This window comes from Ornithorhynchus anatinus, chromosome 2 (genome assembly GCF_004115215.2).
Source record: "Ornithorhynchus anatinus isolate Pmale09 chromosome 2, mOrnAna1.pri.v4, whole genome shotgun sequence".
NCBI classification, from domain to species: Eukaryota; Metazoa; Chordata; class Mammalia; order Monotremata; family Ornithorhynchidae; genus Ornithorhynchus; species Ornithorhynchus anatinus.
This window is the reverse complement of record NC_041729.1, coordinates 170,456,673-170,744,003: the sequence shown is the minus strand read 5'-3', so window position 1 is coordinate 170,744,003 and position 287,331 is coordinate 170,456,673. Positions and strand designations below refer to the sequence as shown.

At 49.7% G+C, this 287,331-nt stretch overlaps 5 protein-coding genes and 1 gene segment (V, D, J or C); 1 reads left to right on the top strand and 5 right to left on the bottom strand.

Moving 5' to 3' along the window:
* Positions 1–57,013: 57,013 nt before the first annotated feature.
* On the bottom strand, positions 57,014–170,496 carry LOC103168043 (killer cell lectin-like receptor subfamily B member 1F). Its single transcript, XM_039911272.1, has 7 exons — positions 170,333–170,496; positions 162,531–162,599; positions 155,901–155,957; positions 76,049–76,180; positions 58,902–59,116; positions 58,281–58,390; positions 57,014–57,270 (listed from the first exon to the last, which is right to left on the bottom strand). The coding sequence occupies exons 1-7, from the start codon at positions 170,412–170,414 to the stop codon at positions 57,099–57,101; spliced, it is 837 nt and encodes a 278-aa protein (XP_039767206.1). The 5' UTR covers positions 170,415–170,496; the 3' UTR covers positions 57,014–57,098.
* Positions 170,497–214,884: 44,388 nt separating this feature from the next.
* Positions 214,885–231,171, bottom strand: LOC114809129 (putative DBH-like monooxygenase protein 2). The gene is made up of 13 exons (XM_029058178.2): positions 230,907–231,171; positions 227,958–228,104; positions 227,439–227,609; positions 225,457–225,540; positions 224,839–225,006; positions 224,445–224,547; positions 220,603–220,769; positions 220,324–220,415; positions 219,212–219,308; positions 217,778–217,837; positions 217,067–217,197; positions 216,079–216,193; positions 214,885–215,406 (listed from the first exon to the last, which is right to left on the bottom strand). Exons 1-13 carry the CDS (start codon positions 231,123–231,125, stop codon positions 215,146–215,148), a joined length of 1,815 nt encoding a protein of 604 aa, XP_028914011.1. The 5' UTR covers positions 231,126–231,171; the 3' UTR covers positions 214,885–215,145.
* A 16,387-nt stretch (positions 231,172–247,558) lies between these two features.
* LOC103169835 lies at positions 247,559–251,371 on the top strand. The segment is given in 3 exon segments: positions 247,559–247,668; positions 248,094–248,394; positions 250,496–251,371. Coding segments are annotated over 2 exon segments (387 nt in total).
* A 5,890-nt stretch (positions 251,372–257,261) lies between these two features.
* Positions 257,262–261,049, bottom strand: LOC100092426 (trypsin-like). Of its 2 annotated transcripts, none has more exons than XM_029058848.1 (5): positions 261,010–261,049; positions 259,559–259,727; positions 258,555–258,811; positions 258,147–258,283; positions 257,262–257,543 (listed from the first exon to the last, which is right to left on the bottom strand). In XM_029058848.1, exons 1-5 carry the CDS (start codon positions 261,047–261,049, stop codon positions 257,394–257,396), a joined length of 753 nt encoding a protein of 250 aa, XP_028914681.1. In that variant the 3' UTR covers positions 257,262–257,393. The 2 variants fall into 2 exon arrangements, with proteins under 2 accessions (XP_028914681.1, XP_039767205.1); XM_039911271.1 differs by having other exon boundaries at positions 259,559–259,709.
* Positions 261,050–265,307: 4,258 nt separating this feature from the next.
* On the bottom strand, positions 265,308–269,076 carry LOC100092420 (trypsin-like). The gene is made up of 5 exons (XM_007656151.1): positions 269,037–269,076; positions 267,435–267,603; positions 266,767–267,023; positions 266,052–266,188; positions 265,308–265,457 (listed from the first exon to the last, which is right to left on the bottom strand). The coding sequence occupies exons 1-5, from the start codon at positions 269,074–269,076 to the stop codon at positions 265,308–265,310; spliced, it is 753 nt and encodes a 250-aa protein (XP_007654341.1).
* A 13,668-nt stretch (positions 269,077–282,744) lies between these two features.
* LOC114809070 (trypsin-like) lies at positions 282,745–286,729 on the bottom strand. The gene is made up of 5 exons (XM_029057876.1): positions 286,690–286,729; positions 285,551–285,719; positions 284,875–285,131; positions 284,437–284,573; positions 282,745–282,894 (listed from the first exon to the last, which is right to left on the bottom strand). Exons 1-5 carry the CDS (start codon positions 286,727–286,729, stop codon positions 282,745–282,747), a joined length of 753 nt encoding a protein of 250 aa, XP_028913709.1.
* Between the last annotated feature and the right edge of the window lie 602 nt (positions 286,730–287,331).

The following is a 287,331-nucleotide window of genomic DNA, read 5'->3' as shown; positions in this document are numbered from 1 at the left end:
AGGAGGTGATTTTTAAGTAGGGTTTTGAAGAGGGAAAGAGAATCAGTTTGGCGGAGGTGAGGAGGGAGGGCGTTTCGGGACCGCGGGAGGACGTGACCCAGGGGTCGACGGCGGGATAGGCGAGACCGAGGGACGGTGAGGAGGTGGGCAGCGGAGGAGCGGAGCGTGCGGGGTGGGCGGTAGAAAGAGAGAAGGGAGGAGAGGTAGGAAGGGGCAAGGTGATGGAGAGCCTCGAAGCCTAGAGTGAGGAGTTTTTGTTTGGAGCGGAGGTCGATAGGCAACCACTGGAGTTGTTTAAGAAGGGGAGTGACATGCCCAGATCGTTTCTGCAGGAAGATGAGCCGGGCAGCGGAGTGAAGAATAGACCGGAGCGGGGCGAGAGAGGAGGAAGGGAGGACAGAGAGAAGGCCGACACAGTAGTCTAGCCGGGATATAACGAGAGCCCGTAATAGTAAGGTAGCCATCTGGGTGGAGAGGAAAGGGCGGATCTTGGCGATATTGTAGAGGTGAAACCGGCAGGTCTTGGTAACGGATAGGATGTGTGGGGTGAACGAGAGGGACAAGTCAAGGATGACACCAAGATTGCGGGCCTGAGAGACGGCAAGGATGGTCGTGCCATCCACGGTGATAGAGAAGTCTTAAACAACTCCAGTGGTTGCCTATCGACCTCCGCTCCAAACAAAAACTCCTCACTCTAGGCTTCGAGGCTCTCCATCACCTTGCCCCTTCCTACCTCTCCTCCCTTCTCTCTTTCTACCGCCCACCCCGCACGCTCCGCTCCTCTGCCACCCACCTCCTCGCCGTCCCTCGGTCTCGCCTATCCCGCCGTCGACCCCTGGGTCACGTCCTCCCGTGATCCCGGAACGCCCTCCCTCCTCACCTCCGCCAAACTGATTCTCTTTCCCTCTTCAAAACCTTACTTAAAAATCACCTCCTCCAAGAGGCGTTCCCAGACTGAGCTCCTCTTCCCCCTCTACTCCCTCTGCCATCCCCCCTTTACCTCTCCGCAGCTAAAGCCTCATTTTCCCCTTTTCCCTCTGCTCCTCCACCTCTCCCTTCCCATCCCCACAGCACCGTACTCGTCCGCTCAACTGTATATATTTTCGTTACCCTATTTATTTTGTTAATGAATTGTACATCGCCTTGATTCTATTTAGTTGCCATTGTTTTTACGAGATGTTCTTCCCCTTGACGCTGTTTAGTGCCATTGTTCTTGTCTGTCCGTCTCCCCCGATTAGACTGTAAGCCCGTCAAACGGCAGGGACTGTCTCTATCTGTTGCCGACTTGTTCATCCCAAGCGCTTAGTACAGTGCTCTGCACATAGTAAGCGCTCAATAAATACTATTGAATGAATGAAGTCTGGGAGAGGACCGGGTTTGGGAGGGAAGATGAGGAGCTCAGTCTCGCTCATGTTGAGTTTTAGGTGGCGGGCCGACATCCAGGTGGAGACGTCCTGGAGGCAGGAGGAGATGCGAGCCTGAAGGGAGGGGGAGAGGACGGGGCGGAGATGTAGATCTGCATGTCATCTGCGTAGAGATGGTAGTCAAAGCCGTGAGAGCGAATGAGTTCACCGAGGGAGTGAGTGTAAATGGAGAACAGAAGAGGGCCAAGAACTGACCCTTGAGGAACTCCAACAGTTAAAGGATGGGAGGGGGAGGAGGCTCCAGCGAAGGAGACCGAGAATGAACGGCCAGAGAGGTAAGAGGAGAACCAGGAGAGGACAGAGTCCGTGAAGCCAAGGTGAGATAAGGTATGGAGGAGGAGGGGATGGTCGACAGTGTCAAAGGCAGCAGAGAGGTCAAGGAGGATCAGAATGGAGTAGGAGCCATTGGATTTGGCAAGAAGGAGGTCACGGGTGACCTTAGAGAGAGCAGTATCGGTAGAGTGGAGGGGACGGAAGCCAGATTGGAGGGGGTCTAGGAGAGAATGGGAGTTAAGGAATTCTAGGCATCGATTGTAGATGACTCGTTCTAGGATTTTGGAAAGGAAGGGTAGTAGGGAGATAGGACGATAACTGGAGGGGGAAGTGGGGTCAAGAGCGGGTTTTTTTAGGATGGGGGAGACTTGGGCATGTTTGAAGGCATAGGATGTGTGGGGTGAACAAGAGAGACGAGTCAAAGATGACACCGAGATTGCGGGCCTGAGCACACACACACACACACACACACACACACACACCTCCACCACCACCCCTATCGTCCCGCTAGCCCTGGTGTCCAGGTCCTTTCCGGTCCTCAGGCTCAAGCTCTTCCTGGTCCAGTCTGTGTCGTCGGTTGGTTTGGCGACTGCCTTCTTGCAGACCCAGGGGTTTGTGTCACAACACGGTGATGTTGACACTTTACCATGGATGATCACAGTACACTGATAGTCACTAGTCTGGGGTTTAGCATTACTGAACAGGGCCACACTATGGGGACAGAAGTCCAGGGGTCATTATGTCATGGCCCCATCCTGACCCTGCTGGGCAATTCATCTGGACTAGAGCAGAGATCCAATCCAGGGCCAGAGACCAGAGGTGCAGGCTGGATGCAGAGTCCAAAGATCCAGACTGGAACAGAGAAGAGAGATACAGGCTAGGGCCAGAGACCAGAGATCCAGACCAGGGCAGAGACTAAAGATCTAGTCCAGGGCCAAAGGCCAGAGAAGTAGGCCAAGGGCAGAGACCAGAGATGCAGCCTGGCAGCAGTGATCAGAGATCCAGGCTGGGGAAGATGTTATATTGTTTCGCTTCCACCCCTCTCCTTCAGACTGGAGTGAAATACCAGACTCATTATGGTCATTCGCCCTCCTGGCAGGGCCTTACTGAGGTGGTGGGAGCTGGGATGCCTGGTCTGGCTGAGGGCTGCGGATGCTGTGCTGGAGGCCCTACTGGGAACATGGAACTCAGTGGGGAGGGGCTGGGGATGTCTGCAGGCCCCTCCCCTAGCCTGAGGGGAAGAAGACATCCCCTGACCCCTGACCCTTCCCAGCCTGGAGATTCAGGCAGGAGAACCCAGACCTAAATCAGGTCACTGGGGATGGGAGTTGGATCACTCCTCATTTTTCTGAGGAGCACTCTTCTTCTTCCCCACTCTTCTTCTCCCACTCTTCTTCTCCCCCAACCTGGGCCCACCAGAGGCCTCATTCAGGGACTCAGCCACACTGGACCAGGCCAGAGCCTTGGGGACCACAGGGTCAGCTCCACTCGGGGCTCCCACCACTGGGCAGAGGGCAAGGGAACCTACATGGTCTTATCCAGAAGCTTATCATTAATGTACCACCTTTGCTCAGGGGTTCTGATGAGACTGATGAAATAATAATATGCCGATGACCTGGTTCTGTTCTGGAGAAACTCCTGCTAGGAGGGTGGGTAGGTAGGGGACGTCAGTGGGAGGGACTCCCCTGACTCTTCTGACACCAGACATGATCCAATACTGGGGAATTGGGCAAGGAATGCTACATCTCTCTGACAAATCCCACTTGGGGGTAAGGAGCTGGGATACTGGAGTGGGAGGTGGGTGGGGGTGGGGATGTGGTCATGAAGTGGAGGCAGTGGTGGGAGTTGGAGAAGGAGCTGGAGACCTGTGTGGGTCTTGGAGTCATGGTGTTGGGGGGCTTCACTCCCAGACCCTTCCTATAGGTACAGGGGTTGCTGCAATACTAGGGTGCAGGGTCAGAGGGGGATAACAGCTCCTGTTGCCCTGGACACTGGGTGTTGTGCCAAAGATGGGTCAAAGAGAGTCCTGCAGGCAAGGAGCATCCCAGTCCCTCTCCCACTTCTGGGGTGGGGAGGGGATGGGGATGGGGACCCAGAGACCCTCTATCATGGCCTCATCAGCTCTTGTTGGCTTTTGACAGTTGCCAGAATGGCCCTGCAAAGGAACATTCCCATTGGCTGCAGTCCCAGATCTGATATTTCCTTGGGTCACAGTCTGAGCTTTCTTCACATATGGGTTGTTCGCTGCTGCAGCCATGTGAGGTCTCACTGATGAGGTAACAGCTTCCCTCAAAGGCCTCCCAGCCTCCCAGGTCGAGGATGTGGCTGGGGAAGAGATCGGTGGGTGGGAGTGAGGCCCAAAGAGGCCACCAGGCCCCACCACCACAACCTCTGCCCTGTTCTCGGATGTGGGACCCGCAGCCCAGTCTCCAAACCCTCAAACAAGCTGAAGGTTCTAGGACCCCAGGCCCAGCCCTTGTCCCCTCATCTTACCTGAAAGTCCAGGTCCCTGGTGGGGACAAAGAATCACTCTCCACAGCCTCATGTGGTGAGCCTCGACTGCTCCCAGTGACTGATGGTTGGAGCTTGAACTGGGGGCCCTCAGCTCTGGGTGAGGAGGGTTGGGGTGGGGAACAGACAAAGAGAGAACTCTGACCCTTTGGGGGTCACTGTGTCCTGGGGTATCAAGGATCTCGAGAGACGGTAGGGATGGGAATAGGAGCAGAGGAGGAAGTGGATCCTGCCAACTCCGGGGCCCCTGTGTCCCGGGGAATCGGGGTTCATTCATTCATTCATTCAGTCATATTTATGGAGCGCTTCCTGTGTGCAGAGCGTGGCTCAGTGGAAAAGAGCCTGGGCTTGGAAGTCAGAGGACATGGGTTTGAATCCCAGCTCTTCCACTTGTCAACTGTGTGACTGTGGGCAAGTCACTTCACTTCTCTTTGCCTCAGTTACCTCATCTGTAAAATGGGGATTAACTGTGTTGCGGACCGCCGCAAGATGGCGATGGTGAGGCCAGCCTCAAGCCTACGTCATGGAATCTGCGTCATTGCTATAAAATACCCGCGCCATTACCTGTGCCATGTGGACTGTAAAATGGCCATGCCACGTGAAACCCCTCCACCATGTGCTACTTCAAACCTCGCGCACCATTCTCGCGCGGACCGGTCGGGTGTCACGGGATCACGAAAGTGCTTACTGATTGGTTACTGTTACTATGTGTGCCTAGCCCCGATTGGGTGCCCTGTGTCAACAGGGGGTTTCGCCTTACCAATAAAGCTGGCAGGGCGGCCCGAGATCGGGGCACTGCGGTCACTCGTACCCCACTGGGGTGAACGGGCCCCTCGCCACTTTCCTACTGTCCTGTTCTTTGACCCGTTCTCTCGGAGTCTTTCGTCTCTTCATCGACTAAACGAACCCTTTCTAATTTGTCTAATTTTTGTCGATAACAACTGTGAGCCTCACATGGGACAACCTGATTACCCTGTATCTACCCAGTGCTTAGAACAGTGCTCTGCACATAGTAAGCGCTTAACAAATACCAACATTATTACTAAGGGCTTGAAAAGTACAACTTGGCAACAGATACAGTCCCTACCCAACAATGGGCTCACAGTCTAGAAGGGGGAAGAAGACAACAAAACACAACAAGTAGGCATCAATAGCACCAAAATAGATAAATAGAATTATAGATATGTACACATCATTAATAAAATAAACAGAATAATGAATATGTATGGTTTGGGTTGTGATCTGCTGTAGGGCCAGACTTTGTTATTCCAGGGTCCCTGTGTCCTGCAGAATCAGGGTTCATGGGAGAGGGTGGGATGGGGGTGGGTCAGAGGCTAGTGTGGACTGTGTCCACTGAGGAGGAGCTGTGTCCTGGGAAATGGGGGTTCCCCACTTCATCCTTGTTCTCAGCAGATTGGTACATATTTATTCACAGTAGTGATAAAGGTATGATATTTATTGAGCACCCATTATGTACAATGCACTAGTCTAAGCACTCAGGAAAACACATCAGAAGCAAAACACATGTTCCCTGCCCTCAAGGAGTTTATTAATCAATAATATTGATGGGGAGCCCGGTCTTTACAGAGAACTGCACCAAGAGTTTAGGTGAGTATAATAAAGTTAGTAGATATGATCCCTGCCCTCAAGAAGTTTACAGTCCACCATGTGCAAGCAATGTACTGAACATTTGGGAAAGTACAATAGAGTTAATAGTGATGATCCCTGCCCTCAAGGAGCTTGCAGTATTGGGTGCAGAACACTGTCCTGTACTGTACTGAGTGGTTTGGCCAGGGGACAATAGAGTTAGAGAACATAATCACTACCCTCAGGAGTAATATTAATGGTGCTATTTGCTAAGCATTACTCTGTACCAAGCACTGAGGTGGATAGAGGATAATTATTTGGGTGAGTTTACACTTTATCAGGGGAGAGAGATGCTAAAAAAATTACAGGAAAAGGGAAGAGATAAGAGAAGAAACATCTGTAGGTACATAAGGGTGATGGATTTAGCGGTGGAATCGGTGTGGTGAGTCTCTAATTGCTTCCGGTTTAACAATGTTCAGAGCTGACACACTGATAGGGGAGACAAACCAAGAAATCAGATGATAGGATTGACTGGCCATTGAATAGAGAAATGCACACAGAGGCTTGGCTTGGGGTAAACTAATATGAAGTACAACAGGAGATCATTAGGTTGATGTCAGGATTAAGAAGAGAAGAAATGTCCTTCCTCCCATCCCCATGACAGAACCCCAGGAAGGTTCGATTCTCCTCCCCGCTCCTCCAGAACGCGTCCCCAGAAGACCTGTTTGTGTTTGCAGGGGATAGGAAAAAGTATACATCAGCCTGGAGAGATTTTGCCTCTTTACAGTGTGTCCCGTCCAAACACTGCTGCCCCTTGGGAAACTGAAAGAGCCCAGAGGTACAGTGGAGAGGATGGTCCAGACCATGATAAGGGGAGTGGCCGGGGTCATGATGGGGAAGAATTCATTCATTCATTCATGCAATAGTATTTATTGAGTGCTTACTAGATGCAGAGCACTGAATTGAGAGTTTGGAATGTACAATTTGGCAGTTGTACAGGAAGAATGCCTGAAACCATGTTGGGAGGAGAGGCAGGAGTCATGAAAGGAGAACCTCCAGTGGTTGTCCATCCACCTCTGCATTAAACAGAAATTCCTCACCATTTGCTTCAAAGCATTCAATCACCTTGCCTCCTCCTACCTCACCTCACTACTCTCCTACTACAAGACAGCCTGCACATTTCGCTCCTCTAATGTTCACCTTGTCACTGTGCCTCCTCTTGTTTATCTCACTGCTGACCTCTTGTCCACATGCTGCCTCTGACAAAGAAAGCCCTCCCTCTTTGTATCCAACAGACAATTACTCTCCCCTCCTTTAAAGCCTTTTTGAAGGCACACCTCCTCCAAGAGGTCCTCCCTGACTAAGCCCTCCTTTCCTTGTCTCCCTCTCACTTCTTCTTTGCTTTGACTTGCTCCCTTTATTCATTCCACTTCCCTGCCCAAAGTATTCAATGTATATATCTGTAATTTCATTTATTTATATTACTGTCTTTCCCCTCTAAACTGTAAGCTCATTGTGGGCAGGGAATGTGTTGGTGATACTTTTATATTGTATTCTCCAAAGCACTTAGTACAGTGCTCTGCACACAGTAAGCACTCAATAAATAACTTTTGATTGACTGACTGACAGGAATGCCTGAAGCCATGATGGGGAGACAGGATGATGTGAGACAGGAGAGATGGAGACACAGTGGGAAAGTTAGCACTAGAGGAGTGAAGTGTGTGGGCTGGGTTATAAGAGAGAAGCAGGGTGAGGTAGGAGGGGGCAAGGTGGTGGAGTGCTTTAAGCCAATGGCGAGGAGTTTTTGTTCGATGCGGAGGTGGCTGGGCAACCACTGGAGTATTTTGAGGAGCGGGCTGATATGTCCCTGAACGTTTTTCATAGAAAAATGGTGCGGGCAGCAGAGTGAAGTACAGACTGGAGTGGAGTGGACAAAAGGCTGGGAGGTCAGCAAGGAAGATGACGCTGTAATCCTGGTGAGATAGGATGAGAGATTGTTTTAACTTGGTAGTAATTTGGATGGAGAGGAAAGGGTGTATTTTAGGGCACCAGGGAGCCATCAGGGGCCTGACCAGTCCCAGAAGAATGTGTGTGTGAAGGAGGTTCTGGTCCTGGGCTGCTGAAATTTGTCTGACAGTGGAGCTGGCCCATGGGACAAATGTGTGTTGCGGAGGTGGGGGGGTGGGGGTGGTCCTCGGCTGCTGGAGCTTACTTGACAGTGGAACCAGGCTCTGAGACGTGTATATGTGTGAGTGTTGTGTGTGTGTGTGGTGTGTGAGAGAGAGAGAGAGAGAGAGAGAGAGCAAGAGAAAGAGAGAGAGAGAGAAAAGAGCGGTGCTTCTGGGTCCCGGAGCTAGTCTAACAGTGGAACCAGACCCCGAAACCGGCACGGGATGTGGTTCGTTGCATTTGGAATGGAGATCCCCGGCACAGCCATGGATTAGTCTGTAATGGTGATGGTACAGGCCCTTAGGGTGCTCTGCAGGTGAGAGGGCACAGAAGGGGGGGGGTGTGGGGCCATATTACTGGTGGGAGCACTCAGAGCCCCCGTTCGGGACTGCCAGCTGGGCACTCATTCCCAATTCACAATAGAGAAGCAGCATGGCTTAGTGGATAGAGTATATATATACATGGCTTGTGTATATATCTATGATTCTATTTATCTATTTTGATGGTATTGACCCCTGTCTACTTGTTTCATTTTGTTTTGATTTGTTGTCTGTCTCCCCCTTCTAGACTGTGAGCCCGTTGTTGAGCAGGGATTGTCTCTATCTGGTGCCAAATTGTACTTTTCAAGCACTTGGTACAGTGCTTAGTACAGTACAGTACAGAGCTTAGTCTGGGTTATCTACCCCAGCAGTTAGTATAGTGCCTGGTAGATAATAATCGCTGAATCAATATTCATTCATTCATTCATTCATTCATTTAATCAGTCATATTTATGCCTTTAGACTGTGATTCCGGTGTTGGACAGGGATTGTCTCTTATCTGTTGTCGAATTGTACAGTCCAAGTGCTTAGTACAGTGCTCTGCACACAGTAAGCACTCAATAAATATGATTGAATGAATGAATGAACGAATTTATTGAGCAATTACTTTGTGCAAAGCACCATATTAATTCTTGGAGGAGTGCAGTATAGCAGTAAAGAGACCCATTCCCTGTCCACAGCGAAGCTTACAGTCTAGAGGGGGAGACAGACGTTAATACAAATTAATTACAGATACATATACAAGTGTGATGGTGCTGGGAGGAGGGAGGAATTAAGGGAGCAGGGCAGGGTGATGTAGAGAGAGTGGGAGAAGACGAAAGGAGACCTTCCCCATCAGAAAGGCTTCTTGGAAGAGATATGCCTTAGAAAGAAAGCCTTTGAAGAGGGGGAGAGACATTGTCTGTCAGATGTGAGGAGAGAGTGCTTTCCAGAAAAGAGGCACACTGGGCAAGAGGTCAGTGGCAAGATAGAGGAGATCCAGATACACTGAGAAAGTAAGCATTAGAGGAGTAAAGTGTGCAGGCTGGGTTGAGGTAAGAGAGTAGTGAGGTGAGGTAGGAGGGGGTATGGTGAATGAGTGCTTTATAGCCAATGACGAGGAGTTTTTGTTGGATGTGGAGGTGAACTGACAACTACTGGAGTTTCCTGAGGAGTGGGGAAACAAGGTCTGAACGTTTTCGTAGGAAAGTGATCCGGACAGCAGAGTGAAGTATGGACTGGAGTGGGGAGAGACATGAGGCAGAGAGGTCATCAAGGAGACTGATATAGTAATCAAGGTGGGATAGGATAAGGGCTTGGATTAATGTGGTGTCATAAAAATAACAAGAAGCAAAAGAGGTTAGACTCTCTTGTCGAGCCTCTCTGGCCCCCAACCACCCTCGAACCCTCCCTCCAGATCTAAAAAAACAAAACAAAATAAAGATGGTATTTGTTCAGTGCTTACTATGTGCCAGGAACTACTAAGCACTGGGGTGGAGACTAGCAAATCGGGTTGGAGACAGTCCCTGTTCCACATGGGGCTACTGGACTCGGAAAACGCTGTGCTCGCCCTAGACATGAGTCTGAGTAAAACCGGCCCAGAAAGTCAGAGCAGTGTCCAGCAGCAGGTGTCTGGGCAGAGACCGGGATGGTTTTAGATCCTTGATTGTGGCAGCCCAGCCCGTGTCCAAACCGTGGGTGGAAGATGAGGAGTCAGTGAGGTGAGTCCCTTCCCCAGGAGCCGGGGCTGCTAGCCTGGGGGCTGGTCACCCCCTCCCTGCCCCAGTCTTCTGTTCTCCCTCCCCCACCTCAGGGCCACAACACAAGGGCCCTGTGAGCCTGTCCTGCTGGCTGTTGGGGTTGGGCTCCCTTAGGGCAGTTCTGCAGTGAGGAGGCAGCTCACCCCCAAGCTGAGCAGCCTCCCAGGGAGCTGGGTTCACGGGGTGTCAATCACCAAGGGGTGACAGTGGCCGGAGCCTGACTAAACCCTGCAGAGCTGTGGGTCAGCGAGGTGGAGTTACACGGTAGGGAGGCAAAGCTACAGGGCAGAGAGCTGAAGCAATAGAGCAGGGAGGTGGAGCTATAGGTGGGAGGTGGAGTTGACCCAGGGGTGAGACTCCAGAACCCAGAGCCCAGGTGGGGCTCACAGGACTGTGCTCAGTGTGGGCAGAAAGTTGTCCGGGGACATCAGCGGGGTCTGATATCTCTGACCCCTTCATTTGGGTCAGAGGGAGGTGTTTATTTCCTGATCTGGACTGAGCCTCTGATGTACAAATGCAGTTGTTCACAAGAAGCAGGTGCTTGAAAGCTAACTGTGAGGGGAGACTGCTGAGCTGGAGTCTCCCTGATTCTGGGGAACCAACACAGACACACATAGACACAGCTGCACACAGGCTCAAACACAGACAGATGCACATGAACACAGACGCACACAAGCACAAGGACACAGACTCGGACACACACACAGACACAGGCACAGACACAGAAACACACAGAAACAGACACATGCAGACACATGGGTACACAGATGAACACAGGCACAACAAATACAGACACAGGTACAAACAAATTCACACATACACAGACACAGAAACACACTGACACAGATGCAGACAGAGAACCAGGGAGACCCAGACCCAGACCCAGACAACCTCATCCAGTCTGAGAACCAGCCGTAGGGGCAGGAACACCAGCCGCTGCCAGAACACTTACAACTTGAGTGAGTGCGAGAGCCAAGAGCGAGAGGGTGGTGGCAGCAGTCCGGGCAGCCTCCAGGCAGCAGTGAGGAGCCCCAAGAGCATCTTTCTGGCCGATGCTGTGGACTGCTGGGACACTCAGGCCCTGTAGTGAGGACCAGGTGTCTGTCCTCAAAAGGGACTGGCCAGTCCCTGTCCTGGGGAGCTCAGGCCCACTGTGCCCAAGTATGGTGGGTGTGGACCAGGGGGAAGGACAGTGGAGGTCACCGGCTGTTTGTTGTCCCAGGGCAGGGGAGGAGACTTCAGTCTGTCTCCAGGAAGCAGCCATCTGCCCTGTCCCCCATCCCTTTCCCGCCCATTCCCCTACTCCTTCCCCAGGCCTTGCCCTTTAACTCATTTCTGCCAGAGTTGTGTACCCCTGCAAGAAAAAGACCCGGGACAATCCTAACCAAAAACTACCCTAACATCTCTCACCACACACACACACACACACACTCTCACACACCCATCACCTGTCCCGCCTTTGACTCCTGGCCCACGTCCTATCTCTGGCCTGGGATGCCCTCCCTCCTCAAATCCACCAAACTAGCTCACTCCCCCGCTTTAAAGCCCTACTAAAAGCTCACCTCCTCCAGGAGGCCTTTCCAGACTGAGCCCCCCCTTTTCCTCTGCTCCTCCTTCCCTCCCCAATGTCCCTACTCCCTCTCTCTCTCTGCTCTACCCACTTCCCCACCCCACAGAACTTGTATATAGATGTACATATTTATTATTCTATTTATTTTATTAATGATGTGTATATATCTATAAATCTATTTATTTATATCGATGCTATTGATGGCCCGTCTACTTGTTCCGTTTGTTATCTGTCTCCCCCCTTCTAGATGTGAGCCCCATTGTTGGGTAGGAATTGTCTCTATTTGTTGACAAATTGTACTTTCCAAGTGCTTCATACAGTGCTCTGCACACAGTAAGCGCTCAATAAATAATTGAATGAATGAATGAATATCGACCCGCTGGCCCTGTTGTCTGGCTCTTTCCCGGCTCTTCAAGCTCAAGCTCTCCTGGCTTGAGTCTGTGACGTCGGGCAACTCTGACCGCCAGCTCCCTTCTCGCAGATCCAGTTATATGTACCAATACACAGTGCTGTTGACACGTTACCATGGCCAATCGCAGGCAGTGATTGATAGTCACTAGTATTGGGGTTCTTGATACTGATCAGCGGCACCCTGTGGAGGACAGAAGTCCAGGCACCATTATGCATAACTCTGCTCGAATCCAGGCCAGAGGCAGGTACCAGAGATGTAGACCGGGGCAGAGACCAGAGACCTTGGCCAGAGCCAGAGCCCAGAGATGCAGGCCAAGGGCAGACAACAGAAACGCAGACCAGGGGCAGAGACCTGAAATGCGGACCAGGGGCAGAGATCAGAGATCCAGGCTGAGGAAGGTGGTACAGAGGTTTGCCCCACCCCACAATTTCAGCCTGGAGGGAAATGCCAGCCTGAATAATAACAATGGCATCTGTTAAGCGCTTACTATGTGCCAGGCACTGTACTTAGTGCTGAGGAAGATGCAATCAAATCAGGTTGGATGCAGTCTCTGCCCTAGGTGGGGATCACAGTCTCAATCCCATTTTACAGATGAGGTAACTGAGGCACAGAGAAGTGAAGTGGCTTGCCCAAGGTCAAACAGTAGACAAGAGGAGGAACCGGGCTCAGAACCCATGACCCTCTGACTCTCAGGCTTGTGCTCTATCACTATGCCATGCTGTTTCTCAAGACCAACGACCCATATGGTCATTCCCCTGCCTGACGGGGTCCATACTGAGCCAGTGGGAGCTGGGATGCCTGGTCTAGCCGAGGACCGGAGGAGCTTTACTGGATGCGCCACTGGGAATGTGGAGTTTGGTGGGGAGGGGTTACGGCTGTCTGAAAGCCTCTCCCCTACACTGACTGAAAGGAGACTTCCCCTGCCCCCTGACCCTGGCCCCCCCCCGCCCCCCCGCAGCCTGGAGATTTAGACAGGTGAACATGAACCTGGATCAGAACTCTGGGGATGGGAGTTGGAGCACTCCTTATTTCCCTAACCCCCTGTTCCCTACCCTGTCCCCGCAACGCAGGCCCACCAGAGGCCACGTCCAGAGACTCAGCCCATCGTCCACCACCCTGGGCTGGGCTGGAGCCATGGGGGACCTGAGGTCACCTCTGCTCAGGGGTCCCGCCACTGGATAAGGGGAAGGGAACCTACCTGCTCTCTATCAGAGGCTCGCCATTGATCCATCGCCACTGGTCTTGGATTTTGTTGAGACCGATGTAGTAATAACATCCCGATGGTCTTGATCTGTTCTGGAGAAATTCCTGCCAGAGGGTTGGGCAGGGATGGGGGCAAGTTAATGGAGGAGACTCCCCCCACCTCTCTGTCCATAGACATGACCCTGCACTGGCAAGTGGGGGAAAGGAATGTTGCATCTCCCTGAGAAATTCCATGGAGAAGAAGGAGTTGAGACACTGGAGGGGGAGGTAGGGGTGGGGGTGAAGTAGTGGTGGGAGGGTTGAGAGTCGGAGAAGGAGCTGGAGACCTTTGTGGATCTTGGAGTTACTGGGGGGAAGAGGGAGGCTGCGCTCCTGGACCCTTCCTGCAGGCACAGGGGCTGCCAAGTAACTGAGGAATCATGGGGTCCATGTTAGGGGTCCAGGGCCCCTCTAGCTTGCAAGGACAGAGGGGGTTACCAGCTCCCTTTGCCCTGGACATGGAGCACAGGGATGGAGAGGGAGGGATGAAGGTCTGCAGGCAGGGAGAGTCCCAGTGCATCTGTCGCTCTGGGGGTGTGTGTGGGGGATACCCAGAGCCCCTCTATCTCGGCCTCACCAGTTCCTGTCCGCTGTCGATGGTCACAAGGTGAGCCCCGTCACGGGAACATTCCCGTTGGCTGCAGTTCCAGGTCCACTGTTTCTCCCGGTGACAGTCTGAACATTCTTTGCATTTGGGTTGTTTGCCATCACAGTCTTGTGAGGCCTTGGCAATAAGGTAGCAGCTTCCCCAAAGGGCCTCCCAGCCTCCTTCCCTGCAGGTCAAGGACGTAACTGGGGAAGAGACCAGTGGGTGGGAGTGAGGCCCAAAGAGGCCCCACACCCCTGATGTGGGACTTCAGGCCCAGCCCCTGATCCGCCATCCCAGCTGAAGGCCCCATGCCCTGGCAGAGCCCCCTGGGGTCACAGAATCTCCCTTCATAGCCCCAAATGGTGAGACTCGACTGCCTTCAGGGACTGATGGGCAGAGCTCAGACTCGGGGCCCTCAGTTCTGCGGTGGGGGGCAAAGGGGAAGAACAGGGGAGAAGGGAACTCTGACCATTCCAAAGGTCATTGTGTCCTGGGTAACTGGAGGTCTTGAGGGAGAGTAGTGATGGGGATCGGAGCAGGGGAGGGGTTGGACTCTGTCCACTCCATTGGCCCCTGTGTCCCGGAGAATCAGAGTTCAATGGGGAGGGTTAGGGTGCTGGGGGTGGGGATGGATTTGGGATGTGGATATGAGATGTTCATCCCCTTGATTCTATTTATTGCTATTGTTCTTGTCTGTCCGTCTCCCCCGATTAGACTGTAAGCTCATCAAAGGATAGGGACTGTCTCTATCTGTTACCGATTTGTACATTCCAAGCGCTTAGTACAGTGCTCTGCACATAGTAAGCGCTCAGTAAATACTACTGAATGGATGAATGAATGAATGTGGTCGGGGTGGGGCCAGGCTGGGTTCACACCAGGGACCCTGTGTTTCGGAGAATCAGAGCTCATGGGAGAGGGTGGGGATGAGGGCTGGGCTGGGTCAGAGATGAGGGTGGATCCTGTCCACTCAGAGTGAGCTGTGTCCTGGGGAATCGGTGTTCCCCAATTCACACCTGTTCTTGGCACATCTGTACAGATTTATTAACAATAGTAGTAATAATAGCAGTAGGGAAGGTATGTATTGAGCACCCATTATGCGCAGTGCACTGTTCTAAGAAAGCAGGATAATACATCAGAAGCCCAACACATGTTCCTGCCCTCAGGAAGTTATCAATCTATAGTATTGATGGAGAGCCCAGGCTGTATAAAGAGCTGCACCAAGATTTAAGGAGAGCACAATATAGTTGATAATAATTATAATAGAGTTAGTAGATATGATCCCTGCCCTCAAAATCACACAATCCATGGTGTGCATAGCACTGCATTTGAACATTTTGGGGAATACAATAGTGTTAGTAGATATGAACCCTGTCCTCAAGGAGCTAACAGTCTATTGGTTGCAGAACAAAATACTGTACTGTACTGAGTGGTTGAGAGAGGGCAGTAGAGTTAGAGGACATAACCACCACCCTCGGGAGTAATACTAAGTGTGGTATTTGCTAAGTGCACTGAGGTAGATACGGGATAATTAATGGGGATAAATTTACAATCTAGCAGGGAGACATTGAAAAAATTACCAGAAATGGGAAGAGATAGAGTATAAGTATTTCTAAGTAAATAAGTGTTATGGGTTTGGGTGGGTGGAGTGGGAAGTGAGTCCCCGGTTGCTTCCAATTTGTCAGAGTTTACACACTGATGGGGGAGACAAATGCAGAAATCACATGAGAGGATTGACTGGACATCGAATAGACAAATGTACACACAGGCTGAGTTTCTGGGTAAAGTGATATGAAGTGCAAGAGGAGAATGTTAGGTTGATGCCAGGATTGAAAGGAGAAGTGATGTCCTTTCCTCCACCCGGCAAGACAGGACCTCAGGAGGGTTCCATTCCCCTCCCCCGCACCAGAATTGGATCCCAGGAGGTGTGTGAGGGCCTGTTTGTGTATGTGGGGGAGCAGAACAGAATCCATGAATGATGAGAGATTTTTGTCTCTACACAGTGTGTCCAGTCCAGTCCAGCCCCCACTGCCCCTTGAGAAACTGAAAGAGCCCAGGATTACTGAGGGGAGGAGGACTAAGAGCCATGATGGGAAGGAGTGTCCAGAGCCATGATAGGGAGGTGTGCCCGGAGCCATGATGGGGAGAAGCACCCGGATCTGAGGGCAGCAGTGTTCAGTGAGTGTGGGAACCAGCAGGGAGCCATAGGGCCAAGCTATTTCCAGGAGCTGCTTAGAGAGGGAGAAGAGGAGCCCATGCAGTCCCGGCTCTAGAGGAAAGGCCGTGTGTCTGCCCTAGGGAGCCCACAGAAGAGGAATGCAGGGGGCTGGGGTGGTGCTCAGAAACTGTTAGCCCGTGGGGGTCTCCCTATACCATGGGGGGCCTGCCTGCAACACTGAGCGGGACACAGGGCAGGCATATTGGAGACATGGTCATGGTGTGATTGCGGGAGGGGAGCAAATGGCGCTGACTGGGGCTCCTAGCCCTGACCTCTCAGCTGCCCCCTACCCTGCTGGCTGCCCTCCGATGAGTGTCCGAGGGGCCCGTCCACTTCTTCCCTCACTACAAATTTCACTGTCTGTCCCGATTAGACTGTGAGCCGGTCACTGGGCAGAGACTGTCTCTATCTGTTGACGAATTGTACATTCCAAGCGCTGAGTACAGTGCTCTGCACATAGTAAGTTCTCAAAAAATGCTATTGGATGAATGTCCCAGAGACCTCACTGCAACCCAGCTGTAACCATGCCCGCGGGGGTCCCGGTGCCAGTGAAGAGACACTGCTAAGGGTGGGGTTCTTTCCCCAGATGAGGCCCTTTGGCTTCACTGCCTGACAGCCCAGGGGAGCGAGGGTGTCACAGTCATGAGTGTTGGCATCTGAAGCATTGCTCCAGGTGAGGCCTCAGCCCATCTGATCCTGGGGGAGTGGAATAGGGGTCTGGGATAGGGGCTGGGGATCCTGCGAGACCCTACCTCAGAATTTAAAACTGCCATGAAGCCCAGTACGAAATACTAGATTGACCGGGGAGAAGGATGGGAAGCGGCTGCAGACGGCCAGTCTCCTCCCACCAGAGGACAAGGCACAACACGCAGCAAAAATGACCCAGTTAGGAAGGTAGTCCAGGGTCCACAGAGGTGGTGACATCGATCAGCTCTTGGGGGGCAGTTGGGTAAAAGCCAATCAGCCACAAGCCCCTGGAGGGGGTGGGGGCAGGTAGGGGGAAGGTGCAAGAAAAGTCCTGGAGGCACAAGGCCACACTGCCCTGGCTGGAGTGAATGGTCACTTGATCATTGGCTGGACAAAGACAGAGAGAGAGAGAAAGAGAAATAGGGAGGATCCTCCAGAGTACACCTGGGGAGTGGACTGAATTCAGACACCTGGATAGGGAGTATGGGGATTTCTGAATTCAGTATAATACTAGGGATTTCACAGAGGGTGGGGAGATTAGGTTCAGCTCGATCTAATAAATATTTTGGCCTCTCCTTTATAAAAGCAGGTTCATTGCCACTGTGGGCCCTGCTATGGAGGTGGGAGAGGAGCTGACTCTGGGGGGGAGGGGCGGGTGGCAGGGGGCGGAGCAAAGTATGGTGGGAGGGACAGGAACAGAGAGTCTCCTTGGACTGGCCGGATCTGGCCTGCTAAAGAAGAAGGGTAGAAAGAGAAATGGTCCGTGGTCAGCGTTGGCAGGGGAATAGCTGTGTTGGAATATTTTAGGCCCTGATTTGAGTCATTGTTCATTGTATCTGAGGACAGAGAGAGGCAGGGGAATAGCTAATTTGCAATATTCTTTGCCATGATTTGAGTCGTCATTCACTGTATCTTAAGACACAGAGGGGCATGGAGAGTAGCTGGGTTGGAATATTCTTGGCCCTGATTTGAATCATTGTTCACTGTATCTGCGGACACAGAGGGGCAGGGGAAAGGGTGTCCAGGCAGTAGAGTCTCCTCCAACCCCACTCCACACCCTGGAACCCTGGTCAACTCTCCCCTCTTGAGGAATGAAGTGGTGGTGTGCAGATGAGGGAGAGAGAAGAGAGAGACTCAAGACTTCCTCTTCTTTCCTTTCCTTTCCTTTCCTTTCCTTTCCTTTCCTTTCCTTTCCTTTCCTTTCCTTTCCTTTCCTTTCCTTTCCTTTCCTTTCCTTTCCTTTCCTTTCCTTTCCTTTCCTTTCCTTTCCTTTCCTTTCCTTCCTATTTACTGAGCCCATACTGTGTGCAGAGCACTGATCTAAGCGCTTGGGAAATTATAATACAACAATAAAAAAGCATATTACCTGCCCATGACGAGCTTACCATCTAGAGTGGTAAGCTCTACAGGCATCAATACAAATAACTAAAATTACAGATATGTACGTAAATTCTGTGGGGGTGGGAGTGGGGAAGAGCAAAGGGAGGAAGTCAGGGCAGCATGGAAGGGAGTGGGAGATGAGGAAAAGTGGGGCTTAGTCTGGGAAGGCCTCTTAGAGGAGATCCCTGCCTACAGTGAACTTACAGTCTGGAGGGGGAGATAGACATTAATACAAATAAATTACAGATATGTACATGAGTGCTGTGGGGATGGGATGCAGAGAAAAATAAAGGAAGCAAGTCAGGGCGATGTAGAAGGGAGTGGCAGAAGAGGAAACAGGGGCTTAGTTGGGGTAGGCCTCTTGGAGGAGATGTACTTTCAATAAGGCTTCGAAATTGAAAGGGGGAGAGGATGTAATTGTCTGTCAGATTTGAGGAAGGAGGGTGTTCCAGGCCAGAGGGAGGACATGGGCAAGGGGTCCGTGTCAAAATAGAGGAGCTCGAGGTACGGTAAGAAGGTTAACATTACAGGAGTGAAGTGTGTGGGCTGGGTTGTAGTAGGAGACAAAAACTCCTCACCATGGGCGTTTAAGCAATCCTTCACCTTGCCCCCTCCTACCTCACCTCGCTTCTCTCCTTCTATAACCCAGCCCACATACTTTGCTCCTCTAGTGCTAACCTTCTCACTATGCCCCGATCTCACCTGTCTTGCCACCGACCCCTGGCCCACGTCCTACCTCTGGCCTGGAATGCCCTCCCTCCTCAAATCTGACAATTACTCTCCTCTCACTTCAAAACAATTTTGAAGGCACATCTCCAAGAGGCTTTCCCAGACTAAGGCCCCAGTTTTCCTCATCTTCCACTCCCTTCTCCTTTGCCCTGACTTACTCCCTTTATTCTTCCTCCCGATCCCAGCCGCACAGCACCATCTGTATATATAATAATAATGATGTTGGTATTTGTTAAGTGCTTACTATGTGGCAAGCACTGTTCTAAGCAATGGAGTAGATACAAGGTAATCGGGTTGTCCCAGGTGGGGCTCACAGTCTTAATCCCCATTTTATGAATGAGATAACTGAGGCACAGAGAAGTTAAGTGACTTGCCTAAAGTCACACAGCTGATAAGGGGCAGAGCCCACAACCTCTGACTCCCAACCCCGGGATCTTTCCACTGAGCCATGCTGCTTGTCAGCATGATTGTATAAAGATAAGTGAGTGTATTAATGTAATAGCAGTTTGGATAGAGAGGGAAAGGAGGATTTTAGTGATGCTGGTGACAGGTGGGACTGACAAGATTTATTGATGGATGGAATATGAGAGTTGAATGAGAGACAGGAATCAAGAAATAATGCCAAGGTTACAGGCTTGAGAGGCAGGAAGGATGGTGGTGCCATCCACAGTGATAGGAAAGTCAGAGTGGGGACAGGGTTTGGGTGGGAAGATAGCAGCTCACGCCTGGACAGTTGTCCACAACCATGGACAGACTCCCCTCTCCTGAGTGTAGTCCAATCAATCAATCAATGGTAGTCAGTCTGATAACCTTGTATCTACCCCAGTCCTTAGCATGTAACAAGTACTTAATAAACACTGCCATAATCAATCGATGGCATTTAGGACTAACAGTGTGAAGAGAAAAAACTGTTCTAAGCACAAGGGACACTAATTAGTGTTTACTGAGTGCTTATTCTGGGTAGAGGAATGGACTAAGCACTTGAGAGGGGACAATACAATTAGTAGGCATACACCTGTCTTAAAAGATCTTCGAGTCTATTAAAGGAGAAAGTCACTAGGGTAAATCACAGGTAGCAGGGTGTCCCCAATGTGGGCACAGTTCCCCAATGTGGGCACAGTTGCAGCAGGAGGGTGAGAGTGCTCCTGTTCATGGGTTGAGGCAGAAGGGCTGAAGAGGAAATTAGGGAGAGGAGATGGGAGAATATGACCTGGGGAAGGTCTGTCTTTTCCCTAGAAATGGAAGTCAGAGAAAAGAAGCAGCATGGCCTAGTAGATAGAGCACAGGTCTGGGAGTCAGAAGGAAGTGGGTTCTAATCCTTGCTCTGCCACATGTCTGCTGTGTGACCTTGGACAAGTCACTTCATTCATTCATTCATTCAATAGTATTAATTGAGCGCTTACTATGTGCAGAGCACTGTACTAAGTGCTTGGAGTGTACAAATCGGTAACAGATAGAGACAGTCCGTGCCCTTTGACAGGCTTACAGTCTAATCGGGGGAGACAGACAGACAAGAACAATGGCAATAAATAGAATCAAGGGGAGCAAACATCTCATTAAAAGAATAGCTAATAAATAGTATCAAGGTGATGTACATCTCATTAACAAAATAAATAGGGTAATGAAGATAAAAACAGTTGAGAGGGAGTAGAGGAGCCCATGCAGTCCCGGCTCTAGAGGAAAGGCCAGTCTGCCCTAGGGACCCCACAGAAGAGGGATACAGGAGGCTGGGGTGGTGCTCAGAGACTTTTGGGGGGTCTCCCTATACCATGGGGGGTCCTGCCTACAACACTGAGAGGGACACTGGGCAGGCATATTGGAGACACGGTCATGGTGTGATTGTGGAATGGGAGCAGATTGCGCTGACTGGGGCTCCTGGCCCCTGCCTCTCAGCTGCTCCCTACGCTGCTGGCTGTCATCTGAGGGGCCCATCCACTTCTTCCCTCACCACAAAGTTCACTGTCTGTTCCAGAGGCCTCACTGCAACCCAGCTGTAATCATGGCCTCAGAGGTCCCAGTGCCAGTGAAGAGACACTGCTATGGACGGGGTTCCTCCCCCAGACGTGGCCCTTTGGCCTCACTGCCTGACAGCCCGGAGGAGCTAGGGTGTCACGGTCATGAGTGTTGGCAACTGAAGCATTGCTCCAGGTGAAGCCTCAGCCCATCCGATCTTGGGGGAGTGAAATAGGGGAAAGGGATACGGGCTGGGGATCCTGCGAGACCCTACCTCAGATTTTAAAACTGCCAGGAAGCCCAGTATGAGATACAAGATTGAGTGGGGAGAAGCATGGGAAGTGGCTTCAGATGGCTAGTTTCATCCCACCAGAGCGCATGATGTGACACGCAGCAAAAATGACCTAGTTAGGCAGGTAGTCCAGGGTCCACGGGGGGTGGGCGGCGACACATCGATTAGCTCTGGGGGGAGGGGAAACAGGGTAAAAGCCAATCAGCTAGATGCCCATGGAGGGGCGGGGGGAACTGCGTGGGAGGATGCACAAGGAAAGAAGAAGTCTTGGAGGCGCAAAGCCATGCTTCCCTGGCTGGAGTGAATGGTCACTTGATCACTGTCTGGACAAAGACAGAGAGAAAAAGAGAGAGAAACAGGGAGGACCCTCCAGAGTACACCTGAGGAGTGGATTGAATTCAGACACCTGGATAGGGAGTGTGGGGATTTCTGACTTCAGTATAATACTGGGAATTTGACAGAGGGTGGGGAGATTAGGTTCAGTTTGATGTAATAAATGCTTTGGCCTCTCCTTTATAAAAGCAGGTTCAGACCTACTGTGGGCCCTGCTACAGAAGCGCGAGAGGGAGCTGGACACTGGTGGAGCAAAGGAAGGTGGGAGGGACAGGAACAGAAAGTCTCAGTGGACTGGCCGGATTTGGCCTGCTATAGAAGGGCAGAAAGAGAAATGGTTGCCTGGTCAGGTTGGCAAGGGAATAGCTGTGTTAGAATATTCTAGGCCCTGATTTGAGGTCGTTGTTCATTGTATCTGAGGACAAAGAGGGACTAGCTAGTTTGGAATATTTCTTTGCCGTGATTTGAATCATCATTCACTGCATCTTAAGACACAGAGGGGCAGGAGAGTAGCTGGTTGGAATATTCTTGGCCCTGATTTGAATCACTGCTCCTTGTAACTGAGAACACAGAGGGGCAGGGGAAAGCGTGTCCAGGTAGTAGAATCCCCTCAAACTCTACTCCACCCGCTGTAACCCTGGTCAACTCTCCCCTCCTGAGAAATGAAGGGGTGGTGTGCAGGTGGGGGAGAGAAAAGAAGAAAGAAACTCAAGAAAGGAATTCTTCATTCATTCATCCATTCATTCATTCATCCCATCCTATTTACTGAGCCCTTACGGAATGCAGAGCACTGAACTAAATGCTTGGAAAATTATAATACAACATTAAACAGACACATTACCTGCCCATGATGAGCTTACTCTCTAGAGTGGGGGAGACAGACATCAATACAAATAAATAAAATTACAGATATGTACATAAGTGCTGTGGATATGGGAGTGGGGAAAGAGCAAAGTGAGGATGTCAGGGAGGCATGGAAGGGAGTGGGAGATGAGGAAAACTGGGGCTTAGTCTGGGAAGGCCTCTTGGAAGAGATCCCTGCTTACAGTGAACTTATAGTCTAGATGGGGATAGACATTAATATGAATTACAGAATTTATATGTATTTATTTTACAGAATTAAATTAAATTAAATGTGGGTCTGGGATGCAGGGAAAAATAAAGGAAGCAAGTCAGAGCAACGTAGAAGGGAGTGGCAGAAGAGGAAACGGGGGTTCAGTTGGAGTAGGCCTCTTGGAGGAGATGTAGTTTCAATCAGGCTTGAAGTTGCGAAGGGGGGAGGGCTGTAATTGTCTGTCAGATTAGAGGAAGGAGGACGTTCCAGGTCAGTGGGAGGACATGGGCGAGGGGTCCATGTCAAAATAGAGGTGATGGAGGTACAGTGAGAAGGTTAACATTACAAGAGTGAAGTGTGCGGGCTGGATTGTAGTAGGAGACAAAAACTTCTCACCATTGACATTAAAGCAGTCCATCACCTTGCCCCCTCCTACCTCGCCTCGCTTCTCTCCTTAATAATAATAATGATAATGTTGGTATTTATTAAGCACTTACTATGTGCACAGCACTGTTCTAAGCACTGGGGTAGACACAGGGGAATCAGGTTGTCCCACATGGGGCTCACAGTCTTCATCCCCATTTACAGATGAGGGAACTGAGGCACAGAGAAGTGAAGTGACTTGCCCACAGTCACACAGCTGACAAGTGGCAGAGCCGGGATTCGAACCCATGACCTCTGAATCCAAAGCCCGTGCTCTTTCCACTGAGCCACGCTGCTTCTCCTTCTACAATGCAGCCCACATACTTTGCTCCTCTAGAGTTAGCCTTCTCACTATGCCCCGATCTCACCTGTCTTTCCGCCGCCCCTTGGCCCACATCTTGCCTCTGGCCTGGAATGCCCACCCTCCTCAAACCTGATAGTTACTCTCCCCCCACTTTAAAGCCATTTTGAAGTCACATCTCCTCCCCAGTTTTCCTCATCTCCTGCTCCCTTCTGATTTGCCCTGACTTACTCCTTTTGTTCTTTCTCCCAATCCCAGCCCCAAAGCACATGTGTATATATAGTAATGATAATGTTGGTATTTGTTAAGCACTTACTATGTGCCAAGCACTGTTCCAAATGCTGGGGTAGATATAGGTAATATGGATGTCCCACGTAGGGCTCACATTCTTCATCCCCATTTTACAGATGAGGTAACTGCGGCCCAGAGAAGTGAAGTGACTTGCCCAAGTTCACACAGTTGAGAAGGAGTGGAGCCGGAATTAGAACCCATGACCTCTGACTCCCAAGCCCAGGCTCTTTCCACTGAGCTATGCTGCTTCTCATATATCTGTAGTTTTATTTATTTGTATTTATATCTATCTCCCCACCTCTAAACTGTAAGCTCATTGGGGTCAGGGAATGTCACTGTTCATTATCGTACTGTCCTTTCCCTAGCACGTAGTACAGTGCGCTGCACACATTAAGCACTTAATAAATATGATTGAGTGAATGAATGAATGAATGAATGAATGAATGAATGAATGAGAGGGCAAGGTGATTGAGTTCTTTAAAGTCAATGGTGAGGAGTTTTCGTTTGATGTAACGGTGCATGGGCAACCCCTGGAGCTTCTCGAGGAGTGGGGAAACGTGTCCTGAACGTTTCAGGAGAAAAATGATCTGAGCAATAGAGGTCAAGGTGGGGATAGAGTGGGGAGAGACCAGAGCAGGGGAGGTCAGCAAGGAGGCTGCTGATAGTAATCAAGTGTGGACTAGAGTGGGGAGAGACCAGAGCAGGGGAGGTCAGCAAGGAGGCTGCTGGATAAAATAATAGGTAATCATGATAATTATAATAATAATAGTAATAATGATAGTTGTTAAGCGCTTACTATGTGCCAAGCACTGTCCTAAGAGCTGGGGTAGATACAAGGTAATCAGGTTGTCCCAGGTGGGGCTCACAGTCTTAATCCCCATTTTACGGAAGAGATAACTGAGGCCCAAAGTCACACAGCTGATAAGTGGCAGAGTCGGGATTAGAATCCACATCATCTGACTCCCAAGCCCAGGATCTTTCCACTGAGCCATGCTGCTTGTCAGCCTGATTGTATAAGGATAAGTGAGTGTATTAATGTAATAGCAGTTTGGATGGAGAGGGAAGGGATTTTAGTGATGTTGTGAAGGTGGAACTGACCAGATTTATTGATGGATGGAATATGAGAGTTGAATGAGAGAGAGGAATCAAGAATAATGCCAAGATTACACGCTTGAGAGGCAGGAAAGATGGTGGTGCCATCCACAGTTATAGGAAAGGCCCATCAATGGCGCGGGGACAGGGTTTGGCTGGGAAGATAACAGTTCATACCTGGACCGTTGTCCACAGCCGTGGACAGACTCCCCTCTCCTGAGCGTGGTCCAATCAATCCATGGTAGTCAGTCTGATAACCTTGTATCTACCCCAGTCCTTAGCATGTAACAAGTACTTAAATAAACGTTGCCGTACTCAATCAATCGATGGCATGTAGTACTAACAGTGTGCAGAGAAGACAACTGTTCTAAGCACAAGAGACAGTATTTAGTGTTTACTGAGTGCATATTATGGGTAGAGGAATGGACTGAGCACTTGAGAGGGGACAATACAATTAGTAGGCATACACCTACCCTAAAGGATCTTTGAATTTATGTTAGGAGAAAGTCACTAAAGTAAATCACCGGTGGGAGGAAGAAGGAAAGTGGATGTGCAAGGGAGTGAGTACTTAGGTAACAAGGTGTGCACGACGTGGGCACAGATGCTGCAGGGTGCTACGAGTGCACCTGTTCGTGGGTGAAGCAGAGGGGTTGAAGAGGAAATTGGGGAGAAGGGGGGGGAAATATGTAACCTGGGGAAGGCCTGTCTTTTGCTAGAAATGGAAGTCACAGTAAAGAAGCAGCATGGCCTAGTAGATAGAGCTCAGGCCTGGGAGTCAGAAGGACCTAGGTTCTAATCCATGCTATGCCACTTGTCTGCTGTGTGACCTTGGGCAAGTTACTTCACTTCTCTGTGCCTCAGTTCCTGCATCTGTAAAATGGGGATGAATACTCTGAGCCCTTTGTGGGACAGGGATGGTGTCAGCCCCACAAAACTTATATCAGCCCCACAGCACTATGTACATATCTGTAATTTATTCATATTAATGTCTGTCTCTCCCTCTAGTCTGCAAGCTTGTTGAGGATAGGGAATATGTCTCTTTATTGTTATACTGTATTCTCCCAAGCACTTAGTACAGTGCTTTGCATAGAGAAAGCACTCTATGAATTCATCCATTCATTCATTCAATAGTATTTATTGAGCACTTACTATGTGCAGAGCACTGTACTAAGCGCATGGAAAGTACAATGCAGCAGTAAAGAAAGACAATCCCTGCCTTCACTGGGTTTAATAACCCGATAATCTTGTCACCACCCTAGCAGGTAGTATAGGGCCTGGTACATAGTAAGTGCTCAACAAATACTACTATCATCATCATCAGACCACTAGGCCAAGAAATTTGACAACTGGGAATTCTGACTCCTGCCCCTCCAAGCACTTCTTCTAACGCACCTTGATTACGCATCAACCTCCTTGCTGACCCCCCTGCCGCCCCAATCATTTTTCTAAAGATCTATTCAGCCCACATCTCTCCATTCCTCAAACACCTCCAATGGTGTTGCCCATCCTTCTCCAAATCTCCACATCTTTTTGCCATCAGTAACAACCAACAGAAACTCCTTACCATCATCCTTGAGGCATTTAATCTGCTCTCCCCTTCTACCTTACTTCACTGATTTTCTGCAACCATCCAACCCACCCACTTCTCTCCTTTAACACCAACTTACTCACTGTAACTCTTTCTCATCTGTTTTGCTGTGGACCACTTGCCCACATCCTCCCTCTGGCTTGAAACATCCTCCTGCTTCATATTTGACAGTCCACCACTCTTTCTACCTTAAAAGCCCTACATTAAATTCACACCTTCTAGGCAAGTCTTTCCCTACGTCCTCATTTCCCCATTTGCCCTCCCTTCTGCACCACTTCCTCTATCTGTCTTCCATTCTTTGTTGCCTAGATACTTAGTTTTGTCATTCTTAAGCACTTTGATTTTTACCTCCCCCACACAGAACACTTTCCTACATATCCCCCTGCAATTTATTTTAATATCTTTCCCCCTCTAGACTATAAGCTCCTTAGGAGCAGGGATCATATCCACCTACTCTGTTGGGCTGCACTTTCTCAAGCACTTAATACAGTGCTTTCTACAGAGTAAACACTCAATAAACACTGATAATTTATGTTTGACCAGTGAACTGGACCTCAGTTTTGTGAGTGCTTCCTTTCCACCCTGTCAGAGCCTGAGAGATACCTATGGCATCTGTGGGGTCCCACCCCCTCCCCTCCACCATTCTGGAAAGCAGCAAGGCCTAGTGGAAAGAGCCCAGGTTTGGGAGTCAGAGGACCTGGGTTCTAATCCCAGTTCTACCACTTGTCTGCTGTGTGACCTTGTGTAAATCCTTTCACTTCTCTCTTCCTTAAATTACCTCATCTGTAAAATGGGGATTAAGATTGTGAGCCCTATGGGGGACTTCTTTGTCATCCCATCACCTCAAACCTAATATGTCTAAAACAGATCTTATTTTACCACCCAAACATTGCTCTTCTGACTTTCCCATCACTGTAGATGGCACCACCATCCTTGCTGTATCATAAGCACATAACCTGGGTATTATCCTTGACTCCTCTGTCTCATTCAACCCACACATTCAATCCATCACTAAATCCTGTTGTTCCACCTTCACAACGACTCCCAAAAATGTCCTTTCCTCTCCATTCATTTATTCATACCCCTGGGGTATTGCATCAGCCTCCCTGCTGACCTCCCTGCTTCCTGTCTCTCCCCTCTCCAGGCCATATTTCACTCTGCTGCCCCAATCAGTTTTCTACAAAAAAAGTTCAGGTCATGTTTCCCCATTCCTCAAGAACTTACATTCATTTATTCAATCTCATTTATTGAGTGCTTATTGTGTGCAGAGCACTGTACTAAGTACTTGGAATGTACAATTTGGCAACAGATAGAGACAATCCCGGCCCAACCAAGGGCTCACAGTCTAAAAGGCGGAGACAGACAACAAAACAAAATGAGTAGTCAAGCATCAATACCATCAAGATAAATAGACTCATAGCTATATACACATCATTAATAAAATAGAGTAATATATAATATATACAAATACACACAAATGCTACGGGAAAGAGAAGGGGGTAGAGCAGAGGGAGGGAGGAGGGGGAATGGGGCAGGGTGGAGGGGCAGAGGGAAAGGCAAGGCTCAGTCTAAGAAGGGCTCCTGGAGGAGGTGAGTTCTCAGTAGGGCTCTGAAGAGGGGAAGAGAATGAGTTTGGCGGATGTGAGCAGGGAGGGCATTCCAGGTCAGTGGTAGGACGTGGGCCAAGGGTGAATGGTGGGACAGACAAGAATGAGGAACCATCAGTGGTTGCCCATCCACCCCTGCATCAAACAGAATTTCCTCACCATTGGCTTTAAAGCACTCAATCACCTTGCCCCCTGCTACCTCACCTAGCTAATCTCCTTCTACATCCCAGCTCTCACACTCCACTCCTCTCATGCTAACCTTCTCACTGGGCCACGTTCTCACCTGTTCAGCTATCAATGCTTGGCCCACATCCTATGTCTGGCCTGGAACACCCTCCCTCCTCAAATCCACTAAACAATCAACTTCGCCCCTTCAAAGCCCTATTGAAAGCTCACCTCCTCCAAAAGGCCTTCCCACAGTAAGCCCTTCTTTTCCTCAGCTCCCCTACTTTCCCCGTCACCCCGACTCATTCCCTTTGCTCTACCTGCCTCCCTGCCCCACAGCACTTGCTTACATATATAATAATAATAATAATAATGTTGGTATTTGTTAAGCGCTTACTATGTGCAGAGCACTGTTCTAAGTGCTGGGGTAGACACAGGGGAATCAGGTTGTCCCACGTGGGGCTCACAGTCTTAATCCCCATTTTACAGATGAGGGAACTGAGGCACAGAGAAGTTAAGTGACTTGCCCACAGTCACACAGCTGACAAGTGGCAGAGCTGGGATTTGAACTCATGAGCCCTGACTCCAAAGCCCGTGCTCTTTCCAATGCGCCACGTCTATAATTCAATGTATTCATATAAGTGCCTCTTGACTTGTTTTGGTGTATATATACCTATAATTCCATTTGTTTATATTGATGCCTGTTTACTTGTTTTGATGTCTGTCTCCCCCCCCTCTAGACTGTAAACCAGTTTGGGCAGGGATTGTCTCATGTTATGGCTGTATTTTACTTTCCAAGGGCTAAGTACAGTGCTCTGCACATAGTAAACACTCAATAAATATGAGTGAATGAATGAATGAATGAATGACTACAACAACCCAGCCATACACTATGTTCCTCTAATAAGAATAAGAAGAATAATTCTAGTGTTCTACAAGCAAATAAGGTTGGACACAGCCCCTGTCACACTTAGGGCTGACATTCTTAATGCTAACCTTCTCACTGTTCCTTGATCTTGTCCATCTCACCGCTGATTTCTCGCTCATCTCCTGCTTCTGGCTGAGAACGCCCTCTCTCCTCAAATCCAACAATCACTCTCTCCCCCTTCATGGTCTTATTGAAGGCACATCTCCTCCAAGAGGCCTTCCCTGACTAAGCTCTCCTTTCCTCTTCTCCCACTCCCTTCTGCGTTGCCCTGACTTGCTTGCTTTATTAGGGAAGCAGCATGGCGTAGTGGATACAGCACTGGCCTGAGAGTCAGAATAATTATAATAATAATAATGACAATGATGATGATGGTATTTGTTAAGCACTTACTAAGTATCAAGCACTGTTCTAAGCACTGGGGGAGATACAAGATTGTCCCACGTGGGGTTCACCGTCTTAATCCCCATTTTACAGATGAGGTAAATGAGGCACAGAGAAGTTAAGTGACTTGCCCAAAGTCACACAGCTGACAAATGGCAGGGCTGGAATTAGAACCCACGACCTCTGACTCCCAAGCCCGAGTTCTTTCCACTGAGCCACATCATGGGTTCTAATCCCAGCTCTGCCATTTGTCTACTGTGTGACTTGGGCAAGACACTTTACTTTTCTGTGCCTCAGTTACCTCATATGTGACAAATGGGGATTAAGAGTGTGAGTCCAATGTGGAACAGAAACTGTGTCCAACCTGATTAACTTGTAACTATCCCAGTGTTTAGCACTGGGCTTGGCACACATTAAGTGCTTAACAAGTACCGTTTGTTCATCCCCTCTCCCAGCCAACAGCACTTATGTCTGTACCTGTAATTTATTTATATATACTGATGTCTGTCTCCCCCTATAGACTGTAAACTTGTTGCGGGAAGGGAATGTGTTGGTTTATTATTATACTGTACACTACCCTGTGCTTAGTACAGTGCTCTGTTCACAGTAAGCATTCAATAAATACAACTAACTGACTGACTGACTGTGACTGTGTCCAACCCAATTATCCAACCCAGATCTTAGTATAGTGGTCGCCACATATTAAAAGCTTAATGATAATAATAATTATAATATTTATTAAGTTCTTACTATGTGCAAAGCACTGTCCTAAGCCCTGGGGTAGATACAGGGTCATCAGGTTGTCCCACGTGAAGCTCGCAATCTTAATGCCCATTTTACAGATGAGGTAAATGAGGCACAGAGAAGTTAAGTGATTTACCCAAAGTCACACGGCTGATAAATGGCAGAGCTGGGATTAGAACCCATAACCTCTGACTTCAAAGTCCATGCTCTTTCCACTAAGCCACGCTGCTTCCTTACAAATACTTACTGCTCAATACAATACTACTTAACAAATATTCACATTATTATTGTTATTAATAATGTTATTATTATCCCAGATCAGCCTGAGTCAATTACCCAAACCCTCATCTGGAGCACTGCATGGACTGAGCCTCCTGCTTGCTCTACTGAATGGGGCTCTGAGGGAAACGCTCTGAGATGGCCACGGAGGGTGTGAGGGTCTTGACACCAGCAAGGGGCTGGGAGGGGCCTGACACTGCAGAAAGGAGCAGGAAGGAGAGAGAGGTGGCAGAAACGGGACTCAGAGCAACCTCTAGCTCTAGGAGATACTTCCCCTTGAAAGAGGGAGCCCCACCAGCGGAGGGACTCAGGCTCCTGATGCCCAGCCCCTGGTATCACATTTCCAAATTGTTCAGAAATTTCTAGGCTTCTAGTTGAAACCTGATTCTGAATGAGAATCCCACGGTTACCTCCTGGGGTGGAGTCTGGGGTCTGGGTGGTCCAGGAGGGCTGGGTGGTTTGGGGGGTCCTGAAGGTCAGGGTGGTCAGATTGGTGGAGTTGGGGTTGGTGGCAGCTGTCTGGGTCTGGGAGTTCGGGAGAGCTGCAGAGAGGAACAGGAGAGAAGGAGACATCATTAGAATGGGACATCTAGACAATTTTCCCTTTCCTCTACCCAAGGGGACAATCAAGTGGGACAAGTGTTCACCTTTTGATAGAGTGGAGCTCCTGGCTGGGATCTGCACTGCCCTGGCCGGGAGTCAGCCAGGGCCCCTCCTGCTTCCATTTCAGGGACACTAAAACTCCTCACCATTGACTTTAAAGCAGTCCATCACCTTGCCCCCTCCTACTTCACCTCACTTCTCTCATTCTACAACCCAGTCCACCCACTTTCTCCTCTGGTGCAAAGTTTTCAATCTCAATTGTCAATCTCAATCTCACCTGTCCCTCCGCAGACCCCTAGACCACATTTACCTACAGAGAAGCAGCGTGGCTCAGTGGAAAGAGCACGGGTTTTGAAGTCAGGGCTCATGAGTTCGAATCCCAGCTCTGCCACTTGTCGGCTGTGTGACTGTGGGCAAGTCACTTAACTTCTCTGTGCCTCAGTTCCCTCATCTGTAAAATGGGGATTAAGACTGTGAGCCCCACGTGGGACAACCTGATTCCCCTGTGTCTACCCCAGCGCTTAGAACAGTGCTTGGCACATAGTAAGCGCTTAACAAATACCAACATTATTAAACCCTCATTTCCCCTTTTCCCTCTGCTCCTCCACCTCTCCCTTCCCATCCCCACAGCACTGTACTCGCCCGCTCAACTGTATATATTTTCGTTACCCTATTTTGTTAATGAATCGTACATCGCCTCGATTCTATTTAGTTGCCATTGTTTTTACGAGATGTTCTTCCCCTTGACTCTATTTATTGCCATTGTTCTTGTCTGTCCGTCTCCCCGATTAGACTGTAAGCCCGTCAAACGGCAGGGACTGTCTCTATCTGTTGCCGACTTGTTCATTCCAAGCGCTTAGTACAGTGCTCTGCACATAGTAAGTGCTCAATAAATACTATTGAATGAATGAAAGTAGCAAGGTGAGTCTGGGGGGTAAGTTGATTTGAGTACTGTAAAGCCAAAAGTAAGGACTTTCTGTTGGATGTGGAGAGGGAAGGGCAACCATTGGAGGTCCCTGAAGAGACTGTTGGAGGTTCTTGAGGAGTGGAGAGAGGCTGGAAGGGAGGAGCGGCGATAGTCTGGAGGGGAGGAGAGGAGAGAGGTCTGGGGAGAGTCCCATAGTGAGTGTGACATAGAGAGGGGCATAGACTCAGGGATAAACACCTCCCCAGAACCCCAGGACCCCAGGAAGCCCACAGGACCTTGGGTAATTCTCCAAGGCAAGAATCGTGGCCATGTGTGTGAGGGTTCAGCCACGGGGTCTGAGGTCACAACCCCAGGCTGTGGAGCATGGGGCAGATTCTGGGATCTGGCAGCTGGGGAGAGGAGCTCTTCTGAGCCCTCAGTGTCCTGAGTCGGGGTCTGGCATCCTCAGGTGGGCCGGGCAAAGTCCATACTCACACAGAACGAAAACCAGGGTCAATATCGATATTAGCAGCTTAATGGTCAATGTCACTGCGATGTGAAACACCAGGAGGTGGCTTATGGTGCTGGGAGATCTGAGGGGGAGGAGACACCCCATTATCAGAGTGAGATGCATCCACCAAGCCCGGCTCCTCTGCAGGGGCTAATGGCGAGCATGGGGACCAGATCTGGTGGGGGGCTTACCCTTTTCTCCCTCCTCCCCTCTAGCTTCTACCCCACACATCCAATCCGTCACCAAAACCTGCCAGTCTCACCTTTATAATATCGCCAGATCCGCCTTTTCCTCTCCACCTAAACAGCTATCTTACTGGTACAGGCTCTCATAATATCCCACCTGGATTATTGTGTCAGCCTACTCTCTGATCTCCCTTCTTCCTCTCTCTCCCCGCTCCAGTCTATTCTTCACTCTGCTGCCCGGCTCATCTTCCTGCAGAAACGCTCTGGGCATGTCACTCCCCTTCTTAAAATCCTCCAGTGGTTGCCTATCACCCTCGGCATGAAACAAAAACTTCTCACTCTAGGCTTCGAGGCTCTCCATCACCTTGCCCCTTCCTACCTCTCCTCCCTTCTCTCTTTCCATTGGCCACCCCGCACGCTCTGCTCCTCTGCCGCCCACCTCCTCACCGTCCCCCATTCTCGCCTATCCCGCCGTCGACTCCTGGGCCACGTCCTCCTGCTGGAACGGACCCCTGGAACGCCCTCCCTCCTCACCTCCGCCAAACTAATTCTCTTCCCCCCTTCAAAACCCTACTTAAAGCTCACCTCCCCCAAGAGGCCTTCCCAGACTGAGCTCCCCCCTTTTTTCCCTCTGCTCCCTCTACCCACCCCTTCACCTCTCCGCAGCTAAACCCTCTTCTCCCCGCTTTCCCTCTGCTCCTCCCCCTCTCCCGTCCCATCCCCTCAGCACTGTACTCGTCTGCTCAACTGTATATATCTTCATTACCCTATTTATTTTGTTAATGAGATGTACATCACCCTGATTCTATTTATTTGCTATTGTTTTAATGCGATGTTCTTCCCCTTAATTCTATTAATTGCCAAGGTCCTTGTCTGTCTGTCTCCCCTGATTAGACCGTAAGCCCGTCAAAGGGCAGGGTCTGTCTCTACCTGTTACCGATTTGTACATTCCAAGCACTTAGCACAGTGCTCTGCACATAGTAAGCGCTCAATAAATACTATTGAATGAACTTAACAAATATCATAATAATAATACGACTAGGCCCTCATCCCCTAACCCTGAGACTGGAGGCTCAGCCCTTCTCCTTTCCGGGGCCAGTGACCTCTGCAACTTAGCATTCACTTGTTCATCTACTCCAGTGATCCATCCCCATCCCCAGTTCCTGGGCCACTTCCCACTCTGACCTCTCTCAGGTTCCTTTGCTCCTAGGCCCAGGTCTGATTCTTCATCCCCCCTGCCCTCACACCCCTCCTCATTATCACAGTTACTATGCGTGGCTCAGTGGAAAGAGCACAGGCTTCAGAGTCAGAGGTCATGGGTTCAAATCCTGGCTCTGACACTTGTCAGCTCTGTGACTGTGGACAAGTCACTTCTCTGTGCCTCAGTTACCTCATCTGTAAAATGGGGATTAAGACTATGAGCCTCACGTGGAACAACCTGATTACTCTGTATCTATGCCAGCACTTAGAACAGTGCTCTGCACATAGTAAGTGCTCAATAAATACCAACATTATCATTATTATTATTATTATCAAGTGAATCAGATAAGACACCTTCCCTGTCCCACACAGGGCTCACAGTCTAAGTAGGAAGGAGAACATTTATTGAATCACCATTTTACAGTTAAGGAAATTGAACCACAAGGACATTGAGTGAATTGCCCACGTTCATATAGCAGGAAAATGACAGAGCCGGGATTAGAAACCGGGTCCTCTGACTCCCAGGTCCGTGCTCTTTCCACTAGGCATCACTGCTTCTCATCCCCTCAGGTCAGCCAGTTTCCCTAGCCCCCCAGCTTTTCAGCCTCCTAGTCTCCCAGCCTTCCAGACCCCAGTTCCATAGGCCCAGTCCTACAAATTCACAGCCTCCTGACCACAGTCCCCCAGCCCCAAGCCCCAGCACCTTAGCACCCCCAGCCCAACCCCTCTCTGACCACTACTCCTCTCACCTTGCTGGGGTCCTCCAGCTGTCCATGATGGTGTCCAGTCCTGGCTAGCTGCCAGAATGGGGTGGATTCAGCAATGAGCCTGGTAGTCATCCATTTTTCTCTCCAGTGGCTGGAGCTCTATGACTTCACTCTCCTGTGCATAGGTCAACTGTGGTCTACAGATTCCACCCCTCCTGTTCTGAGGTCAGTCTCTCATCATACCTTTCTTACACAGAAGTGACCGCATGTGTTTGGGGACGTGTTGCTAGTGGAGCTTCAGCTTTCGGGGTTTTCCCAAAGACCAGGTTTTAATGTGGACACTGTCATGCAATGGAGAGGAATCTAACTGAGGGCTCTGATGTTTTGGTGTCCCAGATAAAAGTAACAATCAATTAATCATTCAGTGGTTTGGAGTACCCACCGTGCGCAGAGCAGTGTACTAAGTGCTTAGGAGAGGCCAATAGAGTTAGTAATTAGGATTCCTCCTCTCAGGGGCTTACAATCTAAGGGGGAGACTGACACTGAAATCAATTTGAAGTCAGGAAAGCCCTCTCTAGATCCCCAAAGTCACTTCAATCCCACCTCCTGCACTAACCCTTCCCTCATTCAATCCCCAAAGCCCCAGCTATACCAGCCCATCAATTGATCAATCAATCGTATTTATTACTATCATGGTAGATATTATTGTCATACATGTTAAGGACTTACTATGTATCAGCACTGTACTAAGCACTGGTGTGGATAAAAGCTAATCAGGTTGGACACAGTCCCTGTTCCATAAGGGGCTCACTGTCTAATTAATGAGCACTTACTATGTGCAGAGCACTGTACTAAACACTGAATAATAATGATAGTATCTACCCCAGGGCTTAGAAATCGAAACCCTTCAGTGACTCAGCCACATTAAATTAGGCCAAGAGACAGGCCCTGGCATCGTTGGCCAGCTCATGGTTTTACGAGAGCATGTCCATAAATCTCAAAAAGTAAACCAATCAAAAATGTTGGTTCCCTGAAGGGAAAATGATAAAGAGTCCAGGATTCTGCCTAGATGGACAGCAGTTTCCCTTAGAACCTGAGGTGGGGATTGCTCCATCTGTTTTGCGATACAGACGCTCTAGCCAAATTTCTCTGCTCTACATAGTGGTTCCTAAATTGCCATGATCCATTCTGTCAGCCTTTTCCTGGAGCCCCGAGTCACACCCTCTCTCTCTCTCTCTCTCTCTCTCTCTCCTTCCCAGGTCCCTGTAGAACAAACCTTCTCTGGGAGCCTGTTTCATGTATGGCTTTCCTTTCCTCTACTCCCTCTCCCTTCTGCATCTCTCTGACTTGCTCCCTTCATTAATCACTCCACCTCCCCACCTCCAAAGCACTTATGTCCATATCCATCATTAATTGATTTCTATTAATGTCTGTCTCCCCCGCTCTAGACTGTAGGCTCGTTGTGGACAGGGAATGTGTCTGTTATATCGTACTCTCCCAAGTGCTTAGCCCAGTGCTCTGCACATTGTAAGCTCTCAATAAATATGATTGAATTGAATGAATGGTGGGGTTTAATCAATAGTTATCAAGCACCTGCTGGGCGCAGAGCACTTTATTAAGTGCTCTGAACTCACTCCCAGCCTTCAAGGAATTGTCGGTCGAATGGGTTTACTCTACAGCCCAGCTTGTTCTACTGTCTTTCCACTGGCCTCAGCTCCTCCCCCGCAGCTTTTCCTTAGATAATCGCATCTGCCAGCTCTTTGTTACTGGGTTGAAGAAGCAGAGATGGGAAGTGGCTGAGAAGTGCATGGCATTCTTCAGTGAGCTGGGTATCCAACTTGGCAAGGTCTGGGAAAGGAGAAGAAGCAGAACATAATGTGGAACGAATGTTCTACGTCTTAGAAATGATTCAAACATGGATTTTTTCCAGAGAGCGAGAAGCTGTGCCTTACTAAAGGGTGCCAGTGAATTGGATTTTGCTAGGGTACGGATCAGCTTTTCTGATCAGGCTGTTAGTTAAGCTGGATGGTTCCTACGGTCTGAAGCTATCGGTTTCGGCCGTCCAACGGGATCTTCTCATATCTGCTGCCTAGGCCCATACTATGTGATCTTTTCATTTCAGATTCATTTGGCTGCCTTTTTCCAGATGGTTTGCCTCATTTTTCAATTTCTTGCTTATCTTGTGTTTTAGCTGCATGGTGTAGTAGAAAGACTAAGGGCCTGGGAATCAGGGGACATGGGATCTAATCCTGGCTCCACCTCCATACCTGCTGTGTGATCTTGGGCAAGTCACTTCACTACTCTTGTTTTGTTATGTTATGTTCTGCTTTGTTGTCTGTCTATCCTGTCTAGACTGTGAGCCCGTCACTGGGCAGGGATTGTCTCTAACTGTTGCTGAATTGTACAATCCAAGCTCCTTAGTACATTGCTCTGCACATAGGAAGCGCTCAATAAATACTATTGAATGAATGAACTGTGCTTGGCATACAGTAAGCGCTTAACAAATACCACTACTATCATTATTACTTGGTTTTGGACCAGAATCAGGTCAACACCTTGTGCATTCTGGTACTGAGAGAGAGTCTGCCGGCCTACAAGTGGGAAACAGGGAGGTGTTTCTGGCTGGGAGTCAGGGGTTGGGGACACAGGTAGTTTTGGGGATTAGGGACAGGCGAGGGAGAGTCCGCATTTAGATTTGCTTCAAAAGTCCATCTGACCTCTCACCACTGCCATTTCTGATTCCTCGGCAGATGGAGATTCCATATGCTACCACTCCCAGAGAGGTGGAGGGCAAAGACGGCAGGGACAACAGCTCGCTCCAGTTCAGGCCCTTTTGATCCCACTCTTCCCAGGTGATCTCAATCCAGGGCCACCAGGTACTTAGAGGGGCAAGGTTTTAACACAATAATAATAATAATAATGTTGGTATTTGTTAAACGCTTACTATGTGCCAAGCACTGTTCTAAGCGCTGGGTAGATACAGGGTAATCAGGTTGGCCCATGTGGGGCTCACAGTCTTAATCCCCATTTTACAGATGAGGGAACTGAGGCACAGAGAAGTTCAGTGACTTGCCCAAAGTCACACAGTTGACAAGTGGCAGAGCCGGGATTCAAACCCATGACCTCTGACTCCCAAGCCCGTGCTCTTTCTACTGAGACACACTGCATAACCAGTTGAATTTGCCCAACGTCAGCTGATGGTGTCAGCTGCCCTTGGATGTCCTGAAGATGATCCAACAAGCACAAATTATCTTCAGAGAAGCAGTGTGGCTCAGTGGAAAGAGCCCGGGCTTGGGAGTCAGAGGTCATGGGTTCTAATCCCAGCTCCGCCACCTGTCAGCTGTGTGACTTTGGGCAAGTCACTTCACTTCTCTGGGCCTCAGTTACCTCATCTGTAAAATGGGGATGAAGATTGTGAGCTCCATGAGGGACAACCTGATCAACTTGTATCCCCCCAGCGCTTAGAACAGTGCTTTGCACATAGTCAGCACTTAACAAATACCAACATTATTATTATTATTAAGCTCTTAATAAATATCAACATCATTATTATTAGTCCCCATGCTGTCAATCGGTTTCCACGGCTTCTCACTGACAGGTGAGCAGGAAGTTGGCATTCCTTGGTCACCACTGTTCCCCATTCATCACTCTTGATCCCTCCTCCAGTCGCCCCATTGATCACCACCTCATGGCATGCTCTGCCATCTTGAAGCCATGTGAACCAGAGATGGGCGCACAAGGGGGACACTCACAGAATAGAAATATGTTGGGGAAACTTGGTGTGCTCAGGTCAATCCCAAGATGCGATAGGGCTGGGGTTGAAAGTGTCCTGTGGTGGCAAGAATTCCAGGAGACTCCACAGCCTGCATTCTAGGGCAGGGTTTGGGGGATCCACCATGGCCCCCGGATATCAGGGTGGGAGGTGAGAGGGGGCAGTGATTCTGGGCTGCTGAAGTCAGGCCCCAAAACTAGTTGGGATGAGGGGTGGAGTGTTTGTGTGTTTGTGTTTGGCAGGGGCAGCGGTTGTGTGCATCTAAAGCCAACCCGGCAGTGGAACCAGCTGTGTGACTTTGGGCAACTCACTTATGTTCTCTGGGCCTCAGTTACCTCATCTGTAAAATGGGGATTAAAACTGTGAGCCCCATGTGGGACAACCTGATCACCTTGTGTCCCCCCAGCGCTTAGAACAGTGATTTGCACTTAGTAAGCACTAAACAAATGCCATCATCATCATCATCATCACTGTGGTGGTGATGAGTATGTGTGTGAAGGAAGCAGTGGTCTTAGGCCACTGGAGCCGGTCATGCCTGACAGTAGAACCAAGCCATGAAACTGGTACGTGGTGAAGGGCGATGCATGTGGGCACCGAGGCCCAGCATACCTCAGACACCAATGAGGAGGCCATAGGGGAGTCAGCTCAAATCCTTGGAATGCACTGCAGGAGATAGGGGACAGGGTTGGGGAGGAAGACACATTAGTTCCATGGTGGGAGCACTCAGAGTCCTCCATCAATGACCACCACACCGGGCACTCATCCTGTATTTGGGACAGAGAAGCATCATGACCTAATGGTTACAGCAAAGTCTGGAGCAGGTCAGAAGGACCTGGTTTTAATTCCAACTTCACCATTTGTCTGCTGTTTAACCTTGGGCAGGTCACTTTACTTCTCTGGACCTTAGTTACCTCATTTGTCAAATGGGGATTGATATTGTGAGCCCTATGGGGGAGATGGACTGCTCCAGCACTTTGTACAGTGCCTGGCAGATAGTGATTGCCTAACAAATGTTCATTCATTCATTGATTCATTCAATCATATTAACTGAGCGCTTACTGGGTGCAAAACACTGTACTTACCTCTTGGGAAAGTACACTATAACAGGAAAGGACATATTCCTAACCCACAACGAGCTTATCGTTTAGCGGCGGTGGCAGGCATTAATATGAATAAATAAATTACAGATAGGTACATAAGAGCTGTGGAGCTGCAAGAGTGGGGGATGAGTAAAGGGAGGACGTCAGGGTGACGCAGAAGGGAGTGGGAGGAGAGGAAAGGAGTGCTTAGTAAGGGAAGGCCTCTTCAAGGAGATGTTCCCTCAGTAAGCCACTGAAGCTGGGAAGAGTCATGTCCCTTGGATATGAAGAGGGAGGGCATAGAGGCCAGACGTCGGACGTGGGCGAGAAGTCAGCAGTGAGATAGAAGGGCCCGAGGTATAATGAGAAGGTTAGCACTAGAGGAGCCAAATGTGTGGGCTGGGTTGTAGTAGGAGAGTAGCGAGATGAGGTAGGAGGGAGTGAGGTGTTGGAGAGAATGAAAGCCAATGGTGAGGAGCTTTTGTTTGATGCAGAGGAGAATGGGCCAAGAACGGAGGAGGGGGGAAACATATTCTGAACATTTTTAGAGGAAAATGATCCAGGCAGTACAGTAAAGTACAGACTAGAATGGGGAAAGACAGGAGGTAAGGAGGTCAGCAAGGTGGTTGATACAGTAATCAAGGCAGCATAATAATGATAATAATAATAATGGTATTTATTAAGTGCTTACTTTGTGCCAGACAAGTTCAGTGACTTGCCCAAGGTCACACAGCAGACAGGTTGTGGAGTCTGGATTACAACCCAAGACCTTCTGACTCCCAGGCCTGTGCTCTATCCATGCCATGCTTGTGCAGTGGTTCGAGATGATGAGATCAAGTCTGTGTCCAAGTTGGTGAGTGGGCAAGGTGGGGTGGAGGAGGAGGTGAGCAGAGTTGAGGACTGATAGAAGCAGGCAGCAGAAGGGCAATCAGGAACATCTTTGTGGACACTGAAGTCCCTGAGGATCAATTTGGGTACAGAGGAAGAGAGAAAGAATGTGAGAAAGGGATCAAAATGGTTAAAGAGGGGCAGTAGATGACAGCTACTAGAATCTGGAGTGAGTGGTTGAGGCAGATGATGTCGGCTTCAAAGGAAGGGAAAGAAAGGGTAGTGGGGGGAGGGGTGGTACAAAAGTGGTACTGGGGTGTGAGAAGGAAGCCAACCCTCCTCCTTTTCCAGTGAGTCTGGGGAGGTGGGAGAAGATGAAACCCCCTCTGGAAAGAGCGGCAGGGGAGACAGTGCCATCAGGGGAGAGCAAAATTTCAGCCATGGCAAGGCGGGGGAATGACAAACAGGAACAGGTCAAGGATGAAGGGGAGCTTCCCTAAACTGAAGTAGGGGTTCCACAAGCCACACTTGGCAGCAGCTGTGGAGGGGGTAGTGGGGGGGGGGGGGCGGGAAGTGCAAGGGGCAGGGGAAGGGTTCATTCATTCATTCAATAGTATTTATTGAGCGCTTACTATGTGCAGAGCACTGTACTAAGCGCTTGGGATGAACAAGTCGGCAACAGATACAGTCCCTGCCGTTTGACGGGTTTACGGTCTAATCGGGGGAGACGGACAGACAAGAACAATGGCAATAAATAGAGTCAAGGGGAAGAACATCTCGTAAAAACAATGGCAACTAAATAGAATCAAGGCGATGTACAATTCATTAACAGAATAAATAGGGTAATGGAAACATATACAGTTGAGCGGACGAGTACAGTGCTATGGGGATGGGAAGGGAGAGGTGGAGGCGCAGAGGGAAAGGGGGAAAAGAGGGTTTAGCTGCGGAGAGGTAAAGGGGGGATGGCAGAGGGAGTAGAGGGAGAAGAGGAGCTCAGTCTGGGAAGGCCTCTTGGAGGAGGTGAGTTTTAAGTAGGGTTTTGAAGAGGGAAAGAGAATCAGTTTGGCGGAGGTGAGGAGGGAGGGCGTTCCGGGACCGCGGGAGGACGTGACCCAGGGGTCGACGGCGGGATAGGCAAGACCGAGGGACCGTGAGGAGGTGGGCGGCAGAGGAGCGGAGCGTGCGGGGTGGGTGGTAGAAAGAGAGAAGGGAGGAGAGGTAGGAAGGGGCAAGGTGATGGAGAGCCTTGAAGCCTAGAGTGAGGAGTTTTTGTTTGGAGCGGAGGTCGATAGGCAACCACTGGAGTTGTTTAAGATGGGGAGTGACATGCCCAGATCATTTCTGCAGGAAGATGAGCCGGGCAGCGGAGTGAAGAATAGACTGGAGCGGGGCGAGAGAGGAGGAAGGGAGGTCAGAGAGAAGGTTGACACAGTAGTCTAGCCGGGATATAACGAGAGCCTGTAACGGTAAGGTAGCCGTTTGGGTGGAGAGGAAAGGGTGGATCTTGGCGATATTGTAGAGGTGAAACCGGCAGGTCTTGGTAACGGATAGGATGTGTGGGGTGAACGAGAGAGACGAGTCAAGGATGACACCGAGATCGCGGGCCCGAGAGACGGGAAGGACGGTCGTGCCATCGACGGTGATAGAGAAGTCTGGGAGAGGACCGGGTTTGGGAGGGAAGATGAGGAGCTCAGTCTTGCTCATGTTGAGTTTTAGGTGGCGGGCCGACATCCAGGTGGAGACGTCCTGCAGGCAGGAGGAGATGCGAGCCTGAAGGGAGGGGGAGAGGACGGGGCGGAGATGTAGATCTGCGTGTCATCTGCGTAGAGATGGTAGTCAAAGCCGTGAGAGCGAATGAGTTCACCGAGGGAGTGAGTGTAAATGGAGAACAGAAGAGGGCCAAGAACTGACCCTTGAGGAACTCCAACAGTTAAAGGATGGGAGGGGGAGGAGGCGCCAGCGAAGGAGACCGAGAATGACCGGCCAGAGAGGTAAGAGGAGAACCAGGAGAGGACAGAGTCCGTGAAGCCAAGGTGAGATAAGGTATGGAGGAGGAGGGGATGGTCGACAGTGTCAAAGGCAGCAGAGAGGTCAAGGAGGATTAGAATGGAGTAGGAGCCATTGGATTTGGCAAGAAGGAGGTCATGGGTGACCTTAGAGAGAGCAGTCTCGGTAGAGCAGAGGGGACGGAAGCCAGATTGGAGGGGGTCTAGGAGAGAATGGGAGTTAAGGAATTCTAAGCATCGATTGTAGACGACTCGTTCTAGGATTTTGGAAAGGAAGGGTAGTAGGGAGATAGGGCGATAACTGGAGGGGGAAGTGGGGTCAAGAGCGGGTTTTTTTAGGATGGGGGAGACGTGGGCATGTTTGAAGGCAGAGGGGAAGGGTTGGATGGCAGCGAGTTGATGGGGGCCGGCAAAGCGTGGGGGGATGAGGAATGGCGATGGAACAGAAGGAAAGGGATGGAGCGGGGAGGAACGGCGGGGGTGGTGCAAGGGGCAGGGAAGGGGTTGGATGGGAATGAGGTGAAAGGGCCCGTGCAGGGGGAGGGGGATGAAAGATGGGGGGGGGCTGTGTAGGGGAGGGGGACGAGGGGTGGCTCAGGGACAGAGGGATTATAGGGATGGGGAAGGGAGGAGGGGTAGGGGTGGCACAAGGAGAGGGCAGGAGTTGGGTGTGGAGGTGTTGGGGGAGGAGAGGACTGGGATGGGCAGTCAGGAGTGAGGGGATTGAAGGGTCATGGTGAGGTTGGTGAGGAAAATGACAGCAATTAAAACTTAATACTCAGCAATAACAGCAATAATAACATAATATGGTGTTACCCAGAGGAGATGGTTGAATTGTCCTTGGGGGTGAAAAGGCCAGTGACTAGGGGAGCCCTGGGTTTATAGATGAAATGTACTGAAGCACTGTACAGTAAGCACTGAATTGTACTGTAGAGTTGGCAGACATGATCCCAGCCCAGAAGAAACTTACAGTCTAGAGGAGACAGGAGTAAAATAAATTAGAGAGTGGAAATGGGAGAGAATTAGGATATGGACATTAGTGGGGTTCGGGGTGGGGTGAATATAAAGTATTTCAGGAGTACACCAGCCATTCCAAAACTGATATATTGATTTATAGCGAGCCTCAGAACTGCATACTGTCAGTCTATTGTACATTTGATTACTCCAGTTGTAAATACTTTCATGCCTGCTTCCTCATTTAGTGTTTCACTTCCTTGAAGTCTGGATCCTGTAACTTCTTCGGGTAACTTCCCAAGAGTACTTCATTTCCCACAGTGTACTGTGGCCAGTGGGCAGTCAAATACCTCAGCTTATTAACAACTAAAGGTGACCCCCGGGGGTCCTGAAACTTCATGTTTTCCTTTCTAGGACCTGCAGATCTGTAAGAGTTCCTCTGCAGAGAAGCCCTAAGGATACAAGAAGGAGCAGCATGGCCTAGTAGATGGAGAGAGCACATGCCTGAGAGTATGAAAGACTTCTCTGCCATCTCACATTTCCTCATACCTTCAAGATATCTCTTCTTGGATGTCCTCCCTTCATCTCCAACTGAATATGCCTAAAACAAAATTTATCTTCTCACCCAAACCCCATCCTCCTCCTGAGTTTCCCATCACTTTAAATGATGAGGTGCCAGACGTGCTAGGTGCCAGTCAGGATGTAGCTACTCTGTCAACACCCAGTAATCAAGATGGGGGGGGGGGAATGAGGAAGGTTAGAGAGTTATGAGTCTGCACCTTTATCTGAAGTCTTCCTCCCTCTGATCAATGCTCAGTGTACACTCCTCAATGCCAACATGAGGTCATTGTAGAGTGGGAAATTGGGAGGGAATGGGTGAGAACAGGAGGAAAGGAATATTCATTCATTCATTCAATAGTATTTAATGAGTGCTTACTATGTGCAGAGCACTGTACTATGCGCTTGGAATGTACAAATCGGCAACAGAGACAGCCCTGCCCATTGATGGGCTTACAGTCTAATCGGGGGGGACAGACAAAAACAATAGCAATAAATAGAATCAAGGGGATGTACATCTCATTAAAAAATAGCAATAAATAGAATCAAGGGGATATACATTTCATTAACAAAATGAATAGGGTAATAAAAATATATACAAATGAGCGGACAAGCACAGTGCTGAGGGGAGGGGAAGGGAGAAGGGGAGGAGCAGAGGGAAAGGGGGGGAAAGGGGGCTTAGCTGAGGGGAGGTCAAGGGGGGAGTAGAGAGGCAGCAGAGGGAACAGAGGGAAAAGGGGAGGCTCAGTCTGGGAAGGCCTCTTGGAGGAGGTGAGCTCTCAGTAGGGCTTTGAAGAGGGGAAGAGAATTAGTTGGGCGGAGGTGAGGAGGGAGGGCATTCCAGGACAGCGAGAGGACATGGCCCAGGGGTCGGCGGCGGGATAGGTGAGAATGGGGGATGGTGAGGAGGTGGGCAGCAGAGGAGCGGAGCGCGTGGGGTGGGCAGTAGAAAGAGAGAAGGGAGGAGAGGTAGGAAGGGGCAAGGTGATGGAGAGCTTTGAAGCCTAGAGTGAGAAGTTTTTGTTTCATGCGGAGGTTGATTGGCAACCACTGGAGGTTTTTAAGAAGGGGAGTGACATGCCCAGAGCGTTTCTGCAGGAAGATGAGCCGGGCAGTGGAATGAAGAAGAGACTGGAGTGAGGAGAGAGAAGAGGAAGGGAGATCAGAGAGAAGGCTGACACAATAATCCAGCCGGGATATTATGAGAGCCTGTAACAGTAAAATAGCCATTTGGGTGGAGAGGAAAGGGTGGATCTTGGCTATATTATAAAGGTGAGAACGGCAGGTTTTGGTGACGGACTGGATGTGTGGGGTGAACGAGAGAGCCGAGTCAAAGATGACACCGAGGTTGCGGGCTTTAGAGACGGGAAGGATGGTCGTACGATCCACAGTGATAGGGAAGTTAAGGAAAAGGACAGGGCTTGGAAGGGAAGATAAGGAGCTCAGTTTTGGACATGCTGAGTTTTTAGGTGGCAGGCAGACATCCAGGTAGAGATTTCCTGGAGGCAGGAGGAGATACGAGCCTGAAGGGAGGGGAAGAGGATGGGGCAGAGATGTAGTAGACAGGACAAGAGAGTGGGAGAGAACGTACAAGGGAGAAGATTCATTCATTCATTCAATTGCATTTATTGAGCACTCACTGTGTTCAGAGCACTGTACTAAGCGCTTGAAATGTACAAGTTGGCAACAGATAGAAACAATCCCTGCCCAACAACCTGCTCACAGTCTACGAGGGGGAGACAGCAAAACAAAATAAGTAGACAGACATCAATACTATCAAAATGGATAAATAGAATCATAGATGGGAGAGAGCAGGAGAGAGTTGCAGAGTAAGAAAATGTAAGGGAGCAAGAAAATACGAGAGAGTTGGGAAAGAGGGGGAGATGATGAGAGCGTGGGAGATCATGGAAAAGAGAGGGGAAAGCACAGGAGAATGAGTGAGGAGAGAGTGGGAAATCGCAGAAGAGGGTTGGACAGAGCATGGGAGAGAGAAAGGGAGCACAAAAGAGCTAAGGAGAGTGGAAGAGCATCGATGGAGAGTGGGGCACACTGTCAGTGAGTCAGTCCATCAGGCAGAGACTAGGCAAGAGAACTGTAGTCTGAGAGAAAGGAGACCGGAGGCTGGCCGGACAAGCAGAGCCACAAAAGCAATGTAGTCTAGTGGATCGATCAAGGGCCTGGGATACAGAAGTGTGGTGAGAATGACTCCATCTTCTATTATTTGACCCGGGGAGCACCGAGGCCAAAGGACGACACCATCTTGTATTATCTGATCCTGGAAGTAATGAAGGCAAAGGATAATTTAACGAAGAAACTATTATCTTGCTGAGGAATTTTGAGGACCTGAATTGTTTAAGAGGAACTGAATTGTCTTAAGGAGGGGCCAGATTGCCCTGGTGGGCAGGAAAAGGTCTCTGGGATGGGGCTATGCCCATGGGGGAATAAACCTGGGGGGAGGGGTCACCTGATAGTGTGGGAAAACGACTCATGACAAGAGGGACAGGGGTTCTACTCCTGACTCCACCTCTTGTCTGATCTGGGACCTTGGGCAATTCACTTCACTTATATAAAATGGGTTAGTAATAATGACAGTATTCATTAAGCACTTACTATATGCCAGGCACTGTGCTAAGCACTGGGTGTGAGCCCCAAGTGAGACAGCAACTGTGTCCAACCTAATTAACTTGTATCTACTTCAGTGCTTAGAACGGTGCTTGGCACCTAGTAAGCCCTTAACAAGTACTATTTTTATTTTTATTAGGTATAAGACTGTGATCCCGGTGGGGTACACAGACTCTTGATTACCCTACATCGGGTAAACCAGAGGGAACCCCTCCCCCCCAGATTTATTCCCCAGCTGCTCTTACCTTTGTGCGTGTGATTCCTTGCTCTGGATGCCCCGATCCACGAGCTTCTGGCTTTCTGTAAGCCCCCTCACCCTTCCCAGCGATCGCCTTTTACCTGCCTTTAGGCGTGGCAGCTGTGGGCCTAAGGTCGCGGTCACTGATTGGTCCAGGACCGTTACTGGGTAGAACAGGGAGAGAAGGCCACGCCTCCCTCCATGCTCCGCTCCCACAGGCCAGCAATCACCTGTCTCAGGTAGAGCCCATTCATTCACTGAATCGTATTTATTGAGCGTTTATTGTGTGCAGCGTACTGTACTAAGCGCTTGGAAAGTATAATTCAGCAATAAAGAGAGACAGTTCCTGCCCACAACGGGTTTACATGAATGCCTTTGCGAATCTCTTCCTTGTTGTCGTTCCACAAACAGTCCCTAAGGCGGCAGCTTGATGTGGGCTCACCCCGCCCCCCCACTCCCCACCCCCACCTCGTTCTGTGAGGCGGTCAGACTGCCGTTTTTAACCCCGCCGCACTTTATGTCCGTATCTGTAATTTATTTGTTTATATTAATGTCTGCCTCCCCTTCTAAATAAAAAATAAAATTGTGGTATTTGTTAAGCGCTTACTATGTGCAAAGCACTGTTCTAAGCGCTGGGGGATACAAGGTGATCAGGTTGTCCATGGGGGGCTCACAGTTTTAATCCTCATTTGATAGATGAGGTAAATGAGGCACACAGAAGTTAAGTGACTTGCCCAAGGTCAAACAGCTGAGTAGCGGCAGAGCCAGGATTAGAACCCGTGGCCTCTGACTCCCAAGTCTGCGCTCCTTCCACTGAGCCACGCTGCTTCTAGACTGTAAACTGGTTGTGGGCAGGGAAGGTGTCCCTTTATTGTTGTATTGTACTCTCCCAAGTGCTTATAATAGTGCTCTGCACCCAATAAGTCCTCAGTAAATAAGACTGAATTAATGTATGAATGAGTGAATGTGAGTTAGCCCGGGGCAGGCGGAGAGGCTACAGTCTGTCTCCAAGAAGCATCCTTCTGCTCTGTCCCTGTCCCTGTCCCTGTCCCCATTCCTACCCCTCCCCTCCCTCTGCCCCTGTCTATAACCCTAGGAGGGAAAAGATCCTTGATAATCCTAACCCTCAAACTACCCTACCAACACACACACACACACACAAACACACACACACCCCCCACCCCCCAACCCCCCCACCACCACCCCTATCGTCCCGCTAGCCCTGGTGTCCAGGTCCTTTCCGGTCCTCAGGCTCAAGCTCTTCCTGGTCCAGTCTGTGTCGTCGGTTGGTTTGGCGACTGCCTTCTTGCAGACCCAGGGGTTTGTGTCACAACACGGTGATGTTGACACTTTACCATGCATGATCACAGTACACTGATAGTCACTAGTCTGGGGTTTAGCAATACTGAACAGGGCCACACTGTGGGGACAGAAGTCCAGGGGTCATTATGTCATGGCCCCATCCTGACCCTGCTGGGCAATTCATTTGGACTAGAGCAGAGATCCAATCCAGGGCCAGAGACCAGAGCTGCAGGCTGGATGCAGAGTCCAAAGATCCAGACTGGAACAGAGAAGAGAGATACAGGCTAGGGCCAGAGACCAGAGATCCAGACCAGGGCAGAGACTAAAGATCTAGTCCAGGGCCAAAGGCCAGAGAAGTAGGCCAAGGGCAGAGACCAGAGATGCAGCCTGGCAGCAGTGATCAGAGATCCAGGTTGGGGAAGATGTTATATTGTTTCGCTTCCACTCCTCTCCTTCAGACTGGAGTGAAATACCAGACCCATTATGGTCATTCGCCCTCCTGGCAGGGCCTTACTGAGATGATGGGAGCTGGGATGCCTGGTCTGGCTGAGGGCTGGGGGAGCTGTGCTGGAGGCCCTACTGGGAACATGGAACTCAGTGGGGAGGAGCTGGGGATGTCTGCAGGCCCCTCCCCTAGCCTGAGGGGAAGAAGACATCCCCTGACCCCTGACCCTTCCCAGCCTGGAGATTCAGGCAGGAGAACCCAGACCTAAATCAGGTCACTGGGGTTGGGAGTTGGTTCGCTCCTCATTTTTCTGTCCCCATCCCACTCTTCTTCTCCCCCAACCTGGGCCCACCAGAGGCCTCATTCAGAGACTCAGCCACACTGGACCAGGCCAGAGCCTTGGGGACCACAGGGTCAGCTCCACTCGGGGCTCCCACCACTGGGCAGAGGGCAAGGGAACCTACATGGTCTTATCCAGCAGCTTATCATTAATATACCACCTTTGCTCAGGGGTTCTGATGAGACTGATGAAATAGTAATATGCCGATGACCTGGTTCTGTTCTGGAGAAACTCCTGCTAGGAGGGTGGGTAGGTAGGGGACGTCAGTGGGAGGGACTCCCCTGACCCTTCTGACACCAGACACGATCCAATACTGGGGAATTGGGCAAGGGAATGCTACATCTCTCTGACAAATCCCACTTGGGGGTAAGGAGCTGGGATACTGGAGTGGGAGGTGGGTGGGGGTGGGGGTGGGGTCATGGAGTGGAGGCAGTGGTGGGAGTTGGAGAAGGAGCTGGAGACCTGTGTGGGTCATGGAGTCATGGTGTTGGGGGGCTTCACTCCCAGACCCTTCCTGTAGGTACAGGGGCTGCTGCAATACTAGGGTGCAGGGACAGAGGGGGATAACAGCTCCTGTTGCCCTGGACACCGGGTGTTGTGCCAGAGATGGGGTCAAAGAGAGTCCTGCAGGCAGGGAGCATCCCAGTCCCTCTCCCACTTCTGGGGTGGGGAGGGGGTGGGGATGGGGACCCATCATGGCCTCATCAGCTCTTGTTGGCTTTTGACAGTTGCCAGAATGGCCCTGCAAAGGAACATTCCTATTGGCTGCAGTCCCAGATCTGATATTTCCTTGGGTCACAGTCTGAGCTTTCTTCACATATGGGTTGTTTGCTGCTGCAGCCATGTGAGGTCTCATTGATGAGGTAACAGCTTCCCTCAAAGGCCTCCCAGCCTCCTGCACTACAGGTCGAGGATGTGGCTGGGGAAGAGACCGGTGGGTGGGAGTGAGGCCCAAAGAGGCCACCAGGCCCCACCACCCCAACCTCTGCCCTGTTCTCAGATGTGGGACCCGCAGCCCAGTCTCCAAACCCTCAAACAAGCTGAAGGTTCCAGGACCCCAGGCCCAGCCCTTGTCCCCTCATCCTACCTGAAAGTCCAGGTCCCTGGTGGAGACAAAGAATCACTCTCCACAGCCTCATGTGGTGAGCCTCGACTGCCCCCAGTGACTGATGGTTGGAGCTTGAACTGGGGGCCCTCAGCTCTGGGTGAGGAGGGTTGGGGTGGGGAACAGACAAAGAGAGAACTCTGACCCTTTGGGGGTCACTGTGTCCTGGGGTATCAAGGATCTCGAGAGACGGTAGGGATGGGAATAGGAGCAGAGGAGGAAGTGGATTCTGCCCACTCCGGGGCCCCTGTGTCCCGGGGAATCGGGGTTCATTCATTCATTCATTCAATCCTATTTATGGAGCGCTTCCTGTGTGCAGAGCGTGGCTCAGTGGAAAAGAGCCTGGGCTTGGAAGTCAGAGGACATGGGTTTGAATCCCAGCTCTTCCACTTGTCAACTGTGTGACTGTGGGCAAGTCACTTCACTTCTCTTTGCCTCAGTTACCTCATCTGTAAAATGGGGATTAACTGTGAGCCTCACATGGGACAACCTGATTACCCTGTATCTACCCAGTGCTTAGAACAGTGCTCTGCACATAGTAAGTGCTTAACAAATACCAACATTATTACTAAGGGCTTGAAAAGTACAGATACAGTCCCTACCCAACAATGGGCTCACAGTCTAGAAGGGGGAAAAAGACAACAAAACACAACAAGTAGGCATCAATAGCACCAAAATAGATAAATAGAATTATAGATATGTACACATCATTAATAAAATAAACAGAATAATGAATATGTACAGTTTGGGTTGTGATCTGCTGTAGGGCCAGACTTTGTTATTCCAGGGTCCCTGTGTCCTGCAGAATCAGGGTTCATGGGAGAGGGTGGGATGGGGGTGGGTCAGAGGCTAGCGTGGACTGTGTCCACTGAGGAGGAGCTGTGTCCTGGGAAATGGGGGTTCCCCAATTCATCCTTGTTCTCAGCAGATTGGTACATATTTATTCACAGTAGTGATAATGGTATGATATTTATTGAGCACCCATTATGTACAATGCACTATTCTAAGCACTCAGGAAAATACATCAGAAGCAAAACACATGTTCCCTGCCCTCAAGGAGTTTATTAATCAATAATATTGCTGGGGAGCCCGGTCTTTACAGAGAACTGCACCAAGAGTTTAGGTGAGTATAATAAAGTTAGTAGATATGATATTCCCTGCCCTCAAGAAGTTTACAGTCCACCATGTGCAAGCAATGTACTGAACATTTGGGAGAGTACAATAGAGTTAATAATGATGATCCCTGCCCTCAAGGAGCTTACAGTATTGGGTGCAGAACACTGTCCTGTACTGTACTGACTGGTTTGGCCAGGGTACAATAGAGTTAGAGAACATAATCACTACCCTCAGGAGTAATATTAATGGTGCTATTTGCTAAGCATTACTCTGTACCAAGCACTGAGGTGGATAGAGGATAATTAATTGGATGAGTTTACACTTTATCAGGGGAGAGAGATGCTAAGAAAATTACAGGACAAGGGAAGAGATAAGAGAAGAAACATCTGTAGGTACATAAGGGTTATGGATTTAGCGGTGGAATTAGCGGTGGATTTAGCGGTGGAACGGTGTGGTGAGTCTCTAATTGCTTCCGGTTTAACAATGTTCAGAGCTGACACACTGATAGGGGAGACAAACCAAGAAATCAGATGATAGGATTGACTGGCCATTGAATAGAGAAATGCACACAGAGGCTTGGCTTGGGGTAAACTAATATGAAGTACAACAGGAGATCATTAGGTTGATGTCAGGATTAAGAAGAGAAGAAATGTCCTTCCTCCCATCCCCATGACAGAACCCCAGGAAGGTTCCATTCCCCTCTCTGCTCCTCCAGAACGGGTCCCCAGAAGACCTGTTTGTGTCTGCAGGGGATAGGAAAAAGTATACATCAGCCTGGAGAGATTTTGCCTCTTTACAGTGTGTCCCGTCCAAACACTGCTGCCCCTTGGGAAACTGAAAGAGCCCAGAGGTACAGTGGAGAGGATGGTCCAGACCATGATAGAGAGGAGTGCCCGGGGTCATGATGGGGAAGAATTCATTCATTCATTCATGCAATAGTATTTATTGAGCGCTTACTAGATGCAGAGCACTGTACTGAGAGCTTGGAATGTACAATTTGGCAATTGTACAGGAAGAATGCCCGAAACCATGTTGGGAGGAGAGGCAGGAGTCATGAAAGGAGAACCTCCAGTGGTTGCCCATCCACCTCTGCATTAAACGGAAATTCCTCACCATTTGCTTCAAAGCACTCAATCACCTTGCCTCCTCCTACCTCACCTCACTACTCTCCTACTACAAGCCAGCCCGCACATTTCGCTCTTCTAATGTTCACCTTGTCACTGTGCCTCTCTCTTGTTTATCTCACTGCTGACCTCTTGTCCACATGCTGCCTCTGACAAGGAAAGCCCTCCCTCTTTATATCCAACAGACAATTACTCTCCCCTCCTTTAAAGCCTTTTTGAAGGCACAAGTCCTCCAAGAGGTCCTCCCTGACTAAGCCCTCCTTTCCTTGTCTCCCTCTCACTTCTTCTTTGCTTTGACTTGCTCCCTTTATTCATTCCACTTCCCAGCCCCAAAGTATTCATGTATATATCTGTAATTTCATTTATTTATATTACTGTCTTTCCCCTCTAATGTAATGTAATGTAAGCTCAATGTGGGCAGGGAATGTGTTTGTGATGTTTTTATATTGTACTCTCCAAAGCACTTAGTACAGTGCTCTGCACACAGTAAGCACTCAATAAATAACTTTTGATTGACTGACTGTCAGGAATGCCTGAAGCCATGATGGGGAGACAGGATGATGCGAGACAGGAGAGATGGAGGCACAGTGGGAAAGTTAGCACTAGAGGGGTGAAGTGTGTGGGCTGGGTTATAGGAGAGAAGCAAGGTGAGGTAGGAGGGGGCAAGGTGGTGGAGTGCTTTAAAGCCAATGGCGAGGAGTTTTTGTTTGATGCGGAGGTGGCTGGGCAACCACTGGAGTATTTTGAGGAGTGGGCTGATATGTCCTGAACGTTTTTATAGAAAAATGGTGTGGGCAGCAGAGTGAAGTACAGACTGGAGTGAAGTGGACAAAAGGCTGGGAGGTCAGCAAGGAAGCTGACGCTGTAATCCTGGTGAGATAGGATGAGTGATTGTATTAACTTGGTAGCAATTTGGATGGAGAGGAAAGGGTGTATTTTAGGCACCAGGGAGCCATCAGGGCCTGACCAGTCCCAGAAGAATGTGTGTGTGAAGGAGGAAGAATGTGTGTGTGAAGGAGGTTCTCGTTCTGGGCTGCTGAAATCTGTCTGACAGTGGAGCTGGCCCATGGGACAAATGTGTGTTGCGGAGGTGGGGGGGTGGGGGTGGTCCTCGGCTGCTGGAGCTAACTTGACAGTGGAACCAGGCTCTGAGACGTGTATATGTGTGAGTGTGTTAGAGTGTGTGTCTGTGTGTGTGTGTGTGTGTGAGAGAGAGAGAGCAAGAGAGAGAGAGAGAGAGACAAAGAGCGGTGCTTCTGGGCCCCCGGAGCTGGTCTAACAGTGGAACCAGACCCCGAAACCAGCAGGGATGTGGATCGTTGCATTTGGGAATGGAGATCCCGGCACACCATGGATTAGTCTGTAATGGTGATGGCACAGGCCCTTAGGGTGCTCTGCAGGTGAGAGGGGACAGGAGGGGGAGGTGCGGGGCCATATTACTGGTGGGAGCACTCAGAGCCCCCGTTTGGGACTGCCAGCTGGGCACTCATTCCTCATTCCCAATTCACAATAGAGAAGCAGCATGGCTTAGTGGATAGAGTATATATGTGTATATATATATATATATATATATATATATATATATATATATATACATGGCTTGTGAATATATCTGTGATTCTATCTATTTTGATGGTATTGACGCCTGTCTACTTGTTTCATTTTGTTTTGATTTGTTGTCTGTCTCCCCCTTCTAGACTGTGAGCCCGTTGTTGAGCAGGGATTGTCTCTATCTGGTGCCAAATTGTACTTTTCAAGCACTTGGTACAGTGCTTAGTACAGTACAGTACAGAGCTTAGTCTGGGTTATCTACCCCAGCAGTTAGTATAGTGCCTGGCAGATAACAATCGCTGAACCAATATTAATTAATTAATTAATTAATTAATTCATTAATTTATTCAATCAATCATATTTATCCCTTTAGACTGTGATCCCGCTGTTGGACAGGCATTGTCTCTTATCTGTTGCCGAATTGTACAGTCCAAGTGCTTAGTACAGTGCTCTGCACACAGTAAGCACTCAATAAATATGATTGAATGAATGAATGAATGAATTTATTGAGCAATTACTGTGTGCAAAGCACCGTATTAATTCTTGGAGGAGTGCAGTATAGCAGTAAACAGACCCATTCCCTGTCCACAGCGAAGCTTACAGTCTAGAGGGGGAGACAGACGTTAATACAAATTAATTACAGATACATATACAAGTGTTATGGTGCTGGGAGGAGGGAGGAATTAAGGGAGCAGGGCAGGGTGATGTAGAGAGAGTGGGAGAAGATGAAAGGTGACCTTCCCCATCAGAAAGCCTTCTTGGAAGAGATATGCCTTAGAAAATAATCCTTTGAAGATGGGGAGACACATTGTCTGTCAGACAAAATAATCCTTTGAAGATGGGGAGAGACATTGTCTGTCAGATGTGAGGAGAGAGTGCTTTCCAGATAAGAGGCACACTGGGCTAGAGGTCAGTGCAAGATAGAGGAGATCCAGATATAGTAAGAAAGTAAGCATTAGAGGAGTAAAGTGTTCAGGCTGGGTTGTAGTAAGAGAGTAGCGAGGTGAGGTAGGAGGGGGTAAGGTGAATGAGTGCTTTATAGCCAATGACGAGGAGTTTTTGTTGGATGTGGAGGTGAACTGACAACTACTGGAGTTTCCTGAGGAGTGGGGAAACGAGGTCTGAACGTTTTCATAGGAAAGTGATCCGGATAGCAGAGTGAAGTATGGACTGGAGTGGGGAGAGACATGAGGCAGAGAGGTCGTCAAGGAGACTGATATAGTAATCAAGGTGGGATAGGATAAGGGCTTGGATTAATGTGGTGTCATAAAAATAACAAAAAGCAAAAGAGGTTAGACTCTCTTGTCGAGCCTCTCTGGCCCCCAACCACCCTCGAACCCTCCCTCCAGATCTAAAAAACAAAACAAAATAAAGATGGTATTTGTTCAGTGCTTACTATGTGCCAGGCACTACTAAGCACTGGGGTGGAGACTAGCAAATCGGGTTGGAGACAGTCCCTGTTCCACATGGGGCTACTGGACTCGGGAAAAGGCTGTGGTCACCCTAGACATGAGTCTGAGTAAAACCGGCCCAGAAAGTCAGGGCAGTGTCCAGCAGCAGGTGTCAGGGCAGAGACCGGGATGGTTTTAGATCCTTGATTGTGGCAGCCCAGCCCGTGTCCAAACCGTGGGTGAAAGATGAGGAGTCAGTGAGGTGAGTCCCTTCTCCGGGAGCTGGCGCTGCTGGCCTGGGGGCTGGTCACCCCCTCTCTGCCCCAGTCTTCTGTTCTCCCTCCCCCACCTCAGGGCCACAACCCAAGGGCCCTGTGAGCCTGTCCTGATGGCTGTTGGGGCTGGGCTCCCTGAGGACAGTTCTGCGGTGAGGAGGCGGCTCACCCCCAAGCTGAGCAGTCTCCCAGGGAGCTGGGTTCACGGGGTGTCAATCACCAAGGGGTGACAGTGGCCGGAGCCTGACCAAACCCTGCAGAGCTGTGGGTCAGCGAGGTGGAGTTACACGGTAGGGAGGCAAAGCTACAGGGCAGGGAGGTGAAGCAATAGAGCAGGGAGGTGGAGCTACAGGTGGGAGGTGGAGTTGACCCAGGGGGTGAGACTCTAGAACCCAGAGCCCAGGTGGGGCTCACAGAACTGTGCTGAGTGTGGGCAGAAAGTTGTCCGGGGACATCAACAGGGTCTCAGGGGGTGGGGACCCCTTCATTTGGGTCAGTGGGAGGTGTTTATTTCCTGATCTGGACTGAGCCTCTGATGTACAAATGCAGTTGTTCACAAGAAGCAGGCGCTTGAAAGCTAACTGTAAGGGGAGACTGCTGAGCTGGAGTCTCCCTGATTCTGGGGAACGAACACAGACACACATAGACGCGGCTGCACACAGGCTCAAACACAGACAGATGCACATGAACACAGACACACCCAAGCACAAGGACACAGACTGGGACACGCACAGACACAGGCACAGACACAGACACAGAAACACATGGAAACAGACACATGCAGACACACGGGTACACAGACAAACACAGGCACAACAAATACAGACACAGGTACAAACAAATTCACACATACACAGACACAGAAACACACTGACACAGATGCAGACAGAGAACCAGGGAGACCCAGACCCAGACCCAGACAACCTCATCCAGTCTGAGAACCAGCTGTAGGGGCAGGAACACTTACAGCTTGAGTGAGTGCGAGAGCCAAGAGCGAAAGGGTGGTGGCAGCAGTCCGGGCAGCCTCCAGGCAGCAATGAGAAGTCCCAAGAGCATCTTTCTGGCCAATGCTGCGGACTGCTGGGATACTCAGGCCCTGTAGTGAGGACCAGTTGTCTGTCCTCAAAAGGGACTGGCCAGTCCCTGTCCTGGGGAGCTCAGGCCCACTGTGCCCAAGTATGGTGGGTGTGGACCAGGGGGAAGGACAGTAGAGGTCGCCGGCTGTTTGTTGTCCCAGGGCAGGGGAGGAGACTTCAGTCCGTCTCCAGGAAGCAGCCGTCTGCCCTGTCCGCATCCCTTTCCCTGCCCATTCCCCTACTCCTTCCCCAGGCCTTGCCCTTTAACTCATTTCTGCCAGAGTTGTGTACCCCTGCAAGAAAAAGACCCGGGACAATCCTAACCCAAAAACTACCCTAACACATCACACACACACACACACACACACACACACACACACCCCATCACCTGTCCCGCCTTTGACTCCTGGCCCACGTCCTACCTCTGGCCTGGGATGCCCTCCCTCCTCAAATCCACCAAACTAGCTCACTCCCCGCTTTAAAGCCCTACTAAAAGCTCACCTCCTCCAGGAGGCCTTCCCAGACTGAGCCCCCCCTTTTCCTCTGCTCCTCCTTCCCTCCCCAATGTCCCTACTCCCTCTCTCTCTCTCTGCTCTACCCACTTCCCCGCCCCACAGAACTTGTATATAGATGTACATATTTATTATTCTATTTATTTTACTGATGTGTATATATCTATAAATGTATTTATTTATATCGATGCTATTGATGCCTGTCTACTTGTTCTGTTTTGTTATCTGTCTCCCCCCTTCTAGACTGTGAGCCCATTGTTGGGTAGGAATTGTCTCTATTTGTTGACAAACTGTACTTTCCAAGTGCTTCGTACAGTGCTCTGCACACAGTAAGCGCTCAATAAATAATTGAATGAATGAATGAATATCGACCCGCTGGCCCCGTTGTCTGGCTCTTTCCCGGCTCTTCAAGCTCAAGCTCTCCTGGCTTGAGTCTGTGACTTCGGGCAACTCTGACCGCCAGCTCCCTTCTCGCAGATCCAGTTATATATACCAGTACACGATGCTGTTGACACGTTACCATGGCCAATCGTAGCACAGTGATAGTCACTAGTATTGGTGTTATTGATATTGACCAGCGGCACCCTGTGGAGACAGAAGTCCAGGCAACATTATGTCAAACTCTGCTCCAATCCAGGCCAGAGGCAGGTACCAGAGATGTAGACCAGGGGCAGAGATCAGGGACCTTGGCCAGAGCCAGAGCCCAGAGATGCAGGCCAAGGGCAGACAACAGAAATGCAGACCAGGGGCAGAGACCTGAAATGTGGATCGGGGCAGAGATCAGAGAGCCAGGCTGAGGAAGGTGGTACATGATTTCGCCCCGACCCCACAATTTCAGCCTGGAGGGAAATGCCAGCCTGAATAATAACAATGGCATCTGTTAAGCGCTTACTATGTGCCAGGCACTGTACTTAGTGCTGAGGAAGATGCTTTCAAATCAGGTTGGATGCAGTCTCTGGCCTAGGTGGGGAGCACAGTCTCAATCCCCATTTTACAGATGAGGTAACTGAGGCACAGAGAAGTGAAGTGGCTTGCCCAAGGTCACACAGTAGACAAGAGGAGGAACCGGGCTCAGAACCCATGGCCCTCTGACTCTCAGGCTTGTGCTCTATCACTATGCCATGCTGTTTCTCAAGACCAATGAACAATATGGTCATTCCCCTGCCTGACGGGGTCCATACTGAGCCAGTGGGAGCTGGGATGCCTGGTCTAGCCGAGGACCAGAGGAGCTTTACTGGGTGTGCCACTGGGAATGTGGAGTTTGGTGGGGAAGGGTTACGGCTGTCTGAAAGCCTCTCCCCTACACTGAGGAAAAGGAGACTTCCCCTGCCCCCTGACCCCTGGACCCCTCCCAGCCTGGAGATTTAGGCAGGTGAACATGAACCTGGATCAGAACTCTGGGGATGGGAGTTGGAGCACTCCTTATTTCCCTAACCCCCTGTTCCCTACCCTGACCCCGCAACGCAGGCCCACCAGAGGCCACGTCCAGTGACTCAGCCCATCGTCCACCACCCTGGGCTGGGCTGGAGCCATGGGGGCCCTGAGGTCAGCTCTGCTCAGGGGTCCCGCCACTGGATAAGGAGAAGGGAACCTACCTGCTCTCTATCAGAGGCTCGCCATTGATCCATCGCCACTGGTCTTGGATTTTGTTGAGACCGATGTAGTAATAACATCCCGATGGTCTTGATCTGCTCTGGAGAAATTCCTGCCAGAGGGTTGGGCAGGGATGGGGGCAAGTTAATGGAGGAGACTCCCCCCACCTCTCTGTCCATAGACATGACCCAGCACTGGCAAGTGGGGGAAAGGAATGTTGCATCTCCCTGAGAAATTCCATGGAGAAGAAGGAGTTGAGACACTGGAGGGGGAGGTAGGGGTGGGGGTGAAGTAGTTGGGGGAGGGTTGAGAGTCGGAGAAGGAGCTGGAGACCTTTGTGGATCTTGGAGTTACTGGGGGGAAGAGGGAGGCTGCGCTCCTGGACCCTTCCTGCAGGCACAGGGGCTGCCAAGTAACTGAGGAATCATGGGGTCCATGTTAGGGGTCCAGGGCCCCTCTAGCTTGCAAGGACAGAGGGGGTTACCAGCTCCCTTCGCCCTGGACATGGAGCACAGGGATGGAGAGGGAGGGATGAAGGCCTGCAGGCAGGGAGAGTCCCAGTGCGTCTGTCGCTCCGGGGGTGTGTGTGGGGGATGCCCAGAGCCTCTCTATCTCGGCCTCACCAGCTCCTGTCCGCTGTCGATGGTCACAAGGTGAGCCCCGTCACGGGAACATTCCCGTCGGCTGCAGTTCCAGGTCCACTGTTTCTCCCGGTGACAGTCTGAACATTCTTTGCATTTGGGTTGTTTGCCACCACAGTCTTGTGAGGCCTTGGCAATGAGGTAGCAGCTTCCCCCAAAGGGCTCCCAGCCTCCTTCCCTGCTGGTCAAGGACGTAGCTGGGGAAGAGACCAGTGGGTGGGAGTGAGGCCCAAAGAGGCCCCCACAACCTCTGATGTGGGACTTCTGGCCCAGCCCCTGATCCGCCGTCCCAGCTGAAGGCCCCATGCCCTGGCAGAGCCCCCTGGGGTCACAGAATCTCCCTTCATAGCCCCAAATGGTGAGACTCGACTGCCTTCAGGGACTGATGGGCAGAGCTCAGACTCGGGGCCCTCAGTTATGTGGTGGGGGGCAAGGGGAGGAACAGGGGAGAAGGGAACTCTGACCATTCCAAAGGTCATTGTGCCCTGGGTAATTGGGGGTCTTGAGGGAGAGTAGTGATGGAGATCGGAGCAGGGGAGGGGTTGGACTCTGTCCACTCCATGGGCCCCTGTGTGCCGGGGAATCAGAGTATAATGGGGAGGGTTAGGGTGCTGGGGGTGGGGATGGATTTGGGATGTGGATATGAGATGTTCATCCCCTTGATTCTATTTATTGCTCTTGTTCTTGTCTGTCCGTCTCTCCCGATTAGACTGTAAGCCTGTCAAAGGGCAGGGACTGTCTATCTGTTACCGATTTGTACATTCCAAGCGCTTAGTACAGTGCTCTGCACATAGTAAGCACTCAATAAAAACTACTGAATGGATGAATGAATGAATGTGGTCGGGGTGGGGCCAGACTGGGTTCACACCAGGGACCCTGTGTTCCGGGGAATCAGAGTTCATGGGAGACAGTGGGAATGAGGGTTGGGCTGAGTCAGAGATGAGGGTGGATCCTGTCCACTCAGAGTGAGCTGTGTCCTGGGGAATCCGTGTTCCCCAATTCACACCTGTTCTTGGCACATTTGTACAGATTTATTAACAATAGTAGTAATAATAGCAGTAGGGAAGGTATTTACTGAGCACCCATTATGCGCAGTGCACTGTTCTAAGAAATCAGGAAAATACATCAGAAGCCCAACACATGTTCCTGCCCTCAGGAAGTTATCAATCTATAATATTGATGGAGAGCCCAGGCTGTATAAAGAGCTGCACCAAGATTCAAGGAGAGTACAATATAGTTGATAATAATTATAATAGAGTTAGTAGATATGATCCCTGCCCTCAAAATCACACAATCCATGATGTGCATAGCACTGCATTTGAACATTTTGGGGAATACAATAGTGTTAGTAGATATGAACCCCGTCCTCAAGGAACTAACAGTCTATTGGGTGCAGAACAAAATACTGTACTGTACTGAGTGGTTGGGAGAGGTCAGTAGAGTTAGAGGACATAATCACCACCCTCGGGAGTAATACTAAGTGTGGTATTTGCTAAGTGCACTGAGGTAGATACGGGATAATTAATGGGGATAAATTTACAATCTAGCAGGGGAGACATTGAAAAAATTACCAGAAATGGGAAGAGATAGAGTATAAGTATTTCTAAGTAAATAAGTGTTATGGGTTTGGGTGGGTGGAGTGGGTGGTGAGTCCCCGGTTGCTTCCAATTTGTCAGAGTTTACACACTGATGGGGGAGACAAATGCAGAATTCACATGAGAGGATTGACTGGACATCGGATAGACAAATGTACACACAGGCTGTTTCTGGGTAAAGTGATATGAAGTGCAAGAGGAGAATGTTAGGTTGATGCCAGGATTGAAAGGAGAAGTGATGTCCTTTCTTCCACCCGGCAAGACAGGACCTCAGAAGGGTTCCATTCCCCTCCCCCCGACAAGAATTGGATCCCAGGAGGTGTGTGAGGGCCTGTTTGTGTATGTGGGGGAGCAGAACAGAATCCATGAATGTTCAGAGATTTTTGTCTCTACACAGCGTGTCCAATCCAGGCCAGCCCCCACTGCCCCTTGAGAAACTGAAAGAGCCCAGGATTACTGAGGGGAGGAGGACTAAGAGCCATGATGGGAAGGAGTGTCCAGAGCCATGATAGGGAGGTGTGCCCAGAGCCATGATAGGGAGAAGCACCCGGATCTGAGGGCAGCAGGGTTCAGTGGGTGTGGGAACCAGCAGGGAGCCATAGGGCCAAGCCATTCCCAGGAGCTGCTTAGAGAGGGAGAAGAGAAGCCCATGCAGTCCCGGCTCTAGAGGAAAGGCCTTGTGTCTGCCCTAGGGAGCCCACAGAAGAGGACTGCAGGGGGCTGGGGTGGTGCTCAGAAACTGTTAGCCCGTGGGGGTCTCCCTATACCATGGGGGGCCTGCCTGCAACACTGAGCGGGACACAGGGCAGGTATATTGGAGACATGGTCATGGTGTGAATGAGGGAGGGGAGCAGACTGCGCTGACTGGGACTCCCAGCCCTGACCTCTCAGCTGCCCCCTACCCTGCTGGCTGCCCTCCGATGAGTGTCCGAGGGGCCCGTCCACTTCTTCCCTCACTACAAATTTCACTGTCTGTCCTGATTAGACTGTGAGCCGGTCACTGGGCAGAGACTGTCTCTATCTGTTGACGAATTGTACATTCCAAGGGTTGAGTACAGTGCTCTGCACATAGTAAGTTCTCAAAAAATGCTATTGGATGAATGTCCCAGAGACCTCACTGCAACCCAGCTGTAACCATGCCCGCGGGGGTCCCGGTGCCAGTGAAGAGACACTGCTAAGAGTGGGGTCCTTTCCCCAGATGAGGCCCTTTGGCTGCACTGCCTGACAGCCCCGGGGAGCGAGGGTGTCACAGTCATGAGTGTTGGCATCTGAAGCATTGCTCCAGGTAAGGCCTCAGCCCATCTGATCCTGGGGGAGTGGAATAGGGGTCTGGGATAGGGGCTGGGGATCCTGCAAGACCCTACCTCAGAATTTAAAACTGCCATGAAGCCCAGTACGAAATACTAGATTGACCGGGGAGAAGGATGGGAAGCGGCTGCAGACGGCCAGTCTCCTCCCACCAGAGGACATAATAATAATAATAATGTTGGTATTTGTTAAGCGCTTACTATGTGCCGAGCACTGTTCTAAGCACTGGGGTAGACATAGGGGAAAGGCACAACACGCAGCAAAAATGACCCAGTTAGCAAGGTAGTCCAGGGTCCACAGAAGTGGTGACATCGATCAGCTCTTGGGGGGCAGTTGGGTAAAAGCCAGTCAGCCACAAGCCCCTGGAGGGGGTGGGGGCAGGTAGGGGGAAGGTGCAAGAAAAGTCCGGGAGGCACAAGGCCACACTGCCCTGGCTGGAGTGAATGGTCACTTGATCATTGGCTGGACAAAGACAGAGAGAGAGAGAAAGAGAAAGAGGGAGGATCCTCCAGAGTACACCTGGGGAGTGGACTGAATTCAGACACCTGGATAGGGAGTATGGGGATTTCTGAATTCAGTATAATACTAGGGATTTCACAGAGGGTGGGGAGATTAGGTTCAGCTCGATCTAATAAATATTTTGGCCTCTCCTTTATAAAAGCAGGTTCATTGCCACTGTGGGCCCTGCTGTGGAGGTGGAAGAGGAGCTGACACTGGGGGGGGGGGGCGGGGGCAGGGAGAGGAGCGAAGGATGGTGGGAGGGACAGGTACAGAGAGTCTCCTTGGACTGGCCGGATCTGACCTGCTAAAGAAGAAGGGTAGAAAGAGAAATGGTCCGTGGTCAGCGTTCGCAGGGGAATAGCTGTGTTGGAATATTTTAGACCCTGATTTGAGTCATTGTTCATTGTATCTGAGGACAGAGAGAGGCAGGGGAATAGCTAATTTGCAATATTCTTTGCCATGATTTGAGTCGTCATTCACTGTATCTTAAAACATAGAGGGGCAGGAGAGTAGCTGGGTTGGAATATTCTTGGCCCTGATTTGAATCATTGTATCTGCGGACACAGAGGGGCAGGGGAAAGGGTGTCCAGGCAGTAGAGTCCCCTCCAACCCCACTCCACACCCTGGGACCCTGGTCAATTCTCCCCTCCTGAGGAATGAAGTGGTGGTGTGCAGATGAGGGAGAGAGAAGAGAGAAACTCAAGACTTCCTTCCTTTCCTTTCCTTTCCTTTCCTTTCCTTCTTTCCTTTCCTTTCCTTTCCTTTCCTTTCCTTTCCTTTCCTTTCCTTTCCTTTCCTTTCCTTTCCTTTCCTTTCCTTTCCTTTCCTTTCCTTTCCTTTCCTTTCCTTTCCTTTCCTTTCCTTTCCTTTCCTTTCCTTTCCTTTCCTTCCTATTTACTGAGCCCATACTGTGTGCAGAGCACTGAGCTAAGCGCTTGGGAAATTATAATACAACAATAAACAAACATATTACCTGCCCATGACGAACTTACCATCTAGAGTGGTAAGCTCTACAGGCATCAATACAAATAAATAAAATTACAGATATGTACGTAGGTTCTGTGGGGATGGGAGTGGGGAATAGCAAAGGGAGGAAGTCAGGGCAGCACGGAAGGGAGTGGGAGATGAGGAAAAGTGGGGCTTAGTCTGGGAAGGCCTCTTAGAGGAGATCCCTGCCTACAGTGAACTTACAGTCTGGAGGGGGAGATAAACATTAATACAAATAAATTACAGATATGCACATGACTGTTGTAGGGCTGGGATGCAGAGAAAAATAAAGGAAGCAAGTCAGGGCGATGTAGAAGGGAGTGGCAGAAGAGGAAACAGGGGCTTAGTTGGGGTAGGCCTCTTGGAGGAGATGTACTTTCAATAAGTCTTCGAAATTGCGAGGGGGAGAGGATGTAATTGTCTGTCAGATTTGAGGAAGGAGGGCGTTCCAGGCCAGAGGGAGGACATGGGCAAGGGGTCCGTGTCAAAATAGAGGAGCTCAAGGTACGGTGAGAAGGTTAACATTACAGGAGTGAAGTGTGTGGGCTGGGTTGTAGTAGGAGACAAAAACTCCTCATCATGGGCGTTAAAGCAATCCTTCACCTTGCCCCCTCCTACCTCACCTCGCTTCTCTCCTTCTATAACCCAGCCCACATACTTTGCTCCTCTAGTGCTAACCTTCTCACTATGCCCCGATCTCACCTGTCTTGCCACCGACCCCTGGCCCACGTCCTACCTCTGGCCTGGAATGCCCTCCCTCCTCAAATCTGACAATTACTCTCCTCTCACTTCAAAACAATTTTGAAGGCACATCTCCTCCAAGAGGCTTTCCCAGACTAAGGCCCCAGTTTTCCTCATCTTCCACTCCCTTCTCCTTTGCCCTGACTTACTCCCTTTATTCTTCCTCCTGATCCCAGCTGCACAGCACATCTATATATACAATAATAATGATGTTGGTATTTGTTAAGTGCTTACTATGTGCCAAGCACTGTTGTGAGCACTGAGGTAGATACAAGGTAATCAGGTTGTCCCAGGTGGGGCTCACAGTCTTAATGCCCATTTGATGAATGAGATAACTGAGGCACAGAGAAGTTAAGTGACTTGCCTAAAGTCACACAGCTGATAAGAGGCAGAGCCGGGATTAGAACCCACATCCTCTGGTCCCAACCACGGGATCTTTCCACTGAGCCATGCTGCTTGTCAGCCTGACTGTGTAAGGCTAAGTGAGTGTATTAATGTAATAGCAGTTTGGATGGAGAGGGAAGGGATTTTAGTGATGTTGTGAAGGTGGAACTGACAAGATTTATTGATGGATGGAATATGAGAGTTGAATGAGAGAGAGGAATCAAGAATAATGCCAAGGTTACAGGCTTGAGAGGCAGGAAGGATGGTGGTGCCATCCACAGCGATAGGAAAGTCAGAGTGGGGACAGGGTTTGGGTGGGAAGATAGCAGCTCACGCCTGGACTGTCGTCTACAATCATGGACAGACTCCCCTCTCCTGAATGTGGTCCAATCAATCAATCAATGGTAGTCAATCTGATAACCTTGTATCTACCCCAGTCCTTAGCATGTAACAAGTACTTAATAAACACTGCCATAATCAATCGATAGCATTTAGGACTAAGAGTGTGCAGAGAAAAGAACTGTTCTAAGCACAAAGTACACTAATTAGTGTTTACTGAGTGCTTATTCTGGGTAGAGGAATGGACTAAGCACTTGAGAGGGGACAATACAATTAGTAGGCATATAACTGTCTTAAAAGATCTTCAAGTCTATTTAAGGAGAAAGTCACTACAGTAAATCACAGGTAACAGGGTGTGCCCAATGTGGGCACAGTTGCAGCAGGAGGGTGAGAGTGCACCTGTACATAGGTGAGGCAGAGGGGCTGAAGAGGAAATTGGGGAGAGGAGGTGGGAGAATATAACCTGGGGAAGGTCTGTCTCCCTAGAAATGGAAGGCACAGAAAAGAAGCAGCATGGCCTAGTAGATAGAGCATAGGTCTGGGAGTCAGAAGGAACTGGGTTCTAATCCTTGCTCTGCCACATTTCTGCTGTGTGACCTTGGGCAAGTCACTTCATTCATTCATTCATTCAATAGTATTAATTGAGCGCTTACTATGTGCAGAGCACTGTACTAAGCGCTTGGATTGTACAAATCAGTAACAGATAGAGACAGTCCCTGCCCTTTGACGGGCTTACAGTCTAAGCAGGGGAGACAGACAGACAAGAACAATGGCAATAAATAGAATCAAGGGGAAAAACAACTCATTAAAACAATAGCTAATAAATAGAATCAAGGTGATGTATATCTCATTAACACAATAAATAGGGTAATGAAGATATATACAGTTGAGAGAGAGAAGAGGAGCCCATGCAGTCCCAGCTCTAGAGGAAAGGCCAGTCTGCCCTAGGGAGCCCACAGAAGAGGATACAGGAGGCTGGGGTGGTGCTCAGAGACTGTTAGCCCGTGGGGGTCTCCCTATACCATGGGGGCCCTGCCTGCAACACTGAGAGGGACACTGGGCAGGCATATTGGAGACACGGTCATGGTGTGATTGCGGAATGGGAGCAGATTGCACTGACTGGGGCTCCTGGCCCCTGCCTCTCAGCTGCTCCCTACGCTGCTGGCTGTCATCTGGGTGAGTGTCCGAGGGGCCCGTGCACTTCTTCCCTCACCACAAAGTTCACTGTCTGTTCCAGAGGCCTCACTGCAACAACCCAGCTGTAACCATGGCCGCAGAGGTCCCGGTGCCAGTGACGAGACACTGCTATGGGCGGGGTTCCTCCCCCAGACATGGCCCTTTGGCCTCAATGCCTGACAGCCCAGGGGAGCGAGGGTGTCACGGTCATGAGTGTTGGCAACTGAAGCATTGCTCCAGGTGAGGCCTCAGCCCATCCGATCCTGGGAGAGTGGAATAGGGGAAAGGGATACGGGCTGGGGATCCTGCGAGACCCTACCTCAGATTTTAAAACTGCCAGGAAGCCCAGTATGAGATACAAGATTGACCGGGGAGAAGCATGGGTAGTGGCTTCAGATGGCTAGCTTCATCGCACCAGAGTGCATGACGTGACACACAGCAAAAATGACCCAGTTAGTCAGGAAGTCCAGGGTCCACAGAGGGGGGACACATAGATTAGGGCTGGGGGGAGGGGAAGCAGGGTAAAAGCCAATCAGCTAGATGCCCCTGGAGGGGCGGGGGGAACTGGGTGGGAGGATGCGCAAGGAAAAAAGAAGTCTTGGAGGCACAAGGCCATGCTTCCCTGGCTGGAGTGAATGGTCACTTGATCATTAGCTGGACAAAGACAGAGAGAAAAAGAGAGAGAGAGAAAGAGGGAGGACCCTCCAGAGTATACCTGAGGAGTGGATTGAATTCAGACACCTGGATAGGGAGTGTGGGGATTTCTGACTTCAGTATAATACTGGGAATTTGACAGAGGGTGGGAAGATTAGGTTCAGTTCGATCTAATCAATGCTTTGGCCTCTCCTTTATAAAAGCAGGTTCAGATCTACTGTGGGCCCTGCTACAGAAGCGCGAGAGGAGCTGACACCGGTGGAGCAAAGGAAGGTGGGAGGGACAGGAACAGAAAGCCTCAGTGGACTGGCCGGATTTGGCCTGCTATAGAAGGGCAGAAAGAGAAATGGTGCCTGGTCAGGGTTGGCAAGGGAATAGCTGTGTTGGAATATTCTAGGCCCTGATTTGAGTCGTTGTTCATTGTATCTGAGGTCAAAGAGGGGACTAGCTAGTTTGGAATATTCTTTGCCATGATTTGAATCGTCATTCACTGTATCTTAAGACACAGAGGGGCAGGAGAATAGTTGGGTTGGAATATTCTTGGCCCTGATTTGAAACACTGTTCCTTGTATCTGAGAACACAGAGGGGCAGGGGAAAGGGTGTCCAGGCAGTAGAATCCCCTCAAACTCCACTCCACCCTCTGTGACCCTGGTCAACTCCCCCCTCCTCAGAAATGAAGGGGTGGTGTGCAGGTGGGGGAGAGAAAAGAAGAAAGAAACTCAAGAAAGAAATTCTTCATTCATTCATTCATTCATTCATTCATCCCATCCTATTTACTGAGCCCTTACTGAATGCAGAGCACTGAACTAAATGCTTGGAAAATTATAATACAACATTAAACAGACACATTACCTGCCCACGATGAGCTTACCCTCTAGAGTTGGGGAGACAGACATCAATACAAATAAATAAAATTACAGATATGTACATAAGTGCTGTGGAGATGGGAGTGGGGAAAGAGCAAAGGGAGGAAGTCAGGGAGGCATGGAAGGGAGTGGGAGATGAGGAAAAGTGGGGCTTAGTCTGGAAAGGCCTCTTGGAGGAGATCACTGCCTACAGTGAACTTACAGTCTAGAAGAGGATAGACCTTAATATAAATTATAGAATTTATATGTATTTATTTTACAGAATTAAATTACGTTAAATGTGGGTCTGGGATGCAGGGAAAAATAAAGGAAGCAAGTCAGAGCAACGTAGAAGGGAGTGGCAGAAGAGGAAACGGGGGCTCAGTAGGGGTAGGCCTCTTGGAGGAGATGTAGTTTCAATCAGGCATGAAGTTGCGAAGGGGGGAGGGCTGTAATTGTCTGTCAGATTAGAGGATGGAGGGCATTCCACGTCAGTGGGAGGACATGGGCGAGGGGTCCGTGTCAAAATAGAGGAGATTCAGGTACAGTGAGAAGGTTAACATAACAAGAGTGAAGTGTGCGGCCTGGGTTGTAGTAGGAGACAACAACTCCTCACCACTGGCATTAAAGCAGTCCATCACCTTGCCCCCTCCTACCTTACCTCGCTTCTCTCCTTCTACAATGCAGCCCACATACTTTCTCCTCTAGAGCTATTCTTCTCACTTTACCCCATCTCACCTGTCTTTCCGCCGCCCTTGGCCCACATCCTGCCTCTGGCCTGGAATGCCCTCCCTCCTCAAACCTGACAGTTATTCTCCCCCCCACTTCAAAGCCATTTTGAAGTCACATCTCCTCCCCAGTTTTCCTCATCTCCTGCTCCCTTCTGATTTGCCCTGACTTACTCCCTTTGTTCTTCCTCCCAATCCCAGCCCCAAAGCACAGGTGTATATATAGTAATGATAATGTTGGTATTTGTTAAGCGCTTACTATGTGCCAAGCACTGTTCCAAGTGCTGGGGTAGATATAAGGTAATGTGGTTGTCCCACGTAGGGCTCACATTCTTCATCCCCATTTTACAGATGAGGTAACTGAAGTCCAGAGAAGTGAAGTGACTTGCCCAAGTTCACACAGTTGAGAAGGACCAGAGCTGGAATTAGAACCCATGACCTCTGACTCGCAAGCCCAGGCTCTTTCCACTGAGCCATACTGCTTCTCATAAATCTGTAGTTTTATTTATTTGTATTTATGTCTGTCTCCCCACCTCTAGACTGGAAGCTCACTGGGGAGAGGGAATGTCACTGGTTCTTGTCTGTCCGTCTCCCCCGATTAGACTGTAAGCCCGTCAAACGGCAGGGACTGTCTCTATCTGTTGCCGACTTGTTCATCCCAAGCGCTTAGTACAGTGCTCTGCACATAGTAAGCGCTCAATAAATACTATTGAATGAATAATAATAATAATGTTGGCATTTATTAAGCGCTTACCATGTGCAGAGCACTGTTCTAAGCGCTGGGGTAGATACAGGGTAATCAGGTTGTCCCAAGTGAGGCTCACAATTAATCCCCATTTTACAGATGAGGTAACTGAAGCACAGAGAAGTTAAGTGACTTGCCCACAGTCACACAGCTGACAAGTGGCAGAGCTGGGAGTCGAACCCATGACCTCTGCCTCCGAAGCCCAGGCTCTTTCCACTGAGCCATGCTGCTTCCCGTTTATTATCATACTGTCCTTTCCCAAGCATGTAGTACAGTGCTCTGCACACATTAAGTACTTAATAAATATGATTGAGTGAATGAATGAATGCATGCATGAATGAATGAATGAATGAATGAGAGGGCAAGGTGACTGAGTTCTTTAAAGTCAATAGTGAGGAGTTTTTGTTTGATGTAGAGGTGCATGGGCAACCCCTGGAGTTTCTCGAGGAGTGGGGAAACATCTCCTGAACGTTTCAGGAGAAAAATGATCCGAGCCATAGAGTCAAGTGTGGACTAGAGTAGGGAGAGACCAGAGCAGGGGACGTCAGCAAGGAGGCTGCTGATAGTAATCCAGGCTGCATAAGATAATAAATAATAATGATAATGATAATAATGATAGTTGTTAAGCGCTTACTATGTGCCAAGCACTGTCCTGAGCACTGGGGTAGATACAAGGTAATCAGGTTGTCCCAGGTGGGGCTCACAGTCTTAATCCCCATTTTATGGAAGAGATAACTGAGGCACATAGACATTAAGTGACTTGCCCGAAGTCACACAGCTGATAAGGGGCAGAGTCGGGATTAGAACCCACATCATCTGACTCCCAAGCCCAGGATCTTTCCACTGAGCCATGCTGCTGGTCAGCCTGATTGTATAAGTGAGTGTATTAATGTAATAGCAGTTTGGATGGAGAGGGAAGGGATTTTAGTGATGTTGTGAAGGTGGAACTGACCAGATTTATTGATGGATGGAATATGAGAGTTGAATGAGAGAGAGGAATCAAGAATAATGCCAAGATCACAGGCTTGAGAGGCAGGAAAGATGGTGGTGCCATCCACAGTTATAGGAAAGTCCCATCAATGGCATGGGGACAGGGTTTGGGTGAGAAGATAACAGTTTATACCTGGACCGTTGTCCACAGCCATGGACAGACTCCCCTCTCCTGAGCGTGGTCCAATCAATCCATGGTAGTCAGTCTGATAACCTTGTAACTACCCCAGTCCTTAGCATGTAACAAGTACTTAATAAACATTGCCGTACTCAATCAATCGATGGCATGGAGTACTAACAGTGTGCAGAGAAGAGAACTGTTCTAAGCACAAGGGACAGTATTTAGTGTTTACTGAGTGCATATTATGGGTAGAGGAATGGACTGAGCACTTGAGAGGGGACAATACAATTAGTAGGCATACACTAAAGATCCTAAAGGATCTTTGAGTCTACGAAAGGAGAAAGTCACTACAGTAAATCACTGGTGGGAGGAAGAAGGAAAGTGGATGTGCAAGGGAGTGAGTACTTGGATAACAGGGTGCGCACGACGTGGGCACAGATGCTGCAGGATGCTACGAGTGCACCTGTTCTTGGGTGAAGCAGAGGGGTTGAAGAGGAAACTGGGGAGAGGGGGCAGGAAAATATGTAACCTGGGGAAGGCCTGTCTTTTGCTAGAAATGGAAGTCACCGTAAAGAAGCAGCATGGCCTAGTAGATAGAGCACAGGCCTGGGAGTCAGAAGGACCTGGGTTCTAATCCATGCTATGCCACTTGTCTGCTGTGTGACCTTGGGCAAGTTACTTCACTTCTCTGTGCCTCAGTTCCTGCATCTGTTAAATGGGGATGGATACTGTGAGCCCCTTGTGGGACAGGGATGGTATCAGCCCTACAGAACATATATCAGCCCAACAGCACTATGTACAAATCTGTAATTTATTCATATTAATGTCTGTCTCTCCCTCTAGCCTGTAAACTTGTTGAGGATGGGGAATACGTCTGTTTATTGTTATATTGTATTCTCCCAAGCACTTAGTACAGTGCTTTGCATAGTGAAAGCACTCTATGAATTCATCCATTCATCATTCAATAGTATTTATTGAGCACTTACTATGTGCAGAGCACTGTACTAAATGCTTGGAAAGTACAATTCAGCAGTAAAAAAAGACAATCCCTGCCTTCACTGGGTTTAATAACTCGATAATCTAGTCACCACCCCAGCAGGTAGTATAGGGCCTGGTACATAGTAAGTGCTCAACAAATACTACTATCATAATGATCATGTTGGTATTTTTTACGCGCTTACTATGTGCAGAGCACCTTTCTAAGCGCTGGGGTAGACACAGGGGCATCAGGTTGTCCCACGTGGGGCTCACAGTCTTAATCCCCATTTTACAGATGAGGGAACTGAGGCCCAGAGAAGTTAAGTGACTTGCCCACAGTCACACAGCTGACAAGTGGCAGAGCCAGGGTTCGAACCCATGACCTCTGACTCCCAAGCCCGGGCACTTTTCCACTGAGCCACGCTGCTTCCCGATCATCATCAGACCACTGGGCCAAGAAATTTGACATCTGGGGATTCTGGCTCCTGCTCCTCCAAGCACTTCTTCTAACCTGCCTTGATTGTGCATCAACCTCCTTGCTGACCCCCCTGCTGCCCCAATCATTTTTCTAAAGATCTATTCAGCCCACATCTCTCCATTCCTCAAACACCTCCAATGGTTGCCCATCCTTCTTCAAATCTCCACATCTTTTTGCCATCAGTAACAACCAACAGAAACTCCTTACCATCATCCTTGAGCCATTTCATCTGCTCTCCCCTTCTACCTTACCTCACTGATTTCCTGTAACCATCCAACCCACCCATTTCTCTCCTCTAACACCAACTTACTCACTGTAACTCTTTCTCATCTGTTTTGATGTTGACCACTTGCCCACACCCTCCTTCTGGCTTGAAACATCCTCCTGCTTCATATTTGACAGTCCACCACTCTCTCTACCTTAAAAGCCCTACATTAAATTCACAGCTTCTAGGCAAGTCCTTCCCTACATCCTCATTTCCCCATTTGCCCTCCCTTCTGCACCACTTCCTCTATCTGTCTTCCATTCTTTGTTGCCTAGATACTTAGTTTTGTCATTCTTAAGCACTTTGATTTTTACCTCCCCCACACAGAACACTTACCTACATATCCACCTGTAATTCATTTTTATGTCTTTCCCCCCTCTAGACTATAAGCTCCTTAGGAGCAGGGATCATATCCACCTACTCTGTTGGGCTGTACTTTCTCAAACACTTAATACAGTGCTTTCTACAGAGTAAACACTCAATAAACACTGATAATTTATGTTTGACCAGTGAACTGGACCTCAGTTTTGTGAGTGCTTCCTATCCACCCTGTCAGAGCCTGAGAGATGCCTATGGCATCTGTGGGTCCCCACCCCTCCACCCACCATTCTGGAAAGCAGCAAGGCCTAGTGGAAAGAGCCCAGGTTTGGGAGTCAGAGGACGTGGGTTCTAATCCCAGTTCTACCACTTGTCTGCTGTGTGACCTTGTGTAAATCACTTCACTTCTCTCTTCCTTAAGTTACCTCATCTGTAAAATGGGGATTAAGATTGTGAGCCCTATGGGGGACTTCTTTGTCATCCCATCACCTCAAACCTAATATGTCTAAGACAGAACTTCTTATTTTACCACCCAAACATTGCTCTTCTCCTGACTTTCCCATCAGTTTAGATGGCACCACCATCCTTGTTGTATCATAAGCACATAACCAGGGTATTATCCTTGACTCCTCTGTCTCATTCAACCCACACATTCAATCCATCACTAAATCCTGTTGTTCCACCTTCACAACGACTCCCAAAAATGTCCTTTCCTCTCCATTCATGTATTCATACCCCTGGGGTATTGCATCAGCCTCTCTGCTGACCTCCCTGCTTCCTGTCTCTCCCCTCTCCAGGTCATACTTCACTCTGCTGCCCCAATCATTTTTCTACAAAAAAGTTGAGGTCATGTTTCCCCACTCCTAAATAACTTTCATTCATTTATTCAATATAATTTGAGTGCTTACTGTGTGCAGAGCACTGTACTAAGCACTTGGAATGTACAATTTGGCAACAGATAGAGACAATCCCGGCCCAACGAAGGACTCACAGTCTAAAAGGGGGAGACAGACAACAAAACAAAATGAGTAGTCAGGCGTCAATACCATCAAGATAAATAGAATCATAGCTATATACACATCATTAATAAAACAGAGTAATAAATAATATATACAAATACACACAAGTGCTATGGGAAAGAGAAGGGAGTAGAGCAGAGGGAGGGAGGAGGGGGGATGGGGCAGGGAGGAGGGGCAGAGGGAAAGGGAAGGCTCAGTCAGGGAAGGCCTCCTTGAGGAGGTGAGTTCTCAGTAGGGCTTTGAAGAGGGGAAGAGAGTGAGTTTGGCGGATTTGAGCAGGGAGGGCATTCCAGGTCAGTGGTAGGACGTGGGCCAGGGGTCAATGGTGGGACAGACAAGAACGAGGCACCATCAGTGTTTGCCCATCCACCCCTGCATCAGACAGAATTTCCTCACCATTGGCTTTAAAGCACTCAATCACCTTGCCCCCTCCTATGTCACCTAGCTATTCTCCTTCTACATCCCAGCCCTCACACTCCACGCCTCTCATGCTAACCTTCTCACTGGGCCACGTTCTCACCTGTTCAGCTGTCAATGCTTGGCCCACATCCTACGTCTGGCCTGGAACACCCTCCCTCCTCAAATCCACTAAACAATCAACTTCGCCCCTTCAAAGCCCTATTGAAAGTTCACCTCCTCCAAGAGGCCTTCCCACATTAAGCACCTCTTTTCCTCAGCTCCCCTACTTTCCCCATCGCCCCGACTCATTCCCTTTGCTCTACCCGCCTCCCTGCCCCACAGCACTTGCTTATATATGTACAAATCTATAATTCAATGTATTTATATAAGTGCTTCTTGACTTGTTTGGGTGTATATATACCTATAATTCCATTTGTTTATATTGATGCCTGTTTACTTGTTTTAATGTCTGCCTCCCCCGCTCTAGACTGTAAACCGGTTTGGGCAGGGATTGTCTCATGTTATGGCTGAATTTTACTTTCCAAGGGCTAAGTACAGTGCTCTGCACATAGTAAACACTCAATAAATATGAATGAATGAATGAATGATTACAACAACCCAGCCATACACTATGCTCCTCTAATAAGAATAAGAAGAATAATTCTAGTGTTCTAAAAGCAAATCAGGTTGGACACAGCCCCTGTCAGACTTATTCATTCATTCATTCAATAGTATTTATTGAGCGCTTACTATGTGCAGAGCACTGTACTAAGCACTTGGGATGAACAAGTCGGCAACAGACTTAGGGCTCACGGTCTTAATGCTAACCTTCTCACTGTTCCTTGATCTTGTCCATCTCACCGCTGATTTCTCACTCATCTCCTGCTTCTGGCTGAGAACGCCCTCTCTCCTCAAATCCAACAGACAATCACTCTCTCCCCCTTCATGGTTTTATTGAAGGCACATCTCCTCCCAGAGGCCTTCCCTGACTAAGCTCTCCTTTCCTCTTCTCCCACTTCCTTCTGAGTTGCCCTGACTTGCTCGCTTTATTAGGGAAGCAGCATGGCGTAGTGGATACAGCACTGGCCTGAGAGTCAGAATAATTATAATAATAATAATGACCATGATGATGATGGTATTTGTTAAGCACTTACTAAGTACCAAGCACTGTTCTAATCACTGGGGGAGATACAAGATTGTCCCACGTGGGGCTCACAGTCTTAATCCCCATTTTACAGATGAGGTAAGTGAGGCACAGAGAAGTTAAGTGACTTGCCCAAAGTCACACAGCTGACAAATGGCAGGGCTGGAATTACAACCCACAACCTCTGACTCCCAAAACCGTGTTCTTTCCACTGAACCACATCATGGGTTCTAATCCCAGCTCTGCCATTTGTCTACTGTGTGACTTGGACAAAACACTTTACTTTTCTGTGCCTCAGTTACCTCATATGTGACAAATGGGGATTAAGAGTGTGAGTCCAATGTGGAACAGAAACTGTGTCCAACCTGATTAACTTGTAACTATCCCAGTGTTTAGCACTGTGCTTGGCACATATTAAGTGCTTAACAAGTACCATTTGTTCATCCCCTCTCCCAGCCAATAGCACTTATGTCCGTACCTGTAATTTGTTTATATATATTGACGTCTGTCTCCCCCTATAGCCTGTAAGCTCGTTGCGGGAAGGGAATGTATTAGTTTAATTGTATTGTACACGACCCAGTGCTTAGTACAGTGCTCTGTTCACAGTAAGCATTCAATAAATACAACTGACTGACTGACTGTGACTGTGTCCAACCCACTTATCCAACCCAGAGCTTAGTATAGTGGCCGCCACATATAAAAAGCTTAATGATGATAATAATTATAATATTTGTTAAGTTCTTACTATGTGCAAAGCACTGGGGTAGATAAAGGGTCATCAGGTTGTCCCACGTGAGGCTCATAATCTTAATGCCCGTTTTACAGATGAGGTAACTGAGGCACAGAGAAGTTAAGTGATTTGCCCAAAGTCACACAGCTGATAAGTGGCAGAGCTGGGATTAGAACCCTTGACCTCTGACTTCAAAGTCCGTGCTCTTTCCACTAAGTCACGTTGCTTCCTTACAAGTACGTACTGCTTAATACAATACTAAACAAATACTCATATTATTATTGTTATTAATAATGTTATTATTATCCCAGATCAGCCTGAGTCAATCACCCAACCCTCATCTGGAGCACTGGCATGGACTGAGCCTCCTGCTTGCTCTACTGAATGGGGCTCTGAGGGAAACACTCTGAGGTGGCCACGGAGGGTGTGAGGGTCTGACACCAGCAAGGGGCTGGGAGGGGCCTGACACTGCAGAAAAGAGTAGGAAGGAGAGAGACGTGGCAAAAACGGGACTCAGAGCAACCTCTAGCTCTAGGAGATACTTGCCCTTTAAAGAGGGACCCCCCACCAACAGAGAGACTCAGGCTCCTGATGCCCAGCCCCTGGTATCACATTTCCAGATTGTTCAGAAATTTCTAGGTTTCTAGCTGAAACCAGATTCTGAATGAGAATCCCATGGTTACCTTCTGGGGTGCAGTCTGAGGTCTGGATGGTCCAGGAGGGCTGGGTGATTTGGGGGGTCCTGAAGGTCAGGGTGGTCAGATTGGTGAAGTTGGAGTTGATGGCAGCTGTCTGGGTCTGGGAGTTCGGGAGAGCTGCAGAGAGGAACAGGAGAAAAGGAAACATCATCAGAATGGGATATGCAGAGAATTTTCCCTTTCCTCTGCCCAAGGGGACACTCAAGCGGGACACGTCTTTACCTCTTGATAGAGCAGAGCACCTGGCTGGGATCTGTTCTGCCCCCGGCCTGGGGTTAGCCAGGGCCCCTCCTGCTTCCATTTCAGGGACACTAAAACTCCTCACCATTGGCTTTAAAGCAGTCTGTCACCTTGCCCCCTCCTACTTCACCTCACTTCTCTCATTCTTCAACCCAGCCCACACACTTTGCTCCTCTGGTGCAACTTTCTCAATCTCAATCTCACCTGTTCCTCTGCAGACCCTGAGACCACATCCTACCTCCGGCCTGGAACACCCTCCCTCCTCAAATCTGCCAGACAATTACTCTCCCCTTCTTCAAAGACTTATTCAAGTCACATCTCTTCCAAGAGGCCTTCCCAAACTAAGCTCCACTTTTATTCATCTCCCACTTCCTTCTGTGTCACTGTGACTTACTTCCTTTGCTCTTCTCCCCGTCCCAGACCCACAGTACTTATGTTTATATCTGTAATTTTATCAATTTATACTGTCTGTTTATTTCTATTGATGTCTTTCTCCCAACCCTTGACTGTGAGCTCGTAGTGGGCAGGGATTGTCACTCATTATTGTTGTATTGTACTTTCCCAAGCACTTAGTACAGTGCTCTGCACACTGTAAGAGCTTAATAAATATGATTCAATGAATGAATGAACTGAGGCCTTTCTGGAGACTCCAGCAGACCCAGGAAAGGAGCGATGGGATATGGGATTATGAACGAAGCTCCCATCCCCACCCACCTGGCCTCCAGCCTTGCCTTCTTCAGGCTCTGCCACACATAGAGCTGTCCTGATCATTTCCCTAAAACTCTGTCCATTATTATTAATAAAAATAATAATGATACTTGTGGTATTTGTTAACTGCTTACTATGTGCCAGGCACTGTACTAAGCTCTGGGGTGGATACAAGCAAATCGAGTTGGACAGAGCCCTGGCCCCACTTGGAGCTCACAGTCTTTATTACCATTTTACAGATGATGTAACTGAGGCACAGAGAGGTGAAATGACTTGCCCCAGGTCACACAGCAGACAAGGGGCAGAGGCAGGATTAGAACCCATGTCTCTGACTCCCAGGCCTGTGCTCTATCCACTACACCATGCTGCTTAGGACACATCACTCCCCAACTCAGAAGCCTCCAATTGGCTACCCATTACTGTCCCCATTAAAAAAGAACTGCCCTCCCATCATTGTCATTGTCTTCCCCTATGTCCCCCTCTTCCTACCCCCTCTCTCTGTGCCCTCTATTTTCCTGCTCCATTGCAGCTCAAGGATTCCCTCCTCCCACGCTCCCCTCCTCCCCCACTCCCTTCCAGCTGTACCTCACTCTCTATTCCCCAGTCTCAAATCCAGACCCTCTCCCTGATCCCTGGGATCTGGACTCGTTCCCCGCAGTAAATGCAGTAGACCACAGCTCTCCCGGTAGCTCTAAAATGTTTCTTGAATCTCACCTCTTCAACCAGACTTCCCCAACTGACTGACAACTGCACGTAGCATAGCAACCCAACAGTTACAGCACTTGTGTCTATATCTAAATTCAACTGCTAAATATTCAATTATTTATGCTATTTAAATTTTTACATCTGCCCATCCCATTAGAGTGGAAGTTTCTTGGGGACAGGGAACTTGCCTTAGGCTTCTGCGATTCTTTCTCTATGCTTAGTTCAGTACATCATTCAGGATATTATGATGAAAGTTCTGGGCACCCACTAATCAGCTCTGGGCACCCAATGCGTAAAATGTAGTCTATGCACTCTAGGTGCCCAGTACAAGAGTCTGCACCATGAAGACTCTCAATACTGTACTCTCTCTATAGTAGACGTTTTGTTCAATACACTATTCACAGTAGGTACCTAATACTGTGCTCTGTACATAGTGCATGCTCAGTACAGTGTTCTGTACACAGTAAGTGTCCAGTTCAGCCTTCTGCACACACTGGATGCCCACTACCATGCTCTGTGGACAATCGTGCCCAGTGCAGTGGTCTGCCCCCAGTCGGTGTCCAGAGGGTGTCTGGTATAGTGCGCTGTATACAGTGGGTGTCCAGTTTAGTGCTCTGAATACAGAACGTGCTTGCCGTTCAGTCTGAGCTGCCTCAGAGTTTTGGGGACGGTCTACCCTGGGCTTCAAAGCGTCTCTTGATGGTGACCCGCAGGCTGGCAGGAGAGAGCTCCGAGAAATACTGAGATCCCTGGGACCCTGCGGCCCCCTGGGATCCCTGACCCCCGCCCCCAGAGGCCATGACCTGGAGAACCAGCAGCCTGTTGAAAAGCTGCTCTGTTGCTCAACTACCTGCCCCAGCCAAAGCGTCAGATGATTCCTTGGACCCCAATGGGGCAGGATCTGTGGGATCACTTTCCCCAGACTGAGATGGCAGCTGGCCCCACTCACAGGCAAAGGGGAGGGATTCACCTGACTGCAAAGATGCAAGGGCTCAATCCCTGGCCAGATCAGACCATCCCTGGGGACCACAACCAGGGTTTCCCCTCAATGGCAAACCCGGGAGTAGCTCCAGAGAGCCCAGTGACCCCTCAGATGTACATGGCTCAATAAATACAACTGAATGAATGAATGAATGAATGGCCCTCAGACTGGGCACTGCCTTGGCTGGAGGCTCTGCTGTCTTGGGTCTGATGCTGACCAAACAATCTGGAGACACGGAGGGGTGAGGGAGGGAGCAGCTGAACACAAGGCAGACACAGCACAGGAGCTCTGTGAGGAGTGGTCAGTCTGGGACACACAGGGCAGTCTGGAGGTCAGTCACCCCTCACGACTCTGGGGTTTGGGAATCCTGGTCACAGCTGAGGCTGCATTCTGAATGCCCAGGAGCCCACAGCTCCCCCCACCGACACAACCCTTGGGCCAAGCCTACCTGTGGTGGGCAGAGAGGAGCCCCCTCTGTCCCCCTACACACACAAACAAGGGGAGGGTCCCCGATGCTCAGAAAACAGCCCTAGGGGTCATGGCTCCTTCTCTTTTGCTGGACCAGATGTTGTTGCCACAGTGACCATCTCCCCATAGACAGCTGCCCACAGGGTGTCCAGAATGGAGCTAATGATTAGGTGCGAGTCCCACCCCAAGTCTGTGATCTGGCCAATGGGTTGTCACTGCGATGTCCACTGCTAGAAGGACCCATGCACTCAGGCTTCCCCTCTGCCCAGGAGTCAATCTTGGAACCACAGATGTCCTAGGGACAACCCTGTTCAGATCTGTCCCAAACACACACACACACACACACACACACACACAAGCCTTTTGCACCACAATTTGTGGCCCTGGCCGGGGCAGAGACCACCAGGAGTGAGGCCCAATGAGGCTACCGGCCCCCACCCCCGAAACCTCTGCCCTGTTTTCAGAGCTCGGACCTCCGACCAAGCCTCCCAACTCCACATACAAGCTGAGGGTTCCAGGACTCCAAGCCCAGCTCCCATCCCCCTGTCCAAGCTGAAGCCCCGGGTCCCTGGTTAAGCCCCTTGGAGGCAAAGAAACCACCTCCACTACCCCACATGGTGAAACTAGACTGCCCCCATTGACTGATGGGCAGAGCTCAGATTCGGGCACTCTGGTCTTAGGGAGGGGGTTTTTCGGTGGAGGAATAGGAGAGGAGGGGTCACTGTGTACTGGGAAATTAGGGGTCTCGAGGAAGGGTACGGATGGGGATGGGAGCAGGGGAAGGGGTGGACTTTGTCCACTCCATGGGTCCCTGTGTCCTGGGGAATTGGGGTTCACTAGGGAGGGTTGGGGCAATGTCGAGGGTGGGGATGGGGTGGGGGACAGGTTGGAGGTGGGAGCAGACTCACTTCAATCCAGGGACCCTGCATCCTGGGAATCAGGGTTCATGGGGGAAGGTGGGTTTGCGGGCAGGGGTGAGTCAGAGGCTAAGGTGGAACCTGTCCAGGCAGGGGGAGCTGTGTCATGGCGAATTGGGCTTCCCTCAAGAACTTTACAGTCTACTGTACTGAACATTTGGGAGAGTACAATAGAGTTAGCAGATATGATCCCTGCCCTCAAGGAGCTTACAGGCTATTGGGTGCAGGACAATGTACAGTATTGTACTGAGTGGTTTGGAGAGAACAATAGAGTTAGGGGACAGAATTTCTATCCTCAGAAGTAATACTAATGGTGGTGTTTGCTAAGCGCTTAATTAATGTCAGTATTTGTTAAAATGCTTACTATGTGCAGAACACTGTTCTAAGCACTGGGGAAGATACAGGGTCATCAGGTTGTCCCACCTGAGGCTCATAGACTTCATCCTCATTTTACAGATGAGGGAACTGAGGCACAGAGTAGTTAAGTGACTTGCCCACGGTCACCCAGCTGACCGTCTCCCCCTATTAGACTGTAAGCCCGTCAAACCGCAGGGACTGTCTCTATCTGTTGCCGACTTGCTCATTCCAAGCGCTTAGTACAGTGCTCTGCACATAGTAAGCGCTCAATAAATACTATTGAATGAATGAATGAAGTGGCAGAGCCTGGATTCGAACCCATGACCTTTGACTCCCAGGCCCGGGCTCTTTCCTTAATCTGCTTAATCTGTACCAAGCACAGAGGTAGATACTAGATAATAAATTGGATGTTGACAATCTACCTGGGGAGAGAGACACTAAAAAATTACAGGAAAGGGGAAGAGATAGTGTCGTGGCGCAGTGGAAAGAGCATGGGCTTTGGAGTCAGGGCTCATGAGTTCGAATCCCAGCTCTGCCACTTGTCAGCTGTGTGACTGTGGGCAAGTCACTTCACTTCTCTGTGCCTCAGTTCCCTCATCTGTAAAATGGGGATTAAGACTGTGAGCCCCACGTGGGACAACCTGACTCCCCTGTGTTTACCCCAGCGCTTAGAACAGTGCTCTGCACATAGTAAGCGCTTAACAAATACCAATATTATTATTATTATTAAACATTTGTAAATAAATAAGGGTTATGGGTAGCAGGGGGTGGAATGGGAGGTGTGTCCCCAGTGGAGAAAGGGTCATGTGTTTTCCTCCGGAAGCCCAGGGTTGGGGACTTCAGGGGGATGAGATGAGGATCAGAGACTATTAGCCCGTGGGGGTCTCCTTGGACCATGGGGGTCTTGCCTGCAACAATGAGTGGAACACAGGGCAGGCACACTGAGGACAGGGTCACGATGTGAGTGGGAGCGGGGCACAGATTGCAGGGACTGGGACTTCTGGCCCTGGCCTCTTGGCTGCCCCCTGCTCGCCCCGGTGTCCAAGGGGACCATCCACTCCTTCCCTCATCCCCAGGCTCACTGGCTGTACCAGAGACTTAACTGCAACCCTGCGGTAACCATGGTTGAGGGGGACCCGCTGCTGGTGAACGGACACTGTCATGGGCGGGGGGCCTTTCCCCAGACATGGCCCTTTGGTCTCAGTGCCCGACAACCCCGGGGAGTGAGAGTGTCACAGCCGTTCATGATGGCAACGGCAGCAGTGCTCGAGGCGACGGCTCAACCCATCCATCCCTAGGGGAGTGGGATAGGAGTCTGGAGTACCAGTTGGGGATCCTGCGGTACTCCACCTCAGATAGTAAACACTCCAGGAAGACCAGTATGAGATGCTATATCGACTGGAGAGAGGGATGGGAAGGAGCTTCAGAGGGACGAAGTCCACCCACCAGAGGGCACAGCGTGACACCCAGCAAGAATCTCCCAGTTAGCAAGCAAGTCTAGTGCCTACAGAGGGGGAGACATTGATCATCTCTGGGGGTGAGAGACAATCAAGTGGAAGCCCCTGTGTAGGAGGCGGGGAGGGGAGAGGGGCAAGGAATGAGGAAGTGCTGGAGGGACAAAACCATGCTGCTCTGGTTGGAGTGAATGGTCACTCAGGCATTAGATGGAGAAAGAGAGAAAGAGGGAGGACCCGTTGGAGTGCACACTGGCACCTGGGGAGCAATCTGAAATCAGATACGTGGGTAGGGAGTGTGTGGATTTCTGACTTCAGTATTAATACTGGGGATTTGCGGGAGGGTGGAGAGATTAGGTTCAGTTTCATCTAATAAATGCTTTGGTCTCTCCTTTATAAAAGCAGGCTCAGTGTCACTGTGGGCTCTGCCATGGAGGTGGGAGAAGAGCAGACACTAGGGGGTAAAGGACGGTGGGAGAGGCAGGAACAGAAAGTCTCAGTGGAGTGGCCAGTTCTGGCCTGCTACAGGAGAAGGGCAGAAAGAGAAATGGTGCCTGCTCAGGGTTGGCTGAGTGGTAGGGAAATAGCTGTATTGGAATATTCTAGGCCTTGATTTGAGTTGTTGTTCATTGTATCTGAGAACACATAGAGGCAGAGGAATAGGTAGGTTGGAATATTCTTTGCTGTGATTTGAATTGTAAATTCACTGTATCTTAAGACACAGAGGGGCAGGAGAATAGCTGGATTGGAATATTCTTGGCCCTGATTTGAATTGCTATTGATCATATCTGAGGAAGCAGAGGGTCAGGGCAATATATGGGTGTCCCAAGGTGACATCCTGGGGTACCGACCATCTCAAGGTCAAATGCTATCTCGTGACCTCCTGAGCCAGCAGCCGGAACTCGGAAGTGAGGGTGGGACACCGCCCCCAAAACCAAAACTGCCAGATTGACAGCCCAAGATGGAAATACAGAAGGTGTCCCTCGCCTCCGTGCCAATCAAATTAGGAATGGAGGAGGGGGGAGGGCAGAGATTGGATAAACTGAGGCCGGAAACTGGAATGGCCTAAGGGCACAGGTGATAAATACCCGCCGCCTCTAACCTTCTGTGCAGAGGAATGGGACTTGCAGCAGCCGGCTGCAGGTCGCCTCTGTCCAGAGCGTGAGAAGGCCGCTCTGCCTGCACCGAGCGAGGAGCCGTGGGATGGGTGAGTGTCCCGTCCTGCTGGGTGCTCGTGGGGTTGGAAACCAAATGCTTCACCATGGGTATGTAACATTTAAATGGATTTGATGTCTAAGTGGGTGCCTCCCCAGTGGGATGTGAATATGGTGGGAGCTAGCCACCTCACTGAGTGCGAGTAGCACATAAGTGGATTTGATGTCTAAGTGGGTGCCTCCCCAGTGGGACATGAATATGGTGGGAGCTAGCTGCCTCACCTTGTGCAAGTAGCACATACGTGAATTTAACGCATAAGTGGGTTTTAACGTACAAGTGGGGCTATCGTATAAGTGGGTTTTAACATGCAAGAGGGTTTAACGCCTAAGTGGGTTCCTCCTGAGTGGGTGTACTCATGGTGGGAACTAGCTGCCTCCCCACGTTGTGAGTAAACCATAAGCGAGCTCTGCCTGGGCGGGCCCTGGTGTCTGCCCACACGCGAGTAACATACCAGTGTATTCCTCCCGTTAGGGAAGCTCTAACACCATATTCCTCACAAAGGGGAAGCTTTAACACCATATTTCCCCCAAAAGGGAAGGCCGATTGTCACGTCTAAGTAATTCATTAATTCAATTCGCCACGCAGAATAAATTTTATACAAAGCTCAGGTTTTCCATCTCCAGCCTCTCTCTCTCTCTCTCTCTCTTTCTCGCCATGCTGATCCCGAAAGAACCTGTCCCTGGCAACGGGTGACAATGGGTTGTAATATTTTTGGCCCTGATTTCAATCATTGTTCATTGTATCTGAGGACATAGCAGAGCAGGGGAGAGAGTGTCCAGGCAGTAGAGTCCCCTTACACCCCACCTCACTTATTGGGACCCTAGTCAACTCACCCTTCCTGAGGAATCAAGGGGTGGTGTGCAAATGGGAGAGAGAGAAGAAGAAAGAAACTCAAGAAAGAAATTCTTCATTCATTCAGTCAGTCAGTCAGTCAGTCAGTCAGTCGGTCAGTTATTCAGTTATTCCTTTTCTTTGAGAGCTTACTGTATGCAGTACACTATATTAAGTGCTTGCAAAAGTATAAAACAACAATAAACAGACACATTACCTGCCCATGATTAGCTTACTGTCTGGAGTCGGGGAGACAGACATCAATACAGTTAAAGAAAATTACAGGTATGTACATAAGTGCTGTCGGGCTGGGCCGGGGTTTGAGGCAGGGAGACAAATAAAGGAAGCAAGTCAGGGTGATGTAGAAAGGAGTGAGAGAAGAGGAAATAGGGGCTTAGTTGGGGAAGGCCTCTTGGAGGAGATGTGCTTTCAGTAAGACTTTGAAGCGAGGGAGTGTAATTGTCTTTCAGATATAAGGAAGGAGGGCATTTCAGGCTAGAGGGAAGATATGGGCGAGGGGTTGGTGGTAGGTACAGTGAAAAGGTTAGCATTACAGGAGTGAGGTGTGCAGGCTAGGTTGTAGTAGGAGTCAAAAAATCCTCACCATTGGCCTGAAAGCAGTTCATCACGCTATGACCCCTCCTACCTCACCTTGCTTCTCTCCTTCTACAACCCAGCCCGCATACTTTGCTCCTCTAGTCCTAACCTTCTCACTATGCCCCGATCTCACCTGTCTCACTGTGGGCCCCTGGCCCACATCCTGCCTTTGGCCTGGAACGCCTTCCCTCTTCAAATCTGACAATTACTCCCCACTCCCCACTCACTACTTCAAAGCCATTTTGAACATCTATCTCCTCCAGTATGCCTTCCCAGACTAAGCCCCAGTTTTCCTCATCTCCCGCTCATTTCTGCTTTTCCCTGACTTGCTGCCTTTATCCTTCCCACCTGCATCCAGCCCCAATGCACTTATGTACATATCTGTAGTTTTATTATTTGTATTGATGTCTGTCTCCCAATATCTAGACTGTGAGCTAATTGGGGGCAGGGAATATCACTGTTTATTATTGTATTATACTTTCCAAAGGCTTAGTACAGTGTTCTGCACACATTAAGTGCTTGATTAACATTATTGAATCAAGGAATGAGAGGGCAAAGTGATTGAGTGCTCTAAAGCCAAAGGTGAGTTTTTTGTTTGATGCAGAAGTGGATCCACTGGAATTTCTTGAGGAGTGGGGAAAAATGTCCTGAAGGTTTTTGTAGAAATATGATTTGAGCAACAGAGTGGTGTGGACTAGCATGGGGAGAGACAGGAGGCTGGGAGGCTGCTGATCCAGTAGTCCAGGTGGGATTATCCAGGTGGGATAAAATGTGACTGTATTAAAGTAGTAGCAGTTTGTATGGAGAAGGGAGGATTTTAGCAATGTTGTGAAAGTGTAACCAACAGGATTTAGTGATGGATTGAATATGAAGGTTGAATGAGAGGAGTCGAGGATAATGCCAAGGTAACAGGCTTGAGAGACAGAAAGGATGGAAGGGCCATCCACAGTGAAGGAAAGTCAGAGCAGGGACAGGGTTTGTGTGGGAAGAAAACAGCCCACCCTTGGACTATTGTCCACAGCCATGGACAGGTGCCCCTCTCCTAAGCGTGGTCCAATCAATCAAACAATGAAGGCGGGCTAATTACCTTCTATCTACCCCAGTGCTTAGCATGTAATATGTACTTCTTAAACATTACCATACTCAATCAATCAAAGACATTTAGTGCTTATGGTGTGCAGAGAAGAGAACTGTTCTAAACACGTGGAGGAGTAAGTAGTATTTATTGAGTGCCTATAGTGGGTAGAAGAATGTAGTGAACATTGAGAGGGGACAATGCAATTAGTAGGCATACACCTGCCTTAAAGGACCTTTGAGTCTGTGTAAGGGAAAAGTAAATCACAGGTGGGATGAAGAAGGAAAGTGTATGTGCAGGGGAGTGAGTACTTAGGTAACAGGGTGTGCACGATGTGGGCACAAATGCTGCAGGAGGCTGAGAGTGCACCTGTTTGTGGGTGAGGCAGAGGGATTGAAGAGGAAATTGGGGAGAGGGAGTGGGAGAATATAACCTAGGGAAGGCCTGTCTTTCCCTAGAACTAGAAGTCACAGTAAAGAAGCAGCATGGTCTAGTAGATAGAGCACAGGCCTGGGAGTCAGAAGGACCTGGGTTCTAATCCATGCTCTGTCACTTGTCTGCTGTGTGACCTTGGGCAAGTCACTTCACCTCTCTGTGCCTCAGTTCCTGCATCTGGGGATGGGGATAGAGACTGTGAGCCACTTGTGGGACAGGGTTGGTGTCAGCCCCAAATAACTTATTTCAGCCCCACAGCACTTATATACATATCTGTAATTTATTCATATTAGTGTCTGTCTCTCCCTCTAGTCTGTAAACTTGTTGAGGGCAGGGAATATGTTTCTTTGTTGTTATATTTTATTCTCCCAAGCACTTAGTACAGTGCTTTGCACACAGAAAGTACTCTATAAATTCATTCATTCATTCATTTGTATTCATTGAGCACTTTGTGCAGAGCACCGTACTAAGCACTCGGAAATTACAATTCAGGAATAAAGAGAGATAATCCCTGCCCTCACCAGGCTTAATAACCTGATTATCTTGTATCCATCCCAGCACTTAATATAGGGCCTGGTACATAATAAGTGCTCAACAAATGCTACTATCATCATCATCATACCTCTAGGGCAAGAAATTTGACGTCTGGGATTCTGGCTCCTGCTCCTCCAAGCACTTCTTCTAACCCGCCTTGAATATGCATCAGCCTCTTCCCTGACCTCCTTGCTTCACTCTGCTGCCCCATTCATTTTTCTAAAGATCTATTCAGCCCACATCTCTCCACTCCTCAAATGTCTCCAATAGCTGCCCATCCTTCTCCAAATCTCCACATCTTTTTTGGAATCAGTAACAACAAACAGAAACTCCTTAACATCACCTTTGAGGCATTTAATCTACTCTCCTCTTCTACCTTATCTCACTCATTTCCTGCTACAATCCAACCCACCCACTTCTCTCCTCTAATGCCAACATACTCACTGTAACTCTTTCTCATCTGTTTTGCTGTTGACCCCTTGCCCATGTCCTCCCTCTGGCTTGAAACATCCTCCTGCTTCATATTTGACAGTCCACCATGCTCACTACTTTAAAAGCCCAATTAAAATCACACCTTCTAGGCAAGACCTTCCCTAAGTCCTCATTTTCCCACTTGCCCTCCCTTCTCTCTTCCATTCTTTGCTGCCTAGACACTTGGTTTTTTAATTCTAAAGTACTTTGATTTTTACCTCTCCCACACACAGCACTTATCTCCATATCCACCTGTAATTTATTTTAATGTCTTTATGCCCTCGAGACTATAAGCTCCTTATAATCAGGGATCATATCCACTTACTCTGTTGTACTGTACTTTCTCATGCACTTAATACAGTGCTTTGTACATAGTAAACACACAATAAATGCTGACAATTGATGTTTGATCAGTGAACTGGATCAGGATTGTGAGTGTCTCCTCTCCACCCTGTCAGAGCCTGAGAGATGCCTGTGGCATCTGTGGGCCCCCCGACCATTGTGGAAAGCATCATGGCCTACTGCAAAGAGCCCAGGCGTGGGAGTAAATCCAAGGTCTACCACATGTCTGCTGTGTGATTTTGGCTAAGTCACTTCATTTCTCTATCTCATCTGTAAAAGGGGGTCAGAAAGTCAGTGAACCCTATATGGGACGTTGTCATCCTGTCACCTCAAAGTTAATAAACCTAAAACTGAACTTATTTTACCATCCAAACATTGCTCTCCCCTAACTTTCCCATTACTGTAGATGGCACCCCCATCCTTGCTGTCTAACAAGCACATAACCATGATGTTATTCTTGACTCCTCATTCTCATTTAACCCACATATTTGATACATCACTAAATCTTGTCATTCCACCTTCACATCATCGCCAAAATCTGCCCTTTTCTCTCCATCCAAACTGCTACCATATTAATCCAATCACTTATCCTATCCTGCCTTCTACCTTACCTAGCTAGTCTCTTTCTACATGCCATCCTGCACACTCTGCTCCTCTGGTGCTAACCTTCTCCCTGTGGCTTCATTCATTCATTCAGTAATATTTATTGAGCACTTATTATGTGCAGAGCACTTTACTAAGTGCTTGGAATGGACAATTCAGCAACATATAGAGACAATCCCTGCCCAATGATGAGCTCACGTGTACGTTGCTCTGGTTCTCTGCATTAAGTATAAACTCCTCACTATTGGCTTCAAAGCTCTCCATCACCTTGTCCCCTCCTACCTCACCTCCCTTCTCTCCTTCTACATCCACACACACACACACTCTGCTCCTCTCATGCTAACCTTCTCACTGTGCCTCGTTCTCTCCTGTCCCACCTGCGGCCTCTAGTCCACATCCTACCTCTGGCCTGGAATGCCCTCCTTCCTCAAATCTGCCAATCACACTTCCCTCCTTCAGAGCCCTACTGAAGGCTCACCTCCTCCAAGAGGCCTTTCTAGATTAAGTCCCACTTTTCCTCTTCTCCCCTCCTTGTTTACTTGTTTTGATGTGTATATATCTATAATTCTATTTATTTAAATTGCTAAGCCTGTCAAAGGGCAGGGACTGTCTCTATCTGTTGCCGAGTTGTACATTGCAAGTGCTTAGTACAGTGCTCTGCACATAGTAAGCGCTCAGTAAATATTATTGAATGCCTGTTTACTTGTTTTGATATCTGTCTCCCCCCTTATAGACTGTAAAAAACCCGGTGTGGGCAGGGATTGTCTCTCATTCCTGCTGAATTGTATTTTCCAAGGGCCCAGTAGAGTGCTCTGCACACAGTAAGCACTCAATAAATATGATTGAATGAATGAATAAATGAATACTACAACCCAGCCCCCCACACTATGTTTCTCTAATTATAAGAATAATAATTCTAGTATTCTACCAGCAAATAGGGTTGGACATAGCCCCGTCACACTTAGGGCTCATACTCTTAATGCTAACCTTCTCACAGTTCCTTAATCTCGTCCATCTCACCACCAACCTCTCTCCCATCTCATGCTTCTGGCGGAGAACGCCCTCTCCTCAAATCTGACAGACTCTCTCCACCATCATAGCCTTATTGAAAGCTCATCTCCTCCAAGAGGCCTTCCCTGACTAAGCTCTCCTTTCCTCTACTCCCACTCCCTTCCGAGCTGCCCTGACTTGCTCGCTCTATTAAGGAAGCAGCATAGCATATTGGATAAAGCACTGGCCTGAGAGTCATGATAATAAGAATAATAAGAATAATAATGATGGTATTTGTTATGCACTTACTATGTGCCAAGCACTGGGGAGGATACGGATTATCAGGTTGTCCCACATGGGGTTCAGAGTCTTAATTCCCATTTTAAAGATGAGGTAACTGAGGGACAGAGAAATTAAGTGATTTGCCCAAAGTTACACAGCTAACAAGTGCCGGAGCCAGGATTAGAACCCACAACCTCTTACTCCCAAGCCCGGGTTCTTTCCACTGATCCACATCATGGGCTCTAATCCCACCTCTGCCATTTGTCTACTATGTGACTTGGGCAAGGCATTTCACTTCTCTGTGCCTCAGTTACCTCATCTGTGAAAAATGGAAAGTAAGAGTGTGAGTCCAATGTGGGACAGGGACTGCATCCAATCTGATCAACTTGTATCTATCCCAGGGTTTAGAGCTGTGCTTGGCACACATTAAGTGCTTAACAAGTACCATTTATTCATCTCCGCTCCCAGCCCATAGCACTTATGTCCATATCTGTAATTTATTTACTTATATTGATGTCCATCTCTCCCTATAGACAGTAAGCTCATTGCGAGAAGGGGATGTGTTTGTTTATTATTGTATTGGACACTACCCAGTGCTTAGTACATGTTCTGTACACAGTAAGCATTCAATAAATACAACTGACTGACTGAATGTGACTGTGTCCAATCCAATTATCCAACCCAGAGCTTAATACAGTAGCTAGCACATATTAAATGCTTAAGAAATGCTATTGTCATGATTATTTTTATTATTATTACTATTATTATTATCCACCATCAGCCTGAGTCAGTCACCCAAACCCTCATCTGGAGCCTTGGCATGGTCTGAGCCTCCTGCTTGCTCTACTGAATATGGTTCCCGAGAGAAAGTCCCTGAGGTGGCCAAGGAAGGTGTGGTAGTGTTGACATCTGCAGGGGCTGGCAGGGGCCTGGCACTGCAGAAGGGAGAAGGAAGAAGAAAAGCATGGCAGGAACAGGATTCAGAGCAGCATCCGGCCCTAGGAGATACTTCCCCTCCACAGAGGGACCTCAGGCTCCTGATGCCCAGCCCCTGGTATCACATTTCCAAATTGTTAGAAATTTCTATGTTTCTAGCTAAAACCAGATTCTGAATGAGAAGCCCAAGGTTACTTCCTAGGGTGGAGTGTGGGGTCTGGGTGGTCCAGGGGGCTAGGTGGCTTGGGGTTCCTGAAGGTCAAGGTGGTCAGATTAGCAGAGTTGGGGTTGGTAGCAGCTGCCTGGTTCTGGAAGTTCAGGAGAACTGCAGAAAGGAACAGGAGAGAAGGACCCATCATCGGAATGGGATTTGCAGAGAATTTTCCCTTTCCTCTGACCAAGCAGGCACTCAAGGCGGGGAAGACTTCATTTCTTGATAAGGTGGGAGTCCTGTGACATGTAAGGTGAAAAGGCGAAAAACTGCGAAAAAATGAAAAAAAAATGCGAAAAAACTTGAGAAAAAGCAAAAAATAACAGAAGAAAATGAAAAAAGAAAGTTTTCCCAAAAAAATGAAAAAATGAAAACAATTTTTTTTTCAAAAAAACGAAAAAAACGCTAAAAAACAAAAAATGAATTCAAAAACAAACTGGTAAATTGTTGAAAAAAAGAAAAAAAACCCAAAATATCTAAAACGTAGCTGGGATCTGCTCTGTTTGAGCTCAGAATTAGCCCAGGGCCCCTTCTGCTCCCACTTCATGGACATTGAGGACTTCTACCTGTCTCCCCCTCTAGATTGTTAGCTTGCTGTGGGCAGGGAATACATTGGCTTTATTGTTCTATTGTAGTCTCCCAAGAGCTTAGTTCATTGCTCTACACAAAGTAAATGTGCACAGAACCACAAAGAAGTAGCATGCCATAGTGGATAGAGCACATATCTGGGAGTCAGAAGGACATGGGTTCTAATACTGGCTCTGCCGGTTGTCCACTGTGTGATCTTGGGCAAGTCACTTCACTTCTTTGGGCTTCAGTTACCTTGTGTACAATGAGGAGGGATATTGTAAGCCCCATGAGGGACAAGGACTGTGTCCAACCCAATTTGTATCTGTCCCATTGTTTAGTATAGTGCATGCCACAATGTAAGCACTTAACAAATACAATTATTATTAATAATAATCATTATTATCAATAAATAAGGTTGACTGACTGAAAGACCTTGATTTAAATGAATAAATTACAGATATGTACGAAGGTGCTGTGGTGCTGGGAGCTGGGCTGTATAGAAGGAGTAAATGAGGGCTACACAGAAGAGAGTGCAGGAAGAGGAAAAGAGGTCTTAGTCAGGGAAAGCCACTTGGAGGAGATGTGCCTTCAATAAGGCATTGAAGGGAAGGAAAGTAATTCTCTGTCAGATATGAATTAATGTTGGTATTTGTTAAGCGCTTACTATGAAGAGTATATGAAGAGTATATGAAGAGTATATGAAGAGTATATGATGAGTATATGAAGAGGGAGAGCACTGCAGGCCAGAGGCAGGATGTGCGCAAAAGTTCACCAGCCAGATGGACAAAACCGAGATCCAGTGAGAACGTTAGAATTGGATGAGCAAAGTAATAATAATAATGTTGGTATTTGTTAAGCGCTTACTATGTGCAGAGCACTGTTCTAAGCGCTGGGGTAGACATAGGGAAATCAGGTTGTCCCACATGGGGCTCACAGTCTTAATCCCCATTTTACAGATGAGGTAACTGAGGCCCAGAGAAGTTAAGTGACTTGCCCACAGTCACACAGCTGACAAGTGGCAGAGCCGGGATTCGAACTCATGACCTCTGACTCCAAAGCCCGTGCTCTTTCCACTGAGCCATGCTGCTTCTCTATGGACAGCCTGGGTTGTATTAATAATGTTGGTATTTGTTAAGTGCTTACTATGTGCCGAGCACTGTTCTAAGCGCTGGGGTAGACACAAGGGAATCAGGTTGTCCCACGTGGGGCTCACAGTCTTAATCCCCATTTTACAGATGAGGTAACTGAGGCACCGAGAAGTTAAGTGACTTGCCCAAAGTCACACAGCTGACAAGTGGCAGAGCTGGGATTCGAACCCATGACCTCTGACTCCAAAGCCCGTGCTCTTTCCACTGAGCCACGCTGCTTCTCTAAAGTAGCAAGGTGAGTTAGGAGTGAGCAAGTTGATTGAGCACTTTAAAGTCAAAATTAAGTAATTTCTGTTGGATGCAGAGATAGATGGGCAACCATTGGAGATTCTTGAAGAGATTGCTGGAGGCTTTTGAGGAGTGGGAGAGGTTGGAGGGGAGGAGTGGAGAGAGGCTTGGCGAGTGTCCCATAGGGCAGAAGCTCGGGGATAGACATTTCCCCAGGAACCCAGGACCACAGGAAGCCCACAGGACCTTGGGAAATTCTCCAAGGCAGGAATCATGGCCACGTGTGTGAGGGCCCAGCCCCGGGGTCAGAGGTCACAGCTCCAGGCCATGAAGCATGGGGCATATCCTGAGCTCTAGCAACTGGGGAGAGGAGCTGCCCCGAGCCCTCAGTGTCCCAAGTCAGGGTCTGCTATCCCAAGGTAGTCCAGGCAGAGTCCATACTCACAGAGAACGAAAACCAGAGTCAATGTTGATATCAGCAGCTTAATGGTCAGTGTCACTGCGATGTGAACCACCAGGAGCAGGCTCTTGGTTCTGGGAGATCTGAGGGGGAGGAGACACCCCATTATTACAGCTCACAGCTAGCAGAGACCCTGGGGATTGGATCTGGCTGGGGGCTTACCCCTTTTCCGCTCCTCCCCTCCAGCCTCTCCCTAACTCTTCTTCTGGCTCCTCCCCCAATTCTTTCCCTGTTCCTCCCTTCCAGCCTTCCCCGACTCCCCTCTCTGCTCTGCCCCTCCAGCCTCTTCCCTTTGTTCCTGCCCCAGACCCCTCAACTCCCTGTAGGTCCAGGACTGGCTTCCCTCCCTCCGACCCCTCTGACCTGCAGAAGGGCTGCACAGTGCCCCCCTGCCCCACTGCCTTGCCCAGCACACGCTGGGGCCCCTTGCAGGCTGAGACACCTCCTTGCTCATGGTTTCTCTCAACAGCTGCCCCTCCCTCCACCCCCGCAGCTCCCTCCTCAGTTGATGATCTGGCCTCCAGATTGGGTGCTCATAAACCAAACCTGCTGTTTCAAGTTCTTCTCCTCCAGTTCCCCCTTGATTCCCTCTAATCTGATTTCCATTCCCTTCACTTTACAGAAATGGCTGACTCAAAGGTCACCAATGATCTCCTTCTTGTCAAATCCAAAGGCTTCTACTCCATCCTAATCCTCCTAGACCTCTAAGCTGCCTTCTACACTGTCGACCACCTGCTTCTCGGAAACAATAGCTGACCTTGGCTTCACTGACACTGCCCTCTCTTGGTTCTCCACCTATTTCTCTGGTCCTCCATTCTCAGTCTCTTTCACAGACTCCTCTGCTTCCCACTCCCTTACTGTGGAGGTTCCTCAAGGTTCAGTCTGGGTCCCCTTCTATTCTCCATCTACACCCATTCCCTGGGAGAACTCATTCGCTCACATGGCTTCAACTACCACTTCTATGCGAATGACAACCAAATCTTCCTCTCCAGCCCTGATCTCTCTCTGTAGTCCCTCATTTCTTCCTGCCTTTGAGTCATCGCTACTTGGATGTCCTCCCGTCACCTCAAACTAAATATGTCTAAAATAGAACTTCTTATTTTACAACCTAAACACTGCCCTCCCCCTGGCTTTCCCATCACTGTAGATGGCATCACAAGCCTGTAACCTTGGCCTTTTCTTTGACTCCTCTCTCTCCTTCAACTCACATATTCAATCTATCACTAAATCCTGTTGGTTCCACCTTCACAACATCGCTAAAATCCACGCTTTCCTCTCCATCCATACTGCTATCATGTTAATCCAATCACTTATCTACCCCACCTTGATTACTGTATCAGCCTCCTTCCTGACCTCCCTGCCTGCGATTCTCTCTCCACCCCATTGCATCCTTCACTCTGCTGCCTGAATCATTTTTCTACAAAAAGCATTCAGGCTATATTTCCCAACTCCTCAAGAAACTCCAGTGGTTCACCTCTGCATCAAACAGAAACTGCTCATCACTGGCTTCAAGTACTCTATCACCTTGCCTCCTCCTACCTCACCTCTCCTCCTATAACCCACACTTCACTCCTCTAACGCTAACTTCTCACTGTGTCCATCTCATCTATCTCACCGCCGACCTCTCGCCTGTGTTTTTCCTCTAGCCTGGAATGCTATCCCTGCTCAAACCTGACAATCACTCTCTCCCATTTTAAAGCCTCTTTCAAGGCATATCTCCAAGAGGCTTTCTCTGACTAAGCCCTCCTTTCCTATTCTTCCATTCCCTTCTGCATTACCTTGATTAACTCCCTTTATTCATCTCCCAACCCCCCTCTTCGGCACTGGTGTACATGACTGTAATTTATTTATTTATATTAATGTTTCCTTTTCCCTCTAGACTGTAAGCTCATTGTGGGCAGAGAATGTGTCTTTTTTCTATTGTAATCTCTCAAGCGCTTTGTGCAGTGCTCTGTCCTCAGTAAGCGCTCAATAAATATGATTGAATGAATGAATGAATGAATAACCCCCAAAAGGGACATTCATCCCCTGATCCCCAAACAGTACACTCATTCCCCGTTCAGGACAGAGAAGCACTGTGACCTAGAGGATAGAGCATATACCAGGAAGGACCTAGATTTGGACCATGGCTCCACCACTTGTCCACTGTGCGACCTTGGGCATCACTTCACTTCTCTGTGCCTCAGTTATCTCATTTGTAAAATGGTGATTAAGACTGTGAGCCCCAAATGGGACAGGGGCAATATCCAACCCGATAACCTTATATTTACCCCAGTGCTTAGAACAGTTCTTGGCATACAGTAAGTACTTAACAAATGCCACAGTTATTATTATGATTATTGCCCTGGTTTGAACCTCATCAACACCTTGTCCCTTCTGGACCTGAGAGGGAGTCTGCGGGCCCACCACGTGGGAAACAATGAGCTGTTTCTCAAAGGGGGTCAGGGATTGGGAGCACAGGTAAGGTTGGAGATTAGGGACAGGCGAGGCAGAGTCTGCATTCAGAGAGGATTTTCTTCAAAAGTCCATCTGAACTCTCACTATTGCCATTTCCGACTCCTCGACAGGTGGAGATTCCATATGCTATCACTCCCAGAGAGGTGCAGGGCAAAGATGGCTGGGACAACAGCTTGTACCAGGTCAGACCCCTTTCGCTCACGTGGCTTCAACTACCACTTCTATGCAAATGACAACCAAATCTTCCTCTCCAGCCCTGATCTCTCTCTGTAGTCCCGCATTTCCTCCTGCCTTTGAGACATCGCTACTTGGATGTCCTCCCGTCACCTCAAACTAAATATGTCTAAAATAGAACTTCTTATTTTACAACCTAAACACTGCCCTCCCCCTGGCTTTCCCATCACTGTAGATGGCATCACATTCCCAGGAGGTCTCAGTCCAGGGCCACCAGGTAGTTATAGGGGTGGGGTTTTAAGACATATACACAGCTCCATCAGCCCAATGCTAGCTGACACTTTCAACTGCCCATGAACGTCCTGAAGATGATCCCAACAGCACAAATTATCATTTGAACCAGTGCTGTCAATTGGTTTCCATGGCTTCTAATTGGCAGGTGAGCAGGACGTTGGCATTCTTTGATCACCACTTGGTCTCTCCTCTGGTGATTCCATTGATCTCCACCTCATGGCCTGATCTGCCATCTTGGAAGCACGTGAACCAGTGATGGGCTGGCAGGGGGGACACTCCCACAATACCAATGTGTTGGGGAAACATGTGTGCTGGCGTCAATCCCAAAATGTGATGGGCTGGGGTTAGAAGTGTTCTATGCCCATAGAAGACCCTACAGCCTGCATTCTGGGGCAGGGTTTGGGAGCTGCACCATGGCACCTGGATATTGGGATATGTGGTGGGAGGGGGCGGGGATTCTGGGCTGCTGAAGTCGGGCCCTAGAACTAGTGGGGGTGAGGGGTGGAGCGTGTGTGTGTGTTTGTGTGTGTCAAGGGGCAGTGGTTGTGTGAATCTAAAGCCAATCCAACAGTGGAACCAGGGCATAGGACTAATAATAATAATAATAATAATAATGTTGGTATTTGTTAAGCGCTTACTATGTGCCAAGCACTGTTCTAAGCGCTGGGGTAGAAACAGGATAATCAGGTTGTCCCACGTAGGGCTCACAGTCTTCATCCCCATTTTACAGATGAGGGAACTGAAGCACAGAGAAGTTGTGACTTGCCTAAGGTCACACAGCTGACAAGTGGCAGAGCCGGGATTAGAACCCCTGACCTCTGACTCCCAAGCCCGTGCTCTTTCCACTGAGCCACGCTGCTTCTCTAATAATAATAATAATAATAATAATAATGTTGGTATTTGTTAAGCGCTTACTATGTGCAGAGCACTGTTCTAAGCACTGGGGTAGATACAGGGTAATCAGGTTGTCCCACGTGAGGCTCACAGTTAATCCCCATTTTACAGATGAGGTAACTGAGGCACAGAGAAGTGAAATGACTTGCCCACAGTCACACTGCTGACAAGTGGCAGAGCCGGGAGTCGAACTCATGACCTCTGACTCCGAAGCCCAGACTCTTGTGCCCGGCGCCAAGCAACCAAATACCAAAGAGCACCATCGGAATGATTATTATTCGTTCCTTTCAGCAGGCATGGGCTCCATGAGGTGGAGGGAAGTCACGCTAAGAAGAAAGAAGGCGGGTTAGGCTGAGGGGAGGGGGCCTGAGGTTAAAAAGAAAAAACATCCGAGGGGGAAGGAGTGGGGGGCTGGCGGGGGGAAGCAGAAATTGGAGGGAAAAGTTGGTTGGTGCCCCCCGGCCCTCTCCATCAATCATCACCGTCCGGGGCCGGTTAACCTTGTGGGTGTGTCTTTGAAGGAAGCAGTGATCTGTGCTACTGGAATCTGTCTGACAGTTGAGCTGGGCCCCAGGTCCACAGTGTGTGTGGGTGGGGTGGTGAAGGCAGAAGTGGTCCTATGCCACTGGAGCTCTTCTGGTCTGACAATAGAACCAGGCTCTAGGACTGGTAGGGGGTGAGGGGTGATGTATGTGGGCACCGAGGCCGCGGCACACCTTGGACAACATGGAGTAGGCCATAGCAGGGTCCCTTCAGGCCTTCGGGCAGCTCTGCAGATAGGGGACAGGGTGGGGGCGGGGGACACATTAGTTCCATGATGGGAGCGCTTGCAGCCCTCCATTGATGACTGCCAGACCAGGCACTCATCCCCCATTTGGGACAGAGAAGCAGTGGGGCCTAAAGGATAGAGCACCATCTGGGAGCCAGAAGGACCTGGGTTTTAATCCCAACTCCACCACGTGTATGTTGTTTAACCTTGGGCAGGTCACTTCATTTCTCTGGCCCTTAGTTACCTCATCTGTAAAATGGGAATTAATATTGTGAGCCCTACGGAGGCATGGATTAAGTTGTTTAGTCTATCTCTACCCCAGCACTTAGTATAGTGCCTGGCAAATAGTAATCACTTAACAAATGTTCCTTCATTCATTCAATCATTCATTCATATTCACTGACTTCTTACTGCGTGCAAAGCTCTGTACTTAATGCTTGGGAAAGTACTCTATAGCATTAAACAGACGCATTCCTTTCCCACAACGAACTTAAGAATAATAATAATGTTGGTATTTGTTAAGCACTTACTATGTGCCGAGCACTGTTCTAAGCACTGGGGTAGATACAGGGTAATCAGGTTGTCCCACATGAGGCTCACAGTTAATCCCCATTTTACAGATGAGGTAACTGAGGCACAGAGAAGTTAAGTGACTTGCCCACAGTCACACAGCTGACAGGTGGCAGAGCTGGGGTTTGAACTCATGACCTCTGACTCCCAAGCCCGTGCTCTTTCCAATGAGCCACGCTGCTTCTCTACAGTTAAGACGGGGAGACAGACATTAATATGAATAAATAGGTACATAAATGCTGTGGAGCTGCGAGGGGGGATGAATAGAGAGAGCAAGTCAGGGTGACGCAGAAGAGAGTGGGGGAAGGGAAAGGAGGGCTTAGTAAGGGAAGGACTCTTGGAGGAGATGTGCCTTCAGTAAGCCACTGAAGTAGGGAAGACTCATTGTTCCTCCAGTATGAGGAGGGAGGACATTCCAGGCCAGAGGTAGGATGTGGGCGAGTGGTCGGCAGTGAGATAGACGAGATTGAGGTACAATGAGAAGGTTAGCTTTAGAGGAATGAGGTGTGTGGGCTAGGTTTTAGTAGGAAGAGAGTAGAGACGTGAGGTAGGAGGGGGTAAGGTGAATGAGTGTTTTAAAGCCAATGGTGAGGAGTTTTTGTTTGATGCAGAAGTGTATGGGCAAAGACCGGAGTTTCTTGAGGAGTGGAGAAAGATGGTCAGAACATTTTTATAGGAAAATGATTCAAGCATCAAAGTGAAGTATGGACTGTAGTGGGGAAAGACAGGAGGTAAGGAGGACAGCAAGGAGACTGGTACACTAATCAAGGCAGGGTAATAATGATAATAGTAATGTTATATATTAAGCGCTTACTATGTGCCAGGCATTGTACTAAACCTGGTATCATGAATAAAAACAAAAAAGCAAAAGAGGTGAGACTGTGCATTTGAGCCTCTCAGGACCCCAACCACCCTAGGCCCTTCCCTCCAGATCTAGTCCAATCAGGGGAAGCTGAAGCAATTGGAGATCCAGGAGTTTTCACCTGGTGCTGTGCCCCACAAGAACTCTCCATCCATTTATTCTACATGGTGGTCTTGGTTTCCTGCAAACAATTTCACTGGGGCTGCTGGACCTGGGAGGGACTGTGGTCAACGTAGACATGAGTCCATTTAAAACGGTCGCCTGGACAGTGCCCAGCAGCCAGTGTCAGGGCAGAGACCGGGATGCAGCTAGCTCCTTGACCGGAGCAGCCTGGCCCGTGGCCAAAGTGTGGGTGGGAGTTGAGGAGTCAGTGAGATTCCTTCCCCTGGGGCTGGTGCTGCTGGCCTGGGGGCTGGTCATCCCCATCCCTGCCCGGTTCTTCTCCCATCCTTGCCCCAAACCGGTGGTGGTGGGCGTGGAGGGGCGCAGAGGCTGAGGTTCACATGTCCCAGTCCTGGTGGCTGTCAGGGCTGCGTTCCCTTAGAGCACCTTTCATTCATTCATTCATTCATTCAATAGTATTTATTGAGTGCTTACTATGTGCAGAGCACTGTACTAAGCGCTTGGAATGAACAAGTCGGCAACAGATAGAGACGGTCCCTGCCGTTTGACGGGCTTACAGTCTAATCGGGAGAGACGGACAGACCAGAACAATGGCAATAAATAGAGTCGAGGGGAAGAACATCGTAAAAACAATGGCAACTAAACAGAATCGAGGCGATGTACATTTCATTAACAAAATAAATAGGGTAATGGAAATATATACAGTTGAGCGGACGAGTACAGTGCTGAGGGGATGGGAAGGGAGAGGGGGAGGAGCAGAGGGAAAGGGGGAAAAGAGGGTTTAGCTGCGGAGAGGTGAAGGGGGGGTGGTAGAGGGAGTAGAGGGAGAAGAGGAGCTCAGTCTGGGGTGAGGAGATGGCTCGGCAGCTTCCCGGGGAGCTGTGTGCACAGGATGTCATTCAACCTAACGGTGACACTGGTCGGAGCCTGGAGAATCCCTGCAGAGCTCTGAGGCAGGGAGGAGGAGCAATAGGGCAGGGAGGGGGAACTATGAGAAAGGGAAGAGGAACTATGGGGCAGGTAGGCACACAGGGAAGGGAGGCAGAGCTGGCCCAGTGGATCAGAGCCCAGAGCCCAGGTTAGGTGCCAGCTCCTCATCTGAGGCCCAAAGGACGGTCCTCGGTGGTGGCAAGGAGTCTGCCTAGAGAGATCAGCAGAGTCTCAGTGGGTGGGGACCCCTTCATTTAGGTAGGAAGAGGCATTTATTTGCTGATCTTGTCTGAATCATTGATGTATGAATGCAGCTGTTCATAAACAGTGGGAGTGGAAACGCTGACTTTGAAGGCCGCTGAGCCAGAGTCTCCCATGTTCGGGGGAGTGAACACAGACATACACAGACACAGACACACAAAGTCACACTCACACACAGACACAGACACATGCAGACATAGCCACACACAAGCACAAAAACACATGGACACAGAAACAGACATACACAGGCAAAGACACAAGTACACATGTACACAGACACAGTAGCACAAACAAACTCACATGACAGACACCCATGACACAGGGACAAACAGGCACACAGACACAGATACATACAGTCACAGTCCACACACAGACACACCAAGTCCCAGACAGCCCCATCCAGTCTGAGTAAAAGTTACAAGGGTGGTACCAGCCAGTTGCTCCTGGAATGCTTCCAGCTCAGGTTGGGAAGAGAGTCAAGAGTGAGGGGGTGCTGGCAGCAGCCCGGGCAGCCTTGGGGCACTAGTGAGGAGCCCCAGGAGTGTCCTTCTGGGGAACGCCGTAGACCACTGTGGGCACCAGGACCCTATAGTGAGGTCCAGGGGTCTGTCTTCCAAAGTGACTGGTCAGTCAGTGTCCTAGGGAACTCAGGCCCTCTGTTCCCAAGGAGAAACAGTGGTGGAAGGAATGGTGGTGGTCGCAAGCTGTGAGCTGGCCCAGGGTGGGGAGAAAAGCTTCAGTTTGACTTCAGGAAGCAGCCGTCTGTTCTGTCCCCACCCCTGTCCCCGCTTCTGCCACTGGCCCTGCCCTTTAACTTATTTCCAACAGAGTTGTGTACTCTTGGGGGAAATACACCCTTGACAACCTAACCCACAAACTACCCTACCATCACACACACACACACACACACACACACCCCACACCCCCTCATCACCCTGCTGGCCCTGGTGTCCTGCTCCTTAGACTCAAGCTCTCCCTGTCCAATCTATGCCATCAGGCAGCTCGTACCACCACCTCCTTTCTCACAGATACAAGAGGTTGGGCCACAACACGGTGCCATCACCACATTACCATGGCCGATCGTAGCACTGTGACAGTCACTAATCTTGGGGTTATCAATATTTTGCAGCAGCATTCTATGGAGACAGAGGTTTGGCCTCCATTATGACAAGACCCATCCCAACCCTGCTGGGCAATTGGTTTGGAGTGGAGCAGAGATGCAGGTTGGGCACTCTGCTCTTGGGGAGGGGGTTTGGGGGTGGAGGAAGAGGAGAGGAGGGAACTCTGACTGCCCCAGGGGTCACTGTGTCCTGGGAAATCAGGGGTCTCAAGAGATGGGAGGGATGGGGATGGGGGCAGGGGAGGGGGTGGAATCTGTCCACTCCATAGGCCCCTGTGTCCTAGGGAATCCGGTTTCATTGGGGAGGGTTGGGGCATTGTAGAAGGTGGGGATGGAGTTGGGGACAGGTTGGAGGTGGGAGCAGAATCGGTTCACTCTAGGGACCCTATGTCCTGGGGAATCAGCATTGGTGGGGGAAGGTGGATTTGGTGGTAGGGGTAGGTCAGAAACTCAGGTGACCCCTGTCCACTCAGGGGAAGCTGTGTCCTGGGGAACTGGGGTTCCCCAATTCACATCCTCCTCCGCACATGAGTACATATTTATTCATAACAGTAGTAACGAAAGCAGTAGGGATGGCATTTATTGAGCCCCCATTATGTGCAATGCACTGTTCTAAGCACTCAGGGAAATATACCAGAAGCAAAACACATGTTCCCAGCCCTCAAGAAGTTTATCAATCAACAGTATTGATTGAAAGCCCAGTCTGCAAAGAACTGCACTAAGAGCTTAGGAGAGTATAATAAAGTTAATGGATATGATCCCTGGCCTCAAGAACCTTAGAATCTACTGTGTGCATAGCACTGTACTGAACATTTGGGAGAGCACAATAGAGTTAGTAGACAAGGTACCTGCCTTCAAGGTGCTGACAGTCTATTGGATGCAGAAAAATGTACTATATTGTACTGAACAGTTTGGAGAGTTAGGGGACAGAATCCCTGTGGTGAGCCCGCAACAAGTTGCTTCACAAGGACTGTTTGTGATCTCTCGGACAATGACAAAGAAGAAATTAGCTAAAGTACTGGGGTGCTCTACTTCAGGGCAGGTCGTTGCCAGCCTGTGTGGTCAGACCACGATGGGAGATGTGCTCTTATCTCCTTGCTCTGCCCAGTAACAAGCCTGGACCAATCAATGTCTGCCATGCAGAGCCACTGCTGTGATGCCCAAGAGAGATAAAAGGTGGTCACTTTGAATCAGTAAGAAAGCAGAGAGGAAGCAGCATTTGAGGGGGGAAGTGTTTGAAGAGGAAGTAGCTCAGGGGAGAAGCTGAGTTTGAGAAAAGGATGCTGCAATCCTCCTCCCCACGTCACTTCCCCAGGAACCTCTCTCAACCTTCTGCTGTGGGATTGGAAGAACGGGCTCCCTTGACCAACAGACTGGTACTGGACCCTTGGTGGAGTGGGTGCAAGTGACAGTGTGTATGTGTCACTCCCCTGTCCATTGGTAAAAAACTAAGTAAAACTTTCCACAGTTACCTTGGTGGTTTGGTCTGAGTCTTTATGTGTTACGGAGGCTAACTTGGCCCAAGAGCTGAAAGGTGACCCCCAACTCCCAACCCAGCACATGGTGGGGCCTCCTATAGGCTGAGATATGCCCCTGCTCATGGCTTCTCTCAGCTGCCATCCCTCCCCCAACACCCACTCTTCCCCTGACCCCCAGCAGCTCCAGCCCCAGTCGATGATCGGCCTCCAGACAGGGCATTCATGAACCTAACCTGCTGTCTCAAGATCCTGTCCTCCAATTCCCTCTTTGACCCCCTCCAACCTGATATCTGTCCCTTCACACCACAGAAACTGCTCTCTCAAAGGTCACCAGTGATCTCCTTTTCAAATCCAGCAGCCTCTACTCCATCTTAACTCTCCTTGACCTCTCAGCTGCCTTCAACACTGTCGACCACCCCCTTCTCCTGTAAATATTATCCAGTGTTGGCTTCACTAACACTGTCCTCTCCTGGTTCTCCTCCTATCTCTCTGGCCACTGATTTTCAATCTCTTTTGTGGGCTCCTCCTCTGTCTCTCATCCCCTAATTGTGGCGGGGTCCCTCAAGGTTCAGTTCTGGATCTCCTTCTCTTCTCCATCTACACCCACTCCAATGGAGAACTCATTCATTCCATGGCTTCAACTACCATCTCTATGCAGATGATATACAAATCTACATCTCTGGCACTGATCTCCCCCTCTCTCTCTCTCTGCAGCCTCACATTTCCTCCTGCCTTTGCGACATCTCTACTTGAATGTCTTCCCATCACCTCAAACTTGATATGTCCAAAACAGAACTTCTTATCTTCCCACTCAAACCCCATTCCCCCCCTAACCGTCCCATCACTGTAGATGGCACCACCATCCTACCTGTCTCACAAGCCCTATCCTTGGTACTATCCTTGACTCCTCTTTCTCATTCAACCCACATATTTAATCCATCACTAAATCCCATCACTTCCACCTTCACAGCACTGTTAGAATCTGCCCATTCCTCTCCATCCAAATTGCTATCACATTAATCCAAACACTTATCCTACCTTGCCTTGGTTACTGCATCAGCCTCCTTGCTGATCTCCCTGCCTCCTATCTCTCCCCACTCCAGTCCATGCTTCGCTCTGCTGCCTGGATCATTTTTCTACAAAAACGTTCAGACCGTGTTTTCCAGCTCCTCAAGAAATTCCAATGGTTGCCCGTTCACCTCCCCATCAAACAAAATCTCCTCTCCACTGGTTTTTTAGCACATTATCACCTTTCCCTCTCCTACCTCACCTTGCTACTCTCTTAATACAAACCAGCCTTCACACTTCACTCCTCTAATGTTAACTTTCTCACTGTATCTCGATCTCATCTATCTTGCCATCGACCTCCTTCCCATGTCCTGCCTCTAGCCCCGAAACGCCATCCCTCCTCAAATATTGAAGGCACATCTCCTCCATGAGACCTTCCCTGACTAAGCTCTCTTTTTCTTTTCTCCCACTCTCTTCTGCATCATCCTGACTTGCTCCCTACAGTCATCCCCCCTACCTGGCCCACAGCACAGATGTACTTGTCTGTAATTCATTTAATTACATTAATGACTGCTTTCCCCTCTAGACTAAACTTGATGTAGGGATGGAATGCATCTGTTTACTGTTATATTTTACTCTCTCAAGTGCTTAGTACAGTGCTCTGCACACAGTAAGTGCTCAATAAATATGACTGAACTAATGAATAACTTCCATAAGAGACACTCATCCCTCATTTGGGGCAGAGAAGCAGTTTGGCTTAGTGGATAAAGCATGGGTCTGGAAGTCAGAAAGACCTGGGTTCTAATCCAGACTCCACCACCTGTTTCCTGTGTGACCTTGGGCAAGTCACTTCACTTCTCTGTGGTTCAGTTACCTCAACTATAAAATGGGGATTAAGACAGTAAACTCCACAGGAAAGTGTAAGCTAATGGTAGGCAAGGAATGAAATTATTTATCGTTGTATAGTACTCTTCCAAGGGCTTAGTACAGTGCTCTGCACATAGCAAGTGCTCAATAAATACTATAGAATGAATGAATGAATAGGACAGGGACTGCATCCAACTTCATTGGCTTATGTCTAGCCCAGCACTTAGTACAATGCATGGCATGTAATAAGCGCTTAATAAATACCATAAAACAAACAAATAAACTTAGTGGGTATTTAACAAATATAATAGTAATAATAATAAAGATAATAATAATAATCATCTCTCAGCTCCCAGACCAGGCACCAGCAGACTGGAGACTGGACTTCTCCCTTCCAGGGCTAGTGACCTCTGGAACCCTGCATTCACTTGTTCACCCAGTCCAGTGATCCATCCTCAGTCCCTGGACCTCTCTCAGGTTCTTCAGCTCCTGGGCTCAGGCCTGATTCTTCATTCCCGCTGTCCCCAAACCCCTATATATTATCATAGTTATTATAGTAGGTGCCAAGGACTGCTCTAAGCAATGGGGTAAATACAGGTGAATCAGATCAAACACAGTCCCTGTCCCACATGGGTACTCACAGGCTAAGTAGAAAGGATTGCCATTGTTCTTGTCTGTCCGTCTCCCCCGATTAGACTGTAAGCCCGTCAAACGGCAGGGACTGTCTCTATCTGTTGACGACTTGTTCATCCCAAGCGCTTAGTACAGTGCTCTGCACATAGTAAGCGCTCAATAAATACTATTGAATGAATGAATGAAAGGAGGACACATTGAATCCCCATTTCACCTTTGAGGAAATCAAAGCACAGAGAGAGAAGCAGCATGGCTCAGTGGAAAGAGCTCGGCTTGGGAGTGAGAGGTCATGAGTTCTAATCCCAGCTCTGCCACTTGTCAGCTGTTTGACTTTGGGCAGGTCACTTAACTTCTCTGTGCCTCTGTTACCTCATCTGTAAAATGGGGATGCAGACTGTGAGCCCCCTGTGGGACAACCTGATTACTTTGTAACCCCCAAGTGCTTAGAACAGTGCTTGGCACAAAGTAAGCACTTAACAAATACCATTATTATTATTATTATTATTGCCCACATTCACATAGCAGGAAAATGGCAGAGCCGGGTTCATAACCAAAGTCCTCTGATTCCCAGACCCATGCTTTTTCCACTACGTCATACTGCTTCTCATTCCTTTAGATCAGCCAGTTTCCCCAGCCCCCAGATTCTCAGCCTTTTAGTCTCCCAGCCTCCCAGACCGCAGTCCCACAGTACGAGCCCCACAACCTCACAGCCTGCAGACCCACAACCCCCCAGCTTCCAGCCTCAGCACCTCAGTCCAACCCCTCTCTGACTGCTCCACCACTCGCCCTGGACTCACCTGTCTGGGTTCTCCCAGCTGTCCATGATGGTGTCAGTCCCGGCCGGCTGTGGGGATGGGGTGGAATTGGCAATGAGCCTGGTGGTGTTCTGTTTTTCTGTCCCGTGACTGGGGGCTTGTGACTTCACTCTCCTGTGCATGAGGTCAACTGTGGTCTAGAGTTTTTACCCCTCCTTCTCTGAAGTCAGTTACCGGTCATATATTTCTCACACAGAAGTGACAGCATGTGTCTGGGGACTTTCTGTTGAATGGGTGTGGATGGAGCTCCAGCTTTCAGGGTTTTCTGCGGACAAGGTCTTGAGTTGCACATTGTCATCCACTGGAGAGGAATCTAATAAAGGGCTCTGATGTTTTGGTGTCCCAGAGAAAATTATCAGTCAATCATCAATGGTATGGAGTATCTACTGTGCGCAGAGCGGTGTACTAAGTACTTGGGAAAGTTTGATACGGTTAGTAAATAAGATTCCTGCTCTCAGGGCTTACAGTCCAGTGGGGAGATGGACACTGAAATCAATTCCAAGTAGGGGGAATCTCTCTCCAGATCACCAAAGTCACTTCAATCCCACCTCCTGCACTAACCCTTCCTCATTCGATCCCCAGCTATACAAGTCCACTAACCAGTCAATCAATGCTATTTCTGATTATTATTATGGTAGATATTATTATGATACTAATTAAGCACTTACTATGTGTGAAGCACTGTACTAAGCACTGGGTTAGATATAAGCTAATCAGCTTGAACAGAGTCCCTGTCCCAATAAGGGGCTCACTGTCTAATTACTGAGCAGTTACTGTGTGCAGCGCACTGCACTAAACACTGAATGGTACAATAGAGTTGGTAGACACGATCCCTGACCACGAGAAGCTTACAATCTTGAGGAGGAGACAGAAAGTAAAAGAAATTACTGATAGGGAAAATGGGAGAGAATTAGGAAACTCTGGAAAGGGAAAGTTCCTGCTATTTCTGTTAGAACACTGATTGACTGACTCATTGACTGATTGATTAATATGGACATTAGTGCTGTGGGGCTGAGGGTGGGGTGTATATAAAGTGCTTAAAGATATATTATTCATTCATTCATTCAATAGTATTTATTGAGCGCTTACTATGTGCAGAGCACTGTACTAAGTGCTTGGAATGAACAAGTTGGCAACAGATAGAGACAGTCCCTGCCATGTGACGGGCTTACAGTCTAATCGGGGGAGATAGACAGACAAGAACAATGGCAGTAAATAGAGTCAAGGGGAAGAACATCTCGTAAAAACAATGGCAACTAAATAGAATCAAGCCGATGTACAATTCATTAACAAAATAAATAGGGCAATGGAAATATATACAGTTGAGTGGACGAGTACAGTGCTGTGGGGAAGGGAAGGGAGAGGTGGAGGAGCAGAAGGAAAAGGGGGAAAAGAGGGTTTAGCTGCGGAGAGGTAAAGGGGGGGTGGCAGAGGGAGTAGAGGGAGAAGAGGAGCTCAGTCTGGGAAGGCCTCTTGGAGGAGATGAGTTTTAAGTAGGGTTTTGAAGAGGGGAAGAGAATCAGTTTGGCGGAGGTGAGGAGGGAGGGCGTTCCAGGACCGCGGGAGGACGTGGCCCAGGGGTCGACGGCGGGATAGGCGAGACCGAGGGACGGTGAGGAGGTGGGCGGCGGAGGAGCGGAGCGTGCGGGGTGGGTGGTAGAAAGAGAGAAGGGAGGAGAGGTAGGAAGGGGCAAGGTGATGTAGAGCCTTGAAGCCTAGAGTGAGGAGTTTTTTGTTTGGAGCGGAGGTTGATAGGCAACCACTGGAGTTGTTTAAGAAGGGGAGTGACAGGCCCAGATCGTTTCTGCAGGAAGATGAGCCGGGCAGCGGAGTGAAGAATAGACCAGAGCGGGGCGAGAGAGGACGAAGGGAGGTCAGAGAGAAGGCTGACACAGTAGTCTAGCCGGGATATAACGAGAGCCTGTAGCAGTAAGGTAGCCGTTTGGGTGGAGAGGAAAAGGCGGATCTTGGCGATATTGTATAGGTGAAACCAGCAGGTCTCGGTAACGGATAGGATGTGTGGGGTGAACGAGAGAGACGAGTCAAGGATGACACTGAGATTGCGGGCCTGAGAGACGGGAAGGATGGTCGTGCCATCGACGGTGATAGAGAAGTCTGGGAGAGGACCGGGTTTGGGAGGGAAGATGAGGAGCTCAGTTTTGCTCATGTACTAGCCAATTACAGCACTGTTATATTGATTTATAGCCATCCCCAGCATAGGTGTACTACCTTATTCATTCATTCATTCATTCATTCATTCATTCACATTTACTGTGCTCTTAATGTATGAAGGGCACTGTACTAAGTGCTTGATAGAGTACAATACAACAATAAACAGTCACATTACATGCCCACAATGAGTTTACAGTCTGGTCGGGGTTGGGTGGGGAGGAAGCAGACATCAATACAAAAAAATGAAATTACTGATATGTACATAAGTGTTGTGGGGCTGGGAGTGGGGAAGAACAAAGGGAGCAAGACCAGGCGATGCAGAAGGGTGTGGGAGATGAGGAAAGGTGGGGCTTAATTTGTGAAGGACTCTTCGAGGAGATGTGCCTTCAGACTTTGAGCAGGGGAGAGTAATTGACTGTCAGATTTGAGGAGGGAGCTTATTCAACTGTACATTTGATTACTTCACTTGTAAATATTTTCATGACTGCTTTGTTCTCTAGAATGTTAGTTCCTTGAAGGCAGGGATCTTGTCACTTCTTGTAATTTCCCAAGTGTATTACATTTCCCACAGTGCATTGTGGCCAAAGTCAATAAGCACTGTCACTACAGCTTCTCATCTTCTGGAGGTACTACCAGGGGTCCTCAAACCCTCATGTTTTGCATGCCAGGACCTGCAGATCTGGAAGAGCTCCTCTAGAGAGAAGTCCTAAGGATACAAGAAGCAGCTTGGCCTAGTAGATAGAGCACAGGCTTGGGGTCAGAAGGACTTGGATTTTAATTGTGGCTCTGACACTTCTCTTCTGTGTGACCTTGAGCAAGTCACTTAACTTCTCTGTGCCTCAGTTACCTCATCTGTAAAATGGGGATGAAGACTGTGCGTCTCATGTGGGACAACTTGATTACCCTGTATCTACCCCAGCACTTAGAACAGTGCTCTGCACATAGTAAGTGCTTAAAAATACCAACATTATTAAAATGGGGATTTAGATTGTGAGCCCCAGGTGGGACATGGACTTTGTCCCACCTGATCTGCATCTTGTCTACCCCAGCACTTAGCCCAGTGTCTGGCAAATAAGTAAGCACTTAACAAATACCAGCATACCAAAACAGAAACAAAGAGATGGTCACAGAACGTCAGACACCAACCTTGACTTCCTCAGTCACAGCCCCGACAATGGCCAGGGGACTGTTGGGATCCAGTCAGTCTGAACGTGCTTAACCTCTTGGTATAGGGGGGTCATTCTTTGCGTGGACATATAGGGGTGCTGCAGTGTGGGGGGCGGGGGCTGTCATTATAGGGGCTCTTTTTCAGGGATCCACATAGGATCACATTGCCAATAAGAGGGATATGCCAGGGACAGAAATCAGTCTCTCTCTGGTTTAGGACCAAAACCAGGTTGACACCTTGTCCCTTCAGACCTGAGAGGGAGTCTGTGGGCCCACCAAGTGGCACATAGCAAGGTGGTTCTGGCAGGGTGTCGGGATTTCGCTCAATTAATTAATTAATTCATATTTATTGAACGCTTACTATGTGCAGAGCACGGTTCTAAACACTTGAGAGAGTACAGTACAACAATAAACAGTTACCTTCCCTGGGACACAGGTAAGGTTGGTGATTAGGGACACTTGAGGGAGAGTCTATGTTCAAGGAGGATCTGCTTCAAAAGTCTATCTGACTATTGCCATTTCCTAATCCTCGGCAGCTGGAGATTCCATATGCTACCACTCCCAGAGAGGTGGTGCACAGGGAAGACAAGGACTGACTATATTTCCCTCCAGGTCAAGCCCCTTTGATTCCACTCCATCCTAGGAGGTCTTAGTCCGGGGCCACCAGGCACTTGCAGGGGAGGGGTTTTAACACATAATAATAATAATAATGTTGGTATTTGTTAGTGCTTACTATGTGCCAAGCACTGTTCTAAGCGCTGGGGTAGATACAGGGTGATCGGGTTGTCCCATGTGAAGCTCACAGTCTTCATCCCCATTTTACAGATGAGGTAACTGAGGCACAGAGAAGTGAAGTGACTTGTCCACAGTCACACAGCTGACAAGTAGCAGATTCGGGATTCAAACCCATGACCTCTGGCTCCCAAGCCTGTTCTCTTTCCACTGAGTCACGCTGCTTCTCTAATAATAATGGTGGTATTTGGTAAGCACTTACCATGTGCACTTAACGCTTACTAAGCGCTGGGTGGTCTCAGTCCGGGGCCACCAGGTACTTGCATGGGAGGGGTTTTAACACACAATAATAATAATAATAATGTTGGTATTTTTTAAGCACTTACTATGTGCAGAGCACTGTTCTAAGTGCTGGGGGGATACAAGGTAATCAGGTTGTCCCATGTGGGGCTCACAGTTTAATCCCCATTTCACAGATGAGGTAATTGAGGTTCAGAGAAGTTACGTGACTTGCCCAAAGTCACACAGCTGTCAAGTGGCGGAGATGGGATTAGAACCCACGACCTCTGACTCCCAAGCCCAGACTCTTTCCACTGAGCCACGCTGCTACTGGCTTCACATACACCCAGTTGCATTAGCCCACTGCCAGCTGACACTGCGAGCTGCCCTTGGACCTCCTGAAGATGATCCCATCAGCATGAATCACCATTAGGCCCCGTGCTACCAGTTTGTTTCCATGGTATCCCTTGGTCACCAATGGTCCCCGTTCATCACCCCTGGGTCCCTCTTCTGGTGCTTCTGTTTCTCTCCATCTCATGGCCTGATCTGCCATCTTAGAGCCGAGTGAACTGGAAATGGAGGGCGGCAGGGGGACACCCCCAAACTAACAATGTGCTGGGGAAACCTAGTATGTTCTGGTCAATCCCAAGATGAAATGGGGTGGGGGTTGGAAGTGTACTGTGGTGGCAGGAGTTCTAGGAGACTCTGCATGCTGTCTTCTGGGGCAGGGCCTGGGGGACCCACCACGGCACCTGGGCATCGGGGGTGTATTAGGAGAGGGCAGTGATTCTGGGCTGCTTGAGTCAGGACCCAGAACTAGTGTTGAGTTGTGTGTATGTGTGCGAGTGTATTTGTGTATGTGAAGGAGTGGCAGTTCTGATCATCTAGAGCCAGTCTACAGTGAAACTAGGAACTAGTTGGGGGGGGGAGGGGGTGTGTGTCTGTGTGTGTGTGCGCGCGTCCGTAGTGTGGCTCAGTGGAAAGCCCAGTGTTGGGAATCAGAGGTCATGGGTTCTAAGCTGCCTCCGCCACTTGTCAGCTGAGTGACTTTGGTCAAGTCACTTCACTTCTCTGGGCCTCAGTTACCTCATCTGTAAAATGGAAATAAAGATTGTGAGCCCCATGTGGGTCAAACTGATCACCTTGCATTCTCTCTAGTGCTTCGAACAGTGCTTTGCACATAGTAAGTGCTTAACAAATGCCATTATTATTGTGTGTGTGTGTGTGCGCATGAAGGAGGTGGGCTACTGGTATCTGCCTGACAATGGAGCTGGGCCCCAGGTCTACTATGTGTGTTCTCCTGTGCTTGTTGTCACTCATTCTCCTGGGCTTTTTCCCACTCTTTTTCACTATCGCCCACACTCTCATCTTCTCCCACTCTTTTCCAACTCTCTCGGGTTTTCCTGCTCTCTTCCATTCTCTTCTTTGCAACTCCCTCCTTCTCTCTTCTGATTACTCCCATCTATGATTCTATTTATGATACTACTACTACTACTACTAATAATTATGTTGGTATTTATTAAAAGCTTACTATGGGCAGAGCACTCTTCTAAGTGCTGGGGTAGATACAGGGTAATCAGGTTTTCCCATGTGAGGCTCACAGTTAATCCCCATTTTACAGATGAGGTAACTGAGGCACAGAGAAGTTAAGTGACTTGCCCAAGGTCACACAGCTGACAAGTGGCAGAGCTGGGATTCGAACCCATGACCTCTGACTCCCAAGGCCGGGCTCTTTCCACTGAGCCACGCTGCTTCTCTGATAGATAAATAGATAAATATTTATAGATAGATAAATAGTAAATAGATAGATAAATAGGTAATGATTAGATAAATATTTATTTTGATGGAATTGATGCCTGACTAGTTTGTTTTGATGTCTGTCTCCTCCTTTTAGACTGTGAGCCCATTGTTGGGCAGGGATCGTCTCTATCTGTTGCTGAATTGTACATTCCAAGCGCTTAGTACAGTGCTCCACACACAGTAAGTGCTCAATAAATATGATTGAATGAATTGAATGAATGAATGAGAAGGAAGTGGTGGTCCTGAGTTACTGAAGCTAATCTGGCCTGACAGTAGAAGCAGGCCCCAGAACTGGTAGGGGGTGGGGGACACTGCACCTGGATAATGGAGGCCCCAGCACACCACAGAGATGGCCCTAGTGGTGGCGGTTCAGGCCTTGGGGTGCTCTACAGGTGAGAGAGGACAAGGGGAGGTGGGAAGGGGCACATTGGCTCCACGGAGGAAGCACTCAGAGTCCCTTGTTCAGGGCTCACCCCGGGATGCAGGGATGACAGTGCAGCTCAAAGCTCCTTCTCAGTTCTCTAGACCTGACAAAGAGGCTCCAAGCCCCTCTGCACTGTGGACCTCAACTCGAAGTCGGGGAGAAGAGAGGGAGTGGGAAGACCACCAAGGCAGTCTGGGAACACCTTGCGGCAGGCCTAGGAGGGGGCTCCGGCCCACCCGGGAATAGAGGTGTGACTATGGAATGTGGTGGACACCTGGGCTTCACGGTGGAGGCAGCCCAGGTCACCTCTTGGCCATGGAGCCCAAGTCTGACAAAGGCAAGGGTAACACCACAAACACAGTGATGCTGTTGTGTGCCCAGGGTATGGCTTCTGTCTCCTTCTTCCACAAAAAGTAGCACTGGTAGTTGAGGTCTTGGGGTTTATTGAACACCCCCTGGTTATAGTGCGCTGGACATAGCACTGGGGAGAGAACAACAGGAAGTCCAGACACGTTCTCTGCCCACAAGCAGCTTTCTCTCTAATGAGTTGGAAAGGGTGTGTGTGAGTGTGTGTGTGTGTACTTGTGTGTGTGGACTGAGAATCCAGCTGAGTCCAGGCAGACACACTGACAAACAGGGAAGGTGACTGGCCAATAGAGATCTCTCCTTCCCCCACTCCTTCCCCATCACTGTGGCTGTTGAATGTGGCTTATGACCTGCTCACTCAATACCCCTACCACTGGCCCCAGTCAATGTGGATTCTGAGGGGCCACTCTCTCCCACACCACAGGACCCAAGGGGAGGTGTTTGGGGTTCACAGGGTGGACACACAACACACACACACACACAGTGTGGCTAGGAGCCACTCTGGATGTGGCTGTTTTGTGAGCTTTCAGTTGGATCATGCAATCTGGGCAGGGGGACGAGGAAGGAAGGTTACTGAGTGAACAGTCTATACCTTCACCCAGAGTGCTACTCCCCCATATCGATGCTTGGCACACACTCCAAAATGCTGACATGAGGTCATTGTAGAGTGGGAGAGAGTGGGAGAACAGAAGAGAGTGAGAGAGGATTGAAAAAAGGAAGAGAACGGAAGAGAGCAGGAGAAGACGAGAGTTGGAGAGAATGGGCAAGAAAGTGGGAAAGAGGTGAAAAGAAGAATGGAAGAGAGCAGAAGACAGTGGGAAAGAGTGGGAGGGAGTGGGAGAGAGTGAAAGAGAGTGGGAGAAATAGGAAAGAATGGGAGAGAATGGAAGAAGATGAGAGAGTGGGAGAAAATAAAAAAGAGCAGGAGAAAGCCCAGGAGAATGGGCAAGAACAGGAGAGAATGGGAAACTGGGAAAGAACAGAAGAGAGTAGGAGAGAACATGGGAGAGAGCAGGAGAGCACAAAAGAGCTGGAGAGTGTGGAAGAGTATTGCTGGTGGAGATTGAGACACACAGTCCATCAGTTCACCAGGCAAAGACTGGACAAAAGAACTGCAGCCTGAGATCAGAGGCTGGAAGACAGCAGGACCAGTGAAGCCATAGGAGAAGCAGCATGGCTTAGTGGATAGAGCCCTATGAGTCAGAAGGACTTGGGTTCTAATCCCAACTCCACTACAATCGTATTTATTGAGCACTTACTGTGCACAGAGCACTGTTCTAAGCACTTGGAAAGTACAATTCGGCAATAAAGAGAGACAATCCCTGAGCAAGTGGATTTATAGTCTAGAAGGAGGGAGACAGACATCAAAACAAGTAAACAGGCATCAGTATAAATAAATAGAATTATAGCTATGTATATTTATTCACAAGTATTGTGAGGTGGGGAGAGGTGGGTAGAGCAAAGAGACTGAATCAGGGCGACGCGGAGGGGAGAGGGAGCTGAGGAAGAGGGGGTCTTCACTTTGCTCCTGTCATCTGTAAAATGGAGATTAATAATGATAATAATAATAATAATGACATTTGTAGAGTGCTTACTCTGTGACAAGAACTGTTCTAAGAGCTGAGGTAGTTACAAGATAATCAGGTTGTCCCACGTGGGGCTCACAATCTTAATCCCCATTTTACAGATGAGGTAACTGAGGCATTGAGAAGTTAAGTAACTTGCCCAAGTTCACACAGCAGGCAAGTGGTGAAGCCGAGAATAGGACCCAAGTCCTCTGACCCCAAGCCCGTGCTCTTTCCACTAAACCGTGCTGTTTCTCATACTAATACTGCACACTACCTCACTCCCAGCCCCACAGCACTTATGTATTCATTCATTCATTCATTCAATAGCATTCATTGAGCGTTTAGTATGTGCAAAGCACAGTACTAAGCGCTTGGAATGTACAATTCGGCAACATATAGAGACAATCTCTGCGCAGTGACGGGCTCACAGTCTAATCGGGGGAGACAGATGGACAAAAACAACATAATCACAATAAATAGAATCGAGGGGATGTACACCTCATGAACAAAACAAATAGGGTAATAAAAACATATACAAATGAGCACAATGCTGAGGGGAGGGGAAGGGAGAGGGGGAGGAGCAGAGGGAAAGGGGGCTTAGCTGAAGGGAGGTGAAGGGGGAAAGGGGAAGGGAGCAGAGGGCAGAGGGGGAGCAGAGAGGGAGTAAAGGGAGCAGAGGGAAAAGGGGAAGCTCAGTCTGAGAAGGCCTCTCAGAGGAGGTGAGCTCTCAGTAGGGCTTTGAAGAGGGGACAAGAGTTTGGTGGAGGTGAGACTATATATCTGTAATTCATTTATTTATGTATATTAATGTCTGTCTCCCTCTCTAGACCTTGAGCTCCTTGTGGGCAAGGAATGTGTCTGTTGTTGTACTGTTCTCTCCCAAGCGCTTAGTTCAGTGCTTTGTGCTCAATAAATACAATTGAATGAATGAATGACTAGCAAAGGTTAACAAATACCATGAAAAAAACAAAAAACAAAAGAGGTGATACTGTCTGGTCCAGCCTCCTATTCCCTAGGCCCCCAACCACCCTAGGCCTCTCCTTCCAGATCTGGTCCAACCAGGATAGGCTGAGGCCATTTGTGACCAGGACTGTTTGCCCACTTCTGTGCCCTGAGAGAACTCTCCGTCCATTGAATCCATGTTATATCTTAGTTTGTTATAAACTAAGACAGCACTTAGAGAGGGGAGGCACTGGGGCTACTGGACCGGGAGGGGCAGTAAGTCAACCTGAATACAAGGCATCCAGCTGAGAAAGCAGGGACAGTGCCCAGCAACTGATGTCGGGGCAGAGACAGGTTTGCCTCTAGCTCCTTGTCAACAGCAGCCTGGCCCGTTGCCATACCATGGGTAGGAGTTCAAGAGTCAGTGAGGGAAGTCCCTTACCCTGGGACTGGTGATGCTGGTCTGGGAGCTGGTCACCTCCTTCCCAGCCCTGGTCTTCTTTCCTCTCCGCCCCCAACCGGAGGTTCACATGTCCTAGTCCTGGTTGTTGGTGGGGCTGGGCTCCCTTAGGGCATTTCTGGGGTGAGGAGATGGCTCATCCCCTAGCTCCACAGCCCCCCAGAAAACTGTGTGCATGGGGTGTCAATCATTGAGAGGGGGACACTGGCCAGAGCTTGGCCAATCCCTGCAGATTTATGGGCCAGGGAGACAGAACTACAGGGCAGGGAGAAGGAGCTCTGGGGCAAGGAGGTAGAGTTACAGGGCAGGGAGGCAGAGCAACGTTGTAGGGAGGTGGAGCTATGGGGCAGGGAGGAAGAGCTATAGGGCAGGGAGACAGAGCTACAGGGCAGAGAGACAAAGATGGTCTGGAATGTCAGAGTTCAGAACCCAGAGCCTGGGCCGGGCGTCAGATCCTCCACTAAGGCTCACAGCAATGCTCTCAGCAGGGGTAGGGTGGCTGCCCAGGGAGATCAGCAGTGTCTCATCAGGTGGGGACCCCTTCATTTGGGTCAAGGGGAGGCATTTATTTTCTGGTCTGGTCTGGCCACTGCTGTAAAAATGCAGCTGTTCACAAGCAGTGGGAGTGTGGACACTGACTGTGACTAGAGGCCGTTGAGCCGGATTCTTCCTGGTTCTGAGAAGCAAGCACAGACACAGACACACATAGAGGTAGACACACCCAGTCACAGACACACACAGACAAACACAAGCACACGGCCACAAACTCAGATACAGATAATAATGTTGGTATTTGCTAAGCGCTTACTATGTGCAGAGCACTGTTCTAAGCGCTGGGGTAGATACAGGGTAATTAGGTTGTCCCACGTGAGACTCACAGTCAATCCCTATTTTACAGATGAGGTAAATGAGGCACAGAGAAGTTAAGTGACTTGCCCACAGTCACACAGTCACTTGCCCACAGTCACACAGCTAACCAGTGGCAAAGCCTGGATTCGAACCCATGACCTCTGACTCTGACTCCCAAGCCTGTGCTCTTTCTACTGATCCACGCTGCTTCTCTATTCACATGGCTATGGATGTGGATCTATCCACAGATCCATATGGACCCAGGGACACACAAATATACATGAACACAGACACAGATCCACAAAGATATACACAGACACAGACCTACACAGACCCTGAGAAGCAGCGTGGCTCAGTGGAAAGAGCCTGGGCTTTGGAGTCAGAGCTCCTGAGTTCGAATCCCAGCTCTGCCACCTGTCAGCTGTGTGACTGTGGGCAAGTCACTTAACTTCTCTGTGCCTCAGTTACCTCATCTATAAAATGAGGATGAAGACTGTGAGCCCCACGTGGGACAACCTGATTCCCCTGTGTCTACCCCAGCGCTTAGAACAGTGCTCTGCACATAGTAAGCGCTTAACAAATGCCAACATTATTATTATTATTATTATTACCCAGGCACAGACACAGACACACACAGACACCTATAGAAACAGACGCATATGAACACAAAGACACACAAGCAGACATGAACAGAGGCACCGGCACACACAGAGAAAGGCATACACATAGATACATACAGACATAGGTACAGACTCAGAGACACAGATACACACAGACACAGGCACAGGCAGCCTCATCCAGTCTGAGAACTGGTTGCAGGGGCAGGACCGGTCAACCGCTTCCCGAACTCTTCCCTTCCAAGTGGGGCCAAGAGCCACGAGTGAGGGGGTGGTGCCCTCAGCCTGGGCTGCCTCGGGGCACTAGGCAGGAGCTGCAGGAGCATCTTTCTGGGTGATGCTGTGGACCACTGCAGGCACCCAGACCCTATAGTGAGGATCAGGCATCAGTCCTCAAAAGCGACTGGTCAGTCAGTGCCCTGGGGAGTGCGGGCCCACTGTCCCAAGGATGATGGGTATGGATTGTCCAGTGGGAGGGTCAGTGAAGGTCACAGGCTGTAAGCTGGGCCAAAGGAGAGAGGCTTCAGTTTGTCTCCAGGAAGCCACCATCTGCCCAGTCCCCACCCTGTGCCCACTCCTGCCCCTCCCCATCTCTGCCTCTGTCCCTACCCCTTTCCCCGCTCCTGCCCCTACCCTTTAATTCATTTTACCAGATTTGTGTACTCCAGGGAGTAAAGACTCTTGACAACCTAAACCACAAATCATCTTACTATCATACACACACACACACACACACACACCCGCCCCCCCCCATCACTTCACTGGCCCTGGAGTCCAGCTCCTTCCCACTCCTGGGGTTCAAGCTCTCCCTGGTCCAGTCTGTCTCATCAGGTGGCTCAGACCACTGGCTCCCTTTTTTTTTATTTTGTGGTATTCATTAAGTGTTTATGTGCCAGGCATAGAACTAAGCGCTGGGGTGGATACAAGCAAATCAGGTTGGACACAGTCCCTGTCCCACAGAGGGCTCACAATCTCAATTCCCATTTAACAGATGAGGTAACTGAGGCACAGAGAAGTGAAGTGACTTGCCCAAGGCCACACAGCTGACATGTGGAGGAGGTGGAGTTAGAATCCAGGTCCTTTAGATTCCCAGGCCCGTTCTCTCTCCACTATGCCATGCTGCTTCCTCTCGCAGATCCAGTGGTTTGTGTCACAACAGGGTGCTGCCATTACTTTACCATTGGCTGATCACAGCACACACTGAGAGGAACTAGTAGCGGGGTTATCAATATTTTTCCGCAGCACTCTGTGGAAACAGAAGTCCAAGAGCTGTTATGTCAAGCCCCATCCTGACCAACTGGGCAATTGGATAAGACTGGAGCAGAGATCCAGTACAGGGGTAGAGGACAAAGATGCAGGCTGAAGACAGAGAACAAAGGTGCAGGCTGGGGCGACCACAGATACAGACCAGGGGAGAGACCAGACATCAAGACTGGAGCCAGAGCCCAGAGATGCAGGCCAAGGGTAGACACCAGAAATGAAGAGCAGGGGCAGAGATCAGTGATCCAGGCTGAGTTAGGAGGGGACATTGGTTCACCCTCACCCTGCTCCTTCAGCTTGGAGTGAAATGCTAATCCCAAAATAGTCATTCCCCTGCCTGGCAGAGCCCATACAGAGACTGTGGGAGCTTTACTGGGGGCGGCAGTGGGAATGCGGAGTTTGGTGGGGAGAGGCTGGGGCTGTCTGAAGACCCTTCCCCTAGACTGAAGGGAAGGAGACAACCCCTGACCCCTGACTCCTCCCAGTCTGGAGACTCGGGCAGGAGAACTCACACCTGGATCAATGGGGATAGGAGTGGGAGTGCTCCTTGTTTTCCCGTCCCCCTGATCCTCACCCAGTCCCCTAATCCAGGCCCACCAGAGGCCATGCTCAGAGACTCTGCCCATCATCCACCAACCTGGACCGGCCCGGAGCCATGGGGATCCTGAGGTCAGCTCTCCTTGGGGATCCCACCTCTGGGCAGCGGGCAAGGGAACCTACATGTTCAGATTCACCAGCTTCTCACTGATTCACCACCATTGCTTATGGGTTCTGTTGAGATTGATGAAATAATAATATCCCAGTGATCCAGTTCTGTTTCAGAGAAACTCCTGACAGGGAGTGGGCAGTGGTGGGGAAGTAGGGAAGACTCCCCTCACCCCTCCCCCCACCGACATGATCCAGTACTAGAGAATGGAGAAAGGGAAAGTGCATCTCCCTGAGAAATCCCAAGCCAAGGGAAAGAGCTGAGATACTGGAGTGGGAGCTGGGTGGGGGTGGGAGTGAGATCACGGTGGAGAGAGGGGCAGGGGGATGGGTAAGAGAAGGAGGTGGAGACCTGTGTGGGTCTCGGAGTCATGGAGTGGGGGCTTCACTCCTGGACTCTTCATGCAGGGCTATTGAGGAATCATGTGGTTCCTGTTGGGTGTATACATTTACACTCACTCCCTTGGTGAACTCATTTGCTCTCATGGCTTTGACTACCATCTCTACGCAGATGACACACACATCTACATCTCTGCCCCTGTCCTCTCCCCATCCCTTCAGGCTCGCATCTCCTCCTGCCTCCAGGACATCTCCACCTGGATGTAGGCCTGCCACCTAAAACTCAACATGAGCAAAACTGAGTTCCTCATCTTCCCTCCTAAGCCCGGTCCTCTCTCAGACTTCCCTATCACCGTGGATGGTGCAACCATCCTTCCCGTCTCTCAGGCCTGCAACCTCGGTGTCATCTTTGACTCGTCTCTCTTGTTCACCCCACACATCCGATCCGTTACCAAGACCTGCCGGTCTCACCTTTACAATATCGCCAAGATCCGCCCTTTCCTCTCCACCCAAACGGCTACCTTACTGTTACAGGCTCTCGTTATATCCCTGCTAGACTACTGTGTCAGCCTTCTTTCTGATCTCCCTTCCTCTTCTCTCACCCCACACCAGTCTATTTTTCACTCCGCTGCCCGGCTCATCTTCCTGCAGAAACGTTCTGGGCATGTCACTCCCCTTCTTAAAAACCTCCAGTGGTTTCCTGTCAACCTCCACTTAAAACAAATACTCCTCACTCTAGGCTTCAAGGCTCTCCATCACCTTGCCCCTTCCTACCTCTCCTCCCTTCTCTCTTTCTACCGCCCAACCCGCACACTCCGCTCCTCTGCCGCCCACCACCTCACCATCCCTCGGTCTCTCCTATCCCGCCATTGACCTCTGGGCCATGTCCTCCTGCGGTCCTGGAATGCCCTCCCTCCTCACCTCCAACAATCTAATTCTCTTTCCCTCTTCAAATCCCTACTTAAAGCTCTCCAGACTGAGCTCCCCCTTCTTCCCTCTGCTCCCTCTACCCCCCCTTCACCTCTCCACAGCTAAATCCTCTTCTCCCCCCTTTCCCTCTCCTCCTCCCCCTCTCCCATCCCACCCCCTCAGCACTGTACTCATCCGCTCCACTGTATATATTTTCATCACCCTATTTATTTTGTTTAATGAGATATACATCACCCTGATTCTATTTAGTTGCCATTGTTTTTCTGAGATGTTCTTCCCCTTGACTCTATTCATTGCCATTGTTCTTGTCTGTCTGTCTCCCCCGATTAGACTGTAAGCCCGTCAAAGAGCAGGGACTGTCCTATCTGTTGCCGACTTGTACATTCCAAGCGCTTAGTACAGTGTTCTGCACATAGTAAGCGCTCAATAAATACTATTGAGAATGAAAGAACAATGGCAACAGAGTCAAAGGGAAGAACATCTCATAAAAACAATGGCAAATAAATAGAATCAGGGTGATGTACATCTCATTAAATAAAATAAATAGGGTGATGAAGATATATACAGTTGAGCGGACGAGTACAGTGCTGAGGGGGTGGGACGGGAGAGGGGGAGGAGGAGAGGGAGAGGGGGGAGAAGAGGGTTTAGCTGCAGAGAGGTGAAGGGGAGGTAGAGGGAGCAAAGGGGAAAAGGGGGGAGCTCAATCTGGGAAGGCCTTTTGGAAGAGGTAAGCTTTAAGTAGGGATTTGAAGAGGGGAAGAGAATTAGCTTATCGGAGGTGAGGAGGGAGGGCATTCCAGGACCGCGGGAGGACATGGCCCAGGGGCCGACGGTGGGATAGGCGAGACCGAGGGATGGTGAGGAGGTGGGTGACAGAGGAGTGGAGCATGTGGGGAGGGCAGTAGAAAGAGAGAAGGGAGGAGAGGTAGGAAGGGGCAAGGTGATGGAGAGCCTTGAAGCCTAGAGTGAGGAGTTTTTATTTTGAGCGGAGGTTGATAGGCAACCACTGGAGGTTTTTAAGAAGGGGAGTGACATGCCCAGAATGTTTCTGCAGGAAGATGAGCCGGGCAGTGGAGTGAACTGGAGTGAGTGGAGTGGACTGGAGTGGGGCGAGAGAGGAGGAAGCGACTTATACATTCCAAGCGCTTAGTACAGTGCTCTGCACATAGTAAGTGCTCAGTAAATACTATTGAATGAATGAATGAATGATTGGAACAGAGAATAGAGAAACAGCCTAGTGCCAGAAACCAGAGATCCAGACCTTGGCAGAGACTAAAGATCTAGTCCAGGGCCAAAGACCAGAGAAATAAGCCAAGGGCAGAGACCAGAGATGCAGACCAAGGGCAAGAGACCAGAATTGCAGATTGGGGGCAGTCATCAGAGATCCAAGCTGAGGAAGGTGGTACATTGGTTCTCTCCCTCCCCTCTGCTCCCACCCCTCTTCTTCAGACTGGAGTGAAATACCAGCCCAATCATGGTCATTCCCCTTTCTGGCAGGGCCTTAATGAGGTGCTGGGAGCTGGGATGGCTGGTCTGTCTGAGGGCTGGGGGAGCTGTGCTGGGCGGGCCTACTGGGAACATGGAACTCTGTGGGGAGGGGCTGGGGATGTCTGAAGGCCCTTCAACTAGACTGAGGGGAAAAATAATAATAATAATAATGTTGGTATTTGTTAAGCGCTTACTATGTGCAGAGCACTGTTCTAAGTGCTGGGGTAGACATAGGGGAATCAGGTTGTCCCACGTGGGGCTCACAGTCTTAATCCCCATTTTACAGATGAGGGAACTGAGGCACAGAGCAGTTAAGTGACTTGTCCATAGTCACACAGCAGCGTGGTGCAGTGGAAAGAGCACGGGCTTTGGAGTCGGGGCTCATGAGTTCGAATCCCAGCTCTGCCACTTGTCAGCTGTGTGACTGTGGGCAAGTCACTTAACTTCTCTGTGCCTCAGTTCCCTCATCTGTAAAATGGGGATTAAGACTGTGAGCCCCACGTGGGACAACCTGATTCCTCTGTGTTTACCCCAGCACTTAGAACAGTGCTCTGCACATAGTAAGCGCTTAACAAATACCAACATTATTATCACACAGCTGCCAAGTGGCAGAGCTGGGATTCGAACCCATGACCTCTGACTCCCAAGCCTGGGCTCTTTCCACTGAGCCACGCTGCTTCTCCAAAGACATCCCCTGACCCCTGATCCCTCCCAGTCTGGAGACTCAGGCAGGAGAACCCAGACCTATATCAGATCACTGGAGATGGGAGTTGGATCACTCCTCATTTTCTTGTCCCCATCCCCCTCTTCCCCTCCCTTAATCTGGGCCCACCAGAGGCCACATCCAGAGACTCAGTCTGTCACCACGCTGGACCAGGCCAGAGCCCTGGGGACCGAGCAAGGTTACCTCCACTCGTGACTCCTGTTGCTGGGCAGGGGGCAAGGGAACCTATGTGCTCTGATACAGCAGCTTCTCATTGATGTACCACCTTGGCTCATGGGTTCTGTTGAGGGAGATAAAATCATAATATGCCAGTGATCTGGTTCTGTTCTGGAGAAACTCCTGCTAGGAGGGTGGGCATGAGGGGTAGGTCAATGGGAGAAAGACTTCCCCAACCCTTCTGACACCAGACATGATCCAATACTCAGGAATTGGGGAAGGGAATGCTACATCTCCCTCAGAAATCTCACGTGGGGGTAGAGAGCTAGGATACTGGAGTGGAAGATGGGTTAGGGTGAGGGGGGTCAGGGAGTTGGGGGCAGTGTTGAGAGTTTGAGAAGGAGCTGGGGGCTTGTGAGGATCTTGGAGTCATGGTGTTGGGTGGTTGCACCTGCACTCCCCAACCCTTCCTGTAGGTACAGGGGCTGCTGCAAGACTGAGGAATCATGGGCTCCCTGTTGAGGTCCAGAGCCCCTCTAGGGTGCAGGGACAGAGGGGGATAACAGCTCCTGTTGCCCTGGACACCAGGTGCTGTGCTGGAGATGGGGTCAAAGAGAGTCCTGCAGGCAGGGAGCGTCCCAATCCCTCTCCCACTTCTGGGGTGGGGAGAGGTGGGGATGGAGACCCAAGGACCCGCTATCATGGTCTCATCAGCTCTTGGCCGCTTTTGATGGTTGCCAGGTCATCCCTGCAGAGGGAACATTTCCGTTGGCTGCAGTTCCAGATCTGACATTTCCCCGGATCACAGTCTGAGCTTTCTTCACTTATAGGTTGTTTGCTGCTACAGCCATAAGAGGTCTCAATGATAAGGTAACAGCTTCCCTCAAAGGCCTCCCAGCCTCCTGCACTACAGGTCAAGGATGTGGCTGGGGAAGAGACCAGTGGGAAGAGACCAGTGGGTGGGAGTGAGGCCCAAAGAGGTCCCCTGCCCCATCCCCACAACCTCTGCCCTGTTCTCTGATGTGGGACCCCCGGTCCAGTGTCCAAACCCTCCAAACCAGATGGTTACAGGACCCCAAGCCCAGCCCCCATCTCCCCATCCTACCTGAAAGCCCTGGTCCCTGGTGGGGCCCCAGAATCACCCTCCACAGCCTCATGTGGTGAGACTCGACTGTCCCCAGTGACTGATGGGCAGAGCTTTCACTCGGGGACCTGAGCTCAGGGTGAGGAGGGTTGGGGTGGGGAACAGACAAAGAGAGAACTCTGTACCCTTTGGGGTTCACTGTGTCCTGGGGTATCAGGGATCTCGAGAGAGGGAAGAGATGGGAATGGGAGCAGAGGAGGAGGAGGATTCTGTTCACTCCATGGGCCCCTGTGTCCTGAGGTATCGGGGTTCATTCATTCATTCATTCATTCATTCATTCATATTTATGGAGCGTTTCCTGTGTGCAGAGCAATGTACTAAGTGCTTGGAAAGTACAATTCGGCAACAAATAGAGACAATCCCTACACAACAGGGGGCTCACAGTCTAGAAGGGGGAGACAGATAACCAAACAAAACAAATAGACAGGCATCAATAGCATCAAAATAGAGAAATCAAATTATAGATTTATACATGTTATTAATAAAATAAATAGAATTATAAATATATATGGGTTCGGGTGTGGTCTGCTGTGGGGGCAGACTCGGTTTACTCCAGGTTCCCTGTGTCCTGTAGAATCAGTGTTCATGGGAGAGGGTGGGATGAGGATGGGAGTTGGGTCAGAGGCTAGAGTGGACTCTGTCCACTAAGGGGCAGCTGTGTCCTGGGAAATTGGGGTTCCCCATTTCACACTTGTTCTCAGCACACTGGAACATATTATTCACAGTAGTATTAATGGTATTTATTGAGCACCCATTGTGTACAATGCACTGTTCTAAGCACTCAGGAAAATACATAATAATAATAATAATGTTGGTATTTGTTAAGCGCTTACTATGTGCCGAGCACTGTTCTAAGCACTGGGGTAGACACAGGGGAATCAGGTTGTTCCACATGGGGCTCACAGTCTTAATCCTCATTTTACAGATGAGGTAACTGAGGCACCAAGAAGTGAAGTGACTTGCCCAAAGTCACACAGCTGACAAGTGGCCGAGGCAGGATTCGAACTCGTGACCTCTGACTCCAAAGCCCGTGCTCTTTCCACTGAGCCACGCTGCTTCTCTGCACAACTCATGTTCCCTGCCCTCAAGGAGTCTATCAATCAATAATATTGATGGAGATGATGATGATGATGGTATCTGTTAAGCGCTTACTATGTGCAAAGCACTATTCTAAGCCCTGGAGAGCCTGATCTCTACAGAGAACTGCACCAAGAGTTTAGGTGAGTATAATAAAGTTAGCAGATATAATCCCTGCCTTCAAAGGTTTACAGTCTACTGTGTGCAAGCAATGTACTGAATGTTTGGGAGAGTATTTATTTATTTAATTGCATTTATTAAGTGCTTACTATGTGCAGAGCACTGTACTAAGCGCTTGGAATGTACAAATCGGCAACAGATAGAGACAGTCCCTGCCCATTGATTGGCTTACAGTCTAATCAGTGGAGACAGACAGAAACAATAGCAATAAATAGAATCAAGGTGATGTACATCTCATTAACAAAATGAATAGGGCAATAAAAATATATACAATTGAGCAGAGGAGCACAGTGCTGAGGGGAGGGGAAGGGAGGGGGGAGGAGCAGAGGGAAAGGGGGGGAAAAGAGGGCTTAGCTGAGGGGAGGTGAAGGGGGGTAGAGGGGAAGCAGGGGGAGCAGAGGGAAAAGGGGAAACTCAGTCTGGGAAGGCCTCTTGGAGGAGGTGAGCTCTAAGTAGGACTTTGAAGAGGAGAAGAGAATTAGTTTGGCGGAGGTGAGGAGGGAGGGCATTCCAGGACTGCAGGAGGACATGGCCCAGGTGTCGACAGTGGGATAGATGAGAACGGGAGACGGTGAGGAGGTGGGCGGCAGAGAAGCGGAGAGTGCGGGGTGGGCAGTAGAAAGAGAGAAGGGAGGAGAGGTAGGAGGGGGCAAGGTGATGGAGAGCCTTGAAGCCTAGAGTGAGAAGTTTTTGTTTCATGCGGAGGTTTATAGGCAACCACTGGAGGTTTTTAAGAAGGGGAGTGACATGCCCAGAGCGTTTCTGCAGGAAGATGAGCCGGGCAGCAGAATGAAGAATAGACTGGAGCGGGGAGAGACAGGAGGAATGGAAATAAGAGAGAAGGCTGACACAATAATCCAGCCAGGAGATTATGAGAGCCTATAACAGCAAGATAGCAGTTTGGGTGGAGAGGAAAGGGTGGATCTTGGCGATATTATAAAGGTGAAACTGGCAGGTTTTGTATAATAGAGTTAGTAGATATGATCCCTGCCCTCAAGGAGCTCACCATCTATTGGGTGCAGAACAATGTCCTGTACTATACTGAGTGGTTTGGAGGGGACAATAGAGCTAGGGAACATAATCACTATCACTACCCTCAGGAGTAATACTAATGGAGGTATTTGCTAAGCGTTACTCTGTACCAAGCACTGAGGTAGATAGAGGATAATTAACTGGACGAGCTTACAGTTTAGCAGGGGAGAGAGACACTAAAAAAATTACAGGCAAAGGGAAGAGATAAGAGTAGTAATATCTGTAGGTAAGTAGGGTTATGGGCTTGGGGGTGGAATTGGTGTGTTGAGTCTCTAGTTGCTTCCGGTTTCACAACGTTCAGAGCTGATACACTGACAGGGGAGACAAACCAAGAAATCAGGGGATAGGATTGACTGACCACTGAATAGAGAAATGCACACACAGGCTTAGCTTGGGGTAAATTAATACAAAATGCAACAGGAGGACATTAGGTTGATGTCAGGATTAAGAGAAGAAGTATTGTTCTTCCTCCCATCCCCAGGACAGAACCCCAGGAAGCTTCCATTCCCCTCCCCGCTCCTCCAAAATGGGTCCCCAGAAGGAGGTATGAGGGCCTGTTTGTGTTTGCAAGGGACAGGAAAAAGAATACATCAATGTGCAAAATTTTGTCTCTATACAGTGTGTCCAGTCCAATCACTGCTGCCTCTTGGGAAACTGACAGAGCCCAGAGCTACAGTGGAGAGGATGGCCCAGAGTCATGATAGGGAGGAGTGCCCCAGGGCCATGATGGGGAAGAATGCCTGAAGCCATGTTGGGAGGAGAGCCCCAAGTCATGAAAGGGAGAACCTCCAGTGGCTGCCCATCCACCTCTGCATCAAACAGAAATTCCTCACCATTGGCTTCAAAACACTCAATCACCTTGCCCCCTTCTACTTCACCTTACTACTCTTCTTTGCTCACACTTCACTCCTCTAAAGCTAACCTTCTCACTGTGCCTCCATCTCATCTATCTTACTGCCAACCTCATTCACATGCTGCCTCTGACAAGGAATGCCCTCCCTCTTCATATCCAACAGACAATTATTCACGCCTCCTTTAAAGCCTTATTGAAGGCACACCTCCTCCAAGAGGTCTTCCCTGACTAAGTCCTCCTTTCCTTGTCTCCCTCTCCTTTCTTCTTTGCTTTGACTTTCTCCCTTTTTTCATTGCACTTCCCAGCCCCAAAGCACTTATGTACAGGTCTGTTATTTTATTTATTAATATTAATGTCTGTTTCCCCTCTAGACTGTAAGCTTGTTGTGGGCAGGGAATGTGTTGGTAATATTTTTATATTGTACTCTCCAAAGCACTTAATACAGTGTTCTGCACACAGAAAGCATTCAATAAATAACTTTTGATTGACTGACTGATTGATTGACTGACAGTCAGTGCCTGGAGCCATGTTGGAGAGGAGTGCCCAGAGCCATGATAGAAAAGAATGCCTGGAGCCATGGTGGAAGGCAGTGTTCAGAGCCATGATCCATGATCTGAGGTGGGGGAGGGATGGGGGGAGCGGAAGGGGGAGGGATGCCTGAAGCCACGGTGGGGAGGACTGCCTGGAGCTGTGGGCAGCAGGGTCCAGTGGGTTTGGGAGCCTCCATTTATTCATTCATTCATGGAATTCAATCATATTTATTGAGCACTTAATGTGTGCAGAGTACTGTCCTAAGCACTTGGGAAAATACAATACAGCAATAAACAGACACATTCCCTGCCCACAAGCTTACAGTCTAGAGGGGGTGAGACAGACATCAGTGCAAATAAATAAATCCAGATATGCACAGAAGTGCTGTGCAGCTGGGAGAGGGGAAGAATAAAGGGAGCAAGTCAGGGTGACCCATAAGGGAGTGGGAGAAGAAATGGAGGGTTTAGTCTGGAAAGGCCTCTTAGAGGAGATGTGCCTTTAATAAGACTTTGAAGAGGGGGGAGAGTAATTGCCTGGCATATTGAGAAGGGAGAGTGTTCCAGACCAGAGACAGGACATTGCCTAAAGATCAGATGCGAGACTGGAGAGATGGAGGCACAGTGGGAAGGTTAGCACTAGAGGAGTGAAGTGTGAGGGCTGGGTTGTAGAAGGAGAGAAGCGAGCTGAGGTACGAGGAGGCAAGGTGGTGGAGTGCTTTAAAGCCAAAGGTGAGGAGTTTTTGTTTGATGTGGAGGTGGCTGGGCAACCACTGGAATATTTTGAAGAGCGTGGTGATTGTCCTGAATGTTTTTATAGAAAAATGATGCAGGCAGCAGAGTGAAGTAGAGACTGAAGTGGAGAGAGACAGAAGGCTGGGAGGTCAGCAAGGAGGCTGAAGCACTAATCCAGGCAGGATAGGATGAGTGATTGTATTAACGTGGTGGCAATTTGGATGGAGAAGAAAGGGTGTATTTTAGGCACCACATCAGAGCCTGGCCAGACCCAGGAAAATGGGTGTGTGAAGGAGTTTCCCCTCAGGGCCTGCTGGAATCTGTCTGACAGTGGAGCTAGGCCATGGGACATATGGGTGTGTGGGGGTGGGGGGGGGGAGGGTGGTCCTCTGCTGCTGGAGCCAACTTGACAGTGGAACCAGGCTCTGAGATGTGTGTGTGTGCGTGTGTGCGTGTGTGTGTGTGTGTGTGAGAGAGAGAGAGAGAGAGAGAGAGAGAGAGAGAGAGAGAGAGAAAAGAGCAGTGCTTGTGGGCCCCTGGAGCTAGTCTAACAGTGGAACCAGACCGCAAACTTGCAGGGATGTGGATTGTTGCATTTGGGCAGTGAGGTCCTGGCACACCATTGATTAGTCTGTAATGGTGATGGTACAGGCCCTTAGGGTGTTCTGCATGTGAGAGGGGACAGGAGGCGGAGGTGCGAGGCCACATTACTGGTGGAAGCACTCAGAGCCCCTGTCAGGGACTGCCAGCTGGGCACTCATCCCTAATTCGGAACAGAGAAGCAGCATGGCTTAGAGGATAGAGTATATAGATGTATATATACATGGCTTGTGTATCTATCTATGATTCTATTAATCTATTTTGATGGAACTGATGCCTGTCTACTTGCTTTGTTTGTTTTGATTTGTTGCCTATCTCTCCCTTTTAGATTGTGAGCCCGTTGTTGAGTAAGCATTGTCTCTATCTGGTGCCGAATCGTATTTTCCAAGCACTTGGTACAGTGCTTAGTACAGTACAATACAGAGCACACAGTAAGTGCTCAATAAATACAATTGAATGAATGAATGAATAGAGCACAGGCCTGGGAGTCAGAAGCACCTAGGCTTTAATCACAACTCCACAGCATGGCTTAGTGGAAAGATCATGGGTTTGGGAGTCAGAGGTCGTGGTTCTAATCCTGCCTCTGCCACTTGTCACCTGTGTGACTCTGGGCAAGTCACTTTACTTCTCTGGGCCTCATCTGAAAAATGACTGAGAATGTGAGCCCCACGTCAGACGACCTGATTACCTTATATCTACCCCAGGGCCTAGAACAGCGCTTGGCATATAGTAAGCACTTAACAAATACCATCATTATCATCATTATTATTATTACTTATCTGCTGCTTGACCTTGGGCAAGTTGCTTCATTTCTCTTTGCCTCATTTACCACATCTGCTAAATGAGAATGAATACACTGTGAGCCCTATGGGGGACAGGGTTTGTGTCCAAGTTGCTTAGCCTATATTCATTCATTCATTCAAATATATTTATTCATTCATTAACTTGTACTTATTCATTCAATTGTATTCAATGAGTGCTTACTGTGTGCAGAGGACTGTATTAAGCACTTGGAATGTATATTTGGCAACAGATAGAGGCAATCTCTGCCCAGTGACAGGCTCAAAGTCTAGAAGAGGGGAGATAGACATCAAAACAAGCAAACAGGCATCAGTAGAAATAAACAGAATTATAGGTATATACACGTCATTAAAGCAGCATGGCTTAGTGGAAAGAGCCTGGGCTTCAGAGTCAGAGGTCATGGGTTCAACTCCTGGCTGTGCCACTTGGCAGCTGTGTGACTGTGGGCAAGTCGCTTAACTTCTCTGTGCCTCAGTTACCTCATCTGTAAAATGGGGATTAACTGTGAGCCTCACATGGGACAACCTGATTACCCTGTATCTACCCCAGCGCTTAGAACAGTGCTTGGCATGTAGTAAGCGCTTAACAAATACCAACATCATTATTATTATTAATAATAAAATAAATAGAATAAAAATTTGTAAAAATATACACAAGTGCTGTGGGGAAAAGGTGAGGGATAGAGCAGAGGGAGTGAGTCGGGATGATGGAGAGGGGAGGAGGAGGAGAGGAAAAGGGGAGCTTAGTCTGGGTTATCTACCCCAGCAGTTAGTATAGTGCCTGGCAGATAGTAATCGCTTAACAAATATTCATTCATTCATTCATTCAATTGTGTTTATCCCTTTAGACTGTGAGCCTGTTATTGGACAGGGTTTGTCTCTTATCTGTTACCGTATTGTACAGTCTGAGCACTTAATACAGTCCTCTACACACAGTAAGCGCTCAATAAATATGATTGAATGAATGAATGAATGAATTTATTGAGCACTTACTGTTTGCAAAGCACTGTATTAATTCTTGGGAGAGTACAATATAGCAGTGAACAGACCCATTCCCTGTCCACAGCGAGCTTACAGTATAGAGGGGGAGACAGACAATAATATAAATAAATTAATAACAGAAATGTATATGTGTTATGGTGCTGGGAGGAGGGAAGAATTAAGGGAGCAAGTCAGGGTGACGTAGAGGGAGTGGGAGAAGATGAAAGGAGACTTTCCCCTGTCAGGAAGACCTCTTGGAAGAGATGTGCCTTAGAGAGTAAGCCTATGAAGAGGGGGAGAGACATTGTCTGTCAGACATGATGAGAGAGTGTTTTCCAGATGAGAGGCAGATTGTGGGCGAGAGGTCAGTGGCAAGATAGAGGAGATCAAGATATTGTAAGAAGGTTAATAATAATAATAATAATAATGTCGGTATTTGTTAAGCGCTTACTATGTGTCGAGCACTGAGCGTTAGACAAGTGAAGTGTGCAGGCTGGGTTGTAGTAAGAGAGTAGCGAGGTGAGGTAGGAGGGGGTAAGGTGAGTATGTGCTTTAAAGCCAATGATGAGGAGTTTTTGTTGGATGTGGAGTTGAATGGACAATCACTGGAGTTTCCTGAGGAGTGGGGAAATACGGTCTGAACATTTTTATAAGAAAGTGAACTGGGCAGCAGACTGAAGTATGGACTGGAGTGAAGAGAGACATGAGGCAGAGAGGTCATCAAGGAGTCTGATATAGTAATCAAGGTGGAATAGGATAAGGGCTTGGTTTAACGTGGTACCATAAAAATGACAAAAAACCAAAGAGGTAAGACTGTTTTGTGGAGCCTCTCTGGCCCCCAACCATCCTCGAACCCGCCCTCCAGATCTAAAAAAAAAAAAGACGGTATTTTTTCAGTGCTTACTATGTGCCAGGCACTGTACTAAGCACTGGGGTGGAGACAAGCAAATGGGGTTGGAGTCAGTGCCTGTCCCACATGGGGCTACTGGACTTGGGAAAAGGCTGTGGTCACCCTAGACATGAGTGAGTAAAACCGGCCCAGAAAGCCAAGGCAGTGTCCAGTAGCAGTGTCAGGTCAGAGATGGGGATGGTTTTAGATCCTTTATTGTGGCAGCCCAGGCCATGTCCAAACCATGGGTGAAAGATGAGTAGTCACTGAAGTGAGTCCCTTCCCCAGGAGCCAGCGCTGCTGGCCTGGGGGCTGGTCACCCCCTCTCTGCCCCAGTCCCCTGCTCTCCCTGTCCCACCTGGGAGCCACAACCCAAGGGCCCTGTGTGCCTGTCCTGATGGCTGTTGGGGCTGGGATCCCTTAGGGTAGTTCTGGGGTGAGGAGGCGGCTCACCCCCAAGCTCAGCAGCCTCCCAGGGAGCTGGGCCACGGGGTGTCAATTACCAATGGGTGACACCGGCCAGAGTCTGGCCAGTCCCTGCAGAGCTATGGGTTAGCATGGTGGAGCTACATGGCAGGGAGGCAGAGCTACAGGGCAGGGAGGTGGAGCAATAGAGCAGGGAGGTGGAGCTACAGGTGGGAGGTGGAGTTGGCCCAGGGAGTCAGAGTCCAGAACCCAGAGCCCAGGTGGGGCTCACAGGACTGTGTTCATTGTGGGCAGGAAGGTTGCACAGGGACATCAACAGGTCTCAGGGAGTGGGGACCCCTTCATTTGGGTCAGAGGGAGGGGTTTATTTCCTGATCTGGACTGAGTCTCTGATGTACAAATGCAGTTGTTCAGAGGAAGCAGAAGTATGAAAGCTGATTGTGACTGTAGACCGCTGAGCTGGAGTCTCCCTGGTTCTGGGGAGTAAACACAGACACACATTGACACGAATGCACACAGGCACGGACACAAACAGACACACACGAACACAGACACACACGAACACAAGGACACAGACTCAGACACACACACATATTCATTCATTCATTCATTCATTCAATAGTATTTATTGAGCGCTTACTATGTGCAGAGCACTGTACTAAGCGCTTGGAATGAACAAGTCGGCAACAGATAGAGACAGTCCCTGCCGTTTGACGGGCTTACAGTCTAATCGTGGGAGACGGACAGACAAGAACAATGGCAATAAATAGAGTCGAGGGGAAGAACATCTCATAAAAACAATGGCAACTAAATAGAATCAAGGCAATGTACAATTCATTAACAAAATAAATAGGGTAATGGAAATATATACAGTTGAGTGGATGAGTACAGTGCTGAGGGGATGGGAAGGGAGAGGGGGAGGAGCAGAGGGAAAGGGGAAAAAGAGGGTTTAGCTGCGGAGAGGTAAAGGGGGGGTGATAGAGGGAGTAGAGGGAGAAGAGGAGCTCAGTCTGGGAAGGCCTCTTGGAGGAGGTGAGTTTTAAGTAGGGTTTTGAAGAGGGGAAGAGAATCAGTTTGGCAGAGGTGAGGAGGGAGGGCGTTCCAGGACCGCAGGAGGACGTGGCCCGGGGGTCGACGGCGGGATAGGCGAGACCGAGGGACGGTGAGGAGGTGGGCGGCGGAGAAGCGGAGCGTGCAGGATGGGCGGTAGAAAGAGAGAAGGGAGGAGAGGTAGGAAAGGGCAAGGTGATGTAGAGCCTTGAAGCCTAGAGTGAGGAGTTTTTGTTTGGAGCGGAGGTTGATAGGCAACCACTGGAGTTGTTTAAGAAGGGGAGATCATTTCTGCAGGAAGATGAGCTGGACAGCGGAGTGAAGAATAGACTGGAGTGGGGCGAGAGAGGAGGAAGGGAGGTCAGAGAGAAGGATGCAGACACAGACATAGATAGAGACAAACACAGACACACACGAAAACCCATAGAAACAGACACATGCAGACACACATGGACACAAACAGAGGAACACATGAATAGAGAAACAGGCACACACAGGCAAAGGCACACGCATAAATACAGACACAAGTACAAACAGATTCACACACATATACACACAGACAGACACAGATGCAGACAGAAAACCAGGGAGACCTAGACCCAGACAATCTCATCCAGTCTGAGATCCAGCCGTAGGGGCAGGAACACCAGCCGTTCCCAGAACACTTACAACTTGAGTGAGTGCGAGAGCCCAGAGTGAGAGGGTGGTGGCAGCAGTCCGGGCAGCCTCCAGGCACCAGTGAGGAGCCCCAGGAGCAACTTTCTGGGCAATCCTGAGGACAGCTGGGGACACTCAGGCCCTGTAGTGAGGACCAGGTGTCTGTCCTCAAAAGGGACTGGTCAGGCCCACTGTCCTCAAGGATGGTGGGTGTGGGCTAACCAGGGGGAGGGACGGTGGAGGTCACCGGAGGAGGCTTCAGTCTGTCTCCAGGAAGCAGCCGTCTGGTCCCCTTCCCTGTCCCCGCTGCTGCCCCTTCCCCTACTCCTGCCCTAGGCTTTGCCCTTTAACTAATTTCTGCCAGAGTTGTGTACCCCTGCAAGAAAAAGACCCTGTACAGTCCTAACCCCAAAATTACCCTAACATCAAACACGCACACACACCCATCACCTGTCCTGCCTTTGACTCCTGGCCCACATCGTACCTCTGGCCTGGGTTGCCCTCCCTCCTCACATCCACCAAACTAGCTCACTTCCCCCATTTAAAAGCCCTACTGAAAGCTCACCTCCTCCAGGAGGCCTTCCCAGACTGAGTCCCCCTTCTCCTCTGCTCCTCCTCCCCTCCCCATCGCCCCTAATGCCTCTCTCTGCTCTACCCTCTTCCCCACCCCACAGAACTTGTATATATATGTACATATTTATTATTCTATTTATTTTATTAATGATGTGTACATATCTATAATTCTGTTTATTTATATCGATGCTATTGATGCCTGTATAGTTGTTCTGTTTTGTTGTCTGTCTCCCCCCTTCTAGACTGTGAGCCCGTTATTGGGTAGGGATTGTTTCTATCTGTTGATGAATTGTACTTTCCAAGTGCTTTCTACAGTGCTCTGTACACAGTAAGCGCTCAATAAATAATTGAATGAATGAATGAACATCACCCCGCTGGCTCTGTTGGCGGGTTCCTTCCCCGCTCTTCAAGCTCCAGCTCCCCTGGCTTGAGTCCGTGACGTAGGGTGGCTCCGACCACCAGCTCCCTTCTCACAGATCCAGTTATATGTACCCATACACGATGCTGTTGACACGTTACCATGGCCAATCGTAGCACAGGGATAGTCACTAGTTGTGGGGTTATTGATATTGATCAGCGGCACCCTGTGGAAACAAATGTCCAGGCAACATTATGTCAAACTCTGCTCGAATACAGGCCAGAGGCAGGTACCAGAGATGCAGGCCAGGGGCAGAGACCACAGACCTAGGCCAGAGCCAGAGCCGAGAGATGCAGGCCAAAGGCAGAAAATAGAAATGCAGACCGGGGCAGAGATCAGAGATCCAGGTTGAGGAAGGTGCTTCACAGGTTTGCCCCCACCCCACAACTTCAGCCTGGAGGGAAATGCCAGCCTGAATAATAACAATGGCATTTGTTAAATGCTTACTATGTGCCAGGCACTGTACTTAGTGCTGGGGTAGATGCAATCAAATCAGGTTGGATGCAGTCTTTGCCCCAGGTGGGGCTCACAGTCTCAATCCCCATTTTACAGATGAGGTAACTGAGACACAGAGAAGTGAAGTGGCTTGCCCAAGGTCACACAGCAGACAAGAGAAGGAACCGGGCTCAGAACCCATGACCCTCTGACTCGCAGGCTTGTGCTCTATCACTACGCCATGCTGTTTCTCAAGACCAGTGACCCATATGGTCTTTTCCCTGCCTGACAGGGCCCATACTGAGCCAGTGGGATCTGGGATGCCTGGTATAGCCGTGGACCTGAGGAGCTTTACTCGGTTTGCCACTGGGAATGTGGATTTTGGTGGGGAGGGGTTACGGCTGTCTGAAAGCCTCTCCCCTAGCCTGAGGGAAAGGGAATTCCCCTGCCCCCTGACCCTTGACCCCTCCCAGCCTGAAGATTCAGGCAGGGGAACATGAACCTGGATCAGAACACTAGGGATGGGAGTTGGAGCACTCCTTATTTCCCTAACCGCCTGTTCCCTACCCTGTCCCCCAGCCCAGGCCCACCAGAGGCCACGTCCAGAGACTCAGCCCATCGTCTACCACCCTGGACTGGGCTGGAGCCATGGGGGCCCTGAGGTCAGATCTGCTCAGGGCTCCTGCTGCTGGACAAGGGGAAGGGAACCTACCTGCTCTCTGTCAGAGGTGTGTCATTGATCCATTGCCACTGGCCATGGATTCTGTTGAGACCGATGTAGTAATAACATCCCGATGGTCTTGTTCTGTTGTGGAGAAACTCCTGCCAGAGGGTTGGGCAGAGATGGGGGCACGTTAATGGAGGAGACTCCCCCACCTCTCTGTCCATAGACATGACCCAGCACTGGCAAGTGGGGGAAGGGAATGTTGCATCTCCCTGAGAAATTCCATGGAGAAGAAGGAGCTGAGATACTGGAGGGGGTGGTAGGGGTGGGGGTGAAGTAGTGGGGGGGAGGGTTGAGAGTCAGAGAAGGAAGTGGAGAACTTTGTGGATCTCGGAGTTATAGGAGGGAGAGAGGAGGCTGCGATCCTGGACCCTTTCTGCAGGCACAGGAACTGTGTAGTTATTGAGGAATCATGGGGTCCATGTTAGGGGTCCAGGGCCCCTCTAGGTTGCAAGGACAGAAGGGGGTACCAGCTCCCGTCACCCTGGACATGGAGCACAGGGATGGAGAGGGGATCAAAGCAAGTCCTGCAGGCAGGGAGAGCCCCAGTGCGTCTGTCGCTCCGGGGGTGGGGGTGCCCGGGGACCTTCCATCACGGCCTCACCAGCTCCTGTCCACTGTCGATGGTCACAAGGTCAGCCCCGTAGCAGGAACATTCCCGTCGGCTGCAGTTCCAGCTCCAATATTTCACCCGGTCACAGTCTGAACATTCTTCACATCTGAGTTGTTTGTCACCACAGTCTTGTGAGGTCTTGGAGATGAAGTAGCAGCTTCCTCCAAATGCCTCCCAGCCTCCTGCACTGCAGTTCAAGGATGTGGCTGGGGAAGAGACCAGTGGGTAGGAGTGAGGCCCAAAGAGGCCCCCACAATCTCTGCCCTGTTATCGGACATGGGACCACCGGCCCAGCCCCTGATCCGCCGTCCCAGCTGAAGGCCCCGGGCCCTGGCTGAGCTCCCTGGGGTCACAGAATCTCCCTTCATAGCGCCACATGGTGAGATTCCACTGCCCTCAGCAACTGATGGGCAGAGCTCAGACTCGGTGCCCTCAGTTCTGGGGTGGGGGCAAAGGGGAAAAACAGGGGAGAGAAGAACTCTGACCACTCCAAAGGACATTGTGTCCTGGGTAATCAGGGGTCTTGAAGGAGAGTAGGGATGGAGATGGGAACAGGGGAGAGGTTGGACTCTGTCCACTCCATGGACCCCTGTGTCCTGGGGAATCAGGGTTCACTGGGGAGGGTTAGGGTGCTAGGGGTGGGGATGGAGTTGGGATGTGGTCGGGGTGGGGCCAGACTGGGTTCAAACCAGGGACCCTATGTTCCGGAGAATCAGTGTTCATGGGAGAGGGTGGGGATGAGGACTGGGCTGGGTCAGAGGTGAAGATGGATCCTGTCCACTCAGAGTGAGCTGTGTCCTGGGGAATTGGTGTTCTCCAATTCACACCTGTTCTTGGCACATTTGAACATATTTATTAACAATAGTAGTAATAATAGCAGTAGGAATGGTATTTATTGAGCACCCATTATGGGCAGTGCACTGTTCTAAGCACTCAGGAAAATACATCAGAAGCACAACACATGGTCCTGCCCTCAGGGAGTTATCAATCTATAGTATTGATGGAGAGCCCAGTCTGTATAGAGAGCGGCACCAAGATTTAAGGAGAGTACAATATAGTTGATAATAATTATAATTAAGTTAGTAGATATGATCCCTGCCCTCAAAAACCATACAATCCACTGTGTGCACAGCACTGTACTGAACATTTGGGGGAATGCAATAGAGTTAGTAGATATGATCCCTGTCCTCAGGGAGCTAACAGTCTTTTGGGTGCAGAACAATATACAGTATTGTACTGAGTGGTTGAGAGAGGACAGTAGAGTTAGAGGACTTAATCAGTATTCTCATGAGTTATACTAAGGGTGGTATTTGCTAAGCGCTTACTCCGTACCAAGCACTGAGGTAGATACAGGATAATTAATTGGCATAAATTTACAATCTAGCAGGGGAGAGAGACATTAAAAAAATTACTGGAAATGGGACGAGATAGAGTATAAATATTTGTAAGTAAATAAGTGTAATGGGTTTGGGTGGGGGGAGTGGGAGGTGAGTCCCTAATTCTTTCCAGTTTGTCAGAGTTTACACACTGATGGGGGAGACAAATGGAGAAATCAGAAGAGATGACTGACTGGACATTGAATAGACAAATGTACACACAGGCTGAGTTTCTGGGTAAAGTGATATGAAGTGCAAGAGGAGAATGTTAGGTTGATGCCAGGATTGAAAGGAGAAGAGATGTCCTTTCCTCCACCTGGCAAGACAGGACCTCAGGAGGGTTCCATTCCCCTCCCCCATCACCAGAATTGGATCCCAGGAGGTGTGTGAAGGCCTGTTTGTGTATGTGGAGGAGCAGAACAGAATCCATGAATGTTCAGAGATTTTTGTCCCTAGACAGGGTGTCCAGTCCAGTCCAGCCACCACGGCCCCTCGGGAAACTGAAAGAGCCCAGGACACTGATGGGAGGAGGACTCAGAGCCATGATGGGAAGGAGTGTCCGGAGCCATGATAGGGAGGTGTAGCCATGATGGGGAAAAGCACCCTGAGCTGTGGATAGCAGTGTCCAGTGGGTGTGGGAGCCACGAGAGAGCCATAGGGCCAAGCCACTCCCAGGAGCTGCTTAGAGAGGGAGAAGAGGAACCCATGCAGACCCAGCTCTAGAGGAAAGGCCATGTGTCTGCCTTAGGGAGCCCACAGAAGAGGAATGCAGGGAGCTGGGGTGGTGCTCAGAAACTGTTAGCCCATGGGGGTCGCCCTATACCATGGGGGCCATGCCTGCAACACTGAGCGGGACACAGGGCAAGCATATTGGGGACACGATGGTGGTGTGGTTGGGGGAGGGGAGCAGATTGCCCTTATTGGGGTTCCTGGCCCTGGCCTCTCAGCTACCCCCTACCGTGCTGGCTACCACCCGGATGAGTGTCCAAGGGGACTGTCCACTTCTTTCCTCACCATAAAGCTCAATGTCTGCCCCAGATACCTCACTGCAACCCAGCTGTAACCATGGCCACGAGGGTCCAGGTGCCAGTGAAGAGACACTGCTACGGGGGGCGGGGGGAATTCTTCCCCCAGACACGGCCCTTTGGTCACACTGCCAACAGCCCAGTGGAGCGAGGGTGTCACAGCCATGCGATCCTGGGGGAGTGGAATAGGGGTCAGAGGTAGGGACTGGGGATCCTGTGTGACCCTACCTCAAAATTTAAAACCACTAGGAAGCCCCGTACAAGACACTAGATGGACCGGGGAGAAGGATGGGAAGTGGTTGCAGACAGCAAGTTTCCTCCCACCAGAGGGCATGGCACAACACACAGCAAAAATGACCCAGTTAGCAAGGTAGTCCAGGGTTCACAGAGGGGGAGACATTGATCAGCTCTTGCAGGGGGGCAAAGGGGGGTAAAAACCAATCAGCTAGAAACCCCTGGGAGGTTGGGGGGGGGGCAGGAAGGGGGAAGGTGCAAGGAAAGAAGAAGTCCTGGAGGCAGAAGGCCATGCTTCCCTGGCTGGAGTGAATGGTCACTTGATCATTGGCTGGACAAAGAGAGAAAGAGAGAGAAAGAGAGAGAAAGAGAAAGATAAAGAAGAGGATCCTCCAGAGTACACCTGGGGAGTGGACTGAATTCAGACACCTGGATAGGGAGTGTGGGGATTTCTGACTCCAGTATAATACGGGGCACTTGACAGAGGATGGGGAGATTAGGTTTAGCTCGATCTAATAAATACTTAGGCTTCTCCTTTAAAAAACAGCTTCAGGTCTTCTGCTGGCCCTGCTACGAAGGTGGGAGAGGAGCTGACACTGGTGGGTGCAGGAGGGTGGGAGGGACAGGAACAGAAAGTCTCAGTGGACTGGGCAGAAAGAGAAATGGTGCCCGGTCAGAGTTGGCAGGGGGATAGCTGCGTTGGAATATTCTAGACCCTGATTTGAGTCATTGTTTCTGAGGTCACAGGGGCAGAGGAAAGGTTGTTCAGGCAGTAGAGTCCCTTCAAACCCCACTCCACCCACTGGGACCCTGGTCAACTCTCCCCTCCTGAGGAATGAAAGGGTGTATGCAGATGGGGGAGAGAGAAGAAGAGAGAAACTCAAGAAACAAATTCTTCATTCATTCATTTACTCACTCATTCCATCGTATTTACTGAGCCCTTACTGTATGCAGAGCACTGATCTGAGTGCTTGGGAAATTGTAACACAATAATAGACACATTACCTGCCCACGACGAGTTTACCATCTAGAGTGGGGGAGACAGGTATCAATACAAATAAATAAAATTACAGATATGTACATAAGTGCTGTGGGGATGGGAGTGGGGAAGAGCCAAGGGAGGAAGTCAGGGTAGCATGGAAGGGAGTGGGAGATGAGCAAAAGTGGGGCTTAGTCTGGGAAGCCCTCTTGGAGGATACCCCTGCCTACAGTGGCTCAGCAGCATGGCTCAGTGGAAAACCCGGGCTGGAAGTCAGAGCTCATGGGTTCGAATCCCGTCTCTGCCACTTGTCAGCTGTGTTACTTTGGGCAAGTCACTAAACTTCTCTGTGCCTCAGTTACCTCATCTGTAAAATGGGGATTAAAACTGTGAGCCCCACGTGGGACAACCTGATCACCTTGTATCCCCCAGTGCTTAGAACAGTGCTTTGCACGTAGTAAGCGCTTAACAAATACCACCAATATTATTACAGGGAACTTATTGTCTAGGGGGGGATAGACATTAATATAAATGAATTACAGAATTTATATGCATTTATTTTACAGAATTAAATTACATTAAATGTGGGTCTGGGATGCAGAGAAAAATAAAGGAAGCAACTCAGAGCAACGTAGAAGGCAGTGGCAGAAGAGGAAACGGGGGCTAAGTTGGGGTAGGCCTCTTGGAGGAGATGTACTTTCAGTAAGGCTTGAAGTTGAGAAGGGGGTCAGGGTGTAATTGTCTGTCAGATTAGAGGAATGAGGGCGTTCCAGGCCAGAGGGAGGAATTGGGCGAGGGTTCGTGGCAAAATAGAGGAGATTGAGGTACAGTGATAAGGTTAACATTACAGGAGTGAAGTGTGTGGGCTGGGTTGTAGTAGGAGACAAAAACTCCTCACCCTTGGTGTTAAAGCAGTCCATCACCTTGCCCCCTCCTACCTCACCTCGCTTCTCTCCTTCTACAGCCCAATCTGCCTATTTCACTCCTCTAGTGCTAACCTTCTCACTATACCCTGATCTCAGCTGTCTCACTGCCAACCCCTGGTCCACGTCCTGCCTCTGGCCTGGAACCCCTGTCCTCCTCAAACTTGACAGTTACTCTCCCCCCGACTTCAAAGCCATTTTGAAGTCACATCTCCTCCAAGAGGCCTATCCAGGGTAAGACCCCAGTTTTCTTCATCTCCCATTCCCTTCTGCTTTGCCCTGACTTACTCCCTTTGTTTTTCCTACCACTCCCAGCCCCACAGCACATATGTATATATAATAATAATGTTGGTATTTGTTAAGTGCTTACTATGTGCTAAGCACTATTCCAAGCACTGGAGTAGATACAAGGTAATCAGGTTTTCCCACATAGGGCTCACTATCTTCAACCTCATTTTACAGATGAGGTAACTGAGGCCCAGAAAATTGAAGTGACTTGCCCAAGTTCATACAGCTGACAAGTGGCAGAGATGGGATTAGAACCCAAGACATCTGATTCCCAAGCCCGGGCTCTTTCCACTGAACCATGCTGCTTCTCACATATCTGTAGTTTCATTTATTTGTATTTATGTCTGTCTCCCCACCTCTAGACTGTAAGCTCATTGGGGGCAGGGAATGTCACTGTTTATTATTGTATTGCCCTTTCCCAAGCACATAGTACAGTGCTCTGCACACATTAAGCACTTAATAAATATGAATGAATGAATGAATGAGAGGGCAAGGTGATTGAGAGCTTTAAAGCCAATGGTGAGGAGTTTCTGTTTGAGACAGAGGTGCATGGGCAACCCCTGGAGTTTCTTGAGGAGTGGGGAAATGTGTCCTGAATGTTTCAGGAGAAAAATGACCCGAGCAACAGAATGAAGTGTGGACTAGAATGGGGAGAGACTAGAGGCTGGGAGGTCAGCAAGGAGGCTGCTGATAGAATAATCTAGGCTGTAAAGGGTAATAATAATAATGATAATAATAATGGTATTTGTTAAGCACTTACTATGTGCCAAGCACTGTTCTAAGTACTGGGGTAGATACAAGGTAATCAGGTTGCCCCAAGTGGGGCTCACAGTCTTAATCCCCATTTTATAGATGAGATAGCTGAGGCACAGAGAAGTTAAGTGACTTGCCCAACGTCACAAGCTTAAGTGGCAGAACAGGGATTAGAACCCACGTCTTCTGACTCCCATGTAACAAGTACTTAATAAACATTGCCATACTCAATCAGTTGATGGGATTTAGTAATAATAATAATAATGTTGGTATTTGTTAAGCACTTACTATGTTTAGAGCACAGTTCTAAGTGCTGGGGTAGATACAGGGTAATCAGGTTGTCCCATGTGAGGCTCACAGTTAATTGCCATTTTACAGATGAGGTAACTGAGGCACAGAGAAGTTAAGTGACTTGCCCAAGGTCACACAGCTGACAAGTGGCAGAGCTGGGATTCGAACCCATGACCTCTGACTCCCAAGCCTGGGCTCTTTCCACTGAAGAGCCATGCTGCTTCTCTGTTAGTACTGAGTGCGGAGAAAAGAACTGTTCTAAGCACAAGGGACAGTAATTAGTGTTTACTAAGTGCCTATTCTGGGTAGAGGAATGGACTAAGCACTCAATCACCTTGCCCCCTCCTACCTCACCTAGCTATTCTCCTTCTACATCCCAGTCCGCACACTCCATTCCTGTGGTGTTAACCTGCTCACTGTGCCTGTTCTCGCCCTCCGTATTAAGCAAAAACTCCTCACTATTGGCTTCAAAGCTCTCCATCACCCTGACCCTTCTTACCTCATCTCCCTTCTCTCCTTCCACATCCCAGCCCTCACACTCCACTCCTCTCATGCTAACCTTCTCACTGGGCTTTGTTCTCTCCTGTCCTGCCATCGACTCTTGGCCCACATCCTACGTCTGGCCTGGAACGCTCTCCCTCCTCAAATCTGCCAAACAATCAACTTCGCCCCTTCAAATCCCTACCAAAGGCTCACCTCCTCCAAGAGGCCTTCCCATACTAAACCCCTCTTTTCCTCAGCTCCCCTACCCTCCCCATCACCCTGACTCATACCCTTTCCTCTAGCCACCTCCCTGCCCCACAGCACTTGTTCATATATGTACAAATCTATAATTCAATATATATTAGTGCCTCTTGACTTGTTTTGATGTGTATATACCTGTAATTCTATTTATTTATATTGATGCCTGTTTACTTGTTTTGATGTCTGTCTCCCCACTTCTAGACTGTAAGCCGATTTGGGCAGGGACTGTCTCTTGCTATTGCTTAATTTTACTTTCCAAGGGCTAAGTACAGTGCTCTGCGCACAGTAAGCACTCAATAAATACGAATGAATGAATGAATGAATGAATGAATGAATGAATGAATGAATACAACAACCCAGCTCATACATTATGCTCCTCTAATAAGAATGAGAAGAAGAATAATTCTAGTGTTCTACAAGCAAATCATGTTGGACACAGCCCCTGTTGCACTTAGGACTCACAGTCTTAATGCTAACCTTCTCAGTGTTCCTTGATCTCGTCCATCTCACTGCTGATTTCTCGCTCATCTTCTGTTTCTGGCTGAGAACGCCCTCTCTCCTCAAATCCAACAGAAAATCATTCTCTCCCCCTTCATGGTCTTATTGAAGGCACATCTCCTCCAAGAGGCCTTCCCTGACTAAGATCTCCTTTCCTCTTCTCACACTCCCTTCTGAGCTGCCCTGACTTGTTCGCTTTATTAGAGAAGCAGCATGGCGTAGTGGTTACAGCACTGGCCTGAGAGTCAGAATAATTATAATACTAATAATGATGATGATGATGCTATTTGTTAAGCACTTACTAAGTATCAAGCACTGTTCTAAGCACTGGGAGAGATACAAGGTTGTCTCACATGGGGCTCACAGTCTTAATCCCCATTTTACAGATGAGGTAAATGAGGCACAGAGAAGTTAAGTGACTTGCCCAAAGTCACACAGCTGACAAGTGGCGGGGTAATAATAATAATGTTGGTATTTGTTAAGCACTTACTATGTGCCGAGCACTGTTCTAAGCGCTGGGGTAGACATAGGGGAATCAGGTTGTCCCACGTGGGGCTCACAGTCTTAATCCCCATTTTGCAGATGAGGGAACTGAGGCACAGAGAACTGAAGTGACTTGCCCACAGTCACACAGCCGACAAGTGGCAGAACTGGGATTCAAACTCATGAGCCCTGACTCCAAAGCCCATGCTCTTTCAACTGAGCCATGCTGCTGCTCTGTGGGGTAGGGATTAGAACCCACAACCTCTGATCCCAAGCCCATGTTGTTTCCACTGAGCCACATCATGGGTTCTAATCCCAGCTCTGCCATTTGTCTACTGTGTGACTTGGGCAAACCATTTTACTTTTCTGTGCCTCACTTACCTCATCTGTGAAAAATGGGGATTAAGAGTGTGAGTCCAATGTGGAACAGAGACTGTGTCGAATGTGATTAACTTGTAACTACCCCAGTGTTTAGCACTGTGCTTGGCACACATTAAGTGCTTAACAAGTACCATTTGTTCATCCCCTCTCCCAGCCCACAGCACTTACGTCTATACCTGTAATTTATTTATTTAGATTGATGTCTGTCTCGCCCTATAAACTGTAAGCTCATTGCAGGAAGGGAATGTGTTGGTTTATTATTATACTGTACACTACCCTGTGCTTAGTACAGTGCTCTGTTCACAGAAGGCATTCAATAAATACAACTGACTGACTGTGACTGTGTCCAACCCAATTATCCAACCCAAAGGTTAGTACAGTGACTGCCACATATTAAAAGCTTAATAATAATAATAATAATTCTAGTATTTAAGTGCTATGTTCAAGGCACTGTTTTAAACACTGGGTTTGATACAAGGTGATCAGGTTGTTCCACATGAGGCTCACAGTCTTAATCCCCATTTTACAGATGAGGTAAATGAGGCAAAGAGAAGTTAAGTGACTTGCCCAAAGTCACACAGTTGATAAGTGGCAGATCTGGGATTAGAACCCCTGACCTTTGACTTCCAAGACTGTGCTCTTTCCACTAAGCCATGCTGCTTCCTTACAAATACTGCTTAATACAATACTGCTTAACAAATACTCATATTATTATTGTTATTAATAATGTTATTATTATCCCCCATCAGCCTGAGTCAGTCACCCAAACTCTCATCTGGAGCACTGGCAAGGTCTGAGCTGCTGCTTGCTCTACTGAATGGGGTTCTGAGGGAAACGCTCGGAGGTGGCCACGGAGGGTGTGAGGGTCTTGACACCAGCAAGGGGCTGGGAGGGGTCTGACACTGCAGAAAGGAGCAGGAAGGAGAGAGATATGGCAAAAATGAGATTCAGAGCAACCTCCGGCCCTAGGAGATACTTCCCTTCCAGAGAGGGACCCCCACCAACAGAGGGACCTCAGGCTTCTGATGCCCAGCCCCTGGTATCACATTTCCAAATTGTCCAGAAATTTCTAGGCTTCTAGCTGAAACCAGATTCTGAATGAGAATCCCACAGTTACCTCCTGGGGTGCAGTCTGGGGTCTGGGTGGTCCAGGGCGGCTGGGCGGTTTGGGGGGTCCTGAAGGTCAGGGTGGTCAGATTGGTGGAGTTGGGGTTGGTGGCAGGTTTCTGGGTCTGGGAGTTCAGGAGAGCTGCAGAGAGGAACAGGAGAGAAGGAGACATCATTAGAATGGGACTTGCAGACAATTTTCCCTTTCCTCTGCCAAGGGGACACTCAAGCGGGACATGTTGTCACCTCTTGATAGAGCGGAGCTCCTGACTGGGATCTGTTCTGGCCTGGCCTGGAGTCAGCCAGGGTTCCTCCTGCTTCCATTTCAGGGACACTAAAACTCCTCACCATTGGCTTTAAAGCAGTCCATCACCTTGCCCCCTCCTACTTCACCTCACTTCTCTCATTCTACAACCCAGTCCACACACTTTGTTCTTCTGGTGCAACCTTTTCAATCTCAATTCTCAATCTCAATCTCACCTATCCCTCCACAGACCCCTAGACCACATTCTACCTACAGAGAAGTGGCGTGGTTCAGTGAAAAGAGCCTGGGCTTGGGAATCAGAGGTCATGGGTTCTAATCCCAGCTCTGCTGCTTGCCAGCTGTGTGAATTTGAGCAAGTCACTTAACTTCTCTGTGCCTCAGTTACCTCAACTGTAAAATGGGAATTAAAACTGTGAGCCCCACGTGGGACATCCTGATGAGCCTGTATCCCCCCAGTGCTTACAATAGTGCTTTGCACATAGTAAGCACTTAACAAATACCACCATTATTATTAGTGGAAAGAGCCCGGCCTTGGGAGTCAGAGGTCATGGGTTCGAATCCCGACTCTGCCACTTGTCAGCTGTGTGACTGTGGGCAAGTCACTTAACTTCTCTGTGCCTCAGTTACCTCATCTGTAAAATGGGGATTAACTGTGAGCCTCACGTGGGACAACCTGATCACCCTGTATCTACTTCAGCACTTAGAACAGAGCTCTGCACCTAGTAAGTACTTAACAAATACCAACATTATTATCATTATTATCTCTGGCCTGGAACACCTTCCCTCCTCAAATCTGCCAGACAATTACTCTCCCCTTCTTCAAAGACTTATTGAAGTCACATCTCTTCCAGGAGGCCTTCCCAGACTAAGCTCCACTTTTCTTCATCTCCCACTCGATTCTGTGTCACTCCAACTTACTCCCTTTGCTCTTCTCCCCATTCCAGGCCCACGGCACTTTTGTTTATATCTGTAATTTTATTAATTTATACTGTCTGTTTATTTCTATTCATGTCCTTCTCCCCACCCTTGACTGTGAGCTTGAAGTAGGCAGAGATTGTCACTCATTATTGTTGTATCGTACTTTCCCAAGTTAAGTACGGTGCTCTGCACACTGTAAGAGCTTAATTAATATGATTGAATGAATGAATGAACTGAGGCCTTTCTGGAGACTCCATCAGGCCCAGGACAGGAGCGATGGTATACGGGAACATGAAGAAGCTCCCATCCCCATCCACCTGGCCTCCAGCCTTTCAATAGTATTTATTGAGTGCTTACTATGTGCAGAGCACTGTACTAAGCGCTTGGAATGAACAAGTCAGTAATAGATAGAGACAGTCCCTGCCATTTGATGGGCTTACAGTCTAACCGGGGGAGACAGACAGACAAGAACAATGGCAATAAATAGAGTCAAGGGGAAGAACATCTCGTGATAACAATGGCAACTAAATAGAATCAAGGCGATGTAAATTTCATTAACAAAATAAATAGGGTAATGAAAATATATACAGTTGAGCGGACGAGTACAGTGCTGAGGGGATGGGAAAGGAGAGGGGGAGGAGCAGAGGGAAATGAGGGGAAAAGAGGGTTAAGCTGCGGAGAGGTGAAGAGGGGGTGGTAGAGGGAGTAGAGGGAGAAGGGGAGCTCAGTCTGGGAAGGCCTCTTGGAGGAGGTGAGTTTTAAGTAGGGTTTTGAAGAGGGGAAGAGAATCAGTTTGGCGGAGGTGAGGAGGGAAGGCGTTCCGGGACGGCGGGAGGATGTGGCCCAGGGGTCGACGGTGGGATAGGTGAGACTGAGGGACGGTGAGGAGGTGGGCGGCGGAGGAGCGGAGCATGCGGGGTGGGCGGTAGAAAGAGAGAAGGGAGGAGAGGTAGGAAGGGGCAAGGTGATGTAGAGCCTTGAAGCCTAGAGTGAGGAGTTTTTGTTTGGAGCGGAGGTTGATAGGCAACCACTGGAGTTGTTTAAGAAGGGGAGTGACATGCCCAGATCATTTCTGCAGGAAGGTGATCTGGGCAGCAGAGTGAAGAATAGACCGGAGCGGGGCGAGAGAGGAGGAAGGGAGATCAGAGGGAAGGCTGACACAGTAGTCTAGCCAGGATATAACGAGAGCCCGAAGCAGTAAGGTAGCCGTTTGGGTGGAGAGGAAAGGGCGGATCTTGGCGATACCGTAAAGGTGAGACCGGCAGGTCTTGGTAACGGATCGGATGTGTGGGGTGAACAAGAGAGACGAGTCAAAGATGACACCGAGGTTGCAGGCCTGAGAGACGGAAAGGATGGTTGCACCATCCATGGTGATAGGGAAGTCTGAGAGAGGACCGGGCTTAGGAGGGAAGATGAGGAAATCAGTTTTGCTCATGTTGAGTTTTAGGTGGCGGGCCGACATCCAGGTGGAGACATCCTGGAGGCAGGAGGAGATGCGAGCCTGAAGGGAGGGGGAGAGGACAGGGGCGGAGATGTAGATCTGCGTGTCATCTGCGTAGAGATGGTAGTCAAAGCCGTGAGAGCAAATGAGTTCACCAAGGGAGTGAGTGTAAATGGAGAACAGAAGAGGGCCAAGAACTGACCCTTGAGGAACTCCAACAGTTAAAGGATGGGAGGGGGAGGAGGCTCCAGCGTAGGAGACCGAGAATGATCGGCCAGAGAGGTAAGAGGAGAACCAGGAGAGGACGGAGACCGTGAAGCCAAGGTGAGATAAGGTATGGAGGAGGAGGGGATGGTCGACAGTGTCAAACCAGCAGAGAGGTCAAGGAGGATTAGAATGGAGTAGGAGCCACTGGATTTGGCAAGAAGGAGGTCATGGGTGACTTTAGAGAGAGCAGTCTTGGTAGAGTGGAGGGGACGGAAGCCAGATTGGAGGGGGTCCAGGAGAGAATGGGAGTTAAGGAATTCTAAGCATCGATTGTAGACGACTCGTTCTAGGATTTTGGAAAGGAAGGGTAATAGGGAGATAGGGCAATAACTGGAGGGAGAAGTGGGGTCAAGATCGGGTTTTTTTAGGATAGGGGAGACGTGGGCATGTTTGAAGGCAGAGGGGAAGGAGCCATTGGAGATTGAGTGGTTAAAAATGGAAGGTAAGGAAGGGAGGAGGGCAGGGGCGATGGTTTTAATAAGGTGAGAGGGAATGGGGTCCAAGGCGCAGGTGGAGGGGGTGGCACTTGCGAGGAGGGAGGAAATCTCTTCTGAGGATACTGCAGGGAAGGATGGGAAAGTAGGGGAGAGGGTTGGTGGGGGGGAGGAGAGAGGCGGAGGGGTGACTTTGGGGAGCTCAGACCTGATTGTGATGATTTTCATGAGGAAATAGGCAGCCAGATCATTGGGGGTGAGAGATGGGGGAGGGGGAGGAACAGGGGGCCTAAGGAGAGAGTTAAAGGTCCGGAATGCCACACATATAGCTGTCCTGATCACTTTCCTAAAACTCTATTATTATTAAAAAAAATAATGATAATACTTATCATATTTGTTAACCGCTTACTACATGCCAGGCACCATACTAAACTCTGGGGTGGATACAAGCGAATCGGGTTGGACACAGTCCCGGTTCCACATGGGTCTCACAGTCTTGATCACCATTTTACAGATGATGTAACTGAGGCACAGAGAAGTGAAATGAATTGTCCCAGGTCACACAGCAGACAAGAGGCAGAGCTGGGATTAGAACCCATGCCTTTCTGACTCCCAGGCCTGTGCTGTATCCACTACACCATGCTGCTTTGAACACATCACTCCCTGCTCATGAGCCTCTAGTGGCTACCCACTACTGTCCCCATTAAAAAAGAACTGGTCTCCCATCAGCTTCAAGGTCTTCCCCTATGCCCCACTCTTCCTACCCTCTCTCACTGTGCCCTCTATTTTCCTGCTCAGTTGTAGCTCAAGGATTCCCTCCTTCCATGCTCCACTCCTTCCACGCTCCCTTCCAACAGTACCTCACTCTCTATTCCGCAGTCTCAAATCCATCTCTCACTGATTCCTGGGACCTGGACTGGTTCCTCTCAATAAATGCAGCAGACCTCAGCTTTCCCTATACTCTAAAATGCTTCTTGAATCTCACCTCTTCAACCAGACTTTCCCAACTGAATCACGACTTCATATAGCATAGCAACCCCACAGCTACAGCACTGTGTCTATATTTAATTGAATTACTAAAAACTCAATTATTTATGCTAATTATTCAAATTTTTACATCTGCCCATCCCATTAGAGTGGAAGTTTCTTGGGTACAGGGAATTTGCCTTAGGCTTCTGCTCTTCTTTTTCTACGCTTAGTTCAGTACATCCAGTAGCATTATGATGAAAGTGCTGGGCACACACTAATACAGCCCTTGGCACCCAGTGGGTAAATGGTACTGTAGTCTATGCACTCTAGGTGCGAGTACAACAGTCTACACCACGAAAACACTCAGTACTGTACTCTATAGTAGATGCTTTGTTCAATACACTATTCACAATAGGTGCCTAGTACAGTGCTGTGCACACAGTGTGTGTTCAGTACAGTGCTCTGTACATAGTAGGTGTCCAGTTCAGCCTTCTGCACACACTGGGTGCCCACTACTATGCTCTGTGGACAATGGTGCCCAATACAGTGGTCTGCCCCCAATTGGTGGTCCAGTACAGTGCTCTGCACACAGAGGGTGTCTGGTATAGTCTTTATAGTCTGGTATAGTCTGTACACATTGGGTGTCCAGTTTGGTGCTCTGAGCACAGAAAGTGCTTTCTGTTCAGTCTGAGCTGCCCCATAGATTTGGGGAGGGTCTGCCCTGGACTCCAAAGTCTCTTTTGGTGGTGACCCCTAGGCTGGCAGGAGAGAATCCTGAGAATTGCTGAGACCCCTGGTACTGCCCGTGGCTCCTTGGGATCCCTGACCCCCGCCCCCGGAACCCATTACCTGGAGAAACAGCAGCTCATTGAAAAGCTGCTCTGCTGCTCATCTAATAATAATAATAATAATGTTGGTATTTGTTAAGCGCTTACTATGTGCCGAGCACTGTTCTAAGCGCTGGGGTAGACACGGGAATCAGGTTGTCCCACATGGGGCTCACACTCTTAATCCCCATTTTACAGATGAGGTAACTGAGGCACAGAGAAGTTAAGTGACTTGCCCACAGTCACACAGTTGACAAGTGGCAGAGCTGGGATTCGAACCCATGACCTCTGACTCCATAGCCCGGGCTCTTTCCACTGAGCCACGCTGCTCCTAACCCACCTGAAGCATCAGTTGATTCCCCAGACCCTAACAGGGCAGGACCTGTGGGATCACTTTCCCCGGACCGAGGTGGTAGCTGGCCCCGCTCACAGGCAGAAGGGAGGGGTTCACCTGACGACACAAGTGTGAAGGCTCAATCCCTGGCCTGATCAGACTGTCCCTGGGGACTCAGGACTGGGGTTTTCCCTCAGTGACAAACCTGGGAGTGACTCCAGCGACCCCAGTGACCCTACAGATGTGCGTGGCCCTTGGGCTGGGCACTTCCTGGGCTGGAGGCTCCGCTGTCTTGGGTCTGATGGCTGACCAACAAATCTGGGGACACGGAGGAGTGAAGGAGAAGCAGCGTGGAGAAGCAGCGTGGCTCAGTGGAAAGAGCACGGGCTTTGGAGTCAGAGAGTGAAGGAGAAGCAGCGTGGAGAAGCAGTGTGGCTCAGTGGAAAGAGTACGGGCTTTGGAGTCAGAGGTCATGAGTTCAAATCCCAGCTCTGCCACTTGTCAGCTGAGTGACTGTGGGCAAGTCACTTAACTTCTCTGTGCCTCAGTTACCTCATCTGTAAAATGGGGATTAAGACTGTGAGCCCCACGTGGGACAACCTGATTTCCCTGTGTCTACCCCAGCGCTTAGAACAGTGCTCTGCACATAGTAAGCGCTTAACAAATACCAACATTATTATTATTATTATTATTAAGGAGGCAGTGACTGAACACAAGGCAGACACAGCACAGGCAGGTCTGTGGGGAGTGGTCAATCTGGGGCAGACAGGGCAGACTGGAGGTCAGTCACCTCCCGATTCTAGGGTTTGGGAATCCTGTTCACAGCCGAGACTGGTTTGGGAATCCTGCTCACAGCCGAGACTGCATTGCTTAATCTGAATGTCCAGGAGCCCACAGCTCCCCCCATCCCTTGGACACAACTCTGTGGGCCAAGCCTCCCTGTGGTGGACATGAGGGGAAAGAGACTGAGATCCCTCCTTTCCCGTACACACATGGAGAGGGTCCCCGATGCTCTGTAAACAGCCCCAGGGTTCATGGCTCCTTCTCTTTTGCTGGACCATATGTTGTTGCCACAGTGACCATCTCCCTATAGCCAGCTGCCCACAGGATGTCCAGGATGGAGCTAATGACCAGGTGTGAGTCCCATCCCAAATCTGGGATCCAGCCAATGGGTTGCCCCTGCGGCATCCATTACAGGAAGGACCTGTACACTCCAGCTTCCCCTCTGCCCAGGGAGTCAATCCTGGAACTACTGATGTCCTGGGGACAATTCTGTTCAGAGAAGCAGGGAGGCTTAGTGGAAAGAACCCCGGCTTGGGAGTCAGAGGTGATAGGTTCTAATCCTGTCCCCACCACTTGTCTGCTGTGTGATCTTGGGTAAGTCACTTAACTGTGCCTAAGTTACCTCATCTGTAAAGTGGGGATTAATACTGTGAGTCCCTTATCGGACAACCTGATTACCTTGCATCTACCCCAGCATTTAGATCAGTGCTTGGCAAAAAGTAAGCACTTAACAAATACTATCATTATTTTTCTTATTATTACTATTATTATTATACCCATCCTCCATACACCCACACGCGCGCGCGCGCGCACACACACACACACACACACACACACACACACACACACACACACACACACACACACACACACACACACCCCTGCACTTGACGTTCCAGGACAATTTGTCAGACCTAGGTCATCTGAAGTAAAAATGGGGAAAGGAGCCTGTGAGCCATCTGTCTCTTCTCCCCTCCCACCCCCAGTGCCACCAGACACTCATCCCCCAACCCTTCTACCCACAGTCCTTCCACTCCCTGGCTCTCCCTTGTATTTCCTGGGACTTGGAGGGGGAAAGGTACTGGGTTTAACCTCAGGTTTGGGGGCCCTGTCTCAGGTGCTGATGGTCTGAGGCTTTGAAACCATCGCTCAGTGATGTCCCCTGCTCAGCGACCTCAGGAACCAATTGGTCCCTCAGTTTCCCCTTGAAGATGTCTTGCTAGCTTTCTTCTGACTCTTCTAAGTCCTGTGCCCCTGTGTCCCCCTACCCCATACCTTGAAGCCCTCATCCTCCTCCCCCGCTCTGGTCCCTCAGGCCCTAGTTCTGCCACCATCCCTCTCCCGGACCCTTGAGTGAGGCAGCAGGACTTACATTTCACAATCAAGGTCACGGTCACTGACACTAACAAGATCCCGACGAACCCGGCCAGGATCCAGGCCCAGGCCCCATATCGCCAGCCTGAGGGGAGAGAGAGAGAGCCCAGCCCTTGAGTTTTTCCTGTGTGAGGGTCAGGACTGGGGGTCCAAACTTTGGACAAGGCTAGGGATCTGAACTGTGGAAAGGCTGGGGTCTGAACCACGAGCCTGGGGGGAGAGAGAGCTCCCAACCCATGGGTTCTTCCTGTGTGAGGGTCAAGGCTGGGGATCCAAACTTTGGACATGGCTGGGGATGTGAAATCTAGACAGGGCCAAGGGTCTGAACCATGGATAGGGCCAGGAGTCCACAAGCCTGAAGAGAGGAATAGCCTCTGGCCCATGATTCTTCCTGATCAAGGAATAGGGCCAGCAGGGGCAAGGAAGGGGTAGAACTGGGGCGTCTGAAGTGCCAGTGTGAGGGCCTTGTGAGTTCTTCCTGTGTGAGGGGCAGGTCCAGGGGCAAAGTCGGGGGTCTGAAACTCCAGTCAAAGAAGAAAGAGAAAACTCAGCCTGTGAGTTATTCCTGTGTGAGGAGCAGGCCTGGAGGCCAGGTATGTGATGACCAGTTTCACTGGCCCTCACAAGTAGGAGAGGGAAAAAGAAGCCAGAACAGTCACTCCTTGATGTCCTTTCCTGAGGCAATTGTAAATACTTAGCAGAGCCAAACTGGGAGACAGATTGGGCATGAAACAGTTGGGCCAGAGAAGGAGGGCAAAGGAAAGCCTTTGGTCATCTTGAGGTGAGAGGAAGAGAGCTGTTTTCCTGGGAAAGCAGGACATAGGGAGAGCTCGTGTTGTGGACCCGGATCAGACATGGGATTGCAGGAAATAATGGAGAGGATTAGGGTTTGGGTGCCTTGGAGAGTCAAGGTCCAGAGTTAGGACTCCAGAGGAGAGACTCTCCTGCCCCTAAGGAGAAAAAAGGTTGCTAAAAGACCCTACTTCTGAAGAACTCAGGGTGAAACTGGAATCTGGGGGATCCTGAGAAAACAGGGGGAAAAAACAGAAGAATAGGAGCTCTGCAACATCTGCAGGGGATAAGTCTGTTTATTGTTGTACTGTGCTGTCCCAAGAGCTTAGAACAGTGCTCTGCACACAGCAAGCACTCAATAAATAATGATTGAATGGATGAATGAGTGGATCATGTACATAGAACCCTCCGTGGTGGAAAAGTATTAGAACTAGGGAATGGGTGCTTTGAATCAGAGTTGTTTTCATTGATATCGAATTAAGAAAACATTAATTATTATCAAGATCTTGATGTCTGTCCATGGTAGATGTGGACAGGTTTCCCATAATCCCTGGCATTTACTAAGCTCTTACTTTATGCAAAGCACTGCTCTGAGTACTTGAGAGAGTACAATACAAAAGAGTTGGTAGTCACATTTCCTGCCCACAATGAGCTTACACTCTCGAGGGGGAGACAGACATTAATATAAATAAATTACATACATATGCCAATCTCACCAATGGACATTACGGGTTGTCTGGGATGCTGGAGGTTGACCCTGGTGATCCTGAGCCTAAATCCCAGTGATCAGTGCATCAATTAGGGTCCCCGGTCTCTCTACTCTGGCTATGTGGAAGCAGAATCCTTGTGTCCAGCCACACACGACTGAAGTGGATTAGGGAGTTCTGTCTGACATTCATGGTGTCTTGTGCCTGCCCACATAGGCCATTGGCTTGGCCTAGGTGACCTTCAAGCTCCACCCTCATTTGGATAGACTCTTTCAAACTGCCATGAAGATTTCTGGGTCCCTGCCCAATTCCCCAGGGACACTTTGCTGGATGACAGGGTTCACTGAAGAAGCATGGCTCAGTGGAAAGAGCCCAGGCTTGGGAGTCAGAGGTCATGGGTTTGAATCTCTGCTCTGCCACTTGTCAGCTGTGTGACTGTGGGCAAGTTACTTAACTTCTCTATGCCTCAGTTCTCTCATCTGTAAAATGGGGATTAAGACTGTGAGCCTCGCGTGGGACAACCTGATTACCCTGTATCTACCCCAGTGCTTAGAACAGTGCTCTGAACATAGTAAGTGCTAAACAAATACCAACATTCTTATTATTGTTATTACTCCAAACCCTGACATTTCTGCATTGAGCTCAAATTTGTCTGGTGCTCTGGATATAGCTCTGCCTGGGCCATTGGATACAGTTCTGCCTGGAGCTCAGGCACAGCTCTTCCTGGGTCACTGGGCACAGCTCGGCTTAGCAGGATTAGGGACTCTAACTCTTTCCAGCCTAACAGTTTGTTAATTTCAGGATCCTCCTGACATGGACATAATGATGCCCAAATCTCAGTGTCACCCTCTCAGAGTGCAGGAGAGAGGAATCCTCCTCAATACCACTCCCCAAGCCCAAGCCCAAGCTCCTAAATCCCATCCAGAGAAAACACGCACCTGGCTTGGTGTGGGACCTGCCTCCATCATCGATATTCAGTTCCTGATAAAGGTTTCCTGGAAAAGGAGCAGAGATCAGAGATGTTGGATAGGCCTGGGACCTGGTCTGCTCTACATAGGAGTCAAAGGAGTGACCTGTGTCCCCAGTTCTTATCCCAGGCCTGACTGATCCCTGATGGGGCCAGCGCTCGGACATCCTGCTCACTGAGTTCTCATCCTTAGAGTGCCCTGGGCTTTGCATGTCCCTCCCCGTGGGACAGGTGGGGAGATCCAAGGCCAGAAGTTTCGACCTTGAGTGTCCAGCAGTCATAGAGGACAGGGCAGGGTGGACACAGAGCTGGAGAGGCAGAGTCCGGGGGAAGGGTCTGTGTCCAGAGCCCTAGTTTGTGTCAGAGAGGCCAATCACCCCCCACTCCTTGCTCAGAGTCATCAGTGTGGTCACTTAGTCCATCCTCATGCCCCAGAGTCCTCCCTCAATCAATCAGTGATATTTATTGAGTGCTTACTCTGTGCAGATCACTGTTCTAGTGCCTGAGTGTGACCCAGATCTCCTGTTGCAGGAACACATAAGACCTTTCAACCCCACTCTTCCCCTCTTTTTGTCTTTGATTTTATTTAACTTGAACCACTGCCTGTTAACTCCCCCTGTGAAAACCTTTGGTGAATCAAATTCAAGGGACTGTTCCTCTCCTTGATGGTGTGTCAGTTAAGAGCAGGGAGCACACAGACCCCCAAGAGCTCAGTCCAGTGCTCTGCCTTCAGCAGGCCTAAAAAGACTCCTCATTGATCAGCTGGAAGGAGTCAGATGGGGAGTAATTGGGGTCCCTACCCCAGGGACAGAATGAAGAATCCCAGACCAAGGTAAGCATAGAGAGTGTATGCCCGGTCTGTGCCCATCTACTAAGTATAGATAATGAGACTGGCAGGGAGGTGGTCCACCTGGGAGGGTCATGAAGGACTTTGGGGCGGCAGACAGTCGGCCAGTAATCAGCGTCAGGGACTGACACTCACTGAGTGCTTGGGGAGGGCAGGAAGGGGTCGTGGGCATGTGGGGACTGGGAGTGGTCAAGAATAGTTGCTACCTGTGAACTGAGAGCAAGCAGGAATCCTGGGCCCTGGGAATTGGCAGACTCCAAAGAAAAAACTGGCCAAAAAGCAGCCAAGCAAGCCAGTTAGGGAGGCAGTAAAGCCTAGGCAAATGAACATGGACCTGGAGGGTTGCCTGCTGTGTGATATTGGATACGTCTCCTAAGTTCTCTGCCTCAGTTTCCTTATTTGTAAAATGGGGATTCAAGTCTTGTTCTCACACATACTTAGATGTTGAGTCTATGAGACAAGTACTCTGTCAAATCTATCTATCTCAGCACATAATATGTGCTTAACAAATGCCGCAATTTTTTATTCTGGAAAGGGCTGGGGGATCTTTCCACCTAAATTGGAAATGCTCAGGGAGTGTTAGGGACCTGGAGTGAGCGAGCCTGGGAGCCCCACTCAGATTGCTGTGTTGGGCCACCAGCCCCCTACCCTCTGTTAACCCTTTTATGCCCTCATTTCCCTTGCTTCTCTTGACCTCCCTTGGAGGGCTGGGACAGGAGGTAGAGCCACATGCAGAGAAGCAAGAGATACTGACCACATTTCCATCTGGCTTTGGTTTCTTGCTCCTCCATCAGTCAGTCATTTAGTTAGTCAATAGAACTTACAGTATCTCCAGAGGAGATCTCCTGTCTCCTCGCAAATTCCACCCCCTCCACGTGTGCATCAGATCCCATTCCTTTGCACCTTATAAAAACTCTCACCCTTTCCCTCCTTCCCTCCCTAACAGCCATCTTCAACTGTTCATTCTCCAGTGGCTTCTTCCCCACTGCCTTTAAACATGCCGTCTCCTCTATCCTAAAAAAAAAACCCCATTCCTTATCCTGACAGCTCCTTCCAGTTATCACCCCATCACCCTCCTACATTTCCTCTCCAAATGCCTTGAGTGAGTCGTCTACATCCTCTGTCTCAAATTCCTCTCCTCCAACTCTCCCCTGAATCCCCTCCAATCTAGCTTCCATCCCTTTCACTTCACTGAAATCATCCTCTCAAAAGTCGCCAGTGACCTTCTTGCCAAATCCAATGGCTCCTGCTCCATCCTAATCCTCCTCCACCTCTCTGTTGCCTTTGACCCCCTTCTCCTGGATACATCATCATCATCATAATGATGATGATATTTGTTAAGCACTTACTATGTGCTGAGTACTATTCTAAGTGCTAGGATAGATACAAGGTAATCAGGTTGTCCCACATGGGGCTCACAGTCTTAATCCTTATTTCACAGATGGAGATTACCCAATTTTGGGCTTCACTGACTCTGTCCTCTCCTGGTTCTCCTCTTATCTCTCTGGCCGTTCATTCTCAATCTCCTTCACCAGCTCCTCCTCTCCCTCCCACCCCCTCTATTATTGAGGTCCCTCAGGGTTCAGTTCTTGGTCTTCTTCTATTTTCCATCTACATTCACTCCATTGGAGAACGCATTCACTCCCGAAGCTTCAACTACCATCTCTATGCACCTCTATACAGAGAAGCAGCGTGGCTTAGTGGAAAGAGCACAGGCATGGGAGTCGGAGGATATGGGTTCTAATCCTGACTCTGCTGCTTGTCTGCTGTGTGACCTTGGGCATGCCACTTAAGTTCTCTGTGCCTCAGTTATCTGTAAAATGGGGATTAAGACTGTGAGCCCAACATGGGACAACCTGGTTACTTTGTATCTACCCTAGTGCTTAGAACAATGCTTGGCACATAATGAGCCCTTAACATATACCATTATTAATATTATTATTTCTATTATTATGCAGATGATACTCAAATCTACATCTTCTCCCCTGTTCTCTCTCCCTCCCTGAAGCCACCATTCCAGGTCCACCCCAGGGGACCGGTCCACTGTCCGTACCTCACTGCTCCCCACCATACTGAGGAAAGCCCCACCAGCATGTCAGTGTCAAGAGTAGGTGATAAAACACACAAAGATGGAGAAGGCCCATGGGCAGAATGCAGTAACAGTGACAAATCACGGAACTCTGGTCACAGACCTCTCTTGGGGTCCATTCAGTGTGGGAAGGCCATGGGTGGAGGTTGGGGATGCCTGGCTGAGGTGAGCACCCAGATGTGGAAGCTGAGGTTACCCTTTCAGAGTGAGAAGTAGAGGGTGGGGGCTGAGGGCGTCCATTCAGTGTGAGGATGAGGAGGGGGTTGGGGGCTGAGGGCTCCCATTCAAGGTGAGGATCAGGGGATGGAGGCTGAGGGGTGGGCATTCAAAATGAAGATTGGGGAGTGGGGGCTGAGTGTAGACATTCAGGGTGAGGAATAGGGGTGGTGGCTGAGGGTGCCTGTTCAGGATAAGGACCAGGGAGTCGGGGCCAAGGTTGCCCGGACTGGTGAGGACCAGGAGGTGGCAGCTAGAGAGTGCCCGGTCAGGATGAGGACCAGGAGGTAGAGGCTGAGGGTGCCCATTTGGGGGAAGACCAGGGACTGAAGGTGCCCATTTGAGCTGAGGGCCAGGGGATGAGAATTGGGGATGCCCAGTCAGAGTATGGACTTTGGGTATGGGAGCTGAGGATGCTCATTCAGCGTGAGGTCCAGGGAGTCGGGGCCAAGGGGGTGGGGGCTGAGGATGCCCAGTCGGGGTGAGGACCCGACTCTGAGGGCTAAAACATGTCTCCTTACTAAGTGTATGGAACATTACCAACCGAGTATTAAGCCTGCACAAGTGGACTGTGGACAAGAAGGGAAGTGTTCAACACCACTCCGTCCTCTAGATGGTGCTCATAGAAACTGTGGAGGATAAAATGTGAGCCGAGTGTGGGACCAGGCTTCAGTGGGGCTTTCTGAAGTGCCTCCATCCGTACTTCCATCTTTGAAGTCTTTTTGGTCTCTCTGGCCAACGAGTATTCTTCAGCCGGTGTTCACGGGAGGCACTGCAACAAGCTCAGCTCTGTCCACACAGTGGATGTTGCTTGCCTTCCGATAACTTAGAGCTGCTCTGGGCCAGTATCCGAGCACCACCCACTTCACTTGTGGATGAGGAATGGGGAGAGGAGCCGTTTGGGGTTCTGGTATTTATCCTCACTCCTCTCCCAATCCCACCCACTTTGGACTTCACTCGTCTCTGGCCAACCTACTCACTGTGCCGCACTCTTACCTCTCAGACCACCAACCTCTTGCATGTCTTTTCTTCCCCCTGAAAACTACCTTCCCCCTCACATCTGGCAAACCATCACTCTCTCCATCTTTGAAACCCCTCTGAAATCCTATCTCTTCTGGATACTGCCATCTCAACACTCCTAAATCACACACACACACACACACACACACACACACACACACTCACATATACAGTTACAAGAATATGAAGGGAAAGAGTTGTTCTTCTGGACAAACTGTGAACACACAGAGCTTGTCCCCTGTTGTGTTGTCATGTTTACAACATCACTAAATCCTCCCATTCCTCTCCAACCAAACTGCTACTACACTGATCTAAGCACTTATCCTATCCCACTTGGACTAGTGCATCAGCCTCCTCACTGACCTCCCTGACTCCTATCTCTCTCCACTTCTGTCCATAGTTCACTCTGCTGCCCAGATCATTTTTCCAAAAAAAGTTCAGTCCATCTCATCCCACTGCTCAAGAACCTCCATTGGTTGCCAATACACCCTCCCATCAAACAGAAACTCCTTACCATTGGCTTTAAACCATTCAGTCCCTTTCCCCCCTCCTACCTTACCTCCCTGATTCCCTACTACAGTCCAGCCCACACACTTTGCTCCTCTAATACCAATCTACTCACAGTTACTTTGATCTCATCTATCTCACTGCCAACACTTCACCCATCTCCTACCTCTGGCCTGAAACTCCTTCCCCATTTATATCAGAAAAACCATCACTCTCCCCACCTTCAAAGCCTCAGAGTAGCAGCTTGGCTCAGTGGAAAGAGCCTGGGCTTGGGAGTCAGAGGTCATGGGTTCGAATCCCGGCTCTGCCACTTGTCTGTGGGCAGTGACTGTGGGCAAGTCACTTAACTTCTCTGTGTCTCAGTTACCTCATCTTTAAAATGGGCATTAAGACTGTGAGTGGACGTGGACAACCTGATTACCCTGTATCTACCCCAGTGCTTAGAACAGTGCTCTGCATGTAGTAAGTGCTTAACAAATACCAACATTATTATTATTATTAAAATCACATCTCCTCCCAGAAGCCTTTCCCAACTAAGCCCTCATTACTCCTCTTCCCTCTCCCTTCCACGTCACCCTTGCATTTGGATCTGTACCGTTTATTCACCCCACTCTCAGCCGCACAACACTTGTGTCCATATCTGCAAATTGTTCTAATGGCTGCCTCCTTCTTTAGATTGTAAGCTCCTTGTGGGCAAGAAACATACCTATCCACTCTTTATATTGTACTCTCCCAAGCTTTCCAAATGGTATGGTGTTCCCCAAATAGTTAGCACTCAATCAATATGATTGAATGATAGATTGATGTTTAATGTTTGCAGTGACTGGCATTATTTACTCTTCGGCTTCTTGTTGCTCTTTCCAAAAATAGCTTTTGCTCCAAGGGAGCTACTCTCTCCTTGAGGGCAATGTATCCTGCTGGTCTGTCCTCAGCCACTGACTCCATGTTCAGCGGGAGTGCAGCTCTATCTGGGGCTTTGTTTTACATTGTTCTTAAAATATTTCATCTGCCCTGTTGGCACTGAAGAATTGGGTCCTCATATCCTCATATCTCACTTGGCCCTCCATCACTAACTCACTTGCTTCCCTCCTGTAATTAATTTTGTGTCTTTTTCTTCTGACAGATTCTAAGTTCCCTGAGGGCAGGGTTTATTGTTGAATTGTACTTTCCAAGTGCTTAGCACAGTGTTCTGCACATGGTAAGTGCTCAGTAAATACTATTGAATGAAAAGTATTTGATATGTCTACTAACTCTACCATCCCAAGTGCTTAGTACTATGCTCTGCATAGAATTAGTGCTCAATAAATAGTCTTCATTGATTGACTATTGATTTCTTGACTGATTGACAGGTTGATGATGCTATCAAGTCCAAATCCCATAACCCTCATCTGTTCCTTTCTCATGATTGCTGGGGTGCCCAAACCCTTTGCTGGGTCTACTAAGGAACTGCGGTCTTGTACCCATGCCCCCCAGCTTCTGCACACCCCCACCCCAATGACTGGCCCTGATCAGTCCTGACTAACTATGGGGAATCAGTGCATTCTAGACAAAGACTTGGGGAACTGGCCCAAGGACACAGAGAGCTGGGATTCTGCCCTTGAACTCTTGCGTTGGCCCAATACCATGGAACCTCCTCCTCTTCCTAAGCAGGGTCATTTTCAGTCTGAGCAAACTGAGTCGCATAAAGATATCCAGGGCCAGTCTGACTCTCCTGTCTGAACTCTTCCAGAACCTCTGCTCAGGAGGTGACTGGAAGAGCAGAGGAGGATGGGGTGGGATGGCGGGGGAAGGGGTCGTGGAGAGCTGAATAAGGATGGGAGGGGGGGTGTTACTATCTCGGACAGCATTTCCTCCCTCCACCACTTACCCCCCTACTAGCCCCTGTCCCCTTCCCCCAGACTCACTGAGAACCTGGAACTTACCATGGTCAGAGGAGATCTGTGAAGACTGTGAGAGTGGGGCTGTGTTCTTCAGTTCTGCATAGATGGCGCCTGGGGATAGGGTAAGGAGAGTGCTGAAGTGGGGGAGGCCAAGAGACACACGGACAGATAGGTGGCAGTCAGGCATGCTGGCAGACAGAAAGACAGGCAAGCAGAAACGTTAGAAACAGCTGGTCTGACACTTGGGAGTCCAGCGGTCCTGTTGGTTCACTTTTGTTCAGTTCCATTCAGTGATATTTACATCCCTGCCCTCACCCCATTCTCCATGGGAGAATTTAGACCTGTCACCAGGGCTACTTGGCTTCACTGACACGGTCATCTCCTGGTTCTCCTCCTATCTTTCGGACCACTCTTTCTCAATCTCTTTTGTGTACTCCCCCTCTGCTTCTCACTTTCTGACAGTGGAGGTCCCTCAAGGCTCAGTTCTGGGTCCAATTCTATTCCCCATCTACATCCATTTCCTTGGAGAAGTCATTTGCTCCCATGGCTTCAACTACCATCTCTATGATGATGATTCCCTTGTCTACATCAGCAGCTCTGATCTCTCTCTGTCTCTGCAGGCTCATATTTCCTCCTACCTTCAAAGCATCTCTATTTGGACATCCTCCCAACACATCAAACTACATGTCCAAAACAGAATTCCTCATCTTTCCACACAAACCCTGCCCTTCCCATGTCTTTCCCATCATGATACCACTCTCCTCTCTATCTCACAAGCTCATGACATTGGCATTGTCCTTGACTGATCTTTCTCATTCAATTCATATATTTAATCTGTCACCAAATCCTGTTGGTTCAACCTTTGCTAAATTCCACCCTTTCCTCTCCATTCAAACCTCTACCTTGCTGAGCCAAGCACTTACCTTATCCCATCAAGAGTTGTGCATCAGTATCCTTGCTGACCTCCCGGCACCCAGCCTCACCCCACTTCAGTCCATTCTTCATTTTGCAGCCCAGATAATTTTTCTACAAAAATATTCAGTCCATGTTTTGCCACTCCTCAAGACCCTCCAGTGGTTGCCCGTCCACCTCTGCATCAAACAGAAACTCCATACCAAGGGCTTTAAAGCTCTCAATCAGCTCACCCCATTCTACCTCACCTCATAATCTCCCATTACAATTAGAGAAGCAACATGGCCTAATGGATATAAAATGGGCCTGGGAATCAAGAGGACCTGGGTTCTAATCTTGGCTCCACCACATGTTTGCTGTGTGGCCTTGGGCAAATCCCTTAAGTTCTCTGGACCTCTGTTCTCTCAACTGTAAAATGGGGATTATGACTGGGAGCCCCATGTTGGACAACGACTGTGTCCAACCCTATGTGCCTGTATCCATCCCAGGATTTAGTATAATGCCTGGCACATAGTGAGTGCTTAACAAATAGCACCATCATTACTATTATTACAATCCAGCCCTTCATTCTTTTACTGTCAGCTTATTCATTGTGTCCAGTCTCATCTGTCTCACTTCCAGCCACTTTCCCACGTCCTCCTTCTGACTTGGAATGCCCTACCCCTCCATATCAGCCATACATCCACTTCCCTACCTTCAAAGCATTTATGAGGTCACGTATTTTCCAAGAAGACTTCCCCAATTAAGTCCTCTTTTCTGCGGCAACTATGTACTTGAATCTGTAGTTATTTAGGCATTTAGTCCGGGCTGGGGAGTCTGAGATCATGGGTTCAAATCCCGGCTCTGCTGCTTGGCACCTGTGTGACTTTGGGCAAGTCACTTCACTTCTCTGTGCCTCAGTTCCCTCAACTGTAAAATGGGGATTAAGACTATGAGCCCCACATGGGACAACATGATCACCTTGTATCCTCCCCAGTGCTTAGAACGGTGCTTTGGACATAGTAAGCACTTAACAAATGCCATCATTATTATTAGTATTTGCCCCACTCTAAGCCCCATAACACTTTTGGATATTTCCATAATTTATATGTGTATATCAATGTCTGTTTCCCTCCATGGACTGTAAGCTCTTTGTGCTCTATCCACTACGCACTATCCACTAGAGGATAGTGGAACACTTTGTGGAAAGTGTCCAAACTGTCTCGGATCTCTCTTCAACATCACCACTGCTGCCAACGTACTCTGGCGGGTGCCAGTCATTCATTCATTCATTCATTTATTCGATCTATTTATTGAGCGCTTACCTTGTGCAGAGCACTGTACTAAGCACTTGGGAGAGTACAATATAAGAGTAAACAGTAAACTGACACAGTCTCTGCCGACAATGAGCTAAAGGTCTAGAGCAGGGGAGACAGACATTAATCTAAATAAATAAATTAAAGATATGTAACTAAGTGCTGTGAGGCTGGGAGGTGGGATGAACAAAGGGAGCAAGTCAGGGTGATGCAGAAGAGAGTGGGAGAACAGGAAAGGGGGACTTAGTCTTGGAGATGTCCCTTCAATAAAACTTGGAAGGTGGGGAGAGTAATTGTCTGTCAGATTTGAGGAGGGAGGGCATTCCAGGCCAGAGGAAGGATGTGGGCAAGAGGTCAACAGCAAGATAGATGAGATCAAGGCACAGTGAGAAGCTTAGCATTAGAGGAGCAAAGTGTGTGGGCTGGGTTGTAGTAGAGAGAGGCAAGGTGAGGTAGACTGGGGCAAGGTGATTGAGTGCCTTAAAGCCACTGGTGAGGAGTTTTTGTTTGATGTGAAGGTGGATGAGCAATGACCAGAGTTTTTTGAGGAGTGGATAAAATGTCCTGAGCATTTTTGTAGAAAAATGATCCAGGTAGCAGAGTGAAATAAGGACTGGAGTCGGGAGAGACAGGAGACTGGGAGGTCAGCAAAGAGACTGATGCAGTAAACCAGGTAGGATAGGTGGTTGTATAAACGTGGTAGAAGTTTGGATGGAGAGGAAAGGGCAGATTTGAGAAATGTTGTGAAGGTGGAATCAACATGATTTAGTGATGGCTTGAATACGTGGGTTGAATGAGAGAGAAGACTCAGGATAACACCTAGACTTTGGGCTTGTGAGACATGAAGGATGGTGGTGCTGTCTACAGTGATGGGAAAGTTAGGGGAGGTCTGTCTTTCTGTCGGAGGTGTCGAAAAAGTTCCTCCCCTTCACAGTGTTGGTGTTTGAGCAGAACCCTACCCATGGCAAAAGGCCAGGAAATATGCCGTGTTCTTTACACTGGGGCATGGGGGCAGATGTGCAGGAGGGGAGCATGCAAGGGGGCAGTGTTTGAGGGCAGGTATGCAAAAGGAAAAGTGTGGGAGGAGCAGGTGTACAAGGGGAGATGTGTAAAGGGGACAATGTGCAAGGGGGAAGTGGGAAAGGGGCTCTCGGTGTGACACTGACACCCAAACACAATCTCATTCACACAGAGTGGTCCTTTACAAGGGGAGATGTGTAAAGGGGACAGTGTGCAAGGGGGAAGTGGGAAAGGGGCTCTCGGTGTGACACTGACACAAAAACACAATCTCATTCACACAGAGTGGTCCTTGAGCAGAATGAGCCCCTACTGCCTGAATGCTTAATCCAATATTTAGCACATAGTTAGTGCTGAGTAAGAGCCCTAGCCTGTGTTGCTGTGTGTGGGGCCCTGTGGTGCTTAGATCTAATAATAATGTTGGTATTTGTTAAGCGCTTACTATGTGCAGAGCACTGTTCTAAGTGCTGGGGTAGATACAGGGTAATCAGGTTGTCCCACGTGAGGCTCACAGTCTTAATCCCCATTTTACAGATGAGGTAACTGAGACACAGAGAAGTTAAGTGACTTGTCCACAGTCACAAAGCTGACAAGCTGCGGAGCCAGGATTCGAACCCATGATCTCTGACTCCCAAGCCTGTGCTCTTTCCACTGAGTCACGCTGCTTCTCTAGAAACATTCAAGATCTAGATCAAGATCTAGAAACATTCAGCATTCCTCCTCCCCAAGGAGCTTATGGTTCAGTGGGGGTGACAGCTCTCTGCAGAGCTCTGATCTATGCTGCCCTTTCCCCGATTCCCAGTGCTGCCTGCCAGGTCCTTCCCCTACACTGCCCCTCCCCAAACCCCCAGCCAACCTCAGGCACCAGCTAGATACAGGAAAGAGGAACTATTACTCTCGACCACCCCCATTAGCTACTGTGGTCTCACGGAGGGGACCCTAGGTGGGACTCAGCCCTCTTTCCCTCTTTATCTCTGCCCTCTGGTGATCTGCGTGTCTGTGTGTCTGTGTGTGTGTCTCTGTGTGTGTGTGTTGGGAGGGTGGGGGGCAGGGTGGTGTGGTGCACATATGTATGTTTCCCTTTACCACAGGCCCCACAGCGTGGCCATCCGAGTTTCAGGTCAAAAGTATTCATTCAATAGTATTTATTGAGCGCTTACTATGTGCAGAGCACTGTACTAAGCGCTTGGGATGAACAAGTTGGCAACAGATAGAGACAGTCCCTGCTGTTTGACGGGCTTACAGTCTAATCGGGGGAGACGGACAGACAAGAACAATGGCACTAAACAGCGTCAAGGGGAAGAACATCTCGTAAAAACAATGGCAAATAAATAGAATCAAGGCGATGTACAATTCATTAACAAAATAAATAGGGTAACGAAAATATATACAGTTGAGCGGACGAGTACAGTGCTGTGGGGATGGGAAGGGAGAGGTGGAGGAGCAGAGGGAAAAGCGGAAAATGAGGCTTTAGCTGCGGAGAGGTAAAGGGGAGATGGCAGAGGGAGTAGAGGGGGAAGAGGAGCTCAGTCTGGGAACGCCTCTAGGAGGAGGTGATTTTTAAGTAAGGTTTTGAAGAGGGAAAGAGAATCAGTTTGGCGGAGGTGAGGAGGGAGGGCGTTCCGGGACCGCGGGAGGACGTGACCCAGGGGTCGACGGCGGGATAGGCGAGACCGAGGGACGGCGAGGAGGTGGGCGGCAGAGGAGCGGAGCGTGCGGGGTGGGCGGTAGAAAGAGAGAAGGGAGGAGAGGTAGGAAGGGGCAAGGTGATGGAGAGCCTTGAAGCCTAGAGTGAGGAGTTTTTGTTTGGAGCGGAGGTCGATAGGCAACCACTGGAGTTGTTTAAGAAGGGGAGTGACATGCCCAGATCGTTTCTGCAGGAAGATGAGCCGGGCAGCGGAGTGAAGAATAGACCGGAGCGGGGCGAGAGAAGAGGAAGGGAGGTCAGAGAGAAGGCTGACACAGTAGTCTAGCCGGGATATAACGAGAGCCCGTAATAGTAAGGTAGCCGTTTGGGTGGAGAGGAAAGGGCGGATCTTGGCGATATCGTAGAGGTGAAACCGGCAGGTCTTGGTAACGGATCGGATGTGTGGGGTGAACGAGAGGGACGAGTCAAGGATGACACCAAGATTGCGGGCCTGCGGGACGGGAAGGATGGTCGTGCCATCCACGGTGATGGAGAAGTCTGGGAGCGGACCGGGCTTGGGAGGGAAGATGAGGAGCTCAGTCTTGCTCATGTTGAGTTTTAGGTGGCGGGCCGACATCCAGGTGGAGACGTCCCGGAGGCAGGAGGAGATGCGAGCCTGAAGGGAGGGGGAGAGGACAGGGGCGGAGATGTAGATCTGCGTGTCATCTGCGTAGAGATGGTAGTCAAGGCCGTGAGAGCGGATGAGTTTACCGAGGGAGTGAGTGTAAATGGAGAACAGAAGAGGGCCAAGAACTGACCCTTGAGGAACTCCAACAGTTAAAGGATGGGAGGGGGAGGAGGCTCCAGCGTAGGAGACCGAGAATGATCGGCCAGAGAGGTAAGAGGAGAACCAGGAGAGGACAGAGACCGTGAAGCCAAGGTGAGATAAGGTATGGAGGAGGAGGGGATGGTCGACAGTGTCAAAGGCAGCAGAGAGGTCAAGGAGGATCAGAATGGAGTAGGAGCCATTGGATTTGGCAAGAAGGAGGTCATGGGTGACCTTAGAGAGAGCAGTCTCAGTAGAGTGGAGGGGACGGAAGCCAGATTGGAGGGGGTCTAGGAGAGAATGGGAGTTAAGGAATTCTAGGCATCGATTGTAGACGACTTGTTCTAAGATTTTGGAAAGGAAGGGTAGTAGGGAGATAGGACGATAACTGGAGGGGGAAGTGGGGTCAAGAGCGGGTTTTTTTAGGATGGGGGAGACGTGGGCATGTTCGAAGGCAGAGGGGAAGGAGCCCTTGGAGATTGAGTGGTTAAAAATAGAAGTTAAGGAAGGGAGGAGGGCAGGGGCGATGGTTTTAAGAAGGTGAGAGGGAATGGGGTCCGAGGCGCAGGTGGAGGGGGTGGCACTTGCGAGGAGGGAGGAGATCTCCTCTGAGGATACTGCAGGGAAGGATGGGAAAGTAGGGGAGGGGGTTGTTGGGGGGGAGGGGAGAGGCGGAGGGGTGACTTTGGGGAGCTCAGACCTGATCGTGTTGATTTTCGTGAGGAAATAGGTGGCCAGATCATTAGGGGTGAGAGATGGGGGAGTACCAATCACACAACAAACACTGCTACAACACACAGGGTGTGGCTAGTAGCAATATCAGGAGTAGTAGTAATAGTACTCATTAAGCATCTACTGCATGCAAGACACTGTATTAAGCGCAAGAAAAATAATCCAAGAATGAGAATGAGTAACAGTTCCTGGGCCCCTAAAAAAAAGGGGAAAGTGGGGATTGGAGGGATACCCACAAGGAAAGAAGAAAAAAAGAGATAAATATATATATATACCAGACCAGACAAGGACAGTGAAAAATGTGACAAGACCATTGAGTCCTAAGAGTAGAAGAATCATTTCATGTTCCTTGTGTCTCAGTCTGACAGTCCCAGCCGTGGCCATGGTTGTTCCAGTGTTCTAAAGGTTGAGAAGGCCCCACCACCCTCCTGCAGGAGTTTCTGGCCCTTTTCCCAACCTCTAGAAACTCACTCAGGGAAGTGACTGTGTCTGTCATATTTTTATATCATACTCTTCCAAGCATTATATCATACTCTCCCAAGCACTTAGTATAGTGCTCTGCACCCAGTAAGAGCTCAATATATTTGATCAACTGACTTCCTGAGGTGGACAATCAAAGAGATGGAGACGAGGACAGCCAGACAGGCAGGCAGACAAGGGGATGGATAAATCTGCAACAGCTGAATCCATCAATCAATCAGTGGTATTTTTCAAGCATTTACTCTGTGCAGAGCACTGCACCAAGTGGTTGGAAGAGTAGAAGAATTTGTAGACACAAATCCTACCCTCAGGATCTTACAATCTATCAGGGTAGATTGGCATTAAAATAAATTATAAGTAAAAGCGACAGAGTATAGGGATAAAGACAAGAATGCTCTAGGTGGAGTGAGTGTCAAAGTATTAGAGGGTACTGGCTAGGGATGAGGAATTAGTTGGGGAAGACTTCTTGAAGGAAATATGATTTTAGCGGGGCTTTGAAAATGAGAAGAGAGATGGTCTGTTACATATAAAGGGGAAGGGAGTTGCAGGTAGGTGGGAGGGCATGAGAAAGTGATTGACAGTGAGATAGACGATGTGGAGGCTCAGTGAGTAGTTTGGCATAAGAAGAGCCATGTGTGCGAGCTGGGTTGAAGTAGGAAATCAAGGAGGTAAGGTAGCAGAGGGCAAGGTGATTGCTTTAAAGCTGACGGTAAGGAGGTTCATTTTGATGCAGGAGTGAATTAGCAACTGCAGGAGAATCCTGAGGGGTGGGGAGACTTGAACTAAATGTTTATTTAGAAAAATGATCTGGGCAGGAGAGTGAAGTATGGACTGGAGCGAGACCCTGGAGGCAAGCAGATGGAACAGGCAGACAGGCAGACAGATGGTGGGTGGGCAGGCACGATTGGGAGATCAGAACACCATCTCCCCAGGGAAATGGGCAGAGAGCACCTACCTGCTTCCTTGCTGCTGTTGGTCTGATGTGGTTGAGCTTTCTGCTCCAGGTTGAGTTCTGCGTAGGTGACATTCTGGGCCATGACGCTGCCCCTACAGGGACACCACTGCTGCACCCACCACCACACTCTCCACCTGCTGGAAGGAGTGAGGGAAGCTGGAGGAAGGCTTCTTCCTTTAAGCTCCCAGCCCCCTCCCTTGCCCGGGGACTTAGCAAGGAGGAAATCCTATATGCTTTCTTGTTTGTCATATGATCTTCTGATAGTGAAAGAGGAAGGGCCTACTCTGAAAGCTGTTCCCCAACTGGACTGGGATGTTCCACCAGGGTGAGGGATAAGGGATGAGGCAGGGACGATGAGGGGCAGAACATAATGGGGAGAGGGTAAAGGAGAGTGAGAGAGGGACTGCATTTCTGAAACCAAGTTGGGGCTTCCCCTTGTGGTGGAAAGCATTTGGGGATGGGGGGATTGGGCGGGTGCAGACCAGAGAGAGAGGGAAACGTTCCTCTTGCAACTCCACCATCACCTGGGAAGTTGTCACGCCCTCAGCTCCAGGGGGAATGTATATGTGGGGTCCCTCTGGGAAAAAATCTGAGGGATAGAAGGTGGGGTAGATGGCTAGGTCTGGGGAGAAGGGTTTCTGGAGGACAGTGGCTGGGGCAGGGGCTGGGCCTGAGGGAACAGGGGGTTATTGGAGACATTGGCTGGATCAGGACAATGGCTGGATCAGGTGGCTGGGCCTGAGGGACTAGGACACCCTTGGGGCAGTAGATAGGGCAGATGTCTGACTCTGAGGGAGTAGTAGAGTGCTCTGCACACAGTAAGGGCTCAATAAATATCAATGAATGAATGAGTAGGGTATTATGAAGGACAGTGTCTGGAACAAGTAGCTGAACCTGAGGGTTTAGGGGGTCCTGGGGGATAGCGGTCGGGCAGGTGGCTGGGCCTGAGGGAGTAAGGGGTTTGAGGGTATATTGGTTGGGCAGATGATGGATTTGTGGAGGTGGGGGTGTTCTGTGGGACAGTGTCTAATGCTGGTGGCTGAGCCTGCAGAAGTAGGGGTTGCTGAAAGACAGTGGCTGGGGCAGCTGGCTGGACTTGATAGAGTAGGAAGACCTGAGAGACAGTGGCTGGGGGCAGCTGGCTGGGACTGAGGAAGTAGGAGGTTCTTGGGGGACAGTGACTTGGTAGATAGTTGGGCCTGAGGGAGCAGGGGGTTGTGGGGAAGAGTGGCTGGGGCAGGGGGCTGGGCCTGAGGGAGAAAGGGGATCAGAGGGACAGCAGTTGGGTAGGTGGCTGGGCCTGGGGGAGCAGGAAGTTCTGGGGACATTGTCTAGCACTAGTGGCTGAGCCTACAGAAGTAGGGGGTTCTGGGAGACAGATGACTGGACTTGGGGGAGCAGAGCATTCTGGGGGACAGAAGAGGAGCTAGTTGTTGGCACCTCAGGGAACAGAGGTTCTGGGAGACAGGACCTGGGACAGGTGGCTGGGCATGAGGCAGTTGGGGGACTTGGGGGACAGTGGATAGGGCAAATGTCTGGCCCTGAGAGTAGTTTCTGGGTCCTGGTGTCTGTGTCCCAAGGTCTTGGTACTGGGGTCATTCATTCATTTAATCAGTCATATGTATTGAGCATTTACTGTGTGCCAAGCACTATACTAAACACTTCGAAGAGACCAGTGCCACAATAAACATACACATTCCCTGCCCACAAGCTTACACTCTAGAGGGGAAGACAGACATTAATATAAATAAATGTTACAGATATGAACATAAGTGCTGTGGGGCTGGGAAAGGGGGTTGAAAGAAGGGAGCAAGCCAGGGTGATGCAGAAGAGAGAATGAGAAGAGGAGTCTGTATCCTAGGCTCTTTGTGCTAGGATCTGTGTCCCAGGGTGTGTGTGCCAGAGTCTGTGTGCCAGGGTCTCTGTACCTGGTTCTCAATACTGGGGTCTCAGTGCCAGGGTCCTGAGACTCTTTGGATCCTTGGGCATAAAGGGACACTTAGCCAAGGGGCAAGGGTCTGTGGGGACCCAGGAAATAACTTCAACTGTAAAATGTAGATGCAGTACCTCTTCTTTCTCCTACTTAGACTGATCCCCATGAGGGACAGGGACTATGTCCAACCTAATTAACTTTATGATGATATTTGTTAAGTGCTTACTATGTGCCAAGCACTGTTCTAAGCTTTGGAGGAGATACAAGTTAATCAGTTTATCCCACATGGGGCTCTCAGCTGTAACCCCCATTTTACAGATGAGGTAACTGAGTCACAGAGAAGTTAAGTGACTTGCCCAAAGTCACACAACTGATAAGTGGCAGAGTTGGGATTAGAACCCACAACCTCTGACTCCCAAAGCCATTAAGCTGCAAGACCTGCATCAGCACCTGAAGCAGTTTCTGACACAGAAACACTAAACAAAAGCATCAAAAAGCTCAGCTGTGTTCCCACAAGGGGTGTTCCTTGCTTCTGTTGTCGCTGGAGGGCAGAGAATGGGAGGAGGAGTTCTGTGGGGCCTGTTTAACACTCACCACCAGAGCATGCACACATGCGTGTGTTTCTGGGTTCGTGCACAGTTGCATGTGGGTAGGCCCCTGCACCTTTGAAAGTGTATGATGTTCGCACTCCCCAGAGAAGTGTAGTGTAGAAATGCTTGAATAATGGCTCACTCCAGTCCAAGCGTTTTTATTCCCACTCCCCCTCCTCCGGAAGCCCCAGCACATGTCCACGGGTCCAAGACCCAGGCACATGTAGCTATCAAATGTGGACTTTAATTACATTGTCCATTTACACAATCCTTCACCCACATCGTCTCACCATGGCTTAGTAAATAGAGCCCAGGCCTGGGAGTCAGAAGGTCATGGTCTCATTCATTCATTCATTCATTCATTCATTCATTCATTCATTCATTCATTCAATAGTATTTATTGAGCGCTTACTATGTGCAGAGCATTGTACTAAGCACTTGGAATGTACAAATCGGTAACAGATAGAGACAGTCCCTGCCCATTGACGGGCTTACAGTCTAATCGGGGGAGACAGACAAAAACAATGAAAATAAATAGAATCAAGGGGAAGAACATCTCATTAAAACAATAGCAAATAAATAGAATCAGGGTGATGCACATCTCATGGTCTCTAATCCCAACTCTGCCACTTGTCTGCTCTGTGATCTTGGGCAAGCTACTTCACTTCTCTGTACCTCAGTAACCTCATCTGTAAAATGGGGATTGAGACTGCGAGTCCCACTTGGGTCAGGGACTGTTACCAACCTGATTTACTTGTATCCACCCCCAGCACTTAGTACGATTCCTGGCACATAGTAAGCTCTTAACAAATGCCACGATTATTATTATTATTACCAGTTCATCTCCTGTGTGACTGAGTCCCAGGGTGGGAAGGGAAAGAGGCACTAAGAAGGGTAAGACCCCCACCAGACACCAGAATATAGAGAGCACTGGTGCCTCCACTGCAGGGTTGAGAACTGGGGAGCAGGAGGGGAAGGAGACACTGGGGAGGGTAGGAGCGAGCTCTGCCCGCCACTCAACTTCAGAACACGTTGGTCAGGGGAGAAGAGGGTAGGTGGGGGTGGCTAGAACCAGGTCTCTGATCTCAGAGGAGATGGGGTGTGGGATACCAGCCCCACAGCAGTCCAAACTCTCTGAGTGGTCACCGCCCCATCCCTCTTTCTCACCCATTTCCCAGCCCCAGGGCCACCATCCCTGCCACAACGTGTACCTTATGGAAACCAAGTTCTCTCCCCTCCTATCTGCATCCTGGGAAAGCTGGAACTTCCCTAACCTTCTCCCCTGACCCTGGTAATAAGAATAATATCAATAATAATACATATTGTCATAAGGTACATATCTGTAATTTATTGTACTTTTTTATTTATTTATAGTAATGTCTGTCTTCCCCTCTAGACAGCATGGCTCAGTGGAAAGAGCACAGGCTTTGGAGTCAGAGGTCATGGGTTCAAATCCCGGCTCAGCCACTTGTCAGCTGTGTGACTTTGGGCAAGTCACTTCACTTCTCGGTGCCTCAGTTACCTCATCTGTAAAATGGGGATTAAGACTGTGAGCCCCATGTGGGACAACCTGATTCCCCTATGTCTACCCCATTGCTTAGAACGGTGCTCGACACATAGTAAGCGCCTAACAGATACCAACATTAATTATAAGCTCTCTGTGGGCAGGGAATGTGTCTGTTTATTGTTATAGTGTACTTTCCCAAAAGCTTAGTACAGTGCTTTGCACACAGTAAACACTCAATAACTACTATTGAATGAATTAATGATTAATAATAATGATAATGAGTAATTATGGTATTTGTTAAGTGCTTATTATGTGCCAGGCACTGTTCTAAGCACTGGGGTAGATACAGGATAATTGGGTTGGACACAGTCCCTGTTCCAGGTGGGACTCACAGTCTAAATCCTTATTTTACAGATGAGAGAACTGAGGCACAAAGAAGTTAAATGACTTGCCCAAGGTTACCCAGCAGACAAGTAGCGGGGCCAGGGTTAGAACCTTCTGACTCCCATGCTCTATCCACTAGGCAACTCTCCCAACCACCATCCTGGGCTCCTCCAGGCAGTGCCACAACCACAGTTCAGACAGATGGCCACCACTGCTCCGCTCAACATCCGGCAGGGGGGTCACATGTGAGTGTGGTAGAGAGGGACAGTATGTGTGTGTGTGAGTGTGTGTGCATTTGTGAGTTCATATAACTTTGCAAGGAGGAGAGTATGTGCATGTGTGGATGTTTGTGCATTTGTGACAGTGTGTGTATATTTACATGAGAGACAGTGTGTGTTTGTGTGTGTGTGAAGGTATGTATGTGTGAATATATTTGTGAGAGGGAGTGTGTGAATGTGTAAGTATGTGAATGTGTAAGTGTGGTGTGTGGTGTCTGCTCTATCCAACTCAGTGGGGTGAGATGAGTGTGCTTTGATGCCAGCACCTGATGCTCCACTCTTTGGCCACTGGTGCTGGTGGAATTGCTTGAGGTGACCTCTCAAGAGCAGAGGGACCTGCTCAGTCCTACATCTCCCCCCTTCCCATGTGGACCTAGCAAACATGCTACAGCCTCTCATCCTTAGCCTTTCCCTTTCTTCCCTCTCACTGGCTGTAAGAACACCCAACTACCTGTGGGCAATAGCAAGAACGCTTCCAGAATGCCCAGAGTGTTGGGGCCAGGCCCTGGGAGGGAGCAAGAACATTAGGAGCAAATTCCAGGTGTCCGAAGCGCCGGGACCAAGAGCTTGCAGAGGACACAGTAAAGAAATCCAACACTGTTGCACTCACCTTGTTGGCCACTTTTGACACCGTGTGTCCTGCCATGACCCATCGGGGTCCGTGTCCTCTAATTTCCCAGTAGCGTCCTAGCTGGAGTGCAGAGTGACAGCACCCATTAAGTTAAAACTGCATGTGAATAGTATATGATCATATATACATACCACTTGTCCTGCTGGGCTTCAGCACGGACAGTGTCACTCCGTGGCAAAGAGATTTCAACAATGTATATGTGTCGGTGGCTGAGAACAATGTGTGACTGATGACCCCTTCCTCATCCTGTGCAAGGCTGAAGAGGGCCCGTGATGCACCGTGACATTGTCACCCACAGCACTGGCACTATTTTAATCTCCCCTCTCTCAGTGTCAAGATCTTCCTGAAACCTCTGATCTAAGAGAGCCACCCTGCTTGTCAGTGCTGATGTGACTTCTGACTGTCAGCTATCCACAGCTATGCAATCTCGCTTAAGGTTTGTCCTCACTTGGTCTTTAAATAATTTTCCTGTCCCCCTTTTCTACAGTTTTTTTAATGATATTTGTTAAGCACTTAATATGTGGTAGGCACTATACTAAGCACTGAGGTAGATACAAGCTAACCAGGTTGGACAACAGTTCATGTCCCGCATGGGGCTAATAGACTAAGTAGGAGGGAGCTCAGGGATTGAATCTCCATTTTGCAGAACAGTGAACTGAGACACAGAGAAGTTAAGTCACTTGCCCAAGGTCACACAGCAGACAAGTGGCAGAGTTGGGACTATAACCCAGGTTCTCTGACTCCCAGACCCAGGCTCTATCCATTAGGCCATCTTGCTTCTCCGTCACCCCATTTCAACACTCACTAGAAGGTTGTCTAGGCACCCAGCTGTCATCCATTCTCTCCAATAAACCAGTTCAAGTCTTTAGTCCATGAGTGGACACAAACCCTTCTTGAACCCACGCTTTTTTCCATCTACTGAACACCTGCTGAGGGAGAAATGTGTTGACAATGATGGTATTTGTTAAGTGCTTACTATGTGCCAAACACTTTTCTAAGTGCAGGGGTAGTTACAAGCTTATCAAGTTGGACATAGTCCGTGACCCACGTGGAGCTCACAGCATTAATCCCCATTTTACAGATGAGGTAACTGAGGCACAGAGAAGTAAAATGACTTGCCTGAGATCACAAGCTGACAAGTGGAGGATCAAGGATTAGAACCCATGTCCTTCTGACTACCGGGGCCTATGCTAAAGAAATGTCTTTCCTTCATTAATTCTACCCATCTCTCTCCACACTGAAGAGAACCTCCTGACCAGTGGCTTTAAGGCAGTCCACCAGCTCTCCCCAGTCTTATAAATTGGCTCTCTTCACCTGTTAAATGTAAAATAATCATTCTAAAGGCCAGGGAAAGTGTAACAGAAGCACAACACATCTTTCTTGACTTCCAGGACCTTCCAGACCTGCAGTCTAATGAGAAAGAAAGCAGGTACAAATTTTTATACTTCACTTTTCTGCCCAGATCATTTTTTTCTACAAAACCATTCAGTCCTTGTTTCTTCATTCCTCCAGAACCTCCAGTGTTTGCCCATCTAACTCCCCATCAAACAGAAACTCCTTTAACTCCTTTAAAGCACTCAATCCCCTTGCTCCTCCTACTTTACTGTGCTGTTCTCTTACCACAACGTTGCCCTCACACTCTGCTCCTGTAATGCCAGTCTACTCACTGTATCTCTTTCTTATCTATCCCACTGACCGACCACTTGTCCACATCCTGCTTCTGGCCTGGAACACCCTCTTTCTTCATAACTGACAGATGATCATTCTCCTCACCTTCAAACCCTTTTTTTTTTTTTTGTAAGCGTATTTGTTAAGCACTTACTATGTGTCAAACGCTGTTCTAAATTCTGGGGTATATAAGCTCTAGACTTGAAGTTCATCGCTCTAGACTGTAGGCTCATTCATTCAATCATATTTATTGAGCGCTGAATCTGTGCAGCCACTGTACTAAGCACTTGGGAGAGTACGTTACAACAATAAACAGACACATTCCCTGCCCTAATGACCAGGGAACGTGTCTTTTTAATGTTATATTGAACTCTCTCAAGTGCTTAGCATAGTGCTCTACACACAGTAAGTGCTCAATAAATATGATTGAATTAATGACTGAATACAAGTTTATTAGGTTGGACATAGTCCCTGCTCCGCAAGGGGCTCACAGTCTAAGTAGACGGGAGAACAGGAGAACTGAGACATAGAGAAGTTAAGTGATTCGTCCAAGATCACACAGGAAGTATTAGGCAAAGCTGGGATTAGAACCCAGGTCCTTTGACTCCCAGGCCCATGCTTTTTCTATTAGGAGTTGCTGCTGCTTTGGAAAATACACCTCCTCCAAAAGGCCTTCCCTGGCTAAGCTCTCATTTTCTCTTCCGCTTGTAATGATAATGATAGTAATAATAATTAATAATAATGATAGTATTTGTTAAGTACTTACTATGTGCCAAGCACTGTTCTAAGTGCTGAGGTAAGTAATACTAATAGTAATAATAATAATGAAGGCATTTGTTAAACGCTTACTATGTGCCAAGCACTGTTTTAAGCACTGGTACAAGGTAAACGGGTTGTCCCACATGGGGCTCACAACCTTAATCCCCATTTTACAGATGAGGTAACTGAAGCACAGAGAAGTGAAGTGATTTGCCCAAGGTCACACAGCAGACAGGTGGCAGAGTCAGGATTAGAACCCATGTCCTCAGACTCCCAGGCCCAGGCTCCTTCCACTAGGCCATGCTGCTTCATAGAGAAGCAGTGCAGTCTAGTGGAAAGTGCCCAGGCCTGGGAGTCAGAGAATCTAGGTTCTAGCCACAGCTCTGCCCCTTACCTGCTGTGTAACCTTGGGCAAGTCATTTAAATTCTCTGTGCCTCAGTTTCCTTATCTGTAAAAAGGGAATTAATTCCTATTCTCTCCTACTCAGACTGTGAGCCCTGGTGAGACAGGGATTGTGTCCAATCTGATTTTCCCTGTATCTACTCCAGTGCTTACTATAATGTTTGACACATAGTAAGCACTTAATAAATACCATTTTAAAAAATGTTAGAGGGGATCCACGCCACCCCATATCAGAGGAGATCGGTGTATCCCAGGTTGGAGTGGATCCGTGATGAGCCATTTCAAAGGGGATACATGACATGTTGTGTCAGTTCCCGGAAAGGTCAAAGTGCACAAAAGAAACCACATAAAAATGTGTCGTGGGATTGAAGTGTTGATTTAACTTGTTCCTCATCCTCCTTGAACTTCCCCTGCCCTCAGATTAACTTCCGCAACTCTGGACGCCGTAGACATTTTCCCACCAGTGGACAGGGGCCCCTGGGCCAGAGAAGGATATTCCGAAACTGACAGGAAGCAGTATCCAGGTCAAACCTCCACAAGGTCAAAGCTCTCCCAGGTCACTAGGTGGAAAGGAAGCAGAGAAGGAGTTGGAGGATGGGGGTCAGGAGGGGCTGGAACCCACCAGGAAGTAAATGACTTCGGCCTCTTGAATGTCCACCTGGAGGGTCCCACCCTTCCTCCAGATCCCCCTTCTCTGGCGACTCCCTCTTCTCCCTGTTGTACTACTTGTCTCTGGGAAACTGCAACATTAATTAGTGGGGGAGAGGCAGAAGAAGAGCAGATGAGGAGATTGAGAAGGAGCAGTAAGAGAGGTAGGAGGAATACCAGGAGAGGACAGTAACAATGGACCCAAGTTTGGATGATGTTTCCAGGAGAAAGGGGTGGTCCACAGGGTTGAAGTCAGTTGAGAGGTAGAGGAGGTGTAGGATGGAGTAGAGTCCACTGGATTTGTCCAGAAGGTGATCACTAAAGGCCTTGGAAAGAGCAGTTTCAGAGGAGGGGATGGAGTCGAAGTTGGATTGTAGAGGGTGGCAGTCTTCATCCTTCGCTCTTGAGCTCGAGTCGCAGAGGGCAGCTGACAGAGACCTAATTATCAGGCTGACTTCATCCACTTCAAGTTTGAAGACTGTGGAGTTGATCCAGAGCTGTGGGTTAGAGGTATGAGATCAATACTGAAAGCTCACCGCCTCTAAGAGGCCTTCCCAGACTGAGTTTCCCCTTTTCCCTCTGCTCCCTCTGCTCCCTCTCTGCCCTTCCTTCACCTCCCATCAGCTAAGCCCCCTTTCCCCCCCTTTCCCTCTGCTCCTCCACCCTCCCTTCCCCTCCCCTCAGCACTGTGCTCATTTGTATATATTTTAATTACTCTATTTATTTTGTTAATGAGGTGTACATCTCCTTGATTCTATTTATTGCGATTAAGTTGTCTTGTTTTTGTCCGTGTGTTTCCCCCGATTAGACTGTAAGCCCATCAATGGGCAGGGATTGTCTCTGTTGCCGAATTGTACATTCCAAGTGCTTAGTACAGTGCTCTGCACATGGTAAGCGCTCAATAAATACTATTGAATGAATGAATGAATGAATGAATGAATGAATGAATGGGTTTGTTGAGTTTAGTAGAAAGGATGGTGTAGAGAGCATCTATTTGGTGATGGAGGGAGGGCAGTTTGGGTATGGAGGCTAAGTGGGGCAAGATGAATTAAGAAAATTGGATGGGGTCAAAAGATCAGAGGTCTCTGTGGGGGAATAGCACAGATTTATGGGGAGGAGGTGTGTGGGAGAGGAGGTAAGTGAGTGGTTGTGGTCAGAGAGAGGAATTTTAGAGTTGGTGAGGTAGAGATTGTGCAGCGGTTAGAGATGATAAGATCGATCAAGCATGTGTCCAAGTCAGTGATTGAGGGAGGTGGGGTGAAGCAGGAGGACAGCTAAGTTGAGGAGTGATAGAAGTATCAGAAAGATCATCAGGAATATCTTTGTGGATATTGAAGTCCCCAAGGATCAATATGGGCATGGGGAGAGAAGAAGTATGAAAAAGGGATCAAATTAATTAAGGAAGTTGGAGGTGGAACACGGGATTTAGATGATAGCTACTAGAATCTGGAATCAGTGGTAGAGGCGGATGATATGGGCTTCAAAGGAAGGGATGGGGGAGGTGGAATGGTGCGGAGGCGTCACTGGGGTGTGAGAAGGAAACCTCTTTCCCAGTGAATCTGGGAAAGGTGGGAGACAATGAGGCCTTCTCTGGAGAAAGCAGCAGGGGAGGCCCAGGTTTCACTGATGGTGAGGAGGAGGAGTGGCTGAGTAAGGAACTGGTCAAGAATGAAGGGACGCTTCTCCATGAAGGAGCACACTTGCCTGCTCTATGATCTTGGGCAAGTTACTTCACTTCTCTGTGCTTCAGTTGCCTCATCTGTAAAATGGGGATTGAGACGGCAGAGAACATGTCAACAATTCTGTTATATGGTTTATTGCTTATTGTTATATTGTACTCTCCCAAGCACTTAGTACAGTTCTCTGCACATAGCAAGTGCTCAATAAGTACAATTGATTGATTTAAGAGAGGAGTGAAGGTGAATTTTAGACACTGAGTTTGAGGGAGCAGTGGGACAGAGGAGATGCTTTGGAAGAAGAGGAAATGAGACATTACGGGTTGGATGACGTGCTTTGGAAATCTTGTTATAGTTGGGCCAAGAAGGGAGTCGGAGGAGACATAGTGGAAGCAGTGGGAAAACCACGTATTGTAGGAGCTTATACAGAAGTGGGAGCAGCGAGAAGAGTCAGGGGCCGGAGCGGGCAGGGAACCAGAGAAGGCTCATCTTACAGCTGGGAGCCTGACTCAAGGCAGAGGGGAAGGAACCATTTGAGAAGGTCTGTGATAAATTCCTTTATTGAACTCTCCCAAGCACCTAGTACAGTGCACTGCAACTCAGCAGGGGCTAAGTAAAAATGATTGATTACTGATTGATGAAGATCAAGCAATCATATTCACTGAGCACTTAACTGTGTGCATAGCACTGTACTAAGCACTTGGGAATGTGCAATACAATAGAGTTGGTAGACACAGTCCCTGCCAACAATGAGTTCCCAGTCTAGAGGGGGAGACAGAGATTAATATAAATGAATAAATTATGGATAGGTACATAGTCGTATTTACTGAACACTTACTGTTGCAGATCACTGTTCTAAGTGCTTGGGAGAGTACAATATAACAATAAACAGACACATTCCCTGCCCACCGCGAGCTTACATAAATGCTATGCTGTGAGGGAAGAGTAAGTAAAGAGTGCAAATCCAAATGCAAGGGTGACACAAAAGGGAGTTGGAAATTTGGAATGATACATGAAGGCCAAATGGCTGCAGCTTTGCGCTGGAGCATTACAGAGCCTCCAGAGGAGAATTTCTTGCAGGCTTGGTGTGAGCAGCCTAGACTAAGGACAGGCCAGCCCTGCTTTCTCATCATTGCACCATTTCCTCCACTCACCAGTGTCACAACCTGCTCCCCCACAAAGCCTCCAGGCTCCATACATGGTGCACCATCCGCTATAAGGCACGCAATATGCTTTCTCCCCCATACTTATCCTTGTTACTTTCCAACTACATTTCTCACATTTTGCTCCTCCAATACCAACCTCCTCATCATGCCTCAGTCTCATCTCTCTCACCATAGATCCCTTGTTCAACCCATCCTTCCTGCCTGGAACACCTTCCTTCTTCATAGCCCACAGATCATCTTCAAAGCCCCACTAAAATCATACCTCCTCCAAGAAATTTTCCCTGATTGATGTCTTCTCTTCCCTCCCTTTTCTACCTCCCTTCTGCATCACCTATGCCTTTCAGTCTGAACCTCCTAATCACTGAGATCCTTCCCCCTCCATACTCTCTCCTCTCCTCCCCCTGAACCATATATGTACATATCTTTAAACTTGCCTGCTTCCCCTACCTGTAATTTATTTTAATGTTTCTCTCCCCCACTGGACTATAAGCTCCTTGAGGGCAGCGATTGCATTTAGTGACCCTATTGTACTCTCCCAAGTGCTTGGTCCAGTGCTCTATATCCAGTAAACTCTAAGCACCTTGAGGACAGGCATTAGACTGTAAGCCCGTCAAACGGCAGGGACTGTCTCTATCTGTTGCCGACTTGTTCATTCCAAGCGCTTAGTACAGTGCTCTGCACATAGTAAGCGCTCAATAAATACTATTGAATGAATCACATCTCCCAAATCTATTTCACTCTCCCAAGTTCTAAGTATAGCGCTCTGTACACAGTAGACTATAAATTCCTTAAAGTTAGGCTTCTCATCTACCAAATCTATTACACTGTCCCAAACTCTCAGTATAGCCCTCTGCACCCAATAATAATAGTAAGAACAATAATAATAATGATAATAATTGTGGTATTTGTTAAGCACTTTCTGTGTGCCAGGCACTGAACAAGGCACTGAGGTAGATATAAGCTAATCAAGTTAGACACAGTCCCTGTCCCACATGGAGCTCACAGTCTCAATCCCCATTTTACAGAAGAGGTAACTGAGGCACAGAGAAGTAAAGTGACTTGCTCACAGTCACACAGCAGAGAAGTGGCAGAGCCAGCATTAGAAGCCAGGTCCTTCCATCTCCCAAGCCCGTGCTCTATCCACTAAGCCATGCTGCTGCTTCCCGCAGTAGACTGTGAGCTCCTTGAGGGCAAGCAGGCATCACATCTATAGACTTCTTTGTACTTTTCCAAGTGCTCAATGAATATCAGTGATTACCTGACTGATTTACCCCGCATTACTGTTTTCTAGGGAAATCAAGAGTGCTTAGCAAAGGCCCAGGAAGAGAACTGGGACAAGAGGGACAGGAGGGAGGAGGAGGGGAGGGGCGGGGTGCCAGGCTATGCCCCCAACTCTGGTCGCTCTCCTGCCTGTGCTCAGCCATCCAGTGATGGTGCGCTTGACACCCCATCCCAGCCCTCTAGAGCCAGGATGTCCTCTCATCTTCTTCACTCGGCAGCAGGAGCCTGAGTCCTGGGGCCAATCCTCAGGGCCAAGGAAGTGCAGGTGGGAAGCAGGTGGCCTTAGGCTGCTGGTCCTCGGGCTTGAGGTTGGTGATTGATTTATTCAATTATTCAGTTGTATTTATTAAGCACTTACTATGTGCAGAGCACTGTTCTAAGTACTTGGGAAAGTACAGGACAACAAAAAACAGTGACATCCCCTGCCCACAACAAGCTCACAGTCTAGAGAGGTGGGGAGACAGACATCAATACAAATAAAATCACAGGTTTGTACATAAGTGCTGTGGGGTTGGAGAGGGGAGATAGGGGTGGGGGGAAGAAAGTGATTAAGCTGAACCACCGAGCTCAAATTCATACTGAAGACACATCTCTTCCTAGAGGTCTTCCTTGACTAAGCCTCATTTTTTCTTCTTCCACTCTCTTCTGTGTCGTCCTTGCACTTATTCACCCGTCCCTCAGCTCCTCAGCATTTATATACACAGCCTTAGTGTATTTATTTATATTAATGACTGCCTCCTCCTCTAGACTGTAACTTTGTTGTGGGCAGGCAACGTGTCTACCAACTCTGTTATATGGCACTCTCCCAAGTGCCTAGTACAGTGCTCTGCACACAGGAAGTGCTCAATGAATACAATTGATTGATTGATTGGCTCACTCCAGCAAGTAAATGGAGTTATTGTATGTTCCTGAGAAGTCGAGTTGGAGGCTAGGGGAGAGGCTCCGGCTCTGGGAACTGGTTTCTATTCACAGTTCATTCATTCATTCATTCATTCATTCATTCATTCGTTCGTTCGTTCGTTCATTCATTCACATTTATTGAGCGCTTACTGTGTGCAAAGCACTTTATTAAGCGCTTGGAATGTACAATTTGGCAACAAATAGAGACAATCCTTGCCCAACAATGGGCTCACTGTCTAAAAGGGGGAGACAGACAGTAAAACAAGTAGTCAGGCATCAATAGCATCAAGATAAATAGAATCATAGATAAATACACATCATTAATAAAATAAAGTAATAAATAATATATACAAATATACACAAGTGCTGTGGAGAGGGAGAGGGGGTAGAGCAGAGGGAGTGAGTAGGGGGAATGGAGAGGGGGAGGAGGGGCAGAGGGAAAGGGAGGGCTCAGTCTGGGAAGGCCTCCTGGAGGAGGTGAACTCTCAGTTCTGCCTGCTGTGGGTCCAGGGGAAAGATCATGGCTCTGAGAAACAGGACACCTGGGTTCTAGTCCCAGCTGAGAACTGGGAGATCTGGGTTCTAGTTCTGGCTAGGACCAGGGAAGAGAGCCCAGATCTAGGAACCTGAAGACTTGTGTTCCTGTTCCAGCTGAGGGTCAGGGAAGAGAGCCCAGATTTGAGAAATGGAAATCATGTATCCAAGCCCTTAGTACAGTGCTGTGCACACAGTTAGCACTCAATAAATTTGATTGAATGAATGAATGAATGAATGTCTTGTAGTTCCAGCTGAGGGCCAGGGGAGAGGCCCCAGCTCTAGGAGCTGAGGTTCCTGTGTTCTAATCCCAGCTCTGCCTGCTGTCCAGAGGGAAAGGGCATGGCTCTAAGAAATGGGAGAATGGGTTTCTAGTTCAGGCTAGTGGAGAGAGCCCAGACCTGGGAACTGGGAGTACTGGGTTCTACTCCTGACTAGGTCCAGGGGAGAGTCCGCAGGTCTGGAAACTGAGAGTCGTAGGACCTAATCCCAGCTCTGCCTGCTGTGGGTTGAGAGGGAAAGACTGAGGCTGAGGAATAGGAGAGCTGGGTGCTATTCCCAGTTGAGGGCCAGGAGAGAGTCTGGATCTGGGAACTGACAGTCCTGGGTTCTAGTCCAAGTTCTGCCTGCTGTGGATCCAGGAGGAGAAACCCCAGCTTTGCATTCTTTGCAACGTGAAGCTTGGCTTCACGGACTCCTTCCTTTCCTGGTTCTCATCATAATAATAATAATATTGGTATTTGTTAAATGCTTACTATGTGCAGAGCATTGTTCTAAGTGCTGGGGTACATACAGAGGAATCAGGTTGTCCCACCTGAGGCTCACGGTCTTAATCCCCATTTTACAGAGGAGGAAACTGAGGCACAGAGAAGTTAAGTGACTTGCCCACAGTCACACAGCTGACAAGTGGCAGAGCTGGGATTTGAACCCATGACCTCTGACTCCCAAGCCCGGGCTCCTTCCACTGAGCCACGCTGCTTCTCATCAAAAGTACCCCCTTCTGGCCAAAAATTGAGACCCTGCCGATCAGTTAAATTAGTCCAAGAGTCATGACACCATCTCAATTTCTTTTTCGTCATTACATTTTTCTTTTTTTTTAACGGAAGATGACCTTGATCCCAGGATTGCAGAACTTTTGAATAAAAGCGCCGTTTCTAAGCAGACAAGACCCCACCCTTTCCTGTACTGGGAAGCGCCTTTCCTTCAACCAGGAAAGACCCTCTGGGACGTCTCCCAGAGCCTCGTAGGATGTCTCCTAGGGTGATCCCCTTCTCCAAATCCGGAGAAGTCCCCTCTCTGCAGGAACCTCGCAGAGACTTCCCTCTCTGTGAGACACAGAGAGAATCCTACCCTCTTACTCTTATCTCTCTGGCCATTCATTCTCGGTCTTCTTCGCGGGCTCCTCCTCCCCTCCCATCCCCTAAATGTAGGGGTTCCTCAAGGGTCAGTTCTTGGTCCCCTTCTGTTCTTCATCTATACTCACTCCCTTGGTGAACTCATTTGCTCCCACAGCTTCAACTATCATCTCTACACAGATGACACCCAAATCTACATCTTTCTCCTTGTTCTCTCTCCCTTCCTCCAGGCTCGCATCTCCTCCTACCTTCAGGACATCTCCACCTGGATGTCCACCCGCCATCTAAAACTCAACATGTCCAAGACTGAGCTCCTTATCTTCCCTTCCAAACCCTGTCTTCTCCCTGACTTTCCTGTCACTGTGGATAGCACTACCATCCTTCCCGTCTCACAAGCCCACAACCTCTGTGTCATCTTTGACTCTGCTCTCTCATTCACCCCACACATCCAATCTGTCACCAAAACCTGCTGGTCTTACCTTCACAACATTGCCAAGATGCATCCAAACTGCTACCTTGCTGGTACTATCTTTCATAATATCCCGACTGGACTACTACATCAGCCTCCTTTCTGATCTCTCATCCTCCTATCTCTCCCCACTTCAGTCTATACTTCACTCTGCTGCCTAGATTATCTTTCTACAGAAACGTTCTGGGCGTGTCACCCCCCTCCTCAAAAATCTCCAGTGATTGCCTATCAACCTTCTCATGAAACAAAAACTCCTCACTCTTGACTTCAGAGCTCACCATCATCTTACCCCCTCCTACCTCACCTCCCTTCTTTCCTCCTACATCCCAGCCCGCACACTCTGTTCCTCTGCTGCTAACCTCCTCACTGTGTGTCTGTCCCGCCATTGACCCCTGGCCCACATCCTACCTCTGACCTGGAATGCCCTCCCTCCTCACATCCGCCAAACTAACTCTCTACCCTTCTTCAAAGTCCTACTGAGAACTCACCTCCTCCAGGAGGCCTTCCCAGGCTGAGCCCTCCCTTTCCCTCTACTCCTCCACCACTCCTTATTATCCCTACTCTCTCCCTCTGCTCTTCCCCCTTCCCCTCCCCACAGCATTTGTATATATTTGTATGTATTTATTGCTTTATTTTAATAAAGATGTGCACTTATCTATGGTTCTATTTATCTATTTTGATGGTTGTGTCTACTTGTACCTGTCTACTTGTTTTGTTTTGTTGTTTGTCTCCCCCTTCTAGACTCTGAGCCCATTGTTGGGTAGGGATTGTCTCTGTTGCTGAATTGTACTTTCTAAGCGCTTAGTATAGTGCTCTGCACACAGTAAGTGCTCAATAAATACAATTGAATGAATGAATGAATGAATGAACCTGAGGCCTGGGTTCTTTCCACTGATGTCGAGCCCCTGATAGGGAAGGTTTCTGATGGAAGAATCACCCAAGGCATTTTGCAGAGTAGACAGGCCCAGCAGGAATCCTGAAAAAATCGTGGCAAATATCACTGTCTGTCAGGGGTCCTATGCATCAAATGCATCTGTGGGCACTTCACAGTCCACCACACTCCTGCCCACCTGCTTACTGATTGTGCTCCAGCTCTGGCGGAAACATGAAGAGCAGGACCAAAAGAGCATGAGTGTCACTGAACAAGCCACCAGCACTAGAATCAATTCCTTCATGTGGGGTTTCTGTCTTGAGATCTCTGGAAGAGACCGATCCATAGACCCACTGGGAAACTGGCACGATGGATGGAAGTGTCGGTCATCAAGAGAAGGATGTGGGCAGAGCCACCCTGGGAAAAGAAGATGCAGAAGGCATGGACCAGAAGATCCTGGAGGAGGCTGGGGCAGTACCTTGGGCCAGGGGGGAAGGTTGATGTCAAGCCAGAGTGGCAGCTTGGAGGTGGCTTGGAGAAGACAGGGAGAAAACACATACTGCTTCCTCTCGGTCACTCTAGTCAGTCAATTGAATTTACTGAGCACTCACTGTGTGCAGAGCACTGTAGTAGCCGCTTGGGAGAGTACAATATAACAATATAACAGACATATTCCCTGCCCACAGTGAGTTTACAGTCTAAGGAGTGACCAGAGAAACCTGGCTTGGTTCACTGGCTCGGAGATATGGGAAAGGGGTGAAGCTTAGGAAGAGGGGGTGGGGGAAGGGGTGGGTGGAAGAGAGAGAGAGTTAAGATTTCAAAGCAGTCAGGAAACAGTGACCCAGGTTGCAAAAGGGGCCATCTCACCACTGGATCACCCCAGAGAAGCCTATGGGGAGTCTATTTTTATTATTATTGTTATATTTGCTAATCTCTTACCATGTGTCAAGCATTGTTCTAAACACTGGGGTAGTTACAAGTTAATCAGATCGGACACAGTCCCACATGGGCCTCACAGTCTAAATAGGAGAGAGAGCAGATATTTAATTCCCATTCGATAGTTGAGGAAACTGGGTCCGAGAGAAGTGAAGTAACTTTACCAAGATCACACAGCAAGCAACTGGATGAGCTAAAATCAGAACCCATGCCCATGTCCTCTGGCTGCCAGGCCCTTGCTTTTCCCACTAGGCCATGCTATTTCTCAGATCAGCTCAGACTGGTGAGAATGAGTGTGTTTCTGTGTTAAGTGGGTGGGTGTATGTGCTTGTGGGTGTGTGTTTAGGCGAGTTTGTGCATCTGTGTATAATAATAATAATAATAATAATGTTTGTATTTGTTAAGCACTTACTATGTGCTGAGCACTGTTGTAAGCACTGGGGTAGATACAGGGTAATCAGGTTGTCCCACGTGAGGCTCACAATCTTAATCCCCATTTCACAAGTGAGGTAACTGAGGCACAGAGAAGTCAAATGACTTGCCCAGAGTCACATAGCTGACTGCTGGCAGGGTTGGGATTAGAACCCATGACCTCTGACTCCTAAGCCTGTGCTCTTTCCACTGAGTCAAGCTGCTATGTCTGTGAATGTTTGTATGTGTGCATGTGGGTGGGTCCGTATGAGTGTGTGCCTCTGGGTATGAGTGAGTGCCTCTGGGTATGTGTGTGTGCCTCTGGGTGTGTGTGTATGTATGTGATTCATTCAATTCATTCAATCGTATTTATTGAGCACTTCCTGTGTGCTGAGCACTGTACTAAGCTCTTGGGGAAGTGTAATATAACAATAAGCAAACACATTTCCTGCCCACAATGATTGTGTACGTGTGAGTGTGTGTGTGTGCATCTATGCGGGAGTGTGTGCTTGTGTGCAAGTGTGCATGTGACTGTGCCCAGTGTAATGGTCATTGGTTGTTTGGGCCTCCTGAGGCTGTTGGGCATTTCGTCCCCTGACCACCAGCACAAGTGCAGTGGGACAACAATGCTCTATTCTTCTGGTCCAGCCACCTCTGGGACACACCATCCTTGAGTTGCCTGGCCACTGGGTACTTAGCGTGGACAGACTCGGTGTGGAGGAAGTGCACAGACCACAGGTCCGCTGTGAGCTGGAAGGAAGAACCGCACACAAAGGGGATGGAGCAAACAGGAAACATGACGAAAGCACGAGGCTGCCCTGACTTCTCCACCACTGTCGCCGCCGCCACCAGCACACTGCTGGGGACAGGGCCGGGGACTGTGGGAGCCGGGGTCTGAAGGAGCTGAGATCTTTGGGAGATAGGGACAGAGCTGGGAAGAGGCAGTATGGCCTAGTAGAAAGAGCATGGGCCTGGGAGTCCGAAGGACTTGGGTTCTAATCCCAGGTCTGCCACTTCTCTGCTATGTGACCTCGGGTAAGTCACTTCTCTTATCAGTGCCTCACTTCACTCATCTGTAAAATGGAGATTAAGGCTGTGAACCCTATGTAGGACAGGGACTATGCCCAACCCGATTATCTTGTATTTACCCTGTACTCGAAAAGAGAATGGAACTAAAAAAGCAGTGAGGATTCAAACCCAAGGTGGTGACGCAAGCAAGGAAAGGTAACACTCAGAGACAGTGCTGGATAGATCAGAAAAGGGAGGAATATGACCGAGTGCTCGTTCACCTCCGGAGAGGTACGAATGACACAACTGCCCCCCTCTCCAGTTTGACTGTGCCTTTATTTGCAACATATAGGAGAACTAGCCAATCACATAAGAACTCAGACAAGTGTGTTTTCTTCAGTGACAAAAGAGACTCTTCAAGCAGGCCTTATCTGTTTTGGGTAAGAAGCAATCTCCTGTCCTCCGGAATTTGGAATTTGCGGATGTAATATACATCCCACCTGAAATGGGGGACTTCCTGAGACAAAAACAGAGTCATTTAGATCAAGAACTGCTATGATCAGAATGCTGTTTTTAACATACCCCAGTGCTTAGATTGGTGCCTGACACATACTAAGTGCTTAACAAATACCACAATTATTATTATTATTATGGATCCGGTGGCATTATCCTTGATTTCTCCTTCTCACTCAACCCACATATTCAATTCATCCCTAAATTCTGTCAGTTCGAGCTTCACAACATCTCTAAAATCTGCCCTTTCCTCTCCATTCACACTATTACCACATTAATCCAGTCACTTATCTTATCCTGTCTGATTTCTGTATCAGCCTCCTTGCTGACCTCCCTGTCTCATGTCTCTCCTCACTCCAGTCCATACTTCACTCTGCTGCCCTTATCATTTTTCGAAAAAAAAGTTCAGTCCCTGTCATCCCCCTGCTGAAGAATCTCCATTGATTGCCAATACACCCTCACATCAAACAGAAGCTCCTTGCCATCAGCATTCAGTCCCCTTTCCCCTCCTACCTCACCTCACTACTCTCCTACTATAACCCAGCCCTCAGATTTCACTCCTGTAATGATAACCTTCTCATGTACCTCAGTCTTATCTCTCACCACTGACCTCTCTGCCCACATCCTGCCTCTGACCTGGAGCATCCTCCCTCCTCATATCTGACAATTACTCTCCCCCACTTCAAAGCCTTATTGAAGGCTCATCTCCTTTAAGAGGCCTTCCCTGACTAAGCCTTCCTTTCCTCTTCTCATTCATTCATTCATTCATTCATTTGTATTTATTGAGCGATTACTATGTGCAGGGCACTGTACTAAGCCCTTGGAATGTACAATTCGGCAACAGATAGAGACAATCCCTGCCCAACAACGGGCTCAAAGCAGCATGGCTCAGTGGAAAGAGCACGGGCTAGGGAGTCAGAAATCATGGGTTCAAATTCCGGCTCTGCCACTCATCAGCTGTGTGACTTTGGGCAACTCACTTAACTTCTCTGTGCCTCAGTTACCTTATCTGCAAAATGGGGATTAAGACTGTGAGCCCCATGTGGGACAGCCTGATCACCTTGTATCCCCCAGCGCTTAGAACAGTGTTTTGCACATAGTAAATGCTTAACAAATGCCAACATTATTATTATTATTAAAAGGGGAAGGCCGACAACAAAACAAAACAAAACAGAACAAAACAAAACAAGTAGTCTAGCGACTACTCCCTCCCACTCCCTTCTGTGTCACCCTGACTTGCTTCTTTTATTCATCCTTCCTCAGCAGCTCCACAACATTTATGTACTTATCTGTAATTTATTTATATTAATGTCTGTCTCCCCCACTAGACTGTAAACTCTTTGTGGCCAGGGAATGTGTCTGCTATATTGTTACATTGTACTCTCCCAGTACTGTACTCCCCAGTATTGTACTCCCCAGAGCTTAGTACTTAGTAAACACTCAATAAATTCGATGTACTGACTCACTGTCTGTTCCCCTCCCCAGTCGCTCTCTGCATGTGGAGCATCCTGATGACGGGCAGCGCTGCCCCCTCCAGCACTGTTCCAATGCACAGTATACATCCTGTCTGACCTCCCAACCTCCTGGTTCAATCTATACTTCTCTCTGCTGCCTGGATTATCTTTTACAGAAAAGTTCTGAAAAGTACAGAAAAGTCACCCCCTCTTCAAAACTCTCCAGTGGTTTACTATCAATCTCCATATCAAGTAAAAACTTCTCACTCTTGGCTTCAAACCTCTCCATCACCTCGCCCCCTCCTACCTCACCTCCCTTCTCTCCTTCTACATCCCAGCCCACATACTCCACTTCTCTGGTGCTAACCTTCTCACTGTGCCTTGTTCTCTCCTGTCCCACCAGCGGTCCCTAGCCCACATCCTACCTCTGACCTGGAATGCCCTCCCTCTTCAAATCCACCAATCAATACTTTCCCCCTTCAAAGCCCTACTGAAGGCTCACCTCCTCCAAGAGCCCCTCCCAGATTAAGCCCCCCTTTTCCTCCGCTCCCCCTCCCCATCGCCCCGATTCACTCCTTTTGCTCTACTCCTCCCGCACTCCATAGCACTTGTGTATATACGGACATATTTAAAATTTTGTTTATTCATATTAATTCCTATTTACTTATTTTGATATGTATATATCTATAATTCTATTCATTTATATTGATGCTATTGATGCCTGTTTACTTGTTTTGTTTACTTGTCTACTCCCTTCTAGACTGCAAGCTCATTGTGGGCAGGGATTGCCTCTCTTTATTGCTGAATTGTACTTTCCAAGCACTTAGTACAGTGCTCTGCACCCAGCAAGTGCAAAATAAATACGATTGAGTGAATGAATGAATGAATGAATGAATGAATGCCTGAGCTCTAGTCCAATGAACTGCGGACCTTTTCCGTCGGCCATTGGGCAGGCCCAGGCCCAGTTGTTCTGGCCTGCAGGACAGGTGGCTCAGGAGACCTCAGAACCTCAGACACTCCTCCCACAGGGACCCCGGCCTGCAGCCCCTATTGCCTTTCCACAGAGCAGCTGGATCTATACCCCCTGAAGCAAGCTTTGAGCCTCCTGCAGGGAGCAGAGAGAGAGGGTCCCTGCATCGAGCACTGAGCCTGCTGCAAGGAGCTGAGAGCTGAGCCTTCTGTGGCAAGCACTGAGCCTTCTGCAAGGAGCGGAGAGCTGAGCCCTCTGTGGTGAGCACTGAGCCTCCTGCAGGGAACAGAGAGCTGGGCCCTCTGAAGTGAACAGAGCTGAGCAGAGTGAGTCCCTGCAGTGACCACTGAGCCTCCTGCAGAAAGCAGGGAGCTGGGCTCCTTTTGGGAAGCAATGGACTCCCAGCCAGTGAACACTGAGCCTGTCATAGAGAGTAGTGAGAAGATGAGGAGGAGTAGTAGCTAGCACCTCTGGCTTTCAGCAGTTTGTCCCCCAACGGGGTCTACATGCCCACCCCCAGGACTGGTCCTTGGGGTTTCTGCTGCCTCTACAGACCCTTGACCAGCACGTGGTGGGTGGCAGAGCAGGGCAGGAGGGACTGGAGGGGTTGGGGAAGAGTGTTCAAGGCAGAGCCAGAACAAGATCACAGATGTTGGGGACCACTGGACCTCAGCCCAGAAGCTGAGGGGATGGAAGGGTAGGGGGAGAGAGCGGAGCCCAGTGGATATTCTCCAGTCTTCTGAGCCCAGATGTCTCAGTCTCTGTGGATTTAGCTGATAGCCTGGGTAATGTTCCTAGAGGAGCAACTTGGCCTAGTAGAAGGAGCACAGGCTTGCGTTCTAATGCCACCTTTGCCACATGTCTGCTGGAGGACTTTGGTCAAGTCACCTCACTTCTCTGTAACTCAGTTTCCTCATCTATAAAATAAGGATCAAATACTTGTCCTCCCTCCTACTTCAACTGTGAGCCCCATGTGAGGCTGAGACTGTGTCCAACTGGATAAACTTGTAACACCCCAGTGCCTAGAAGAATGCTTTTTGGGTTTTTTTTACTACATGTCATGCACTGAACTATAAGTCAATCAAGTTGGACACAGCCCATGTCCCACATAGGACTCAAAATCTTAATCCCCATTTACAGATAAGGTAACGGAGGCCCAGAGAAGTGAAGTGATTTGTCCAAGGTCACATAGCAGACTAGTGAGGTATCATGGTCTAGTGGATAGAGCATGGGCCTGGGAGTAAGAAGGTCATGAGTTCTAATCCCAACTCTGCCAACTGTCTGCTTTGTGACCTTGGGCAAGTCTCTTTACTTCTCTGTGCCTCAGTTCTCTCATCTGAAAAATGGGGCTTAAGACTGTGAGCCCCATGAGAGATAAGGACCAAGTCCAATTCAATTATCTTGTATCTACCCCAGCTCTTAGAGCAGTACCTAGCACATAGTAACTGCTTAACAAATACCATAATTATCATTATTAATTAATGCCAGAGCCAGGATTAGAAACCAGGATCTTCTGACTCCCAAGCACATGCTCTATCCAGTAGACGATGCTGCTTCTATGTGCTTGACACAGAGTAAACATTTAACCAAAACCACGAGGGTCCCTATGGGCTTCCTCTCCTACCACCCCTCCCTCCCCCCACAGAGAGGTTAATTACACCTCCTCCCTGTGGTTAATCATACCTCCAACACTCGGTCCTGAGGAGAGGCTCTGTCTATAGCCAGCCTCTCACTGAAGTTGTACAGATGGGACTCCATTCTAGGCCTTTCCCTCTCCATAAATATATATTATGGTACTTGTTAAGCACTTACTACGTGCAAAGCACTGTTCTAAGCACTGGGTTAGATACAGGGTAATCAGATTGTCCCATATGGGGCTCACAATTTTTAATCCCCATTTTTATTGATTCATTCATTCAATACTATTTATTGAGCCCTTACTATGTACAGAGCACTGTACTGAGTGTTTGGAATGTACAAATCGGTAACAGATAGAGACAGTCACTGCCCTTTGACGTGTTTACAGTCTAACCAGGGGAGACAGACAGACAAGAACAATGGCAATAAATAAAGTCAAGGGGAAGAACATCTCATTAAAACAATAGCAAATAAATAGAATCAGAGTTATGTACAACTCATTAAATAAAATAAATAGGGTGATGAAGATTTATACAGTTGAGCCGATGAGTACAGTGCTGAGGGGATGGGGCGGGAGAGGGGGAGGAGCAGAGGGAAAGGGGGGAGAAGAGAGCTTAGCTGCGGAGAGGTGAAGTGGGGTAGAGGGAGCAGAGGGAGAAAGGGGGGAGCTCAGCCTGGGAAGGCCTCTTGGAGGAGGTGAGCTTTAAGTAGGGTTTTGAAGAAGGGAAGAGAATTAGTTTGGCGGAGGTGAGGAGGGAGGGCATTCCAGGACCTAGGGAGGATTTGGCCCGGGGATCGACAGCAGGATAGGTGAGACCGAGGGACGGTGAGGAGGTGGGCGGCAGAGGAGTGGAGCGTGTGGGGTGGGCAGTAGAAAGAGAGAAGGGAGGAGAGGTAGGAAGGGGAAAGGTGATGGAAAGCCTTAAAGCCTAGAATGGGAAGTTTTCGTTTTGTGCGGAGGTTGATAGGCAACCACTGGAGGTTTTTAAGAAGGGGAGTGACATGCCCAGAGCATTTCTTCAGGAAGATGAGCCGGGCAGCGGAGTGAAGAATAGACTGCATCGGGGAGAGACAGGAGGAAGGGAGATCAGACAGAAGGCTGACACAGTAATCTAGCCAGGATATTACGAGAACCCGTAGCAGTAAGGTAGCCATTTGGGTGGAGAGGAAAGGGTGGATCTTGGCGATATTATAAAAGTGAGACCGGCAGGTCTTGGTAACGGATTGGATGTGTGAGGTGAACGAGAGAGCCGAGTGAAAGACAGGAAGTATGGTCGTGCCATCCACGGTGATAGGGAAGTCAGGGAGAGGACAGGGCTTGGGAGGGAAGATGAGGAGCTCAGTTTTGGTCATGTTGAGTTTTAGGTGGCCGGCAGACAACCAGGTAGAGACATCTTGGAGGCAGGGGGAGATATGAGCCTGAAGGGAGTGGGGAGAGGACAGGGGCAAAGTTGTAGATCTGTGTGTCATCTGTATAGAGATGGTAGTTGAAGCCGTGAGAGCGGATGAGTTCACCAAGGGAGTGAGTGTAAATGGAGAACAGAAGAAGGCTAAGAACTGACCCTTGAGCAACCCCAACAGTTAGAGGATGGGAGGGGAAGAAGGAGCCTGCAAAAGAGACTGAGAATGACCTGCCAGATAGATAAGAGGAGAACCAGGAGAGGATGGAGTCCGTGAAGCCAAGGTGAGATAAGGTGTGGAGGAGAAGGGGATGGTCGACAGTGTCAAAGGCAGCTGAGAGGTCAAGGAGGATTAGAATGGAGTAGGAGCCATTGGATTTGGCAAGAAGGAGATCATGGGTGACCTTAGAGAGAGCAGTCTCGGTAGAGTGGAGGGGACGGAAGCCAGATTGGAGGGGGTCCAGTAGAGAATGGGAGTTAAGGAATTCCAAGCAGCGAGTGTAGATGACTCGTTCTAGGATCTTGGAAAGGAAGGGTAGTAGGGAGATAGGGCGATAACTGAAAGGGGAAGTGGGGTCGAGAGAGGGTTTTTTAGGATGGGGGAGACATGGGCATGTTTGAAGGCAGAGGGGGAGAAGCCATTGGAGAGTGAGAGGTTAAAGATAGAAGTTAAGGAGGGGAGGAGGGCAGGGGCGATTTTTACAGATGAGGTCACTGAGGCACAGTTAATTGTCTTGCCCAAGGTCACACAGCAGACAAGTGGCAGAGTTGGGATCAGAACCTATGACCTCTGACTCCCAAGCCCAGGCTCTTTCCACTAACCCACGCTGCTTCTCTAGCTTCTCTTCTCCAGGACACTTTGCCAGTAGTGGCTCAGAACTCACAACTGCTGGGCCTAAAGTGGAATCATGCTTCCTTTGCACCTTGGCCGGGGAAGAGGCCGGAGAGGCTAAAGAGGCTGGAGGCCAGGAGCCTGGAAAGGAGGCTGATGAGACTGTCTAGCCGTGGCCAGACTAGAACTTGGGCCAGGAGTGCTGAGGGAGTTGTCCCAGAGGTGTTGTGTAGGGTCTGGCAGTGGACTGGTTGTGAGAGATGAACCCAGGTGAAGTGGCCAAGATTGGTCAGGGCTCTCTGGGCTCTGGGATGGGTGAGAAGAGTGATGGGGTTGGAGACTGAGGTGGGCCCATTGCCACAGAGGGTTCAAGAGGAAGCATGAAGACTTCTGCTCCTTAGGATAAACTAAGTTGAACTCACTCCTCCCCTCTGTCACATCTCTAGCAACACCTTCCACCGGTCTGCCTCCCATCTGGGTAGGCCTGAGGCCAGGTCAGCCCCTTTCTCTTTCCCCTGAAAACTGTTCACTCTTCCAAACCCACATGAGAATAAAATGAAACAGAGAAGGCGAAAGGTTTTATTATTACTTCTAGCTGAGTCGGTGGCCCCTTTAAAGTGGCCCTTTTACCTCCTACCGGCATGCACGTGTCATGTCGGGATCCGGGGGAGGGCAAGTCCCTGGGCGGGTTGACAGAGGTGAAACCTGCCTGGGCCCTGGGGCCTGGGCCCCCCCCCGCCTTCAGCCCTTCAGTGCGGAGCAGCCAGCCAGGAAACCACATTCCGGAAACTAGCAAGTAGGTGTATGATACAGAAGGGGATCTCGGGGGAGTGAGTGAGAGCCACAGCCTCAGGCCACTCTCGCTCCCTACATCACTGTGGCTGCTGCTGATCTAAAAATCCCTTCTGGAGGGATGCCTGCCTGCTGCCCCCATTCTTTCCCTACCCCCCAACCCCTTCTATTCTTCACAACAGGCCAGAGATGAGGATTCCAGATGTGGGTCTGGATGGGAGGGGTCTAGATTTCAGTTTAGAAGAGGGTCCAGGTGTCAGTAGTCCAGATAGAGAACTGGATTTGAGGAGTCAGGTGAGTGTTCTGGTTATGAGGAGTCAGGACAGTGTTCCAGATATGGTCTGGATTGGAGGAGTCTGGTTACCTGTGCAGGCCCAGGTCCAGATAGGATAAGTGGCCTGCATCTATCTGTCTAACATTCCATCCAGTTTTCTCCTGGTTCCCTGTGAACTATACCCCCACCCCAACCAACACACACAAACCCCACACAAGAAGCAGTATGGCCTAGTGGAAAGAGGACCTGGTCCTGGGAGTCAGAGGACCTGGATTCTAATCCCAGCTCTGCCAATTACTTGGTGTGTAAACTTGGGAAAGTCACTTCACTTCTCTGGGCCTCAGTTTCCTCAAATGTAAAATTGGGATTAAATACCTGTTCTCTCTCCTACTTAGATTGGGAGCTCCATGTGGTACTGACTGTCCCAGTTGTTCCTCTCCCTTCTTTAGCTGTTCATCTTTGTCACTGTGCTGATCCAGAGGTTGGTGTCCATGCCCCAGAGGTATAGATCAATGAGAGAGTAGAGGAAGCTTCCACCCTCCTGTCCAGCCTCCTCCCACTCAGATATTTGTTAAGTGTTTACTTTACTAAGCACTCGTGCAGTTACAAGTTAATCAGGTTGGACACAATCCCTGTCCCGCATGGAGCTCACAATCTGAGCAGGAAAGGAGCAGATCCTGAATCCCCACTTTACAGATGAGGAAACTGAAGAACAGACTGACCCAAAGACATACAGCTGGCAAGTCATGTAGCTGGAGTTAGAACCCATGTCCCCTAACTCCCATTCCTAGTGGGCTCATTCCACTAGGCCACATTGCTTCATTCCCCTGAAGTCCATCAGATTCTTACTCTCCTTGGGTGATCCGAGTGAGCTGGTTCCAGTGTTCTCCTGGAACAGGGGACCTGTTGTCAAAAGATAAGGGAGAATCTGTGACTTGATCAACTAGAACAAACCCAACTACTACCAACACCCACTTGTGTATACACACATACATGAACCTATACACACTTACCCATACACCCACACCCATGCACAAACACACTCCTATAAACACATGCACACATTCACCCACACGCTACACAAATGCATGTACACACACACTCACACACACACTCACACACACACCCCAATTTGTTATTCAAATGGGATCCCAGGCCCCACGCTGAAATCCAAGGAAAAGAGATTTTACCTGAGGGGAGAAAGGCTATATTGAATCCAGAATGGGTGGTGAGACTGCAGTAGGCATCCCTGACTATTTTCACAAAAGAAGCTGATCAAAGTGAAGCAAATATCCTCACCCAGAAAGCATGAATAGATATGTTACCACATTTCAAAAGTTCACTCATTTATTCAGTCATATTTATTAAGTGCTGATTCATTCATTCATTCAATCGTATTTATTGAGAACTTACTGTGTGCAGAGCACAATACTAAGAGCTTGGAAAGTACAATTCAGCAGTAAGGTGAGACAATCCCTGCCCACAACGTGCTTACAGTCTAGAAGGAAGGAGACAGACATCAAAACAAATAAACAGATCACTCTACCAAGTGCTTTGGAGAGTAGAATATATCAATAAAAAGACATATTTCTTGGCTACATCAAGCTTACAGTCTAGAGGACAATGATATTTTTAAAAATCTTACTATGTGCTAAGCACTGTTCTACGCACAGGGGTAGATACAAGGTAATCAGGTTCATCAAACATATTTATTGAGTGCTTACTGTATGCACTAAGCACTTGCACTTGTACTAAGCACTTGGAAGAATACAAAATAACAATAAACAGACATATTCCCTGCCCCCAGTAAGCTTACAGTCTAGAGTGTGAAGCAGCGTGGCCTAGTGATAAAGCCTGGGGTTGGGAGTCAGAGGATTTGGGTTCTAATTCCAGCTCTGCCACTTGCCTGCTGTGTGACTTTGAACAAGTCGTTTCACTTCCCTGTGCTTCCATTTCCTCAACTGCAAAAATAGAGATTCATTATCTGTTCTCCTTCCTACTTAGATTGTGAGCCCTGTGTGGGACAGGGACCTGATTAACTTGTATCTACCACAGTGCTTAGAACAGCACTTGACATGACTTGTAGGAAGTGCTTAACAAACACCATTAAAAAAGAGTACCTAGGGGTTTAAAAAATGCTAGATACATGGATGAGAGGGCTACAAGGGGTTAATAGAAAAAAAAAGTCAGGGGTGTTGGATTGTCTGTGCTGAGTCATTGGAAAGGGGAGATTCACTCCCTTGGTGAACTCAATCGCTCCCATGGCTTCAACTATCATCTCTACACAGATGATACCCAAACTTATATCTCCTCCCCTGTTCTCTCTCCCTCCCTCCAGGCTCGCATCTCCTAATAATAATAATAATAATGTTGGTATTTGTTAAGCGCTTACTATGTGCCGAGCACTGTTCTAAGCGCTGGGGTAGACATAGGGGAATCAGGTTGTCCCACGTGGGGCTCACAATCTTAATCCCCATTTTACAGATGAGGGAACTGAGGCACAGAGAAGTTAAGTGACTTGCCCACAGTCACACAGCCGACAAGTGGCAGAGCTGGGATTCGAACTCATGAGCCCTGACTCCAAAGCCCGTGCTCTTTCCACTGAGCCACGCTGCTTCTCCTCACCCTCCTCCTGCCTTTAGGACATCTCCACCTGGATGTCCTCCTGCCACCTACAACTCCACATCCAAGACTGAGTTCCTTATCTTCCCGCCCAAACTTTGTCTTTTCCCTGACTTTCCCATTACTGTGGATGGCACTACCATCCTTCCTGTCTCACAAGCCTGCAAGCTTGGTGTCATCCTTGACTCCAATCTCTCATTCACTCCACACATCCAATCTGTCACCAAAACCTGCCGGTCTCACTTTCATAATATTGCCAAGACCCACGCTTTCCTCTCCTTCCAAACCGCTACCACATTAGTATAATCATTCATCCTATCCCTACTGAATTACTGCATCAGTATCCTTTCTGATTGCCCAACCTCCTGTCTCTCCCCACTTCAGTCTATACTTCACTCTGCTGCCTGGATTATCTTTCTACAGAAACAATCTGGGCATGTCGCTCCCCTCTTCAAAAATCTCCAGCAGTTGCCTATCAGCCTCCATAACAAGCAAAAACTCCTCACTATTGGTTGAAAGCCCTCCATCACCTTGCCCTTCCTACCTCACTCCCATCTCTCCTTCTACATCCCAGCCTGCACCCTTGGCTCCGCTGCCGCTATCCTCCTCACTGTGCCTTGTTCTTGCCTGTCCCGCCATCGATCCCTGGCCTATGTGCTACCTCTGGTCTGGAATGCCCTCCCTCCTCACATCCGCCAAACAATCACTCTTCCCCCTTCAAACCCCTAATGTATACTCACCTCCTCCAGGAGGCCTTCCCTGACTAAGCCCATCTTTTCCTCAGCTCCCCCTCTCCCTCTACCTTGCCCTGACTCACTCCCTTTTCTCTAACCCTAATCTCTTTTTTCTAACCCTAACCCTAACCCTAACCACAGCACTTATGTATATATGTACATATCTATAATTCTATTTATTTATATTAATGCCTGTTTTACTTGTTCTGATGTGTATCTATATCTCTAATTTTATTTATATTGATGCTTTTGATGTCTGTTTACTTGTTTTGTTTTGATGTCTCCCCCCTCCTAGACTGTGAGCCTATTGAGGGCAGGAATTGTCTCTCTTTGTTACTGAATTGTACATTCCAAGTGCTCAGTACAGTGCTCTGCACAAAGTAAGTCCTCAATAAATATGATTGAATGAATGAATGAATGAGAGTCAGGGGGTTGGATGGTCACTGCTGGGTCCCTAGGGGAGAGTCAGGTATGGAGGAGGGAGAGTCAGGGATATAGGATGTTCCATATTGGGTCACTGGGAAGAGTCAGGGCTGTTGGGTGGTGGATCCAAACATAAGGGTGGGTCTCCATGAGGGTAGCCAGCATATATTGGAGAAGCAGCGTGGCTCAGTGGAAAGAGCCAGGGCTTTGGAGTCAGAGGTCATGGGTTCGAATCCCAGCTCTGCCACTTGTCAGCTGTGTGACTGTGGGCAACTCACTTAACTTCTCTGTGCCTCAGTTACCTCATCTGTAAAATGGGGATTAAGACTGTGAGCCCCACGTGGGACAACCTGATTCCCCTGTGTCTACCCCAGTGCTTAGAACAGTACTCTGCACATAGTAAGCGCTTAACAAATACCAACATTATTATATTTCCTCCAAGAATTTTGGTGCCTCTGTTAGGGACAGTGTCTGGAGCTGAATGGACCAGTCAGGTGGCCTTGTCCAGGGTCTCACTGTTGGCTCCATTAGCTACAGCCCAGGATCTCCCATGAGGTTCCTAGAAAGCTCGTTAGCTGCCTGGGGAATGTCCTTTTCCTGAACATCTTTTGTTGTAAACTCATTGTAGGCAGGGAATGTTTCTGTTGTGTCACTGTGCTGCACTCTTCCAAGCTCTTAATACAGTGCCCTGCAAACAGTAAGTGCTCAGTAAGTACAATTGATTGATTAGTTGGTTGATTCCTGTGCTCAGACTGAAGACTGGCTGAGGGGGAGTTGTGGGCACAGCTTGGTTTCCTGTCTCAGACAGCTGGAGCCAAAAGCTCTGGCGATTCCTGTGACAGCTCCTGCTGGTCCCGCCCACCCTAGCTCTCCCTTTCGCTTTGCTCTGTGGAAGTGGCTGGTCGGCCAGGCTGGTGGGCACTGCGTGGGTGGGGTAGCCAGAATCCAGCTGCCTGGCCAGAACAGGCTGGATGCAGAGACTCTCCAGCACATACACGTATAATAATGTTGGTATTTGTTAAGCGCTTACTATGTGCCGAGCACTGTTCTAAGCACTGGGGTAGACATAGGGGAATCAGGTTGTCCCACATGGGGCTCACAGTCTTGATCCCCATTTTACAGATGAGGGAACTGAGGCACAGAGAAGTTAAGTGACTTGCCCACAGTCACACAGCCGACAAGTGGCAGAGCTGGGATTCAAACTCATGAGCCCTGACTCCAAAGCCCATGCTCTTTCCACTGAGCCACGCTGCTTCTCCTTCACGTATGTATGTGTGTGTTCATGGGGGTTCATGCTTGTGCATGGATCACTGATCCAGGAAGCAGGCAGCATCTGGTCCAGCCCCTTGACTCCAGGCCAGATGTTCAGCAACAGAATGAATGATGACAGGAGGGAGAAGGAGGCAACCTGTGGTGGCTTGGGCGGAGATATGGGAACAGGGCAGCTGGGTGGGTTCGAGTGAACACCATTTCTTCACCCCCTCCACTTCCTGGAACCCTCCAGGACAAGATAGGCTAAGTCTGGGAATTCTGGTGAGATCAGAATTAGTACAGTGCTCTGCACATAGTAAGCATTCAGTAAATACCATTAATTGATTAATTGATCGGAAACAACCCAGGTTCCCTGGGATTTTTTAGGAATTCCAGCATTTACCCCAGCAAAGTTTCTGATTTGTTTCTGGCCCATCCAGCTGGGCTCTGGGGTCCCTGGGAAACTTGGTCCCATAAGTGCCCAATCCAGTGCTCTGGGCTGGGAAGAGCACAGAACATACTGTTAATGGACTGACCCTGCAGTGGGTTGGTAGTGGGTGGGATCGTCCTGATTGAAAACTTTGCCAATGGTCGATGGACAATGAGCCCTGAGCAGCTCCATTGTCTCTACATTTCATCTTAGTGTGAGCCATCATCAATCCTGGCCAGGGCAGGTGGTTTATGGGGTCTGGTTAGCCCTGGTGCCCACCTTGACATGGGCTTCTCCCTCTCCAGTGCCCACCTCGATGGGTTCCCAGGTGCTGGGTTGCAGGTCCTCCCCTCAAATCCTCCAGACAATTACTCTCCCCCACTTCAAAGCCTTACTGAAGGCACATGTCCTGCAAGAGGACTTCCCAGATTAAGCCCCACTTTTCTTCTTCTCCCACACCTTACTGCATTGTCCTGACTTGCTCCCTTTGCTCTTCCCTGCACTCCCAGCCCCATGGCACTTATGTATATATCTGTAATTTTATTTATTTGTTTTGATGTATGTTTATTTGTATTGATGTCTGACTCCCTGCCTCGTTGTGGGCAGGAGTGTTACTCTTTATTGTTGTTTTTTACTTTCCCAAGTGCTTAGCACAGTGCTCTGCACACGGTAAACACTTAATAAATATGATTGAATGAATGAATGACTGACTCCCTGACAGACATCTCTCACACTACCCACGGGCCCAGCAGCAGGCTGGGGTCAGCTACGCAAGAGGCAGCTCGCAGCTCCTGCTAAGAGGGTCTTGACATAGGATAGGAAACCCATGGGTCTTTTGGCTCAGGGACCTACTGGCTTCCAATGGGATACTTGGCTAGGCCTGAGAGATGAGCAGGGATTTTCTCTTTCAGCCTGTGCTGTTCATCTGGCCCTGCCATTATGGGTTGGTGTCGATATCTGGCCCGGGAAGGTCAGTGACTCCAGTCCTGAGCCCCCCTCCTCCTTCCCATCCTGCGGCCCCAGCCTCACACCAACCCCACCCCCACCTATTGCCACATCTCTAGCATCTGCTTTCTTTCATTCAGATGCTCCCTTACAGGTAATTGGAGTCTTTCCCAGACCAAAGCTGATCCATCGCATGGTTTCATCAAAGAAAGCTCTTCCTTTCTCTGTCCCCTCTCTCAGCCTGGCCTCTTCTTCCCACTCTATATTCTTCCTTCCCTATCCCTCCCCACTCCATCTCCTTTTTTATGGTATTTGTTAAGTGTTTATTATGTGCCAGGCACTGTATCAAGTGCTGAGGTAGATACAAGCTAATCAGATTGGACACAGTCCCTGTCCGATTTGGGGCTCAGATCTGTAAAATCTCCCTTTTACAGATGAAGTAACTGAGGCACAGGAAGTGAAGTGACTTACCCAAGGTCACAGAGCAGACAAGTGGCAGAGCTGGGATTAGATCCAGGTCCTTCTGACTACCAAGCCCAGGCTCTATTCACTAGGCCATGCTGCTTCCCCTCCCATCCATCACCTCCTACCCACAACTTACGGGAGGGTGCTGCAGAGAGGGGAGCTGGGCATCTTTCCTGGGGGGGCACATCCTCATGTTTGCATTGATCATGCCTAGAAGCAGGAAGAAAGGATGAGTGAGTAGAGGTGCCTAGACAGACTGGAGGATGGGGAACAGGAGGGAGGGAAGGAGGGAGGTACAGAAAGAGGAGCAGTGGAATGGGAGAGGTGAGGGAAGGAGGGAGCGAAGGAGAGAGAAGGGGGTTAGGGAGGGAGAGGGAAGGGGAAAGGAAGAAAAGGGAGGGAAAGGAGGCAGGAGGAGAGGGAGGGAAGGAAGGAGGGAAAAGGGAGGGAGGAAGAAAAGATAATAGTGTGATTTGTTAAGCTCTTACTATGTGCAAAGCACTGTTCTAGGCGCTGGGGGGGGGATATGAGGCAATCGGGTTGTCCCACGTGGGACTCACAGTCTTCAAGCCCATTTTGCAGATGAGGAAACTGAGGCACAGAGAAGTTAAGTGACTTGCCCAGAGTCACACAGCTGGCAAGCGGCAGAGTCGGGATTCAAATCCATGACCTCTGACTCCCAAGCCCGGACTCTTTCCACCGAGCCACAAGATGGGTTGGGGAGGGATGGAGGGGAGGAGGGAGGAGGGGTGGGTGATTAAGACAACCTGCAGAAAGGGCCCCACTGAGCTCTCATTTCCCTTATCTGCCCTCTCTTTCGTATCACCTTTGCACTCCAACCTGTATTATTGAAAATGTTGTAGTCATCCCACCCTTAGCCCCACAGCACAGCACAGTTCACATCCTTACACTCAGCCATTTTCCCTCCCTGTAATTTATTTTAATGTCTGTCTCCCTTCTATCAATCAGTGGTATTTATTGAGTGCTTATTGTGTGCAGAGCACTGTACTAAGCTCTTAGCACTAGACTATAAGCTTCTTGTGGACAGGGATAGTGTCTACCAACTCCACTGTATTGTGGTCTTCCAAGGAATTGTCCAACTGCCAGGATGGAAAAAGAAAGATCCCACCCGGGCAGCTAGAGCCTGGAGGTACTCGGACCCCAAAGCTTGGAAGACATTGGCCCTGGACCCCCTGCCTCTTGGCCCACCTGCCCTGGTACTACTTCCTGGTCCCATAGGTGAGGGTTTCCATGGTCCATTGGCTCCCCGGTCCACAGTCCTTGTAGTACAGGGGATCCCCAGTCCAGAGTCTACCCATTACAGGGACTCCATGGTCCAGAGACTCCCCAGTCCAGGAGCTCCCCAGTCCAGGAGCAGGAGCTCCACACTCCAAGGGGCTCCACTGTCCAAGACTCCATGGTTGACAGGTTTCCAAGTCGATGGGTTCCCCAGCCTACAGGCTGCCAAGTCCAGGATCTCCATGGTACAAGGGCTCTGTGGTCCTCAGACTCTCTATTCCACTGCCTCCACAGTCCACAGTATTGACTCCATAGGCTCTCCAATCCATGGGTTCCTCTGTCCATGGTCTCTCCAGTCCATAATCTCCTCTATCTACCATCTCTCCAGTCCACGGCCTCCTCTAACCATAGTGTCCATAGTCTACAGGGTCTGGGAGGTTCAATGGATGATAAGCAGAGAGGAATGCAAGGCCGCAAGCAATCGCAAGACTGAGCTCCTCATCTTCCCTCCCAAGCCCGGTCCTCTCCCAGACTTCCCTATCATTCATTCATTCAATAGTATTTATTGAGCGCTTACTATGTGCAGAGCACTGTACTAAGTGCTTGGAATGAACAAGTCGGCAACAGACGGTACGACCATCCTTCCCGTCTCTCGGGCCCGCAACCTCGGTAACATCTTTGACTCGTCTCTCTCGTTCACCCCACACATCCGGTCCGTTACCAAGACTGCCGGTCTCACCTTTACAATATCGCCAAGATCCGCCCTTTCCTCTCCACCCAAACGGCTACCTTACTGTTACAGGCTCTCGTTATATCCCTGCTAGACTACTGTGTCAGCCTTCTTTCTGATCTCCCTTCCTCTTCTCTCACCCCACTCCAGTCTATTCTTCACTCCGCTGCCCGGCTCATCTTCCTGCAGAAACGTTCTGGGCATGTCACTCCCCTTCTTAAACACCTCCAGTGGTGTTGGAGTTCCTCAAGGGTCAGTTCTTGGCCCTCTTCTGTTCTCCATTTACACTCACTCCCTCGGTGAACTCATCCGCTCTCACAGCTTTGACTACCATCTCTACGCAGATGACACGCAGATCTACATCTCCGCCCCGTCCTCTCCCCCTCCCTTCAGGCTCGCATCTCCTCCTGCCTCCGGGACGTCTCCACCTGGATGTCGGCCCGCCACCTAAAACCCAACATGAGCAAGACTGAGCTCCTCATCTTCCCTCCCAAGCCCGGTCCGCTCCCAGACTTCTCCATCACCGTGGATGGCACGACCATCCTTCCCGTCCCGCAGGCCCGCAATCTCGGTGTCATCCTTGACTCGTCCCTCTCGTTCACCCCACACATCCTATCCGTTACCAAGACCTGCCGGTTTCACCTCTACAATATCGCCAAGATCCGCCCTTTCCTCTCCACCCAAACGGCTACCTTACTATTGCGGGCTCTCGTTATATCCCGGCTAGACTACTGTGTCAGCCTTCTCTCTGACCTCCCTTCCTCCTCTCTCGCCCCGCTCCGGTCTATTCTTCACTCCGCTGCCCGGCTCATCTTCCTGCAGAAACGATCTGGGCATGTCACTCCCCTTCTTAAACAACTCCAGTGGTTGCCTATCGACCTCCGCTCCAAACAAAAACTCCTCACTCTAGGCTTCAAGGCTCTCCATCACCTTGCCCCTTCCTACCTCTCCTCCCTTCTCTCTTTCTACCGCCCACCCCGCACGCTCCGCTCCTCTGCCACCCACCTCCTCGCTGTCCCTCGGTCTCGCCTATCCCGCCGTCGACCCCTGGGTCACGTCCTCCCGCGGTCCTGGAACGCCCTCCCTCCTCACCTCCGCCAAACTGATTCTCTTTCCCTCTTCAAAACCTTACTTAAAAATCACCTCCTCCAAGAGGCCTTCCCAGACTGAGCTCCTCTTCCCCCTCTACTCCCTCTGCCATCCCCCCTTTACCTCTCCGCAGCTAAAGCCTCATTTTCCCCTTTTCCCTCTGCTCCTCCCCCTCTCCCTTCCCATCCCCACAGCACTGTACTCGTCCGCTCAACTGTATATATTTTCGTTACCCTATTTATTTTGTTAATGAATTGTACATCGCCTTGATTCTATTTAGTTGCCATCGGTTTTTACGAGATGTTCTTCCCCTTGACGCTGTTTAGTGCCATTGTTCTTGTCTGTCCGTCTCCCCCGATTAGACTGTAAGCCCGTCAAACGGCAGGGACTGTCTCTATCTGTTGCCGACTTGTTCATCCCAAGCGCTTAGTACAGTGCTCTGCACATAGTAAGCGCTCAATAAATACTATTGAATGAATGAATGAACCTCCGCTCCAAACAAATACTCCTCACTCTAGGCTTCAAGGCTCTACATCACCTTGCCCCTTCATACCTCTACTCCCTTCTCTCTTTCTACCGCCCACCCCACACGCTCCGCTCCTCTGCCACCCACCTCCTCACCGTCCCTCGGTCTCACCTATCCCGCCGTCGACCCCTGGGCCACATCCTCCCGCGGTCCTGGAATGCCCTCCCCCCTCACGTCCTTCAATCTAATTATCTTCCTCTCTTCAAATCCCTACTTAAAGCTCACCTCCTCCAAGAGGCCTTCCCAGACTGAGCTCCCCCCTATTTCCCTCTGCTCCCTCTACCCCCCCTTCACCTCTCCGCAGCTAAACCCTCTTCTCCCCCCTTTCCCTCTCCTCCTCCCCCTCTCCCATCCCACCCCCTCAGCACTGTACTCGTCCACTCAACTGTATATATCTTCATCATCCTATTTATTTTGTTTATTTTGTTTAATGAGATGTACATCACCCTGATTCTATTTATTTACCATTGTTTTTATGAGATGTTCTTCCCCTTGACTCTACTTATTGCCACTGTTCTTGTCTACCTGTCTCCCCCGATTAGACTGTAAGCCCGTTAAAGGGTAGGGACTGTCTCTATCTGTTGCCGATTTGTACATTCCAAGTGCTTAGTACAGTGCTCTGCACATAGTAAGCGCTCAATAAATACTATTAAATGAATGAATGAATGTCCGGCCTTAGGAAGGGATGTGTGTGGTTGATTGATGGTGCAGGAAGCCACAAATTACCCCACTCACAAAGCCCAGTAGAGAGGCAGACTGGGCCAGGCTGTCTGTATAGACACACTGGCTTGAAGGAACCCTCTCTGCCATGACAACCGTTCACCAGCACCAGGACCCCCTCAGCCATGGATACAGTTGGGTTGCAGTGAGGTCTCCGTGACAGTCAGTGAGCTTGGTAGTAAGGGAAGAAGCAGCTGACCATGTGGGTGGTCCCCTCAGACACTCATCTGGATGGCAGCCCCCAAGGCAGGGGGCAGTTAAGAAGCAGGTGCCAGAAGCTCTAGTCAGCACAATCCAGGCCTCTCCCTGACTTACACCACTACCCCAGTCTGCCCTGTGTCCCACTCAGTACTGTAGATAGGGCCCCTGTAGTCCAGGGTGACCTCTGCGGGCTAACGGATTCTGAGCCCCGACCGAGCCCTCTTCATTCCTCTCTTGTGGGCTAATGGTTGCTGTATTTCCCCATTCTCCAGTCCATACTTCACTCTGCTGCCCAGATAATTTTCTTGCAAAAATGTTTAGACCGTGTTTCCCCACTCCTCAAGAACCTCCAGTGGTTGTCCATCCACCTCTACATCAAGCAAAAACTCTTCCCCATTGGCTTTGAAGCACGCAATCACCTTGCTCGTTCCTACCTCATCTCACTACTCTCCTACTACAACCCAGCCTTCACCCTTCTCTCCTCTAATGCTAACCTTCTCACTGTACCTCAGTCTCATCTATCTTGCTGCTGACCTCATCCATGCCCTGCCTCTTGCCTGGAACACCCTCCCTCCTCATATCCAAATGATAATTACCCTCCCCAACTTCAAAGTCTTATTGAAGGCACATCTCCAAGATGCCTTCCCTGACTAAGCTCTCCTTTACTCTTCTCCCACTCCCTGACTTGATACCTTTATTCATCCCCTCCTGAAACTGGGAGCCCTTGTGGGCAGGGAATATGTCTGTTTATGTACTCTCCCAAGCACTGAGTACAGTGCTTTGCACACAGTGAGCATGCACTCAGTAAGTACGAATGAATGAATGAATGAATGAATGAATGACCAGTCTCCGAGCCCCACCACAGCTGCTTGCATTCCTCTCTCCCACCCCGTGGGCTCCCCGCAGCAGACACATGACCCTTCCTCTGGTTTCACCCTCTGGAAGCAGGCACCTCACTATCCTCCTGGGAATGGTCGGGCCATGATGGCCCTGGTGGCTCCCGCACCCACTGGACCCTGCAGCCCATAGCTCTGGGCATTCTTCCCCATAATGGCTCTGGGCTACTCATCATGGCTCCAGGCACTCTTCCCTGTCATGGCTCTGGACATTCCCCCACATTGTACTTCTGGGAACTATCAGTTCCAAAGTCAGCAATGACTAGATAGGAAACATTCAATCCATTAATGGTATTTATTGAGTGCAAACTGTGTCCGGAGCAATGTCCTACACACTTGGGAAACTGCAATACAATGAAGGTGGTAGATACAGTTCCTGCCCACAATGTATTGAAATGAAATCACTTGACATTTGTAGGCTAGGACAAGGGACCATTTGCTCCCCAAAACACACACACACACACACTCAAATACGTCTGGGACTGGAAGCCAGGAGTCTTGGGTTCTAGTCCCAGCTCTGCCTCTGGCCTCGAGCAAGTTACTTAACTTCTCTAGGCTTCAGTTTCATCACCTGCTAAAAAAGGAAACTTTTCTCCCTCTCTCTTAGAACATGAACCCCATGTGAAACAGGAACAGTGTATGAGCTGAGTTTGTATTTACCACAGCGCTTGGCTCATGGTAGGCTTATTGCAGGTCAGTCAGTCAATCGTGTTCACTGAAAACTTACTGTGTGCAGAGCACTGTACTAAGTGCTTGGAAGAGTACGATATAACAATAAACAGACATTCTTAAAGTCTAGAGGACAAGCTTATGTCAAGAGGTGCTTCCATGTTTCTGATGGGCTCAGAAATCTATGCTGAAGAGCCCTTTCCTTAATGTATAAAAATACGCTTGTCCTTCCATTTGAGGATGATAGTAAAACAGTGCCTATGGGTGTGAAATCACACTGAAAATCTCTCATACATTGTCACTCTGTGGCCTAGGAGATAGTTGGGTCCCATTCCTGGCTGGGGCCACCCAAGCCGTGTTGCTCAGACACCAGTGGTGAAGCGGGGAAGGGACATGCACTGGAGTTTTGTTTTCAGCAGCGGGGATGGTTGGTGCTGAGCCATCCACACTCAGGCCCAGTCCTGCGTACCCAGTGGCCTGCACTGTGAGGCAGCTAGGAGGGCAGGAGGGGGGCAGCCTGTGGTCCCAGAACAGACTGTCTCTGAGACCTCCACAGCAGCAGGAGAAAATACCACTCTACCACCTCTCCCCCTCGCTCCATCCCCAACCACCCCCACCTCCTGGCTCAGCCATCTCTGAGTACACCACCCACAGAAGAGCTCCATAAAGCTTGGGTGGGGGGCAGGGCTTTCTTCCACTTCCTTGCAAAAAAATCAGGGAAAAAGAAAAAAATAAGAAACAAAGAACAAAGCCAAACAAACCCAATTAATAAACACCATTGTAAAATAAACAGTTCTGGGTTTAGTCCACGCCTGGTAGCCCAGGCATGAAACCAAAAGATGGGCTGGTCTTGCCAATCCCCATTTCCTGGATCCATTTCCCACATTTCCCGCTGAGCCTCACTGTGCAACCTTTACGGCACCTCCCTAGTTGCAATCCTACTGTGCGTGGATCTCTTTTGTGCAAGCTGATCGATGTCACCATCTAGTTAGTTCAAGGGCAAAGCACGTCATGTGGGAGTTACTAGTGCATCAGAGTTGGGTCTGAGCAAATTCACTGTAGCTGTCCCTGTGCTATGGCCAACAGTCACAGTGTGAGTCTGTGAACATGGGGCGGCCTGTTACCTCCTGGGACAGGGCTGACCTTGTGAATTCCAGGGTCATGAAGTGAAGTGACTTGACCAAGGTCACACAGCAGACAAGTGGCAGAGCTGGTATTAGAACCCAAGTCTTTTGGCTCCCAAGCCCTTGCTCTTTCCATTAAGCCACACTGCTTTTCTGCTAGGCCATGCTTCTTCTAATAATATAATAATAAATATAAATAAATAGATAGAAAATAATATTTAATAATAGGAGAGTTGAGGACTGGATGAACGAAAAATAATTTGTTACCTCTGCCCTGGCTCCCTGCCTCAGCACCCACTTCTCCCCACCTTGGGTCCTTTCCCCTTTGGACAAATGAAGCACACAGGGGTAGAGGGACAAGAGGACAGAGGGATGGAGAGCAGAGGGCAGAGCACATAGGGATGGAGGGAAGGAGGGCAGACAGGCAGGGAGCAGCGGACAGAGGGATGGAGGGAAAGAGGGCAGACAGGCATGGGGCAAAGGGGCAGAGTGCAGAGGGAAGAAGATATGGAGAGCAGAGAGGCAGAGGAGAAGGATGGAAGGATGGAGGGCAGAGAGGTGGGGGCAGAGGTCTGAGAGGGAAGAGGGACGGATGGAAGGAGAGCAGAGGGATAGAGGACAGAGATAATAATAATGTTGGCATTTGTTAAGCGCTTACTATGTGCAGAGCACTGTTCTAAGCGCTGGGGGAGATACAGGGCAATCAGGTTGTCACAATTTCCATCCCCATTTTAGAAATGAGGTAACTGAGGCACAGAGAAGTTAAGTGACTTGCCCACAGTCACACAGCTGACAGGTGGCAGAGTCAGGATTCGAACCTGTGACATCTGACTCCCAAGCCCGGGCTCTTGCCACTGAGCCACGCTGCTTCTCATGAGCTGGGGGTGGGGCAGGTGGTGGTGTACAGCGCCACCAAGTGGATTCTGCGGGCCCCGGGACCTTAATTCAGAATCCCTCTCTTCTCAGTTGACACCTTCTCCTCCTCCTCTCTTCGTCCTCCTCTTCTTCCTCCTCCTCCTCATCTTCGTCCTCCTCTGCCGCCTCCTTCTCCTGTTTCTTCTCCTTACTCTTCCTTCCTCTCCCCCTCTTTCTCCCCTATCCCCCTCGTCCCCTCCTCTCCCTCTCCTCCTCCTTGTCTGCTCTACCCTGAATAGGAGAGACCCTTCCGAACAGACCCCCTCCGTGATCACGGCCGCAAGTGTGCGGAGACGTGGGCGGACAGGAGTGGACAGGGGCGGGCCGGGATGCCCGCAGCAAAGCTGCCCTGCACCGTTTGAGCTGGAAGGGCACAACAGGCCCAGTCAGTTCCCGGGGCGCAGGGAGCCCAGATTCGGTTTTTTCTGCTTCCCCAGACCCGAGGAGGGGCCGAAGAAAGCGCCCCCCTTCCCCCTCCCCCACCACCATCACCTGCCTCCCTGACATCACAGACAGCTGGGTAGGGGACCAGCTATCTGTAATTTTTTTTATTTATAATAATAATGTTGGTATTTGTTAAGCGCTTACTATGTGCCGAGCACTGTTCTCAGCACTGGGGTAGATACAAGGTAATCAGGTTGTCCCACTTGAGGCTCACAATCTTAATCCTCATTTTACAGTTGAGGTAACTGAGGTACCGAAAAGTCAAGTGACTTGCCCAAAGTCACACAGCTGACAGGTGGCGGAGCCGAGATTAAGACCCATGACCTCTGACTCCTAAACCTGGGCTCTTTCCAACAGCCACGTTGCTTGTCTATTTATATTAATATGTCTCCTCCTCTAGACTGTAAACTCGTTGTGGTCAAGGAATCTGCCTGAATACTGTTGTATTGTATCTTGGAGCAAATTAAGCCAAAGTGGTCTTTAGAAAGCAAATGACTTGATTCACATTAGCGTATTTTGGACACATAATCAGGAGGACTAATTCTCTGGAGAAGACACTAATGCTAATAATAATAATAATAATGTTGGTATTTGTTAAGCGTTTACTATGTGCCAAGCACTGTTCTAAGCGCTGGGGTAGACCCTCAGCACTGTGCTCATTTGTGTATATTTTTATTAATCTATTTGTTAATGAGGTGTACATCCCCTTGATTCTATTTATAGTGATTATGTTGTCTTGTTTTCGTGTCTTCCCCGTTTAGACTGTAAGCTCATAATTGGGCAGGGATTGTCTCTATCTGTTGTAGAACTGTACATTCCAAGTACTTAGTACAGTGCTCTGCAATAGTAAGCGCTCGATAAATATGAATGAATGAATGAATGAATGAATGAATGAATACAAGGGAATCAGGTTGTCCCATGTGGGGCTCACAAAGAGACCAGAACAACGATTGTGGAAAACCAAAAGAAAGGTTACGGATTATGGCAGAAGACAGGACGCTCTGGAGAAAATATATCCATAGAGTCGCTATGAATCAGAAACAACCCGATGGCACTTGATAATAATAATAATTCTTCTAAGTGTTCAGCACAGTACTCTGCACACAATAAGCGCTGGTTAAATACGATTGCCCTACAGACAGAATGTATCTGTCTCCCGCTACACCTAGAACACCTCATGCCTCAGGCGTCGGAAAGAAAAGAGAGAAGGGGAGGGAGGGAGAGGGAGGGAGAGAGAGAGAGAGAGAGAAAGTGGGGAAACAGAGAGAAGAGGTGGGGAAGCAAGCCGGGTGTGTGTGTGTCCCTATGTGGAAGGAATGTTGGGGGTTTGGGAGTGTGTACCCTCCCCAAAGAGACAATGGGCCTGGGGAACCAAGGAGGGGTGGAGCCCCTGGGCAGGGATTGGGTCTGATTTGACCCAGAGATGCAGTGTGGTTTAGTGACAAGAACAGGGCTTGGGAGTCAGAGGACATGGGTTCTAATTCTACCTCTGCCATTTTGCTGCATGATCTTGGGCAAGCCCATTAACTTCTCTGTGCCTCAGTTACCTCATCTGTAACATGGGGATTAAGACTGTGAGCCCCATATGGAAAAGGGACTGTATCCAACCCGATTATCTTGTATCTACCCCAGGGCTTAGAACAGTGCTTGGCATATAGGAAACACTTAACAAATACCATCATCATTATTATCATAATTATTTGATTACCCTGTATCATCCCCAGCATTTAGCGCAGGACTTGGCTCCCAGTGATTGCCTCTAGATCGAGCGTGGCGGTTCTGGCAGCCTAGGCCATGGACACGAACTGGTGACAGTGGTTAACAGAGACGCTTTTTATTTGGGTCTGGGGGTCTGTGGTCCTGGGTTTCAGGGAGGTCAGGAGGTGGGGCCTGCGAGGGGCAGGGGCTGGGCAGGGGCAGTGACTGGGTGGAGTGGCCAGCCGTCACTCCAACACTCCTCAGGAACCTGAGCCTAGGCCTGGGCCGCCTAGACCAACCGGGCAAATTCTTGGAACCCCGCACCCAACGGGCCAGACCGAAGCCAGGACCGGCCATGGGGACTTCCAGGTGACCAGGGTGTCCGGTCTTGTCCTAGGGTGGGCGTCTGGCCTAGTCCCGGGCAGGGAGGCAAGCGGCCAATGAGGAGGTGTCAAGGAGCCGCAGAGCCGCTCCCTGCAGCAGGAGGATGGCGGCCAGGAGCGGCGGCGGGAGTCGGGACACCCTGGCCAGACCAGAGCTGGACGGGGTGGCGCGGAAGCCAGCTGGGATCTGGTCCTGAGCCTCCACTTTGCCCCCGGAAGATGCCACGCAGGGGCCCCGCATGGTGGCTGCAATGGCCGGGATGTGACCCGTCCGGTTGGTCACCACCTCCTGGGGAGTGAGGAGTGGGGTGGGAGGACAAGGAGGAACCAGGCAGGGAGGGAGGAGGAGGCCTTTCTAGACTAAGCCCCGCTTTTCTTCCACTCCCTCTCCCTTCTGCAACACCACAACTTGCTCCGTTTGCTCTTCCCCCCCTCCCCACCCCACAGCACCTATGTATATATAATTCTATTTATTTATACTGATGCCTGTTTACTTGCATTGATGTCTGCCCCCCACCATCCCTCGCCCCCAGATTGTGAGCCTGTTGTGGTTAGGGATTGTCTCTCTCCATTGCTGTATTGTACTTTCCAAGCACTTCGTACAGGGTTCTGCACACAGTATGCGCTCAGTAAATACGATTGAATGAATGAGGAGGAGGAGGACCCAGGGGGAAGGAGTGAGGAGGAGGAGCGAGAGGAGAGGGAGTGAGAGTCAGCTCAGGGGATAGAGAAATTTGCTCAGGAAGCAGGCTGAGCCTCCCTACTGTTTGCAAGGGACCCAGCTGGGGGATGGGGGTGGGATGGGGGGCTTCTCCAACTCCAAGGCCAGAGATGGTTACGTCCCCCCAACATAGACCCGTCCCCCGCTTCCTGGCCCTGGGCTGGAGCAGGGACCCTCACCCCTCGTGGCCGGCATCTCCCTTCCTCGACCTCATGGACCCCGGGGGGGGGGGGCACTCACGTCGATGGTCTTTATCACGACCACTTGATCGGCCTCCCGGCAGGCCCGCTCTGCCTTTCGGATGTTTTCCTCCGTCCACTCCACCTCACTCATCGCCATCAGCCCCTCCATGGAGCTGCAGGTGCAGGGCATTGGGCCAGGGAGGCCAGCCGGGGGCGGGGGATGGTGGAGGGAAGACGAGAGGAGGAGGGCGAGATGGGCATGGGGAGAAGAAGGGGCAATTAGGAAGTTGGTAATAATAATAATTGTATTTCTTAAGTGCTTACTATGTGCCAAGCACTGTTCTAAACGCTGGGGTAGATACAAGATAAGCAGGTTGTCCCACGTGGGGCTCACAGTCTTAATCCCCATTTTACAGATGAGGTAACTGAGGCACAGAGAAGTTAAGAGGTTTCCCAAGGTCACCCAGCAGACAAGTGGTGGAGACCGGATTAGACCTGCAACCTCTGACTCCCAAGTCTGTGCTTTTTTCACTAAGCCACATTGCTTCTCAATAGAGATGCACTTAGTAGAGTGCCTGGCACATAGTAAGTGCTTAACAAATACCATTATTATTATTGTTATTATTATTATTAAGGGAAGAAATGGGAGCAGGGGCAAGGGGGAAAGAGTTGAATGGCGAGGTGGACCTGGCTTTTTGTAGGGACCAGGAAATGGGGAGGGGGAACTCACCCTGCCTCCATCCACCAGTTCATGGGCTCTATGAAGCGTTACTATCCCCAGAGCACCTTCCAGGCCTCAGGTGCCCAGAGAGATGTTCTGCCCACTGAACCAGCCCTCCCCATGCTCGGTAGCTGGTCTACATAGCCCAGGGGCCTGGAACCCAGTTCTGTGTCCACCTGGTGTGGCAGGCATGTCAGGAGCCACCGTGGCAGAAGAGGTGTGGGGGCGGAGCGGGGGATGAGGGCTAGCAGAAAGACCTGTGCTCTACCCCCGACCCCGACCCCCAGGATCTCCCCGCCCCCACGCGGCTCCCGGGGACACGCACTCGGAGACCTCCTCGCCGAACTCTCGGGCCACGTGCACGAGTCCCGGGTAGCCCATGCAGCTGGAGATGGTGGTGCGTGGGAAGTAGAAAAGGAAGACCAGGCACATCTCGTTCATCGTGCTCGGGCCTCCCTGAATGGGGAGGAGGGAGAGGAGGGAGAAGCAGAGGAAAGACCCCAAAGCTCATTGGTTGGGGAAGGTGAGGTGGCCTCCGCTGCCAGGGGAATTGGTGAGTAGTTGCCCTGTGGCCTCTGAAACAGAAGGAGGGTGCTAGCCAACCCTTGTCCCCTTGTTCCTAGTGGGTGCTTCACCAGAGCAGAGCTGATCCTGGAGTTCAGGGTGAGGAGCTCTTGGAGTGATATTTGGGTTGCAGGATGAGGGAGGCAGAGGCTCCACTAGAGAGAAAATCAGCAGGACTGATACCTGGAGAGAAGGAATACCAGCAGGACTGACCCCAGCAATAGTTGTTCTGGATGTGAGGGTCCCCACCCTCACCCCCAAACCCCGGGACAGAAAGATGGGTAGGGGAAATGGGATAATCAGCAGGACTAACACCAGGAGTGGTTGATCCGGCTGTGAGAGCCCCACCCCTGGGGATAGGGGCAGAAAGATGGATGGGGAGTAAAGGGCATGTACGGGTCACACTCCACCGAGACCTCCCCGCTTCCCCACCAGGCAGGAGGTACAGGGGCTAGAGGGAGAGCGCACATACGAAGGTCATGGAGGTCCGGTCCAGAGTCTGGTAGTCACACTCCACTAGCAGCTGGTCGCCCTGCACAGAAGGGAGCACAAAATCCACAGATGACAGCCTGCAAGGGTCGGGGTAGTCCTTCTTGGGACCCAGAGCCTGTCCAAGAGAGGCTCCTGGCAGAGGAAGCTGATGGCTACTCTGAGCCAGCCAGTCTCCAGTGTGGCTCTGCCCCGCCCTCCCTTCCAGGTGCCCGGTGATTCTGGGGGTCCGGATGGACCTGAGACCCTTGGGCTGGGAATGCTGGAAGGGTAGAGGGACTCTGTACCCAAAAAGTTTAGTTCTAGTCCCCTTGGTTTGGTTCTGGACCCCCAATGTAGGTTTTCAACCTCCATGGTCTGGTTCTGAACACCCATGGTTCAGTTCTGGACCTCCATAATCCAGTTCTGAACCCCCTCTGTTCAGTTCCAGACCCTCACTGTAGGTCTCTACTCCCACAGTTTGGTCCGGAGACCCCCCTGGGTGTGCATGCTGCTGTGCCAAGTCCCAGAAGCTGGTGCATCTGTGGCCCCCAGATTGTGATGGGGAGGGCTCTGGGGCTCAGAATTTAGGGGCATTCAGGGAAGGGATAGCCCAACCAAACCAGATCCACTGGCAGGGAACCCCAAGAGCCCAACCCAAGCCGGTCTACCCCTCACCCCCAACCTCCATTCCCATTTCCACAGCCTTTGAACAGCAGGTCTGGGACATGCAGGCACGACCTACTGGAAAAAACCTGGTCCTGGGAGCAGGAGACTTGGGTTCTAATCCCAGCTCTGCCACTTACCTGGTGTGTGACCTTGGGCAATTCACTTATTTCCTCTATGCCTCAGTTTCCTCAACTGTGAACTGGGGATGCCATGGCTGTTCTGCCTAGTTTGACTGTGAACCCCATGTGTAACGGGGACTGTGTCCTTCCTGATTAATTTATTTCCAGCTCAGCACTTAGAGTGATGCTTGACTCATAGTAAGCACTTAACAAATATAAAAATAACTACAATAATAATAATAACAGTGATGCTCTGGGCTGTCAACCCATATCCTTCCCTCTGGGTGGGAGAGTCCATCAACATCATCAATGCCGATGGGAGCACCTGGTTAGACTGCTGTACTAGGAGCCAGCTATATGCAGAGTACTGTACTGGGAACCAACTAACTAGTACAGTGCTGAACTAGGCCCCAGCTGTGTCTTCAATAAACACAATAAACACAGAGAGCTGTAATAAACTTTGGGAAACATACACAGAAGTAAAAGACACACTCTCTTCCTTTGAGGAGTTTATAATTGAAGGGAGTGATGAGGAAATGAAGACAGATGGTAAATAGTCTTTAAAAAGAATGAAAGCAGACATAAGAGACACATGTGAGTAAATGAAACAGATAAATATAAAGGTGCTGGGTGGCATCAGAGATACTCACCACCTTGATTTCCACCCGGTCCTTCATGTCTCGACTTTCTTGCAGGTTGAAGTCATAGGCATTGTCCTTACAAATGGTCCTGAGCTGGACACCATTGCTGGAATCAGTCAACCACCAATCAGTCAATCAACCCAACAGTGGAACTTATGTGAGCATTTACTGTGTGAAGACCTTGGGTTCATACACTATAACAGAGAAGCAGTGTAGCCTAATGGAAAGAGCACAGGCCTGGGAGTCAGAAGACGTGGGTTGTAATCCTGGCGCTGGCACTTATCTGCTGTGAGACCTTGAGCAAGTCACTTCACTTTCCTGTGCCTCAGTTATCTCATCTGTAAAATGGGGATTAATATTTTGAATATGTGAAGTAGGGACTGTGTCCAACCCAATTATCTTGTATCTACCCCAGCATTCAGTAAGCAGCGAGGTCTAGCAGGTAGAGGACATCCCTGCGAATCAGAAGGATCTGCGATTTAGTCCCGGCTCCATCACGTGTCTGATGTGTGACCTTGGGTAAGTCACTTCACTTCTTTGTGCCTTAGTTACTTCATCTGTGAAACGGCGATTACTGTGAGCCCCATGTGTCCAACCTGACTAGTTTGAATCTACCCCAGCACTTAGCACAGTCCCTGACATGCAGTAAGTGTTTAACAAATACTACAATTATTATTAACATTATTAACTTCTCTGGGCCTTAGTTACCTCATCTGTAAAATGGGAATTCAGCCTGTGAGCCCACTGTGGGACAGGGACTCTGTCCAACCTGATTTGCTTGTATCCACCCCAGTGCTTAGTACAGTGCCCACACATAGTAACCACTTAACAAATACCATTAAAAAGTACCATAAAAAAATGAACAGAGTTGGTAGATTTAACCCCTCCCTTCAAGGAATTTACAGTTTAGAGACTTTCCCTCCAGTCTTTAAGCTCACTGTGGGCAGAGAACATGCCTACCAACTGTTACAGTGTACACTCACAAGTCCTTAGTACAATGATCTGCACAAAGTGGGGTTCAATAAATACCACTAATTGATAGATCGATTCCTCCTCTTTTGCTTCTTCCTCCCTCTCTTTCTCCCTCCTCTTCTCCCTCTCCCTCTCTGTCCTGTGCTTACCGGTACTGGATGGCCTGCACGGACCGGCCTGCCAGGTGTGTGTGCAGCAGGTAAGCATACACCTGGAGTTCTGGCAGGGGAGACCCATTCACCTGGGAGGTGGAAACACAATCATTTCACTCTTCAGAATGATACCCTAACTGACTCTCTCTACCCCTGCCCAGCTCCCCTGCACCTGCCCTCCTCCCTTGCCCAGTTGGTTGGGGGTATTGAAGGGACAAGGTGAACCCTGGGCATTGAGGCTGCCCTTCTCCCACCCCCCACCATTGCCAGCCTCACCTCCTCAAACGTGTCGGTCTGACAGAGCCCGTAGGATCCATAGGACACAGCCCCGGGGGGCAGGAAGTGGATGGGGAAGGTGTAGACGCCAAGCTGCAGCACCCCCATGTCGTACTTGCGCAGGGTCGGGGTGAAGAACACTCGTATGCCCGAAGAGTCGGAGATACCTGTGGTGCAAACAGCTGTGAGGATTCCCGGCTGCTCTCCACTAATCCTGAGAGGCTGCAAGCACCAGTTCTCTCACTGAGCTAAGCACTCATACAATGAGGCCACATCCCCATCCCCTCACTGCCCAGAGAGTTCACTGGCTTCTTCGTGACCACCACCATCGACATCATCACCACTTTCATCTCCACCCCAATCAAAGGCGTTTATCTAGGGCTGAACATGTGCCGTTCACTGTACTGAACCCTTGGGAGAGTACAACTGAGTTAGTATACAAGATTCCTGGCCACAAGGATCATAAATCTACAGTGGGAGACAGACATTAAAATAGATTAGGGATAAGGCAAATGTTAGGGTATGAGGATTTTACATAAGTGTCGTGGGGCCTGGGTGAATACCAAAGTGATATCACCAACCCCACCATCTCTAACCCACCATCACCATCCCCATCATTTTCTCCATTATCATGATTACCATCATCATCAAACCATCACAATGATCTCTACCATCTTCATCATCACCTCCAGTCGTCACCATCACCGTCATCACTATCATCACATCAAGACCACAGTCTCCATCATCTTCACCATCGACCCCATTATTTCTACCAGGGGCACCATCACCACCACCATAATCATCATCACCACCATTGTCATGATCTCCACCATCTTCACCAACATCATCCCTATTATTTCCACAATCATCACCATTACCACCACCGTCATCATCATCACCACTGCCATCGCCATAATCTCCACCATCTTCACCACCACCATCCCAGTTTTGCCACCCTCATCACCATCACCCCCACCACCACCATCATTACCAGCATCAGCATCTCTATCATCGATACTAACCATCGTTACCATTATGTCCACCATCAACACTACCCACACCATAATCTCCACCATCTGCACTATCACCATCATTGCCATCATTATCTCCACGATCATCACCACTATCATCACAATAATCTCCACTATGTTCACCATCATTATCACCATCTCTACCTCATCACCTTCATTTCCACCATCATCTCTGTCACCACTACCATCATCACTATCACCACCAGTAGTAGCAGCAGCATTGATTAAGCCCCAGTTTGGTACAGGGCACCGTTATAATTGCTTGGGAAGTTCAAAATAATGCAGCAACACATTCCCTGCCTACATGGAGCTTCCACCCTAACAGATACATTTCAACTCCAGTAGTGAAAATTAAAAATTAAGTTCACTTAGATATGCCCCTCTCAGGGTTGCCCCTGTAGAGTTTCCAGGACTCTATCAGTCTCATCTATGGGAGGGAGGGTTGAGCAGAGGCCTACCCATTCCGTTCCTAGTTTGGTCAGTGGCTAATGAGTGGAAGACAATCTCCTTCAAGTCAAAACTCACCCATGATGGGCAACAGTGGCACAGGAGAGAGTCGAGGGTGGAGTTTCAAGTTTACTGTGCAGAAGATGACAATGGTAAACCACTTCCAGATTTTTACCAAGAAAATTGTACAGATACACTACCAGAGTGATTGCAGATAGTGTGGCATTCTGGGAGAGATGTGTCCATGGTGTCGCTATGGGATGGAAACAACTCAAGGGCATAAGAAAAGACAGATACACAAGTACTGAGGAGGATGTAAATAAGTTCATAAGTGCTATGGTTCACTGAGGGTGCTGGGAAATTAATCTGGTAAATCTTGTTAGAAGAGGTGGAATTTTAGGAGGGAATTGAATGTCGAGAGGCCTGTAGTCTGATGGATTTTGGGAGTTAGTTCCAAGCCATTGAAATAATGAGAGTAAGGATATGGAGGAAGGGAAATTGAGAGCAAGATCCCTTCTGTTTAGGAGGAACAAAGACAATGAGTTGGGGAATAGCAAGTAAAGAGAGAGATTGATAAACTGGGATTGGATGGGGGAGAGTCTTGAAATCAACAGTGGGGAGTTTTTGTTTTATATGAAAAGATGAGAGGAGTCAGCAGAGGGTTTGGTGGAGAGGAGAAACATGGGCTGAGTGACACTTCAGGGAGATGATCCATGTTGTTGGAGAGTGGACTCTAGATTAGATTGGGGAGAGGCTGGGAAATCAGAGATGGGGCCAATGCAATAATCTAATCGTGATTTGACCAGAACTTGGACCAGAGTGATAGCAGTTTGTCTGGGGGGGTGGCTTTTATAATGGTATTTGTTAAAAGCCTACTATGTGCCTGGCAGTGTACTAAGCACTGGGGCAAAGAGAAAAGAGCCTGGGCTTGGGAGTCAGAGGCCAGCTCTGCCACTTGCTAGCTGTGTGACTTTGGGCAAGTCACTTAACTTCTCTGTGCCTCAGATGCCTCATCTCTAAAATGGGGATTAAAACTTTGAGCCCCACGTGGGACAATCTGATCACCCTGTACCCCCCAGCGCTTAGAACAGTGCTTTGCACATAGTAAGCACTTAACAAATACCACCATTATTATTATTATTTTCAGGTTGGGCTCATAGTCTTAATCCTCATTTTATAGAAGTAAAGTGACTTGTCCAAGGTCATGCAGCAGAGAAGTAGCAAAGCTGGGATTAGAACTCAGATTCTCTGACTCACAGGCCTGTGCTTTTTCCACTAGACCACACTACTTCCAATTTGGAGGGAGGAGCCGATCCAGGAGCTGTTCTGCAGGGTAACCCAGCAGGGTTTTTCAGTAGATTGAGTGTGTGAGCAGAGAGGCAGTAAGGCACCCAGGATGACACTGAGTTTGCGAGCTACAGGGTTGGGGAGGGTGATGGTGGGGTTGACAGATATGGGAATGTCACAGGGGTGGGTAGGTCCAGAGGGAAAACTGGGAGTTCTGTTTCTCTTCCCCATCCCAGCTTCTATCCACGCAGTGCTCCTCTCAGGCATGGGTGGGCGAGGCTGGTTGATGCAGGGGTGTGACTCCTAGGCTCGCCATAGATCTTGGCCACTTCCTCTCCAGCCTCTAGACTATCTAGACTGTAAACTCATTGTGGGCAGGGAACTCGTCTACCAACTTTGTTGTACTGTATTCTCCCAAGCACTTAGTACAGTGCTCTGCACACAGTAAATGAGAAGCAGTGTGGTATAGTGGATAAAGACCCATCCTGGGAGTCAGAAGAACCTGGGTTCTATTCCCAGCTCCACCATGTATCTGCTCTGAGATCTTGGGCAAGTCACTTCACTTCTCTGCTTGGCGTAGTGGATAAAGCATGGGCCTAGGAGTCAGAAAGTTATGGGGTCTAATACCAGCTCTGCTGTTTTCTGCTGTGTGACCTTGGGCAAGTTACTTTATTTCTCTGGTCCTCGGTACCTTCATCTGTAAAATGGAGATGGAGACTGTCCCACGTGGGAAAGGGATTGTGTCCAACCCGATTTGCCCAGCTCTTAGTACAGTACCTGGCACATAGTAAGCGCTTAACAAGTGCCATAATTATTATTATTATTATTATTCTCTCGCCTCAGTTGCCTCACCTGGAAAAATGAGGATTTAGAGTGTGAGCCTCATGTGGGACAGGGATTGTGTCTAACCTGATTGACTTGTTTCTACTCCAGCGTTTAGAACAGTGTTTGATACATAGTAAGCCCTTAACAAGTACCATAACTATTACTATCATTAAGTGCTAAATAAATACAATTGATTGATTGTTTGATTCCTCTTCCGCGGCAGCAGCCTACCTGGATGGAACCCTCACCCACCTGGGAGGCTGTGGACGTTGCTGTAATGAATCTCCAGTCGAACCCACTGCGGATCAATGGGTGTCCCGATGGAGATGCCCACGTCATCTGGAAACTGATAGCTCTGGGGGCAGAGGGCAAAGAGCTCTCAGCTCTGCTCAGGGGACACTGCCTGAGCCTCTGGACCAGGATTCATTGCATTTCAGGGGGAGGACACATGGAGCCAACCCCAGTCAAGGACAATCCGAGTTTGGGAGAGAAAGTGAAATCAGAAGAAGGCAAGAAGAGGGCAATTCAGGGGGAGTGAAATGGGGGAGGGAGAGAGAGATGGGGAGAAGGGAAAGAAAAGAAGATAGAGAGGAGTGGGAACCACTGAGGGACAGGCTGGATTTAACTCCTGTCCCTCCGGACTCACCGTCCCTCCGATGGCCCAGCCGATGACTACTTGGGAGCAGAGGGAGAAGGCCGGGTCACTCCCGTAGCAGTCACTGATGCCCGTGGGCAGGACACTGGCATTGCCGCAGGCATAGACGAGGATGTGATGCACCATTGTCTCATTGTGGTAGGTCAACTTGGGTTCAAACTGGGGTTGGCGGGGGAAAGAGTGGGGGAAGGTGGGGGAGGGACAAGGGCAGGGAGGGGGCAAAAGGTGACAGGTGGGGAGGGTCAGGAACAGGGAGAGGGACCAGGGGAGGCAGAGGGACAGGTTGGGAAACCAGGTCCTGAGATACGGGAGGGACACTTCCTCCCTCCAAACTGCCCCTTTCCCCACTTCCCCAAAACCCTTGGCATAACGATCTCCTTCAAGGCCAGCTGGAGGTGAGCAGGAGGAGGGTTGGGGGGAGGAGGGGGTCTGACCTAAGGACTTCCCCTGACCCCCAGAGCAGAGTGGACAGTCGGGGAGAGGGGACCCCTGGGATCAGATGCTAGGTGGAGGAGAGCAAACATCCTGTCCCTCTCCAATCTCCCCTGGGGGCAAGGGACCCCTCCCTTCCTTACTCCCCTGATCCCTGACCCCTGTCCCCTTCCCCACCTTGTAGATGTGGTGTTTCTCCTTGACCATAGGCAGGGGTAGGAAGGTACAGGCATATGTGGTGTCCTCCTCCGGAATCAGGAACTAAGGGGAGCAGAAGAGGGAGAGCCCAGGTAATGGGGGGAGGGCATGGATAGGAGCAGCCCAGGTCTCGCCCCCTTGGATTCAATTACTATCTCTATGCAGATGACTCCTAGATCTACATCTTCAGCCCTGACCTCTCTCCTTCCCTGCAATCTAGCATTTCCCCCTGCCTTCAGGACATCTCCACCTGGATGTTCTGCTGACATCTCAAGTTAAGCATGTCCAAAACTGAACTCCTTATCTTCCCAACAAAACCCTGTCCTCCCCATGTCTTTCCCATTACTGTAGACAATTATCCTCCCTATCATTATCCTCCCTATCTCACAAGCTTGTAACCTTGATGTTGTCATCAACTCATCTCTCTCATTCAACACGCATATTTAATCTGTCACCAAATTTTGTCAGTTCTACCTTCACAGCATTGCTAAAATCACCCTTTCCTCTCCATCCAAACTCTTGACTATTGGTTCTGCCTCCTCCCTGACCTCCCAACCTCCTGTCTCTCCCCACTCCAGTCCATACTTCACTCTGCTGCACAGATCATTTTTCTACAAACTTTCAGTGCAGTTCATGTCTCCCCACTCCTCGAAAACCTCCCATGGCTGCCCATCCACCTCCAAATCAAACAGAAACTCCTTACCATTGACTTTAAAGCATTCAATCAGCTCACCCTATCCTACCTCATCTCACTGATGTCTTACTGTAGCCTAGCCCACACAGTTTGTTCCTATAGCACCAGCTTAGTCACTGTGCCCCAATCTCATTTATCATACACCCGACCCCTTTTCCCCTTCCCCCAGCCAGGAACTCTCTCCCCATCTATATTTGCCAGACCACTAGTTTCTCCACCTTAAAGCATTATTAAGGTCACATTTCCTTCAAGAGGCCTTCCCCATTAAGCCCTCTTTTCCCTGGCTCACTCTCCCTTGAGTGTCATCTACACACTTGGATCTGTGACCTTTGGAAATTTGATATTCGCCCCACCCCCTAACCTCACAGCACTTATGTTCATATTTTTAAATTTTAGATATTTTTAAATTACTTATTTGTGCTAATGACTATCTTCCCCTCTAGACTGTAAGATATTTTTGGGTAGTGAATGTGTCTGCTAATTCTGTTGCATTGCACTCTCCCAAGTGCTTAGTACAATGCTCTGCACATAGTAAGCGCTCAATAAATCTCATTGGTTGACTGATTTTGTAGAATGGGGGAAGGATGGGCATGTTTGAAAGCAGAGGGGATGAGCTGTCAGAGGGGTAAGGGATGATGAAAAGCAGTAAAGGAGGTGATATGAGCTGGAGCAAGTGGTTTCTGGAGATAGTAATAATTATAGTACTTGTTAAGCACCTACTATGTGCCAAGCACTGGTCTAAGCTCTAAAGAGATACAAGTTAATCAGGATGGACACAGTCCCTGTCCCACATTGGGGTCACACTCTTAATCCCCTCATTTTTACAGATGAGGTAACTGAGGCCCAGAGAAGTAAAGTGACTTGCCCAAGGTCACACAACAGACACGTGGTGGAACTGGGATTAGAACCCAGTTCCTTCTGACTGCCAGACCCATGATCTTTCTTAATGGAAAGCAACAGGAGCAGCAACAGGAAGTCAGAGAGATCAGCATCATAGGTGTAGGAAAAGTGGGTGGACTGAAGGAACAGGTAGAAATTTCCTCTGGGAGACAGATGGGGAGCAGGAGAAAGGTGACAAAAGAGGAGTGTTGAGAGGGTGATGAGGAGGGAGGGGTCAGGAGGAAGGGCCTGGGTAAAGGCAGAAGGGAGAGCCTAAGGAGCAAGGGGGTGGAGGACTTAACTGAAGTGGGCATTTGGGAGGGCGGCATAAAAGGGGTGAGGGAAAGATGGTGGTGGTGGAGCATGGGTTTAGGGGAGAAGGGCTCACATCCGTGATCTCTATGTCATAGATGTAGGAGATGTCCGGTGAGTCCAGCTGGTCGGGATGGATGACCTGCAGCAGGAAGATGGATTTGACGAATGTCCTCTTGGCCTCCAGCTGCATCTGGTCACTCTGGTCACTCAGGCCATAGGCCCCAATGACCCGGATGGTGTCATCCTGGGAAGACAATTGGTTGGGGCGGGGCAGGAGTTAGGGGAATGTGCTCCTTCACAAACAAGTGCACACATACACAGAGCCCACCTGTGTGTACACTCAACCCACAAACACAAACACACAGCCCCCCGAGCACACACACAAAACTAATGCCCATTCACACACACAACTCCCACTGTGCTCATACGCAGCCCCTGTACATATGCACAGTCTGCACACAAGCAACTAATTCCCATACATCCACATTTGCCTTGCCCTTGGGTGCACTGGGCAGGCAGAAGGTGGGGAAAGGTGGGTTTGGGGCAAGCCGGGAGCTGGCAGGGCCAGGTGGGGTCTCCCCACTTTCCATACCGTGATGTCCCTGTCGTGGGGATCGCAGGAGCGGAAAGGGCGGGAGAAACGCATGGTGGTGTAGATGGAATCCTGAACCAAGGACTGCAGGTGGGCATCCTGACTCCCATCCTGCTCCACCGTCCCATCATCCACCAGGTGCTGGTCCTGGAAGTGAGAGGCAAGGGTAGGGGGCATCAGGGGGTGAGCAGGATCCGGGGGGCTCTGCTGGGCAAGAGATTCAGACTCGTCTCCTGCCCCAGTGCTAATGCCCCTGTTGGCATGCTCTGCGAGTGCCCCAAAACCCCAGGGCCAGTCTTTCCAGCCCCTCTTGTCTCTTGCAGGCTGTCCCTACAGTGTCTTCTCCACATCCACACCAATCTGCTTCCCCAACTTGGTGTCATCCTCCTCTTTCTCTGCTGCTTTCCAAATCTTACCTCCTTCCCTTGGCCTCTGACCCCATTCCCTCTCCCTCCTAAAAACACTTACTCCTCATTCTGGACTGCCATCATCCCTTCCCTGACCAGCACTTTCCCCTTTCTAACTTTCTCATTCCCTCCCTGACTGTCATCTTCCGATTCCTGACCACCACCTTCCCCTCCCTAATGACCTCCTTTCCCTCTCTGACCTCCATCTTCCCCTCCCTGACCAGCATCTTCAACCTCTTAAGTCTTACTTAGATGGTTTCATTCTCCTCATCTTCAAAAGCCTTCTACAATCATAACTGTTCCTAGAAACCTTCCTTGACTAATCTCTCATCTCCCCAGCCCTTTCTCCTTCCCTTAAACAATGGAGTCTGTAACCCTTAAGCAAGCAGTGTGGCCTAATGGATAGAGCATGGGCCTGGGAGTCAAAAGGGCCTGGGATCTAGTCCCAGTTCTGCCACTTGTCTTCTGAGTGATCTTGGCAAGTCACTTCATTTCTCTGTGCCTCAGTTACCTCATATGTAAAATGATTATGGTATTTGTTATAATTATGGTATTTGTTAAATGCTTACTATGTGCCAAGCACTGTTCTAAGCACTGGGGTAGATACAAGGTAATGAGGTTGTCCCACGTGGGGTTCACAGTCTTCATCTCCATTTTACAGATGAGGTAACTGAGGCACAGTGAAGATAAGTGGCTTGCCCAAGATCACACAGCGGACAAGTGGCAGAGCCAGGATTAAAGTAGAGAAGCAGCGTGGCTCAGTGGAAAGAGCATGGGCTTGGGAGTCAGAGGTCATGGGTTCGAATCCCAGCTCTGCCACTGGTCAACTGTATGACTGTGGGCAAGTCACTCAACTTCTCTGTGTCTCAGTTCCCTCATCTGTAAAATGGGGATTAAGACTGTGAGCCTCATGTGGGACAACCTGATGACCCTGTATCTACCCCCGTGTTGAGAACAGTGCTCTGCACATAGTAAGCACTTAACAAATACCAACATTATTATTAAAACCCACGTCCTCTGACTCCCAAGTCTATGCCCTTTCCACTAAGCCATGGATTATTATTATCAACAATAATAACGATAACGGTATTTGTTAGGTGCTTACTATGTGTCAAGCACTGTTTTAAGTTCTGGGGGAGATACAAAGTTATCAGGTTGTCCCAGCTGGGGCTCACAGTCATCCCCATTTTACAGATGAGGTAACTGAGGCACAGAGAAGTTAAGTGACTTGCCCAAAATCACACAGCTGACAAGTAGTGGAGCCAGGATCTGACCCCCAACCTCTAACTCCCAAGTCCAGGTTCTTTCCATTTAGCCACGCTGCTTCATTAAGATTAAGACTGTGAGCCCTTTGAGGGCTAGAGACTGTGCCCAACCCAGGTATCTTGAATCAAGCCCAGCATTTAGAACAGTGCCTGAAACCTAGTAAGTGCTTAAAACCCCTCACAGTTATTATTATTACTTTCATTATTCTCATTTTGTTATTCACCTATCCCCAGCCCCACAGCACTTATCTCGATAGCCTTATACTCTGTCTCTTCTCCTATCTGTAATAATAATAATAGTGGTATTTTTTAAAGCTCTTACTATGTACAAAGCAATGTACTAAGCGCTGGGGTAGATACAAGATAATCAGGTCCCATATGGGGCTCACATTTTAAGTAGGAGGGATTACAGCTATTGAATCCCCATTTTTCAGATGAGGGAACTGAGGCACAGAGAGGTTAAGTGATTTGTCCAAGGTCACACAGCACATAAGTGGCAGATCTGGGACTCCCACACCCATGATCTTTCCAATAGACCACGCTGTTCCTCTGTGAACTATTTTAATGTCTGCCTACCCATATAATGTGTGACCTCCTTCTGGGTAGGGTCTATGTCTCCATACTCTATTGTAGGGTACTCTCCCCAGGGCTTAGTACAGTGCTCTGCACAGAGTAAGTACTCAATAAATGCAGTTGATTATCTGTATGATTGATTGTTTGAACAGGGCTGTGCTGTGACCCAGGCAGAGCCAGGCCTGATGGGGTGGTTCCCAGACCACTCTGCCCACTCAGGATGTGAGTGCATGGATGTTTGGGCAACAGCTGGGCATCACGCATTTCCTAGGGATATATCCGTCCTTGAGTACCAGTGGATATGCACGAACACCAGGGTACACAGGTCCACAGTCACATCTGAGACAGGTAATAATAATGTTGGTATTTGTTAAGCGCTTACTATGTGCCAAGCACTGTTCTAAGCACTGAGGTAGACACAAGGTAATCAGATTGTCCCACGTAGGGCTCACAGTCTTCATCCCCATTTTACAGATGAGGTAACTGAGGCACAGAGAAGTTAAGTGACTTGCCCAAAGTCACACAGCTGACAAGTGGCAAAGCCGGGATCCCAAGCCTGGGCTCTTCCCACTGAGCCACACTGCTTCTCAAGCAAGTAGTGTCATTGGAGCTTATGCCAGCTACCTGAGGGGGCAGGGGCCCAAACCCCCAGCGTCCCAGTGAGACCACCCTACCCCAAGACCCCTCCCACAGCCTGGGCTCACCGAGAAGTAGATGCTCCCATTGGGTAGGACGCCGCCCACCACCAGGTCGGCCCCCACGTTGGTGTCACGGTTGGTGATGCCCAGGCCCACCCAACCGGCCGTGCGAACCTGCAGGTCGAAGGTGATGACTTCGGCGTCTGGATCAAAGTCCCAGCGCAAGTACATGACGTCAGAGGGGTCCAGGAAGCGGGAATAGCGCAGTGGGGCCCTGGAGCCCATGGGGTCGCCCCACGAGGGGACAGACAGGAGTGGGAGCAGAAGCAGCGTCCACAAAGGGACCGTCAGTGCCATTGTGACCTGCCAGAGACTCCACTCAATGGGAAGAGGCCAGCCAGGTGCCCGCTGTGCCCCCTGATGTCCTCTGGGAGTCCGCTGTGCCTGCTGGGACCCGCCAGGGCCCAGGCAGGTTTATATGAGGCTGGGCAGGGGCTGGGCAGGGCTGGGCAACAGGCCAAGAGGAGGAATGGGTCACAGGAGGGAGGCACCGCTTACACAACTTAGGTTGGAGAGAAAGGGGTAGCGGGGAGCACAGCCCTACCCTGCGGGGCTGGAGGCCAGCGTACAGACTGAGCCCCCGCACCAGTTTCGGCCAAGGACCAAGGGACCGAGAGCCAGGGTTCCAGCAGTGGGGTGGCATGACCCTTGCCCCTTCTCCTCCCTGCTCCTTGGGGGCTCAGATCCAGGTTATAATGCCAGAGGAAACAGAGGGCCAAAGCTGTCAAGGAGCCAGTCCCATCAATCATGGGATTTATTGAGCCTTTCCTGTGTGCAGAAGGCTGTATTAAGCAATAGATAGATGTCCCAGGTGGAAGGTACCCCACACTGGCGGTCAGCTTCAGAAGCTCAAGGACAGTCCCATCTTGCAGATGCATAAACTGATCCCCTTGATTCTATTTATCTTGATGATGTTGTCTTGTTTTCATTTTGTTCTGTTTTGCTTTGTTGTCTGTGTCCCCAGTTTAGACTGTGAGCCCATCATTGGGCAGGGATTGTCTTTATGTTACCAAATTGTCCATTCCAAGTGCTTAGTACAATGCTCGGCACATAGTAAGTGCTCAATAAATACTATTGAATGAATGAATGAATAAAGGGGGAGGTTTGGCAGCGAGGCCTAGTGGAAAGAGCCCGGGCCTTGGAAGTCAGAGGACCTAGGTCCTAATCTGGCTCTGCCACTTGCCTGCTATGTGACCTTGGACAAATCACTTCACTTCTCTATGCTTCAGTTCCCTCATCTGTAAAATGGAGATGCATTACCTGTGCTCCCTCCTACTCCAACTGTGAGCCTCATGTGGGACAGAGATTGGGTCTAACCTGATTAACTCATATCTACCCCAGAGCTTAGAACAGTGCTTGACACATAGTAAGTGCTTAACAAATACTATTTAAAGAAACTACCCAGGCAGAGTCAACTGGAGAACTGGGTCTAGTTGGGACCAAAGTTCAAGGTAGACTGGCGAGGGAGAAGGGTCCATGTGGGCTGGGGAGGGGGAGGGTTGAGGTCAGGGATTTATGGACCCTACTTCCTTAGCTTCCTCTCTCTCTCCCTCTGTCTCCCAAGCTGGAGGCAGAAGCGCAGGGGACACGGGGAAGGAGACTAAGAATGGTAGTTTCAAGTACAGGCTGAGCACTAATCCCTGGACAGACAACCAGGAGGGAGGGGTCGGGGAGGGGAGGGGCCGGAACAGGGAGTCCTAATCGGCTTTCTGGGGTGGAGGAAATTCAGATCACATCTCCAGTCTGCCTCCAAGAGGGCAGGAAGCAGGCAGATGGGGACAGACGCGCTAAGCCAGAGAGACACCGGCTGCCAGGGTGGGGGAATATCTACAAGTGTATGTGACCTGGGATAGAGGTGTCTGAGAGATTTTGTATATGTGCGTGTTTGTGTGTGTGTGTGTGCCTGCGCGTGCATGTGAATGTGACTATTGTTGCACTGTACACTCCCACATCATTATTATTATTAGTACAATGCTCTGTACACAGTAACCGCTCCATAAATATGATTGACTGATTGAATGAATGAGTGAATGAATTTAATATGGTGAGTGAGAGAATGTTCTCTCCAAGCGTGTGTGACCTGGATAAAGGTGTGTCAGAGTGGGTGTGCACATGTGTGTATGCATGTAACACTGTGGGTGTGAGTGTGTGTGTGTGTGTGTGTGAGAGAGAGAGAGAGTGTGTGTGTGTGTGTGCATGAAACACTGTGAGAGTAAATGTCTATGAGTGTGCATGACTGGGGGATAGAGGTGAAAAAGTATATGCATGTGTGCTTGTAACACTGTGAAAGAGAGAGTGAATGTCTATCAGAGTAACCCAGGATAGAGGTGAGAGAGACACAGAGACAGAGAGAGAGACAGAGAGAGAAAGGGAGAGAGTGTCCCCCTTCCCACCACCACAACACTTATGTATATATCTGAAATTTACTTACAGATATTGCTGTCTGTTTCCCCTCTGCTCTGGACTGTAAACTTGTTGTGGGCAAGGAATGCATCTATTTAATGTTGTGTTGTACTCTCCCCAAATCTTAGTACAGTGTTTTGCACACAGTAAGGGCTAAATAAATACAAATGAATGAATGAATGAATTGTGAGTGAATGTTTATGAGTATGTATGACCAGGGATAGAGGCATGAGATGAGAGAGAGTGTGTTTGTGTGTGTGTTCGTGTATGGAGGCCAGGGGGTGGGGAGACGCAGAGGAGCATGTATTTGTATTTGAGGGGAGAATGTGTGTTTGAGTGTGATCACTGAAGTAGAGCAGCCATATTACCAGGTGGAAAAAGCACAGGCCTGGGAACCAGAGACCTGGTTCTAATCCTGGTTTCACCACTTGTGTGCTATGTGTCCTTGTACTTAACTTCTCTGGGCTACCATTTCCTCATCTGCACAGTGGGGATTCAACACTGTTCTCCTTCCCATTTAGACTGTGAGCCACGTGTGGGACAGCAATTGTGATCTGTGTTGAGTCTATCCTGGAGCTTAGTAAAGTGCTTGGCCCATATTAAGCCCTTAAGAAATACCACAATTATTAATAATGATGGTATTTGTTAAGTGCTTACTATGTGCCAAGAACTGTTCTAAGCGCTGGGGTAGATAGAAGGTTGCCAACTTGTTCATTCCAAGCGCTTAATACAGTGCTCTGCACATAGTAAGCGCTCAATAAATACTATTGAAAGGTAATCAAGTTGTCCCACGTGGGGGTCACAGTCTTAATCCCCATTTTACAGATGAGTTATCTGAGGCACAGAGAAGGTAAATGATTTGCCCAAAGTTGCAAGGCTGAAAATGGCAGAGCCAGGATTAGAATCCACCACCTCTGTCTCCCATGCCCGGGCTCTTTCAATTACGCCATGCTGCTTTTCAGTTATTATTGAATGTATGTGGAGTCGGGGGACCGGGGGGAGGTAGTGGTGTGTGTGTGTTTGTGTGACTGTGGGGGGCCCTCTGAAGCGTGAGTGTTTTTTGTGTTTCTGTTGAATGTTTGTTTGGGTTGATATGTGATTGTATTTCTGAGGGAGGGCCCAAAAGCCCACCCCAGGACCCTGGCCCTGGGTCCCAGACCAAGGATCCGGCCCCAGAACTCCAGCCCCAGGAATGGAGCCACATCTCCACCACCCTCTCCCCTAGCAGTGACCTTGGGGATCCAGGAATGGGGAAGTTGGCAGGAGAAAAAAGTGGGGAGGGGGAGGGTTGGAGACACTGCGATCCCAATCTCCCCGGATTAAAGAAGAAGGGACAAAAGGTGAAACAAGGACGCTGGGGGTGGGCCGCTGGGAAGAGAAGCGGGGATGGGGAGGGAGAGGAAGGGAGCAGAGGGGAGATTGGGGGAGGGAAGGAGGGTAGGAGGGGATGAGGAGGTGGAGGATCAGGGAGTGGAGAGAAGGTGGAGGAAGATAATAAGGGGAGAGAAGGAGCCAGAATCAGAGAGGAGGTACAGACAACAGTGTCTGAATCCTCCAGGCTCCTGGACCCACGACCCCGGAGAGCCCGAAGCCCCCTCTCTGGACAGTCCGGACTAGGACAGCATCCACAGGGGGTTTGGGGTCTAGGTCCCTGCTGCAAGGCCATTGCTGCCAAGGCACTGAGCCGGGGGCCTATCATGTGCACTGTGCTGCCTGTCTACTGTGTGCAAAGTGCTATCCAGGACATCTATCATCTACAGACCACTGTCCTGGACAGGTACTGAGTGCAGAGGGTCATTTTGGACAAATAATTACAATAATAACAATAATAAATATGGTATTGTTAAGTGCTTACTATGTGCCGGGCACTGTGCGAAGCCTTTGTGTGGTGGGAGACACAGTCCACAGGAAGTTCACAGTTTCAGTCTCCATTTTACAGCTGAGGTAACTGAGGCACAGAGAAATGAAGTGACTTGCCCAGATCACACAGCAGACAAATAGAGGATCCTGGTTAGAACCCATGACCTTCTGACATGTGCCTGGTTGGGTATGTGTGCAGTGCACTGCGCCGGGAGCTCTGGTTAACAGGAAGTTGTCAGGGAGGCTGAGGGAAGCCAGGGTCTCAGCAGGAAGTCCCAAGAGCCTCGGTTTCAGCTGTTTGATTCCGGTCTGCTGAGCCCCTGCCCTGGCTTGTTCTGCCCCGGGCCCAGGCAAAGCCCCTCTCCCACAGAACACTCCCTGCCATGATGGGCTTGGAGGTTCTGACTTGGAGGAAACCACAAGGCGTAGTGGATAAAACATGGGCCAAGAAGACAGAGAATCATGTTTCTAATCCCTGCTCTGGCACTTGTCTGCTGTGTAGCCCTGGGTAAGTCACTTCATTTCTCTGGGCCTCACTTTTCTCATCTGTAAAATGGAGATTAAGGCTGTGAGCCCCAAGTGGGACAGGGACTATGTCCAACCCGATTACCGTATATCTACCTCAGCGCTTAGAACAATGCCTGGCATATAGTAAGCACTTAATAAATACCGTCATTATTATTATTATTGTAATTACCTATGATCACTATCCACCTCCCTCTGCCTCACCACTGGAGTCCATGCTGTTTCAGCCAGTGGGGGTGGGTGGCACCTCGACCTCAGGGCACGGAGGGGAAGGGGTCTGCCTGTGGTCCAGAAGGATGCCCCTCCTGGTTCCCCATATCACCTCCCAAGCCAGCCTGCTGCCCCTCTCCCATGCCCTTTCCCCTGACCAGTAGCTCCCCACTTCTCCAGGAAACATCCCCAGAGAAGCTGAGAGGTGAGAGGGGGCAGGTCCAGACAACAGAAAATCTGGGGTCAAGTCCCAGCTCTGCCACTGGCTGCTGGGAGACCTGGGGCAGGTCACCTAGCCAATCTGGTCCTCAGTTTCCTTATTTGTAAAATGGGGATCAATGGCCTGCCTATCCCCTCCATCTTGCAATATTGTGAGGACAATACCAGTGTGGCCTCATGGAAAGAGTGTGGGCCTGAGAATTAGAGGACCTGTCTTCTAATCCTGGCTCCACCATTTATGTGCTGTGTGAAGTAGGGCAAGTCACTTAACTTCTCTTTGCCTCAGTTACCTCATCTGTAAAATGGGGATGAAGACTGTGAGCCCGATGTGGGACAGGGACTGTGTCCAACTTAATTATCCTGTATCTATCACAGTAATTAGTACAGTGACTGGCACATAATAAGCACTTAACAAATACCATATTAAAAAGGTAATGTCGACCCACTTTGGGAAATAAACAAGCTAAATCAATTTCAGGTATTATTATGACCCGAAAACGTGTGTAAAATACTGAGAACACCAGTCCTGACGGGATGGTCCCCTCCCCTACCGCTCCAACTAAGAGCGATGGGGGAAAGAATCTTGTTGGGGTTAATTCTAGGGTGACAGGAAAGAGGCAGTGGGATTGATTGGGGGCATAGGGACAGTGGGTTAGGGTTAATCCCTAGTTCCTACCCCTGTCCCCTCTCCCCGGTTCCCTCATTCCCCACTGCGTGCTCTCCGTGGTTCCCAGAATAATAATAATAATAATAATAATAATGTTGGTATTTGTTAAGTGCTTACTATGTGCAAAGCACTGTTCTAAACACTGGGGGGAATACAAGGTGATAAGGCTACCCTCATGGGGCTCACAGTTTTCATCCCCATTTTACAGATGAGGTAACTGAGGCCCAGAGAAGTTAAGTGACTTGCCCAAAGTCACACAGTTGACAAGTGGCGGAGTCGGGATTAGAACCCATTACCTCTGACTCCCAAGCCCATGCTCTTTCCACTGAGCCATGCTGCTTTTCTACAATAATGCTAATTATGGTATTAGTTAAATGCTTAGTATGTGCCAAGCACTGTTCTAAGCACTGGGGTAGATACCAGGTAATCAGGTTATTCCACGGGGGCTCACAGTTTTAATCCCCATTTTAGAGATGAGGTAACTGAGGCACAGAGAAGTAAAGCAATTTGCCCAAGGTCACACAGCAGACAAGTGGCAGAGCCAGGATTAAAACCCACATCCTCTGATTCCCAAGCCTGTGCTCTTGCCACTAGGCCATGCTGCTTCGATAGGAGTATCCCCATGGTCTGGAACCCCAAGCTCAGGGAGGACAGTTTAGTGTCACCTAAACACTGAACTCTTCACTCTCCAGGCCCCTAAAGGACAGTTCAACTATCACCTCAGGGCTCCCATAGTCCCTGGCCTTTTCAGCCTCAACGACCCAAGGACAATTCACCCATTTCCTCTGGGTACTACTGGATTAAATTGTTATTGCTGTTATTTACCTCACCGACCCCACCATGATCCTTCATTCCCCACATTTCCTGTCAGACCATCCCAGTCCTCTCTTCCCACCACACCTCTCTCATCCCCTCCACCACCAAACTCCTCCCCTCCCCTTGCACTGCCCCACCCCTCCTCCTCCTCACATCCCTGTCATCATGTCCCAGCGCCACCTCCCCCCATCCCCCTCCTCCCATGCCTGCCCTCATCAACTCACTCCCATCCAAACCCTCTCCACCCCTCACGCTGCCCATGCTACCACCTTCATGCCCATTGCCCTCCCCGGTTTTTCCATACATTTAACTCCCTCCTCAGGTCCCCTGTCCCCCTGCCTTCCCAATCCCTTGCCCCCAATGATCTGCCACCTACTTTATTAAGAAACCCCGCACGCTCCGCTCCTCTGCCGCCCACCTCCTCACCGTCCCTCGGTCTCGCCTACCCTGCCGTCGACCCCTGGCCCACGTCCTCCCGCGGTCCCGGAATGCCCTCCCTCCTCACCTCCGCCAAACTGATTCTCTTTCCCTCTTCAAAACCCTACTTAAAACTCACCTCCTCCAAGAGGCCTTCCCAGACTGAGCTCCTCTTCTCCCTCTACTCCCTCTGCCACCCACCCTTTACCTCTCCGCAGCTAAACCCTCTTTTCCCCCTTTCCCTCTGCGCCTCCACCTCTCCCTTCCCATCCCAACAGCACTGTACTCGTCCGCTCAACTGTATATATTTCCATTACCCTATTTATTTTGTTAATGAATTGTACATCGCCTTGATTCTATTTAGTTGCCATTGTTTTTACAAGATGTTCTTCCCCTTGACTCTATTTATTGCCATTGTTCTCATCTGTCCGTCTCCCCCGATTAGATCGTAAGCCCGTCAAACGGCAGGGACCGTCTCTATCTGTTGCCGACTTATTCATTCCAAGCGCTTAGTACAGTGCTCTACACATAGTAAGCGCTCAATAAATACTATTTAATGAATGAATGAATGAAAGAAAATTGACACTATCAGATGTGAGCTCTCTAAAATTGCAACTGCTCCTCCTCAGTCCCTCCCCCTTCCAGCCCCCTCTTCAACTCTCCCATCATTCCCAGCATTCTCCTGCCTCCTCTCAAAAGCCACTCCTCCACCTGCACATCAGACCCTATTCCTTCACATCTTAACAAAACTCTCGCCCCTTCACTTCTTCCCTCCTGTACAGCCATCTTCAACTGTTCCCTCTCCAATGGCTTCTTCCCACTGCTTTCAAACATGCCCATATCTCCCCTATCCTGAAAAAACCCTCCCTTCACACCACTACTCCCTCCAGTTATTGCCTCATCTCCCTCCTACCATTCCTGTCCAAACTCCTTTTAGTAAGTTGTTTACATGCACTGCCTCAAATTCCCTCTCCTCCATTACTCTCCTTGACCACCCCCTACCTCCAATCTGGCTTCCATCCCCTTCACTCCACAGAAGCCACCCTCTCAGAGGTCACCAATGATCTCTTCTTGCCAAATCCAATGGCCTCTACTTGATGCTAATCTTCTTAATCTTTCAGCTGCTTTCACCCCCTTCTCCTGAATACTGCATCAGCCTCCTTGCTGACCTCCCAGCCTCTTGTATTTTCCCACTCCAGTCCAACCTTCACTCTGCTGCCTGGATCATTATTTTTCTACAAAAATGTTCAGGACATGTCACCCCACTCCAAAAAATTCCAGTGGTTGCCCATTCACCCCCTCATCAAACAAAAACTCCTCACCATTGGCTTTAAAGCACTTCACCACTTTGCTCTCTCCTTCCTCACCTCGCTATTCTCCTTCTACAACCCAGGCTGCACACTTGTTCCTCTAGTGCTAACTGTCTCACTATGCCTCCATCAAACCTGTCTCGCTTCCGACACCTGTCCCAAGTTCTGCTCTGGCTTGGGATTCCCTTCCACCTCAAATCTGACAGACAACTACTCTCCTCCACTTCAAAACCTTGTTTAAGGCATATCTCATCCAAAAGGCCTTCCCATACTAAGCTTCCCCTTGTCTCTCCCCTTCCAGAATGTAAGTTCATCGTGGGCAGGCAACGGGCCCGTTTATTGTTGTATTGTACTCTCCCAAGTGCTTAGCAGTGCTCTGCACATAGTAAGCTCTCTATAAATACGAATGAATGCATGAATGAATGAATGAATGAATGAATGAATGAATGAACAGCCCGGCCTCCAGCTGCAGAGGAGGGTGGGCATAGCGGCCTTTACAGCGAGAGAGTCCCAGGAGGGGGCGGTGTCTCCTTTTGATGAAGGTTAGGTTTGCAGGGCGTGAGTTTGGGGACATCCCGCCCCCTTCCCTATCCCTCCCCACCTCCCTTCCTCTGCCCACTGCACAAAGTCTGCACTGGGTATGGGGCCATGGGTGGGCCTGCTCTCAGTCAATGTTGGATTAGTTTCCTAATCTCCTTGCTTCTACTGCTGCTGCCCTGGGAGGTGACTGGCCAAGAAGGTGCTGACCCCTGACCCAACCCTGAAATTCCCCCTGCCTCTTAGGCCCAGCTCAGTCCCATTCCTGAGCTCCCACTCTTTCTCCCTGCTCCCAGCCTCCTTCCTCTCCCCAATCCCAGCCTCTTTCTTCCACCCTTCCTGATCCCAGCCTTCTCCCTGCCCCTTCTTCCTGTTCCCAGCCTTCACCCTGTTCCTTCTCTCTGCTCCCAACCCCCAGCCTCTTCCCGGTTCTGTAACTTGAGCTCCCTCTCCATCTCTTCCAGCCATGGCCTCTGCCTACGTGTCTCAGCCGTCCCGGTTGTGGGGTCTACGGGGGAAACCCCTCTCCCTGCCCTGCAAGTTGAAGGACTCCAGGTACCCACGGATGCTATGGTATCGACAGCGGGTCGGTGAGGCCCCAGTCATTCTGTTCAGTAGTTACAAAGAAGACATGGCAAATTACACAGCAGAGCCCCCGATGGCTGAGAGGAAAGGCGATGTTTTGCAGCTGTTTTGGCACCATCTGAGGGAGGCTGACTCAGCCATGTATTTCTGTGCCTCCAGTTTGTTGCACGGTGATTCAGACCTGTGAGGGGATTGAACAAAAAGGAGCTGGGTGGAGCAGGGGCCATTTCCTCTCTCTGCATGGTGGGTGGGGTTCAGAAGTGGCAGGGCGGGTGGGTAGGAGAGCGGCAGCTGTGCCGTTATGAAGTCCCCCCCTCCTCCCCTTGCACCCACAGCTACTTTCAAGTGTGGCCTCTGGAACCCCCGCTCTATTACAGGCAAGCTACCTTTCATCCATGACCTTTTCCTCTCCCGCTCTCTCCTCCTCCTCGCCCTTTCGGAAACGTGGCTCTCTCCCGAAGACACGGTCTCCGCCGCCGCTCTCTCCGGCGGAGGCCTCTCCTTCTCCCACTCCCCCAGACTCACCGGTAAGGGAGGAGGCGTCGGCTTCCTCCTCTCGCCCCGATGCCGCTTCCGCACTATCCCTCCTCCCCCCTCCCTCTCCTTCCCCTCCTTCGAAGCCCATATCATTCGCCTCTACCACCCACTCCAGTTACTTGTCGCCGTCATCTACCGCCCTCCCCGGTCCCACCTCCGACTTCTTCAGCCCACCTTGACCCCTTTCTCACCTTCCTCCTCTCCTTCTCTCTGCCCACTCTGATCCTTGGAGACTTCAACATCCATACGGATGTACCCGACGACTCCTCTGCCGCCCGCCTGCTATCCCTCCTCGACTCTGCCGACCTCCTCCTCCACCATACCGCGCCCACTCACCGACTCGGTCACACCCTCGATCTCGTCATCTCCTACCGCTGCACTATCTCCTCACTCACCAACTCTGAAATCCCTCTCTCTGACCATAACCTTCTCACCTGCCTCATCTCTCACACTCCCTCCCCCTGCAAATCTTCGCTACTGCCCCACAGAGACCTCCGCTCTCTCGATCCCATCCGTCTTTCCAATAGCATCTCGCCTCACCTTGCCGCCCTGTCCTCTCTTCCCACTCTCGACGATCGGGTCTCCGCTCTCAACTCCACCCTCTCTACTCATCTCGACTCTCTCGCCCCCCTTTCCCTCCGCCGCTCTCGCTCCACTAACCCACAGCCCCGGATCACCTCCTCCGTCCGCCTCCTACGCTCCTATGCTCGAGCTGCTGAGCGCTGCTGGCGAAAGTCCAAGCACCAAGCCGACCTCACACACTTCAAATTTATCCTTTCCTGCCTTAACTCTGCCCTCTCCTCCGCCAGGCAAAGCTTCTTCTCCTCCCTCATCGACACCCATGCCCGTCACCCCCGCCGATTGTTCCGGACCTTTAACTCTCTCCTTAGGCCCCCTGTTCCTCCCCCTCCCCCATCTCTCACCCCTAATGATCTGGCCACCTATTTCCTCACGAAAATCAACACGATCAGGTCTGAGCTCCCCAAAGTCACCCCTCCGCCTCTCCCCTCCCCCCCCAACAACCCCCTCCCCTACTTTCCCATCCTTCCCTGCAGTATCCTCAGAGGAGATCTCCTCCCTCCTCGCAAGTGCCACCCCCTCCACCTGTGCCTCGGACCCCATTCCCTCTCACCTTCTTAAAACCATCGCCCCTGCCCTCCTCCCTTCCTTAACTTCTATTTTTAACCACTCAATCTCCAAGGGCTCCTCCCCTCTGCCTTCAAACACGCCCACGTCTCCCCCATCCTAAAAAAACCCGCTCTTGACCCCACTTCCCCCTCCAGTTATCGTCCTATCTCCCTACTACCCTTCCTTTCCAAAATCTTAGAACGAGTCGTCTACAATCGATGCCTAGAATTCCTTAACTCCCATTCTCTCCTAGACCCCCTCCAATCTGGCTTCCGTCCCCTCCACTCTACCGAGACTGCTCTCTCTAAGGTCACCCATGACCTCCTTCTTGCCAAATCCAATGGCTCCTACTCCATTCTGATCCTCCTTGACCTCTCTGCTGCCTTTGACACTGTCGACCATCCCCTCCTCCTCCATACCTTATCTCACCTTGGCTTCACGGACTCTGTCCTCTCCTGGTTCTCCTCTTACCTCTCTGGCCGATCATTCTTGGTCTCCTACGCTGGAGCCTCCTCCCCCTCCCATCCTTTAACTGTTGGAGTTCCTCAAGGGTCAGTTCTTGGCCCTCTTCTGTTCTCCATTTACACTCACTCCCTCGGTGAACTCATCCGCTCTCACGGCTTTGACTACCATCTCTATGCAGATGACACGCAGATCTACATCTCCGCCCCTGTCCTCTCCCCCTCCCTTCAGGCTCGCATCTCCTCCTGCCTCCGGGACGTCTCCACCTGGATGTCGGCCCGCCACCTAAAACTCAACATGAGCAAGACTGAGCTCCTCATCTTCCCTCCCAAGCCCGGTCCGCTCCCAGCCTTCTCCATCACCGTGGATGGCACGACCATCCTTCCCGTCCCGCAGGCCCGCAATCTCGGTGTCATCCTTGACTCGTCCCTCTCGTTCACCCCACACATCCTATCCGTTACCAAGACCTGTCGGTTTCACCTCTACAATATCGCCAAGATCCGCCCTTTCCTCTCCACCCAAATGGCTACCTTACTATTGCGGGCTCTCGTTATATCCCGGCTAGACTACTGTGTCAGCCTTCTCTCTGACCTCCCTTCCTCCTCTCTCGCCCCGCTCCGGTCTATTCTTCACTCCGCTGCCCGGCTCATCTTCCTGCAGAAACGATCTGGGCATGTCACTCCCCTTCTTAAACAACTCCAGTGGTTGCCTATCGACCTCCGCTCCAAACAAAAACTCCTCCCTCTAGGCTTCAAGGCTCTCCATCACCTTGCCCCTTCCTACCTCTCCTCCCTTCTCTCTTTCTACCGCCCACCCCGCACGCTCCGCTCCTCTGCCGCCCACCTCCTCGCCGTCCCTCGGTCTCGCCTATCCCGCCGTCGACCCCTGGGTCACGTCCTCCCGCGGTCCTGGAACGCCCTCCCTCCTCACCTCCGCCAAACTGATTCTCTTTCCCTCTTCAAAACCTTACTTAAAAATCACCTCCTCCAAGAGGCCTTCCCAGACTGAGCTCCTCTTCCCCCTCTACTCCCTCTGCCATCCCCCCTTTACCTCTCCGCAGCTAAAGCCTCATTTTCCCCTTTTCCCTCTGCTCCTCCACCTCTCCCTTCCCATCCCCACAGCACTGTACCCGTCCGCTCAACTGTATATATTTTCGTTACCCTATTTATTTTGTTAATGAATTGTACATTGCCTTGATTCTATTTAGTTGCCATTGTTTTTACGAGATGTTCTTCCCCTTGATGCTGTTTAGTGCCATTGTTCTTGTCTGTCCGTCTCCCCCGATTAGACTGTAAGCCCGTCAAACGGCAGGGACTGTCTCTATCTGTTGCCGACTTGTTCATCCCAAGCGCTTAGTACAGTGCTCTGCACATAGTAAGCGCTCAATAAATACTATTGAATGAAAGTCACCTGCACCAATCCCCCTTCCGCCTTAAATCTCAGGTCCTCAGAGTTTTGGGGATTAATTTGAGTGTTCTCATCCACACCTCTTTCCAGGCCTTTGGATCCCTTTTCCTCCCATCTATCCCCATCCTCTCAGTCTCTCTTACTCTCCATTTCCTTCCCTCTTTCTAATTTCTAGCTTCTCCTCCATCTCCGTCTTTCCCGAAGCTGAGCCAGGCTTCTGAAGCATCACCCATCACCTCTGACTCCCACGCCCGTGCTCTTTCCACTGAGCCACGCTGTTTGGGGTGATTCAGCGTGGCTAGAGAAGCAGCGTGGCTCAGTGGAAAGAGCACGGGCTTGGTAGTCAGAGGTCATGAGTTCAAATCCCAGCTCTGCCACTTGTCAGCTATGTGACTGTGGGCAAGTCACTTAACTTCTCTGTGCCTCAGTTATCTCATCTGTAAAATGGGAATGAAGACTCTGAGCCTCACATGGGACAACCTGATTACCTTGTATCTACCCCCAGCGCTTAGAACAGTGCTCTGCACATAGTAAGCGCTTAACAAATACCAACATTATTATTATTATTCTCCCTGCTGTGCTTAGCTGGGATTTGAATCAGCAACAGGAATAGAGACCAGGCAGTTGTTGGGACCTCCAGGAGGACCAGGGCTGCACTCAGCACCTCCAGCTTGTTGCTCCGCAGGTCCACCTATCTCTGGGTGCTCAGGAGAGGAGGCTGGATGAGATGCAGATGTTCGAGCAGCTGCAGGCCTCTGGGCAGCAGGTACGTGAGAAGGAAGGAGGGAGGTGAAGTCATTCAATGAACATGAACACTCACGGGCTTCAACCACTGCCTTTCCACGTGTGACTCCCAAATCTACTACTCCAGCCCTGACCCAATAATGCTAATAATCACTGTGGGATTTGTTAACTGCTCACTATGTTACAAGCACTGTACTAAGCATTGGTGTGCACACAAGATCACCGGGTCCCACTGGGGCTCTGAGAATGAGTAGGGAGGGGAATGGGTATTGACTCTCCATTTTACAGATGAGGGAACGAGGCACAGAGAAGGTAAGTGACTTGTCCAAAGTCACACAAGAGACAAGTGGTGGAGTTGGGATTAGAACGCAGGTCCTCTGACTTCCAGGAATGTGCTCTACTAGGCCACGCTACTTCTTCCTGCAGTATCACATTTCTTCCTGCCTCCGGGTTTTTCACACCAGCACCTTAAACTCAACATTTATGAAACAGAACTCCTCAGTTTCCTTCCCAAATCCTCACCACTTTTGAACTGTCTCCCTTCTCTGTCTCTCAAACCCATTTCTTTGGCACTGTTCTTGATTACTCATTCTCCTCAACCCCCAGATTCAATCCATCACCAATTCCAGTTCATTGTATATTCACAAAATATTCAGAATCCACCCCCAAGGAAGTGGCTGAAATGGAAATTAGAGGGAAAATGGGCTGGGAAGATTATGAGAAGCAGCGTGGCTCAGTGGAAAGAGCATGCATGGGCTTGGGAGTCAGAGGTCATGGGTTCGAATTCCGGCTCCTCCACCTGCCAGCTGTGTGACTGTGGGCAAGTCACTTAATTTCTCTGGGCCTCAGTTACCTCATCTGTAAAATGGGGATTAAGACTGTGAGCCTCACGTGGGACAACCTGATTACCCTGTATCTACCCCAGCACTTAGAACAGTGCTCTGCACGTAGTAAGCACTTAACAAATACCAACAATATTATTATTATTATTATGATGAAAGATCAATCAGGAAAGGCCTCCTGGGAGAGACATGATTTCAGAAAGGATCTGAAGATAGGGAGACTAGTGATGTGAAGGGAAAGGGAGTTCTCTGGGCCCCAGTTTCATCATCTGCCCAGTGGGGATTTGATACTTGTGATCCCTCCTACTTAAACTGTGAGCCTCATATGGGACAAGGATTGTGATCTGATTGTGTTGTGTCTATCCCAGAGCTTAGTACAGTGCTTGGTCCATATGAAGCCCATAAAAACACCATAATGATTATTAAGCATGTGAGGGAAGAGGGACAGATTAGTGGCGAGTGTGTTTGTGTTGGTGTGTCGGCACTCTGAAGTATGTTTTTGTGTTTCTGTTGCGTGTTTGTTTGGGTTTATGTGGTTGTGTTTCTGTGGAAGTGCCCAAGACCTGACCCCAAACCCACATCTCTACCAGTCTCCCTCATCAGTGACCTTGAGGATCGGGGGCGGGGAGTTTGGCAGAAGAGAAACGTGTGAGGTAGGGGGATTGGGAACACTTCAATCCCAATCTCCCCGGATAATAGAGGGAGAGACAAAGGGCGAAACAAGGAGCCTGGAGGTGGGTCATGGGGGAGAGAAGGAGGGATGGGGAAGGGGAGGAAAGGAGTGGGAAGAGATGGAGGACAGAAGGGGATGAGGAGGTGGAGAAGGGAAGGGAGAGAAGACCAAGGAAGGGGAGAAGGGAGAGGAGACCGATGTAGGGCAGAGGCGCAGACATCGGTGGCAGAATCCTTCAGACTCTCCTTCTCCTTCGACAGTCTGGCCAGAGTCCCACCAGGAGGGGAACCCAGTGTCTGCAGCAGGTAAGTGTGTCCAGGTCCCCTCTGTAGAGTCATTACTGCCAAAGCGCTGAGCTGGGCTTCTACCATGTGCTGAGCACTTAATGGATGCCTACTGTAGGCGAAAACTCCTCGCTATTGGCTTCAAAGATCTCCATCTCCTTGCCCCCTCCTACCTCACCTCCCTTCTCTCCTTCTACATCTTAGCCTGCACACTCCACTCCTCTGGTACCGCTAACCTTCTCACTGTGCCTCATTCTCACTGTCCGACCATCGACCCCTGGCCCATGTCCTACCTCTGGCCTGGAACTGCCTCCCTTCTCTAATCCACCAAACAATCACACTTTCCCCCTTCAAAGCCCTACTGAAAGCTCACCTTCTCCAAGAGGCCTTCCCAGACTAAGCCCCCTCTTCTTCAGCTCTTCCTCCCTTCCACGTCACCTCACTCCCTTTGCTCTTCCCCCATCACACAGCACTTATGTAAAGATGTATATATCTATAATTCCATTTATTTATATTGATGCCTGTTTACTTTTTTTGATGTCTGTCTCCCCCCGCTGGACTGTAAGCTCGTTGTGGGCAGGGATTGTCTCTCTTTATTGTTCTATTGTGGATTGTATTAAGAGCTTTCCACAGTGCTGTGCACACAGTAAGCATTCAATAAATAGGATTGAATGAATGAATGAAAGTTGGGCCAGAGGTAACAAGGACTGGGAAGGCTCCGTTATCCGGCCGAGCGAGGGAGGGACCCGGTGTCCGGCGAAGTTGTTGTGTGGAGGGAAAAAAACCGACTTCAACCTCGGTCATTTCCCGCGGTCCCCTGAAGTTTGGATAGGGAAAGGGTCCACCATGGTCCCAGTGAAGCTGCAGAGGGGGCTGAGCACTGGCCTGGCCTGCCAGAGAGGCCCAGCAGGGGGCGGTGTCTCCCCTTGATAAAAGTCAGGTTTGCAGGGCGTGAGGTCGGGGTCGTCCCGCCCTGTCCCTCCCCTACACCCCCCCTCCGCCACCTCCCGTCCTCTGCCCACTGCACAAAGTCTGCGCGGGGCATGGGGCCATGGCCGGGCCTGCTCTCAGCAAATGCTGGATTCGCTTCCTGATCTTCGTGCTTCTACTGCTGCTGACCTGGGGGGCGACTGACCGGGAAGGTGCTGACCCCCGACCCAACGAGGGTGGTCATTCCCTCCTTCCTAACCCTGAAATACCCCCTGCCTCTCAGGCGTTAGTTACCATTCCCTCTCCCTGCTCCCAGCCTGCTCCCTGTTCCCTCTCTCTGTTCCCAGCCTGCTCCCTGTTCCCTCTCTCTGTTCCCAGCCCCCTCTCTGTTCCCTCTCCCTAATCCCAACTTCCTCCTCCCCTCTCTCCCTGATCCCAACCTCCTTCTTCCCCCTCTCCCTGATCCCAGCTTCCTTTTTCCCTCCCTCCCTGATCCCAGCCTCCTCCCTGCCCCCTCATCCTGATCCCAGCCTCCAAACTCTTTTTTCTTTCTGCTCCTGGCCTCCTCCTCCTCCTCTCCGGTCTCTCAGCCTCTTTCCTGTTCTGTAACTTGGGCTCCCTCTCCGTCTCTTCCCAGCTGCAGCCTCTACCTACGTGTCTCAACCGCCCTGGCTGTGGGGTCTCCGGGGGAAACCCCTTTCCCTGCCCTGCACGTTGAAGGACTCCCAGTACCCGCAGATGTTCTGGTACCGGCAGCGGACTGGAGAGGCCCCGGTCATTCTGTTCAGCAGTTACGGCACAGACGCTATGAATTACACTGAAGAACCCCTGACAGCTAAGAGGAAAGGCGATGATTTGGAGCTGAGCTGGCAGCGTCTGAGGGAGGCTGACTCGGCCATGTATTTCTGCGCCTGCAGTACTGTTTCACGGTGATTCAGGTCTGTGAAGGGATTGAGCAAAATGATGCTGGGAGGAGCAGAGACCATTTCCTCTCCCTGTATGGTCGGGGGTGGGAAGTTGGGGGTGGGGCGGGAGAGCTGCAGTTGTGTGGTTAAGAAGTCACCCTCACCCATCCCCCTGCCCCCTTCAGTCTCAATCCTTCAAAGCGGCTGATTTGCTATTGTTTTAATGAGATGTTCATCCCCTTGATCCTATTTATTGCTATTGTTCTTGTCTGTCTCCCCCGATTAGACTGTAAACCCGTCAAGGGGCAGGGACTGTATCTGTTACCGATTTGTACATTCCAAGCGCTTAGTACAGTGCTCTGCACATAGTAAGCGCTCAAAAAAACTATTGAATGAATGAATAATAATAATAATATTTGTTAAGCACTTACTATGTGCCAAGCACTCTTCTAAGCACTGGGGTAGATACAAGGTAATCAGTTGTCCCACGAGGGGCTCGTAGTCTTAATCCCCATTTTACAGATGGAGTAACTGAGGCCCAGAGAAGTTAAATGGCTTGACCAAGGTCACACAGCAGACAAGTGGCAGAGCAGGGATTAGAACCCAAGTCCTTGGACTCCCAAGCCCGTGTTCTTGCCACTAGACCAGGCAGCTTCTCTTATGTTCTCACTGACACTTCTTTCCAGGCCTTTTGATCCCCTTCCTCCCGGCTCTCCCCATCCTGTCTTTCAGTTTCTCTCTCCTTCTCCATTCCCTGTCCCGTTTCGAGCTTCTCCTTCATTTCTGCCTTTTTGGAGCCGCATCATCAGCGCTCAATAAATACGACTGAATGAATGAATTCCCCCTTCTCCTACCCTTACTCCGAACTCTTTTCTCTCTATCCCCCCACTCCCACCCCGGGCTCTTCTCCCTCTCCTACCCCTTCCTCCTACCCCTCCTCCCACCCCTAACCCTGGCCTCTTCTTTCTCCCACCGCCCTTCCCGTCACACCCCATTCTCTTCTCCCTCCATCCACCACAGCCTTTCTCAAAAAAGCAAAACTCTATTTGCTATGTGCTTACACCGTTCCTAGCACTGGGGTAAATACAGGTCAATCAGGTTGGACACATTCTATGTCCTACAAGGGCTCACAGTCTTCACCCCCTTTTACAGATGAGGTAACTGAGGCACAGAGATGTGAAGCGACCTACCCAACGTCCAACTGCAGACAACTGGCTGACCCGGGTTTAGAACCCAGGTCCTCTCCCCGGTCTCCCTACTCACTCTGCGTGTTCCGCGCCTTTCCCAGAAGTTTGGATAGGGGAGGGTCCACCCTGGTCGCGGCCTTGGGGCTCGGGGAGGAGGCCCGGCTTCCAGCTGCAGAGCGGGGTGGGCATCGCGGCCTGACCTTCCAGAGAGTCCCAGCAGGGGGCGGTGTCTCCCTTTTGATACGATCAGGTTTGTAGGGCGTGAGATTGAAGACGTCCCGCCCCTTCAACGCCCACTGCAGGCTCCTGTCCCTGCCCCATCCCCTTCCCTGCCCACTGCACAAAGTCTGCGCGGGGCATGGGGCCATGGCCGGGCCTGCTGTCAGCTAATGCTGGGTTTGCTTTCTGATCTCCGTGCTTCTACTGATGCTGCCCTGGGGGGCGACTGGCCAGGAAGGTGCTGACCGCCTACCCAAAGGGGGTGATTCCCTTCTTCCTAACCCTGAAATTCCCCCTGCCTCTCAGGCCCAGATCAGCCCTATAACCTGAGCTCCCACTCCCTCTCCCTGCCTCCTCTCTGCCCTTATCCCTGCTCCCAACCTCCTCTCTGCCCCCTCCCTGATCCCAGCTTCCTCTCTGCCCCCCTCTCTGATCCCAGTTTCTTCCTGCCCCCTCTCCCTGATCCCAGTCTCTTCCTGCCCCGCCCCCGATCCCAGCCTCCTTCTTCCCCCCTCCCTGATCCCAGCCTCCTTCTTCCCCCTCTCCCTGATCCCAGTCTCCTCCCTCCTCCCTCTCCCTCTCCCTGATCCCACCCTCCTCCCTGCCCCCTCATCCTGATCCCAGCCTCCAAACTCTTTTTTCTTTCTACTCCTGGCCTCCTCCTCCTCTCCGGTCTCCCAGTTCCCTTCCTGTTCTGTAACTTGGGCTCCCTCTCCGTCTCTTCCCAGCTGCAGCCTCTACCTACGTGTCTCAACCTACCTGGCTGTGGGGTCTCCGGGGGAAACCCCTTTCCCTGCCCTGCACGTTGAAGGACTCCCAGTACCCGCAGATGTTCTGGAACCGGCAGCGGATCGGAGAGGCCCCGTTTGCTCTATTCAACAGTTAAGCCGGAGACATGGTGAATTACACGACAGATCCCCTGACAGCCGAGAGGAAAGGGGATGTTTTAGAACTGCACTGGCAGCGTCTGGGAGAGGCTGACTCGGCCATGTATTTCAGCGCCTGCAGTTTGTTGCACAGTGATCCAAGCCTGTGAGGGCATTGAGCAAAAAAGAGCTGGGCGGAGCAGGGGTCATTTCCTCTCCTGGAGTGGTGGGGGAGGCATCTGCAGCTGTGCGGTTGAGAAGTCACCATCACCCATCCCCCTGCCCGCTTCAGTCCTAGCCTCTCAAAGCTGCTGGAATTTATTTGAGTGTTCTCCGCGACACTTGGTTCCCAGCCTTTAGATCTCTTTCCCCCCATCTCTTCCTATCCTGTCTCTGTCTCCCACTCCATTTCCTGCCCCATTTCTAGCTTCTCCTCCATCTCCACCTTTCTGGAGCTGAGCCAGGCTTCCGAGGCACTCATCGTCATGAGGCTCATTCTACCAGCTGAGCTCCCCCTGAAGATGGCACCTGGAAAGTCTCCAGTACTCTACCAGTCTCGGCTAGGGAGGGAGAGCCAAGCAGAAGTATTTCCATTCCTTGCTTGGCCAGTGGATAGCCAGTGGAAGTCAGTCTCCTTAAAGTCAAAACTCACCTGTGCTGGGCAGTAACACTGTGGTAGAGAGCCAAGGGTGGAGACTAAAGTTTACTGCATGGAAGGAGGCAAAGGTAAACCACTTCCATGTTTTTACCAAGAAAACTCTATGGATGCACTACCAGAATATTGGTAGCTGGAGGTGGGGCTTTCTATGACAGATGTGTCCATGGAGTTGCTCTGGGTCGGAAACTGCTCGACAGCACAAGACAAGACCGGCTGTTCTCACCTGGGATTCGAGTCATCGTCAGAAGCAGAGGCCAGGGAGGTGACAGGACCACCAGGAGGTCCAGGGCTGTTCTCAGCATCTCCAGCTCGTCGCTTCTCAGGTCCACCAGACTCTGGTGGCTCAGGAGAGGAGGCTGGATGAGATCCAGGTGTCCTAGCAGTCACAGGCCTCTGGACAGTGAGCAGATGGGGAGGAGTCCAGTGAAGTCATTGAACGAACATGCATATTCACAGCTTCAACTACTGCTTCTACACATGTGACTGCCAAGTCTACCGCTCCAGCCATGACCTAATAATACTAATACTCACTCTGGGATTTGTTAACTGCTCACTATGTGACAAGCACTGTACCAAGCACTGGGGTGCATACAAGACCATTAGGTAATAATAATAATTGTGGTATTTGTTAAGAGCTTACTATGTGCCTGGCACTGTACTAACCACTAGGGTGGATATAAGCAAATTCAATTCAGTCATATTTATTGAGCACTTACTGTGTGCACAGTTACCAAGACCTGCCGGTTTCACCTCTACAATATCGCCAAGATCCGCCCTTTCCTCTCCACCAAAATGGCTACCTTACTGCTACAGGCTCTCGTTATATCCTGGCTAGACTACTGTGTCAGCCTTCTCTCTGACCTCCCTTCCTCCTCTCTTGCCCCGCTCCGGTCTATTCTTCACTCCGCTGCCCAGCTCATCTTCCTGCAGAAACGATCTGGGCATGTCACTCCCCTTGTTAAACAACTCCAGTGGTTGCCTATCAACCTCCGCTCCAAACAAAAACTCCTCACTCTAGGCTTCAAGGCTCTACATCACCTTGCTCCTTCCTACCTCTCCTCCCTTCTCTCTTTCTACCGCCCACCCCGCACGCTCCGCTCCTCTGCCGCCCACCTCCTCACCGTCAGTCGGTCTCGCCCATCCCGCCGTCGACCCCTGGGCCACGTCCTCCCGCCGTCCCAGAACACCCTCCCTCCTCACCTCCGCCAAACTGATTCTCTTTCCCTCTTCAAAACCCTACTTAAAACTCAACGTCTCCAAGAGGCCTTCCCAGACTGAGCTCCTCTTCTCCCTCTACTCCCTCAACCACCCCCCCTTCACCTCTCCGCAGCTAAACCCTCTTTTCCCCTTTTCCCTCTGCTCCTCCACCTCTCCCTTCCCATCCCCTCAGCACTGTACTCGTCCGCTCAACTGTATATATTTCCATTACCCTATTTATTTTGTTAATGAATTGTACATCGCCTCGATTCTATTTAGTTGCCATTGTTTTTACGAGATGTTCTTCCCCTTGACTCTATTTATTGCCATTGTTCTTGTCTGTCCGTCTCCCCGATTAGACTGTAAGCCCGTCAAATGGCAGGGACTGTCTATCTGTTGCCGACTTGTTCATTCCAAGCGCTTAGTACAGTGCTCTGCACATAGTAAGCGCTCAATAAATACTATTGAATGAATGAATGAATGAATGCACAGCACTGTACTAAGCCCTTGGAAAGTACAATTCAGCAACAGAGAGACAATCCCTGCCCCCAGTGGGCTCACAGGCTTGAAGGGGGGACAGACATCAAAACAAGTAAACAGTCATCAATAGCATCAACATAAATAGAACTAGACATATGTATGCACATCAGAATAAGTAAAACAGGCATTAATATAACAATAGAATTATAGATATGTATATATATAAACAAGTGCTGTGTAGCTGGAAGGGGAGTGGAGCAAAGGGAGTGCGTTGGGGTGAGGTGTGGGGGGATCTGAGGAAAAGGGGGGCTTAGTCTGGGAAAGCCTCCTGGAGGAGGCAAGCCTTTAGTAGGGCTTTGAAGGGGGCAAGTGTGATTGGTGGATTTGAGGAGGGAGAACATTCCAGGCTAGAGGTAGGCATTGGGCCAGAGGTAGACAGCAGGACAGGCAAGAACAAGCTTGGGGGGTTGCATAATTGGACACAGTCCTTATCTCACATGGGGCACACAGTCTTAAGCCCTGTTTTACAGTTGAGAAAGCTGAAGCATCAAGAAGTGAATTGATTTGCCTGGGGTCACACAGCAGGCATGTGGTGGACCAAGATTAGAACCCAGATCCTTCTGACTCCCAGGCCCAGGCTTTACCCACTACTTTGGGCTCACAGAATAAGTAGGGAGGAGAACAGGTATTGAATCCCCATTTTGTAGATGAGAGAACTGAGGCACAGAGGAGAGGACTTGCCCAAGGTCACACATCGGATAAGTAGTAGAGCTGGGATTAGAACTCAGGTCCTTTCTAACTTCCAAGACTGCTTTTTCCACTAGACCACATTGCTTCTTCTCTACATTATCACATTTCCTCCTGCCTCCAGGATATTTCCCCACCAACACCTTAAACTCCTTAAACTCCTGAGGGCACCTTAAACTCAGCATGTTTGAAACAGAACTCCTCAGCTTCCTTCCCAAATCCTCTCCACCTTTGAACTTCCCTATCACTGTTGACAACACCACTATCTTCTCTGTCTCTCAAATCCACATCTTTGACATTGCTTTTGATTCCTCTCTCTCTCTCTCTCTCAACCCCCAGATTCAGTCTGTAACCAATTCCAGCTTCTTATATCTTCACAAAATATCCAGAATCCACCCCATGGAAGTGACTGAAGTGGAAATTCAAGGGGAAAATAGGCTGGGGAGATGAAATATCAATCAGGGAAGGCCTCCTGGGGGAGACATGATGTTAGAAGGTATCTGAATATGGGGAGAGGAGTGAAAGGAGAAGTGGGAGGGAGTTCTAGCCAGGGGGAAGGGTGTGAGCCAGAGATTGGCAAGAGACAGAGAAGTACAGTGAATAAATTGACTTGAGAGCAGATTCTAACAATCTTGTGAAGATTAAAAAAAACAAAATTGGACAATGGGCAAAGTCTGGGGGTTGAAAGAGAGGGAAATGTCTATGAAAATGTCTTGGTTGTGGGCTTGAGAAGCTGGGATTGTGGTTAATTTCCTTTGGCCAAAGCAAAGTTGACATTTATACACGAATGTCACACACACACACACACACACACAGATGTGCCCCTGCCCTGGCTCCTGAAAAGAGCAGAGTTGGTGTTTATACCCATGTACATACGTGCACGCACACACACACACACACACACACACACTTCCAGAGATGCGCCCCCAGGGTTCCAGTGGCTCCTGACAACACACAATGTGCACATGTGCGTGTGCGCACACACACACACACACACATGCATACACACACATGCATCCCCAAGGTTCCAGTAGTCCCTCACCATGCTCATAAACACATATGCATCCCACTGTTCCAGTGGTTCCTGACAAATGCAGAGTTGGCAGAGGACCTCCCCCAACGTTCCAGTGGCCCCTGAAAACACGTGCATATGCACAAACACACACATACACTCTCACAGAGACGCACCCCCAGGGTTACAGTGGTCCCTGACAATTGTAGAGTAGGCCTCTGGTGGTCCCAGCTGGCTAAAGGTTTTACAGTGGGGTGGCAGAGGGGCCCAGGCTGTCCAAAGGTCAGGGAGCCTGACCAAGTCGGGGAAAGGTTCCCGAACTGCCTCCCAGAGAGTGGAGTCTAAAGGATTGCTCAGAAAGTCTGCCCTTTCACTTTCCCACACCCAAACCCTACTTGGATCCAGGGCCAGAGAGGACTTCCTCATTGACAGTCCTCCGGGCTTGGAGTAGGTCCAGTTTGTGCTCCAGATGCTCTGCAGCTGGGTCTTCTCAACCTCTAACCTCTGGGGAGGGCATAGAGGTGACAGGAAGAGCTAAGTGGAGGAGCAGGAGGAGGAGCCAGAGAGGGCAGCCCCTTCCCCACGATGGCCTGGCCAGACTGGGCTGGGTGGGAGCCTTGGAGTCAGCATATCTCCTCCTGGCAGTGACCTTAGGCTGCCTGCTGTGGGGGTGCTGAGTGCCCTCCCTTGGGGCAAGGGATTTGGGCACTGTGGGGAGGGTGCATGGAGTGGGGAAGAGGAATGGGGAATTCCTGGAATCATGGAGACTAATCAGTCAGTCAATCAAATACCATAAACAGCCTAAAAACAAATACCTTAAACAGCCAAAAAACAGCCACAGTCCCTCTCCCATATAGGGTTCACAGTCTGAGAAGGTGGGACAACTGGTATTTGTACACTCCCAAGAATTTAGTACAATACTCTGCCACATAGTAAGAACTCAGTGAATACTATTAATTGATTAATTAGTCCTCCTGACCTGGCCAGCAGGGTTGGGCTGGAACAGGCTTGGGGGTGGTGAGGAAGAGGATGATGAGGGCCAGAGGGGGCTGAGGTGAATTCTTTCAGAGTTCAAGCAGCCAAACCTCTTCTCTTCTTCCACCCTGAGATCTTAGAGGTCAATTCCTGTCTCCAAATTCTGCTCCTAGCCTCCTCCCTAATTCCTCTCTCTGGTCCAGCCTCCTCCCCACTCCCTGTTCCCAGCCTCCTCCCAACTCTGCAACCTGACCTCTTTCTCCAGCTTCCATCCAGGTGTGTCCTCTTCACACATGTCTCATTAGCCCTGGCTGTGGAGTCTCCTAGAGACATCTCTCTCCCTGCCCTGCCAATTGAAGGACCTCCAATAACCTTGTATGTCTGGTCCCAGCAGTGGGCCAGTGGGGCCTTCACAGCTCTGTTTGAAGCCTATGGCCCTGGCAAACTTCTGGCTGACCTCACTGCTGACTCCTAAGTGCCAACAGAACCCCAAAGATGACTGGCAACTTCACTACCCCTGTCTGAGTCTGAAGGACATGGCCAGCTATTTCTGTCTCTGTACTGCACAGCGAGAGGTGTAAGGGGCACAACAGAAAATTCCTTCGAGGCTCAGTGGAAAGAGCAAGGGTTTGGGAGTCAGAGGTCATAGGTTCTAATCCCAGCTCCGCCACTTGTCAGCTGTGTGACTTTGGTCAAGTCACTTAACTTCTCTGTGCCTCATTTACCTCATCTGTAAAATGGGGATCAAGACGGTGAGCCCCATGTGGGACAACCTGGTCAACTTGTAACCCCCCCCAGCACTTAGAACAGTGCTTTGCACATAGTAAGCACTTAACAAATACCATTATTATTATTATTATTTATCTTGATGATGTTTTTGTTTTGCTCTGTTTTGCTTTGCTGTGTGTCTCCCCCGTTTAGACTATGAGCCCTTTATTGGGCAGCGATTGTCTCTATCTGTTGCCAAATTGTAAATCCCAAGCTCTTAGTACAGTGCTCTACACATAGTAAGCACTCAATAAATACTACTGAATGAAAGAATGAAGGAGGTCAGGACTGGGCTTTGGGAGCAGCATGGAGGGCCCTAGGCCAGGCACTCTACTCTCCGGTAGTTGGAGTCTGACCACAAACAGTTCTATTTGTTACCTGCATGAGGAGAGTGCCAGACGCCCACAGAGCAACCTGGACCCGAATTCCCCTCTCCCTCACCCTGCCCTCACCCCTGTCCCTGCCCCTGCCCCTCTGGGGGAGATAGCTGAGAGTCAGGGAGCTGGGAAGGGTGGGAAGAGGATTTCAGAAGGGTGGGCCGGGGTAACCAATCTCAGCATAGCATTGCAATGGACATTTAGGAGACTACAATAGACATAATGCACATAATCTCAGGTCCCTCCTTCCTGGTTCCCCTCCAGACCCTGAAACAAAGTGAGTAAGTTAGTGCAGCCATCCCCAGAGAACCTCCCACCCTCCACCCTGAGAGCTCAAGGGGGCTGAGAGAGAGAGAAAGCCACATGGTAGAGAGAAGACTGGGATGAGGATAGCAGAAATGATCAGACATAGGCTGGGATGGGAAAAAGGTTTATTTCCAAGTCCCAGCCATGCCAGGTGTGTGGGTGTGAAGGGGATGAAGGGAGGCAGAAACAAGCAAAAGGATTTGGGGTGGGGTTTGTGGGAGAGCCAGGGAGAATCCTGGCTCAGTTGGCCTCTATGGTCTGCTGGATCCAGTCCAGATAGTTGCACACCTTGGTGTAGACGCCGGGTTTGCCTTTCAGAGCACAGCCGTAGCCCCATGAGATGATACCCTGCAGCTGTCCGTTGCAGACCAGGGGGCCGCCAGAGTCCCCCTGTCAGAGAGAAGGGAGATGTCACTGTTGCCCACCCAGCCCCCCACCTGCCAGGGGAGGGTCCCGGCCTGTGGTCAGGGCATAGACTCTTGCCAGCAAACCGCTCAGCCCCAAAACTGGGGAGCAGCTCAGATCTCCCACAGTGTCTGTCCACTATAGCGGTGCCCATCTCACAGGTGTCCAGTGAATACCACTGATGGTCACCTGAAACTCCAGCTCCTCCAAACAGCATCTCCTCCCCCAGGGCCCTCAGAATCAAATGAGGGCAGCAGACCTAGGGGTCAGCCTCTGGCCAGGCTCCCTGTCAACACTGCTGCCACAACCTGCCTTCCTCCCACTGACCCTCAGGACCAGGCCCCTGGACAGGGCAGTGGACCCCGTGTCCTGGGAAAGGCAGGAGGGGAAGGACCCAGGATAAAAGGTGACGGGGGAAATAGTGATATAAGGGTGACCATGGCAGAGAGAAAGAGTGATCAAGAATAACGGGACAGAGGAAAGGTGAGCAGGAAGGAGAGGGTGATGCTCTTTGAAGAGTGGTGAATAGGAAGGGCAGGGGTGCCGGGGCTGGGGGAAGAGGAGGAGCAACAGGGGCAGGGGTGTTACCTGGCAGGAGTCCTTGCCACCATCCAAGAAGCCTACACAGAACATGTTGTCTGTGATTTTCCCCGGATAGGAGTCCCGGCACTTGCGTTCTGAGATCACGGGAGCATCCAGGCACTGCAACTGTGCTGGAAGTTTTTCTGCAGGAGACATAGGATGGAGGGAATGAGGAGTCCATAATTCCTGGCCCCAATATCCGAGTCCTCTTTTCGGTGGGCTCAGAATATAAAAATGGTAGCCGGTGATGCTCAGGGTCCCCTTCCCAACCCCACCCCTCATGGCCCTCACTTGCAGCACACCTGAGCTGTAACTCCTCACTGGCCTCTGTGACCCATTCCATGGCTCTCTTGTGACACCACCACCCCACCCATTCCTGGGCCCCGAGGGCTGGGCCGGGCCGGCATTACTGACCACCAAAGCTCAGGGTGTTTCCCCAGCCGGACAGCAGGCACTCTTCTCCTGGGAGGGCACAGGTGGTGGGCAGAGTGACTGTGTCTACAGTGTGGTTGTCCAAGGTGGCGGGGGTGGCCAGCTTGATCAGCATGATGTCGTTGTCCACAGTCTGTCTATTGTAATCAGGATGGCGGACCACCTCGGTGGCTGAGATGAATTGCTCGCTCCCCTCCAGCACCCGCAGGTTGTGGTCCCCCAGTCTCACCTGGATGCGGCTGGATGGGGCAGGGGTGGTGGTCAGCCCAATCCAGGATGCTCAGACCATCCCCGACCCCCACGGTGGGACACATCTTGTCACCCTTCACAGGCCAACCCTGTCACCTTCAAAGCCTTATTGAAGACACATTTCCTCCAAGAGACCTTCCCTGACTAGGTCCTCCTTTCCTCTTCTCCCACTCCTTTCTACGTGACTCTGACTTACTCCCTTTACTCAACCCTCCTCCTATCCCCGCAGCACTAATTTTTTTAATATATTAATGTCTGCCCCTCAAGGTTGTACTCATTCAATCGTATTTATTGAGCTCTTACTGTGTGCGGAACACTGTACTACAAGCTGTAAGCTTGTTGTGGGAAGGGAATGTGTCTGTTTATAGTTGTATTGTACTCTTTCCAGCCCTTAGTACAGTGCTTGGCACTCAGTAAAAGCTCAATGAATGAACGGACAGTTGGGCAGGTCGTGGTGGGCGGAGAATGAATTGTTGGAGGGAACAGGTCACGGAGCTGAGCCACTGGACAGAGTGAAGCAGGGGCATGGGATGGGCTGTCATTCTGGTTCAGGGAGGACCCCAGCGTGAGATCCCACCCAGTCCCAACCAGATCTATGCACCCTCCTGAACCTTTGCCCAAGTACTTAGTGCAGAGTCCCATCCCCAGTGGGCCGCGACGGGCAGATGGGTTGGGGGCTGGGCAGGTGGAAAGGTTCCCAAGGGCCTCAAGAACAGGGGTGTTTGGGGGTCACTCACGTGTTATAACAGTGGGCAGCAGACAGCACCCATTGGTGGTTGACCAGAGTCCCTCCGCAGAGATGCATGCCCCCAACGTTCAAGGAAACCTGATAGGGCACCGAGTTCTTGGGGCACATGTATCCTCCCACGATCTTGTCTCCATCCACATCTCCAGCAGGAAATGCACCTGGGGTAGAAACAGAGAGAGATGGGTCGAGGTCACCATCCACTGCCACTATCTTCCCGGATGCCCAGAGCTTCTGGAGCACGGAGTCAAGGGTCAAACTAATAGCCTGGGACCCCAACTCTACTGGTCCCTTCCCTGTCCCAGCCCTGTTCCTGATTGTTGAGCCCTTAGCATTGCAGGGAGCCAGCCCAGCTCCTGCAGGAACAAGGAAGGGGATCACCCATGGAGTCCCCATAGCCCTGGAGTCCCTATGGACCAGGCGTCTATAGATCTGCTGCACCTGTAGATGCAGGGCCCCTCAAACCAGGATTCCCCATATAAACCTGGATCTCTTACAGTCATGTAGTCTTGACATCTGAATCTCTTATAGAACCAGAGATCTGGGGGCCCTGCAGTCTTGGATGCTGAACTAGTGGGGACCAAGGATCAATCTGTTCTGGTCACCCTGCCTCTACACCCTCTTTATCCATAATAGGCAGTGTCCTACCTCCAGACCCTCTGTCATCCCTAACTGGCAATTTCCTGCTTCCATACCCTCTACCCTCTACGAGAAGCAGCGTGGCTCAGTGGAAAGAGCACGGGCTTTGGAGTCAGGGCTCATGAGTTCGAATCCCAGCTCTGCCACTTGTCAGCTGTGTGACTGTGGGCAAGTCACTTAACTTCTCTGTGCCTCAGTTCCCTCATCTGTAAAATGGGGATTAAGACTGTGAGCCCCACGTGGGACAACCTGATTCCCCTATGTCTACCCCAGCGCTTAGAACAGTGCTCGGCACATAGTAAGCGCTTAACAAATACCAACATTATCATTACCGGCCATATCGAGCAGTCCTCCGCCTCCAGACCCTCTGCCAGCCATTCTCGACAGTCCCCTGCCCCCAAACCTCTGTGGGCCATACCGGGAAGTCCCTTTCCGTCTGTTCTTCTACCAGCCATAGCAGGAGGACCCCTGCCTCCAGAAACTCTGCCAGCATACTGGCTGCTCCCTACTTCCAGATCCTCTGCCAGCCATACGGTGTGGTCTCCCCCTTCAGACCCTCTGCCAGCCAAATAGGGTAGCACCCTTCTTCCAGTTCCACCCTTCTTCCAGTTCCTCTGCCAGGCATCCCATACTGTACACTGTCTCCAGACCCATTTCTGGCCACCATGGGTAGCCCCTTGCCTCCAGACCATCTGCCATCCATCCAAGCTGGTCTTCCCCCTCCTGGCTGCACTCTCCCCTCTCCCAACCCTGGTTGGATAGATGCTGGGTCATTCTCCGGAAAAGTGGAGGCCCCATACTGACCAACTGCCCCCAGAAGGGTGAAGAACAGGACGGACTCCATGTAGCTTCTCTGTGTCTGGCTCCAAAATGAGTTCCAACCTGAGAGACCCAGCATTTATCCCCCCAGACCCACCACCTTATCTCAAGAACCCTGGCCACAGGTGTGCATTCACAGGGGGGAGCTCAGAGACCCTGATCTCAGGGAGGCAGGTGGGACACATCCCAGATTAATCACTGCTCATATGCCAGGAGCTGGGCACCCCCCAGCCTGGAAACCTGACTGAGGGACCAGGATAGTGAGGCATTTATAGGGGATGTAGATTCCCAAGGCTAGGCCTTGTTACAAGGTCCTGGCACAGAATGAGTGGGGGCAGGTTGCTGGGGAGGACACTGAGGACCAAGTCCAGGGGCAGAAGACTTCAGTGACTCCTCCCCCACAACACCCCCATGTCCCCAGTTTGGAGCCTCCCCTCCCCACTCAACTCCCGGCTATTCTGGGGATCTGTGAAGGACATGAGGGCAGGAGAAAGTGGACAGTGGGGGAGGCACTGGATAGTGAAATCTCAGGAACAGACATCTGCAATGCAGGAAATGACATGCTGTGGTCTGGCCACCTTAGGGAGGGAGTCCCAGGCTGTGGAGAGGGCATGAGCCAGGGTTAGAGGTGGAAGAAGTGAGAGCAAGGTGCTGGACAAAAGGACCCTTGGCTGGAGAAAAGAGCAAGGGTTGTAAAGGGGAGGAATCTAACATCTCCTGAACCCTCACAGCACTCAGGAAGAGAAGGGCTTTCTTTAGGCTTTCCTTTGACCTATGAACTTCAGGCCAGTTTTGCAGCCTTCTAACCTCTGAGTGATGGGTGTGGGAGGCCTGTGGCCAAACTGTCCTGTTGGAGTCCTTCTCTGCCCCTTAGGCGTCTGCCTAGAACTACCAGAAATAGTGATATTTATTGAGTACCCACCTCTGCAGAGCACTGTACTTGGGACTTGGGAAATAAATGATAACCAAATGACCGGTTCCCTGGCTTCAAGGAACTACAACTCTAAGAAGGTAAACAATACATAGAAATATTCGCAACTCAAGGATCACAAATAAAGAGGACATATTTTTATGACTATTGAGGATATAATTATATTTTAAAGTGGTTAACACCCTCTGTTGGATGAGCAAAACAGAAATATTTATAAAGTGGTCTAAATAAGTAGTCAATTAATTAAAAGACATATTTACATGTGCTCAAGTTCATTTCTTGTTCTTGAGCTGCAGAGTGCTGCTGGCAGAAATCCAGCCATCTGCTGGACCTCGTACATCCCAAACTCATCCTCTCCTCTTCTTACTTTACCCTTTTACCTTCCCCTCTACCCAGCAACTTAACTCAACTTACACACTCCCCTGTAGCCCTGGACCAACTCAACAGTATTCTTCCTTTATTCTTGTGCTTCAACCACAGAGCATTGCTGGCAGAAATCCAAACATCAGACCAACCTCATCAGTCTTGACTCCATCCTCACCTACTTTAACTCTGCCCTCTGCTCCTCCCAGAAATAATACATCTCCATCTTTATTGACTCTCATGCCCACTGCCCCTGACAGATGTTTCAGACTTTTAACTCCTTCCTTAAACTTCCTACCCGCCTTTTCCCCACATCTCTTACCTTTAATGACCTTGCCACCTACTTCACTGATGAAATTGAAGCCATCCAGCACGGTGTCCCTAAAATCTCCCTAGCACAGTTCTACTCCCACCCTCCTTCTGCCCACTCAAAATCAGCCAGTGGTATTTATTGAGGCTTACTGTGTGCAGAGCACTGTATTAAAAGCTCATCAGAGTACAATACAATCGAGTTAGTGGACGTGATCTCTGTACACAGCTGTAAATCATACATAATTATTTTTATTAATAACTGTATTGCCCTTTAGACTGTACACTAGTTGTGGGCAAGGAAAGTGACTCTCTCATTCACCCCACACATCCAATCCGTCACCAACACCTGCTGGTCTCACCTTTACAATATCTCCAAGATCCACCCTTTCCTCTCCATCCAAACTGCTATCATGCTGGTACAAGTTCTCATAATATCCCGACTGGATTATTGTGTCAGCCTCCTCTCTGATCTCCCTTCCTCCTGTCTCTCCCCACTCCAGTCTCTTCTTCATTCAGCTACCCAGATCATCTTCCTACAGAAACACTCTGGGCATGTCACTCCCCTCCTCAAAAACCTCTAGTGGTTGCCTATCAACCTTGGCACAAAACAAAAACTCCTCACTCTTGGCTTCAAAGCTCTCCATCACCTTGTCCCCTCCTACCTCACCTCCCTTCTCTCTTTCTACTGCCCACCCTGTACACTCCGCTCACCTGCCACTCACCTCCTCATTGTTCCCCGTTCACGCCTATCCCCGCCGTCGACCCCTGGGCCACGTCCTCCCGCGGTCCTGGAACGTCCTCCCTCCTCACCTCTGCCAAACTGATTCTCTTCCCCTCTTCAAAACCCTACTTAAAACTCACCTCCTCCAAGAGGCCTTCCCAGACTGAGCTCCCCTTCTCCCTCTACTCCCTCTACCACCCCCCCCTTCACCTCTCTGCAGCTAAACCCTCTTTTCCCCCTTTCCCTCTGCTCCTCCACCTCTCCCTTCCCCTCCCCTCAGCACTGTACTCGTCTGCTCAACTGTATATATTTTCGTTACCCTATTTATTTTGTTAATGAATTGTACATCGCCTTGATTCTATTTAGTCACCATTGTTTTTACGAGATGTTCTTCCCCTTGACTCTATTTATTGCCATTGTTCTTATCTGTCTGTCTCCCCCGATTAGACCATAAGCCCGTCAAACGGCAGGGACTGTCTCTATCTGTTGCCGACTTGTTTATTCCAAGCGCTTAGTACAGTGCTCTGCACATAGTAAGTGCTCAATAAATACTATTAAATGAACTATTGAATATCTCCTTGATTCTATTTATCTTGATGATGTAGTTTTGTTTTGTTCTGTTTTGCTTTGCTGTCTGTCTCCTCTGTTTAGACTGTGAGCCCATTATTGGGCAGGGATTGTCTCTATTTTTTGCCGAAGTGTACATTCCAAGTGCTTAGTACAGTGCTCTACATATAGTAAGCGCTCAATAAATACTATTGAATGAATGAATGAAGCCACTTCACTTCTCTGGGCCTCAGTTACCTCATCTGTAAAGAATGGGGATTAGGAGTGTGATCTTCATATGGGACACAGTTGGGAGTATGTCCAACCTAATTACCTTGATCTACCCCAGTGCTTAAAACAGTGCCTGGCACATAATAAGCCCTTAATGAGTACCATAATTATTATTATTATTCCCACATTTTTAGTTTGGGGCCATGCCCCCAATGTAGATGACTTGGTGGTTCCCATAAATTTAGTATGGGGCAGTGTCCCAATGTGAATGGTTCAGTAGCTTTCATCTGTTTAGTGTGGGGACAGTGCCCAATGTGGATTGTTCAGTGGTACTCAATTGTTAGGTATGGTATCAGTGTCCCCACTGTGGACTGTTCACGGTGTCCATATCTTTGGTATGGGACAGTGCCCCAGGACGGATCATTTTGTGGTTCCTATGTGTTTAGTATGGGGAAGTGCCCCCAGGTGCATTCCAAAAATCCTCAAACTTCCAGCAGACAAGAGAAGCCAAGGTTGAGAAGATTGACAGAAGCTCCAGATGTTACTTCTGAAGTGTCTCCCAGCATTTGGGGGTCTCCAGGAGAATTATCCCAACAGCAATGGGAGACACTGGACCCTTAAAGCCCTCAAGGCCATAGCCTCCCTTCTCAGCCTCTTTCGTCTTCCCTAGAAATTGGTCCTCCAGGTCAGAGAGGTGAGTTCATTCCCAGCCTTTGCCCAGAGTCATAGCCAGATGCACTCTGCTGGGTTACGATATGGGTCAGTGAGAGGCAGATCCCCCTTCTCTGCCCCATTCCCTGTCCCTTCCTGGGACCCATTGGTTGACCCATATTCCAGCTCCCATTCCCTGCTCCATATCTGTTCCCCTTTCCTTGTCTTCCCTGAGAGAAACAGGTGAGTAGGGGCCCAGCCTGTCCAGACCAGAACACAGAGTCCAGGAGAGGCTGAAGGGGATTGAGGGTGATCACTTGTAGGAAGGCGGCTGGTACAAGGATGGCAGAAACAGGCACAAACACAGGCAGTGGAAAGAAAAAAGCTTTATTACCGAATCCTGGACACGGGTTAAGGGTTGGCAGAGAGGAGCTGGGGGGGAATTGGATAAAAAATACAAGGATTTGGGTGGGGGCTGCGACATCTGGCTGGAAGTGAGAAGGGGAAAGGGCAGGAGAGGATCCTGGCTCAGTTGGCCTCCATGGTTTGCTGGATCCAGTCCAGATAGTTGCACACCTTTGTGTAGATGCCAGGCTTGCCTTTCAGAGCACAGCCATAGCCCCAGGAGACAATACCCTGTAGCTGTCCGTTGCAGACCAGGGGGCCACCCGAGTCACCCTGCCAGAGAAAGAGGAGATGTTACATCTGCTCACCCAAACCCCTGCCTACCAGGGGAGGGTCACAGCCCATGGCCAGGACACAGACAGGAGCCAGCACACAACTCGGCCCCAGGACTCTCTGGAGGAAAAGGATGTGCTCAGAGTAGCCATGGTGTCTGTCCACCCCACTGTGGCCCATCCCAGTAATGCTCAGTGAATATCACTGGTGTTCACCTATAACTCCAGGTCCCCCTTCCTGCACCTCCATCCCCAGGATCATGGCCCCAGGGCTCTTGGAAAGAGGTGGGAGAAGTAGGTTCAGTGGTCAGCCTGTTCTCCGGGCTCCCACCAACACTGCTGGCACAGCCTGCCCTCCTCCAACTAATCCTTAGGACTCGGCCCCTGGGCATGTCAATGGACCCAGGATCCTGGGACAGGCTGAAAAGGAGTGGGGGTCCAGGTTGAAGGGAGGGAGACCATGGTGGGGAAAAGGTGAACAGAGAAGGGGAGGAGTGTCTTTGATGGAGGAGGCATGACCATTTGCAGGGACACGAAAGGAAGGGCAGAGTTGCCCTGAGGAGAGTGGGAGAAGCGACCAGGGCAGGGGCATCACCTGGCAGGCATCCTTGCCTCCCTTCAAGAAGCCTCCACAAAACATATTGTTTGTGATTTTTCCTGGGTAGGAGCCCCGGCACCGGCTCTGTGAGATCACGGGGGCATCCAGGCACCGCAACCGTGCTGGAACTTTTTCTGCAAGAGACAAAGGGAATGGAGGGAACCAGATGCCCATCATTCCTGCCCTTTGCATCCCAGTCTTCTTCTCAGTCAGTCAGCATGTAAAAATAGTGGCCGGTGATCACCAGAACCCCCCCTCAAACCCCAATCTCCATAGAGAAGCAGTGCGGCTTAGTGGAAAGAGCATGGGTTTGGAGTCAGAGGTCATGGGCTCCAAAGGTCATGGGGTTCTAATCCCTCCTCTGCCACTTGTCAGCTGTGTGACTTTGGGCAAGTCACTTCACTTCTCTGTGCCTCAATTACCTCGTGTAAAATGGGGTTGAAAACTGTGAGCCCCATGTGGGACAACCTGATTACCTTGCATCAACCCCAGGGCTTAGAACAGTGCTATGCACATAGTAAGGGCTTAATAAATACTGTAATAGCAACTCCCAATCTATTGGCCCTCTCATTCAGCACACATGAGCTATGTCTCCTGACCAGCTACCACAAACAGCCCCATGGCTCTGGTGTCCCACCATCATCACTCCCCCGATCCCTCTCCACCCCCGGGCCCTGAGGACCAAAGGCTGGTCCAGTCTAGCATCACTGACCGCCACTGCTCACGGTGTTGCCCCAGCCGGACAACAGGCATTCATCACCAGGGAGGGCACAGGCAGTAGGCAGAGCAACTGTGTCCACGGTGTGGTTGTCCAGGGCAGCAGGGGTGGCCAGCTTGACCAGCATGATGTCATTGTCCACGGTCCTTCTGTTGAAGTCAGGGTGGCGGAACATCTTGGCGGCCGAGATGAATTGCTCACTACCCTCTAGCACCTGCAGGTTGTGCTCCCCCAGTCTCACCTGGATGCGACTGAATGGGGCAGAGGCCGTGTTCAGTCAGATCCAGGACCCCCAGCCCCACCCCAGCTTCCAACATGAGACACATCTGGTCACTCATCACAATCTGACTTCGTCACCTCAGTGGATAGGTGAACAGGTCGTTGTGGGCAGAAAGCAGACAGTCTGAGGGAACGGGTCCTGGAGTAGAACAGGGGCATGGGCGGGGCTGTCGTTCTGCTTAGTGAAGGATCCTGAGCTTGGGACCCCACCCAGTTCCAACCAGATCTTTGCACCCTCCTGAGCCCTCAACAAAACACTTAGCACAAAGTCATGACCCCAGTGGCTCCCTGGCAGTACCCACAATGAATGAAAGGACATGGGGCAAAAAGGGCAGACCAGTCTCAATGGCCCACAGGGGAGAGGGTATTCACAGGTTACTCACGGGTTGTAACAGTGGGCAGCAGATAGCACCCAGAGGGGGCTGATGAGGGTCCCCCCACAGCGGTGGGTGCCCCCCGAGTTCAAGGAGACCTGGTAGGGCACCGAATTCTTGGGGCAGATGTATCCTCCCACGATCTTGTCCCCATCTTCATCTCCAGCAGGAAACGCAACTGGGGTAGAGACAGAGGACCAAGGTCACCATCCACCATGACTATCTTCCCAAAGGCCCAGAGTTTCTGGAGCATAGAGTCGGGGGCCAAATTGCCAGCCTGGGACCCCTCCTCCATACATACCCCTCCCTGTCCAGCTCTGCCCAGCTCCGGACCTGATTGTTGAGCCCACAGAAGCGCAGAAAGTCAGCCCAGCCCCAGCAGGATCAGGATGGAGACCTTCCACGGAGCCCCTGAAGCCTTAGAGTCTCTATAGACCAGGTGTCTGTGTAAATCTGCTGCTTCTGTAGATGCAGTGTGATCAGTCAATTATATTTATTGAGTGCTTACAGTAGGCAGAGCATGTGTACTAAGCACATGTGAGAGTACAATATAACAATTAGCAGATGCATTCCCTGTCCACAGATATCTTACATTTTAGAGAGGGAATCAGGCACTAATATAAATACAATAAACTACAGATATGTATGTAAATGTTGTGGGGCTGGGAGGGGAGGATTAATACAGGGAGCAAGTCAGAGCAAAGCAGAAGTGAGCTGAGAATAAAGGGAAAGAGCACTTAATCAGGGAAGGTCTCTTCGAGGAGATAATAATAATGATGGTATTTGTTAAGCATTTACTATGTGCAAAGCAGTGTTCTAAGTGCTGGGGTTGATACAAGGTATTCAGGTTGTCCTACGTGAGGCTCACAGTCTTAATCCCCATTTTACAGATGAGGCAACTGAGGCACAGAGAAGTTAAGTGACTTGCCCAAAATCACACAGCTAAGTGGCAGAGCTGGGATTAGAACCCATGACCTCTGACCCAAACCCGTGCTCTTTCCACTTATTGAAGGAGATGTGCCTTCAATAAGGCTTCGAAGGGAGGCTGAGTAATTGGACCTGCAGAACTCTTACAAACATGGATCCCTTGACAGCTGATTCCCCTATAGACCCAGAGATCTGGGGGCCCTGAAAACTCAGGTCCTGAACTATGTGGGGCCAGGAATGAATCTGACTTGGTCAGATCTGCCTCCACACTCCTGCCTCCTCGCTCTTCTGGCCATACCACATAGTCCCCTTTCTCCTCTATCCTCTGCTGGCCATACCAAAAGCAGTTCCCTGCATTGAGATCCACTGCCAGCCATGCTGAGCGGTCCCCTGCCTCCAGATCCACTGCCTGCATTGCTGGACAGTCCCCTGCCTCCAGACACTCTACCAGCTGTAGTGGGCTGTCCCAACCCTCCAGACCATCTGCCAGACATCCCAGGCTTTTGGGACTCTGTCTCCAGATCCTCTGGTGGAAATCCTGGGCAGTTCCTTGCCCAAGACCTCCTGCCTCCCATTCAGGTTAGGGACCATTCCCCCTCCCGGTTGCAAGTTCCCACTCTCCCCCCACTCCCAGTTGGATGGATGCTGGGGAATTCCGTGGGGAGGCAGAAGCCCCATACTGACCGGCTGCCCCCAGGAGGGCGAAGATCAGGACAGAATCCATGTAGCTGTTCTGTGTCTGGTTCCAGGATGAACCCCAACCTGAGAGACCCAGTATTTATCCCCCCAGACCCACCACCTTATCTCAAGTACCCTGGTCCCAGGTGTGCGTTCAGAGGGGCAGCTCAGAGACCCTGATCTCAGGGAGGCAGGTGGGACGCGTCTCTGGTTAATCATTGCCCAGATGCTGGGATGCAGTCCAAGCCCCCCGTACAGGGAACCTGACTGAGAAACCAGAAAGGTGGATGTTTGTGGGGGACGTGGGCTCTGAGGGCTAGGGCTCATTACCAGTGCCTGTAGCCCAAGGGTTCCTGCCTGGAAGAACTGGGGGTAGGGGAGGGGGACTCTGAGAACAAAGTTCAGGTAACTTTTCCCCCACAGCCTTCCCACACCAATGTGGAGCCTCCCCTCCCCCAATAACTCCCTGCTGAGGTTGGGGACCTGTGAAGGAGATGAGGTCCAAGGAAACTGGGCACTGGTCAAGATGGAGGGATGCACTGAAGGGTGGGGGGTGATCTGGGTCAGAAACAGTTTCCAAACCCAACGGGACTGGTTTGGTTCTGGTTCCTTAATCTGCTTGTCCTACTGAGATGTTGATGAAGTCAGGAATGGAATGGTTGGGAACAAGAAAAAAGAAATTTCAAGTTTCAGTGTGGCCTAGTGGGGAAGTCAAGGGCCAGTGGTCAGAAAACCACTTGTCTGCTTTGTGACTTTGTTCAAGTTACTTACTGTTCTGTGCCTCAGTTTCTTCATATGAATGATGGGAATTGAATACTTTCTCCCTTCTACTTAGACAGTGATTCCCTAGTGAGCCTGATCTGTGTGATCCGGATTATAGTAGAAGATCAGCGAGGTAGGTAGGAGAGGGAAACTGTTTGATGCCTTTCCACATTCTTCTTCTGGCCTGGCACTCCCTTCCTTTCATATGGATAGACCACCACTCTCCCCTTCTTCAAAACCTCCTAAAATATTCCTGTCCCAAAATGGGCTTCCCTATCTTGGCCCCCTTTCCTTCCATTTACCTTCCCTTCTACATTGGTTATTTGTTTGGATGTGTATCTCTTAAGCACTTGATATTCATCTCAGCCTTAGCTCCACAGCTCTTATGTGCATAACCTCACACTTTCCCATTCCCATGTCAGTAATGTATTTCAGTGTGTCCATCTCTGTCTCTAGACTGTGTATTCTAAAGGATTCTGGTCACAGGTGTGCCTCCGCAGGGGAATCCCACAGACCCCGATCCCCAGGAGGCAGGTGGGCCATGTCCCAGGCTAATCATTGCCCAAAGGTCCAAGGGGCCAGGACAATGTGGAGTTTGGAGGGAGATATTGAGGACTCAGTCCAGGAGCAGGAGGTCTGACTGATTCCTCCCCCATGGGGCATTCGGTCTATCCCTCCCCCACCCTCAGCTCCCTGCTGTGCTAGGTCCTGTGGGGACATGAGGTCAGAGAGCATGCACAGTGGGGGAAGAACTGGGGAGTGGAATCTCAGGAACAAAACCTGCAGAGAAGGAAATGAAATGCTACCCTAGGAGTTAGGGAGGGCAGTGGTCTGTATGCTTTGGGGAGGGAAGTCCCCAGCCTGAACCAAGGTCAGAGGTGAAAGACTTTAGAGCAATGTGCTGGACAAAGGAGTGCTTTGCTGAAGAGCAAAGGTAGCGACAGGAAGGAACCTAACTTCTCCTGAATGTGCACAGCACTCATAAAGAGAAGGGTTTTCTTTAGGCTTCACTTTGATCTGTGACCTTCAGACCATTCATTCATTCATTCATTCATTCATTCATTCATTCGTACTTATTGAGCACTTACTATGTGCAGAGAACTGTACTAAACGCTTGGAATGTACAAATCGGCGCAGATAGAGACAGTCCCTGCCCTTTGACGGACTTACAGTTTAATCGGGGGAGACAGGCAGACAAGAACAATGGCAATAAATAGAGTCAAGGAGAAGAACATCTCATTAAAACAATGACAAATAAATAGAATCAGGGTGGTATACATCTCATTAAACCAAATAAATAGGGTGATGAAGATATATACAGTTGAGCGAACGAGTACAGTGCTGAGGGGATGGGACGGGAGAGGGGGAGGAGCAGAGGGAAAGAGGGGAGAAGAGGGCTTAGCTGCAGAAAGGTGAAGGGTAGGGTAGAGGGAGCAGAGAGAAAAGGGGGGAGCTCAGTCTGGGAAGGCCTCCTGGAGGAGGTGAGCTTTAAGTATGGATTTGAGGAGGGGAAGAGAATTAGATTGTCAGAGGTGAGGAGGGAGGGCATTCCAGGACCGCGGGAGGACGTGGCCCAGGGGTCGACGGCGGGATAGGCGAGACCGAGGAACGGTGAGGAGGTGGGCGGCAGAGGAGCGGAGCGTGCGGGGTGGGCAGTAGAAAGAGAGAAGGGAGGAGAGGTAGGAAGGGGCAAGGTGATGGAGAACCTTGAAGCCTAGAGTGAGAAAAGAGACCAAAGTGACTGCTTCTGACCCCTGAGTGATGGTGTGGGAGGCCTATCCCTATTGTGTGTTTGGAGCAGAATGACTACCAGAAGTAGTGATATTCACTGAGTGCCCACTTCTGTGGTGTACTATACTGGGGCCTCAGGAAATATAGGATAACCAAACGACCCATTCCCTGGCTTCAAGGGGCTGCTTCTCTAACCTGAAAGACAATGTTCATAAAAATATTCACAACTTGGGCAGTCCAAAATAAAGGTGACATGTCTCTGGACATGTTAAGAAGGGTGTAAATAAAGTCATCCAAAAGCTGGACGGTGAAAAAAACAGAGTGGAAAGAGCATCAATTCTTTTGAAATGTGGTGTTGGAGAAGGCTTTCACGAATACCATGGACTGCCCGAAAAACAAACAAATGGATTTTGGAACAAATTAAGCCAAAGTGGTCTTTGGAAGGCCAAATGATTTGACTTAGATTATTGTATTTTGACAGATATTTAGGAGTACTAATTCTCTGTAGAAGACACTAATGCTAGGAAAGTCCGGGAAAATGATGATGTTGGTATTTGTTAAGCACTTACTATGTGCAGAGCACTGTTCTAAGTGCTGGGGTAGATACAGGGTAATCAGGGTGTCCCTCGTGAGGCTCACAGTTAATCCCCATTTTACAGATGAGGTAACTGAGGCACAGAGAAGTTAAGTGACTTGTCCACAGTCACATAGCTGACAAGTGGCAGAGCTGGGATACGAACCCAAGACTTCTGACTCCTGTGAAAATGTGGAAGAGGCAGATAAGCAGTTAGATGGATAGAAACCATAACAGTGATAATGCAAGAAGCATTAGAAAGGATACAGATTATGACAGAAGACAGGATATTTTCAAGAAATATATACATAGAGTCACTATAAATTGGAAATGACTTGATGGTACTTGATAATAATACGTCTATGACTAATGATAATGATAATAATAATAGGTATTTTTAAGTGCTTACTATGTGCCAAGCATGGTTCTAAGCACTGGGGTAGATACAAGGTTATCAGGTTGTCCCACATGGGGCTAACAGTCTTAATCCCCATTTTCCAGATGAGGTAACTGAGACACAGAGAAGTTAAGTGGCTTGCCCAAACTCACACAGCTGATAAGTGACAGCTTCGGGATTCAAACCCACTGACTCCCAAGCCTGTGCTCTTTCCACTAAGTCATGGCTGCTTCTCTATTAAGGATTATTAAGGATAGTTTAAATAAATTAATAAGAGCTTAATGTAACCTCTATGGTTAAGAGAAACAGAAATATTTACAAGTAGAGTGGTCTAAAGAAGCAATTAAATAATTCATTTTACATATGTACATGTGATTGAGCTCCTTTCTTGTGCCAGTGCTGTGGAGTGCTGCTGGCAGAAATACAGACCCCTGGTTAACCTCGTCTATCCCAAACTCATCTTCTCCTGCTTTTACTTTACCCTTCACCCTCTCCTCCACCCAGCAACAATACTGCCCTGAAATTCCTCTGTCCAAACACAACCATCTCATTTTCCTTCCTTTCCACTAAGCTCTTCCCCCAAAACTGTCTTTTTCTCCATCTCCTCCAACTTTCCAAAGTCAAACAATAATAATTAAAATAATGGTGTATATATTAAGCAACTACTACATGATGAGTACTGTTCTAAGTGCTGGGGTAGATACAAGGTAATCAAGTTGTCCCATTTACAGATGAGGTAACTGAAGCACAAAGGGGTTAAGGGACTGGCCCTAGGTTACGTAGCACGTAAGTGGCTGAGGTGGAATTAGAACCCATGTCCGCTGACTCCCAAGACCTAGCTCTTGCCAATAAGCCATGCTGCTTCTCATCATGGTCCTTTTGGTTTCCATATCTTCATTCTGATGCACAAATCCAGGTCCGCAATAATGCCCTCTCCACTTAACTCAACTTCTACATTCCCCTGTAGCCTTGGAACCCTTCAACAGTAGGCTTCCTCACCTACATAGGCATCCCAACTCTGCCACTTGTCAGTTGTGTGACTGTGGGCAAGTCACTTAACTTCTCTGTGCCTCAGTTACCACATCTATAAAATGGGGACTAAGACTGTGAGTCTCACGTGGGACAACCTGATTACCCTGTATCTACCCCAGTGCTTAGAACAGTGCTGTGCACATAGTAAGCGCTTAACAAATACCAACATTATTATTATTATTACTTTAACTCTGCCCTCTGCTCCACCATGAAATAATACATCTCCATCCTTATTGACTCTCATGCCTACTGCCCGTGCCACATGTTTCAGACTTTTAAATGCTGCCTTAAATCCTCCCTCCCTCTTGTCTTCTGTATGTCCCTGACCTTTGATGTCCCTGTGACCTAGTTCATTGATGAAATTGAAGCCATCAATTATTAAGCCATTCCTAAAATCTCTCTTGCACTCACTTCTCCACTCCAATATACTTCTGCCCCCTCTTCGATGCTCCAAATCAGTCAGTGGCATTTATTGAGACTTACCGTGTGCAGAGCACTGGACTAAAAGCTTGGTAGAATACAATAGAATTAGTAAACATGATCACTGTACATATCTATGTCACATATTATAAATTATTTATATTAATATATGTAACCACTGTAGAGTATAAGCTCATTGTGGGCAGGGACCATGACTACCAATACTTGAGTACTGTAGTCTCCCAGGGGCTCAGTATGTTGCTCTGAACGGAGTGATTGCTCAATAAATGATTATGATGATGATGATGATGGTATTTGTAAAGCGCTTACTATGTGCCAAACACTATTCTAAGCACTGGGGTAGATACAATCTACAATCTCCCTAATCTGGGAGAAGCAGCGTGGCTCAGTGGAAAGAGCCTGGGCTTTGGAGTCAGAGGTCATGGGTTCGAATCCCAGCTCTGCCACTTGTCAGCTGTGTGACTGTGGGCAAGTCACTTAACTTCTCTGGGCCTCAGTTACCTCATCTGTAAAATGGGGATTAAGACTGTGAGCCCCACGTGGGACAACCTGATTCCCCTATGTCTACCCCAGCGCTTAGAACAGTGCTCGGCACATAGTAAGCGCTTAACAAATACCAACATTATTATTATTATTACAATATAATCAGGTTGCCCTGTGTGGGGCTCACAATCTTAATCCCCATTTTATAGATGAGGTAACTGAGGCACAGAGAAGTGAAGTGACTTGCCCAAAGTCACACAGCTGACAAGTGGTGGAGTTGGATTAGAACCCACAACCTCTGACTCTCAAGTCCAGGCTCCTGCCCTTAAGCCATCCTGCTTTGATTGGCTGATAGTCTTCCATCCTTCCCAGTAGCATCAAAAGAGGAAATCTCCCAACTCCTCTCAAAATCCACTCACTCCACCTGCACCTCTGACCCCCTGCCTTCACATCACATCAAAACACTTGCTCCCTCCCTTTGTTTCTCCCTGACTGCCATCTTCAACTGTTCACTTTCTAATAGCTTCCTTCCTACTGCTTTCAAATATGCCTAGTATCTCCTATACTAAAAACTTTCTCTTGACCCTATGGTTCCCTCTAGTTATCACCCCATTTCCCTCCAACCATTCATTTCCAAACCCCTTGGCTGAGCTGTCTTCACCTGCCGCCTCCATTTCTTCTCCCCAAATTCTTTCCTTAATCCTTTGCAATCTGGCTTCCGCCCCATTCACTCCACAGAAATGGCCCTCTCTAAGGTCACCAGTGATCTCCTTCTTGACAAATCCATCAGCCTCTATTCTCCCCAACCTTTTGACTGTCTTTGACACTGTTGAACACCCCCTTTCCTGGAAATATCTTCTAAACCAGGCTTCAGACCCTGTCCACTCCTGGTTCTCCTTCTAGCTCTCTGGCTTTCTTCAGCTCCTCCTCTGCCTCCCACCACTAACTTTGGGAGTTCCTCAAGGTTCAGTTCCTGGTTCTTTTCTATTCTCTATCTACCCTATTCCCTTGGAGAACTCATTCTCTCCCATGGCTTCACTTCCCATCTCTGTGCAGATGACTCCCAAATCCACCTCTCCAACCTCAAACCTCTCTCTGTGCAGCATCACATTACCTTCAGCCTTGCTGCAACAACATCTGTTATATAGTATTCTCCCAAACACTTAGTACAGTGGTTTGCACAAATTGAGCACTCAATAAATACAACTGAATGAATAAATAAATGAATGAATATCTCAAACATGTCCAACATGTCCAAAGCAGAACTCTTTAGCTTCCTAACCAAGTCTGATCTTCCCCACTACTTTTCTGATCACTATAGACAGAACTGCTATTTTCCCTTGTCTCACAGCCCTGTAACCACAACTTATCTCTCTCACTGATCCAACATATTCAGTCACCAAATTCTGTTAGTTCTACCTACACAACAGTGTCAAAATCTGCCTTGTCTTCTCTATCCAAATTACTGCCATGCTGATCCAAGCACTTATCCTTTCATGCCCTCACTACTACATCAGCTTCTTCACTGACTTCCCTGCATCCAGCCTCTCCTCACTCCAGTCCCTACTTCACTCTGCTGCCCCGATCATAACTGCCCCGATCATTTTCCTAAAAATCCAGTCAGTCTTTATCTCCCAACTCCTGTAGGAGTTGCCCATCCAACTCTGCAACAAACAGAAACTCCTTACCATCTCGCTTCAAAACACTCAGTCAGCTCTCCCCCTCTTACCTTACCTAATGATGTTGTCTTGTTTGGTTTTGTTCTGTTTTGCTTTGCTGTCTGTCTCCCCGGTTTAGACTGTGAGCCTATCATAGGGCAGGGATTGTCTCTACCTGTTGCCAAATTGTATATTCCAAGCGCTTAGTACAGTGCTCTGCACATAGTAAGCACTCAATAAATGCTATAGAATGAATGAATGAATGAACCTAACTGATTTCCTACTGCAATCCTGTCTCCATACTTTACTCATCTAATACAATTTACTGTACCTTACTCTCTTCTGTTTAAGTCTGTCGATCAGTCAATGGCATTTGTTAAATGTTTAATAATGTACTAGACACTGTTCTAAGCTCTGGTAAAGATACAAATCAGGTTGGACAAAATCCCTGTTATAAGTGGAGCTCACAGTCTTAACCCCCATTTTATAGATAATGTAAATGAGGCACAGAGAAGTTAAGGGACTTGCTCAAGAACCCAGAGCAGGCAAGTAGCAAAGGTGGGATTAGAAGGACCTGACTTCCGGTCCCATATCTAGACCATGCTGCTTCTCATTTATTGAATGCTTGTGTGCAGACCACTGAAGAAGCATGGTGCAGTGGATAGAGCATGGTTCTGGGTGTCAGAGGATTGTGGATTATAATCCTCGCTCTGCCACTTGACTACTGTGTGACCTTGGGCATGTCAATTGACTTTTCAGTGCCTCAGTAGCCTCATCTGTAAAATAGGAATTGAGACTGTGAGCCCCACGTGGGACAGGGTCTGTGTCCAACCTGATTTGCTTGTGTCCACCCCGGCGCTTAGTACAGTGCCTGACACACAGTAAGCACTTAATAAATAATAATAATACCATTATTATTATTAAGCAGTTGGGAGAACACAGTGCAATATAGTTAGTTGGCAGGGTTTATCCCTGCTCATGAGGAGTTTACAGTCTAGAGGGGGCGACAGGCATAAAAATAAATTAAAGAAAAGGGAATAGGCGAGTAAAAGGGTTATGTACACAAGTGCAGTGGGATTGAGGGTGGGGTGAATACCAAGGTCTTGAGCGGTCCAGATCCAAGAGAAAGGGTGATGCAGAAGGGAGGTCGAGTAGGGAAAATGAGGGCTTAGTCAGGGAAGACCTCTTGGAAGAGGGATTATTTCAGGAGGGTTTTTTAAGGTGGAGAGAGTGGTACTCAGATCTAAAGGGGCAGGATTTCTGGGCCATAAGGAGGATGTGGGTAAGAGGTCCACGGCAAGACTGAGGTCATCAAGGTACAGTTGGCATTAGAGGAGTGTGGCATTAGAGGAATCAATGTGACCTAATGTGTAGAACTCAGGCATGGGAGTCAGAAAGACCTGGGTTCTAATTCCAGCTCCACCACTTGATTAACATGTGACTTTAGGCAAGTCACTTCACTTCTCCGGGCCTCAGTTACCTCATCTGTAAACTCGGGATTAAGAAGTTCCTCAAGGGTCAGTTCTTGGCCCTCTTCTGTTCTCCATCTACACTCACTCCCTTGGTGAACTCATTCACTCCCACGGCTTCAACTATCCTCTCTATGCAGATTCATTCAATAGTATTTATTGAGCGCTTACTATGTGCAGAGCACTGTACTAAGCACTTGGAATGTACAAATCAGTAACAGAGACAGTCCCTGCCCTTTGATGGGTTTACAGTCTAATCGGGGGGATTAGATCAGATGACACACAAATCTACATCTCTACCCCTGTCCTCTCCCCCTCCCTTCAGGCTCGTATCTCCTCCTGCCTCCGGGACATCTCCACCTTGATGTCTGCCCACCACCTAAAACTCAACATGTCCAAAACTGAGCTCCTTATCTTCCCTCCCAAGCCCTGTCCTCTTCTTGACTTCCCTATCATTGTGGATGGTATGACCATCCTTCCCAGCTCTCAAATCCGCAACCTTGGGGTCATCCTTGACTCAGCTCTCTCATTCACCCCACACATCCAATCCGTCACCAAGACCTGCCGGTTTCACCTTTATAATATCGCCAAGATCCGCCCTTTCCTCTCCACCCAAACAGCTATCTTACTGGTACAGGCTCATAATATCCCGGCTGGATTATTGTGTTGGCCTTCTCTCTCATCTCCCTTCCTCCTGTCCCTTTCCGCTCCAGTCTATTCTTCATTCCACTGCCCGGCTCATCTTCCTGCAGAAACGCTCTGGGCATGTCACTCCCCTTCTTAAAAACCTCCAGTGGTTGCCTATCAACCGCCACATGAAACAAAAACTTCTCACTCTAAGCTTCAAGGCTCTCCATCACCTTGCCCCCTCCTACCTCTCCTCCCTTCTCTTTCTACTGCCCACCCCGTAGGCTCTGCTCCTCTGCTGCCCACCTTCTCACCGTCCCCCGTTCTCACCTATCCCGCCATCTACCCCTGGCCCATGTCCTCCTGCTGCCCTGGAATGTCCTCCCCCCTCACCTCCGCCAAACTAATTCTCTTCCCCTCTTCAAAGCCCTACTTAGAGCTCACCTCCTCCAAGAGGCCTTCCCAGACCAAGCTTTCCCTTTTCCCTCTGCTCCCTCTCTACCCTCCCTTCACCTCCCCTCAGCTAAGCCCCTTACCCCCCCTTATCTCTCTGCTCCTCCCCTTCTCCCTTCTCCTCCCCTCAGCACTTTGTTCATCCGCTCATTTGTATATATTTTTATTACCCTATTTATTTTGTTAATGAGATGTACATCACCTTGATTCTATTTATTGCTATTGTTTTTGGTCTGTCTGTCTCCCCCGATTAGACTGTAAGCCTGTCAATGGGCAGGGACTGTCTCTATCTGTTGCCAATTTGTACAGTCCAAGCACTTAGTACAGTGCTCTGCACATAGTAAGCGCTCAATAAATACTATTGAATGAATGAATGAATAATCCCTCCACGAAAAAAGCTTCCCTGACTAGACCCCCATTTCTCTTATTTGCCCTACCCTCTATATTGGTTATTTACTTGGATCTGTAGCCCTTAAGCACTTGATATTCTTCTCAACCTTAGTCCCACAGCTCTTACGTGCTTATCCTCATGCTCTCCCGTTCCCTTATAAGTAATGTATTTCAATTACTCCATCACTGTCTCTAGAATGGAAATTCTCAAGGTCTCAGGCCACAGGTGTGGTTTCGCAGGGAAATTCCAGAGACCCAGATCCCAGAGAGACAGGTGGGCCATGTCCCAGGTTAATCTTTGCCAGGGACCAGGGACCAGGGACCAAGGACCAGGATGGTGGGAGCTCATAGGGTACATGGGCTCCTAGGGGCAGGTTTTGCTGGTCTCATGGGCTGCGAATGCTGGTAGACCAGTGATCCCAGTCCCATAGGAGCTAGGGGCAGGGTTGGAGATTTTGAGGACCCAGTCCAGCCAGGTGCACAGTCCTTGTCCTACATGGGGCTCACACTCTTAATCCCCATTTTAAAGATGAGGGAAGTTAGACAAAGAGAAGAGAAATGTCTTGCCCAAGGTCACAAAGTAGACAAGTGGCAGAGTCAGAATTAGAACCCAGATATTTCTGGTCCCCAGGACTATGCTCTATCTCCCAAGCCACACTGCTTACCCCAATCCTAAAAAACCCTTCCTTGACCCCAGTTCCCATCTTCCTCCTGGCATTTCTCTCAAGTGTCTGGACAAAGTTGTTTAATCCTGCTTTCTCCACTTCCTCTCCTCCGATTCTCTCCAAGATCCTCTCCAACCTGGTTTCTGCCCCATTCACTCCACAGAAACAGCCTCTCTAAGGTAACCAATGATCGTCTCACCATAATCCAATGGCCTCTACTCCATTCTAATCCTCCTAGACCTCTCAGCTGCCTTGGACACTGTAGACCTCCCTTTTCTCCTTGAAACTTTATCCAACCTTGGATTCACTGGCACTCTCCTCTCTTGGTTCTCCTCCTATCTCTCTGATGGCTCCTCCTCCTCTGCCTCCCACACTCTAACAATAGGGGGTTCCTCAAGGCTCAGTTTTAGGCCCCCTTCTCTTTACCCTTTACACCCTTTGCCTTGGGGAATTCATTCACTACCATGGCTTCAATTACCATCTCTATGCAGTTGATTCTGAGATTTACTATTCCTCTTTTCTTCAAGACATATCTACTTGAATGTACTGCTGACACCTCAAATTAAATATGTCCAAAACTGAACTCCTACAGTTCCCACCCAAACCCCATCTTCCCCCTTCTTTCCCATCACTATACATAACATCGCTATCCTCCCTATCTCACATATCCATAACCTTGGCATTTCATCAACTCATCTCATCTCTCTCATTCTACCCACATATTCTATCTGTCACCAATTCTTGTCAGTCTACCTTCACAACATTGCTAAATTCTGTCCTTTCCTCTCCATCCATACTGCTACCATGCTGATCCAAGCACTTATCCTATCCCACCTTGACTGCATCTCTGCATCTCAACATCTCTGTCCCTGCTGAGCTTCCGGCCTCCAATCTCTCCCCATTCACTTGGCTCCATGGATCATTTATTCCCGAAATATTTGATTCATGTCACCCCAAGAACCTCCAGTGGCTACCAATGTATCGCTTTAAAGCACTCAATAAACTGGCCCTATACTGCCTCACTGCACTAATCTCTTACTCCAGCCCTGCCCATCCACTTCACTCTTCTACACCAGCATACTCACTGGGCCCCAGTCTTGTCTATCTCTCCACCAACCCCTTTCCCACATGCTCTTGCTGGCCTGCAACTCCCTCCCTGTCCATATACTCTAGACCACGCCTCTATCCACCTTCAAATCATTACTGAGGTCATCTCCTCCAAGAGACCTTCCCCGATTAAGACCTCTTTTTCTTGGCTCATTCTACCCCTTGTGTCATCTGTGCACTTGGGTCTGTGATCCTTAGACATTTGATATTTGCCCCACCCTCAACCCCCAGCACTTGTGTACAAATCTTTAAATTATATATTATTTATTCATATTAATATTTATCTCTCCCTCTAGACTGTAAACTCATCGTGTGCAGGGAATGTGTCTGATAATTCTGTTGTATTGTACTTTCCCAAGTGCTTAGTACAGTGTTCTGCATAGAGTAAGCACTCAATAAATATCATTGATTGACTGATTGATTGATTGATTGATTGAACACTGTCTTAGTCCTTGGTCCCTTGTCCACAGGGAAAGAGGCTGAATCTGGATCTCCGGGGAGGTGGGTCCTGAGTCCACATGCTCAGCCCACTGTCCCCCTGAAGATTAAGAGGAGGGGAAGGGGGCATAACCCTCACCTGCACCCAAGCTCTGCATTCATACTCTCTGCCCCTCCTATTGGAATGTTGGCTTCTCTTGATAGAATAAAAACTGTTTGTTGGGAAAGGAGCATGTAGATGGTTCGGTGGTTCCCATCTGTTTAATATGTTGCATTGCCCCAGTGTAGATAGTTTGATGGTTTATATACATTTAGTATGGGCAGTTGTCCCACTGTAATAATATTGATAATAATGGTATTTGTTAAGCACTTACTACGTGCCAAGCACTGTTCTAAGCACCAAAGTAGATACAATGTTATCAGGTTGTCCCACGTGGGGCTCGCAGTCTTAATCCCCATTTTCCAGATGAGGGAACTGAGGCACAGAGAAGTGAAGTGACTTGCCCAAAGTCACACAGCTGACAAGTGGCAGAGCTGGGATTAGAACCCATGACTCTGACTCCCAAGCCCGTTCTCTTTCCACTGAGCCATGCTGCATCTGTTTAGTATGGGGCCAATGTCCCCATTGTGGATGGACCGGTGGTTCCCATCTAGTTAACTTGAGGCAGTGCCCCCCTGGTGCCCAACTGTTTAGTTTGGGGACAGTGCCCCATTGTGGATAGCTTGGTTGCTCCCATTGATTTATTATGAGGCAATGCCCCCAGTGTGGACAACTTGGTGGCTCCTATTTGTTTAGAACATGGCAGTGCCCCTAGCTTGCACTTCAGAAATACTCAAACTTCTAGCATACATGCGGGGCCAAAGTTGGGAAAATTGGCAGAAGCTCCAGATGTCACTTCAGAAGTTTCTCCCACAGCCTGGGCATCTCCAGGTGAATTACGTGACAGCAGTGGGAGACACCAGATCCTCAGAGCTCACAAAGCCACAGCCTCCCTCCTCAGCCTGTTTTGTTTTCCCTAGGGATCAGTCCTCCAGGACAGAGAGTTGGGTTCATTCCTGCCTTCCACCCAAAGTCTTGCCCAGATCCACCCCTCTGGGATGCAAAGAATGTGGGCCAGTGAGAGGCTCATCTCCCTCCAGGGACCAATTTGTTGGCCCATGTTCCAGCTCCCGTTCCCTGCTCCACATCCATTTTCCCTTACTTGTGGAGAACAGGTGAGAAAAGACCCAGCCCACCCATACCAAAGCCCGGAGCCCAGGAAGGGCAAGTGGAGGGAAGGGGGGATGACTGTTAGGGAAGGGGATGATATGAGGATGGCAGAAACAGGCACAGACACAGCTAATGGTCAGAAAAGGTTTATAACCAAATCCCAGTTGTGAGTAGAGGCTTGAAGGGGAGGAGGTTGGATACAAGCATGAAAGTTTGGGTGGGGGCTGGGACAGCTGGCTAGAGGTGAGAAGCAGAAAGGGCAGGAGAGGGTCCTGGCTCAGTTGGCCTCCATGGTCTGCTGGATCCAGTCCAGGTAGTTGCACACCTTGGTGTAGACGCCAGGCTTGCCTTTCAGAGCACAACCGTAGCCCCAGGAAACAATGCCCTGCAGCTGCCCACTGCAGACCAGGGGGCCACCGGAGTCCCCCTGACAGAAAAAAAGGAGAGGTTACCCAACCCCCTGCCTGCCAGAGAAGGTTCCAAACCACGACCAGGACAGAGCCAGGAGTCAGGATCATCCTTGACTCTGCCCTTTTATTCACCCCACATATCCAATCTGTCACCAAATCCTGCCGGTCTAACCTTCACAAAATCGCCAAGATCCGCCCTTTCCTCTCCATTCAACACGCTACCACATTAGTACAATCACTCATCCTATCCTGACTGGATTACTGCATCAGCCTCCTTTCTGACCTCCCAACTTCCTGTCTCTCCCCACTTCAGCCCATACTTCACTCTGCTGCCCAGATGATCTTTATACAGAAACATTCAGGGCATGTCACCCCCCCCCTTTCAAAAATCTCCATTGTTTGCCTATCAATCTCCGTATGAAACAAAAACTCCTCACTATTGGCTTCAAAACTCTCCATCACTTTGTCCCTTCTTACCTCACCTCTCTTCTCTCCTTCTACATCCCAGCCCGTACACTGCTTTCTTCTGGTGCTTACCTTTTCACTGTGCCTCAGTCTCGCCTGTCTCACCGCAGACCCATGTCCCATGTTCTACTTCTGGCCTGGAATGCCCTCCCTCCTCAATTCCACCAAGCAATCACTCTTCACCCCTTCAAAGCCCTATTGAAGGAGCATTTCCTCTAAGAGGCTTTCCCAGACTAAGTTCCTTTTTCCTCAGCTTCCCCTCCCTACCCTGTCACCTCGACTTGCTACCCTCTGCTCTTCTCCCCCTCTCCCGACCCCACAGCACTTATGTATATATGTATATATCTATAATTCTATTTATTTATATTGATGCCTGTTTACTTCTTTTGATGTCTGTCTCCCCGCCCCAGACTGTGAGCCCATTGTGGGTAGGGATTGTCGCTCTTTATTGCTGCATTGTACTTTCCAAGAACTTAATACAGTGCTCTGCACCTAGTAAGCTCTTAATAAATACAATTGAATGAATGAATGAATGAATGAGTGCAGCCCCAGCACTGGGAACCCTTGGTCTTTGGAGGCAAAGCACTCTCTCAGACCAGCCATGGATCTGTCCACCCCAGTGTGGCCCATCCCACTGGTGTTCAGTGAATACCACTGGTGATAACCTGGAACTCCAGCTCTTCCTTCCTGCACCTCTATCCCCAGAATCATGGTTCCAGGGCTCTTGGAAAGAGATGGGAGAAGTAGGTTCAAGGGTCAGCCTGTGCCCAGGCTCCCACCAACACTGCTGGCACTGCCCGCCCTCCTCCAAAAGTAAGTGCTCAATAAATACAATTGAATGAATGAATGAATGAATGATTGAATGATACTCAGGACTTGGCCCCTGAACATGTCAGTGGACTCATAATCCTGGGACAGGTTGGATGGTGAGGGTCAAGGATGAAGGAAAGGGGGCCTTGGTGGAGAAAAGGCAAACAGAGAAGGGGGGAGTGTCTGTGGTGGAGGAGGTGTGATCATGGTGAAGAAAGAAATGAACAGGAAGGGCAAGGGTGTCCGGGGAAGAAGGGTAGAAGTGGCCAGAGCAGGGGCATCACCTGGCATGCATCCTTGCCTCCCTTCAAGAAGCCTCCACAAAACATATTGTTTGTGATTTTTCCTGGGTAGGAGCTCCAGCACTGGCGCTGAGAGATCACGGGAGCATCCAGGCACCGCAGCCGCGCTGGGACTTTTTCTGCAAGAGAGAGAGGGGATGGAAGGAACAAGGTGCCCACCATTCCTGCCCCTGGCATCCCGGGCTTCTTCTCAGTACAGTCAGGGTGTAAAAATAATGGCTGGTAATCACTAGAACCCCCTCCTACAACCCCAATCCCATAGCAACTCCCAACCCACCAACCCTCCCATGCAGCACATTTTAACTATGACTCCTGACCAGCCTCCACACTCAGTCCCATGGCTCTGGTGTCCCACCATCATCACTCCAACCGCCCCTGGGCCCTGAGTACCAAAAACTGGTCCAGTCTAGCATCACTGACCGCCACTGCTCACAGTGTTGCCCCAGCCGGACAACAAGCATTCATCACCAGGGAGGGCACAGGCAGTAGGCAGAGCGACTGTGTCCACGGTGTGGTTGTCCAGGGCAGCTGGGGTGGCCAGCTTGACCAGCATGATGTCATTGTCCACGGTCCTTCTATTGAAGTCAGGGTGGCGGAATATCTTGGCGGCTGAGATGAACTGCTCGCTGTCCTCCAGCACCCGTAGGTTGTACTCCCCCAGTCTCACCTGGATGCCGCTGGATGGGGTAGGGGTGGCATTAAGCCCTTTCCAGGACCCCCAGCCTCATCCCAACCCCAAGATGGGATGCATCTGGTCACCTCTCACAAGCCAACCTTGTCACCTCAGTGGATAGGTGGCCAGGTCGTGTTGAGCAGAGAGCAGAGGGAATGGGTCCTGGAATGGACCTCCAGACAGAGCAGATCAGGGGCATGGGCTGGGATGTTGTTCTGATTCGGGGAGGACCCAAAGCTTGGGACCCCACCCAGTTCCAACCAGATCTATGCACCCTCCTGAGTCCTAGCCCAAGAGCTTAGAGCAGAGCCCTGGTCCCTGTGGTTCCCCAACAGTCCCCACAATGGATGGATGGGCAAAGGGCTGGGAGGGAGGACCAGTCCCCATGACCCACAGGGGTGGGGGCATCCACAGGTCACTCACGGGTTGTAGCAGTGGGCAGCAGACAGTACCCAGAGGGGGCTGATGAGGGTCCCCCCACAGCGGTGGGCACCCCCTGTGTTCAAGGAGACCTGGTAGGGCACCGAGTTCTTGGGGCAGATGTATCCTCCCACGATCTTGTCCCCATCTTCATCTCCAGTAGGAAACGCAACTGGGTTAGAGACGGAGAGAGGACTGAGGTCACCATCCACCATGACTCTCTTCCCAAAGGCCCAGAGCTTCTGGAGCATAGAGTCAGGCACCAAATTGCTGGCCTGGGACCCCTTCTCCACACATACCCCTCCCTGTCACAGTCCCAGCTCGGATCCTGATTACTGAGCCCACAGCACCGTGGGAAATCAGCCCAGCCCCAGAAGAACCAGGAAGGAAACCATCCATGGAGCCCCTGTGGACCAGGCATCTGAATAAACATGCTGCTCCTGTAGATGTAGTATGATCAGTCAGTCAGATTTACTGAGCACTTACTGTAGGCAGAGCACGGTACTAAGCACATGGGAGAGTGCAATATAACAATTAATAGGCACATTCCCTGCCCACAAAATACCTTAGAGTCTAGAGTGGGGGAACAGACATTAATACATCGTATGTAAGTTCCTGTGGGGCTGGGAGGGTGGGACCAAGTCAGAGCAAAACAGAAGGGAGCTGAGGAACAGGAGAAGAGGGTTTAGTCAGGGAAAGTCCCTTGGAGGAGATGTGCCTTCTATAAGGAAGGCTTTGAAGAGGCGGTGAATAATTGGACCCATAAAACTCTTACAAATTTGGATCTCTTGACATCTGAATCCCCTATAGACCCAAAGATCTGAGGGCCCTGCAGTCTCAGTTGCTGAACTAGTGGGGCCCAGGGAACAATCCAGTCTGGTCATCCCCGACTCCACACCCTCTGGCGGGCAGTGCCATACTGGGCTGTCCCCTATCTCCAGACCCTCTGCTGTACTTCCAAGGTTTTTTTTTAGCCTGTCTCCAGACCCTCTGGCACCAATTTTTGGCTGTTCCTTTCCCAAGGCCTCTTGTCAACCACCCAGGCCAGGATACCCACCTCCCGGCTGCAATCTCCCTCTCTCCCCACCCTGGTTGGATGGATCCTGGGGAATTCCCCAGCGAGGCAGAAGCCCCATACTGACCGGCTGCCCCCAGGAGGGTGAAGATCAGGACAGACTCCATGTAGCTGCTCTGTGTCTGGTTCCAGGATGACCTCCAACCTGACAGACCCAGTATTTATCCCCCCAGACTCACCACCTTATCTCAAGTACCCTGGCCACAGGTGTGTGTTCAGAGGGGTAGCTCAGAGACCCTGATCTCATGGAGGCAGGTGGGACACGTCCCGGGTTAATCATTTCCCAGATGCTGGGACCCAGGCCAAGCAATCCATCCCGGGAACCTGACTGAGGAACCAGCAAGGTGGGATGCTTGTGAGGGACATGGGCTCCAAGGGCTAGGGCTCATTACCAGTGACTGTAGCTCAGGGTTCCCTACCAGGAAGAACTGGGGGTAGGGTGAGAGACCCTGAGGACCACGTCCAGGTAATTCTTCCCCACACCAACGTTGAGTCACCTCTCCCCCATCAACTCCCTGCTGTGGTGGGGACCTGTGAAGGAGATGAGGGCCCGGGAGAGAAGGCACTGGTAAAGATAGAGAGATGCATTAAAAGGTGGGGGGTGATCTGTGTCAGGAAGAGTTTCCAAGCCCTAAAGGACTGGTTTGGTTGTAGCTCCTTAATCTGCTGGTCACATTGAGATAGTCACATTGAGATGTTGATGAAATCA

Bases quoted from the DNA above. Each gene is read 5' to 3' on its own strand.
- LOC100092420 (XM_007656151.1), bottom strand. From the start codon at position 269,076: ATGGATTCTGTCCTGATCTTCGCCCTCCTGGGGGCAGCCG. The intron at 267,024-267,434 runs GTGAGTAACCTG...TGCCCCATTCAG, and splicing joins GCTGCCCACTGTTACAACCC to TCGCATCCAGGTGAGACTGG. The intron at 265,458-266,051 runs GTGATGCCCCTG...TTTCTCTGGCAG, and splicing joins GAGGCAAGGATGCCTGCCAG to GGTGACTCGGGTGGCCCCCT.
- LOC114809129 (XM_029058178.2), bottom strand. From the start codon at position 231,125: ATGGGCTCCAGGGCCCCACTGCGCTATTCCCGCTTCCTGGACCCCTCT. The intron at 225,541-227,438 runs GTGAGCCCTTCT...TGCTCCCCTTAG, and splicing joins ATGACATAGAGATCACGGAT to TTCCTGATTCCGGAGGAGGA. The intron at 220,416-220,602 runs GTGAGGCTGGCA...TCCACCTCCCAG, and splicing joins AGACCGACACGTTTGAGGAG to GTGAATGGGTCTCCCCTGCC.
- LOC100092426 (XM_029058848.1), bottom strand. From the start codon at position 261,049: ATGGAGTCCGTCCTGTTCTTCACCCTTCTGGGGGCAGTTG. The intron at 259,728-261,009 runs GTCAGTATGGGG...TTTCTACCCCAG, and splicing joins CACCCTTCTGGGGGCAGTTG to GTGCATTTCCTGCTGGAGAT. The intron at 258,284-258,554 runs GTCAGTAATGCC...TGTCTCCTGCAG, and splicing joins AAACACCCTGAGCTTTGGTG to AAAAACTTCCAGCACAGTTG.
- LOC103168043 (XM_039911272.1), bottom strand. From the start codon at position 170,414: ATGGCCCAGAATGTCACCTACGCAGAACTCAACCTGGAGCAGAAAGCT. The intron at 155,958-162,530 runs GTAAGTTCCAGG...CTCCTTTTCCAG, and splicing joins ACAGATCTCCTCTGACCATG to GAAACCTTTATCAGGAACTG. The intron at 59,117-76,048 runs GTAACCATGGGA...TCTCTTCCCCAG, and splicing joins CTCAGACTGCACCCCAGAAG to CTACGTCCTTGACCAGCAGG.
- LOC114809070 (XM_029057876.1), bottom strand. From the start codon at position 286,729: ATGGAGTCTGTCCTGATCTTCACCCTCCTGGGGGCAGCCG. The intron at 285,132-285,550 runs GTGAGTGACCTG...TACCCCATCCAG, and splicing joins GCTGCCCACTGCTACAACCC to CGGCATCCAGGTGAGACTGG. The intron at 282,895-284,436 runs GTGATGCCCCTG...TTTTTCTGTCAG, and splicing joins GAGGCAAGGATGCATGCCAG to GGGGACTCCGGTGGCCCCCT.